At 49.6% G+C, this 278,741-nt stretch overlaps 12 protein-coding genes, 3 long non-coding RNA genes and 1 other non-coding gene across 35 annotated transcripts in view; 8 read left to right on the plus strand and 8 right to left on the minus strand.

Annotated features, from left to right (window-relative positions):
• Positions 1–18,453: 18,453 nt before the first annotated feature.
• Positions 18,454–19,821, minus strand: LOC140698792 (uncharacterized). The gene is made up of 2 exons (XR_012076749.1): positions 19,740–19,821; positions 18,454–19,022 (listed from the first exon to the last, which is right to left on the minus strand). It is a non-coding gene; the product is annotated as an uncharacterized lncRNA (long non-coding RNA).
• A 3,745-nt stretch (positions 19,822–23,566) lies between these two features.
• LOC102526083 (pepsin A-like) lies at positions 23,567–34,569 on the plus strand. The gene is made up of 9 exons (XM_006214886.3): positions 23,567–23,622; positions 24,055–24,220; positions 25,838–25,955; positions 26,476–26,594; positions 27,328–27,527; positions 31,759–31,875; positions 32,977–33,121; positions 33,213–33,311; positions 34,380–34,569. Exons 1-9 carry the CDS (start codon positions 23,567–23,569, stop codon positions 34,524–34,526), a joined length of 1,167 nt encoding a protein of 388 aa, XP_006214948.1. The 3' UTR covers positions 34,527–34,569.
• Positions 34,570–40,703: 6,134 nt separating this feature from the next.
• On the minus strand, positions 40,704–67,855 carry VWCE (von Willebrand factor C and EGF domains). Of its 2 annotated transcripts, none has more exons than XM_072970852.1 (20): positions 67,469–67,855; positions 64,883–64,977; positions 64,672–64,761; positions 64,207–64,335; positions 61,848–61,964; positions 59,113–59,229; positions 58,088–58,216; positions 57,080–57,522; positions 56,904–56,997; positions 55,643–55,725; positions 54,045–54,132; positions 52,282–52,367; positions 50,950–51,067; positions 50,253–50,338; positions 48,831–48,927; positions 47,957–48,039; positions 46,768–46,858; positions 46,603–46,685; positions 46,160–46,250; positions 40,704–41,436 (listed from the first exon to the last, which is right to left on the minus strand). In XM_072970852.1, the coding sequence occupies exons 1-20, from the start codon at positions 67,576–67,578 to the stop codon at positions 40,823–40,825; spliced, it is 2,844 nt and encodes a 947-aa protein (XP_072826953.1). In that variant the 5' UTR covers positions 67,579–67,855; the 3' UTR covers positions 40,704–40,822. The 2 variants fall into 2 exon arrangements, with proteins under 2 accessions (XP_072826953.1, XP_072826954.1); XM_072970853.1 differs by having other exon boundaries at positions 48,831–48,923; positions 50,273–50,338; positions 67,469–67,713.
• TRNAA-GGC (transfer RNA alanine (anticodon GGC)) lies at positions 53,343–53,415 on the plus strand. Its single transcript has one exon. It is a non-coding gene; the product is annotated as a tRNA-Ala (tRNA).
• Positions 67,856–71,451: 3,596 nt separating the features above from the next.
• On the minus strand, positions 71,452–99,199 carry DDB1 (damage specific DNA binding protein 1). The gene is made up of 27 exons (XM_006214885.4): positions 98,999–99,199; positions 97,701–97,849; positions 96,514–96,630; positions 95,956–96,177; positions 94,051–94,165; positions 93,019–93,116; positions 92,040–92,198; positions 91,353–91,436; positions 90,510–90,626; positions 89,808–89,910; positions 87,122–87,197; positions 86,919–87,027; positions 84,805–84,983; positions 84,544–84,707; positions 84,358–84,465; positions 84,008–84,215; positions 83,135–83,230; positions 82,918–83,029; positions 81,690–81,813; positions 81,205–81,369; positions 80,418–80,512; positions 75,171–75,341; positions 74,733–74,842; positions 74,256–74,425; positions 73,956–74,058; positions 72,796–72,919; positions 71,452–72,199 (listed from the first exon to the last, which is right to left on the minus strand). The coding sequence occupies exons 1-27, from the start codon at positions 99,057–99,059 to the stop codon at positions 72,116–72,118; spliced, it is 3,423 nt and encodes a 1,140-aa protein (XP_006214947.1). The 5' UTR covers positions 99,060–99,199; the 3' UTR covers positions 71,452–72,115.
• An 87-nt stretch (positions 99,200–99,286) lies between these two features.
• Positions 99,287–111,326, plus strand: TKFC (triokinase and FMN cyclase). Of its 2 annotated transcripts, none has more exons than XM_015248388.3 (18): positions 99,287–99,416; positions 100,770–100,885; positions 103,315–103,504; positions 104,472–104,582; positions 104,657–104,838; positions 106,079–106,157; positions 106,457–106,546; positions 107,172–107,206; positions 107,281–107,365; positions 107,457–107,546; positions 108,100–108,216; positions 108,554–108,673; positions 108,847–108,984; positions 109,741–109,847; positions 109,953–110,056; positions 110,193–110,226; positions 110,332–110,421; positions 110,781–111,326. In XM_015248388.3, exons 2-18 carry the CDS (start codon positions 100,883–100,885, stop codon positions 110,940–110,942), a joined length of 1,737 nt encoding a protein of 578 aa, XP_015103874.1. In that variant the 5' UTR covers positions 99,287–99,416; positions 100,770–100,882; the 3' UTR covers positions 110,943–111,326. The 2 variants fall into 2 exon arrangements, with proteins under 2 accessions (XP_015103874.1, XP_006214946.1); XM_006214884.3 differs by having other exon boundaries at positions 99,323–99,622.
• Positions 111,327–112,574: 1,248 nt separating this feature from the next.
• On the minus strand, positions 112,575–122,761 carry CYB561A3 (cytochrome b561 family member A3). Of its 4 annotated transcripts, none has more exons than XM_072970063.1 (8): positions 122,628–122,761; positions 122,053–122,233; positions 119,999–120,106; positions 118,814–119,012; positions 116,335–116,543; positions 115,533–115,687; positions 114,646–114,802; positions 112,575–114,010 (listed from the first exon to the last, which is right to left on the minus strand). In XM_072970063.1, exons 4-8 carry the CDS (start codon positions 118,995–118,997, stop codon positions 113,987–113,989), a joined length of 729 nt encoding a protein of 242 aa, XP_072826164.1. In that variant the 5' UTR covers positions 118,998–119,012; positions 119,999–120,106; positions 122,053–122,233; positions 122,628–122,761; the 3' UTR covers positions 112,575–113,986. The 4 variants fall into 4 exon arrangements, with proteins under 4 accessions (XP_072826164.1, XP_072826165.1, XP_072826163.1 ...); XM_072970064.1 differs by lacking the exon at positions 122,628–122,761 and adding an exon at positions 122,428–122,555; XM_072970062.1 differs by lacking the exon at positions 122,628–122,761 and adding an exon at positions 122,380–122,533 and having other exon boundaries at positions 119,999–120,063.
• On the plus strand, positions 122,735–135,399 carry TMEM138 (transmembrane protein 138). 6 transcript variants are annotated; one of them, XM_031690745.2, is made up of 6 exons: positions 122,735–122,836; positions 124,675–124,941; positions 126,017–126,188; positions 127,307–127,382; positions 127,645–127,753; positions 128,892–130,459. In XM_031690745.2, the coding sequence occupies exons 2-6, from the start codon at positions 124,814–124,816 to the stop codon at positions 128,917–128,919; spliced, it is 513 nt and encodes a 170-aa protein (XP_031546605.1). In that variant the 5' UTR covers positions 122,735–122,836; positions 124,675–124,813; the 3' UTR covers positions 128,920–130,459. The 6 variants fall into 6 exon arrangements, with proteins under 6 accessions (XP_031546605.1, XP_072826168.1, XP_015103871.1 ...); XM_072970067.1 differs by having other exon boundaries at positions 122,747–122,836; positions 124,856–124,941; XM_015248385.3 differs by lacking the exons at positions 122,735–122,836; positions 128,892–130,459 and adding exons at positions 122,963–123,099; positions 135,381–135,399.
• Positions 132,449–142,041, minus strand: LOC140698793 (uncharacterized). The gene is made up of 2 exons (XR_012076750.1): positions 141,848–142,041; positions 132,449–132,771 (listed from the first exon to the last, which is right to left on the minus strand). It is a non-coding gene; the product is annotated as an uncharacterized lncRNA (long non-coding RNA).
• TMEM216 (transmembrane protein 216) lies at positions 142,033–146,048 on the plus strand. 2 transcript variants are annotated; one of them, XM_006214880.3, is made up of 5 exons: positions 142,033–142,189; positions 142,751–142,852; positions 143,425–143,517; positions 145,005–145,206; positions 145,470–146,048. In XM_006214880.3, the coding sequence occupies exons 1-5, from the start codon at positions 142,177–142,179 to the stop codon at positions 145,483–145,485; spliced, it is 426 nt and encodes a 141-aa protein (XP_006214942.3). In that variant the 5' UTR covers positions 142,033–142,176; the 3' UTR covers positions 145,486–146,048. The 2 variants fall into 2 exon arrangements, with proteins under 2 accessions (XP_006214942.3, XP_006214944.1); XM_006214882.2 differs by having other exon boundaries at positions 142,066–142,203.
• A 2,845-nt stretch (positions 146,049–148,893) lies between these two features.
• On the minus strand, positions 148,894–170,957 carry CPSF7 (cleavage and polyadenylation specific factor 7). 4 transcript variants are annotated; one of them, XM_072970061.1, is made up of 11 exons: positions 170,857–170,957; positions 170,125–170,233; positions 164,202–164,420; positions 163,263–163,366; positions 162,708–162,880; positions 159,692–159,847; positions 159,433–159,490; positions 158,814–158,932; positions 156,305–156,473; positions 155,501–155,668; positions 148,894–150,930 (listed from the first exon to the last, which is right to left on the minus strand). In XM_072970061.1, exons 2-10 carry the CDS (start codon positions 170,176–170,178, stop codon positions 155,506–155,508), a joined length of 1,215 nt encoding a protein of 404 aa, XP_072826162.1. In that variant the 5' UTR covers positions 170,179–170,233; positions 170,857–170,957; the 3' UTR covers positions 148,894–150,930; positions 155,501–155,505. The 4 variants fall into 4 exon arrangements, with proteins under 4 accessions (XP_072826162.1, XP_006214941.3, XP_006214939.3 ...); XM_006214879.4 differs by having other exon boundaries at positions 159,433–159,847; positions 162,735–162,880; XM_006214877.4 differs by having other exon boundaries at positions 159,433–159,847.
• On the plus strand, positions 170,399–182,613 carry SDHAF2 (succinate dehydrogenase complex assembly factor 2). The gene is made up of 4 exons (XM_006214876.4): positions 170,399–171,119; positions 175,049–175,272; positions 175,353–175,462; positions 182,306–182,613. Exons 1-4 carry the CDS (start codon positions 171,084–171,086, stop codon positions 182,434–182,436), a joined length of 501 nt encoding a protein of 166 aa, XP_006214938.1. The 5' UTR covers positions 170,399–171,083; the 3' UTR covers positions 182,437–182,613.
• Positions 182,614–200,842: 18,229 nt separating this feature from the next.
• SAXO4 (stabilizer of axonemal microtubules 4) lies at positions 200,843–209,596 on the plus strand. 2 transcript variants are annotated; one of them, XM_006214875.3, is made up of 14 exons: positions 200,843–200,939; positions 201,492–201,627; positions 202,087–202,204; positions 202,506–202,659; positions 203,589–203,717; positions 204,361–204,424; positions 204,854–204,966; positions 205,466–205,525; positions 205,643–205,729; positions 206,045–206,158; positions 206,244–206,338; positions 208,517–208,681; positions 209,198–209,289; positions 209,492–209,596. In XM_006214875.3, exons 2-13 carry the CDS (start codon positions 201,519–201,521, stop codon positions 209,274–209,276), a joined length of 1,287 nt encoding a protein of 428 aa, XP_006214937.2. In that variant the 5' UTR covers positions 200,843–200,939; positions 201,492–201,518; the 3' UTR covers positions 209,277–209,289; positions 209,492–209,596. The 2 variants fall into 2 exon arrangements, with proteins under 2 accessions (XP_006214937.2, XP_072826955.1); XM_072970854.1 differs by lacking the exon at positions 200,843–200,939 and adding an exon at positions 201,218–201,280.
• Positions 209,597–221,224: 11,628 nt separating this feature from the next.
• On the minus strand, positions 221,225–222,852 carry LOC140699068 (uncharacterized). The gene is made up of 2 exons (XR_012077088.1): positions 222,081–222,852; positions 221,225–221,347 (listed from the first exon to the last, which is right to left on the minus strand). It is a non-coding gene; the product is annotated as an uncharacterized lncRNA (long non-coding RNA).
• Positions 222,853–222,984: 132 nt separating this feature from the next.
• Positions 222,985–225,232, plus strand: LRRC10B (leucine rich repeat containing 10B). The gene has a single exon (XM_072970855.1). It carries the CDS (start codon positions 223,212–223,214, stop codon positions 224,088–224,090), a length of 879 nt encoding a protein of 292 aa, XP_072826956.1. The 5' UTR covers positions 222,985–223,211; the 3' UTR covers positions 224,091–225,232.
• A 6,016-nt stretch (positions 225,233–231,248) lies between these two features.
• Positions 231,249–278,741, minus strand: part of SYT7 (synaptotagmin 7) — a 59,051-nt gene continuing 11,558 nt past the window's right edge. The window contains exons 2-13 of one of the 5 annotated variants that reach the window (XM_072970069.1): positions 266,310–266,413; positions 261,916–261,995; positions 258,010–258,141; positions 256,925–257,149; positions 253,063–253,431; positions 248,831–248,953; positions 243,899–244,034; positions 239,452–239,722; positions 236,052–236,221; positions 235,559–235,673; positions 234,857–235,056; positions 231,249–232,661 (exon numbers count right to left, since the gene is read on the minus strand). In XM_072970069.1, the coding sequence (XP_072826170.1) occupies positions 232,557–232,661; positions 234,857–235,056; positions 235,559–235,673; positions 236,052–236,221; positions 239,452–239,722; positions 243,899–244,034; positions 248,831–248,953; positions 253,063–253,431; positions 256,925–257,149; positions 258,010–258,141; positions 261,916–261,995; positions 266,310–266,413 (2,030 nt within the window). In that variant the 3' untranslated portion in view covers positions 231,249–232,556. Of the gene's footprint in view, positions 232,662–234,856; positions 235,057–235,558; positions 235,674–236,051; positions 236,222–239,451; positions 239,723–243,898; positions 244,035–248,830; positions 248,954–253,062; positions 253,730–256,924; positions 257,150–258,009; positions 258,142–261,915; positions 261,996–266,309; positions 266,414–278,741 lie in introns of those variants that run through there. The other 4 variants (XM_072970070.1, XM_072970071.1, XM_072970072.1 and 1 more) reach the window with 4 other exon arrangements.

The following is a 278,741-nucleotide window of genomic DNA, read 5'->3' on the forward strand; positions in this document are numbered from 1 at the left end:
CACATCATAAGTTCGTGCTGAGTAAAACCCTGCAAAAGCAGGAGGTGTGGACACGGCTGATTCTAACAGTCTGTTTGGGCCGCAGTAACAAATACCACAGACTGGGTGCCTTAAACAAGAGATATTTATTTGCTCACAGTTCTTGAGGCTGGAAGTTGGAGGGCAAGGTGTCTGCAGGGTTGTTCCTTGTAAGGCCTCTCTCATTGGCATGTAGACAGCCTGTCTCCTTGTGTTTTCATGTGGTCTTTCCTATCTCTGTGTATGTCTGTGTCCTAATCTCTTCTTATAAAGGCACTTATGAGATTGGATTAGGGCCCACCCTGCTGACCTCATTTAACCTTAATCATCTCTTGAAGGACCCTACCTTCAAATACAGTCATTCAGAAGTACGGAGGATTAAGACTTCAATGTATGAATTTCTGGAGGGGGGTGGTGGGGAGGAGACACAATTCAGCTCACAACACCAATAAACAAAAAATCCTGGGACGTGTCAAAAGAACAAGTCAGCTTAAAGGACTCCCATAGGCCAAATATGGGACTATTTCAGCATGAAAATAAACAATGATAGTGATGGATTGTAACTCACTAATAAAAAGAGAATCTATGAGTCCATACTGATCAATAAACACAAACAGATAAACAAATAAACAAAAAATAAATAAGATGAAAGGAAATCTCTTCCCTATCAGAGAATGACAATTTTTAAAATGTAAAAGAAATCAGTGTTAGAAAGTTACAATTCTACAACTATCATTTCAATAATTGATTCAGGCAGAAATCTTCAATGGATGCTTAAAATTTGGAGATTTGATGAGCCACAGTTTATGTATACAGTCCTAAAATATCTCCCTGCCAAATACCTTAATAATCACAACCCGATAACTGTGATGGAGAATCTTGGCAGCAGACATCACCTTAACCAAGGAATCAAAGTTAATGTCACCAGTAAAAGGACAAATCAACATCATGTGCCTCCTGATACAATGCACTGAGAAGGACGCAGCATCACTTCTGTGATGGTCCTGCTAAAAAACACACGATCTGAATCTAACCATAAGAAAACATCAAACAAACCCAAATAGAGCAACTTTCTGCAAAACTGGCCTGTACTTTTCAAAGCTGTCAGAGTCAGGAACAAAGGCAGGCTGAGAAAATGTTCCATATGGAAGGGCAGAGAAGTGACCAGATGATCAAAAACAATATGTGATCCTGGGTTACATCCTGGAGCAAAAAAAAATCACTGAAAGGGCCAATTTTAGGACCGTCGTTGAAATTTGAATATGTACTGTGTATTAGATAATAGTATTGCATATTGCTGTTACATTTCCTGAATCTGATCATTGCACTGTGATTATGTAAGCAAATGTCTTAGTTCTTTGAAGAATCACACTAGAGTTTGGAGTAAAGGTCGTGATGTCTGCAACTAACTCAAATTATTCACCCAAAATGATGATAACTCTGTGTGTGTGTGTGTGTGTGTGTGTGTGAAGACAGGGTAAATATGGTAAAACATCAATAATGGGTGATCTAGGTGAAGTATATATGGGAGTTTATGGTCCTCTTCTTGCAATTTTTCTGCAGATTTGTAATATTTTCAAAATAAAAAGTTTTTTAAAAATTTAAACGTTTCCTGCCAACAACAAGAATAAAAGGAATATTCAAAAAAATACTTACCTTAGGAAGGGGGAGTTATGCATGATTTCATCTCTCATAACGTTGTTTTGTTACTGAACAAACACAAGTTCATGTGTGTTTATGAGGCAGAACAAACTGAAATGTCAGTTTGGAGCAGAGAAAGTCTTACTGCAGGGCTAAGCAAAGAGGACAGCTGGCCTGTGCCCCCAAAAACTCCCAAACTCCCCCAAAGGGTTTCAGCAAAGCATTTTTTAAAGACAGGTAAGGGAGAGGCACCCAGGGTATGCAATCAGCTCATGCACAATTCTGATTGGTTAATGGTGATCAAGGCGCCAGAAGGTCTAGGGGCCACGTGCTCATGATCATCAAGTATGTTAATTTCTTTCATTTGGTGGTGGTTTTTAGCATCTGAAAAACTCAAGAAATATGCATGAGATACTATTACCTGAGTACTTTAGAGAGGAGCTACAGCAGAGGATATGGGGAAGGGGTCTGTCCAGGGAAGATCCCCATAGGGTCCTGCTCGGTTACAGTTCCAGTGCTTTAACCATGAAGAAGGTCACATTTCTTCTGTTCCCACAACAGCAGCGCATTCAAAGGGAACAGCACATGCCAAGACACAGGGGCCAGGAGGGCATGGCTCACTAGGAGAATTCATATGGCCCAAGCTTACGTACCAGAAGGCTGGAAGGCAAGTGGTTTCAGCCCAAATCATAGCTCTCAGCATTGAACTGGGAACTGTAACATCTCTCTGCCTCCATCCACCAAGCCCATAGGACCCACTGGCAGAGGTCTGCCTATAGCCTTACCTGAGCCAGCCATGGGGGCGGTAGTCTGGGACAGAGGGGCCAGAGGAGGCAGGCTTAGGACTCCCCTCCCCATAATGAAGGCCTGCCTCCTGCTGAGATTGATAACATGCTCAGCTGGTGTTGCCAGTATACCAGCAATGTGATGGCTGAGCCTCCAGCCAGACTCAGAACCCTCCTCTACCTACTCTAGCAATCAAAAGCTCATTCCAGAGAGTCAGCTGGGGTGCTTAATGCTCAAACATTAGAGCAATGTGTACCAGGTCCAGGTCCCCTGAAAATGGAAATCCCCCAGGGGGATTTTAACTTCCAATTGAAATATTATTAAGACAGCTCAAATGCCTCCTCCTCCATGATGCCCTCCCGGACGCACCATGGAAGTGAGCTCCTTTTTCTAAATGACCCATAGCACTGTCTCTTTCCAGTACCCTGTCTTAGTTAACTTTTACTATCATTTTCTGTCTCATATTCTGCTAGTTTAAAAATAAGTCTTATTCCTTCCATTCAAATGTGAACCCGTGGAGGGTAAAATTCACAGCTGATTCATCTCTGTTGAGCTTACTACCTGGCATGTGGAATGAATGAATGAATGAATGAAGCAAAGGACACGTGAGAGGTCTGGGTACTCAGGAACCCAGCCACGGTGGGTGGGCAAAGCAAGAAGTAAGGGCATGAGAAGGTAACAAAGACTTCTACATGGATTGTGACCCCTTCCCCCACCTCAGCCAAGGCACGAGGTCGCCTGAAGCTACTGCTCCTGCTGCAGACCCTTTGGCAGGGAGGACTAGGTGGCCCGGCTGCTTTGAGAATGGCTTTGTCCATCTGTAACAGGAGAGTATTAAATATTCTCCGGTCACACCCCAGCTCCCTCCGCTATAACCAAACAAGATAAAGAAACCAGTCCAAAGCCAGGGCCCAGGTCACCACCAGAAGGAACAGGACCTACATCAAATGAGATTGGATCACAAAAGGCGTAGAGGATCGGGTCCAGAGCTGCGTTTGCCAGGGAGTAATGTGGCATTAGCGATAAGGAGGACAGAAGAGCTGGGGCCCCGTGGAGTGGGACCCATTATCAGTGGAAACTTCACTTCTGTCCCCAAGTGGGGTTCATCCCAGACCACCATCTCAAGTAGATTTGTGCTGCGGCCCTGTGCAGGTCCAGTTCAGAGGAGGCACCATGAGGAGGAGTGAGGGGCAGCGGGGGCCTTCAGAGAATTCCTGTGTCCCTGCTGTGGGACTTCAAGCCAATGCCTTGGTTATGCTCCAGTTCTCAGGAATTTTCCATACCCTGGTTAATATCTCCATCCTCCGCCAGCCCACTCCCAGGTTCCAAAACATTTCTCTGTCTGCTTCCAGTTAACCCCTACTCTGCCCCGTTCCGAATTTCTGCCTCCCCCAAGCCCTTCTCTTGCATTTTGTCCAAAGCAGGTGTCAGAATCCTTTCTGAAGGCAGACCAGCCTGGTTGTGGGAGGTGGGGTTGAGGCTCCTGGCTATGTCTTTCCCTTCTGGGGGTCCACAGGCACAAACCTCTGCCCCCAGCAACCACTGCCTCCTCTCTGCTCCTTGACTGTCCTCAAGAGCTTGAACCACAGTGCTCTGTGCCCTCCCTACTCAAAGGCCCATAGAGTTGGGGCTATCGGGGCCCAGGATGGCTCTTACTCCCCATGGTCCTCGTCCCTGAAGGCGAGTGGGCTCCTGCTGTTCCCGAGGAGAAACTCATTCATTCATTCATTTATTCACTTGATTAATCTGTGTGGAATAGCTATTCTTCACCAGCTGTCAGATGGAATCTCAGCTTCTGCCTGCATACCTCCCAAGGAGCAGAGCTCACTACCTACAGGCTCCTTATCCATTATCAGCAACTGCATTTGCTCAAGGCTGGACCACGGGGATGGGCTTTGGGAGCCCTGGAATTCGGTGTGTGTCTGTGTATGCCTTGATGGGAAGGGGGCCCTGAGATTTTCACATACTAAGAGGCAGTAAATGCTTACAAGCATGGGCTTAGGAACAAGACAGCCTGGGTTTGAACCCCAGCTCAGCCCCCTGCCAGCTGTGTAACCCTTGAATGAGTTACTGAGCATCTCTGCACCCCATCCATGAAACAGGAGTCTCTACTTCGTAGCCTTGTTGAAATGAGACTTAATTCCTGTAACACACGTGCCTTTATACATGTTAGCTATTATCATGCTCGTGGGCGTCTATGCCTTGCTGTCTTTGATTCTGATCAGCCTCCTTGTACTGATGCCTTGTCTGGGTGGAAGGGAATAAACATTCTCTCTCCCACATGCCACTTACCAGTCCTCGGAGGTCTGGAAGCCAGACTCAATCAGATGTTTCCTTTCCGGAGGGTGGGGGGTATAGCTCAGCAGTAGAGCATGCGCTTGGCATGCTTGAGGTCTTAAGTTCAATCCTCAGTGCCTCTGTTAAGGGAAAAGATAAAATAAATTATGAACAAAATTAAAACTTAAAAAAAAAAGAAAAAGAAAGAAATTCACTTCCCTTAGTGGATAAGGAGGAGCCAGAGCCAGAATGAAGAGACTACTTGCTCTTTTATTTTTTTTTATTATGAAGCATTAAAATCATGTAAAAATATGCTGAAAGCATACATACACAATTTAATGCATCACAAAACACAACAAGTAACCCCACTCAAGCCAAGAAATAGAACAGACCAACCCCCAGAAGCCTCTCACATGCCTCCATTCAAGAGAACTTTCACACTCCTTTCTCCCAAAAATCTCTCAGGCGCACACTCCTTTCTCCCAAAAATCTCTCAGGGCTGGCGCAGTCAGCATTATGACCCTCTGAGCAGAAAGCAGGACAGAGGAGTCAGGGACACCAGCTCTGCCTCTCACTGCTTTGCACTCTAGGCAAGCAGCTGAACCTTTCTGAGTCTCAGTTTACCAGCTACAGATCTGTAAAATGGTACCACACAGTCCCCTATCTATCTCCCGGGGAGAAACCATGTGAATACCTGGTCTGACACATGTAAGTGCTTGACACCTGCGGGCACTTAGTATTATTAATTTGGGTGGGGACAACCATATAGGAGAGGCCTCCTAGGGGAAATTTCTAGAAAGGCTGTGTCAGTGGCCTTGAGATGAGTGAAGTCCATGGGACCCAAGGCCACGATCACAGCATGTCTGTAGTACGCAGTAAATAATGACTGTACGCATGTGTCAATTATATAAGCTTTAGAACAAAGAAAATAGAAGTACGCATGCGCTAGAGATATTCTGTAAGCCTTACAAACAAAGAAATTCACGCTGCGCGTGTGCTGGCAGAAACTAGATAAAAAGCAGGACAGCTGCACCATAGCACGTGCGCATCATCTTGTGGAAATAGAATAAAGTGCTGTAAATTCCATGTCCGTCCAGGTGAAGTCTGTTTTGTGGTATGGCAGCTCCTCATGCATTTTTTCAGTTGGGCTGCTCACCTCCTAGAATCCCACTTCAGCCTCCCTCGGCTGACACTTGGCACTGTGAGCAGGATGAGGTGAGTGCCTTCTCTGAACCCCCTGCCCTTGACAGGGATGCTCAGATGAAAACTATGTGGCCCCCTACCTCTCTATGGTACCTGGTGGCAACCTATTTGCTGATGTGGGCTCAACCTGAGGATTGGGACACAGTGGTGCCCTGGCCAGATGACGTCTGGAAGGTGCTGGTCCCACTAGCCCACTGAGAGGCAGCCAGGAGGGTGGCCTGGATGTTCTTGTCAGTTTTGCAGCATGCTAGCCGAGACCTGAGAGAATTGCAGGCACAAGTGGGGCAGTTACAGCGCAGGGAAAAGGAACTCGAGCAGGGGACTCAGCACAGCAGAAAGGTGTCCGCATGGTCCTAGCTCTGCCGCCTCCGAGAGGGACTATGCCTGCGCAGCTCCAGTCCCACCGTCCCCGAGATGGTAAGCCCAGCCCCTCCCCCCATTCCACTGCATCTGCTGCCCATGGTGAGGCAGCAGGTGGAACTGGAGGAGCCCATGGCTCAGGGGGAATTCCTGCGGGACCACGGCGAGTGACACGACAAACCACCTATACGTCTTATACATCAATGGAATTGCGAGACCTGGCAAAGCAATGCAAGCAGCATATGGGTGAGTCAATCCCCGCATGGCTACTGCGCCTTTGGGATGATGGGGCTGGCCAGACTGAGCTATCTCCGAAGGAGATGGGCAAGCTGGCCAGCATAACAAGTGATCTTTTGCTGCAGCAGAGGCTGGTAAACTATTCCCCAGTCTAATGCTGATGCTGGCAACCATACGCTGATAAGCTGGTTAATGGCTGCTGTACACACTGTGTGGGAAAGTGCAGGGATTTGCCTGAACACTTGAGTAAATGGACCACATATTTGGACTTAGCACAAGTTGTCCGAGAACTGAGCATGCGCCAGATGATGTTTTCTTTGCATTTCTGTAGTTCAGATGATGAGCTCCTTACAGCTCAGATGAAAGATTTGATTTTGGCTAATGGCCCAGCGGGAACGTTTGGGACTATGGCGGCGCTACTAGCACCGTATGTAGACCGCCCCATACATGAAATAACTGAGGCTCTGGCTCGTCTGGGGGACATAGAGGTGTGCCAAAAGGGGGCGCATACTGCCAAGACTCAAGGTAAGTCCAAGATCTCCCGTGCAGTGACTCAGAAAGGGAAGTTCACACATAGGAGGAAAAAAGGGGAATGCTCTGATTTTGGGAGGGCCCCAAAAACTAGATCGCTGGCAGATATGGTGTGATTTACTGGCAGCTGGCTTGGACCATGTAAAATTAGATGGCCAGCCATTGGAGGTACTGATGGCCTTATGGAAGAAATTACAGCCCGAGCAACAATATACTCCGTTGCCAACCTCCCATCAGGCCCGAGAGGTGGCCTTTGCTGATTTCCTCAGACTAGGAGGAAGGCCAAGGCCTTTGGGATGTGGGGCACCCCAACGACTGGAGGCCACATGTTGAACTGACTATCCACTGGTCCCCCATGAATAAACAGTGAGTACTGGCACTAGTAGACACAGGGCTGAAATTACATTGGTGCATGGAAATCTGGAGCATTTTGGGGGACGATAGGTTGATACAGAAGGATATGGAAACAAGCAAATGCGTGTTAAACGAGTGACTCTGATTTGGGGCATTGGCTGTCTGCCCCCTGCTGCATATGAAGTGCATATCTCCCCAGTAGCTGAGTATATTCTGGGATAGACATTTTGCAAGGATTGCAAATACAGACGACTCAAGGGGAATTTCGCCTGAGAGTTCGCCTGATGAAAACAGTTATACGGGGGCATCCTCATTATACACCTTTGATTTTGCCACAGGCCACACGAGTGGTGAATGTCCAGCAATATCAATTGCCCGGAGGCCATGAAGAAATAAGACAGACTATTCTGAAGCTGAGGAAGCCGGCATACTTCGGGTGACATAGCCCATATAACTCTCCAGTGTGGTCAGTGCAAAAGCCAGACGGCTCCTGGAGGATGACAATGGACTATCGGGAACTGAATAAAGTCACACACCCCCATGCACACAGCTGTGCCAAATATAACAGATTTGATGGAGCGGCCGTCCCATGAACTGAGCACTTGTCACCATATGGTTGACCTGGCTAATGCATTTTTTCTCTGTAGATATAGCCCCTGAGAGCCAAGAACAGTTTGCCTTCACCTGGGAAGGCAAACAATGGACATCTGTTGTGTTGCCGCAGGGATATCGGCACAGCCCCACACTGTGCCGTGGCCTGGTGGCCAAGGACCTGGCTACATGGAGCAAACCAGATACTGTTCATTTGTTCCATTATGTAGATGACATAATGCTAATCTCTGATTCTCTTTCAGATTTGGAAGCCAGTGCCACAGTGCTGCGAGAAGCCCTGGCGGGCTAGGGGTGGGCCGTGAACGAGGACAAAGTGCAAGGACCTGGATGTTCTGTCAAATTCTTGGGTGTTGTCTGGTCGGGTAAGGCAAAAGTGCTGCCTGAAGCAGTAATAGACAAAATCCTGGCATATTCCCACCCTGAAACAGTTAAACAGTTACAGACTTATTTAGGTCTTCTGGGATACTGGCGGGTGTTCATTCCTCATTTGGCCCAAATAGCTAAATCCCTGTATAAACTGATTAAAAAGGGAGAAGTCTGGAATTGGTCTGATGAGACCAAGTCTGCATTTGTTGAATCTAAGAGGGCAGCGGCCCAAGCACAGGCGCCACACACTATAGATCCAGACCTCCCTTTCTGGCTAACAGTCCATGTGGACAATGCTGGATATGGTTGGGGCTTATGGCAAAAACATGGGCAGCGGAAAGTGCCCATAGGATTCTGGTCTCAGTTGTGGAAAGGGGCTGAATATCATTATTCTTTGATTGAGAAACAATTGTCAGCAACTTATGCATCCTTGATTGCCACTGAACCCCTGATGGGGAGGCAAGAGGTCCAAGTGCAGACCACATACCCTGTTGCAGGATGGGTCCAGACATGGGCAAAGCAACCCCGATCGGGAACTGCCCAGACCCCAACTCTGACGAAGTGGGATGCTTATTTGGAACAGAGAGCCCAGAACACCGCTAGCCCCTTGGCTGCAGAGCTGCAGCAGGTGCTCAGGCCTGTGAGATTTGCTGCGCCTGCCATACGGACGCTTCCACAACAAGGGATGGACCCTGTGCCCAGTCCCTTTTGTGAAGGGAAAGGGCTACCCCCGGGAACTGCTTGGTATGCTGATGGATCTTGTAAGGGCAGTCCGCCCACTTGGGTCGCAGTAGCACTGCACCCTGCCACTGAAGCCTTCTGGTATGAGACCAGAGAAGGCCAGCCCAGCCAATGGGCTGAGCTACGGGCAGTATGGATGGTGTTGATGAATGAACTTAGCCCCCTGCAGGTTTGCATGGATAGTTAGGCTGTGTATTGAGGCCTCACATTGTGGACACCCCAATGGGCCCTACAAGACTGAATGATTGGGCACTGACCCCTATGGGGACAACAGATGTGGAAACGGTTATGGGATAAAGGCCTAGAAGGTCAGTATGCTGTTTACCATGTACCAGGGCACCGCCCAGCCTTGGCACCAAGCAATGATGCTGCTGACGCATTAGCCCAACTTCGCCCTGTATAGGCCATGGTTCCAGGACCTGACATAGGTCCCTGGCTCCATAAGAAACTTGGTCATGTAGGCTCGTACACAATGAAGCAGGGAGTTGACCTGTGGGGCCTACATCTGAGTCACAATGAAGCCAAAGATGCCGTGTGGCAATGCCCACAGTATGCTAAGCACCACCTGCACTGGCAGTGATGGCCCCAACAGATGGGGAGGATTGCACAGGGACTTCAGCCATTGCAGGTATGGCAAATAGATTACATAGGCCCATTTGCTCCTAATACAGGCTTACGGTACCTGGTGACAGCGGTGGACACCGCTACTGGCCTAGGATTTGCTTGCCATGTGCCCCGAGCTACACAAGACGCTACTATTACAGCATTGGAAGTTTTACGGGCCTATTATGGGACTCCCTTAGAAATACAAAGTGATAGAGGGACCCGTTTTACTGCCCATCAGACCCAGGAATGGGCCAAAGAAAATGATATAAACTGGACGTTGCATGTGCCTTACCATCCCCAAGCAGCAGGAATGATTGAACGGTACAATGGCCTATTAAAGAACAAACTGAGGGCTCTCAAACCACAAGGGCGAGGCTGCAACAATGTCTTGCTACAGGCGGTACATCTTTTGAATGAACAACCTCGCCATACAGGTATGAGCCCACTAGAAAAGTTATTGCAAGGGACCATTCGGAGGCTCAGAGTTGGGCCCATGCAGGATGCCTCCGATGTCTCAATAGAGGGGCAAGCGTTACTATTACACCCCCAGGGTGTTGAACTCGGGACAACAGGACACCCGGACATGGAAGAATCGGGTCCAGACTGAAGGCCCCTGGCTAGCCCTTTTGGAACCATCGGGCGACGGGCTAAAGAAAGCCCTGCAGATAACCCCATGAGTAGGGGAATGTCCTTTTGGTGTACAGGTCACCCTAGGGAAAACAGGAGGGTCCTTGCTTAAAGGAGCAGAAGCCCTATGGCTTTGGGCAATTCCACTGATAGCCCCTGAAGCTCTCCCAGAGTGTAACCAACCTAGTGTGGGCTGGTTGGTATGGTTCCACTGCCCAGGGTGAACAGCCCTTCCTGCCACTATACTCTCACAGGATGAGAAAGTGGCTTGCATCCTCCCAGAAGGGAGAGATTTGCCAATCATGGTGTCCACCTCTACTCTGTCCTTCCGTCAAATACCGTAACAGCAAATACCGTGTTCTCCTGGGCACACACATTTGCACGAGCCCACCACGTCTCTCACTGTCGGGTCTGTACTGAACTTCCCGTAGAAGCAGGAGATGGACTGCCGTGGCACCACCACCCCGCATCCGGAGCTAATTGGAGCACCTTGGTTCGATGGAATGCCAACAGGACAGCGAGATCGCCCTGGGACTTGCGGCGGCAGACTATTGAAAAGACACTCCGACATGAGCGGGGCAATGCCTACCCCGCCCTCCAGTTGGAAGAACTGTATGGAATGGGTGGGGATGGATGAATAGTGTTCATGTAAAGTGAGAAATTTAATCTCTCTCTGTATTGAGCAGCAATTTGAACACAAGGCTCCCAACCGCACAGTGGGGTGGCTCCCAGAAGAGCTATGTGCCAACATTACTTATAATGTAAATGCCTCCACTTGGTGGGATGGACGACCTTTAATTGGCACAAAACCCACCAATTTCTTGCCACCAGGGTTCCTATGGGTATACGGCACCCATGGATGGTCTTATCTCCCAGCTAAATGCACAAGGCGCTATACTTGGGGTAGAGCTTACTTGCCCGGACATATCCAGCCTGCTTTAACAAGAGCACCCCACAAACTGGGACCCACTGCACACCCAGTGGCACTGGGGGAAGCATGCAGCTTGGTGGTTTTATCCCATGGCCTTATTCCTGCCTGGTGCTGGGACCACCAATGTACAATTGCAGGTAGAAGCCTTGGCTCAGCACATATCAGCTGTGCTGAATGTTGCTAGAAGAGCTATAGAGGAATTGTTGGATGAGACTACCCAGATGCCAAAGGTGGTCTTACAAAATAGAATGGCATTAGATATTCTCACTGCAAGCCAGGGTGGCACATGTGCTATGTTACACATTGAATGTTGTGTCTATATACCAGATCACCAGGAGGAAGTAACTAAGGCACTGCATAAAATAGATCAGGAATTAGATCACATAGATCATGTAACTCAAGACCCCTTTAAGAATTGGTGGTCATCCTTGACGTCCTCCTGGAGATGGAGCCTAACTCTCCTGGCTATTGTCGCTGCCTGTGTATTGGCAGGATGCTGTACTCTGTATTGTTGCTGTGGTCTTTGGGCACAATGCTCCACCCTGTGGGTCAGGGTCCCCACGACCTAGGGGGTAAAATGTCAGTGGCCTTGAGATGAATTAAGGCCATGGGACCCAAGGCCATGATCACACCATGTTTGTAGTATGCAGTAAATAATGATTGTACACATGCCTCAATTATATAAAGATTTAGAACAAAGGAAATAGAAGTACACATGTGCTAGAGATATTCTGTAAGCCTCACAAAGAAATTCACACTATGCATGTGCTGGCAGAAATTAGATAAAAAAGCAGGACAGCTGCACCATAGAGCGTGCGCACCACCTTGTGAAAATAGAATAAAGTGCTGTAAACTCCATGTTCACTCCGGGTGAAGTCTTTTGCGGTATGTATTGCGTGCGTTTTTTCAGTTGGGCCACTCACCTCCTCGAATCCCACTTCAGCCTCCCTCGGCTGACAGGCTGTCACCATTTCTCCCCAAAATTCCAAAACTGCAAATGAGATAGACACGCAGAAGGGAAGGGTTTGAAGAGCATCTATTTCAGGAGATTTTCAAACTATGTTCCTTTGATTTCCAGGGCTTCGATAAGGGTCTTCATCCCTTCTGCTGCCTGAGCAGCTCAGCTGTCCTCCTTTTTCTATAATGGCATCACATGCATGTAAGCTTTTATGTAAAGATATTTTGCTGCTAAAAAAAAATTACATTACCAATATAAAACTCCTACAAATTGTAATAAAAGACAAACATTCTAATTTTTTTAGTGAGCAAAAGATTTGAGCAGACACTTCCTAAAAGAAGACATATAAACAGCCAATAAGTACATGAAAAGGTGCTCAACATTATTATTCATCAGGAAATGCAAATTAAAACTACAAGAGGATACCTCCTTATACCCGCTGGAATGGCTAAAATTTAAATGGCTGACATGCTAAATGTTGATGAGGATGTGGAGCAACTGGAACTCTCATATGCTTCTGGTGGGAGTACAAAGTGACACAATCACTTTGGAAAACTGTTTAGCACTTTCTGCTCAAGTTAATGCCTGCCTATCCTATGCTCCAGCAATTCCACTCCTGGGTCTACACCCAACAGAACTGCATGCATAGGTTCACCGAAAGGCAGGTACTAGAATGTTCATAGCAGTACTGTTTCTAAGAACCCCCACACTGGAAGCTACCCAAATGCCCATCAACCAGAGAAGAGATAAATAAAATGTATATTTACACAACAGAAATATATATACAGCAATAAAAATAACCAGTTTGTAACTGCACACAATACCAGGGTGAATCCCACAAGCATAATTTTGAGCAAAGAAGCTAGACACAGAAGCATGCTTGTTATATGGTGCCGTTTATCTAAAATACAAAAATAGGCCAAAGTAATCTTTGCTCTCTGAAGTTAGAGTAGTGATTGTGCTTAGTTTGGGGGTCTGGGTTCATGACTGAAAGGGATTCTGGGGAGCTTTGGGGGTATTTGTAATGCTGTTTCTTGACCATGGATATGTTTGTGAAAACTAATCAAGCTATTCTTTATATGCACCTCAAGAAAAGTTTTTAAAATGATGATGTAGACTTAAATCATTGGAAAATATGTGAACACTTATATTTCTTTTAAAAAAGGTTGTGCTAGCCAGGTGGAGACACAGCCCCACCCACCAGAAGGCCCTTGAGACTCCCTGAGCCTACAGCCACCCTGGGACATGGCCCTGTCCACCACAGGGTCTAAGACATACCAGTATGCCAGCACTAGCCCCAGGACCTCAGGGCCCTGCAGCCAGAGAACCTGGAACCCAGTTTTGAATGCTAGTGGGCCCAGCATTAGTCCTGGGATCCCCTGGGCTTCAGCTCCACCCACTACCAAGCTGACCCCAGCTCAGAAACCCCAGGACCCAGCTCTGCCCACCACTGGGCTGACATTAGCCCCAGGGCCAGGCCTCACTTACCAGTGAGTGGGATCCCCTGGGCCCTGGCTCTGCCCACCAGCAGGTCACCACCAGCTCTGCAACACCTTGGGCCCCTCAGCCAGCTGCCACAGTATCCCACCATCAGGCTGACACCAGCTCTGTGACCAACCCCCCAGGCCCTGCAGCCAGCAGCTTTGTGATCCAGTTCCCTCTACCAGTGGCTGGCAGTCTCTGCGTAAGGCAGGACTAGGCAACCAACCAGACTGGGGGGCAGCCACAGTAGTCATCCCACAACAGAATAACACACAGCCCAAACAGAGGGCACCCCTAGAGCACATAGCTCTGGTGACTATAAGGCAGTGAGCTGCTGGCATGCATAGGATGTCTCCTACAAAAGTCCACTTCACCAAGGTTGGAAAATGCAACCAACCTACCAAATACATAGAAATTAAAATAGCAAATTAGGGAAAATGAGGAGACAGAGAAATATGTTCCAGACAAATGAACAAGATAAAGCTGCAGAAGATCTAAGTGAAGTGGAGATAAGCAACCTACCCTTAATGATCATAATGATGATCAAAGAACTGGGGAGAAGAATAGATGAACAGAGTGAGAAGTTAGAAGTTTTTAACAAAGAGTTAGAAAATATAAAGAGAACCAAATAGAGATGAAGAATACAATAAAACAGAAATGAAAAATACACTCAGAGGAACCAACAGTAGACTAAATGATACAGAGGAAAAATCAGCAAACCAGAAGACAGGGTACTGAAAAGCACTGAAGCTGAACAGAAAAAAAAAAAAGAATGAAAAGAAATGAGGACAGTTTAAGGGACAACATCAAATATACTAACAACCACATTATAGGAGTCCCAGAAGGAAAAGAGAGAGGAAAGGGGGCAGCGAATATATTTAAAGATGTAATAGCTGAAAACTTCCCTAACCTGGGAAAGGAAACAGTCATCCATGTCCAGGAAGTGCAGAGAGTCCCAAACAAGATCAACCCCAAGAGGACCACACCAAGACACACTGTTGCTAAAATGGCAAAAATCAAAGAAAGAGAAAGAAAATATTGAAAGCAGCAAAGGAAAAGCAACAAGTTACATACAAGGGAACTCCCATTAGGCTATCAGCTGACTTTTCAACAGAAACTCTGCAGCCAGAAGGGAGTGGCACCATATACTTAAAGTGATGAAAAGAAAAAATCTACAACTAAGAATACTCTACTTGGCAAGCCTTTCATTCCAATATGATGGAGAGATCAAAAGTTTTACAGACAAGCAAAACCTAAAAGAGTTCAGCACCACCAAACCAGCTTTACAAGAAAAGTCAAGGGGACTTCTCTAATCAAAAAAGAAAAGGCCACAATTGGAAACATGAAAATTACACAAGGAAAAACTCATCGGTAAAGGCAAACATATGTAAAGGTAGTAAATCAACCACGTGTAAAGCTGGTAGGAAGGTTAAAAGACACAGGTAGTAAAATCATCTATATCTGTAATAAGTAATTAAGGGGTACACACACAAAAAAGATGTAAAATATGATGTAAAAAACAGTAGATGTGTGGTGGGGGAGTAAAAATATAGGGTCTATGTTTATATCCGAATTATTTACAACAGCCAAGATATAGAAGCAACCCAAGTGCCCATCAATAGATAAATGGATAAAGAAGATGTAATATATATAGCGATATATATATCACAACATATATACATATATATGGTGGAATATTACTCAGCTATAAAAAAGAATGTGATCTTATCATTTACAGCACCGTGAATAGACTTAGAGGGTATTATGCTTAGTGAAATAAGTGAAACAGAAAGACAAATACTGTATGATTTCACTTACGTGTGGAACAAATGAACAAATATAACAAAACAGAAATAGAGTTATAGATATGGAGAACAAACAGGTGGTTGCCAAATACGAGCCAGGAGGGGGAAGGAAAGATATAGGTGAGAGAGATTAAGAGGTACAGACTTACAGCCGCAAAATAAATGAGTCACAGGTATGACTGTATTTCATACAGCGTGGGGAATGTAGTCAATGGTTATATAATATCTTTGTATGACAACAGACCGTAACTAGACTTACTGTGGTGATCATTTTGAAACATATAGAAATACCAAAACACTCTGCTGTGTAACAGGAACTAGTAAAGTGTTTTCAGTCAATTATCCTTCATAAACAAACTCATAGAAAAAGAGATCACATTTGTGGTTACCAGAGGCAGGGTTACCAGCAAAGGGGAATTGGGTAAAGGCAATCAAAAGGTATAACGTTCCAGTTAAAAGAGAAATATCAGGGATGTTATGTACAACATGATAGATACAATTAACAGTGCTGTATGTTACATATGAAAACTGTTAAGAGAGTAAATTCTAAGAGTTTTCAAACACAATAAAAAGAATTTTTTCTCTTTAATTTTGTATCTATATGAAATGATGGATATTCACTAAAATTATTGTGGCAATAATTTCATGATGTATGTAAGTCAAATCATTATGCTGTATCCCTTAAACTTATATAATGCTGTATGTTAATTATATCTTAATAAAATCGGAAGATTAATTAGTTAATTAATTAAAATCAGGTTGCAAGACAATATGTACTGTATTATATGGCCCCATTTTTGTAAGTAAGTAAATATATTCATTTACAACATTAATCATGGATAGCTCTGGGTAGAGGGGGGTGGGGATTGAGCCATTTAAAAATCTTTATTGATCTATAAATATCTACAGTGAACTTACACTATTTGCATACTTGGACCAATAAATGTACTTATAAATGTAATTTTTAAAGCCTGTTTAAAAATTAATTATCAGAGAAATGCAAATCAAAACTACAATGTGGTATCACCTCACACCAGTCAGAATGGCCATCATTCAAAAGTCCACAAATGACAAATGCTGGAGAGGCTGTGGAGAAAAGGGAACCCTCCTACACTGCTGGTGGGAATGCAGTTTGGTGCAGCCACTGTGGAAAACAGTATGGAGATTCCTCAAAAGACTAGGAGTAGACTTACCGTATGACCCAGCAATCCTGCTCCTGGGCATATATCCGGAAGGCACCCTACTTCAAAATGACACCTGCACCCCAATGTTCATAGCAGCACTATTTACGATAGCCAAGACATGGAAACAGCCTAAATGTCCATCAACAGATGACTGGATAAAGACGATTTGGTATATTTATACAATGGAATACTATTCAGCCATAAAAACCGGCAACATAACACTATTTGCAGCAACATGGATGTTCCTGGAGAATGTCATTCTAAGTGAAGTAAGCCAGAAAGAGAAAGAAAAATATCATATGAGATTGCTCATATGTGGAATCTAAAAAAACAAAACAGAAATACAAAACAGAAACAGACTCATAGATAAAGAATACAAACATGTGGTTGCCAAGGGGGTAGAGAGTGGGAAGGGTCAGACTTGGATTTCAAAATGTAGAATAGATAAACAAGATTATACTGTACAGCACAGAGAAATATATACAAGATCTTGTGGTAGCTCACAATGAAAAAAATGTGACAATGGATATATATATGTTCATGTATAGATGAAAAATTGTGCTCTACACTGGAATTTGACACAACATTGTAAAATGACTATAACTCAATAAAAAAAAAAGCTAAAAAAAAACAAAACACCTGTGCCCAGGTTCTAGAGAAACTCCACACATCCAGGACTGGGAGTGGAAACATTCTCTGTGTTGTTGGATGACTACGTGCCTGGGGTGAGACCTTAATTGAAAGCTCCCAGGGGACCAGCTGTCCCAAGGCCTATCGGATCAGTTCAGTAACACTTATCGGGCTTAATGCTCCATCCCAGCCTTGCCATGATTCGGTTCTTTAGATTTCATTCCATTGCTTGATTTAATATGCTCATTAAACATTTCTGAACACCTGTGCCCTTGGCAGGGGACACCCCACATTACTGATGCAGTTCCCAAGGCCCCTCAAAGCCGAGAACTAGGTAAGGCTAATGGCAAAGTAAATGTTGTTGTCTAATCTTTCTGCCACGCCACTCTGGCACCATGAGATTGCATGACTTCCCTGCTGGCAGCCATGGAACTGCCCTGTCTGATGATTAGACCTCATGTAGAATGCTCAGTCCTGGAGTCAGGATTCTACTTTCCTCACAAGAGCTCCTCTGGGGACTGGAAAAGATGGCTTCTCTGAGTGTCCCTGGGATGGAGGCTGTGGCCATCACAGAATGTCCACTGTACACTTTAATCAATGGATGGAAACCAGGTGGATGTGTGTGGGCACAGAGCCTGTCCCAGTATAAGAGCCTCCCAACACCAGAGCCTTCTAAGACCCCGCTTCCAGTCCCACCCATGTTCCTACTTAATTATGTGAACCTGCACTGATCACTTGACTCTTCTGAACTGTGTCAATGGGGATAATGCAGGAGTAATACTTTTTCAAAAGATCATGTATCTCAAAGCACTTAGAAAAGCATGAAGAGCCACAGAGGGATAAATTAAGAATTTGGGATTAACAGATAAACACTACTATGTATAAAATAGATAAACAACAAGGACCTACTGTAAAGCACAGGGAACTCTAGTCAATATCTTCTAATAACATATAATGGAAACGAATCTGAAAAAGAATATATATACATATATATATTCTGTTATATATATTCAGTACAGTGATTCAGTTATATATATAAAATATATATTATATATATATATAAATTGCTGTATCCCTGAAATTAACACAACATTGTAAATCAACTATACTCAGATTTAAAAATTTTTTTAATTAAAAAAGTCACAAAAATGCAGTCCTTGTACTGATGGGAGTTTGAGGTAAGTGGACAAATGACGTTAACTCCCTGCTTCTCAGGTCACTCACATTGCCTGAGCCGAAAACCACCTTGCAGGAGGACATAGAAAGTCAACCCCTACGGAGAAGAGTGGGAGGCAGCCAGTTGGGTCTTTGCGGCATTTTCTAGGAGGTTTCTAGCCCTGTTTAGCAACCTGAAACAACTCACATTCATTATCCCAGCATTTGTGTGAGTCAGGAATCCAAGTGTCGTTTGGCTGGGTCCTCTGTTTTAGGGGAAGGCTGAAGTCAAAGTGTCGGCTGGGGATGTGGTCTCATGAAGCTTGACTGGAGAAGGTCATCTTCCAAGCTCACAGGGTTGTTGGCAGAATTCAACTCCTAGCAGGTTGTCAGACTGGGGGCCTCAGTTCCTTGCTGGCTGTTGACTAGAGGCCATCCTCTTTTCCTGGCATGTAGGCCTCCTCATGGGGCCTCTGGCTTCTTCAGAGCCAGCAAGAGGAAAAGTCTATACAAAGCATCTGCTGGCAAGACAGAAGTGACAGTCTCATACAATGTAATTATGAAAGTGACACCCACCTGCTTTGCCATATCCTGCTAGTTAGAAGCGAGTCACAGGTCCTGTACACATTCAAGGGGAGAGGATAGTAGGGGGCCATTGGGGGCCAAGCATAATTGGGGGCCATTGATGAGTCTACCATTTATTGGGAATTGGTGCCACCAAGCATGTAAGCCTCCCTCTAAAGAAGTCTTCCCGAGACTTCAGTGTCTGCATCAATCCAAGGGCTTCCCATTGGTGCAATTCAAAAGCCTCTCCAGGTGGGAAGGAAGGGAGCCTCCCCCTCTGCCCTCTCTTGACGCAACCACAAACTCATCCAAGGCATGGCCTACTTCCATCTTCCTCATGGGTGTGCCCCCAGCAACTAGAATGTGCCTACCGAGCACATAGCAGGTGCAAACTGAAAACGTGTTAAATGAATGTGTGCACGGATCCTGCTGGTTACTGCCTGAGGAGTCTTCCTTCTGCTTCCCAAATGTATTTTCCTTCTGTCCAGAATTCTCATGTGGGTCCCACAGATGAGCTGTCCACTCCCGCTCCCCCACCGCAAATTGATGCCTAATCTTGGACTCTAAGCCCTGCATGCCAGGTCCGAGATGCTCAGGGGAGCCTGGACACCCCTCCTAGATGGACTCTGGCCACCCCATCCTTACCCCCAGGATAACATGAAAGAGCCCACCTGGAGGATCCAGCACCCAGAGGGTCTGAGAAATGTTCGCAGTCCCAGCCAGCTCCTCAGAGATTCCCGCAGCCTGCCAACCTCATCACTCCTATAAGACGTGGAGGAGAAAATCAGAGTGTGGACAGATTTTACTCATGGTTCAAAGGACCAAAATGGAAGCGGGGATGATGGTGGTTCCTTTCTTTGTCATCGTCTTTAACGGGATTACAACATTTTATTTGAAATGAATCCAATGTGTCCCCTTCCAAGGCCCCCAAGGGCAGAGCCTAGTACCCGGTTTTGCCTCTACTCCCCTCCCACCACATCGTCGTCACTGGCTGAGCACTTCACCTGCTGTAAAGTCAGGTGTGTCCGGTCTGCTGTCGCTGAGTGAAATTTACCTTTTCAGGCATTCAATCTAGAGATAGAAGATCTTCATCAACCCAAAAAGTTCCCTCCTGCCCCTTTGTAGTCAGTCTCCTACTCCAGCCCCAGCCCCTAGAAACCACTGACTTGTTTTCCTTTCCCATTATTTTGCCTTTTCCAGAATGTCACACAAATAGAATCCTACAAAGGTAGCCTTTGCAATCGGCCTCTTTCACTCAGCATAGCGCTCACAAGATTCATCCCGTAGTTCATTTGTTTCTACAGCTGAGTGGTCTTCCATCGTGTGGCTACACTGCTCATTTGTCTGGGGACCAGCACAAGGACATTGAGTTGATTCCAGTTTGGGGCAACTATGAGAAAAGCTGTTATAAACAGGTATGTGCAGGTCTTAGTGCGGACATACGTTTTTCATCTCTTTTCAGTAAATACCCAGGAAGAGGGGTTTCTGGGCCAAATAGTACGTGCATATTGACTTTATAAGAAACTGCTAAACTGTTCTCCAAAGTGGCCGTACCATCTCGAGTTCCCACCTGAAAGGGAGGAAAGTTCCACTTGTTTGGCATCCTCATCAGCACTTTTCATTGTAGCCACTGTTACGGGGATGGCTGGTGAGCACTCTGTGCCTATGGAATTGGTGGTACTATTGTTCCCATTTCACAGACAAGGAAACTGAGTCTCAGAGCAACTGGATCACCAGCCCCTGATCTTGCTGCTATTTAGAGGCAGGGCTGCAATTCAAACCCAGATCCAGGAGCCAGAGTGTGAGAGAGAAGAACAAATCTGAATCCATATTGGATCTGTTTCTTTTTCTTAACCTTTGTATTCTATTGCTTTTGCTACAAGTTAATCACTAATGAGATGATTCCTGTAAGCTTAAATTATCCACAATGGCCCATCTCTGGGAACCTCGCCTCCCAGGTAATGAGCATTAAGCTAAAATATCTTTGTTTAGCTCACAGGAGACATCCTGACCTGCCTGTGAATGGGCTGCAGGAGGGGAGAAATTAACACATTCCCTCCGGAGGCTGACCAGGAAATGTTTGACTTTAGTCCCTCCCCTTTTAGTATAAAAGAAGTATGAATTCTAACTCAGGTTCAAAAAGATGGTTCTTTGGGACACTAGCCCACCATCTTCTTGGTCTGCTCACTTTCCAAATAAAGTCGCTATTCCTAGCTCCAACAATTCGCCCCTCAGTTAATTGGTCTGTCATGCAGCAAGCAGTACGAGCTTGGACTCGGTAACAAATGATTTTCCTAAGATTCTCTCACAGCCTCCAGTAAACATCTGTCAGTGGGTACATAAGGGAGCAGACATAGGAAATGACAGAGACCTGGATTCAAACCCCCGCTCAGTCATTTCTTATCTTTGTCACCTCAGGCAAGTGGCACAACTTTTCTGTGTCTCAGTTTCCTCATCTATAAAATGGGGACAATAACCTCACCTACCACAACGAGCTGAGAGTAGTGGTCGGTGAACCTGAGCTCCCCAGCCTCCCCTCACCACTAAAGAAGAAAAACATGAACAACGAGGTTCTGTGTCAGTTACCGCAATGGCTGGCAAAGGGCAAAAAACAGCTAATTATGAAATCATGACTCTCCTCTGAGCCACAGTCCCAAACTGCTCTCAACTAAGCCGAGCTCACATGAGATTAATTAAAATGCCGTGTTGAACACTTCCTTGTACCATATAACTCACTGAGGGAGATGAAAGCTGAATAAAACACATGTAATGTTCTTCATGGTTCATTCCCCACATCTCAGTCCTGAGGGTCCCCTGACTCACCCTGCTCCACCCAAGCTCAGTTGCCTCCATTTCTAAGTTGAAAAGGATGCACAGAGCCTCCTTTATTTTTTTTTTAATATTATGAACCACTTCATATATGCGTACCATACAAAATGTAAAGAAAAATGAGTATCCACTGCCCAGAGGAAGACACCAAGTACCTCTGGAGACCCCGCTGAGCTCCCCCAGCACATGACCCTCCCGCACCCTCCCAGTGGGAGCCTTAAGCCAGGGTTTCCATCTGCTGCTCCCAGGACCTAGGCAGGCATCTTCAGGACCATCTTCTCCCCCATTAAAGTTCTGAGATCTGCCCAAAGGAGTGAGTATAGATCAAACGAGAAAGCTCAGTGGGGAAGAAAAGAGAGGAGAGAGGAAGCAGGGGCCAAAAAGATGTGAAAATGGAAAATATGGGTCAGTGAACTGCATTTGGGGCACAAAGTCTTAATGGGTGAGTTTGAAATGCAAATGTGCTTTGAACGAACCACCACTGGTCCTGACCTTGAGCTGTACAGCCCACCCCTCCATACTCAACCAGACGCACTGGGGGAAATTTTGAGTTTTTACAGAATATATCCCCCAATGCTGGAAAAACCAGGGGTGGCCCAGGGAATCTGATTTGAGAACAAGACCTGCAGACAGAGCTCCACTACCTACTCTGCCACCTCTCTCACTCCACCACAATTCCTGAAACAAAGTGCTCGGTCCGCTTTGTCCACTGAATAAACCCCACAAAGAATCCATTGGGTTGGAAAGCATTCTCTTTCAAGAAGCAAACCTTTCTAAGTCCTTCACACCCTAGTATGAATTTGCCCAGATTGCTTTGCTCCAGTGCAAATGATTCAGTCAAGTTTTAAGCCTGGAGCACCTGGGAGTCAGACCCAGATGGGGTCTCAAAGATAGAGGCTTTGAGAAACCCGAGAAGATAGAGAGCAGTGGTAAGAAAGAGGGTGCAGAATGTGAGGGGCACGGATTCCAAAGACCAGCTCGGCCTATTTCAAGTTTGCTTCCTCCAGGAAAGGAAGCCTTTTTCCACTTGCTCCACTCCCTCCCCACCTCTGTACAGCACACACCACTTTCCCAAGACTCAACCCAATTGCCATGAGAAGCAAATGCAAAATAAGGCTAGTTAGACACAGAACCACACTGTATAACGACATTTCTGTAGGGAAATATGTTCTGAGTCCCAAACCGTGGACCTATGAATGTGCTTGGGAGCAGCTGCCACAGGCATATGACCTGTCACTTTCCAAGAATCCCAGCCAACTGTCCCACCAGGACAAATCGGGGTACAAGGAGCTCCTTTGACATTTCTTCCATGTTAAGTGTGCTTCGGACCAATTTTGTCAAAATATTCAGCTTGTCAATTTTTGATGCGTTATATTACTTAAGAAATAAGCCGCCCTGCCATCGCTAGCCCTGTGCAGATCCATTTCGGCTGTGGGGTGTGGTCACAGTGGGAAACAGCTCACCAGGAAGCTCCCCAAAACGTGGCTCAGGGCAGGGACAATCATATCAGGAAATTTTCTGTTTGACGTCAGTGTAATGGGTAATGTTTGGAGACGGGTAAGGCCCACCCCCAAGGACCTGGTCTGTACATAAGGAGCGGCTCCTGCCTGCTGCTGTACACCTTCCATCCATCTTCCCTTCTCTGGAGACTGCGGAGCACGGAAGAACCATGAAGTGGCTGTTACTGCTCGGCTTGGTGGCGCTCTCCGAGTGCATCACCCACAAGTGAGTCTGGGGGACACGCTGCCTGGAGAACTGCTTCCAAGGGTCTCCTTTCTCTGCCCTTTTTTTTTTTTAATGGAGATACTGGAGACTGAACCCAGGACCTCATGCATGCCAAGCATGCACTCTACCACTGAGCTATACCCCCTCCCCCCTTCTCTGCCCTTTTGGGGACGGTTAACCGCCCAGGCTCTGCAGTCCAGCCTGGGTGAGGTCCCCAGCTCCAGCACCGGGCCAGGTGACTTTGGGGGACCGCTGACCCCCTCTGCATCCTTGTGCCCCCAAAACAGGAGTATCTCCCCTCTTGCCTTCCTTCTTCCTCTCTTGGGCCAGCTTCCGTCTCCTTCTAGGGCTTTCTCAGCACCCCATAAGCAGGCCCCTGGCCGAGTCACCCCTCTTCCTCCAAATCATCAGTTTGCAACTGCTCCTCCACAGGGTCCCGCTCGTCAAGAAGAAGTCCTTGAGGAAGAACCTGACTGAGCAAGGCAAACTGAAGGACTTCCTGAAGATCCACCCCCACAACCTAGCCAGCAAGTACTTCCCTGTCACCTCAGAGGCCGCCAACTTCCTGGACGAACAGCCCCTTGAGAACTACCTGGATGTGAGTGTGCGGGCAGGCAGTGGGCCGGCTCCAAGGCCTCGGCCAGGAGGAGAGAAGGGAGTCCCAGGGGCCTTGGAAGATGGCCTAGGGCTGTGAGCCCCCTGGCAGTAGTAAGCCAGGGGTCCACTCCCTGGATCTCAGAGGCACAGGGAGGCAGGAAAACTCGCAGTCAGAGCTGCTGCTCTCATTCATTCGTTCATTCCTCCGGTGCTTCCGTATACAGAGCACCTCCCACGTGTCAGGCACGGTGCTGGGCCCGGGGAAGCAGCAGTGAACAAAAGCTCAGGAAGCTCACAGTCTGGTAGGAGAGACAGACAGTAATCAGTGAGCCTCACAGAGCGTAACAAGTACATGTGCGGCAGGTGGCGGGCAGGGACACCTCCCTGGGGCAATGAAGGAAGAGCAGGGGGTCCAGAAGGACAGGTGAAGTTCCCAGAGAGTGGGATGACTTGTGCTAGACCCTGTGACAGTGGGGAACAGAGCACATTTGAGGAAAAGAAGCCAGTGTTCATGTTCAAAGCCCAGTCAGACATACTGGGGGAAATTTTGAGTTTAAGGTCACTTAACAAATATTTCTTTTGGAGGGGGAGGTTAATTAGGTTTATTTATTTAATCTTTTTAATGGAGGTACTAGGGATTGAACCCAGGACCTCATGCATGCTAAGCATGCCCTGTACCACTTGAACTATACCCTCCCCCTTAACAAATATTTCCAAAGCACCTACCATGTACCAGAGCTGGGGAAACAATGGTGACTCAACAAAGATACTGGAGTTTATATTCTGGTGGGGAAGAAAAATAAGAGACCAAGAAATAAGTATGTAAGATAATTCGTGGTAATTATAAGTGTCACAAAGAAAAAATTACTTAATTAGAGTCAGGGGAAGAAGAAGAAGAAGTCAGGGGCAAATTTAGATGAAGTGGTCAGAGGGTCTTTTGGTTGAGTTGACATTTGACTGGAGTTCTGAATGATCAATGTGAAGGAGCCAGCCAGGAAAAGATCTAGAATAAACATTTTCCTAGCACAAGGAAGCGCAAGTGCAAAAGCCCTGGGGTGGGAATGAGCTTGCCATCAAAGAATAGTAAGATCACTGTAGTTGGAACAGAGTTGGTGAGGGAGAAATTGCTTCCACTAAGAATAAAAATTCTGAGGATGCCCTTTCTTAAAATCTGCACCCAGATCTAGGAATAAGAGATCTCAAGGGATTTCTGTTTTGAAGGTGACTTGTTTATCTCTTCACCAACAATTTAATGAAAATACACTCTGCTGGGTGCTGTAAGGTTCCATCCCAAACTGAGGGTGTGCATTTTTGAGAATGGAAAGATTAAGACATACAAGGCAAGAGCTTAGGAAGGGACAGTAGATAATTATTACTGTTTATGGTGCTTAGAAGAGAAAAATCAGAGGGTAACAGGAAAGTAATCAGGGAAGACTTCAAGGAGGAGGGGAGAATAGGCTGGGCCTTAAAGGATGGACTCACTGGATAGAGAGAAAGGCAAGGAAGCCAGCGAAGGGGAAGGCAGGAGATGACTGAGAAGATGACCCAGAGACAGTCCCTGGGGAGACCAGGTCGGTGAGTCCCCAGGCAGTGAGCTGTGCTGTCCCCACCCCGGCAGACAGAGTACTTTGGCACCATCAGCATCGGAACCCCGGCTCAGAACTTCACCGTCATCTTTGACACTGGCTCTTCCAACCTGTGGGTGCCCTCCATCTACTGCTCCAGCTCTGCCTGCAGTGAGTGCCCAGCCTGCCCTGTCCAGGCCCCCAGCACCAACCGACCTGGGAGCCCTGAACACTCAGGGGCCTCAAATTGGTCTGATTGCAAGTCTGCTGGAGTCACTCAGGAATCCACTCAACAGGCATTTACTCAGCACCTACTATTCAGGTGCCCTGGGGGATGAGGCGGTGAATCACATGTGGTCGCAGCCCCTAGGGAGTTCAGGGCCATGGCAGAGGGTATGAAGGTGCAAATCCCCGTGCGCAGCCATGGCCCTGCTCCACTCAGCGTTAGCCTGGGGAGGGAGATGCCAGGGGGACCCTCGAGAAGACCTTCCATCAGTGAGATGTTCCCAACTGGTCCAACCACACAGAAAAAGGAACCGGGGAACGCAGGGATCCAAAGTCTGGGGAAAAGGTTACTTTTCTTCTCTGAAGCCCCACCCAGAACCAAGGCACCCAGCCCCAGGAGGACATCCTGGCCCATGACACTCACTCAGCTTTTGGAGTCTGACAATGTCACATCTTTCCCTTGCAGCCAACCACAACCGCTTCAACCCTGAGGAATCCTCCACCTACCAGGGCACCGACGAGACGCTCTCCATCACCTATGGCACTGGCAGCATGACAGGCATCCTCGGATACGACACTGTCCAGGTGAGCACCCGCTGGCTGGCCTCCTCATTTCACCCAGCCCTGGGGCCAGCTTCCAGGGAACTGGAGGCCACAGTACCCCCTGCCCCCTGGCCCACACTAGAACCAACTTCTTCAAGCAATATGGGTCTCAGTGATCACAAATGTAACCTGACTGGGGCATGCAGGAAGTGGTAGAGATATCACAGACATTTCTAGTGGGGGCAGCAAAGGTACAGGGGTGGGGTGCCTAGAGCTCGAAGCCAGCCTCAGCCCCACCCAAGCTGAATGCTATGGAGGAGGATGGGGAGAAGGTAGAAAAAGGCTCAGTCCTCTATTTGTACCTCTTCTTCCTCCTTCCCACCACCCTGCAGCCGCCTTGAGTCACAAAAGCTCCCCAAGCACACAACCCTACCCCCTACCCCACTTCCAGGGCTCAGCAGGGGTCAAGGGCTCTGATTTGCCCGAGGTCTGCTTTGCATCCGATCTTCAAAAGCACAAACACACGGTGACCATCTGTTCTGCAGCAAATTCTCACCAAGTCGCAGACTGTGGCCATCTGGAGATCAGCATCAGCTGTTCCCTCCAGTGGAATAACAAGCATTCCCAGGGATAATCCCTCTCCACTCCTTCCAGTCTGATGCCCAGAGGCCAAGTCCTACAAGAGAGGAACCGAGGACGCTCTGCGCAGGGCTGGCACCCTGCAGGGTTCAGCCAGCACAAACTGATTGTGAACATCTTGGTTCCCCCGACTCAGGTTGCAGGCATCAGCGACGTCAACCAGATCTTTGGCCTGAGTGAGACAGAGCCTGGCTCCTTCCTGTATTATGCCCCCTTCGATGGCATCCTGGGTCTGGCTTACCCCAGCATCTCCTCCTCCGGGGCCACCCCTGTCTTTGACAACATCTGGGACGAGGGTCTGATTTCCGAAGACCTCTTCTCTGTCTACCTGAGCTCGTAAGTTGGGGCTAAGAGGTCACAGCCCCTGGTCCAGCAGGTGGCTTTTGAGGGCTGGGTGGGATGGAGAGAATCTTGGCCAGCAGGAGATTGGACAGGTTCATGTCTAAGGCTCGAGAGGTATGTCTTTGGAGAGAATGGTGCCCAATACCCCTCTAATGAACCATCTTCATTGGCTTTACTTTACTAGTGAGAGCTTGCCGTACCCAAAGCAAATACCATTAGCTATTTGTTTTCCAGCACCCCTCCCTCCACCCCACCTCCCCTCATCCCGTCCACTATTTCAAGAGTATCCACTTAAAATCAGGGCCAAAATTCAATAGCAAAAAATGAAAAGAAGGTTTGACTGGGATTTAACATCTTGAACAATGAAATTTTTCAATGATGAAAGCAATTTCTTGAATTAGTTAACCCAGTCTAGGATCCACGTATGACTATGAGTTAATTCGAAGAATAAATAAAGAAGAAACCGAGTGTTGATGTTCCTTGAGTAGAGGTTCAGGCCAGACTAGCTGAGGGTGTGTCACTGACTTTGCCGAGACCCACACATCCTTCTCTTTTGAAGCAATGTGTCATGATTGACGTTTTTATTTAGTTATTAACTGTTCTACTGTGATCTCATCGTATCACATGGACTGCCAAGATGTTTACGGGCACCATGGGATAGGATGAACTGAGTGGGGTCACGGGCTGCCTGTGACCAGTTCTTTAGGGATGAATTCCTTTCTGTCATCTACATTTGCTTCCTTATCTAACCTGAAACTGCAGAGATTGAGACAAGGAATATTCCAGTAACAAGGACTCCTGCCATTACAACAGGAGGGTCCCTTTAACCTTTTTTCCTCTGGGCCACTTACTATTCAAGTTGGCTCTTAAACATAATTTGCCTTTAGGGGTACTTAGCTATTTCCCATGAAGCCAGCTAGATCAGAGTTTCTCAGCCTTAGCACTATTGACATTTTGGGACCAGATAATTCCTTGCTGTTGGGGGCTGTCTGGGCGGTGTAGGAGGTTTAGCAGCCTCCCTGGCCTTGACCAACTAGACACCAGGGGCTCCCGCCACCCCCACCCAATCAGGACAATCAATAACATCTTCAGACATTGACAAACCATGAACTTCACTATCAAGGCTTTCAGAGCAGAAGCTGCTGTTCATTCCTCTTGAGGTCCCCATGGTAGCAAAAGTGAATATGTAGTGGAAACCACACACTTTGGAACTAGAAAGATCTGGGTTCTAGTCTTGGTTGGACAACCTGGCTGTGTGACTTTGGGCACGGTGCCTCACCTCTTTGAGCTTGTTTCCTCACTGTAAAGTGGAAATAATAATAGTGACCATGGCATGAGCCTTGGTGTGAGGATTAAGAAATCCTCTTGGTCACACACTCAGCACAGCTCCTGCCACTGGCAAGAACCCAATCAAGAGGGAAGTGCACACAGAAACTCAGATGTACCAGGTCCAAGGGCAGAGGCAGTGATTTCATAGGAACCTGGGCCAGGCCTGCCTGCTGGATTTGGAGGTTCTCCTGGGGATGTGGGGGATGGCTGTGCCTCACTCAGGGGACATAAAAGCTAGTGGTGGATATTCTGGGAGTGTTCATCTACATGAGCTTTCCTGGAGGCTGACATCTTAATTGGATCATTAGCACCAAGACCTAGCCCCACCCAACAGCCTGTAGGGAAGCCTCAGGCCAAACAACACACAGGGTGGGAGCACAGCCCCACCCATCAGCAGACCTCCTGAGCCACTAGACACTGGTGGGCCCTACCCACCAGAGGCCCAGGACCAAGCTTCCCCCAGCAGTGGGCAGGCACTGGCTCCACTTGCCAGGAAACCTGCATAAGCCTCTAGTCTAGCCTCATCCACCAGGGGCAGATGCTAGAACTAAGAAAACAATAACCTCAAAGCCTGTGGAAGGAATCCACAAACACGTAGATATGAGGCGGCAAAGGAATATCTCCCAGGCCGAGGCACAAGATCAGATCCCAGAAGAAGAAATAAGTGATGAGGAGATAGGCAATTTATCTGAAAAAGAGTTTAAAGTAATGATAGCCAAGATGTTCAGAGAACTCAAGAGGAGTATAGATGCACAGAGTGAAGTTTTTAGCAAAGAGTTGGAAAATATAAAAAATACCCAAACAGAGTTGAAGAATAAGATCACTGAAATGAAGCACACACTAGAAGGAACCAAGAATAGACTAAATGAGGCAGAAGAAAAGATCAGTGAGCTAGAAGACAGATTAGTGGAAATCACTACTTCAGAACAGAAAACAGAAAAAAGAATGAAAAGGAATGAGGGTAGTTTAAGAGAACTCTGGGACAACATGAACTGCTCTAATATTCACATTATAGGGGTCCCAGAAAGAGAGAAGAGAGAGGAAGGACCTGAGAAAACTTTTGGAGAGATAATCACTGAAAACCTCCCCAACTTGGGAAAGGAAACAGTCACCCAAGTCCGGGAAGCGCAGAGTACCACACAGGATCAACCCAAAGAGGAACACACCAAGGCACACAGTCATCAAACTGCCAGCAATTAAGGCTAAGGAGAAAATATTAAAATTAGCAAGAGAAAAACAACAAATAACATACAAGGGACTCCTATAAGGTTATCAGCTGATTTTTCTGCAGAAACTACAGGCCAGAAGGGAGTGGCACGGTATGTTTAAAGTGATGAAAGGGGAAAATTTACAACCAAGAATACTCTATCCAGCAAGGCTCTCGTTCAGACTTGATGGAGAAATCAAAAGCTTCACAGATAAACAAAAGTTAAAAGATTTCAACATGTCCAAACTAGCTTTACAACAAATGTTAAAAGACCTTCTCTAGTCATCAAACCATAAGAAAAGAGAACAAAAAGAAGGAAAAAAAAAAAGAGACCTATGAAAGATTGCTTTGGCTGTTCGGGGTCTTTTGTGGTTCCTTATAAATTTTGGAATTGTTTGTTCTAGCTCTGTGAGGAATGTCAGGAGTATTTTGATGAGGGTTGCATTGGATCTGTGGATTGCTTTGGGTAGTGTGGCCATTTTTATAGTGTTGATTCTTCCAATCCAAGAGCACAAGAAATCTTTCTATTTCTTTGTGTCAGAGTTTGTTTTCAGAGTTTAGGTAACCTCATTTACTTCTAGGTATTTTGTTGTTTTTGATGTAATGGAAATGTCTCTGCCAGTTATAAAATTATAGTTTTTGAAGTGAAAAAGAAAAAGTGAATGAAGGGCTGCAAATGGCAAAATATTCTTCTTTTTTATGGGTGAGTTGTATTCCATTACATATATAAGTATATGTATGCTGCATCTTCATTATCTATTCAACTATTGATGTGCACTTAGGATGCTTCCATATCTTGGGAATTATAAATAATATTGCTGTTAATAGCAGGGTATATGTATCTTTTTGAATTAATTCTTATTTTGTGGTTGGCTTTATTCCTTTGATAACTATGTAAGTTTAAAAAGCTAAAGCTCTAAACGTTCTTAGAAACAATGAACAGTACATATATGTAAATTAATAATATATGTACAGTAAAAAAAAATGATCTACCAAGCCATGAAAGACATGGAAGAAACTTAAAAGACATTACTAAATGAAAGAAGCCAGTCTGAAAAGGCTACAAACTGTACAATTCCAACCAAACAACATCCTGGAAAAGGCACAGCTATAGAAACAATAAAAAAATCATGGTTTCCAAGGGTTTGGGGAGAGGGAGGGAGGGAGGAATGAATAGATGGAACACAAGGGATTTTTAGGGCATTGAAATTATTCTGTATGATACTATAATGGTGGCTACATGTCATTATGCATTTGTCAAAGCCCACAGAATGTACAACATCAAGACTGAACCCTAATGTAAACCATGGACTTCAGCTGATAATAATGTGTCCATGTTGGTTCATTGATTGTACCAAATGTGCCACACTGATGAGGGGTGTTGAGGGTAGGGGAGTATATTTGTGTGGGTGGGGAGGGCTGTGTGTGAACTCTCTATATTTTCTGCTCAGTTCTGTTGTGAAACTGAAACTGCTCTAAAAGAATATAGTCTGTTTTTTTTTTAAAAAATAAAGGAACCAAATCAAGAATAGCTCTTAGAAGAGAACTTCTAAAAAATAAAGAAAAAGAAAAAGAAGAAGGAAAGAAAAAGAAAAAAAAAAGACTGGCTCTTAGCATGCTCATAGCTTATGTTCAGGTGAATGAGTGAATGAAGGAATGACTACCTGTCTTCCCCTCCACTTTCCACAGCAATGACGAGAGTGGAAGCGTGGTGATATTTGGTGGCATCGATTCTTCTTACTACACAGGAAGCCTCAACTGGGTGCCTGTTTCTGTTGAGGGTTACTGGCAGATCACCGTGGACAGGTGAGGTCACTGAGGACTGGTAATATCCTGGCGTGAGCCCAGATCCCACTTCTTTACAGACTCGTAGTAAACTCAGCATTCCAGGATTCCCCTGGAACAGCCAGAACAGGGAAATATGCTCCAGGAGGAGAAGGTGAAAGCTGGCTGAGCCAGAGAAACCCAGGGAAGGGCACCTCACCGGAGGAAGCGTGCTGTCCGGGACCCTCAGACATTCTGCAAGGATGAGACAGCCACTTTCCTTCTGGGCAAGGAGGCAGGACCATCTACCAGCATCCCTGGGAAGTGGAGGACCCCCTGTCTGCACATCTCAGCATTTAGGGGGCCTGTGACTTTTGGCCTAGGGTTAGGGTGAAATGGCTGAGACGCTGTTTCAGGTCATTCCCTCCCACCTTCCCCTTTAGAGCCTGTCTGTCCCCTAAGCCGCCTCACTCTCCAGCTGTTCTGCCCCCAGCCGGCTGGCTAGGGTGACACATTGCCCAGGTTTGGCCAGGAGTGAGCAGTTTCCTGGGATGCCAGCCTTTCACTACTAAAACCAAGACGGTCCTGGGCAAACCAGGGCACACTGGTTCCCTTCCATCTACCCATGAGAAATCCTCATCAGTTTCTCGAACCCCCGCCCCTGCTGCCCTAGTCTTCATCACTCCCTACCCTCCACCCCCTCTGCCTGTGATGTCCTCCTCCAGCTCTTCGCCTCCCTAGCAACCTCTGGGGGTGTCTGCATTCCTGAGAAGCCCTCCCTGGTTGCTCCCTACCACCACTCTCACCCTGGTTTGTGTTCCCGTTCCCCTGCCATGTGCCCCACTCATCCTGCTGTTCCTCGATCATAACTTCTTTTTCCAGATAGAGTGTGAACTCCCTGAACCCAGAAACTGCAGCCCCCTTGTTTGGCTTTGCATCTCCAGTGCCTAGTGCAGAGTAGGCACTCAGTACATCTCTGTTGAGTACATGATGCCTAGAATAAATGCGTGAACAAGAGCAGCTGAAATGTTAGACACTGGCCAATGGATGGGGAAGAGGGACCCTCTGGGGTCACCTAGTTCTTCCTTGGGGAGACATACCCTCTAGGGGCTCAGGGAACCCTGACTTGCATCTCGTTCTCAGCATCACCATGGAAGGAGAGTCCATCGCTTGCAGCAGTGGCTGCCAGGCCATTGTTGACACCGGCACCTCTCTGCTGGCCGGCCCAACTGACGCCATTTCTAACATCCAGAGCTACATCGGAGCCAGTGAGGACGCATACGGTGATGTAAGTCCAGCCCTGTCTGCCCTGTTCTCGACCCAAGCAGTGGGGCTGCCGCAGGAGGACTGAAAGCCCTTCTAACCCTTGTTCTTTCCAGATGGTGGTCAGCTGCTTCTCCATCAGCAGCCTGCCCGACATCGTCTTCACCATCAACGGCGTCCAGTACCCTCTGTCCGCCAGTGCCTACATCCTGGAGGTAAGGGGGCTCAGGACCTCCTACCTAGGTGTGTCCGCACAGGATGTGGCTGCATACATACCCTACTTTGCTCAAGGGAAAGTGCACTTCCACAAGCTGATGCTGACAACTGCTCTGGACAACCTCCGGAAAGAAAGAATACGTGGAAAATAACTGCCTGAATGAGACTTTGGATGCAGCACCCCCTGGGAGTGGGGCTGGGGTGGGGAGTGAAGCAAACGCTGAAGATGTGGCAAGAGGATTTCTAGTTGGACTCCTGAGTCCATGCTCTGGGACTCTCTCACTAGCCCGTGGATTCTGAACAAGTGGCAACCTCCCTCAGCCTCAGTTTCCTTGTCTAAAAGCTGGAGCTTTCCTCATGCTCAGGGTGAGGTTAGGGTAATCACATGAGGCTGACCACATCAAAGGACAAAGGGTTGGGCAAATGGAAATCACACCCTCCAGAGGGTCAGGGCTTCTGATGCTCTTACTGTCTCTACCAAGCCACACATCCTTAGTCCGATGAGCTACGGGAACTCTGCCTTCCACTGTAATGCCGGGTGGAAAACTAGTTTTGCCCAATGAGTCAATGTTATTCAGCAAGAAAATCGGATACCCAGGCCCCTCCCCCAGCGATGCTGATCAATTAGGAGGGGGTAGGGCCTGAACCCTGGTTGTGGGGGGCGGGGTGCAGGCATCAAAGCACCCCAGGTCATTCTAATAGGCAGCCAAGTTTGCTGGCCCAGTGACTTAGTGAACAGAAAGGACCACAAGCTGATCTGCTTTGCCACTGGACGGAGTCAGAATAATGAGAAAAGGCTGCATCACCCGCACTTCCAAAATCCTTCCCGGCAGCTGAGTTCTCCCTAAACCCCTCAGCTCTGATGCTGATGTCAGGATTCGTGCATCTGCCAGAAACACTGGATAATGTCTAGTAATCCCTGGAAACCAAGAGTGCAGCGAGCAGCCTGTACAGACAGATCCCAGGCCGGCAAGGTCCTCCTTGCACGTGCCTTGCTTATTCCCCAGCGCCTGTCACTGCTGGGTCTGTGTCCTAGCTCCAGTCTTATTCTCCTTTTCTTTCTCCAGAGCGACGACAGCTGCACCAGCGGCTTCGAGGGCATGGACCTCTCCAGCTCCGAAGAGCTCTGGATCCTGGGTGACGTCTTCATCCGCCAGTACTTCACCGTCTTCGACAGGGCAAACAACCAGGTCGGCCTGGCTGCCGTGGCCTAAGCCTGAGTCTTTCCGGCCACTTCCCAGGGAGATCCAGCCCCAGTTCTGTGCCCGCTCTGAGCTGTAGACAATTCTCCTGATTGTTTTTTCCTATGGGATTGGGGAGGTGGACTCTTGGCCCTGTTTCCTGTCACACCGATAATGTAGAATAAATTATAACCTCCTGAAAAATGCTTTGTGGGGTTGCTTCTTTTCATCAGTGTCTCCTTCACGTCACCGGAGGAAGATGGACGGGCCTTGGCTGGTCTGACTGGGAGCATCATTCATATAAAAACTTGGGGACCAGAAATGCCAGGCCCGTTGCCTCCTCGTAGAATCGAGCACTTGACTTTTTGGTTGAGAGAGTAACTTATTTTTCCCAAAGCCAGAAATTGATCATGAGCAAAGGAAAGAGGTCAAGGAGAGGTAGCCACTGATGGTGACATTCCTGAGTAGGCCAGGTAGGGCAATGTTGTCCATAAGATGTGGGCTGGAGAGGTGACAGAAGCTGACACCCCCAAATCTACCAGGCTGCTCCGTAATGAGCTGATTGATGCAGAACCCCTCAACACTCTGGGGGCAAGACACTGAGCTGATCTGTTTCCCATCAGTGATTTAAAGAGGATGGTTTTCTGATCCCTGAGGAGAGATTGTTGAAAGGGAACTGAGCAGGCCTCTAGCAAATCTGCCCTAGAAAGGCAGACAGGAAATATCCAGAGCAGCATTTCTCAGAATGGGTTTTCGTAGCAAAATGTTCAACGAAAAACAAAGTTTCAAAATAAGTATGAAACATGCTACATTCTAGGCCCTTCGTGGAGGTTCACAAGGCGCCGTTCCCAATCAAAGTCTCTGAGAAGTCCTGTCGCAAAGTGGTCTGTTTCACTTTGACTCAGCTCAGCTTAATCCCAGTTCCTCTTTTGCTGATAAACCTATTCCAGTCCTGTGCTCCTCAGCACGCATGTTGCAAAAATTCCCATAGCTCCCGCCTCGGCTGGCTTCCAGGCTGTCCACTGGAGACACCAGCCCGAGGGCTGGAGCTGGGTCTCCCTGCTGATGGGGACTGACTTTGGGGGGCCCAGAACAAGATGACTTTGGAAACTTGTCACATCATTCCCCAATTTGTAATTTATTGCATAAATACAAGATGTTGGGATCGAGGAATGGGTGGGGTGAACTCTCGCACCCAGTGCCCCAGGTCTCCCCAGAGTCACTTCGACCCTTTCCAGCCCATTTTCTACCAGCTGTACAATCTTTTTGAAACATCAGTTTGATCACACCCCTCCCTTACTGAAAACTTTCATTAATGCCTTGCCATTGCACTTGGAATAAGACAATAAATCTTTGGCGTGTCTTCCAGGCCCTGTACACTCTGGTCACCACATACCTTTCCTGCCTCACCTTGATCCCACTCACCCTGAGCTCCTGCAACCCTGGCCTTTGTCCACCTCCACAAATACCCAAGCTCCTCCCCACCTCCAGAACTTTGCACACACTGTTCCCTTGGCCTGGGCTGCTGTTTCCTTTTTCTTGACCCGCTAACCCCTAGCATCCTGCAGATCTCAGCTTACGCATCCTTCCCTGCAAAGCCCTCCCGGACCACCCTCTCACCAAGCCCGGCCCTCCTTCCATTTATGGCACTGGACACAGCTGGTGATCTGGCATTTATGGGAGGGTTTGTGTCAGATCGACCAGGACAGAGACTGGAATCATTTAACTGTTGAAGTCCCAGCAGCAAGAGCTGGGCCTGGCACATTGTAGGTGCTTGATGACTGAGTGATGAATTCGGGATGACTTTTTAAAAGGAAACAAATAGGATAAGATGAGAGCGTGGATCTGATTTGATAGAGGCCATGCATGAGACCAGAGAGGGCTCCACTCTCACCCCTAACCAGTATTCTGTCCTAGTCATGTTTGGTCATGAGACAAACAGGTGGCTTCTCAGGTGCCTGGGGATGAGTTTCACCGTGTCATGGCTCCTCTGCTGTGTTTGTGTTTCTGCTGTTTCCATGCCCCAGCAAGCACCTCCCATGCCCCAGGCAGTATGCTAAGCTCCAGGGATGCAGCCGGTTCTCCCTGGACCCACCTTTTCTCCTGCCCCTGGCCCGAAACTTCCCGCCTCTCAGTGCCGGCAGCTGCAGCTCAGCCTCTCCCTCCCAGCCCTGCTTCCGCTCCCTCACCCTGGGATTCCTGAATCCAGACAGAATCTAAAAAGTCTTCCCATTAGACAGATCATTTGTACTAGAAAACTCCCTGCTAACATGTCTGATCTGACACTTTGCTCTGCAAGATAAGATGGATTCACATTCCTTTTCCCCATTCGTCTTTCCCCATTTCCTCAGGGCCTCAGGGCTCTAAACTCAGCTCAATCCATCCTTTCCACTCACACTTGTCCGGACATGTTATTTTCATTTCACAGGTCTCTGCCCCACTCATCAGGGGAACCCTGGCCCTCCCGAGAGCGGATTCCTGCACACCACTGGTAGGAGCATCCGTTCGTATAGTCCCTAAGGAGTGCCGTTTGGCACTATCCATCAAAATTAGAAATGCGTATACCTTTTGGCCCACTAACTTCACTTCTGGGAATTTATCTTAAAGACAGACTTGCACACGTGCAAAATGATTTAAGTCTGAGGTTATTCTTTGTAGCATCTTTCGTAAGAGCAAGATTTGAGACGACCCAAATGTTCCCCCCACCTCCCCCCAGGGATGGTTGTATGACTTCGGCTGTGTGCACACAGGAGCCACTCCGCAGCTGTACAAAGCAAAGAAAGGAGTACATTCGCTAGGGACTGGGGAGCAAAGATCTTGAGAAGAGACTGTCAGGTGAAAAAAGCACAGACAAACAAAAGCAGGTGACAACAGGGCCTACACCAGCCTATCTTTAGATTATAAAGAAAATAAGATTCACGTGCACATACATAAAGGAACGAAGAAAAGACACCCGAGAACCAGGCACCGTAGAAGTGGGTTGTGGGAGAGGATACGGGGTAGGCGTGGGAATGGGGACACTCTTCACCGAATACAACTTAATATATTTTTATTTCTAATGATGTAGATGTACTACACAGTCAAAATAAGTTAATGAAAGGCATTTTTATATATATTATTTTTATTTTTAATTTATATATTTAAAACTTTTTATTTTAATTTTTGGGGGAGAGGAGGCAAGTAGGTTTTTTTTTTCTAACAGTACTGGGGATCGAACCCAGGACCTTGTGCATGCTAAGCACACACTCTCCCTCTGGGCTATGCTCTCCCCAATGAAAGGTATTTTTAAACCTCTGAAAGTGTTTCCTCATTCCAAATATACTGTGGTTTATCCTCAAGCTGGTTTGTCTAATAAACTCCAAAAGCAGGTCTCTAGAACCAGGTGTGAGCATCTGGCCTTCAGGAACTCCCTGGCTCCAGTGAAACAGACACTGTGGAATGGGCTTCTGGCCCACCCTCCCCATCCCCCCGCACTTCTCAGAACCCTAAATGGGGGCTCCTAGGTAGGGAAAAATGCAGGGTGTGCTCACCCAAGAACACCCCCCCCCCTCCACTGGCTTATTGGAGCCCAGGCTGCTGAGAATTCAGACCAGCTCATCCACTCGTTAAAAGTACTATGTACCCACCTCGGGCCTCGAAGGTACTGACCTCCTGGTGCCAGCCAGCCCTGGGCAGGGGGAGTCATACTGGGGCTCACTGTGGGCAGAATATGCTCCAAGTCAGGTCCCACAGGGGCCTCCCAACATGTCACAATGACCCTGCCTGCCCATGGTTGGGGGGAGACAGCTCAGAGCCCCCCAGGGGTCCTGAGAAGGGACTGTGCTGACCACAGTGTGAGGTGGTGAGAGCCCTGGCCCAGCTTGGGGTGCTCTGTAGACAGCTCCTGCACCTCCTGCCCTGGGGCCTTCTTATGCCCTTGGGTGGGGCCAGCTGGATGTGCTGGAGAGCCCACTGCCCAGGAGCAAGAGAGGGACCAGAGCAGCTTTCTCAGGCCTTCGGCAGACAATTCTGAAGTGTGTGCTACATGATCTCCCAGGATGTCCACAGAAGGACCAGATGCCAATTGCCCACAGCAGTGCCCTTTAACAAAACCTGATGAGCCTTCTTCCCTTCTCCGTCTCCCTTCCCTTCTCCATCTCCCTTCCCCTTCCCTCACCCTGCTCCCTGGGATCACCTCCCGGGGCAGCGGCTCTCATCCAAATCCCTCTCTCCAGATCTGCTCCTGGGGTGCTCAAACTAAGATAAGGTGGTCACAGCACCTTCACCTAAACTGCAGCCATCAACTGTCTCTCTGAAACTCCAACAGAACAACCCAACCAAATGCAACGTGAAGGGGAAAAACCCAGACTAGGAGTCAGACTAAGCTGTGCAAACTTAGGACACTCTCCTAACCTCCCTAGGCTTCTGTGGTCTCAGCCATAAGCATGCGGGGTTGGGGGCGGGAGCTGGGTGGTCCCAGATAAGCATGTCCTTATACTTGGTCTAACCTGGGGAAGTGTTTACAGCTGTCCTCTAGCCCCCCCACACCCCAGCCCTTTTTTAATGTTCAGAATGAATGCCGTTTACTTGAGTTCTATGGAGAGGGGAGACTAGACTAGTATATACAACTTGAATTGCACACTTTATGGAATTGAGGGATAACGATGAAAATTGGCACTGGCTTTCAGCCACTACCAGGGTGACAGCTGGCTTGTTTGAGAAGCTGCAGCATGGAGGCAGCCAGCGTGCTACACTTTCATCCTGAAATCAGACCCCAGACGGCATCGTGTAGCCAGGCAGGCTGTACAGGGTCCCAAGCACAAGCCAACAAGACGTACGCAGTCTGTATCGCACGCCACCGTCCCATCTCCACGAGGTAGGACTGCTGATAATACAGATGAGGGAGCTGAGACCTAAGGGCCCACAGGACCCCAGACCTCACTCAACCACACCCTTGGTATCTTACCAGACAAGATGGTCTCTAAGTCCTTTGCAGCTCTGAAGCCTTTCGTTTCCATGCTCCTAATTCCAGATTCATTGTTCTCACCATCATGCTCAGATTAGGAGCCCTCACTGCACTAGCATCCGGGCTGGATACCCTGGATGGCCTTCGCCGCCAGTAGCCACCACAGACACCACCCGGGGAGACACAGTGAGCAGCAGGGCAGAGAAGGGCCAGCGTAGGAAGGTGTGGGTGCAGCTCATCCTGCAGCCCCCTTGGATTTCAGTAGTAGCAAGTTGGTGACTTGGTGACAGCACAGTTCTCTGTCTTCCATCCCCATCTCATGTCCCCCATCAGTGTTAGCACTGTCCTCTTTCCACCTGTCATGGAAACTGGGCCGCAGCGACCAGATGCCCCCCTTCAGGACTGACATGTTTTCTCCCTCAGCTGCAGAGAAGGTGGTTGGCTGACAGCTCTCAGCTGTCAAGCCTCATAGGGAACTGTCCGAATTGATGCCCCTTGCCTGGGGGGACCCAGGTAGAAATATTGGTCAACATGGGGGCACAAGTCCCTGGCCCCTTGCCCCAACTCAGACACTCTGAAGGGCCATCCCAGACTCTGAGCCTCACAGCGGGTGGCTGAGACCTTGGGGCTGCCCGGCCCCACTGCTCCCTCCTACTCCCTCCCCCCCTTCCCTCCTGCTCACAGATGTGAAGGCTGAACACAGGCCCTAAGAAACCACTTCCCTCCTAGTTCATCTCAGACGTTCCCTCCCAGGGAACCTAACCTGCAAAACTGTCTCCAGCCGTCTTTTCTCGCCTCACTTGAGAAGGCTCCTAGCAGCAGAGGCCACTGGGTGCTCACATAGACCCCTCCGAATCTAGCCACACACCGGTGCAGGCTTTTCCTCCAGGCTGGGGGTTGAAGTGGGTGCTAGTTCACCACCTGTGGGCTTAGAGTTTTCCCAGCTTTCCAAAGGCAAGAAAGTGAATGAACAGGGCAGCCTGGGGGACACCGAGATAGCCTTTAATCAGGGAACCTCAGGTAAGGACGTGGGACGGCTGGTGACACAATCCCCATGGAATCCCATCCCCCTCTGACCCTCCTCCTCCAGCGGAAGGACTCGACCGCCCCGACATTTCTCAAGACAGGCCAGCCGTGCCATCCAGGGAGGATGCTGACTGTGGAGGACACACTGCTGGATTCTCACAGCACATCCCAAATGCTTCCTGGGGACAAGGCTACGTCGGGTCCTGGGGCTTTCCATCCCCACCAGGAGTACTGCAGGAGTGAGCCTCCGGCTTCAGCAGCCTTGTCGGCCCCCAGAGCCGCCCTGCAAGCTCCCAGGGCCATTGGCAGTCTTCTCTGTCCGGTGTCTCCTGGGCATGGCCCTGAAACGGAGGCCTGCTTACCCAGCGGCCTCCTCCTCCCGTGAGGTCCCCATGGCAGGCTGCGGGGGGTCCGAGCTGGCCGTGGCTGCAAAGGCTGCGGAGAGTCTGCGAGGCCTGAGAAAGGTAATGGGGGTCTCTGAGGGGCTGGGGCGCTTCGTGGAAAGGGCTGAAGCTTCAGTCAGGATGGTGGCAGGCAGAGAAGGTCGTCTGGACGCCGTGTGGGCCCCAGTGGTTGAGGATGAGGGGTCTGGAGTAACAGGAGGTGGCCCAGGAGCCCCAGGAGAGGCTGGAGGTAGAGAGGAGGCTCCGGGAGGAATTGAAGGCCCTGGTGAGGGCCGAGGGGGCTGGGAGGCCCTAGGCTCCCCTGGCAACTTGCCCCCTGGCCCCAAAGGGAACGAAGGTGAGGCCTGGGCTCCTGAGGGGCTCACAGGCAAAGTCTGCATGTTAGGCAGGTTGGTTCTTAAGAGGAGCTGGAGCAGTTGGAGCGCTGGCCTCTGAGGTGACACCGCTGGGGGCCCCGGGCAGGAGCTGCAGTTGACGGGGGCCTCAGTGTCTCCCCGGGGGCTCCGAACCGCCTTGCTGAGCTCCACGTCCCCGCGAGGAGAGAGCCCCCGGCTTTCCTCCAGGGAATCTAGAGAGAGAGGTGAGGCAACAAGATGCACAATGGCTCTCCCTGCGGCTGAGGCAGTTCTGGGAGTAGCTGCACCAGAGACAGATGCCCAAGCTCTGTCCTCCAAGGGTCCTTGCACATCTGGGGTGGGGGTGGGGAAGCTCCTGCCTCCAGGGAAGTAGACGGAAAAGGAACCATGAGCAGACAGAGGCAGTCCACCAAAGGCATTGGCTGTGCGGCCTTGTGTAAGGCACATCACTCCCCTGGGCCTCCATTTCCCCATCTGTAAAATGGGCTTCATGGTAACAATGACTGCACAGGGCTATTCAGTGAAGATGGAATGAAACGGTGCTTGACAGATCTCAGCCTAAAGCCAAACATAAACTATGGACTTTGGGGGACATTTATGTCAGTGCAGGTTCACCAACTAGCAAATGTACCATCTGGTGGGGGATGTTGATGGCAGGGGAGGCTGTGCATAAATGGAGGGCAGGGGGTATGTGGGAGCTCTCTGTACCTTCTGCGCAGTTTTGCTGTGAACCTACAATCACTCTAAAAAAAAATCTATTGAAAAAATTTGTTTTTAAGTCTCAGCCTGGAACCTGGCACATCATAAGGGCTTAATCCATGGTGAGAGAACTTGGAAGGAAGAGAGAATATTAGAGAAAATATTGGAGGAAGGTATGATCAGGGGGAGACAGAGGCCAGCTAACATGTTAAAAATTGGAACTATTACATTATTAAAATGATCAAAAGGTAACCTATAACCTTTAAAAATTGTGAATCACCAGGTCATGCACCTGAAATTTATATAATATTGTACATCAACTATACATCAATTTAAAATATATAGATATATAAATCATCAAAAGGACAGTCACACTACTCTGTGAATATACTGAAAACTACTGAATTGTGTACTTTGAGTGTGTGACTTGTATGGTATATAAATTATATCTCAAGAAATATTCATGATCTAAAAGGAAACAATTCATACTGTATTTCAATAAAAAGTTGTTTCTCCTTAAAAAGAGTTCTCTGTACTGACAGGCATATGTAGGATAGATAAACAAGATTATACTGTATAGCACAGGGAAATATATACAAGATCTTGTGGTAGCTCACAGCGAAAAACAATGTGACAATGAATATATGTATGTTCACGTATAAATGAAAAATTGTGCTCTGCACTGGAATTTGACACAACACTGTAAAATGACTATAACTCAATAAAAAATTGTTTAAAAAAAAAGAGTTCTCTGTGCATATGACTGAAACATTATGCTGTACACCAGAAATTGACACAACCTTGTAAACTGGCTGTACTTCAATAAAAAAAGAATGCAAAAAAAAAAAAGGAAGAAAGAAAGAAAGAAAAGAAAGGGCTCTCATTAGGAAGAGGCACGTGGCAAACAGACGTGAGGCTGATGCTCCAGGAGAAGGAACCAGGCTCTGCATCTCACCTCTTTGGGCTTCAGTTTCCCCATCTGGAGGCAGGAGAGCAGAATGGGAAGGAGCATAGTGTAAGGAATCAGAGGGACCTGGCTTGAGTCCAACACCACCACACAGTGTGGCCTCAAGACAGAAACTTCTTGGAGCCTCCATTTCCCCATCTGCAAAATGGAGCTAATGAGAGCGTGCAGGCTGGAACGTTCCCAGGGCATTTAAATGAGATCATGCAGGTCAAATGCTCCGTACGCTGCCTGGCACTTAGCCTCTAGAAAGCAGAGGGAATAATACCTATCAGCTTGCAGAAGGGTTTGGGGTGCTTAAGGTGAGATCGACTCTGTAATCACTCAACAGTTCCCAACAGAATGACTGTATGGGATCAGGGTGCCTCCAGCCCCACCAGTCTCGACAGCAGCTCTTCATCCACAGATCTGAACAGCTGCTCTAAATAGAGAACATCCTCTTCAAAAGATCAAAGGAGTTAAAGAGATATTTTATGCAAATGGAAATCCAGGCCACAAATCCATGGAAAAATTCACTGTCTTCCTGGAAGTTTAAAAAACGTAAAAAAGCCACATTCAAGGTTCTTGATGGACATATTAAATTAGAAAAAATTAAACTCAAAACACACAGTGTAGAGCTGGTAGGTATGTGGGGAACCAGCTACAACACATTAGGTCTCCTCTCTGCCTAGGACCCCTGTCTGGTCATGTGCTGTCATGCCGGAGGAGTTACCAAACCACTCCTGAAGCCCTGTGATCTAGTTACTCCATTTGACTGCAGGGTCCGAACACAACTCACAAAATTTGAAGAAAAAAAACAAAAGTTGTCTGACCAAAGGTTTTTCACAGTAGGTCCAAAAAAAAAGAAGAGGAAAAAGAAAGAAACCACCTAACTATCAACTAAAAAGGCAAGGCGTAATTAAACCAGAATATGGGAGCTTGTTTCAAAAGGCCAGCTGAGGGCTCTATCGACACTTTGAAACTGTGTGTTACAGTAGGTTGCCCACGTCCTGTTTATATTTCTGCAAAAAGAGCCACTAATGATGGAGACAGACAAAGAGATGAGAATAATTTTCTGGAGTCAATGCAGCATAGTAGCTGAAAGCATCAACTCGGGGCTCAAATCCTGGCTCTATCAATCAGCTGCGTGACCTTTAGTATCTCACGTCACCTCTCTGTGCCTCAGTTTCCTCACCTGGAAAATGCTAATAGGACCTATCACAAAGAGTTGCTGTGAAAAGGGAATGAAACAAGATATATGAAGACAGACAGATGGCCAACAAGTACATGAAAAGATGCTCGACATCACACATCACCAGGGAAATGCACATCAAAAAACCACAATAAGATACCACCTTATACCTGTTGGAATGGCTGTCATCACAAAGACAAGAAGTAACAAGTGTTGGTCAGGATGTGGGGAAAAGGAAACCCTTCCATTGCTGTTGGGAATGCAAATTGGTGCAGCCACTGTGTAAAACAGTAAGGAGGTTTCTCAAAAAATTAAAAAAGAACTATCATATGATCCAGCAATTCCACTCCTAGGTCCATATCCAAAGAAAATGAAAATATTAATTCAAAAAGATACCTGCACCCCAGTGTTCATTGCAGCATCATCTACAATAGCCAAAACATGGGAACAACCTAGGTTTCCATTGATAGATGAACGGATGAAGATGTGGTGTATATATATATATATATATATATATATATATATATATATATATACACAATGGAATATTACTCATCCACAAAAAAGTGAAATCTTACCATTTGTGACAACGTGGATGGATCCACAGGGTATTATGCTAAATGAATAAATCAGACAGAGAAAGATAAATACCATATGATCTCACTTATATGTAGAACCATTAAAAAAAAAAAAGAAGAGCTCAAAGATACAGAGAACAGATTGGTGGTTGCCAGAGGTGGGATGTGAGGGGTGGGCAAAATGGGTGAAGGGGGTCAAAAGGCACAAATTTCCCATTATAAAATAAATAAATCATGGGGATGTAATGTACACATGACTATAGTTAATAATATTGTATTGAAATACTATATTTAAAAGTTGCTAAGAGATTAAATCTTAGCAGTTCTCATAACAAGAAAAAAATGTTTGGTAACTTTGTGTGGTGACTGATGTTAACTGGACTTACTGTGGTGATCATTTCATAATATATACAAATATCAAATCATTACGTTGTTACCCCTGCAACTAATGTAATGTTATATGTCAATTATACCTCAATTTTCTTTTACCTTTTCTGTTTTTTAAATTGAAGTATACTATATGTTGTGTTAGTTTCTGATGTATAGCACTGATACAGTTATATGTATATATACATATATATTCTTTTTCATTATTGGTTATTACAAGATATTGACTATAGTTCCCTGTGCTATACAGTAGGATCTTGTCGTTTATCTATTTTAATATATAGTAGTTTGCATGTGCTAATCCCAAACTCCTAATTTATCCTTTCCCCTCTTTTCCCTTTGGTAACCATCAGTTTATTTTCTGTATCTGTGAGTCAGTTTCTGTTTTGTAAATAACTTCATTTGTATCATTTTTCAGATTCCACAAATGAGCGATATGATATTGGTCTTTCTCTGTCTGACTTATTTCATTTAGTATGATAATCTCTCTAGGTCCATCCATAATGCTGCAAATGGCATTATTTCATTCTCTTTCATGGCTGAGTAGTATTCCATTGTATATATATCACATCTTCTTTATCCAGTCATCTGCTGATGGACCTTTAGGTTTCTTCCATGTCTTGGCTATTGTAAATAGTGCTGCTATGAACATCGGGGTCTATGTACCTTTTCGAATTAGAGTTTTCTCTGGATATATGCCCAGGAGTGAAATTGCTGGATCATATATACCTCAATTTTTAAAAAAAAGAAAAGAAATAATATATGATGTTCCTTGACTGGTAACGGGTGCTCAGTACATATTAGCAATTATTCCCCTGCAAAGTGGATTCAATTCCTAAATTCTAATTTTTAAGAAGGGAAGAGAGCAGAGGAGGAGATTAAGGAAGGAAGAAATGAAGAAGAAAAAGGAACGATAGACAGACTTGTCAGATGGCACGTCATAGGCAGCATAAACAGCACAGATGAGGGTCAGCAAGGCCAGGGCACACCTCGTGCTTGCTGCGTGACCTTGAGCAGGCCATGTTCCCTCTCCGAGCCTGGGTTTCTCACATCCAGTACAAGTTCTGTGTCTCTGGGAAGAAGAGCAAAGTGGAACGAGACGATGGTGAAACTCCACGCTGCAGAGGCCCACTTACCTGGGCAGGAGGAGCAGCAGTCCCCAGCGGGTGTGGAGGGGTCTGAGCAGGCCCTCTGGCAGGGCACCTCCTCACAGCTCACCTCTCCCAGCTGGGGAAGCAGAAGGACACACATGAGAAAGCCCAGAGCAACTCCCTGCCCAGAGCAGCGTCCTCGGGGATTTCTGGCACCAGCAGCTGGACCTACGGAAAGATCCGGGGCAGATGCTGCAGTGCCCAGCCCTCGCCTGAACAGGTGAGCCAAATGGAGCAGGGCCACCTTAAGGAAACTTACAAAGGGAGAGGATACCATCAAATCTGAAGGCATTCTGGCAGGTAATTAAAGTTGAAGAATGGCAGGAGGAAGATGTGGGGATACTGGCTAAGGGGTTCCAAGTTTGGCCAAGGGATGAAAGGCTAGAAGCCCTGGCCAGGAGGCTCCAGGGTCCCCAGGCCCAGCTCACCTGGCATATGCACTGCGTACAGGGCTCATCGTCCAAGGTGAACACCTGGCCATTTCCCACCTTCCTGCCCTCGTAGTTGCAGTCTGCAGGGGCAGAGGAGACAGGCGCTGTGAGAGCCAAAGCCCACCTGGGAGCCCCAGACATGGTGTGGCTGGTCCCACTAACCTAGGCACACCGGGCAGCACTCCCCGTCGGGGTGGAATGGGTAGGTGCAGGTGATGGGGCAGTCCACCGGCGAGCAGGCCACCGATCCCAGCTGCAGGACACAGAAAACACATAAGGCCCTTCATTCAGGGAGGCTGGAAGGACAGTCAGGAAGGACAGATCACACAGCCACTGAGTGCCCATCAGAGCCACCAAGGTCAGGGAAGAGGTCCTTGTTAGGGGTGGGAGAGGAACTGTTCACTGACAGAGTCTGTCCTCCCACTAGAACGCAAGCCCCACGGGACCAAGAGCCTGGCCTTGTCTACGGAGCTTATCTGTCAACAGGTACCTGTCAAACAAATCCATGAACCACCCAGGGACGCTGAGCACTAAAAACGTAGGGGAAAGGACCCAGAAGCCGAAGCTCCCCAGAGCACATGGCTATGAATGAATAGGGCCACTCAGAGGCCAGAAATGCTCACCCCGAATTTCTCAATCTTTCTGTAGACTTGTCCGTTTTCACACAGCGTCTGCACCCACCACCAGCAAAGAAACTCCATTGGCACGAAACAATTTTGGCATGGCAAGCGATAAGGACTTTCTTTTTTTTTCCATTTTCCAAATACTAAATGATATCCCTATCATTTAGGGGTAAAAGTGTGCTTTCTGAAGCAGATTTAGAATACGAGGATTTGATTCTTGGCACTGTGACTGACTAGTTGTGGGGTCTTGAGCAAATGACTTGTCTCTCTCTGCCACATGTTCTCACCTAGCAGATGGGGATGGAGGTGGTACCCAAGTCATAGGACCCCCCGTGGATTAACTGAGGTTGCGCTGAGAGCAGGGACTGGCACTAGCAGAGGCTAAGAATGTGAGTATGTCAAAGATTCTCTACAGAGTCCTGGGTTTGAGTGCATCACCCCCACTCTCAGCAAGAATCCCTGGGCCACATTTTATACCATAAGGAGCTGGCCCCCAAGACCCTTCCTGGTCACCAGAAGGGGAGGACTTTTGCTAGGTAGGGTTAAAAATATTTCTCTGACCCTGAACAAAGATTCACCCTGGGCAGGGCTGGAGGGAGCTGGCTTTCACCACGACCCAGAGTGACCTTTCTCTTGGAGGTCTCTAGATTTTGCCTCCAGGGTTCAGGAGCTGGTGGGAAGTTCCTGGGGAGTTTCTGCAGACAGGGGTCAGGTCTGGGTGGTCGTACCAGGCAGATGCAACTCAGACACGGGTCCAGCATGGATGGGAAGGTCTGGTTGTTGTAGAAGATTCTGCCTGTGTAGGTACAGCCTGCCAGAGAGAGCACGCGGTAAGCACCAGCCAGGGCATGGCCGGCCTTCCCCAGGGCGGGGGTCCAAGGCCGATCTGGGTAGCAAAGGTCAGGCCAGCTGCCTCCCCAGGCACTTGCCCCGGGAGTTGGGGAAGGGACAGAACCCTTTTAACTTCAAGATTTTGAAGACAAGGTCCTACTGTATAGCAAAAGGAACTATATTCAGTACCCTGTAATAGCCTATAATGACAAAGAATATGAAAAAGAATATATACATAATTGAATCACTATGCTGTGTACCAGAAATTAACACAACATTGTAAACCAACTGTATTTCAATTAAAAAAAAGTGATAATGGACACTTTTAATTTTTTGTTTGCTTTCTGTATTTTCTAAATATTCTATAATAAAATGTTACTTCTGAAATAACAGAAAAGGTAAGAAAAATGACTATTAAAACATAAGGGGTGCTCTTCGTTTCCTCTCCCTGTTCTCTAATCATTTCCAGATACAGTTGCTTGATCACCCCACCTAGGCTGCAAGCTCTGCATATCTTCACATCTGCTTCCAGCACCCAGACAGGGCCTCCCTTGGGCAAACTGCTTTCTGGCTCTAAGCCTCAGTTTCCTTATCTGTAAAATGGGCTGGGTCCCCAGGGTCACTGCGAGGATGACCAGAGATAAAGCATGTATTTTATGGTGTGTTTTATGGAGAAGCCTGACACAGGGTGAGCCCGGGGGCCGGGGGTTGGGTAGGGATGGCCAGGGAGGGTGCTATGCTTCTCCCCCACATCCCCGGGAGGGGAATTACCTGCAGAACAGTCCGGGCAGCACTGTCCAGGGATCCGAATCGGGTGAGGGCAGGAGTCCACACAGTCTGTCCTCTTGCAGCTCACTGAGCCGTCTGCCTGAAGGAAGGAGGAACTTCACCAAGAACCCACCTGCAACACCAGTCCCCACCTCCCTCCCCACCCCGCTCCACCCTGCCGGCCCCCCCAAAAGAAAGGTTAGTGCTGCAAACTGGCCAAGATTTGCCCTAAAGAGCACCACGAGGCAGCTAGGAGCTGGCAGGGATCCCCAAAGAGATCCAGCCTCTTGGGAAAGGAGGTGTGAGCCTTCCAGAAAGGCGTCCCGCATCCCAGGAGGGGGAAGGTCAGAGCTCGGGTTTTGGTCTCCTCGGCTTCCTGTTCCTCTCCCACAGAGGCCAAGACTGCGCTGTGACCCCATCCAAATTCTCCTCTCAGAGTTTCCCTGAAATCCTGGCTCACCCCAGATCTATGGAGTACAATAAAATCCTACTTTTATAGAAAGGTATTCCACCAGAAATGTCTTTCAGAGATGAAAGCACCATATACATTTCTTTTTTTCTATAAGAATCTGAATGTTTATGAAACTTTTACATTACTTTCTTGTCATACAAATGCCTGAGATCAGTCCTAAAGGAGAAAAAGGCAGCGGATATACTTTCCTCCCGACTCTAATTCCAGTGAAATGTGTCCAAGTTTTGCAAGGGTCTAGGACTTTTTAACAAATGGTGCATCAAAGGGACTCGAAGGCCATTCCTCTCATATGCTCATGTGCACATGAGTCACCCGGGGATTAAAAGGCAGATTGCTGAGTCCGGAGGCCTGGGCAGCCTGAGCAGCCTGAGGGTCTACGCAGCTCCCTGGTGATGCTGATGGCACTGCGGGTGCAGGGACCTCATTTTGAGAAATAAAGCTCTAACCTCTAAGGGACTCAAAACTCCTTTAAAGTTGAAAAGAAAGCCAACCTGTACTTAAACATGAGCTAAAATGATGCTGTGTTGGCATTTCTGTCGATCTGACTCTAAAACTCACGCACCCTCACTTCTGATGAGATGAGGTTGCGTGATTCGTGTTAGGGAAGGAAGCCCTGCAATTTCGCAGCTGAACTAGAGGGCCTCGGGCTGCCCCAGCTCCCTTGGTCATCTGTGCCCGGGGAAAACCCGCTACCAGGATTCCTACTTTTATCTCTTTATGCCAGCAGGTCCCCCACACAAGCAGTGTGTCACACACCACTCTGAAGACAGACCGCCAAGCTCTGTCCTCCTGAAAGTCTAACAAAGACAGAATAAACTGGATCCCAGCCCCTTCTGTAAAAATGGGATTTGACAGCATGGAGGCGAGACTGGGGCCGCCAGCCTGGGGGTGGCCCCGCTTCTGGAGGGGGGAGGGCCGGGAAAGCAGCTGAAGGCGCGCAGGTTGTCATTCACCTGGCAGATGCATAACTCACAGGGATCACCGGGAGACCAGATCTGTCCAATCGGAAACTCAACCCCGTTGTCGTCGAGAGAGCAGCCTGGCCAGGGGACAGCAGGGGAGAAAGGGCGCATGGGCAGAAGTGCCAAGGAGGGTCCTGAAGGCCCATGGGACCGACGGCACTGCCCCGCCAAGGACAGACAGATGCCTTGGCTCACTCACACGGTGTCCACGCAGCCACCTTCCCGCAGCTGCCACCCGCTCGCTCAGATGGTGAATTTTTTCCCTGCCCAACAGCACCCAGTATACAGGGACACACTCACAAATGTGAGCTTCCGTGCACACCCACAAACACAGCCATTCACACCCACAGAACCCACTCCCATATGCACACACACACACTCACACAGATACAGCAGACACACAACAAAAACACACACACTCAAAAACACACACAGATACAACTCACACACAAACACATGGACACACGTACACAAACTCACACACAGATGCCACTCATACACAAACTTAAAACAGACAAATAAATACACTCACAGACACACACACATTCTTCCAGACACACTTAATGCAACACACACGGAGAACACACACACACTAACAGTCTCAGGGGTGACGCTCAGCCTCCCTCCTCTCCAGCCTCCAGACCCGGTGGTGGGTGCAGCCTGGGATGCAGGGCTGCGTGGTCCTCACCTGTCATGGGTGTGGGCTTCCTGCAGGTGAAGCAGCACTGCCCAGGGCCAAGCCACCACTCCTCGCGGGGACAATCCAGTTCTGGACATGGCGTGAAGGAACATTCCACCTCCCCATTCTGGAAGAGAGCCCAGGGGCACGGACCAGAAAGAGCAAAAGAGGAGGCCGGCAGGCTGCCATCATCCTCCTAAATGTGACGAATCTCCAGCAAGCCAGAGTGGAAGGAAGGGCGAGTCCTCCACTGGGGGTTGGGGGTGAGGCTGGAAGAGGGTACAGGGAAGGTGCCGCTGTCTGGCCAGAGGGTCCCTGGCCTGCCCTAGCTGCTGCCTCCAGCATCTCTCCGCCTCACTTCTGCAACAGCTTCCTGCTCTCACTCCAATCCACTCTCACCCTGCAGCCAAAGAACTCTCTTGTGGGTCAACCTGATCACATCACTCTGCCACTTAAAACTCTCTGGCACCTCTGCCAAGTCCAACCCCTCTGCCTGGCTGGCAAGCCCTTCATGACTGAGTCCGAGGCAGAGGCTGTTGCCCCAAAGTACCACCTTAGCTGATGGGGCTGCGTCCTCCAGGTGCCTGGATGGTTCCTTCAGCCCCACTCCCTCGCCTCTAGACACACTCACCTCTGCAGAGCAGCTTACACTCCAGAGCTCCCCTGACATCAGCCTGAGACCCCGTCCTCACTGGGCCTCTTCCCTTGCCTGTCCTGCTCCCCCCACCAGTGTCTCCTGAGAGTGCACCCTCCGAAAATCACATGAGAAGCCCACCCCACGCCCTGCCTCTCAGAACCCAGCCCAAACTGGATGCCCGCCTCAGCCTGGTCTCCAGCCTCTCTGGCATCCTGGGCTCCGGCCAGAATGGACATCTTCAGACCTTACAACACGCCGTGCTCTCTCCCGCCTCCTGCCTTCTGCTCATGCAGTGCCCTCTGTCAGGCACACCTGTCTCAGCTCCCACCTGACTAGTCCTCGATATCCTTCCCATCTCTGCTTAGCATCCCTCCCTCCTAGAACTAAAGAGCTTCCCCCCCCGTCACCTGTTCATTGCCCACCTAGCTGCGTGCCCCCTGACAGAGGGGAAGGGGGCTGTCTTGTGCTCAGCTGCATCTCCAGCACTCAGCATTGACCCAGTAGGTGCTCAGTAAATAGAACTGCTCAACGACAAACTTCAGGGAGATGGAGGGGAGGCCTTGGTGAATGCTAAGATCCCTTTGATCTCTTTGCTTCGTCAGTATCCCTTTTGCTGCACGGCTGCTCCTCTCCTCCTGGACAAGGCATCCTGGGGAAGTCTGGTGCCCTACCCCCTCCCCGTCACCCATCCTGGAAGCCCCTACCTGGCAGACACAGGTGGTACATTCGTCACCAACCCCGCTGAACACAGCCCCGTCTGCATACCACCGACCGTGGAAATAGCATCTCACTGCGGAGGAGAAAGGAAGAAGCAGTTCAAGGTCTTTGCGCAGCTAAAGAAAAGGGGGAGCAAATGGGTGGGGGGATTGGGGAAGAAAACGCACCTCCATGATACCCCACAGCACTCCTACACCCAGGACCCCAACCGTAGCCCCCCTTCAAACTCTCAGCTAAAGGTACACTGGTACCTAAAAATTGACAGAGAATGAGCTACATCAAAATTAGGTCCTAACTGAGAAGGAAAGAAGGCCCTGAATAATTAGAGTAAAAGAAAAGAAGAAATGAAAAAGACGGCCCTGTTTTTTATGATATTTGTCTTTCTCTGTCTGACTTACTTCACTTAGTATGATCATCTCTAGGTCCATCCATGTTGCTGCAAATGGCACTATTTCATTTTTATGGCTGAGTAGTATTCCATTGTGTATGTGTGTATGTGTGTATATGTGTGTGTATATACATATATATAATATATACACATATGTATATACCACTATGCTGTACATCAGAACTAACAAAACATTGTAAATCAACTATATGCCAATTAAGAAAAAAAAAAAGACAGCCCTAGACACCTAAAGCAAAGTCTGGGAACGCTGCTGTTCCCTAGAGGCTGGGAGGATTCAGTGGGAGCCTCTCATCTGAAGATCCCCACTCCCACACTGGTAAAAACAGCCTAAAAAACCTGCGCAGGCCCACCTGACTTCTGTCACACTGCTCTGGGTTCAAATCCCAGCTACACAACTCACTTGGGGCAAGATACTTAAGGCTTGCTAAGCCTCAGTTTTCTCATCTGTAAAATGGGGTTAACGGTTCCTACCTCCTAGGGAGTGTACTGCCTCTTCAAAAACTATTTTAACTAAAAATAATATAATATTCAAAAAATAGTATTAAATACACCAGAAATTGACACAACATTGTAAACTGACTATGCTTCAATAAAAAAACAACAATAACAAAAATAGTATTAAAAAGAACACTATGTGAGGGAGGGTATAGCTCAGCGGTAGAGCTTGTGCTTGGCGTGCACGAGGTCCTGGGTTCGATCCCCAGTATCTCCGTCAAAAAAACAAATAAATAAAAATTTCAAAAGTAAAATAAAAAGAACACTAGCTTTGGAATCAGATAAGCTTGAGTTGAAGCTCTGCTCCTTTACTAACTGACTGTGTGTCTTTGGGCAGTGAGGACCTCTCTGAGACTCAGTTTCCTCACCTATAAAATGGGGCTATTAATAGTACCCCTCAGGGCTGCTCCATATGGACTCTGAGATCAAGGACTGGCAAGCGCCCCACACAGCCGTGGCCCAGAGCCGGCAGTGACAGCAATGAGGTCATCTCAGGAAAGAGAACCATATTTTAACAAAGGACCAACTCATTAGTGGGGAAGGGGACACCCCTCCCAGTCTCGGGACAGAGCCATGCCAAGGGTGGATTCAAACCCCTTCCTGTCAGTGTCGAAGGCACCAGCCCAGGCGGGGGCAGGCCGGGCTGTGAGCCCAATCTCGTATCCAAACCACTGTGCACACGGTAGGTGCTCAGTTAAAACAGGCACTTTGAAATGCTTCCCTTGATCTGGGTTTCTAAAGCAGAAATCAATCTCCTCCTTCTGTCCTCCACTCATCCTTCCCCCAAAGCACCTCCCCGACGCACTAAAAGGCTAAATGCCCTCCCCCAACCAAAGAGTCACTTACCTGGCACGCAAGTACAGCAGTCTGGCTTCGGGGAGGTCTGACAGGGGCCGGGAGGACACTCGGGGGAGATGCAGGACACATTTCCAGCCTGAGGAGGGGAGAGGTGTGGGGGGCCCAGGGGGGGTTGGGGGGGAGCAGGTGGAGGAGGAGCACCAGGCTCTCTATCAGGCCCTACTGTTGTTCCCTATTTCCACCACACTCAGGTCTCCTGTCCCACACAAAAGCCTCCAAAAGGAAGCCGTCCAAGACCTTTAAATGTCACTATGGGTTCACAGGGATACTGTGCAGGGACCCAGTACCAGGGCTTATTATGGTGTGGTTTAGAATATCCCCCTTTCCAAGATGAGCAGACCGGAGAGCAGAGCAAGCTGCCTAGTCCCCCATAGCATTCCCCCCATGGCACCCCCCATGGCATCCCCCCCCATGGCACCCATCCAATAGAACCCCTCCCACAGCATACAGAAGTTCCGGAAGGATGCTGAGGATGCTGAGAACAGATGTTACTCCACCAAAGGCACCTTCCTGTGCATCTGAATTTTGAACCAAGTGACCATATTGGCCAAGAAATTACATTTAAAACTCAATTTTAAAAATTGGAAGTTACGAAAAAAGCCCCAGGCTTGGGAGACAGCCAGACCTGAGGTCCATGGTCTGCTCCTACAAGTCGTGTGACTTTTTGGGCAAAGTATATCCCCTCTCTGAGCCTCGGTCTCCCTGTATGTGAGATGAGCTGTGAAGGGCTCCTCAGTCAGGGGTCACTGAGGACTGCGTCATGCACACCAGCGTTTGGCCACTACACCTGTGTGCGTGGCACAGAGGAAGGGCTCAACAAAAGGGGGTAGTAGCTATCACCTGCCCCCCTCAACCCTACAATGCAGCTTCCACCATCCCTGCTTGACCAGCGGCCACTTTTAAAGATGATCAGAGGCAGTGAGAGTTGGTGGACAGAGCCTGGGTTTTGGATGCAGACAGATCTCCGCTCAAATCCCAGCTCAGCTACCTCCCAGCCCCAGTCTTTTCATCTGTAGAATAGGGGCAGTAAAGCCAACCTAGAAGAGCTGCCAGCAGCCTCAAGTGAGGAACTAGATGGAAAGCACCAAGCCCCCTGCCTGGCACACACTGTATGCTCATGATCCAATCCATGGGACAGCATCTGGCACTTAGTAGGTGCTTGAAGCAGTGGATTTGCTTAAAGCAAAATACTCTTAACAAGCTAAATCTGGTCATGAGCCTCTCCCTCCCGATGTGGACACCTTTATGGTGCTGGCAAATATTTTGCCTGGAGAGAAAAACAGCCTCCCTGGTGGGAAGTTTCCGAGGGAGTTTCATCCCCTCCCCTTCCTAGACAGATGGACCCTGTGTGCCTGTTGGCTCTTTTCTGCTCAGCAGAAGCCTCCCTGACTCCACAGACTACAGGCTTCCCTCCCCACCCGACCCCACACTTTTAAATTCGACAGGTTCTGACCAAAATCCACAACCCGAGAACTCTCCCACCATTCAGTCAAGCTCACCTTTAACATCCAGTCTTTCCCCCTTCCTCTAAAACCCCCAAAGGTTAAGAAAACACCTGCAAGGCTTTGGGATCTTGTGATGCTCACCAGACAGACACAGACGGTGCAGTTCTGGTTGGGAGGTGAAAACACGTCCCCTTCGGCCCGGATGACGCCGCTGTGAAAACAGCCTTTGAAAGACAAACAGGAATGGAGGCATTGGACCTCTTCAAAGTAGAGGAAGCTTGAGGGCTCATTACTTTTCCAGGCAAAAGGTACCTGGAGGCTTCTCCTACCAGCCTGGATGCCCCAGGAGTGGCAGATCCACACACTCAGACCTGTGTGGTCCTAGGACCCCTGGGGAACTACAGGAGACATTCGCATAGAATGCCCTGGGAGGACTCCGTTCATGTCTGATAAACCCAGAACCTCTGAGAACATGGCATTTTATTTCCATAAGGCAGGAAAGGCAGCCAGACAGCTCTGGGTTCAAAACCTGGCCTGCCTGCTCAGCCCTCTGAGCGACCTTGGACATGTCACTTAGCCTAGGACTCATATGTCTACCGCAAAATGGAAATAACCACCACGCGCCCTGCAGGGGGCTTCAAAGGACGCACACCCGCAGATGTAATGCACCCAGCACTTTACATTCAGGCCTTAGTATGCGGGAGGGACACAGTAAAAGATCACAATTATCATCTTCGTTCTAACCCCTAGGAAAACTTTTTCACTGCTGCTCAAAGTGCAGCGGAAAAGCAACTGATCATGTTCGGGGGGGCTGTTGTTCACAGAAGCACAGAAGCTCAGGCCCGTCCCTACATCCACTGAATGTGAACCTCTATTTTAACAAGATTCACGTGCAGAGTAAGTTTTGAGGAGCTCTGCTGAAGGACTTGTTAAAATTTGGCGTCTTTATCCTAACAGCAATGAGAGGCAAATGAAAAACTGTCAGCAGGTTGTTGGAGGGAATCAGAAAGGGGGGAGAATTCATAAATGATTATTCCTGCAGTGGGAGGGGGTAGGGACAGAAGAGGCGACTGCTGAGTGGGTCTGGAGGAACTCGCTGAATGAATGAATAAATGAATGAATGAAGCTCGAAAAGGATCCTCAGGAGATGAAATGTTCCCCCTTGAAGGGTACCTCAGCATAGACCAGTGGCTCTTAAAGTGACTTCTGACTTAGCAACACCAGCATTGCCTGGGAATTTGTGAGAAATGCAAAGTCCTGGGTCCTACACCTGCTAAATCAGAAGCCCCCAGGGGGCGAGGTTCGGGGAACCCGCTTCAGCCTTTCAGCTACAGAAAGGCCGGGGAGGGTGAGAGGCAGGACCACGTGGGACACTCACAGCCTTCCCCAGACCAGCTCGCACCTGTACATGACGGGCAGCAGCCCCCATCTCCAGAGGGAATCGGGTGGGAACAAACAGCTTCACACATCACCTTCTCACAGGTCACTTCCCCATCCTAGAAGCAGAAACTGGAGTTCCAGCCACCACCAGGCCCCAGATACTAGACCAGGGACAGCCCGAGGACCCCTCATGCCCACCTGGCACCAGCACTGGGAACAGCCAGGCTCTGTCCAGCGGCTCCCCGACTCATACATGGCTCCCAGGTGCCAACAGGCAGGGGGTGCTGGTGCCAGGCGTGTGGCTTCCAGGCCCCTGGGCATGGAAGGGGTCACCACCACCTTCTCCTGGAGTTGTGAAGGAGGTCTGAGGGTCCACAAGAGAGAGGCACTGGGCACGGGGATGGTCGTCGGGGTGGACAGCAGCTGCGTCGGGGCAGAGGGGGAGGACACGGGTAGTGCAGGTGTGGGGGATGGCAGTCGGGTGGGCCTGATTCCCACTGGGGGCCCTGGGGCCCCAGAAGGAGGGCTGTGTCCTGGGGAGAGGGCGGGCCGGCCTGCCTCTGGAATCAGCAGTAGCATCTTAGGGGGGTGCTGCAGAGGCTGCAGGATGGCTGATGGGGCCAGCACGGCTTTTGGGAAAGCTGCAAAGGAAACAAAGAGGTGTCTTGAGGGAAGCCACAGGGGTCAGAGGTGAGATTCAAGGGGCCTGGACTCAGCTCCAGCACTGCAAGTCACTCAATGTCTCTGAGTCAGTTTCTTCATAAAATGGGTCTAATACCATCAGTTTAAACTCAAACCGAGGGGGCAGTGGTGACGACCAGGGAAGAAGACCAATGAAAAAGTACCAAAGGAGCAGACAGAAGTTACCAGCTGGTGATGCTGGAGGTCCAGCTGCCTGAGACGCTGCAAAATCACACTGTTCTCCCTTCCCTTCCTCGACAGCCACAGAGGAGACTCAGGTTTCCTGAGCCAGGCAGACCTTCTCTAAGCCCTCAGAGATCCATTCTGGGAATGACCCTTCCCTACTCCTGTGTCCTGACAAGTCCAGAGTGTGTCCCCTCCTCCATCACCCAGATGTGGCTTCCTAGGAGGAGATGCTGAGGTTCAGGGGAAGGAAGAGGGCCTGGCGCTGGGAGGGCGGGGCCGGGGAGGGGCCAGCTCCGGGAGGGTGAGGCCTGGGGCCGAGAGGGCGGGGCCGGCACTCACCTTCACAGGACACTCGGTCAGCTCGGAGTCTGAAACCAGGTCGGCAGGTGCACAAGAAGCTGCCCACGGTGTTATGGCAAGAATGGTGACAGACTCGCCTCTCCAGCGGCCTCCGACACTCGTTTACATCTGCGGGAGAGCCTCGCTACCAACGGCTGCCTTGTCCCCGCTACAGAGTCCTTCTTCCTCCATCCCTTGGCCCAAAAGGCTTGTGGGAGTCTCCCTGCCACGTTCTGAAGGGGTCCATCCCTGCCCTAGGGTGCGGATGTGACTCAGAGGGCCGGGAGTGGAGCTGAAATCTGGTGCTAGTCCCTTGGAAGGTTCATACATCCAGTAGTCACTTAATGGATGCACCAGTAACTTATGCCCCAGCACTGTGAGCAGTGGTTAAGTGCTGGCTGGTGGGGATGGGCCCCACTAGGGATCTCATCTCCAAACCTTCCACCATCCCACTGTCAGGCACTGTCGAGTGGTGTGGGCCCTTCTGAAAAAGTCTCAAAAATCACTGCACTGCTCAGGGCAGGCTTCAGGACAAACACCCAGCTCTGCTAGAACAAGGTCTTTTTTCAGGCCCATGGGACCCCACCTTCAACCCATGAGCCAAGCTCCAGCCAAACATGCCAATCCCTTTCTGGAAATTTCTGCTAATGGGCTGAGAAAACAGGGGTCTCCTTCTAAACCAGAGGAACCAAGACATAACGTGCTTTATTTACCCAGGGGAGCAAAGGCAGCCAAGAAAATGGGTGAGCAGAGAGGAATCCTTGGGGTGTATCTGGGAGAGGGTGGAAGAGAAACATAACAGGATGAAAGTGGCATGGGGCCAGGAAAAGCCCAAGACAGGGTCTTCCATTAGGAGCCACGCCAACCCCAGGGGAAAGGCCAGCTCTGAGCAAAGGCTCAAGCGCTCGCAGGCTCCAGGGAACCAGGAGGTCCAGGCTGTTGACCTTTCCTTGTCCCTGGGCTCAGCCTGTCCATCTTCCTGATTGGCAGCGTCAGTGTGAAGACAACAGGGTCCCCGGCCTTACCTACACAGGAGTGCCGGTTGCCGTGGAGATGGAAGCCAGTTCGACAGGAACACCTGTAGCTGCCAATGCTGTTTTTACACCTCTGCTGGCAGGGGGTCCCAAGGCATTCATCAGTGTCTGAAGGGAACAGGACACAGCTGGAGATGATTTCCCCCTGGAGTTTTGGAAATAGGTGGTCCTCCCTGCCTCCCTTATTGACATCTCCTACCGGACTCTTCACCCATCTCCTTCTCACCACCCATATTCAGTCTGTCAACTCCTAAGTACCCCCTGGACCAGTCCACTTCTCTCCAGCCTCACCGCCACACCCGAGTCCACCCAGGGCACCTTTGTCTCTAGCCTGGAAGATAACAACAGCCTTGTGTGTCTCTCTGCCTCTCCCCGTGCTCCTCCCAAGCCACCCTCTACACAGCCTCCTGGATGTTCTGACCAAAAGGCACCCTGATCAGGCTGCTCTCTGCTTAAAACCCCTCCAAGGCTCCAGTAAGCACCAATGCTGCACCAGAGTTCATGAGCCCTGGGCTGCCTTTCCCACCTCCCTCCTTGCCCCTTTCTCTTTACTCTGGCCTAAATTCTTGCCATCTTCTAAATGCTCCTGTGACCCTCCCCCTTTGCCCATGTTCTCCTTTCTGCTTGGAATGCCTTCCCAACTTGTCTGGCTGGAAAACTTTTACCCATACCTCAAAACCCAGCTTTTAAACCACCTCCTCTGTCAAAGCTTCCCCAAGCCATTGTTTGAAATTATGAAAAACTGGAAATAATCTATATGTTCATCAATAAGAGAAGCATTAGTAAACTATAGATATTTGCATTGCAGAGTACCAGGCAACAGTTAAAAAGAATAAAGCAAGTCTGTTGACCCTGATGTGAAGATATCTTCAAGACAGATTGCTGAAGGGAAAAAAACAAGCAGAGGACCAATGGGGATCAAATCTCAGCTCTAACGTGATTGTGAGCAAGTTCATTTTTTAAGCCTTAATATTCCTATCAGGCAAATGGAAATAAACAGTACCAACTTCATAGGATAATTCTGAGAATGAAATGAGAAAATGCATTTTAAGTGCTTCACATGGTGCCTGGAACACAGGAGTTCAACAACTGTTAGCCACTCGTCTCTTATTATCCTATCTCTGTAAATGCAAGTGTGTGTATGTACCCGTACTAGGGAGGGGCAGGCAGGGCACTCATCGGGTTGATAACCAAGTGCTACAGATGAATTATGTTCCCTCCAATTCATATATGGAAGCCCTGACCCCCAGTGTGATGTAATAGGAGGGGGCCTTTGGGAGGTAATTAGGTTGAGATGGGGTCTGGAGGGTGGGGCCCTCTTGATGGGATTAGTGCCCTTAGGAGAAGAGCCACCAGAGAGCTTGCTCTCTCTCTCTCTCTCTCTGCCTTGTGGGGACGCAGAGAGAAGGCAGCCTTTTGCAGGTCAGGAAGAGAGCCCTCACCAATAAATGAATGGACCAGCAACTTGATCTTGGAATTCTCAGCCTTCAGAATTGTAAGAATAAATTTCTGTTGTTTAAGCCACCCAGTTTGTGGTATTTTGTTATAGTGGCCCAAGCAGATACTAAGATACCAGGGTTATTCTCTAGGGAGAGCAGAGCTTGGCAGTGAGAGAGAGGGCCTGAGGCTAGGGCCATGACTTCTAAAAATTTTTAAATAATCTACAAAAATTTCAAACACACAGAAAATGGTACCAAGTATCAAGGGGAGCTTCTGTCTTTGCTGCCTTATTAAAGAGAGAATGTTTCCTTGATTTCTATAAATAGAAGTCATTTTTACAGAATGAATAATTACTTTCTTTTGTTTTAATTGAAGTATATAGTCAGTTACAATGTGTCAATTTCTGGTGTATAGCACATTGTCCCAGTCATGCATATATATACACACATTCATTTTCATGTTCTTTCTTTCATTAAAGGTTATTACAAGATAGTGAATATAGTTCCCTGAGCTACACAGAGGAAATTTGTTTTTTATCTATTTTTATATATAACGGTTAACATTTGCAAATCTCAGACTCCCAAATTTACCCCTTTCCATTCCCTTTCCCCCAGTAACCATAAGATTGTTTATTACGCCTGCAAGTCTGTTTCTGTTTTATAGATGAGTTCTCTCATCCCATTCCCTTTGGAGAAAAGATGCCTTCTCTCCCCTGGGTTCCCACAGCACTTACTCCTCATCCCAGCCTCTTTATTCTTCCCCTGCCCACCAGGTGGGGGCTGCTGAAGGGCAGGATGTTTTCCTACCGTGTGTCTCCAGAGCCTGGCCCAGCACGGGGCGGATGGATGAAGTGAGTCCATCACAGCGTGCCTCTCCCACAGCCCTGTCCCCTCTGGCCTCCTCCATCTCAGCGGCCTCCTCCCTCAGGTTAGTCTGCTCTGCCTGCCCTGAGCTCTCCCCTCAGCCTCTCCTCCACTCCCACCCCTACCCTATAATAAAGGCACTAGCAGTTTCTCCTGAGTCGTGATCCAGAGAAAAGACCCTAGAGTCAGACACGCCTGGATGCAAGCTGACTCCTCCTCTTACTGACAGAATGGCTTTGAAGCCTCAGTTTCCTCATCCGTAAGGTGAGGATGCTAACAATATCTCCCTCAGGGGTCGGGGTGAAGGTGAGACGCGATCATGCCTAGAGAGCACAGGTTGGGACCGCAAGGGCCCTGAGTACAAGGTCAGAGTCTAACAGCAGTGGCGACGCCATCACCATGACCCCTCCCAGAGCCGCTCACCTTGGCAGCTGTGGCGGTCAGCAGACAGCTGCATGCCCGGCCCACACTCACACACGAACCCGCCTTCCGTGTTCACGCAGTGGCCCTCGCAGGAGGAGCTTAAACACTCGTCGATGTCTGGGGAGACAGAAAACATTCTTGAACAGCCCACTCTGATCATGGTTCGGGGGCAGGGAGAAAACCCACCCCATAATGACTCTGTGTCCACATGGGGCCTGCTCTTGGCAGGGTGGAACCCCCACCCTACCCCAAGGAAGTCATCTGGCTATGAGGGAGCCCCCAGGAAGAAGAGGCCGACGGGCCAGGCCTCTTTTTGAACCACACAGAACAGATGACAGAGAGGCTGGCAGAGACAAAATCATTTCCAACGGTCCCACCTACAGGGCAACCCCAAAAGGCAGACGGGAGTGGGCAGAAAGGCTGATTAAATTCCCTTAAGTGTTTCTGGAGCACTGCCTGTGTGCAGCAGACCTAGAGGGGTGGAGGGGGAAGCTGCCGAGGACACAAGTGTGACTAAGACACTGCTGACTCTCCAGATGGCTGCAGCCTGAGAATGTAGGAGCCACAACACACGCCCACGAGAGGCCAGCATGTGGCCGGTGAGACGTGCCCCATCACGGACCGCCTGGCCACAGCAGGGGTGCACTGGAGGAGAGCTGGACTGGAAGGTCCAGGAGGTGTCAGGAGGAGGGAGCCGTCAAGTAGAGAGAGTCTAAGAAGCTTCCTGGAAGGATGGGGAATGCAGTCTGGCCAGAGATTAGGTTCCTGTCCGAGAAGTGGGAGGCAGAGTTGAGAGGTGGTGGGTTAAGGCTTGGCTGTGGAGTGCAAAGGGGTCACCAAGGCTTCTGCCCAGGGTAGGGGGACTGGATCCAAGTAGTACTTTAAGGAGGTTCAGATCAGGGGCGGGGAGAGGGGAGACAGCTCTGCATTTCAACTTCAAGGCATCCCTTCCTATCTGAGAACCATGGCGGTTCCTGAGGGCCTATGGGATCAGCTCTGCCCACTCCAGTCGGCCCCTGAGTCTTCATCCAGCCCCCTGGTCCCACACCTGCTGGTCACCTCCATTCTCCTCTCTTGCTCTTCCCACGGCGGGCCTTTTGGGGCCATACTCACTAACTCTAAGGAGCTCACCCTGACTCACCCCATCCCACGGGGCCCCTCATGATGGTGGCCAGTGCCCCCCTGCCCTGTGCTTGCTTTGACATTGGGCTCTGGCTTTTCCCTTGGTCCAGTTTGCCTTGGCCATGTGTGTGTGGAAAGGACTTCAACCAAAACTCCTTCATGAGACCCTTGACCCCGTAGTTCTCCTTCTGGGAATAATCAGAGAGGCCAACCAGAAGCCTCTTTATTGCAACATTATTTATAGCAGCAAAACATTGCAGACAAGCTAATGATGGATGGCACAGAATTAGGGACTTGAATTACAGCAGCCACATCTGCAGCCATTAATAATTATGTTGTAAGGACAATTTCCTGCTCAAGACACCAAGTTAAGTGAGAAAAATAATGAACGAAAGCAATAAAAAAGGTATGATCCCAATTTTATAAAACACACAAACACGCCTGACACACATAAGCACAGTCACACACACTCACAAACACAGACACACCCAGAGGAAAGGGCAGAAAAAAAAAATAACTTCATTTTAGTAACAAATATCTATGGGTAGGAACTTCTGAGAGATGTTTATTTTCATCTTTCTACCCTTTTACTTTCCAAATGTTCCAAAATAAGTTACTTTTTACTTTTATATTCAGGGGAAGAAATATTATTTTTACAAAGTTCAAATTGAAAAAAAAAAAGGCTTTCAGCTCTCTGGAAAGCTATGTAAGAAGCTGGTCACAGTGGCTGCCTCTGGGGAAGGTCACAGACTTCACCCATGGGAGCTTTTTTAAAATACGAACAAATAATACTTTTACAAAATAACCATTGAGTTTCGTTTGCCTCAAGTTTCAAATGTCAGTTTTCCGAGGGAGCCTTTGGTGGTCAGACCTCCGCTCCAGTCCTGGTTCCCTGTGCCCCGTGGGCCCCGGCACCGTCCACTCCACAAGTAATGGTCCCCTCACAGGGGACGGTCATCTTCCTTACTTGTCTCCCTGCCCCGTATTCTGAAGCAACATAAAAGCAAGGGCTGCCCCCGTAACCCCAGCCCCAGCTCAGTTCCTGACCCATAAGAGGAGCCCTGTGAGTATTTGTGAAGTAGCAGAAGGGACAGATTTCATGTGTTCACCTGCCTGCCTGCCCACTCTCAAACTTCAGAGCTGCTCCACGCTCAGCTCTGCTCTGGCATCTCTCCGGAAACCATCCTGGCAGGACCGGGACCACCCACCCTCTCCCCACGGTCCCCAGGCCTCTCACCGGTACACCTGATGCCGACAGCTGTCTCTGTCATGGAGAAGCCCACAGGGCACACTCGGGCCACCTCCTGACAGCCGCCATGGTTACAGGTGAGGTCACAGCCATACTCCCCGCAGGGTCCGTGGGCTTCTAAAACAGGCACCGCACCCGTGAGCATGCACCAGGCCACAGTCCCAGCAGCCCCCACCTCCCTGGGCTCCTCCTAAATCCTCTTGGGAAATTGGCTCTGCAGGCAAACAGGCCTGAGTTTAAATCCAGCTCTGCCACTTGCTGGCCATACAACCCTGGGCTAGTCACTAGCTTCTGTGCCTCAGTTTCTTCATCTATAAAATGGGAATGAGAATGCTATCTAACGGGGTTGTTTGAAGACAATATGCCAGGGCACAAGTGCCCAGGGCCTAGCACATAATCTCAGTGAAAACTGAGTTCTTCCCATCAGCATTGCCCCACCCCACCCCCAGTTACCTGGGCAGGTGGCCCCTTGCTCTCCATCCTGGCAGGAGCAGACGTTGGGAGCGATGCAGATGCCACTCCCACAGCCAAAGGAGCAGAGGGCTGAGAGGAGAAAGGCAGGTGAGGGAGTGGGGGCTGGGGTCCCCAATCTGCCCCTCAGGCCAGCCCAGGGAATGAGCGCCCTTCTGTGGAGGACGTTCGGGGCACAGAGACAGGCACTTACGAAGGGTGCAGTGCCCACTGCCCATGGAGGGTGCCCAGCCAGGGCAGCAGCCACTCCCGAACCCTGAGAGGCAGACGTGGGGGCCCAGCCGGCGTCTGCAAGAGAGGAGAGAACACCTTCTACATTCTGTACCAGAGGGGAGGATTCCTCTACAGGGCAGTGAAAGCCTTCCAGCCAGTCAGTGAGTCAGTGAGTCAGTCAGTCAAAAAACAGTTCTGGAGACACCACACCCCTGCCAGAGGAATAGTGGGAAGTTTCCAAAGAAAAATGACCCAGATCCTCAGTCCCTTCTGGAGGCAGGACAAAGATAAAGGTGTAGGAGAACAGACACTAGTCTCCTACGGATGCCTGCCACATGAACACAGAGCAAAGAGGGGCCACAGAGCTGAGGAGGGAAGACTGCAGTGGATGAACAGCCCCAGGGACGGCTGCCTCAGGGCCTTTGCACTTGCAGTTCCCTCTATGACGAAGGTTCCTCCCCAAACACATAGTTCTGTCTCTTCTTTTACCCAGGTCTATGCTCATGTCACCTTCTCACAGAGACCCTGCTTGCCCACCCTACCTTGCTTTATTCTTCTTCATAACACTTACTCCCTGGGACATTAAATTATGTATTAGTTTGTTGATTTATTCATTGCCTGGCTCCCCAACTATTCCCTGAGGACAAGGGCTTCATCGTTTTTGCTCACCTCAGCACTAAGGGCAGTGCCTGGCACATAGTAGGTTTTCAGTAAATGGCTGTTGAGGGCAAGGTTGAGAAGCAAAGCCAGCAGAAGAGAGGAAGGGGGGGCGGCAGCTCCAAGGGGGCTGGAGAGATGTCATTCCCCAGGTGACAAGTCTGGAGTTGGGGAGGGGGCACCAGCGAGCTGCCCAAAGGAGTGAAGGGGAACCCAGTGCACCTGAGGCTGGGTGAGGCAGCACAGCCACGAACAAACCACTTTCCCCCCCTTCCAGGGACAGATAAGGAACCAGGTGACAACAACATAGTGTGACAAGTGCCACAAGACAACAGGCTATGGAGCCCCAAGGAGCGTCTGGGGAGGTTTCCTGGGCTGAGGTGGGAGAGAGGAACAGAGGCAGCTGGTGAGAGTGGAGGAGTGTTCCAGGCAGAAGGAGCTGCACGTGCTCGAGCCTGAAGGGGGACGGAGACCATGACTAGAACTGGTTCTGTGATAATGAAGCCCAGCCTGGTTGGAACTAGGTATCCTGGTGCAACAGAACAGGGACAAGAAAACCCTTCCCAACAGTGTTCTACCTGTGTTTGGGGGCTGATGGGAATATTCTGCCAGTCAGGCCATCTACGGAGCACCCACCAGATGCCAGGCATGGCAGAAGGCACTGGGGACATGAGTGGAGAGACAGACTCAGCCTGCTCTGGGGGAGAATAACCTGTGTCAAAAGTGACAAGTATTTTCGAAAGGGAAACTCAGGGCACATGGCAAAACAGAAACGTCTGCAGAAAACTGTCCCTGGAGCCTGCGAGAGACTTTTCCCTCTCTGAAGTCATCACAGAAAAAGGGGCCCTGGAAAGGGGTGGGGGGTGCGGCAGGGATGTCTCGCCCGCTGCCCTTGCTGGAGCGATTATGGCAGCAGCCAGCGAAGGAGGAGCCAGCAGCTCCTGTTCCTCAGATGGGGCTCTCAAAGGGACAGGGGTGCCACCAAAGCAGCAGATGGAAGGATGCCCGGGAAGCCGGTGGAGCTTCACCCTCAGGTGGGCGGGGGCCGAGGACCCACCACGGCGCCCCAAGGAGCCTAGGGCGGGCGGTGACAGGGAGACAGGTGGCAGGCAGGAAGGCTCTGACACGCCGCGGATCCAGGCCTATCTGAGCAGGAACTGGCGGTGGCTGCAGAACACACGTGCGGCTGCGAGCCTCGAGGGGCCGCCCCTCTGCGCGCCCCTCGAGGCCGTGGCCGCGGGCCAGGCCGCCCGCTGACACCGTGTTCCCTCGCTCGGAGCATCACGCACACACGCCCTCGGCCCGCGACAGCACGGCCTCCGCCGGGAGGAGACACAAGGGGAGGGCGGCATCAATTGAGAAAGAGCAAAGGGGCAAACACCCTACCCCCGCCCGCGCGCAAACACAGGCAGAAACCGAAACATAACCCAGAGAGACCCCGGCGGTTCCAAGGTCCACGGCGTGCGCAGAACCTGGACACAGGGAGCCCCTAGTCCCAGAGCGGCGGGCGCCGCGGGGCAGGCCAGGCACTGCCTAGGCAGAGCCCCGGGCACGTTTGGGAGCGAAAGCCAGCCAGTCCGGAGACCAGTGGCATGTCCCGGGGTCCCCTCGCCAGGGGTCCGCGCTCCACGGGTCTCAGAGTGGCTTAGGCAGCTCCTGGATCTCCGTTCCCCGCGCCAGGTCCTAGTCAGGACAGCCCGGCCAGGGGCGCAGAATGGGCACCCGCTCAGAGCACAAACTGCTGTCCCTTTGTCCCGACCCCCTGGGCTGCGCCCGCGCGCGGACAGCGGCCGGTCGGGGGAGCCCCGACCGGCGCCTGCTTGCGGATCCAGGACGCCCCTTCGCGCCTCCCGGCTCCGCGCCGGTAGCGCTCTCGCGGAGGGGCAGGGCAGGGGCGCAGGGCGCTTACCTCTCGGCCCCGAAGTGCCCGGGCGTCTTCCTCCCTGTGTAGCCGCGGGCCGGGGTCCGCGGCAGCAGGAGCGCGACGCAGGCGGCCCGGAGGAGCAGTCCGGCCCACATGACCGGCGGCGGCGGGTCCCCCCGGCTCGGCTGGGCTCCGGCGCCGCGCGCGGGGGAGGGGGCTGCCGGCCCTCGCCCCTCCTCCTGGCGCCGCGGGGAGCGAACCAGCGAGCCCCGAGCTGGCACGCGGAGCCGAGCAGGGGAGCTGGGGACGCCGAGAGGAGGGGCCGGGGGCCGCGAGGGGATGCGGCCGACGGCTGGGGGGTCTCTGGCACCTCGGAACGAAACACACAAAAGGCAGCGCCGCCCGCCAGCCGGTGGCCTCCTGGGGAGGCGCGGAGCCCGGGGCGGGGGCAAAGATCAGGGACCCCTGGGGGCGGGGTTTCGTCCTCGGCCCACACCCCCTGCCCGGGTTTGGGAGTCTGCTTCCTGAGACGGGCTGTGGGCGTCATATTGAGGCCCAGAGAGGAAAGAGACTCCGGGAACAAGGCTGGCGCTGGAGGCTTCGCGTCCCAGGCTTTGACGGTCTCGGTGGAGCCTGAGATGCCTGTGTTGTCACGAGAAGGTGGCATGCTGGGTCATTTTGCTGCTGGGCAGTTCTAGGCTGGCCCCCTGCCTGACAGCAGGTCTGCACCCTCACCCCTGAGTGCGTGAGTCAGTGGGTCCACCTGCTCCCTGGGCAGGGGGCACTAGCGGGGCTTGAACCCACAGACTCCTCTTTGTCCTCTTCTGCAGCTGCCCCCAAGCCACAGTCAGAGAAGGGAAGCAGGAAAGTGGTGAGCAGGTGGTGGATGGAAATCAGGATCATTCAGCTGGGGAAGAGTTGAAAGGAAGACCAAAGTCTACCTTCTGCTCTGTGCAGGAACCTTCCCTCACCACCCAGACGCAATCAGTCAAGCTTTTGCTTAAACACTTCCAGGGATGAAGATCTCACGACCTATCAAAAGGCTGATACAATTTTGAATAACTACCTTTATTAGGAAGCATTTTTTCTTTCCAGCTAAATAACTCCAGTTCCTTTAGTCCTACCTCCACAGTAGCCCTCCCACTGGCTACCTCAGCCTGTCACTAAGGTCCTTAACATTGGTGGCCACAGATGAACATGGTATGCCAACAGTCTGGACTCTTGCCTCCTTCCTTCCTTCCAGACACCATACTTCTATTAACACAGCCTAATATCACTTGTCTTTTGGGGTCACCCCATGATACTGTTAGTTCATAACTTTATGTTTACAGTAAAGGAAAGCCTCAGGTGTTTTTTGTTGTCATGTTTTTGTGTTGTTATCACAAGCTGCTGAGCCGATCTCCTCACCTTGAACCTGTATGGTTGAGTTTTTGCAGATGTTCTAATTTAGGCCTGTTACCTCACCTAGTTAACCTTGATCCATCTAAGCAAACTCTAGCAAGTATGTTGTCCAGATACTCTGTTATCATAAGATGAATACAACTTCCTTATTTTGTCCGTTCTGAATCCTAAGGACCCCAGAATTTTAGGGCGTCTTTCCTTTTTATTCCAACATCCAAAGGTACACTTCCCCCTACCACTCACACTGCATTCCTGTTACTTACAAAGTGCTTCAGTGCCCACCTTCAATGTCCACACCGTCAGAAATCTAGCCCTGAATTCTTCAGTGGAGATAAACATAAAGCCCTTCCTTCACCTGAGCCCACAAAATCTATTGCATCACTGCACTTACCACTCCCACCTAGATCACCACTCAGTAACAAACACATGCTCCTTCTTGGCCCTAGAAGCTACCCACAAATTCTCAACACATTTACCTAGGACAAGTTTCTGTTCACACACTTGTTACCCCTTGTGCCACTGCCTCCCATCCTCTAGCACACCTCAGCCACCTCCATCCTCATCTTGACTACCTTATGTTGCTCCAGCCCCTCCATCTCACCCCTGTGACTCTGGCAGGCTTTGTTCCATAGTGGGCAGTGGGCAGCTGGAATAACTGAGCTGGAACTTTGTGCATACAGAAAATCCTCAGCTACCTTCAGGAGGAGTTTGGAATATTTTAAGACAGAAAATCCTACCGGTGAACTTTGAAAGAAGCAACTTTCTAAACAGCCCTTGACATTTCTTTCATTTCCTGTTTCTCTGACCTTATGACATTCACCTTGCCTCCTCATGTCAGAAGTTTGCTTCTTTAGTTTGGTTTTCACTATTTTTATTTTTTTTCTTGTCTTTTGGTTTGACCTTGAGGCTTCTCAAAGTTCGGACCCTGAGAGTCACTCACTTAACATCATTCATCTTCCAGGACTAGTCTGGACCCTAACAGTTCTTCAGTGTTTCCTCCTCAGGTCTGTGGCTTGTGGCTTCTCGGTAACAAAAGGGACCCTCCGCCGAGGGTGGAGGATTCAAGTTGTTGTTGGCTGTAGAAAGAAGGCCTCTGGCTTGTGACCCTTCCAAATGGTCATGTGATGAGTCAGTGTTTCTATTCTCCCAAAGGTCCATTCGTGCAGAGGCCTGGAGTGAGACTAGCTCATCAGCGCCTACATGGAAAGGAGCCATTCCAGCTGGCTGCAGCAAAGCTCCAAAGGCAACCTTTCACCCCGGGAGAGGTGATTAATGGTTTTAAGAGGCGATGTGGGAGTGTGGCAGCAGAATGTCAGTTTCCAAAGGATTGCTGGAATTCAACCCGGAGTGACTATACCCAAGATCGTAGGAAACAAAAAACTGCAAGGACTCTGATTTCCAAAATCAAGACTGAGCCACTGGGAAGTAATACCCTTCTGCTTAACAATGTAGCAGGTCTCTGTGGCTGCAGGTCAGACCACTAAAAAGCACCAGAATAGTAATCCCACCAAATTCTGTCTTTCTGACCTTGGCACTTTATAGTCAATCCTCCTATCTAGGATTAAATTTTTTAAGTAATCAACAATCTGGAGACTGTTGCTTGCCTGCCTCATTTAAGCTGGTCTCTGGCGTGGGGGCAGGACTTTTCAATTCAAACCATGACTTGAAGAATTCAAATCACAGTGTTGAGTTTCAAGTTCAAACTGTGGTTTTTGAGAGATGATTACTTTTTCCCTTAAGACCCTTAACCCCCACCCTCAGAAACCCCAGGAGAGTAAGGGGAAAAGAATGGTAATGAAACACAAGAAATGCCCCCAGGGAAGGAAACTTGCTCCAGAAGACCCCCAGAGATGCTTCCTTGTTCTTTTCCTTTTAAGCTAGAATCTCTCAAAACCACAGTTTGAACTTGAAACCACAATTTTCCTGACACTGTATCAAAGGCTGGTCTTAAAGGAGCCAGCCAATATGCCTGGGATCAACCCCGCTCTACTGCTGGGACAGAGAGGCCTTTATTCCCACTGGATCACTGGTGGAAACGTGGGCCCAGACACTGACCCACAGCTGAAAGAAGACAGGCTCTGTTTGCTGGACAGAAGGGTGAACCCCAAATGTGTCCTACTCCTATGTTTTCAAACCTAAGGCATCAAAGGTTTACTCAATTTAACCAAAGGAAATAAAATCAGAATCCAAAGGGCATGTGGCAACAGGCAGCTGGGAGGCACGTGAGGAACAGCGCCTGGGGGGCTAGCTGGCTGAATGCTGCGAACACATCTGGCTGTAACTGTAAAATGACGTCAGGAAAGGCAGCCCAAGGAACCCCCAGGCCCGGCATGCTACTAACAGGCAATGGGGAATCAAACGGTGACCAGACAGTCAAGGGCAACCAAAGACTACTATATTTTGAAAACCGGACACTCATCATCCTTGGGATCCCACCAAGAGTGATCATATGGTAAAGAAGCGGTACAGACGTCATTCCACTACTTGAGAGGAATGTTTCAGCAGCAAGGACAAGGGACTGCTGCAGTGGCCATGAAGGAGAAACTGAGCTTGCAGTGAACTGGGCACAGTGTGACTGGGATGCTGGAGAGCTAGGGAGGGGGAAAAAAAGCAGAAACCAATGGATCTTTCTTCTTAGACTCTACTTTATTTGGTAAAACTCAAAAACTAATCACCAATTCACGTCCCCCCACCTTCTTCCCTCTGAAGGAGGCAGTTCCTCAGAGACAAAAAGGCTGTGGTTTGGAGATCATCCACCATCTGCAGGTTTTATACTCAGGCAGCCCACGGCCTGGTGGTCAGGCCTCCAGACCCAAAGCTCTCAGAGGCAATAGCAGAAAGCAAAGGAAGCTCTCACTTCAAAGACAACGAACCCCTCCCGCCCCTCTTCCCCGCCCTACCCACAACCTCCCCACACCCCCAACCTAAATAAAAAGATAGTAGAGGACAATGCATGAGTGTGGGAGACACACACACACAGAGCTTCCTTTCAGCCAAAGAGCTGCAAAATCGCTCCCTGGAAGGAGGACAACTGGCTACCAGTCAAGGCTTGGTGGCCCAAGGTGATGGCTAGAATCACATGAGACTGGTCAAAATCCAGGGAGAAAATATTTCACCTTCAGCCCTTTCCCAGGTCTCCAGTGAACTGGTTCGAGTTCTATGAAATCCCCATTTCCACAAAGGTGGGCTGTGGCTTCTGGGGCAGCCAGGAGACAATGGCAGGGGAGGAGGAGGAGAGCAGGAGGGCAAAGCCTTCAAAGAGGGTCTGGGAGAGGGGGTCCCCGCCCTGGGCTAGTGGATCCGGGTTAACTCCTCCACCACCTTGATCAGGTCATCTGCGGTGGCCTCCCGCTTCATTCCGCTGCCGTCGTCATACTGCAATGAGGGAGGGGTGGCTGTGAGGGCCGAGGGGGTGCTCTCCCTCCCCTGGGGAAGGGATGCCCACAAAGGAGGCGCCCCACCCCACCACTTCCCCAGCAGGGAGGAAGGACTCATCGTTGGAAGCCCACACCTCTCCTTGGGGTCACAGGTTAGCATGGTCTGCTGATAGCAAAGCTGCCTGGAGGCTGCCACCTCGTATATAATTTCCCCTCCCCCAGGAAGTTCCTCACAGGCACCATCTCCAGTGAGCAATAATCCCAAACTCCAGCACTGTGGAAATTTCTCTTCCCTGCAGGATCCTGACCCTGCCCCCTTCCTGTGGGTCTGGCAGAGATCCCAGACACACCCAAACATGCCCTCATTGCTCAAGTACAGTGCCCAGTGCCTGGCAGGGGGATCCAGGAGCTCCAGAGACTTCTCCCTGCCCTCAGACTCCACCTTCCCACATGGGTAGAAGAAAACTTTAAAAGGCCTGCTGGCATATGGGACTCAATGGAGGGGAGGCACTGGAGTTCTAATGGTCTCCTGGCACACCTGACCCTACAACGGACTCACGTAACTGACCCAGGACTGAACACTGCACAGCTCACCTGTAGGTTTGCCACAACCTCCTGCATCTTGGGCCTGCTTATATCCAGGAAACTCTCAATCAAGTCTCCATCGATGAAGCCTGTGGCTGGTTCTGTCTTTCGTTCAGTATGAAAGGATCTCCAGGTGGACAGGTGAGTTAAGGAACATACCGATTATTTGGAAATAATAGATACCCTTACCCTGAGTCATCCCCACTTCTGAGTAACCACAATCTAAAGCAATCATCAAGATGAGAATTGGAAACAACAGTTTCAATTAAAAATCACACCACTTTTTGGACAGTCTTGAAATTGAAAGACCTGCAAAATCATTACCTAATTAAATGGTTCTCAAATAGGATAATCTTCAAAACAAATCTGTTGTTTAAAACACAGCTAAGACTCTTGGTGCAGAGCCTGGATCTGTCTGGATGTTATTTTTACAAGTGCTCCAGGTAAATCAGATGTCTGCTGGGAAGAACCACTCTAGCCTTAACCTACATAGATAAACAAACTGAGGCTCAGAGACAAGAAGTGTGTCCGAAGTCCTGCTGGTTAGCAGAAAACCACCCATCGGCCTGTCCCCTCCCTCCCTGGGCACAGTTCGGCCATATTGCCTTGTAACACAGCGTAACCAACCTCACAGACTCACAGTAGGAGCCCCTCCCACCTCCTGAGGGCTCCTTATCTTTCTCCTGTAACAGACTTCCAGCAGTACTTGGATCCTGGGTGTCCCGGGGGGCTGCTGCCTGGGCTTCTGGAGTTTGCAGTTTCTTCTCTTTTCCCCTCTTCTTCTGCTAGCCTCTCTAGCGAGGGTCCTCAGACACTGCTGCCTCCAACAAGATCTCTGAAAGGATGTTCCTAAGCTGTGATCTACATTTGCATTTGACACGTGACACCAGGAAGGCCAGAGGCAGATACATTTCAGGAACATGAATGTCCATTTTCAAGATGACCCAATGAAGCTGGGTGGTAAGTACCTGGGGATTCATTATACTAGTCTCTCTACTATTGTGTTTGAAATTTTCAATAAGAAAAAGTTTTAAAAAGCCTCTTCCCCCAGGAACTTAATCAAGACAATTTCTAAGCTGACAGTAGTTTCCAGAAGCTGCTCAGGGTAATGCAGTGCTCTGCCTGTGCCAGGACGTGCTTCCCAGCAAGGGGCGCCCCGGGAAGGATATAAGGAGTGCTCAATCTTGCCCACACTTTTGATGACTTTATTGAGTCGATTCTGCATGTCCAACAAGAGGTTGTACCAGCTCTCTGACAGCGAGGTCACCAGGCCTGAGGAAGCAGAGGGAGCAGGGAGCTGCAGGGTGCTCCGGAGCCCATGGTAAGCATGGCCAAAGGCTGCCCAGGCCGCAGCACGAGGCGGCTCCTCCACAAACACAAAGCCCCGCTCTCCCTTCACCCCTCAGGATGGAGCGGGGATCTCAGGAAGGATGCTTGCAGAGGACTGCGCCTGCAGGGTTCACCCTTACCAATCATGCCGTTGACCGTGCCGAAGAGCACCGAGCCCTGTGTGGGGGTGGAGGTCTCGCCCAGATTCTGCATAACCAGAGAGCCGTGGCAAAAGACGTTGACAAATTCGCCCAGATGGAAGAGCCCGACCTCCTGAAGGTGCTGCCGCTCCTCGTCAGTGGTGGCAGCGCTGAAAGGCAGTGCAACAACTCACCACCCAAACCTCCCGTCCCCGCCACGGGGCTCCACCAAGGACCGCGTGCAGCGGGCAGATTCCCTGGTAAACCCACACACTCCACAGCGAAGGACATGCCAGAAAAGGCTCATCTTTGTGGTCTGATTCTCTCGTGAAAACACTTGACCTCTATAAAGAGAAGCAACTGAGCCTGAGAGAGGACCCGCCCCTCGACTCTCCCCCAACCCCCACACGTCCTCATCTACCACACCCAGGGGCTCCAGCTGCCCCCCACCAACCACTCCCACAGCTGGTCACTCACCTATCCTTCTGACACACAAACAAGTTAAAGGCATTTTCAGCCCCCAGGAAATTGTCATCATCCAAGATTTCCACAGCACTCATCCAGTTGGGGTTAAAGTCTCGAGCAATCTTATGAAATAGACAAGATACAAAAGGAAATACAATGAGCAGTTTGAATGGAAACGAGTGCTGGGACGTGGCCAAGAGCCTGCCCTGTCCCATGTCTAACAACTGCCCCTCTACAGAGATTCTCCACCAAGTCTCTGGCCAATGCAGCCAATTTGGTTGTAAGTGCCCAGAAACAGAGTTGAAGGTCTCCAAAAATACTTAATGGATACAGAATGCATGCTCCAGGGACAACATTTCTGCCCCCACCGGGCTTGACTATCCCTCACAGACAGAGAGACACCTGCAGGGGGCCCAGCCTAAGCAAAAAACCTGCCCCTCCCTCAACTACCTCTTCGAAGTTGCCCTCCATGGGCTTATAGGCCAGCAGTAGCACCGAGCGCATCAGGTCGCCCACCAGGATGAAGTCGCCCTTGGTCTTCAGGTAGAGAGCCATGATGTTGTTGTAGTGATTGCACTCAGTGCGAAGCTCCTTCTCTGTCGTCCACTCATAAAGCCGCACCTGGACGGGCATTGCATTTCTCTCAACCCAAGGGGCCCAGGAGTGCAATGTGGGATGCACAGTGGTTTGGTGTGGTACTTGGATGAACATTTTTTATTTCAATGTTATATATTCATGAAAGATGAAAACAGAGTGAGCACATGAAACTAATAACACAAAGCTTCCCTTCACATAAAAAAAAGAGGCAGAGTAAAGAAAAATATAAAGTAAACAGTAATACAAGTAACACTATGGATGTGACAAAAGATGGTTTTGTGCCCAAAGTTCAGCAGCTGACCTAAAGAAATATCTCCGGAAAGAGAGGATCCATCTCCAATTTCCTGACCAGAATGGAACAAGATCCCTCCTACAGATCGCCTTTTCTGAACCCTTCTCAAAACTCACACATTCCTGGCACCTTTTGATGTGAAAGCAACAAGCAAAGAAAACCAAAGGGGAGAGAGTCCAACAGAGACCAAAGGACTGAAGCACCAGAGTCTGCGTCCTCCCCTCGACGCAGTGTTTCCTCAGTGCTGAGCACCTCTCCAAAAGGATGAAGACACTTTATTATCAGCAGACAGACGTACAGATGCTCAGCACAGCACAGCCCTGGCAGAGACTTCAGGGTCCAGGCAGCCCCCCCACGGCCTCTGCACATCCGGAAACTCCAGGACAACACATTAAGCCATGATTTCTCAAGGTGTGCCCAAGGAACCCTAGCTCCACAGTGTGCACTCCAAGAGCCATCCACAGTAATTACAATGGCTGCCACACCTCCACCAGTAGGGTCAAGGGTGCCCAGAACACCCCAATCTGGGGTGAGGCCAGCCTGGCTGAGCCTCCACACCTCTAAGAGTGGAGTGAAGAAGGAGCCAGGAGTGCCGCACACTCCTGGAAACACACCCCACACATCCCTCTGCATATTCCCAGCCTCCCCTCCGCTATGGTGATAGTCAAGACCAAGCTCAGATACCACCGAAATCCAAGGCTCCCACTCTCAGCCCATCAGGTCCCAGACCCCCACTGTCTAATGTGGTAACCACCAGCCACACATGGCTACAAACATCTGAAATGAGGCTAGCTCAAACTGAGATGTGCTTTAAGTACAAAATACACACCAGATTTGGAAGACAGATAAAAATGTAAAATATCTCACTAAAAATTTTTATATTAATTTTTCTATTGATTAACTACATGTTGAAATTTTAGATCTACTGGGTTAAATAAAATACATTACTAAAGTTAATCTCACCTGCTTTTTACTTCTATTCATGTGGCTTCTGGAAAGTTTAAAATTACTTATGTGGTTCTTTTAATTCTATTAGACAGCAATGGACATCCCGTAATCCCACCTCACGTCCAACCCCTCCCCAATTCCTGCATCTGTTCACTGTACCCTCTGGATTATACAGTCACTACTCAGGGGCAACCTGTTCTCTAGCTGGTCCCTTGTCACTCTAACTGAAATATGGGTCTTTCAAAGGGCCCTGTGGCTCTCTCAACGTGGCAATTCTCTCTCTGACTGTCCTTCATACACTGGGACTGGAGGAAAGGCAGCCTCCAAGCATCTTGCCAGCCCTTTCAAAATTCTATCCTGTCTGCCTCCCAATCATGCCAGTTCTGAAGCTGACACCACCAGACCACTACCACTGTCACCCCCGGAGGCACTCATTTCCACCCCCACCCACCACGCTCTCCCCACACAACATGCCTATAATTCTTGGTGACGTTAATATTCACTGAGAAGATCCTTCCAATACCCTGATCTCTGACCTTTTCTGACCCTCTCTCCCCCACCTATCCTGCCTATTCTTATGGTCACCCTTAGAGCGTGTCATTAAAAGTAACTCAGGAATCTTGAGGCCCCAATTTCACCACTTCTCAGACGCTGAGTCCAGCACCACAACCCTGGTCTCACAGATTCTCAGCCCCCTCCCCCCTTGATCATGCTCACTCAGCAAAACCAGACTTTGGTGAAATTCTAATCTTCAACTACAAGCTGAGGAAAAACAACCAACCAGGATGACAGGTGTCACTTTAACCTCAAGACCACACACCTGAAGTGGGCTCCGGTACTTCTCAGTAACTGCCTGTTCCTAGTCCGTTACTCTTCAGGTCCTGAAACAGATTCAGACCTCCTTCCCTCGCCTTAAAACTCTCGTATCGCCTCTCCCATCCTTCATCTCAGCAACTTCACAGAAGACGGACACAATCAGAAGAGGATTTCCACCTACTTCCACCATCTTGAGGCCGACCCTGTGCACTCCATCTCTCTCAGACATTCAAAACATGGCTCCAGTGGCTCTTCCCTGACGGACCACTGCCATCAGCTAGAAACCTGCAGCAGTATTTCCTAACTTAAAGAGTTCAAAATTCTAGTGTCCTGACACTCCCTGTAGTTACCCCATTACTCTCTTCTTCACTGCAAAACCCCTAGAAAGGATTCCTAACACTAGCTGTCCTCACCTCCTAGTCCTGGTCGAACCCTCTTCAATCAGGTCTCCATCCCCATGACTCAACCAGAAGAGCTAAACCAATGGCTGATTCTTGATCCTTATGTTACCTGACGCACTGACAGCACCTGCAGTTTATCAGCTCCCTCCTGCTTGAAGCTCTCTTTCCATGGCTTCCAGAAAGCTTCTCTCTCTCGGTTGCTCTCCTACTTCACTAGTCGCCTCCTCTCTGTTTGGCTGGATCCTCCTTTTCGCCCCACCTTTCAAAGGCTGGAGGGCCCCTGGGCTCAGTCTTCAGATCTCTCCTCTCCTCACTCTCAGCAGACAGCTGATCCCAGGTATCTCATCCAGACTTCCAGCTTTCCACGCCACCCAACAGCTGCCACGCTGGTATTTCCAGTCAACCTCTTGCTAGACCCTATTCTCTCTCTCATTCAGCTACCTACCTGACATCTCCACTAAGATGACTACTGAAACTCAGCATTTTCAAAACCAAACCTCTGATTTCCCCTCTTCAACACAAGAAGAAATCACATTTCTCTGCCCCCAGTTCCTGCAATAGAGCTCCTAAAACCCTTGGAATTTCCTAGGTGATAGGAATTCTTTGTCTAATGATGTGGCTATCTGTAGCTCCTGGATAGCAACAGGATGGGGGCTGGTCATCAGAAAGACCCGGCCATGATTAGAAGCTTGGAACTTTCAGCCCCACCCTCCTCTCCTCCAGGAGAGGAAAAAGGGACTGGAGATTGAATTAATGATGAATCATGTCTATGCGATGAAGCCTCCATAAAAATCCCAAAAGGACATAGCTCGGAGAGCTCTCAGGTTGGTGAGCACAGCCATGTACTAGGAGGGTGGCTCACTTCAGCTCTACCAGGACAGAAATTCCTGTACTCAGGACCCTTCTAGGCCTTGCTCTATATATCTCTTCACCCGGCTATCTGTCTGTCCTTAATAAAAAACAAATCTAAGTAAATGTTTCATTTCAGCCAACTATCAAATCTAAAGGGGTGGGGTTTGTGGGAACCTCCAACTTCGTAGGCAAGTTGGGCAAGTTTGGGTACCTATTACTTGGGACTGAGGTCTGAAATAAGGGCAGTCTTGTGGGATGGAGCCCTTAAACCTGTAAAGTCTGACATTAACTCTGGGTAGCTAGTGCCAGAATTCAATTCAATTATTGGACATCTAGTTGGAAAACTGGTTGGTGTGGGGGTAAAAACCCCATACACGTGGTGTCAGAGGCTTGAGTAAACAAAGTTTTCCTTTAGCCCCCAAACCTGCTCCACTCACAGTCTTCCACCTATCAGTAAAGAGCAACGCCATCCCTCCTGTTACTTGGGCCAAAACCCTAGCCCTTTATTCTCCTCTCCCACCCCACCTTCAATCCATCACGGAAGCCCCTTGATACTGCAGAATCTGCAGAATCTGACTACACTTCACCTCCTCTATCAGCACTCTGCTCCCCACGGCTATCAGCTGCTGTCTGGATTACCCCAAGGGCCTCCTAACTGATCTCACTGCTTCAACCCTTGGTCCCCTACAGTCTTTTCCAAGATGTGAAATGAGCTTTTCAAAATGTAACTCCATCATGTCACTCATTTGCTCAAACCCTCCAGAGGTTTCCATCACCTTCAGAGGAAACCCTGAAGGCCTTACACACACAACCAATCAGGCCCCACATGTGCTAGCCCCTGGCTGCCTCTCTGACTTATCTCCCAGCACCCAGCAGCACCCTCCCATGCAGTCGCCAGGCTTGCCGGACTCCTGGCCCTGGTCTTCTCCCAGACGGAGGCACACTTTGCTCCTTCCCTTCCTTGAGGAACCTGCCCAAACATCACTGTACGAATAAGACCCTCCTGACCATGTGACAAAACAGCAACTCTGCCCTCCCATGCGCGCTCTGGCCCGCTCCAGCTTCCTGCCCATTTTATTTCTCACCATGTATTTTTCATCATCCCCGGTACATACATGTATGCTACTTGCTCACAAGCCCCAGAAGGGTAACTCTTTGTCCATTCTGTCTACTGCTACATTTGGTAGTCTTCCAACTACCAAAACAGTGCCTGGTACACTACAAGTGTTCAGTTAGTATCTTTTGAATGAACGTCTAGAAACCTTCAATTCAAAGCATTTACGTAATGCTTCTTTACTCCTGATCGTCTCAGAACCTTTAACATGCTATGATGCACTGTGAAGCTCCAAGAGGGGGAGACAGGAGGCAGCATTTCCCAAATCTGTCTGACCATGAAACTTACTTTAAAAAAATTTTTTTGCGAGGGAGGAGGGGATCATGCCAGAAGGGAAGTGGACTATTTCACAGGACTGGTATTTCAGGGATGCACTCAGGATAACCTGGTTTGGCTCCTTTTGTTCCATACAGATGGAATAGTCTCATGCCACAACCCATTCTGAGAACAGGGGCCAGCCCCCCAGCGCTCAGGATGATAATGCACATGGGGCTTGACATAACCAGGTCTGGGGTCTGGTCTAACTCCAGCTCCCCATATTCCCAGCTCCATCCTCCATACCCACTACTTTGTTATCCTTAAAATCTGATACACACGCAGCTCCAGAAACAAGGGAAAAATACTCTGTGAATAATGGTGTGTGACCCAAGGCACGACACCAGTGGGACGGGCCTCACCGTGCTGTTGATGCTGGCTAACAGCTTCCCATTGAATTCCACCATGGAGTACACGGCTCCTTTCACCTCCTTTTCAGCCACCGTCTGCAGTTTTCCTGTGGGAAAAATGATACTTTTGAGTCTTCCTTATGAGCCCACACTTGAATCAAAAGAATCTCCATTTTCCCTCTAATTCTAATTTCTGCCCCTAAAACCACTCACATGAAAGCAGGAAATAGAGAGTCAGTGAATAGGGGGGTTATCCACCACCCAAGTATGAGCCCCAACATAATGAGCAGTGATCCCAGACAGTGCCCTCGCCCTGAGACTCCAGATGTCTCTGTCAAGATGGAAACCAAATTCATTCCTAGCCATCTAATCTGAGATTTCGGGGCTGACAGCTAGTCTTTAGAACTATCTTGGGTAGCAGAAATGAGAGAAGATGTAGAAAAAAAGCACTGATGCTGGGTAAAGGACCTAAAAGGCTGAGCAGCCCAGTGGAAAACACACCAAGGATTCCCTAGTAAGATTCCTAATTCTCGTTCTGGTCACCAGTTATCCATAGTTCACTTCTCCCCTTTTTTTCTTCCTTTCAAAGAGTGAAAAAGGAAGAAACACATGTTAGATTTTTTTTGTGCCTCTGCTCATACACTCCAAAACTCATTCAGACCACCAACAGCTTAAGAGAAGCACCGTGAGTCACAGGAAATTAACCCAAATTCTTCTCCTTAAATGAGGCTGAAACCTAAGAGCCTGCTGACTTCCCCAGTTTCAAATCTCCCAAAAGCCGGAGACTGTGCCCACTTACCGTCTGAATACTGAAAGACCACAATACGACCCTGCTTGGGCTCTGCCTCTTCGGGATACACCATGGCCGTGCCCACGATGAAGTACGTGTTGGGGTCTTTGCCCAACTTGCAGGAGACCAGGCTGAGTGCATACTCGTTCTGCAGAAACTGGTGGGCATGAAGCACTAGAAGGAGAGTAGCAGAGAAGTGACTGGATGACGACCCCCACACACACGCACTTGTGTGCTTCTGTGAGGCCCTCACTCAGCTCGAAGCAGAGTACAGGAGGCATCTGCCTCCTGCTATTCCGGTCTCCTCGCAAGCTCATTCTGACATGAGGATGCCCAGCATTCTCGTCTCACAGTCCACTCAGAGGCCCCACCCCTTTCTTCTCCTCCTAGAATGGTCTGCCAATGTCTATCAGATTTTGGAGTATATCAGAGCCCAGAAGAGCCTAACTCAAGGAGGACATAGGTACAGAATGACAGAAAGAGCTCAGTTGCACCTTCAAAGGTGTGCTGGTCAATGATAAGGAGGTTATGCACCTCCACCTCTTCTCCAAAGGAGGTCTCGTGAGGGGCTGTGCTGCTGGAGAACAGCTTGCTGGAGCTGACGCTGCTGGACAGGGCCTGGGAACAGAGAGAACACACATCAGCCCTCTCAAAAGCAGAATGGGTGCTGGAAGCAGCAGTGTGAGGATGAGACAGGGTCAGGGAACAGAGGATGAGTCTGAATGAGAACTTAAGGCTGGCCGGTTACACGGAGCCCAAAGAACAGAGAGCTTCAGAGAGGACACAGGGGCCAAGGATACGGATCCAAATTCCATATGGAATTGACACAGCAGTCCAAAATACCACAAGAATCTGAGAGTCATTAAAGAGCACTAAAACAGTGATGCTATATCAATCAAGCTAAGGAGAAATTCAGATGACCGAATAAAGGAACAGATTTCCACCCTCTCCACAGGGAGAGTAGGAGAGCCCTTCAAACAGAAAGAAAAATGACCTTCTGCTCTGGGTTAAGGGAAGAAGCCATACCAGATACGTGGGAGCAAAAAAGGCAGAGAAAACACAGGATAAAATGATCAGCTAATGCCTCCACTGATTCTATAATGTGCAGCACTAGATTCTCCTATCACTTTGCAGATGAGAAAACTGAAGTTTAAACCTTCCCAAGGTCACATAGCTAGCAAGAAACTCTGAAGCCAGTTCTGTCAACTCCAAATCCCATGCTCTTACCTCTTATACTACACTGTTATGCACACACAACCCGAAGTACCCAAACTGATGACAAGAGAAAAAGCGGGGAGGGTACAGCTCAAGTGGTAGAGCACATGCTTAGCATGCACGAGGTCCTGGGTTCAATCCCCAGCACCTCCTCTAAGAAACAAAATAAACAAACCTAATTACCAACACCCCCCAAAAAAAGTTTAAAAATATTTTTTTTAAATGAGAAAAAGAAATATCCTGCAAGGAGGCGCAAAATCACTGACTGCTCATTTAAGGGTCTTCTCAATCCTCTAAATGAGGGTGCCAAATCCAGCTCACTGCTTGTTAAAAGTTTTCCTGGAACCCAGACATGCCCACCTATCAGGGCTGCTCTCACAATGGCAGAGTTGAGTGGTTGTGACTGAGACCAGATGACCTGCAAAGCCAGAAATACTAACTATCTGACTCATTACAGAAAAGTATGCCCCTGCTCTCTCGCCATCTTTCTTTGTCCATTGCCCTTACCTGGGTGCTGGCACTGGGCCTCAGAGCAGTGGTGCCCCCACTCGTGTCCTGGACCTCAATACGGCTGGAGAGGACCCCGAAGCACTGGGACACCTCCTGATAGCAGATCTTCCTGGAGAGAGAGTACGGAACAGCAGGGCCTCTCAGGACAAGTCTGAAGCGCTCCACACCAGCTCCCAGATCACCACCCTCTGCAGCTGCCGTATGCTGCCCTCACCTGGGAGATTCGTAGAGGGGAACTGTGCGAATGTGCAGCTTCTGGATCTCGTCGATGGTGCCAATGGTGAGAGTGCTGTTGTTGGCCAATGCCAGGCTGGAAAGAAGGTTCTGGGTTTAGACTGAGTAGACACGAGGAGGGGAAGGATTCTACGAGGCAACTCCATGAGGGGAAGAAAAACAAGGCAGAATTACACTAGCTTACTCCAGGGCAGTGGTTCTCAACTACGACTCTATGCTAAAACACACCTAGGGCAGATGCCTGGTCCGACCCCTGAGATATTGCTGCTTAACTGAGCTGCTTGGGCCTAGGCTAAGATTTTTAAGAGCTATCTATTTATTTACGCTAAAGTCCAGCATTAGAATACAGAACAGTGGAAACTATCAAACCATGCTGGCATCAGGATCAACTGGAGGGCACTTTAAACTAGTCTGCTGGGCCCGCCCCCAGACTTTCTGATGCAGTGGGTCCAGCGGTGAGGCCTGAGAATTTACATTCCTACTGAGTTCCCAGATAGTGCCGGATCTGCTGCTGAGGGACCACACTTTGAGAATTCCTGTTCCAGGGGAATAAATGATGAGCCCTAAATCAGGGGTTCTGAAACTTGACTAATTTGAATCATTTGAATCATCTGAGAAGTTACTCAGGATTCCATTTTTGTCAGATTCTAGGAAGGATTCAAAAACCATCTGTACATTAACAAAGGTTTCCCAGGTATTTCTACTATGCAGCCAAGATTCTCTGCTGTACATGTCCCATCTCAGCTATCCACTGACTCTGACATCGGGGAAAGGCTGGAGGAGAAGGGTTTGAGGAAAACATCACGAGACCCTCAATCACTGGCTCTTGCTGAGGAAAGAAAAAGAGGCGCACCTGTCAGGATAGCCATCTGAGTTGAGGGGACACATGTAGTTCACTTCCTTGAGGTTGACATTGGAGAAGACCAATTTGTGGTTGCTGCTGTAGATGACAGTGGGGCGGTCAGAGCAAGCAAAGACGTTGGTGGTAGAAAGAGAACGGAAGGTCCTCAATACCGTGGGCTGGGTGCCGAGAGTCACCTTCTTACGGTCGCTCAACAAGCCTACAGAAAGAATGGCATCAGGAGAAAAAAGGAAGGAGAGGAAACAGGACAAACAGTTGGATTGTGAAGGTTCAAGAGCAGCACCCTGAGGCCAGAAACTCCAATAACCCAAAGGGCCCCTCAGTCGAAGTGCTACTCTCACCTGTCTCAATGTTGAGCCCAAAGTAGAAAAGTGCCCCATCTCCCAAGGCACAGAGGAGGTAGTGGCTACTCTCAAACGTGGTCATCAGGATGGAACGAGGAATGATCTCTGTGGGAAAGAGGCACACTGAGTTCTTGTTCCACATTCTGACTCTGATCCCAACCCAGGTCCTCGAAAGAAACACACCTCCACCCAGCATCTCTTTGTGCAGTAGCTCAAAAGAGGGCAGCTTCGAGATACGGGCCGAGATGTCTGTCCAGAGGCCAATGGCACAAAGAGGGGACAGACCATTGCTGTCCCCTAATGGGGTGATGTCCAAGCAGGCCACTTCGTGTTCCATCTCTGTGTGGCTGAACAAAGAATAATATGGCAGAGGAAGGAATCCAAGGATCAAAGAAGTCTCAGAGAACAGGGGAGGAAAAAAAGAGCAGAGAGATAAGCACGCACCTGATCTGTCGGAGCTCCTGCGGATGGATCTGCAGGTAGTAGAGGGCCCTTCCCACGGCTACCACTACCTGGTTGCTATTGCAGGAGGCCACACTGATGTTCTTGCCCTGAGGCTCCTTCCATTCACTGACCAGAGCTTTCGGTTCTTGAGAGACCAACCTCACAGATGCTGAAGTAATCTAGAGAAAGAAGAGCAATGTTTCCAGGCCCCTGTTGGGATCTACACAGGGGAGGAAAGCTGGCAAGCACTGCCCTCGTGGGACCCGAAGAATAAGTTAAGTCAGTCCTCCTGGGCCACGTAGATTCATTTTTCCAAAGTCCTGCAATGATTAATTATGTGAAGATGTTATTTTTAGTTGAAGCCCTGAAGACTGGCTTAAGGCAGCTGACAGCTTACATACCTGTAGCCAGCAAAAGAGAAGGCCTGTTTCATTCTGAGTAAGACCTGGGTAACACAAATTGCACCCTGTGGAAAGGTATCAATGGAGTGAGACCCTCTGACTACCAATCTAGCCATTTCCCTCAACCCAAAAATCAGACCTCTAAAATATCCAAGTTCTTCCGTATTAACCATTAAAATTGCATAGAATTCTTTAGTAAAGCTACAAAACTGTATTAAAATACATTTTATACATTTATCTCATTACTGAAATAAAACAAAAAGCAGGTTGATAATGCTGTTACATATTAATACATCTTACTTCTCACAATTGAGTTTCTATTTAGAGAGGGAAGCGCTTTAATAAGAGATGTGAGCTGGGGCCAGTCTTCAAGCCACTAGTTAGAAAACACGAACAAAGCAACGAGTCAGGATCTGGGCACTTCCCACACTTGTTCCAAAAACCGACAGAACCTTCCTTCTGGTTTTTACCAAATCCACCACTGCGTCTTGGCTAAAAGGAAGAAGAGGATAAAAAGATGGAGACAGTTCAGTAATCCTCAAGCTCTCAACTGCTTTATCCGCCACTGGCAAACACTGACACTGGTCAGAGTGGAGAACAGCTCAAAAGGTGAGGAGAGTGTGCAAAAAACCAAAGAGCATCTTAGTCACTCCAAACTTAAAGACTGCCGGGCCACTGGGAGGTGCTGAGAAAGCAGGCTCTCACAACTAACCATTGCCAAAAGGCTGACACCCATATCACAGACAGATTCAGAAAAAAGATTTGAATGGAGTTAGAGCTCTGGTTATAATAATTAGTATCTTGAAAGTGCTGCAAAAAGTCTTATATATGGATGCTGGCATATGGCTAATTTTTTTCTTCTTTGTGCTTTTCAATATTTTCCAAAGAAGTATGCATTATTATTATTATTGTAATGAGGGGGGGAAAATGTGTCTCAGAAGACAGGATATAATACATGCTAAAAGAATATCCACCCCCAGCAAAAAAAACACATATATGTGTATACATACCCACATACGTATATATATATATATACATGTGTGTGTATATATATATATACACATGATTTATATATATACACATATATACATACATGGACATATATATACACACGTATATATATGTATATATAAAAGATCCGAGTCTATAAAAGAAAATATGAATGAATACAATATACAGTCTTCCCTCAGTATCTGCAGGGATGTAGTTCCAGGACCCCAGCAGATACCAAAATCCACAGATGTTCAAGTCCCTTATATAAAATGGAGTAGTACTTGCATATAACCTACTCATATCCTCCCGTGTACATTAAAGCATCTCTAGATTACTTGTAGCACCTAACACAATGTAAATAATTGTAAACACAATGTAAACAATGTGTAAATAGTTTCTGGTGCACAGGAAATTCAAGTTTTGCTTTTTAAACTTTCTGGAGTTTCTTTCCCCCAAGCATTTTTGATCCACGGCTGGTTGAATCCATGTATGCGAAACCCACCAATACAAAGAACCAACCATACATACATTTGCAAAGGAAAATTAAGGCCAAAAGGAACAACCCCAAAGTTAAAAGAGCTAAGTTGCTCTCAGTAGTAGGCTACCAGGTAATTTCAACTTTAGAGCCATAAAAATTGACTTTTAAAATCCAGTGGTGCTCTCTATGGCACTCTAGGTCAAATTCAAGTAAATGGGGCCTGCCTTATTCTCAATTACTACCTGGATAAGTTGTTGATGAGCCACGTTGCCACAGAAGAAAGTCTGCTGATCATCCACAAAACCCATCAGTTCAGTTTCTTCCACTTCCTCTCCATTTAACATGAGAACTCTGCAGCAGAATGGAGGGCTGGGTCAGCCAGACCAGCTTCCACACCTTGCAACTTTCACATGAGCACCCGAAGCTGGCACCAGACTCATCTTACCTTGTCTGGCCCACAAAAGAGAGCACCAAAGTGTCATCAGTCTCCCGGTTAGGATCGGACCGCAGTGGCCAGAGACCTGGAACAAAGATCAAGGATTAAGATGCACAGTAAAGGCCAACACTCGGCTCCTCGCTCTCGGTCTAAGGAAAGAGCAGCCTAATCCCACAGGAAGAGCAAGAAATTTGGAGTCATCCTGAGCTAAAAGAGCCCCTCTATTTGTCCCTGGCTTTAAGACTCTGAAGAAGTTAGACATTTTTAAAACTGTTTGAGCCTGATATTTTAAAGTTTTTCATTTGACTTTGGATGGGAGAATACATTCCCATGACTCAAAATCAAAATTTACCTTTAAAATACTTAACACAAAAGTCTCACCTCTATACCTCTCCCTCCAACATATCCCCAAAATAAGTAATCAACAACAGATTCCTGTTTATTCATTTTTTTAACTTAAAGAAATAGGTAAATGCTGTATTGTAAACTGATATAAATATAAAACAGCTCATCACAAACTGCACCTTGTTCTGTCATCTAACATATGCCTGAGCCCTTATAGGACAGCAGTTCCTTGTTTTTGACATCTGCATGATATCGAATTGTATGTATGTACCAGTTTATTCATAAGTCCCCAGTGATGGACACTTCTCCAGTGTACTGTCGTAACATACAATGCGGCAATGAAAAATCCCGTATTTGTCATTTTACATAGACAATGGTCTGTGGGGTAGGTGCCCAGAACTGGGGTTGCTGGGTAAATCACTAAATGCAGCTATAGTTTCAGTAGATATTGCCAATGAGCATACTTATTTCCTCACAGCCTCACCAACATAATGTGTTATCAAACTTGGATTCTGGTCACCTAGTAAAGAATGGTATCACTATTTTGTTTTGATTTGCATTTCTCTTATTACAAGTTGGTTAACTTGTCCATTCACGTACTTTGCCAATTCAGGGGGAGAAATTTTGGAGATCTTTCTAGAAATGTTTTTTTTATAAATTAGGGAGATTAGGCCTTTGTCTACAATATGAACTATAAACTCTTTTATCCAATTTGCCATTTCTTCCAACTTAGCTTACAGTGTTTTGTTTTTGCCATGCAGATGTATTTTATTCTTATGTTGTTGAATTTATCAATCTTTTTGGTTTCTGTGCTTTGGGTCATAGTTTGAAAGACTTTCCCCACTGTAAAATTAGAATGGAATTCACCAACTTTCCTCTTTTGTATGACTTCATTTTTTACAGTAAGTCTTTGATCTACTTAGATTCTAACAACATATACATTGTGCAGTATGATGGACCCAAACTTACCTTTTCCAAAATGACACCAGTTATACCAACACCATTTATTAAAAAGAATCATCTTTATCTCATTGAACTGAGATACTACTACTGTTGTACACTAAAGTCCCACATATAATTGTGTCCATTCCTAGACATTTGAATCTGCTCATGGGACTCCTGGCTATTTGTGCACCAAAACCACACTTTTAATTACTAAGGTTTAATAGTATGTTTTAATAACTGGTAGGACTAAACCCACCTCACTACTCTTTTTTAAGTTTTCCTAGCTTTTCTTGCTTATTCTGTTTCCCATTCGGACTTTGACTTGTCCAGGTCAAGGAATAAAACTGATTATTTTTATTGAGATACATTAAATATAAAAATCAAAGACAGAAAAGCTTTATAGTGTTGACTTAAAAGACCCTGGCATGTCTTTTTCATTTAATTAATCTATCCTTTTAATCCTTCAAGAGCATTTTAAAGTTTTCCTTGTATAGATTTTGCGCAATTCTTGTTAAGTTCATCCTTTGGTATTTTACCTTTTCATTGCTATTGTAAATTGCTTCTTTCCCTCTACTATACCTTCTAATTGTTTTTACACGAAAGCTGTTGATTTCAGTACACTAACTTTATATCCTACTTTAATGAATTCTTATAGTCTAGTTTTTCAGTTGATTCTCTTGAGTTTTGTAGTTTTATGATCTCTTCCTAATTCATAAATTTCTACTTCTTTATTAATCTGTTCTCATTCTTTTAATATTCTGAATTACATTTTTTTAGATGTGCTTCCTATACTACTTTGAGTTGATTTTGCCTTATGATCCAACTTGATTATCTTTTTTAGGTGAAGTTTAGCCCATTTACATTTACTGCTATCAGATATCTGATGTATCAGACACAGATACTCATACAGATGTTTGATAACAGTTTCGTCATTTTTTTTTAGGTTATGTTTACTGTATATATACTGTAAAAGTCTTTTGCTATGTAGTCTTTCTTTGATCTTTTTTATTAAAATAAATAAATAAATAAAAATTATCTTGGAATTTAGCAAGATTTGTATTTTTGTTCTAAAAGTTACCTTTACATGATATTTTCAATCTCCTCTTTCTTTAGAGGTTCTAGCAGTTCCTTTATATAAACAACATTAAATTCAACTTGTAATCTTTTCCTTCCCCATTCTTCTACTCCATTACTCATTTGGGGCAATAATATTCTCTTTTTTTAAGTTTACTTTGGTACTTAAGCTTCTACCACTTATTTGTCATTATGACCTTTTTTTTTTCTTTATTCTTCATTTGATCTGCTTTCCTCTAGCTCCCACCCAAGTGTCTTCATGACAAGTAATGAGGCCAAAGGACAGGGTCACTCAAATAAGGTCTGCATCCTATGTCCATCAAACGGCTACCTTTGATGCCTGGTAAGTCAATGCTGGCATGCTCGTGGATTCCAATTCCATTCCGGATGATCCGCAAGGAACCTTCCTTGAAAGCTCCAGAGCAAGTGACCAGCTGCAAGTAGAGAAAAGGTTTCTAAGTAATCCCTTACAGAAACTAGAACAATTAGATGGACACCCAGAAAATAAACAAACTATACCTAAACCCAAGGCCCCTTTGTTGTAGAGCTAGGTTTGAAGACGCAGACTTAGAAGAAGTTGATCTTCAAAGTCTCCCAAATTTATTGAGAAGACAGGATGTCCTAGTCCAAGAAGCAAAAAGCTCCTACCACTGCTCTTAGCAAGCTTGCTTCTACCCTGGGAACCTGGTTCACTAGAAAGAACACAGGATCTGGAGGCAGGCACACCTGCCATTTAGTAGTTATACGACTTTGGACAAGTTACTTAATCCTTCTGAGGCCTCAGTTTCCTCACTTCTGAAATGTCTAACAGGGGTGCTTGTGTGATTTTAGATAATGTATATAAAGCACCTAGCAGACCAAAATAGGCACTCAATTAATGGCAGTTATCCTCGCATCACTAGAATTAGTGAGTGAGGCTCTTAAAGGTTACCTGCAGTGCACAACTCCCCAGTCTAGATAAGTCTTTGCTAACCCAGGAGGACATAGTTTGTGTGGGCATATCTACTACCCCTTTCCAGGATGACCCCCTTACCTGTCCCTGCCCCTGCCTCTCCAGGTCCACCACACACATGTCCACGATGGGTCCTAAATTGGTAAAGGTTTCCATGGCCACTACATATGAGCCTTGTTCATTACTGTCAACATTGAGCTAAAAAAGAAAGAACAACGTTAGTCCTGGAATGATCTAGACCTATCGTAAAGAGATAGCTCTCATCCAAAGGAAACTCAGTCTTACTAGATCCACCCTTCTTGTGCCTTACTAGATCCTTCTAGAAGGGGAATGCTGACTAAGGAACATGGCTGGTGACCTTTAGCCAGGGATTTCTAATCTGGCATCCATGGATGGATTTCAAAGAAGCAGTTTGGAAATTAACATAAAATGTTTACATGCATTTCTCTGCGGAGAAGGTCCAAAATTCTCATATTCTAGAAGGGATCAAGTGCATTAGACTATGACCTATTTGAAGGCAGAAGCTGGGTCTTGTTCATCATTGTATTCACAGCACCTTGCACAGTATACTTGTTTTTTTGTTTTCTTTTAACATTTTTTATTGATTTAGAATCATTTTACAATGTTGTGTCAAATTCTAGTGTTCAGCACAATTTTTCAGAAATACATGGACATATACACACTCATTATCACATTTTTTTTCCCACAGTATACTTGTTGAATAAACATTTAGGACAAAGAGCTAGTCAGGGTAGGATGCTAAATCAACTAAGGAGAAAGCTGAATAGTAGGAATACCTATGAACTGAAGAAATTCTAAGAGGCACTAAACACAGGAAACATTTGATGATGAGGCAATGAAAAAAAAAAAAAGAGCAGCAATGAAGACAGCTGAAGAGAAGCCAAAAAGAAAATGTCTTCTCACCTTCACAAGCTGGGAGTCACCAAGGCGAGACCCAACAAACACAACACCGTTATCGAGGTATGTCAAGCACTCAGCAATAGAGGTCTAGAAGAAAATCAACAGCATGAAAGACATCAGAATGAACTTCACGTGGGATCCAGACACTGTCCTACCCACTTCTCAGACATGTGCTGAGAAAAATCACAACTGCAGCCATGATTCTCAAAGCAGCTCTCCATTTCAAATCCTCAATCACACTCAACAAATGTTCCTAAAGCTACAAAGTTTGTGACTATTTATCACATCCCTACAGTCAGAAAAGTCTAATTTATCTTGCAGGTGTCTGCTCCACATGATCATTTCAATCCTAACAGTTCCAGTCTGCTCAAAATAGCTAGAGACCGCTCAACTAAAATTCACTGCATCGCTCTTAACAATACTTTTTTGGAACCCCCTCCCATAACTGAACATCAGTCTTAGATTAACCTTTAATTCTACACTTTATCCTTTTGTTTCTCTTCCTTTTAATACTTGAGGTAGTGTCCCACTGCTTGTAAGATTCTCTACAATCTACTCATTCTAAAACCAACTTCCATAGTAGGACTGAGAATTTGTTGTTGCTCGGTAATTCCCAGTTGCAGAGTGGGACCACACATCTGGGGTCACTAGGCTTCTAGGAGAATGTAGCAGAGTAGGAACAAGGCCTACCTCCCCAAGGAGTTCCACACGGAGATCCTTGAGGGTGACAGTGCCATCCATCTGTTCCTCCTTCTCCAAAAGCAGCATGAAGAGCCGTCCTTCCATGTCTCCCAGCAGATAGCGGGAACCATTTGGGTCCACACGATTGTGACACACAATTGTGCTTTGCTGCCAAGAGAGAAGATACAGTCATTAGAGATTAAATGTCTTCCACAACCGGAGTTCAAATCCTAGAGGACCACTTCCTTTTCCAAACCCAGCCACTTCATGAGCAAGGTATCCACACAGTTCACATTACATGTATGACTGAAAATGGGGACATTTTTATTTTGAAGACAATGTTCTAAGGAGCTCAATATACCTGAAATGCTTATTTACTTATTATTCTACAAGAAAACAGAAATAGACAGAATAGGAAGCAGCTGTAGGTATTCACTGGACTGTGGATACTACCACAGATTTTGTTTTTATCCTCACTATCACTAATTACCTCCGACCATGAATGTCACTATAGATTTTGTTATTTATTTTCAGAAAAGAAAATAAAATTAAGCTTTTATGGTGTATTTTTATAACCTGAAATTTTAAAGCTTGAAATTTTTACGGTTAATTTTTTAAGTCTATATATATTTTTTCACTATATTACTTTACATGACTTAAGCTCTGAAAACATTGACATTCAATAGAATTGTGAAATTTTTCCCTTCTTAAAGTTGCCCCAGACAGCAGAAAGGGTAAACCAACTTTGATTATCATTTCTCTTCCTTAGCAAGGAAGCAAGCTCTTTGTAAGAAAATCAAACCAATCCCTTTTTGTATTCCCACTGACCAACAAAGTATCTTATATACATAGTGAATAACTTAGTGACAGACAACTGTGAATCTCCTCTTGACAAATGGGGAGAAAGGGTGGGGGGGGGTCGGGGGAGGGCAGGGGTCAGGGGGCAGTAAGAACAAGGGAAGAAAAAAAAGAAAAGAATGCTGCTCACCTTAATGATAGGAGGGGCAATCGCCAGGTATTTGTCACCATTGTGATAGGTGATCGATTCCTGTCCAATGATGATGGCGCCTCCAAAGGGCTCTGGGACTGCAGGAGAAAGAGCTGAGTTAGAATGCTCAGCATTTGGGACTTGCAAAACCCTGAGGCAGCAAGGGCACTGATCAGTTATCTCTGAGGCAAACTTTAAGATGATCATTATTTTAGACATCAAAGTCCAGGGAACATGATAGCCCTTTTCTGAGATTTCAGTCTTAGAAATTTTAGGCTGCTCATCCTCCACTCCTGGGAATATTTTTATTGCCATTCTTTCAATGTTTCTGAGATTCAAGGTGTGGGCAGTCTTCCCAGTGTTTTTCCACATGCATTCTTCCCATTTCTCTTCTAAACTTCAGATCCTTTCTAACTAAAAGCTTTTACTTTTTCCCCTTGTTCCTTAGCTTAATTTCCCCCATTTCAGGGCTACCATATAGAAGAGCTAATTAAGAGTTTTAAACTTCCCTACTGTTACCTACTAGGAGAGACACACAACAGCATTAGGGGAAGAAAACAGGACAGACAGCAAAGAGGTCTGGATTTCAGCCCAGGCTCTGTCAGTGAGGTACAGGTATATGGGCAAGTCCCCTGGCCCTGTTTTCCTCATTTATGAAATATAGGAGCCAGATAAGATAAGCTCTATCGGTCCTTTTCAGATTTTAAAAATTTTACATGCAAACATAAAATAATGAAACTAATTCCACATGTCACTCTGCAAATCAACCTCACTGTTTTATGGTTAACCCCTCTACCACAAATAAAGCTATACTTTTTGGGAAGAGTGAAAAACAAGACAACCCAAAGATAGAAATGCAAAAAGCAAAGGAAAGCACGTTTACAGACAGGAGACATGAGGGAGTGCTAAAGAATGCATGTGCTCAACAGCACTTGGGCACTGAGATGAAGGGGCAGAGAAGGTGAGGAAGGAATAACAGGGAACTGGCCCAGACCTGGGGCGGAGGCACATTTCCCAAATCCCCCAACAAACCTGCAATCACCATGGAAGCTTCCGCTTCTACATTTTCCTGTTTCCAAGGGCCCTTATTGAACTCCTTCTCGCGCAGAGACACCTCATAGGTTTTCACGTGCCGCCCCTGAGGGTCCTAGATGGGGAAAGGTGGAATGGTTAACCCCTGGGAAGCGTGAACCCTGGAGGGGGCCTGAAAAGAACAGGTTACCAGCATCCAGCATCTGGCACTCCTGCCACGCCAGCCTTCCCATCCTTATCCATCAGCATGCCGACAGCCCCCAGCTGAGCTTCTTATGGTCTGGGGAGACTGCGACTGAGGCCAACGGCTTCTAGCAACTGAATCAACCAAGGCTTAAAAATTAGAAAGGTAAACTTGTCACACTGCATGAACCACTACAGAGACGTAACGTACATATGTGTACATTTGTGTGTTTGTATGTGTATGTATAGGATATACATGTATATGTGTGTATGTGTATATATATATATACATAAACATATATATATTCGATACTCCTTGTCTTCAATGAACTTACAAACAGCTAAAGAGAAAAACACATGAGAAGTTACATACATGTAACAAAAATTTCAAATTTGTTTCATACAATTCTCAGAAGCATTCTGGTGGGGTGACAGTAGAGAGAAGAGAGCCTGCTGCTCCTCTAAACTTAGTCGAAACCTCCAGTCCTGCCCCTGTCAACACCATCCACCGCCCCCCGACCCTTTCTGAATCATGACTCACTTCAGTCCTGGAACTGTCAAAGTCACCTTTAAGAGACTAAAAGAGCCGGCATGGCCCCAGGGGACGGCCTCATCAAAGGCCAGACCAGGGTCTAAGAATTTATGGAAGGAATCTGACAGTGGGTTTCAGGTCAGGGCCCGCATCTTAATCACTGTTACAGCTCCTGAAGCACTCTGCATGACTACCTTTCAAAACATGGTGTTTTTCAAGTTGACTTTAGTGAACAAAACAGGAGAAAAACTGATTTTTAGTTGAGGAAAGGTTTTCCCATCAGTGATTATGGGTAAGACTCAACTTCACCATAAATTTGGATCTGGGCCTCTGAGACATACATAAGGAAATGAGATCCTTCACAACCAGAAGCCCTGAGGCTGTCCACAGTCAGTCTTGAAACATCGACATCAGTATTTGAATGACCTGATATTTACAGAACTGAAGAAGGGAGAGAAATTCTAACTTTTTATTTCTGATATTTAAGGTATTGTAAAAAAGATTAACACAGCTATCAAAGTGTTCATATGTCCACATACAGTAGTTGGACTAAAGTTTCCTTCCATCATTTATTCAACTACATGCTAGTGAAATAACCTCATGCTGTAAGGCCCTTTGTTCAAAGGCTGAAATTTTATCAAGATATGAGCTCTGCCACCCTGCTCCACCCCCCTTAACATATCTGGCCTAGTGAACAGCTGCCCAGGATCAGTTCTGCTAAAGTTTTAGGCACAGACTGAAATAGAAGTCAAGAGCCAGCAGTCACCAGACAGTGAGTGCTCATCAACAAAATGCACTTCTGGGAAGACATATAAAGCATACTCAAGACATTTTCTCATTGCTTGCAAAGGCAATTTCCAAATCATTTCTCTACAGCTAAGTTTTAATAATCCCCTGGCATGCTAGTAAGAGACAAAGTATAAACTGGGTCACCCTATAAAATCTCCAAGGCCCACAACCAGAGTGTAATCTCAGGATTAAAACCTGCTACAAGCCCCAGACTGCTTCCTGCCTCCACAGTAAGTACTACTGCGCTCAAGATGCAACCAAAACCTGACACATATTAATTATATCTTTCAAAACACTTCAGGACAAATACATTCAACACTTCTGCCTACCCTACCATGAAATCCAGACGTTCTGATTAGTCAAAATGAACGCCCACTGTGCCAAACCTCCTTCTCCCGTACCTGGTAGACAAAGCAGATGGTAGGTGCTTGGCAACCATATAGGAACTTGACGTCAATAACATGCAACTCCTCCAGGCGGATGTTAAAGGCCTTGAGCTCTTTATTGTCCCGGTCTAGTGGAATAACCTTGAAAAGGCCATCATAGAGTCGCAGGCCAATCATTCGGCACTCGGGGTCAATGATGCCAATAATGCCTGTCTCTGAGGGGCGGCCAATACGGTCCTGAGAAATAAAACTGGGGTTAGGGAAGAACCTAGAGTAACAGACGACACTGGGCACCACCTTCCCAGGGTGATTTTAGGAGTGGTACTAAAACTAGTGGCATCTTTTTGACATGCCAGGAAGCCCAAATGTCAGCCCATGCCTTTTTACAAAACACTGAATCTCAATGAATTATTACCTTGTCCCCTGGACTCTGAGTAAACTACAGAAGTCCTTAGTGTTTTCTTGTTTCTCTGATCATGTAGAGAGAGAGCTGCCCCAGCACTTTAATTTTCTTCACCAAATCATGACAACCCTACCTGGAAAACTCTCATCAGGCGGAAGCAGCCACCTCACCTGGACATTGCCATGGGCTCGAGTTATGATGTCAATGCTCTCGCCACTCTGTTTATACTCCAAAATGCAGGCATTGTACTTAGCTGTCAGGATAAACAGTAGGTCCTTGCTCTCCCCCTGGAAACCAACATTTTATTATCAAAAGAGATTCCTTTTGAAAACAAGAATAACTGTCTAGCCCTTAATCATTTCTTTAAGTATGCTAAGTTCTTCAAGAATTTTCTTTTCTCCCTGAAGAAAAAATCCACGGTGAATATGCAACACACATTAGTTATACACCCCGCCTAAGGGTGTGTACAGAAGGCCAGAACTGAAGCTGGTAAACATCTGGTCCACTTTCCCGAGTCTCCATCTCTCTGCTCTACAAACACGGTATTAGTCTAGTTCCACCTCCTCTAATCCCAATTATTCCACTCAGATTTCAGAAGATGAATGTAACACCTCCCCTAATCCCCTCCAAGCACTTGGAAAAAGAGAAAAAAAATGTGAACAATGGAAGCTCAAACAGATCTACAAAGTCCTTCTCATTAACACAGATTCCAACAAAGTGAGCACTTTGTTCAAAGGCTTAAAATTAAAATTTTGAACCCACTGCTTTCTTGTCAGATTCAGTTAAAGACATAATGAAGCAATGTGGTGATTATTTAGATGAAAACACCTGAATTACAATAACGATAATAATAATGTGATAAGTCTTAACAGTGAATGCTTGTTATACGCTAAATCCTGCGTTATTAAATCACTTAATCTTCACAATAACCGAGAGATACTATCACTCCATTTTGCAGATGGAAAAATAAGGCTCTGAAAGGCTACGTGACACCAAAAGTTGGATTTTATAAGGAATGAAACCAGGACTGCCCTAACTCTAGACCCTACTCTCTGAATCACAATGATGACCCACAGTACGGTGACCCACATTCCAAACTGCTTTAATATTCCTTTCTAAAGAAGTCAACTTGATAAATTTTTCCCTAGCGAATCCCTCCTCCTACTTCTTGGATGCCTGTTAAATAAGAATGTAAACTGAAATCTGCCATTCAAGAAGAGAAGTCCTAAGTCCTACTGCACCTTCTTTCCTAAGTCCTACTGCACCCACTGCAAGCAAGCAATGACATGAAACAGCGTAAACCCAATCACAACCTATGGTTCTCCCTTTGTTGCTGAGCCCAACCCAGAGCACTTACCTTGGGCCTGAAAAGTTCCATGACAGCAATCTTCCCATACATGCCCACCTCTTTGACGGGCCGAAGCCCCTCGGCAGTGACCACATAGATCTCTAATCTTGTATTTTTGGCAATCAACAGGTTCAAGTCTTCAGCTGAAGTAAAGTGTCCTGAAAGAACAGATCCTCTAATTTTGGAAGCCAAAACACTACCTAAATAATCCTAACACTTCTACCTAAAACCTCTATTCACTCCGTTCTCACCAAATCCAGCACCTCAAAGAGTCTTACTTCATACATTTGGGAAAGCTCCTTCCCTAATCAAACTAAAAAAAGTAGACTGGGCAGCATGCCCTTCAACTGACAATGACTGTGAAAACCCTTCAGATGGCTCTGTGCCCTCGAATTTCACTTTTCCTATTGCAATGGCAGACTTGTCCTCTAATTAGGGAAAACTGGAGAAAGTGTTCATCTCTATTCAGTCCTTATCTGAATTTTCACAACATCTTTACCGAACAGACCAGGTTAAATGAAGAAAATTCTCAGAGCTTTATAGTAAAACATTGTTTTGTCCGCACCTCTTGCCCTCCCAGCCGTCTACCAATACCCCATCCACACTCTTTCACTGCCTCCAACTCTGCCAACAAGAGTTTTCTTTTCGAATCATGATTAGGATTTACATAATCATGTAAGTTTGAAGTTTTCATATTCTGCTTAAAACTTGGTACAAGATGATTATTCCCGGGCTCTGGACATTTATGTCCTTAACAATTCTTGCATAAACAAACAAGGCAAACCCAGCACTGGGCCGGGACATTCCAAACCCTCTCCTCCAGCAGCTCGCTCTTGTAAACAACAGCCTCAGGCAAAGCAGACTCCTCTCTTTCGGGTGAGAGCAGACATTTCTCACATCCCTCCACCTCCTGCATCTCCCAGGCTCTTCTTACATGAAAATTCTTGCCCCAAAGTCGCCATCACCACCGCCTCTTCCCCGACCACACGAGGCCAATCTCGCGACCCAAGCAACAGCGAACAATCAACTCACACTCCACTCTCTGTCCCACTTGGCCCGTCCCTGTCCTCGAGGCTAAGTGACCTCCAAGAACGAAAGGGACCCTCAAGCTCAGCTTTTACTCCCCAAAAGACGCGTTTTGAGTCAGCTTCTTTAAAGTCGTGGGCTGCGGGAAGTTTCTCGGCCGCCTGCGCCTTCCATTCCCCGGGCCCGGTCCTCCCCGGCGGCCTGGGGGCCGCGGGCCTCCCTAGGCCTCGGTTTCCACCAGCTCCCTCCCTCGCCGGGGTCTCCTGCCCTGGCAGCCTCACCGGTCACGCAGCCATTCACGGCGGTGGGCTTCTGCGCCGTTACCACGTAGTTGTACGACATGTCGAGGCCTGGGGCGGCCCAGCGGGACACAAGCGCAACGATAGAGAGATGTACACGAACGAAGAGACAGGGGGCCCCCACCCGCGCGCGGCGAACTCCACTGCCTCTGCCTCCGCCCCAGATACACGTTGCAGGCCAGAGCGGCCTAGGCGCAGGGCATCACGGGACAGCCTCACCTGGCCTCTTGGAGGACTCAAGGAGCCGGAGGCGGCCAACCAAAAGAGGCCCCGCCCCCTTAAGGCTCCGCCCACCCCTATCGCGCCTGGAGTACCCGGATGAGGGCTCCCCGTTGCGGGGCCTTTGGGAGGCAGCGGCGGTTAGCGAGGTGGCTGATGCAGGCGTAACCGAGCAGTGGAGGTACACCGACACCCCCTCCTGCCTCGGAGCTGAGCCGCCGACCTCATCCCCAGTCCGCGCCCCTCGCCCTTCCCCAGACTGTCCACTCCCGGTTCCTTGCTCCAGGAGCCCACGGGGCTGTTCTCTTGGAACGGGAAGGTATTGCAGAGGCCTAGAGAGGGGAGGAAGACAACATCAATTTGTGCACCTCCCAGACTAGAACCAAGGTCCGTACCTCCCTCCGCCTAGCCCTCCCCGTACCTCTAACCCAGCCGGTACCCTGCCCTGACCCTAGAATGACCAATCACCCCGCCTCATCTGGCGGGTGGAGGGGGAGGGTGGAGGCACTTGGACGCCCACCTCGCGCCTTCGCGCTGTATTCAGTGGGCCCAGGAGGCCACTTGCCCAGCATTTTTAGTGCCCCCGTGGCTGTGTAAATTCTGACCTCAAGCAGAACACCAGAATTTTCCTAGTGAGAACCTTAGTGACCTGGGAAAGCAGTCACTGAGCCCTGCAACTTCCAAGCAGCTGACAGGCCCTGCAAGGAGTACTAAGAGAGCAGAGTGGCTTGGAGCACCCGTCCGCAAGACCACAGAGGAGGCAACCCATTTTACAGAGGAGAAAGCTGAGGCACAGGGGAATTCGTTTACCTAAGATCCCCCAGTAAGTCAGGGGTAGAGCTAGGTGCTGAGACAGGCATAGATTTTTCCCATGGCAGACACATGCTGTGAGCCCAAGACCCTGGATGACGGTGAGACACCTCTGAACCTGGCTGAACTGAAGGGGACTAAAATATCATTGTGGTTTACATGTGTGGTTTCCCAAACCAGGGACTTTCTGGTTTGACTTTGGAGGCTTTGAGTTATCAATAGAAAGAACACAGGCTTTGCAGAAAGACTGAATGTGAGTTTGAGTTCTGGTCCCTACCAATTGGCCTTGGACACATCACTAGGATTCTCTGGGTCAGTTTCCCAGAAACAAAATGGAGTCACAGACTCTGCTGCCTCCTTCCTGGTGTGGTGCCAGCAGCAACACGAGCAAATGTGTGAAGATCTTTATGAACACATTTGCTGCATGTGATGCCCGTGTAATAGATGAAGTTACTCTGTAGGTAGTTTTGCACCTTGGTGATAAGGTGGGCACTACTGAGTGTAAGGCAGCCCTGTGCCCAACACAAATTGATCAGTGTTCTGGCTGCCAGGTGTAGGCCTGAAACTTGGTCAGCCCCATGCTCTTCTCCATCCCCAGCCCACGTTCTAGAGTTTGGACTTGGATCAAAGTCTGGAGCAGCTCCCTAATTACTAGGGCCCTGGAAGCATGATTGTGCCTTGGCTTGAGTGCTTCAGCAGCTCATGCTGTTACCTCCTTCTGCAGGTACTGCTTGCCACGTTCATTGTGCTCAGGCCCAGTAGCATCCACAGGATCGCCTATCCTCCGGCAGCTCAGTGGGAAAGTGTGAGCTCAGCTTCCTGCAGAGCCTCCCCACCATGGTGAGTCCCATGGGAGCCAGGGCAGAGAAAGGGCACCATGGTCTTAAGGCAGTAGGAGTGCTAGCCCTGGACATGCTGGAGTTCCTTGCTCCCTGACCAAGAGATGCTGCTGCCTCCTGAGGTTAAGAGAGGGTCATCCTGCCTCTCAAGGCCTGACTTCCCTTCATTTCTCAGCTGGGCCAAGCCAGGCCTGGCTGCAGCCTCTGAGTCCCTCCAGGGCCCATCTGTCCCTGCTCTGGGTCATGCATTTTGATTCAGACATTAACAGCTACCTATTCTGTAACAGATAGTACCAGTCACAGGAGTTATAAGGAAGAACCTGGTGCCTCTTCCTGAGCCTTGGGCATGTGTGGGCTAGTGGGATTTATACTGTGGGAGGCTCAGCATGTGCCCAGGCAGACCTGGGTTCAAATTTCAGCCTATCACCAACCAGCTGTGTGACATTTTACCAAAGACTTGACCTCTCTGAGCCTCTGTCCTCATGTGCAATATAACGCAGATTAAGCAGTGAGGTGCTGATCAGATCAAAGTCCTAGGGGCCTCACATAGTTACCTAGTCAACTTTACTTTCTTTTTCCATCCCCTCAGGCCACAAGGAAACAGAGGTGGCCCTGGTCCCCAAGCCCTCCTCTGGCTCTAGTTTGGGAATGGTTGCAAATCCCAAACAGGACAGACTGTCAAGGGTGGCAAGGGGGCACATTCTTGAAGGGTGGTGACACTGGAGACTGCTTGGAATTGAGACCAGTTCACAAATTCATTGCATATTACAGTCCCTGGCAGTTTCTGAGAGCCACAATCCCGTGCCTTTCCTGGGGCAAGACCTCAGTCTCCCTTCAGCCCCTAGGGAAAGCAGCATGATGAGGCCAAAATGGAACCAGCTTTGGAGCTAGCTAGACCTGGACACATGCTGACTGTGTGACCTTGGGCAAAGTCATTTAACTGTGACTTGGTTTCCTTCCGTAGGGTTGTTGGAAGATTGAATGAGATGTGCTTAAAAGCAGTGAGAATGAGACCTGGCTCTCAGTCACTGTTCTGGCCCCTGCCAGACCCAGAAAAGGCCAAAGTTTGCAGGAAGGAACCGGGTGCTGGCAGGCTTCAGAGAGGAGCCTTGGGGAAGTCTCAGCTGCAGGCGGCCTTTGGCCACCAGGCGGCACTGGGAGCCCAGCCCTCGCGGACCTTATTGGGCACCAGTTTCACTCTCTTTGGGTAAAGGCAGGAGCTGCACACTGCCTGCAAACCTTGTTCAGCTAGTCTCGGCTTTTCAGAGCTTGCTTGAAGTAGGGAGTAGCTCCCTTTGATTCAATTTTTAGTATATAACAGGCATATACTCTAATTTATTAAATCCGCATTTGGCAGAGGAATACTTAAAGCTCAGAACAGTGAGGTATCCTCACTGAGTTCTCACAGCCAATGAGAGGTGGATGTGGAATTTGAGCCTAAGTGCCCATGACTGCAGAACCCAAGCTAGCCTCCCACCCCCAACCCTTGCGCTGCTTCCCTCTGCTGCCCCCCACCCCCAGCTTTGTCAGCTAGCTGTAACTCTCAGGCCAGCCTGCCCACAGCTCTCCCACCTGAGGCTCCCCATGGCCAAGTTCCTCCTTTGGTTTGAGGCCCTGCCCATTGCTCCCTGGTGATCATGTGACTGATTGCTCCAGTCTTTCTAACTCACTTCCCGGCCTGGCCACCATACTGTTTCACACCTCCAGACCTCAGCGTTTACTCTCGTTCTGCCTGGAAATCTCTCCCTTTCCCTCTCCCCATGCCTCTCACTCCCTTTTACCTACCCAGCTCCTACTTACCCTTCACGGACCCTTCCAGGATCCATTAAGGAAGCTGGGGTCCCCCCTCCCTGTGCCCCCTGGCACTCGCGCATTCCTCTTGGGTAGCACTTCCCACAGCATTTGGAAGTCTTTGTGTTTCCATGGAGGCAGGACCAGTGTTCTGTTCTCTCTTTACACGAAGTGTCTAGCACTGGGCCTGGCACATCATGAGGCTCAGGAAGTGTTTGCCCTGCATCATAGCCCAGTCGGAACAGCAGATGGGTGTGAGGCCTGTCTGGCCCCCTCCCCTAGCAGAAGAGCCTCAGCCTGGGGTTTCTCCTTTGACAGAAAGCTCTTGGGCCCCAATTTTATTATTTTTTAAATTATATTCAGGACTCCAGTTCCCCCATTTTCTTTGTATTGAAGCCATTTTTCAGGAAAAATATAAGCTATAGTCCAAAACACTTCATGAACTAGTCATTGAATAAGTCACAAATTAGAAGTCACAGAAATATCCACCTAATATAATGATCCCTAACTCAAGGAACCACTGTGTCCCTGGAGCTCCCAGGTGGGCGTAGGATAGGGTTCTTAGCCGTAGCAATGCGACTGGGCGGGATGGGGGTGTCCCTACCACATGTGGAACCACCTCCCACTCCTCTTCCACAGACTTCCAAGAAGCTGGTGAACTCGGTGGCAGGCTGTGCCGATGACGCCCTTGCTGGCCTGGTGGCCTGCAACCCCAACTTGCAGCTCCTGCAGGGCCACCGTGTGGCCCTCCGCTCTGACCTGGACAGTCTCAAGGGCCAGGTGGCACTTCTGTCGGGCGGGGGCTCTGGCCATGAGCCTGCCCATGCCGGTGAGTACCGTGGGCCAGAAGTGACAGTGGGCACCAGGCAGAATGGACAGGGTGTCCTGACAGATCTTCAGTGCTATTAAGAGGTTCAGGACAGAGCCCAGCCCACAGTCAGGAGCCCGGTTCAAGCTCTAGCTCTCCCACTCACTTGGGCTATGATCTAGGGCCAGTCACAGCCTCTCTCTGTGCCTCTGCGTCTACACCTATAAAAGCACAATTTTGGACAAAATGATCTCTCAGGTCCTTCCAACTCTGAGAGTCAGTGATTCCATCAATCCTTCTGGCCTTCCAGGCCCAGCTTGCCTGTCGTGCCCTTCTCCGTGAAGCCTTCCTGACTTTTCCAGCCTAGAGCAGTATCCCTCTTCTGAATTCCCACTCTGCATTCTCACATCCAACATGGACAGTCCTGGATTGTTTTCTGGATTGTTCAGTGCCAGGCATGTGAGCTCTCCCTGAGCACTCCTAAGGGACAGAGACCAGGCTTTGTATCCTCTGTATCTTTCCTGACTCCCATTAGCAAATCCATCTATCCATTCAGCAAATATCAGTAAGCACCTCTTGTGTGCCTGGCACTATTCTGGCCACTAGAGGCGCAACAGTGAACCAGACAGACAAGGTACCTGCCCTCATGGAGCTTCTATTCTTCTCCAGGGAGAAGACAGTAACCAGGTAAACACGTAAGTGAAAGAGATCATTCCAGAGCATGTAAGTGAGGTAGTGAGGACAGGAGAGCAGGGTAAAGGAGCAGCAAGTCACTGCAGGTGGGGTGAGTGACTGCTTTGTTTGGGAGGCCAGGGAATGGCTCTCCGAGGACATGAAAGCTCTGCGGAGAGTGACCCGGGTGCTCTTGTAGCACCAGGCACACAGTAGGGCTCACCGAACCACAAAGCCCAGCAGTGTGGGAAGCCCCGGGGACTGCAGGCACAGCTCCCCACCCGGCCTCCTCTGCCCACCTCTCTCCATCTCTCAGGCTTCATAGGGAAGGGGATGCTGACGGGGGTCATTGCGGGAGCCGTGTTCACCTCCCCGGCAGTGGGCAGCATCCTGGCGGCCATCAGGGCAGTGACCCAGGTGGGCACAGGTAAGCCTGGCGTGCAGGTGGGGCTGTGGTGGGGACGGCAGGCACTGATGGGGCCCCGCCGGCTGCTCCTGCAGTGGGGACCCTCCTCATCGTGAAGAACTACACTGGGGATCGGCTCAACTTCGGCCTGGCCAGGGAGCAGGCCCGGGCGGAGGGCATCCCTGTGGAGATGGTGGTCGTTGGGGATGACAGCGCCTTCACCGTTCTGAAGAAGGCAGGCAGGCGGGGGCTCTGTGGCACCGTGCTCATACACAAGGTGAGAGTCCCCTACCAGGACACACTGGCCAACCCGTCCCAGCCCTCTCTCTCCAGGCAGCACTTGGTGCCTAGAGCTTTCCAGCCAGCCCATGCCCCAAGGAGGCACTCCCTCCCCAGTGCTCCCTGATCCAGGAAGGCCCACCATCCCCATGGCTACCTAAGCCAGGATACAGACATTCATTCTCCCAGACCCTTCCCTTCCCTCCCAACTCTTGACCGTTGCCCCTTTTAAACACACATCTTCCTCCAAGCCCTGCCCTTCCTGTCTGTCTCGCTTCAGTGCTGTCTGCTGGTGCCCATGTGGCTGCCTCCTCAGCGGCCTCCCCTGCCTGCTTCCTGTACCCACCCCCACCCCAGTCTCTTCGCTACGCTACCCCAGAGATGTCTTTAAAAAATGTGTATCTGACCAGGTGGGTCGCCTGCTGAAAGCCCTCCAGGGTTCCTGGAGTCAGCCCAGGCTCCTGGGTCAGGCACCCACCACTCACTTGCCCCTCCTCCCTGACTTCCCATGTTCTTCTCCCATCATCCCTGCGAACCCCTCACGGTCCATTGACACCAGTTCTCTGTACCACTGGGCTGTGGGTCACCTTTGGGGCTTTGGTGCTACTGAATCAATGGCCTTGAAAATTCTCTCCCTGTCCAACCCCTCTTTGGCCTGGATAACTCCTACTGTTCTGTGGAGGCCCACCTCTGATGTCTCTCCTTCTGGGAGGTTTTTCCCTCCCACCACGCCGAGCTGGCTAGGAGCCCCTCCGTAGTCCTCCCACAATACCCTCTCATGAACTCCCTCATCGGATGTGCCATCTCACGTGAAATGTTCAGTTTGTCCATACAAACTTCTGCTTCCCCAGTCCCTCCCCAGACTGAGTTCCTCCATGACTTCGTCACCATTTTTTTCCCTTTTTAGCAAGTACTAGATACTTGGCCAAAAGTGGGTGGGTGGTGGGTGAGCCACAGTGTATATACCATGGAGAAAGAACTCTAGGAACTGGGAAACTAGCCACCAACTGGACAAGTCACCTCCCCTCTCAGGGCCCGGTTCTCCATTTGTAAAGTTCCTCTGGCTCTGGGATTCCTTAAGATCCCTGGCAGGTGCCCTAAATCTGGCAGGCTAGGTTGATGTGGCGGTACTAAGAGATTCTCTGTTCACAACTAGAAACTCAGCCCCAGCCTGCCTTCTACCCACTCGTGGTACAGTGACTCCTTCCCTCTGGGGGCCTATCTCTGTGTGGGCACAGGTGGCAGGTGCCCTGGCTGAGGCAGGTGTGGGGCTGGAGGAGATCACAAATCGGGTGAGCGTGGTCGCCAAGGCCATGGGTGAGTGCTGGCCCGGGGATCGGGAAGAGGGTGGGGAGGTTGTGGCCAACCTTGGACTAGGAGCAGGCTCTCCGTAACAGCACAGGAGGCCTTCCAGGTCACTGCCCTGCAGCTGTGGGAGGGTCTCCCTGAGGGAGCTCCTGAGGCCTGGTGACCTCAGGTCCCAGAACCGGGTTCTCTTGCATCCCTGAGATGAAGAGATGGCAGCCAGTCTTAGTGAAGAGGCTTCCGAGGCATTGCTGCCACCCGGCCTGACGCCAAGAGCAGAGTGGTCACCCGTCATACCTCATTTCTCTCAGGAACCCTGGGAGTGAGCTTGGCCTCCTGCAGCGTCCCTGGTTCCAAACCGACCTTTGAGCTCTCAGCTGATGAGGTGGAGCTGGGTCTGGGTAAGCTCGTGGCCTCCCATCCCGCCATGCCTGCCTCCTGGGTTTTGCCCACATCTTCTGCCCTGGATCCACTACCTGGTCCTCTCTGCTCACGTGGAGCCGTTGCCTGGGGGGCTCTTATTATTTTTAAGTGAGCACGTGAGGCCCTTCTGGCCCAACCTGCCTGATTTCTGCCAGCTTTGCCCTCCACACCCAGGGCTCTGGCCACACAAGGCCCTGCCCTCCTCCTTGGTTTTGCTTGCACCATTCCTGGGTCTCCTGCCCCTGCCAAGATGCAGCCCTTCTTTCAAAAGCCATTCAGAGGCCAGCCCAGCTGCAAAGCTTTCTCTCTTTCTCCCCCATGCTTCCAAAGTGATGGGCAGAAGCGTCACGTGGCCTGGCTGTGACTGCCTCTAGTTAAAGCTACTTGACTAGTTAAATGTTAAGTCCCAGCTGTCTCCACCAGCAAGCCATAGCTCCCAGGGAGCGGAGACCGTGTTTCTTTCATTATTTTGTCCGTTCGCCCTGACTCCCCACGTACACAGTGCCTGGTCTAGTGCCAAGCACTTAGTAAATCCTTGACCAGGACACGCTGAGTGAGTCCCCAGGCCGTGAGCAGGTCAGTAATGACAGTGTCTACCTACAGGGATCCACGGGGAGGCTGGCGTGCGCCGGATAAAGGTAGGTGGACTCCCTGGCCCAGGCTGGCCAAAGACCTAGGCCTCCGACGCACTTACTTCCACTCCGTCTGACAGATGGCGACGGCCGACAAGATCGTGGCGATCATGCTCGACCACATGACGAACTCCTCCAACGTGTCCCACGTACCTGTGCAGTCCGGTGAGGAGCTGTCACTGTCTGTCTCCCAGCCTTTCCCCTACTCTGGGAAGGGGGCCCAGAGAGCCTCACCTGTTGCCGTGTCTGTCCACAGGCTCCTCCGTGGTGCTGATGGTCAACAACCTGGGTGGCCTGTCATTCCTGGAACTGGGCATCATAGCCGATGCTGCTGTCCACTCTCTGGGTGAGCCCCACTCTGGAAGGGGACCTCCTGACCCCCAGAGCTTATTCCTACCTGCCCTTTGAAGCTGGACATGAGAAAAGCAGCTGAGATAAGGTCTTGTGATGGTCCAGGGCATGGGCTGTGCAGTCAGTCAAGCCCGAGTTAGATGGTCACTCTGCTACCTACTTGCAGGGTGCCTTAAGCCTGTTTCCATGTCTATAAAGGAGGGAGGGGGATAAAAACAGTACCTGCCTTATGGGCTTGTTGTGAGGATTAAATGAGATTAAACATATATAAAACACCGTGGTACCTGGGACCTAGTAAGAACCCAGTCAAGTGAGACTTGTAATTACTCATCTGCCCCAATAGATGGGACACCTCCAGGGAATGTGGTCATTCAGGGCATCATTGAGGGATGTCCTGAGGAAATCTGACCATCTCCCTACTGAATCTCAGGGCCTCAGCTCCCAAAGTCTTTATTTTTCTCTTATTCTGTTTCTTTCTCTGATGCTCTGGGGGAAGGTACCCGTCCGTCCCTCCTTTCCTCACACACTTCCGTGCTGTGGTGTTGCAGAGGGCCGTGGGGTGAAGATTGCTCGTGCCCTGGTGGGCACCTTCATGTCAGCCCTGGAGATGCCTGGCATTTCTCTCACCCTTCTGCTGGTGGATGAGCCCCTCCTGAAACTGATAGGTGAGACCCAGAAGCTGGGGTCAGCCAAGCTAGGGTTCCCTGGAGCTGGAAGGAGCCAAAAGGAACTTGGAGAGACCCCATCAGGACTGACTAGGACAATCAGGACCCTGTGGAGAGGCCCTTTCTGGTGTCCCCAACCATCTCCAGCTCTGACTTGATTCTGGAGGAGTTGGTACTAGGATCCCCTCAGGGACCCTCCCCCTTCCCTTGTACACGGTGGGCACTCAGTTCTTGCTTGTTGAGATGAGGAGAACTGGGCTACCAGGTTGGAGTCCAAGCCCCACCTGATCCCTGGCCAGCCAGCCTGTCTCTAAGAGAGTCACCCTGCTGTCCCTAGATGCTGACACCACTGCATCAGCCTGGCCTAACATGGCCAGGGTCTCCGTGACTGGGCGGACGCGGATCCGAGCCGCCCCCACCGAGCCCCTGGAGGCCCCTGACTCCACTGCTACAGGAGGTACCAAGCCGCGCTGTTGGGGAGGGTGGCCCAGGGCTTTGGCCTGAGGCCCAAAGGGTTCAGGGTGTGCAGAGGGGTGTGCAGGGGCCCTGGCACCCATGCCTCCCACACGGGTCAAGTTCGGTTATGAGAAGGGCCAGGCAGGCCTCTTCCCCACTGTCCTCGTTCTCCAGGCACAGACTCAAAGCAGATGGTGCTTGTGCTCGAGCGGGTGTGCACCACCCTCCTGGGCCTGGAGGAGCATCTGAACGCCCTGGACCGAGCTGCTGGCGATGGGGACTGTGGCACCACCCACAGCCGCGCTGCCAGAGGTTAGTGCCAGGGCCTGCCTGGGGCGGGAGAGGGTATGGTATGGCTTGTTGATCCCGAGATTTTTTTATGAACCAAAGCAATTGCAAAAACATCTAGGGTGCTTACATGGGGTTGGCAACTTTTATTTTGCCAAGAGAGTTTGTTCTCAAAACCTAGCACTTCTTCACCTATTTTCATAAAAAAAAAGATCGTCCTAACACTACAAATGTAGGAAGGTTGTTATCGCAGAGTAAAATGTAATCTTTTACAGTGAATAATAACGTAGATTCAAGGGAAGCTCATTCTGTTGTTCTTGTTTTTCTCAGCTTACCCAGACTAGGGAAAAGCTCTTAATTATCCAGCATCATTCAGTCAAGAAAAATTTATTGAGTACTGACCACGGGTCAAGTGCTGCCTTGACTCCATGGATACAATAGTGAGCAGAGCAGATTAAAATCACTGCCCTCATGGCTTATGTTCCTGTAGGAGAGACAAACCATCAAGGTAAATCAGTAAAAGATGAAAAAATGAAGCAGAGAAACAAGGAGGCTTCACCTGGTGGTGACCACCAAGGTCCCAGTCAGTGACCGTTTCCCACCCCTCTCCAGACTGGACGCAGGACATAGAAAGGGAGCCATGGGAATGTCTTCATGCTGGTTCCCTCAGCCTCTCCCAGTGCCCATTCCTTCTGCCTGGCAGGGAGGCCTGGGTTCTTGGTTGGGGTGCAGGCAGATGGGAGGGAGGGTCTCTGAATACCTCGCCATCTCTGCCTGCAGCAATTCAGGGCTGGCTGAAGGAGGGCCCACCCCCTGCCAGTCCCACCCAGCTACTCTCCAAATTGTCCCTCCTGCTACTAGAGAAGATGGGAGGTTCCTCTGGGGCAGTGAGTGCTGGCAGACCCCTGGGGGTGGATGGCTGACACGGAGGGGCCCCGGGTTGGTGGAGGCCCAGGCCAACCCCATGTGCTCAACACTCTGGTCCTCCTCAGCTCTATGGCCTGTTCCTGACTGCGGCAGCTCAGCCACTCAAGGCCAAGACTGATCTCCCAGCCTGGTCTGCAGCCATGGACGCTGGCCTGGAGGCCATGCAGAAGTGAGCCAGAGCCCTGTGCCTTAGACCAGGGGTGGGCTTGGGGAGGGGGTTGAGGTCCCCTGCTCCCAGCCAGGCCCTCCCCCGACCCCCCAAGTGATTCCCTGCAGTGAGCCTTGTCTGTTCTCTTCCCTGCCAGGTATGGAAAGGCTGCCCCTGGGGACAGGACTATGGTGTGTATTTGGCCCAGCCCTTCCCCCTTTTGAGCATAGAAGCCCTGAAGGCCACCCTCCGTGGCAGGGCCTGTTATCAGCCCCTATCTCCCTCACCTTGTCCAGCTGGATTCTCTGTGGGCAGCAGGACAGGAGCTTCAAGCCTGGAAGAGCCCAGGGGCTAATCTGTTCCAAATCCTGACCAAGGCAGTCAAGGTGAGTGAGGCTGGGCCCAGCCAGCCAGGGATACAGACCTGGAGCCACTAGGCTCCCATCTCCAAGTTAACATCCTTCCTGTACCGCAGGTTCCTCCTCTAAAGATGGAGGGCAGTACCTGTGTCTGAGGGCTGCTATGGGGCTGAGGAGACAGAGCCCCAGCACAGGGTCTGGGACACAGCAGGCCTTCAGTAAATGGTGGCCCCTTGCCCTGCTAGAAGTGGGCGGGAGGTGACCTCTTCCACCCTGGTGACAGTGCAGAGGGTCCTGGCAGAGTGGGACAGGAGGGTCTGGGGTCCATGGTGGGAAGGAAGCCTGGTACCCTCTTCTTTAACCTGCTCCCACACCCCACCCCTCAGAGTGCAGAAGCTGCAGCGGAAGCCACCAGGAACATGGAAGCTGGAGCTGGAAGAGCCAGCTACATCAGCTCCGCGCGGCTAGACCAGCCAGACCCCGGGGCGGTGGCAGCTGCTGCCATTCTTCGAGCTGTCCTGGAAGCCCTGCAGGGCCAGGGTGCATGAATGCCTCCCAGGGCCTCAGGGCCTCTCACTGCTGTGCTCAGCAACCACTGTCACTGATTTCTGGCTTCTTAGTCACCCTCCCCCACCTCTCGCCCTCAGGGCCTTCCCTCTGAAGCTTCCAGAATTACTCCATTGTAGAAACTGCAGGCCCAGAGTGGGTCGCTGCCCTCTCCCTCTTCAGGGAGGGTTAAGTCCTACTGTCACTCGGCTCTGTCCCCAGCCAACTCTGGGCTTCTGTGAGGAGGCTCTCCCCTCCCCTGGGTGGCAGCCCAGCCTAGAACTGTTAAGGACATCCACGCATACCAAGACTCCCTGTGAGAGGCCTTCTGCACCTGAACTCAGCCGGTGTGAAAAAGGAAGCTAATAAACCACACTGAAGCAGAAGAGCTGCTGCTGCCTCTGAGGGACCTTTAGCCAAGCGTGTGAACAAGTGGGTGCACTAATGCCCCAGGGACTAAGACCCGTGCCCCTGGCTGAAATGATCATCTCCCACCTCCCACCACCTGAAACCCAAAGGCAGGGTCTGTGCAGCTGGGCCGACTCCACTGGGATCCCCCTTCCTGTCCTTCCAATACACACCCCACACCTGATGGCGTGCTTTTCTCAGCACTAAACGGAACATACTGATTCTTTAGGAATCAAATGGGCAGGTGGGTCACCAGAAGGAAAAGAAATCAGCACATTCTAAGGCTCGGTGGTAGAACAGAAACTGCGCCCAGGCCAGCCCGGGCCTCTAGAGCAATCACCGATGGCCCCCGGGAGGCCGGGAGGGGCTGCTGAGTCTGCGGGGTACACGGTGGAGACGGCGCAGTGCACGCCTGGCCCAAACCTGGTGCTAGGGAGCAGTTAGAGGCACCAACATGGACTCACTTCAGACACAGCTGTGACTTTTAATCCTCTTTCTGCTTCAAACTAGCTACGAAAACTCAGGCTTATTATTTAGCCTTTTAGAATCTATAAATTCAGAATGGTGCCCATCTCATGTGGATGCAGAAAGGAGTCAAATGAACTGACAAAGTCCCCGGCACAGTCTAGGTGCTTCCTCACTGGGAGTTACTGTGATTGCTGGTGTCTGCGTCCAGCTCCTTCCAGGTCATCTGCTCCACCACCAGGTGGCGTCTACAGCAGGTCACATTGGGAAGGGGGCCATCACTTATTCTGCCCAAACTTGGCTGCAGGCTTCAACCCCTGGACTTCTCTTTCTCTGCCCGGGTCCTTGTCTGTCACCCACACCACGAGTCCCTAACCACAAGACATGGTTAGCCGTGTGCCCAGATGCACACAACCAGCAGCTAGGAAGGAAATGCTGACATCAGACACCTGGCCTGTGGATCCCAACTCTGCCACTTCCTGGTTGGGTGACCTTTGGCAAGTCACTAATCTTTTTGAGTTGTGTTCCAGATTATAAAATAGGAAACATTTCCTTCCCCATAAGATAACCAAGTGCTCAAGAGCCATTCACTGTTCAGGACACCCACACATACTAAGAGTCACATGCAATTCCAGGAAGACAACCCTATGGATTTTGGGGGCTTTCTGGTTTGCCCTTCCCAGGTCTAAGGGTCAGAACTATCCTGAGGCTTATGCAGGTTGCCCCAGAGTTCATTTAACCAGTGTCACTTCAGCAAAGACTTTGGTTCTTAAAAACACATTTAATGAAAATTAAGCTTCATAAGTGAAATGCCTACCCGTATGGAAAGAGGGGGAGCTGGTCCCAGGGCCATGGTGCCTGGCAGTCATCCCAATGGTTTTTGAGGGTTTCAGCCACTCCAGAAGTTCAGTCATAGCCTCCTGCCAACATCTGGCCATATGGGGTGGGGTGGGATAGACAGCCTCGTGGCCACCTGCCAGGGAGTAAGCCCATTCGGGACCCATGTGTCATGCTGCTTGTCACCTAAGCACAGCAGGATGGAGCCTGGGACCCAGCAGGGCGTGTTTGGAAGGCAGGAAGAGGCACAGTGCCAACACTGAGGAGAGGAGCAAGACCTGCCACCCCAGCTTGTCAGGGAGAAGAGCAACGGCTCACACTCTGGCTTAACATCTGAGACTGGGTCTGGCCAGGCGAGTGGCCATTGTAGGGGCAAGTTGAAGCACTTTGACACTCAGCAAGGAACACCTCTGGAGGTGGCCGTGGCTCCCAGGGCTCCACTGGGCGCAACACACCACAGCTCTGGCACGTTTCATGCTGAGCCGGAGAGTGAAGGAGCTGGGTGAGGGCCCTGCCAAGAGAGCAAGGTGGAACCTGCCAGGGCACAGGCAGGGGAAGGAAAGGAGGTCCAAGGCACCCCTGCTACTCCTCGTGGGACAGCTCAGGGCAGGCTGTTCCTGGGTTCACAGGGCTGCCTCTCAGTGACAGGCATGTCCGTCACAGGGAAAGGCTGGGGTCCAGGTCCCAGTTGCAGCAGCAGCTATAAGAGGCGGCACCATAGAGCACGGATAATGCATGCAGACACGACACGGCAACAACGTGAAATAGCAGAGAGCAGCCGGCTCCTCAGCTTCGCCTCTGCGGGAGTGGCTCTGCGCCATCCCGGTCCTCCCATCGCTGCGCCGTGTTCTCGCCCAGCCTCATGTCCGGATGGGCTGGATGGAGAAACGGCAGGTGAAGCCTGGCCCAGGGCGGGCGGCTCACACGAAACGCAGGCCTCAAGGGAAGGCTGGCGGGAGGGCCGCCTCCCTCACGTCTCACAGTGTGGACTGTGCCGGAGGCCCAGCTCGTCTGTGCCGTCGGGGTTTTCTACCACATCCGAGGGGCCCGAAGGGGAAATCGGCTTGACTTCATACGAGCAGGAGCAGCGTGAGCAGCCAGGGCAAGGAGAGCCTGGGAAGTCAATGCCAAGAAGGGCGGAGAAGCCAAAGCCACCAAGGAACGCAGGTGGGCAGCAAGCTGTGGAGAGAGCAGGCCCAACAGAGGCCAGGGGAGCGTGGGGCCCGGACCCCAAAGCAAGTCTGTTGCTGAAACCGGACAGGAGCCCCAGGGAGAGCAGAGCTTCTGAAGGAGTCAGGACCACATCACCAACTGCTCCCAGGAACCCCTTCCTGTGTCACTCCCCACCACGCAACAGGGCCTAGGAAGACAGGCAGATGAAACACTGGTTAGTGGCTTAACATCAAAATGGCCCCTGACCTGCAGGAGATATGCCAGCCCTGAGCTGCTCAGACAGACCCCCAACCTGCAGGGTCAGTCCCAGCCCACACTGCCACATCTTTCAGGGAGGCCCAAAGTCCCTCCACCAATGCACACCACACCCCATTTCACCATGTCCCTTAGGTGCCTGAGCACCTCGAACAGACAAAATCTGCCCCAGGCACTCAGCTTGTCACCAGGCACCTACTAGATAAGCCCCAGAGCTGGAAAAGTAGAAATTACGACACGCCCTCATCATGCTCGAGCTCTTCTTTGGGACCACACTTCCCCTCATGAGACCACAGCAGTTTGGGGAGGGGAGTAACCCTGTCCTCTCCCAATGGACAGGCCTCCAGGGGCTCCCGAGCCTGAGCAGCTGCACCTCCTGTGATGGCTGGGAGGTGCTGGTTTGCTACTGGTGCTCCCCATCAGCCAACTTAACCCCACCTTCCAGCTACTTGGTTTCCCCCCATTTTACTGGGTTGGCCTCCCCGGCGAGGCCCAAGCCTTAACTGGGTGACCCTTCTCTAGACTCGGCTCTACTCCAACCTGGAATGGGAGATCAAGACCCCATACCTGTCTTTCGGCCTGCATCCCCAGCTCTGGGCGTTTCCAAGGCGAGGCCAGTAGGATATAGAGCACCAGCAGCCCGAAGACCACCACCAGCATCCCAGTGCTGTTGGCAAAGTCAGCCTCACCGGGCAAGTTGGAGTACAAGCTGGTGCCATTTTTCCTGAAGATGACAAAACAGTGTGGGCCCTTAAGAAACTTTTCCACCTGTTTTTGCCCAGTGGGAGACTCAGTGCACTAACAGAGGATGACAAAAGCTTCCCAGGGGCCCCTGTGTCCTGGAATGTTAACATATCCTCTAAGGCTCTGCCAAAACAGTGTCTACAGGATGCTCTGTACCTAAGGAAGCTGAAGCTCCCAGGGGTGAAATGAACTCGTCCAGAGTTACATAACTACAAAATGGCACAGCAAAGATCCAAACCCAGGTCTGACCTCAAATCTTGTTTGCTTTTCACTGTGCCCTAACTGTCTCAAAAAATGGAGAAGGGTAATGGTTAGGCATGCAGGCTCTAGTTCTAACTCAAAGCTCTGCCCTTTACTGGCTGTGTGCCCTTAAGGAATTTACTTAACCTCTCTGTCCCTCTGTCCCCTAATTTATCAGTGGCAGTCACATTATCAATGTGTAGGGTGTTTAGAGGATTAAATTTAAGGTGCTTAGAATAGTTTCTGCCACATACTAGGTTCTAAATCAATTTGATGCTGGATAAGTATTTGCTGACCAATTTACTAATCTCAACCTAAAGAAAGACTGACTCCATCACCTTCCAGATCAGGAAGGAGCCCGATCCCAAGGCTCCCCTCCCTTGGATGAGTCCTATGATTATAAAGTGCATTTTTTGAGGACTCTGTTCTTTCCCCTCCACCTTAAGAGCTGGGGGCCCCATTCCACTCACAAGCTGAAGAAAAGCTTCTCATTAATGCCGGAAACAACAGACGCAATGGCCAGAGAGAGAATGGAGGCTCCAAAGAAGACGTGGAAGGGTTTAAGGAGGCTGCGCAGCTGCAAGGACGCCCAGGGCAGCAGGAAGACCACAAAGCCCAAGAGCCACTGTGGACACAAGAAGTACCCGATTGTACTGTGACCAAAGGTGCGCCAGGGCATCCACCCCACCAGCGTCCCCCACCCGTCAGTGACCCTTCACCCCTTTCCCAGCTTAAACTTCCCACCAGGCATTGCGCCAGCACCACACCTCACTGCCTCACTGTGATCTGTTTCTCTTACACAAACAAGAATGTTACCTACATGGAATGCTTAGCTACCCAACTCTCCTGCAAACCCAGCCATCCTTGTTTGTCCCTGCTTCCTTCCTGTCTGGCTCACAAAACTCCTTACTTGTACAGAGCGGACATCAAAATGAGAACACTACATCTAGAACTGCTTCTAGTTCAGAGAGAGGTGGGAGTGGAGAAGGTGATGATTCGGAGTCAGTGTGGTGTGCGCTACGACAAACTTAGCTCAGAGTGCTCTGGGACCACAGAGGGGCAGTGTGAGGGGTAAGAGCGGGAACAAGGTGAACGCGGGAACCACCAATCTCCCATAGCCTTCAAACTGCTGATTCTACAGGATGTGCCCTGCGAGGCTACTGCCAGGCAGTGAACAGAGGGACTATTTGGTGCTGATGCAAGTGAAGCCCCAACCAGAGCCCATGGCTGCCAGCAGCAGTGGGAACCCAAAGGAGGACAGAGAGAACCCACCTGGCAGGCGAAGAGGAAGACGGCAGTGATGCCCAGCCAGCTGTGCAGAGAGTAGAGATGGGGGATCTTGCTATGGTTGTGGAACTTAAAGACGGCAAACAGCCCCAGCACAGTCAGGATGAAGGCCATCAGGTGCATGGCTGCATGGCCGATTTTCCAGGGTAGCTTGGGCCCTACCCATGACTGGGGCAGGCGGTACACCAGTGACGCTGCAGGAGAGAGCAGTCCCAGGGTTCGTCCTCTCCCACTCACTCACCCACACGTTAGGGGAATTACCCTGACGTGATCTCAACCTCCCAGCAAGGGAAGAAGGAAATGCTAGGACATCAGTATCCACTCCTCAGCATCTTCCATCCCCGCATCATTTCTGGGAAAGCCATTAACCACGAAGTGGGGTGAGAAGGGACCAGATAAAAAAGGGAGAAGCAGGTCTCATGGATGCCATTCTGTCATTACAACAATAAATGCAACTTTTACAGGTCAAAAAGCAATGTCACATTCATTGTTTCATCTAAGTGAATTCTCACAACTGAGGAAAGCTGTCAAGGCACAGGCTTTAAGGTTAAAACCTAGGTCCACATCCTGGCTCTGCCTCTCAGCTATTTGGCTTCTTCTACTTAAACCTCAGTTTCCTCTTCTGTAAACTGGAGACAATAATAGAGCCCACCTGACAAGCTTCCTGTGAGAACAAAATGAGCTGATGTATGTGATGTACACAAGGTGGGCTGCTATTATCAATGTCATCATATTCCCCTTTTACAAGTGGAGAACATGAGACTCACCTGGGCCCTGTGGCCCAGCTCTGAACACGTCAAGCAAAGATGGGCCTGGCAGGAGTACACAGATCCCTCCTGTAAGGACCTGGTTATGCCATGAGAGGCTTCAACCTCCTGCTGTCTAGAGCAAGGGCTGGCGCACTACAGCTCACAGGCCAAATCCTGCCTATTTTTGTAAATAAAGTGGCTTTTTTCCATATGCCCAACCATCATTTATTGAAATGAACATCTTTTCCCACCGCTTTGCAGTGCCACCTTGTCTGTCTGTTCACTTACTAATACCACACTGTCTTGGTTACAGGAACTTTATAATAAACCTGAAGAGATGGGAGAATAAGCCCTCCAACTCTGCTCTTTTTCAAAACCTGCTTGACTAATCTTGGCCCTTTTCATTTCAAGATAATTTAAAATGATTGTCAATTTTCACAAAAATAAGCACTGAGACTCTGGGATTGAAAGCAACGTACAAAACAATTTCAGGAGAACTTCCATCTTTACGATGTTTAGTCTTCCAATCCACTTACACAGTGGAATACCCCTCCATTTATTTAGAGCTTCTTTAATTCCTCTGAATACCGTTTTGTATTTTTCTCTGTAGAAATCTTATACAGCTTTGTTAGATTTATTCCTAGGTTATTAATGTTTATGGGTGCTATTATCAATCAAATCGTATTTGATACTAAATAATACTTTAAATCGTATTAATTTTTTAAAATTTCACTTATTTTTTTCTGGTTTTATTGAGACATAATTGACATACAGCACTGAATAAATTTAAGGTGTACAGCATAATGACTTGACTTACATACATCATGAATTGATGACCACAATAAGTTTAGTGAACACTTGTCATCTCACATAGATAAAACACTAAAGAAATAGAAAAAAAATTTCTTCTTTGTGATGAGAACTGTTAGAATTTACTCTAACAATTTTCATACATAACATTCAGCATTGTTTATTATATTTATCCTATTGTACATTACATTCCTAGTACTGATTTATCCTACGACTGGAAGTTTGTACCTTCTGACCTCCCTTATCCAGTTTCCCCCACACCTGACCTCTGGTAACCAGAAGTCTGATCTCTTTTACTGAGTTTGTTTGTTTTTGAATTATAATTAACCTACAACACTATGTTACTTTCTGTTACAGAACATAGTGATTCAATATTTCTGTACATTTCTGTCTATTTCTGGCACCATCCCAAGATAATATGTAATACTGACTGGATTCCCCACACCGTGCATTTCATACCTGTGACTCATTTATTTTGTAACTGGAAGTTTGTACCTCTTGCTCTCCCTCACCTATTTCTCTCCTCCCCCCACCACCATAAATAGAGCTGACTGGAACACAGCCACTTGTGTGTTTCCGTGTTGCCTCTGGCTACTCTCACAATACAATAGCAGAGTTGAGTAGCTGCGACAGGACTTGCAAAGACTAAAATATGTACTAGCTGGCCTTTAACAGAAAAAGTTTGCCAGCCCCCATCCAAGAGCATCTGTGAAGCTGCCCTTTTCAGATGCTCCTGTTCTCACTACTTCTTCCTCCAAATGACACCTAGGCCCAGAGACAACTCTCCCCACCCCACTCCCATAGCCCAGAAGCCAACAGTGACAAAGGCCAGGCCTGGAGAGGGAGAGCTCTGCCCTGTACAGGCCTGGGCCACACCACGTCTCCTCTGCTGACCTCGTACTCACCAGCACTGTAGAGCACCACCATGCCAGTAACCATGAGTACCGGGTGACAGTTGAACATGAGCATGGTGCCATCCCAGGCAAAGCCATCGTGCCAGTACCGCATCCAGTAGATGGTGAAGAGGATGCACATCAAGCCCAGGGAGCTCAGTGCCAGGACAGCCAGGTAAAACCACCTCACAGCCATTCTGATCAGGCACTCCTAGAAGCAGCAGAAATCACGTCCCTGCTGGCTCAGGCGCGCCCCACACGCCGGCTAAAGGAGGTAACGTTGACCCTGTTCTTGGCAAGAAGGGTGGCTCCCCTGCCATGGGCACTGCCCCATGAAGCTGGGTGGAGTTGATCTCTGGTTATAAACCATGAGTGAGGCCCCACCCCAGCACCTGGCTGCGTACAGGGCAGCCAGCTCAGGAGAGAGGCCTCCTCTGCTGTGGCCAGATGCCAAGGCTCTAGGTCCATAGCCCTGGGATTAGTGTCCTCTCACAGGACCAGATGGTAGAGAATTACCACCCTTCCCCGCAAAAAGGACAGAAATCAAAATCCAGGCTAGATCACACAAATGCCCAAGCCCTCAGTTCTAACATAAGGAGGCAAAAATCACGATCTTCACACTGCTATTAAGCTAGCCAGGGGAAGGGCAACGGGGTCCCACTTCTACAGCAAAGTTCTTCCCCAGACTCAGGGGCTAATCCTCACCCTGGGGGATAAGATAGGTCTTCTCTTGAGTCCCCATCCTCCACACCTTGAAGTGGGCAAAAGCCCTCAGCTGTCTGAAACTTCTGCTTTCTCTTCTCTGGGGAAAGTCCAGAGCAGAAGAGAGGAAGCAAGAACTCATGGTCTAGAAAGCAAGTTTATTTTGAGGTTTCCACATAAACTCAGAGACCAAAGTTCTGAAGTAAACTCAGAAACCAACTCTGGTTTCAGGCATGGTGAATGCCTAGACCATTAAGAAGCTGCTCTGAAAAGCCAGGGGTGAAAAGCATGCAGGTTGGCAGCAACCACAGGACACCCCTGCATTCAGCCTGGGCACAGCTCTCAAGGCAGGCACACTGCCCCACGGACTCACACCAAGAAGGCGACACACTGGCTTCCTGCAGCAACACCCCTCCATCTGAACCAGCTAACAGAGAGAAGAGTCCCCTAAACTAGCCAAGAACTCCCAAGGAGATAAAACACTTGATTCCTCACCTTTACACCTAGTGGTAGACTGAGAGAGTGATGACCTGGACTCCAATTCTTAAGCACGGAGCCTCCTGCAGCAAATCACATAACATTTGTAGGATTTAGACTTCTCATCTGAAAGAAAGGCATGGCAATAGAATTTACTGAAAGGCAGCTTTGAGCAGACATCACACCATCCCATCACATATGATCCCATTTACTCCTCTTGCCAACCCTGGGGGGAGTTATCCCCATTTTATAGAGAAGGAAACTAAGGCTCAGAAAGATTAAATACATTTGGACTCAGTTAGTGGGTGAGGAATTTCAAACTCTTGTCTATTTGGTTCCAAAGCTCATGTTTTTCCCTTGACCACATGCTGTCAGAAGGTCAAGGGAGAAAATGTACGTAAGGACATTGTGAGAGTGAAGTATTATAATGTTCTTAGTAATGTACTGCAGTAGTCATGTGATCTCGTCCTAACTACTAACAAAACCCTGACGCTCATGGCCTCTTCCCTGTGCCTGCCCAGGCCTCTCAGTGGTCCCAATTCCATGCTGTGACAGCTCTCTCCATCCCAGTGTCCCCCTAACCAGAAACAGAGGCTGAGCTCTCACACGGTGATCCAAGTTGGCAGTAATTTCTGAGAAAGCAAGATCTGAGGTCTAGGGGAAAAAATAAGCTTCCATGAGGTCAGAGGGAGAAAATCATGTCTCCTCCTTTTTAGCTCTGACCCAGCTACTGAGTTCAAAGATTTACTACCCCACCTCAGAGCTGCCTCTTTAGTTCCCATAAGAGCAGTGGAAATTTCAGGTCACAAGATTTTCAGTCACCCCCCAACCCCGCCCCAGTGAAATGTCAGCACAAAGGAGTTCTCAATCAGTAGGCGCCATCCACTTGGACAATATCTACTTTCACTTTTTTTCCTTTGGTAAAGGAAAAAATAAAAGTGAATATAATCCAAGAAACTGTACTTCACCCCCCTCTCCCAAAAGAGGTCCTAGATTACTGCTCTGGGAGAGACTTGGAATAGACAGTGGGGACACTTTCCTGACAGACGGCTGGAATGTTCTACTGTGCGAAGTACACAGAAGAACCCTCCCTCTGTCCAAAATAAGAGAGCAAAAGGAGAGAAAAAGGAAGAATGCAGTGACAATTGCAATCCAAACACTAAGAATACCCTCTCATTTGTTCTAAGAGAGCAGAAAGTGCTATGATTTCAGAATGTGCTCACCATGATTTGTTCTCCTATTCTGCCCTCACTCTGTAGAGCCCCAGCCTAAGACTGAAGTCAGCAAACTTCTGTAAAGTGCCAGAATGTTAAATATTTTAGACTTCACAAGCCATACAGTTTGTCACAACTACATCATCAACTCTGCTAATGTACTGCAGGAGCAGTCATAAACAATACCTTCACAAACAAAGATGGCTGTGTTCCAAGAAACTTTATTTACGGACACTGAAATTTCAGTTTTTGTATCATTTCCACATGTCACAAAATATTCTTTCCATTTTTTCAATCACTTAAAAATGTAAAAACCATTTAGGTGGGCCAGATTTGGCCTGTGGGTCACATTTGTTGACCGCGATCTAAGGAGTCTACTCTCCAACCCAGTACACTCAATTCTTTAGCAGAAAGGATTCTCCCAGGCTGCACTAAAACTTATCAGGCCCCGGGGTCGGACATGGGTATTTCCAGTTCAGCCCTAGCCTCTGGGAAAAGGCTCTATTCCAAACTCTCACAATTACTTAGAACTACAAACAGATAAAGGAACAGAAAGTTAGTCTGTTGCTCTCCCTTCCCAGATGAATGGTTAGGGCTTTAGGAATTCTGAGAACCAGACGTAGGACTCAAGTCCTAAACTCTTATCTTACAGATCAAAAACGTTAGGGCTCAAAGAAGGAACGTGATTTGGCCACGGTGAATGGCAGAGCTGGTACAAGACTCCAGGTTCACTCCCCCTCAGCTCCAAGGGCTCCTCACTTTCAAACGTAGCTTCTGTAAAGTCAGGGACTCAGGTGTGAGAGGCCCTAAATTCCAGTCAGGGGGTAGATAAGCAAGGACACCAGAGTGACTACAGACCTGCCCTTAGGACTGTGCTCTGGTCTGACTCAAGTGTCCGAAGAACCGCTCCAGGAACCCAGGGATCGATCCCTGACTCCTTCGCCGGGACCAAGGGCCCTTCCTTGGGTGAAAATTAAGGCGAGGGGCTCCGCCTGCTTACTGCAGCTTCCGAAGACCTTTCGTTTTTTACAGTCACCACCTGTGGAAGGGAGGGCAAGGAGAACGGTGTCCATTTCCTAAAAGAGAAAACTGAGGCCGAGCGAGAGGTCGCGACAGCGCAAAAAGGCAGTAGCAGAGCCAGCACTCGAACCCAGGTCCCTGAAATCCCAGCCCGGGCTTTCTCACCCCGGAACCACAGTGGGACCCAAGGGGACTGGGGTCTCCAAAACCCGCCTCTTGCCACCCGGCGCCGGAAACGCGGCTCCCGAGGCTCCTGGGAGATGGAGTGAAAGACTCGGACGAACGCCTGCCACCACCAGGCACTGCTGCCTCACAACCGACAGGCGGGACTACCCCGTCATCTTATAGGCCCACGGTACTTCCGGTCGCGCGCACGGCCGCCTGGGAAATGAAGTCCACAGCCGTTGTGTCACCTGCTCCCCGTGCGCCAAGGTGCTGACCCCAACTCCAGTTCCTCCGCGGGCACTTCTTTCCCAAGCCTGAGGTTCCCGAGACAAGGAGCACCGTCACGGGTCTGCCCTGTCCCTCATCCCCCAGCCCCTCGATTCTATGGAAGCGGAAATATTCGGGCTAACACGAAGCCTTTCGCCAGGGGCTGGCTTTCGGCAAGGCCGCGCGCGAGGTGAGCGGGAGGCCTTGGTCGGCAGCTGGAAGCTCTGGAGCAGGGCGCGGCGTCGTTGGAAAGGCCGGGAGAATGGTGGGCCCAGGAAAGCGGTGGCCCAAACATGGCGGCCTGGTCGGCCATAGAGCGGGGAGAGAAAGCGGAGGACAAGCGGATAGCGCGGCGCAGACTGAACCCGCGTCCGCCATCTACTTCCGGAATTTAAAACCGGTTTCCGGAAGCTGGGACGGTGTCCCCATGACAACCGACGTTGGGCCTTTGAGGTGAGAGTGATGAGGAGTGGGGAAAGTATCCAGAAGTCGAAATTTTTGTTGTCTGTTGTTTTGGTTTTAGTTTTTTGCTAAGGCAACCCCATTTTAAAGTGGATTGGGAAGGGTGAGGAAACTGCTCTGGGGACAAAGGGAACGCGGCAGATAGCGGTGGACAGACTGAGATGACCGCTTCGTTACCTTGCGAATCACCGCTGCCCTGACCCGAGGAGACGGTCATCCTTCCAGAGATGGCGGTGGGCGGTTCTATGTAATCTCACAACAGCCCCGTTTGGTACCCTGTGAGGTAGTGGCTAAGGGAACGGGTTTTGGTATCACACTCAGTTGTGAATCCTGGCTCTGCTTACCACCGGACTTGGAGGAATGACTTGAACTCTGACCCTGTGTCCTTACCTGTAGAATGAGGATAATTCTTTCCCACCTTGCAGAGCAGTTGCGAGGATTAAAGGAAATTATCTTGGTGACAAGTTTATCATGGTGCCTGCCAGTAGGTAGGTAAGAGCTATCAATATTATCTGATGAATAAGGAGACTCGGCTCAGAGAAAACCACATTCGTACATCCACTAAGGTGGGACTTCTCCACCAGGTGAGGTGAACGAGGTTTCTTTAACCTCTCAGAGCCTCTGTGTAAAATGGGGTTTTAAGCATAATATTGGCTCTTTTTCAAGATGGGTGTAGAATTAAATAAGGAAATATGAAAAGAGTTCGTAAACTGTAAGATATTTTGCAGATGCTAATTTAATCATTCTGTAACACTTCAAAGCATATTGAAATTTGTTTATAGGTTTGATCCATCTGGAGGGGATCACAGGACGCCCCCAAAGCAGCTTCTGGGTCTTGGAATAAATAAAAATAAAGGCCCATCTCCCCTTACCTGGTGCCATTGTGTTGCTACTGTAACCTTAAATTTTAAGTTTTGCAGGAGAGCACTATTTCCTCTCAGCTTTTTCTGCCTATACTACTTCCCACTTCTCCTGTGGCAACATTTTCCCTGCCTAGTTATATGTGTAAGTCTGTCAGGTTATGTAAAAGGTAACTTTGTGCAGTAGTTAAGAGCACAGACTCTGGACCTAGACTGCCTAGGTCTGAATCCTAGCTCTGCCAATTACTAGTGCTGTGACCTTGGACAAATTATTTTACCTTCCTGGACCTCAATTGTCCTATCTGTAAAATGGGGAAAAGTAATAGTGTATCTTCTACCTCATGGGATTTTGGGGAGATTTAAACAATGTTAGGCTGAGAATAGTCCCTGATATATTCTAAGTGATATACAAATGTTTACTGTTGCAATTAGTATTAGAGTTAGTATTGTTACATGTTACTGTAGTATCCCATGATTCCTTTGGATTCAGAAGTGGTTAGAAAGAGTTCTGCATTTAGAGCGTTCCAGGCATGGAGTAAGGTTGGAGGGAAGGGTCCCTGGAAAGAGGGACTGATTGGGTTTTTTTGTTGTTGGTTTTGTTCACTGATGTATCTCAAGTATATAGAACAGTGCCTGGCACATAGTAGGTCCTCAGTAAATATTTATTATATGAATGAATTTCTAACCTCTGTTTTTGTCTTAACAGGCCCTTGTCTTAAAGCAAGGGAGACAGCTCTGAGTCTCAGGAACTACAGCTTCTCCCTCAGTGCCTGGACGAGTGCCAGGAGCTACTTTCTGGGGACCTGTGGAATGTTACCTTGGGGACCCAAGAAAGCCGAAGGAAGATGCTCCAGACCAGTAACTATAGCTTGGTGCTCTCCCTGCAGTTCCTGCTGCTGTCCTATGATCTCTTTGTCAATTCCTTCTCGGAGCTGCTCCGCATGGCTCCCGTCATACAGCTGGTACTTTTCATGTGAGTTCAGTGTCTGGGACTGGACAGCTCAACCCAAGCAGTTTGAAGACCCTGACAATTGTGATTTAGCCTTTTAAAGTTATTAAGAGAGAAACGTCAGGGAGAATAGAATTGCAGTGTCCTGGGTATTCCGTGGTCCATAGATGTGTCACAGGGCCTGTTTTTATAGAATTCGAATAAGAGTTTGGGACTCGGGGAGCTGTGCACATAGAAAATGAGGGTCAGACTGCTGACCCTGCCGTTTTCTCCACCTGCAAGTAGAAATACTATCTTATCTTGCCGTGAAAGAGGATTACAAAATGGCAGGTAAAAAGGATAATCGTATTATTAATATATGTGAATCCCATAGGATGGAAGCTATTGGCATTTCCCCCCAACAATGATTTATAGTCTCCACGAGACAAGTTCTAAACAGAAAACAGGCTGCTTAGATCTGAATCCTAGCTCTGCCTCCATCTTCCTTCACTCACCAAGTGTTCATTGGCCAGCTGGCCAGTATTCTAGTTGCAGTGGTAAACCTGACAAGTTCCTGCTCTGATGAGGTTTCCATTCTAGTAGAGAGAGACAATGAATACGTTACAAAAAGATAAAAAAGATAATTTCAAATAGAAATAAATATCATACAATGGCTATAAAGGATCTGGGCTGGGGAAGGGAGGGTCACTTTAGGGAGAGGGTTGAAACAGAAGTCTTTCTGAAGAGGGGACGTTTGACCTGAGACGGGAATGGCACTAAGGCACCAGCCCTGCACAGAGCAGGGAGAGTGCACTGCTTTCTTGCTAGAGGAAGACGTCTGGCGGGGCCAGGTTATGTGACAGACAGGAAACTAGCTTCTTCTCACGGGTGCCTCGGCGCTTTCTTGAATTGAGAGTGTCAGCAGGAAAGCTTTGTAGACGCAACTCAACTGATGGGGCCTGCGGGTAGTTTTAGCTTCATGTCATTTGGAGCCCAAAGCCCACGCTCCCTCTGGCGGTTTTAGGGGACTGTATCACAGGTAAGGACAGACCTCAGGTGTCTGGCTCTTGGGTCCTCCCCAGGCCTCCATGTGGCTGTCCTTTGTTTTCTGTGTCTGCAGCATCCAGGATATTGCAATCCTCTTCAACATCATCATCATTTTCCTCATGTTCTTCAACACCTTCGTCTTCCAGGCTGGCCTGGTCAACCTTCTCTTCCATAAGTTCAAAGGGACCATCACCCTGACAGCAGTGTACTTCGCACTCAGCATCTCCCTTCATGTCTGGGTCATGGTAAGAGTCAAGCTCTGAATTCCTGAATCCTTAAAGGGCTAGGACTATCTCTCCTCTGGGAACCCCGCATCATTCTTTCACATCTCACAGAATCTTGATAAGAAATGGGTGAAGTGAATGTGGTCCATCCTGGAACTAGGCACGTGAGAATTTCATAAGGCACTTTTGCCCAACCTTATATGTTGAAGTACGGCCTTATCCAAGAGTCCAGGGACACATCTGGAACATTCAGTTCACTTTTACCCCAAACAGGGCTCCCAGGGCTAAAACAGGAAGTTGAATCCGTTTCATCATTGACTGTTTGGGCAGGTAAGTGTTGCTACAGGGTATTCTTAGGCATCTATGTCCCGTGGGAACTAGCCAAGCAGGAGTGCTGCTCACCCTTTAGTGCTTCGTGCCCTCAGGTGCATCCCCATCACATACCCTGGAAGAACCAACCCCCAGAATGCCTCCCTTTGGTTCTAACATAGGCCTCAAAGCAGATCCACTTTTCATGGTTTCAGATTTCTTCCATCTCTTTGGGGATTTCGTGTGTTTCTCATGTACTCATTTTGAGGGAACACATTAAAACTTCAGGGGTCCCTAGTCATTGCTTTACTAAAGCCACCTTCTCAGACTAAATGTCCTGTTAAGTTGCCCTTGTGAGTCCACGAGGAGAAGTAGAACTCACAGGAAATGAGCAGAGCAGTGCCCAGTGTGCTTCCCGAAGAGGATTGTCTCTGCGCTGGTCCCTGGAGCCAAAATAGGTCCCGGCTTTGTGCTGTGAAGCTGTTAATCTGATTAAACCCTGAACACACCAAGCCTTTATCTGACAGGAGCTGAGCCTGAGGTTTTCAAGGCAAGACAGTGACCTGCTGAACCCCTGAGAGGATGTGTATCCTTTTTCCTAGGCAAAGGCTACAGAGTGAAAGGGAATAAACGGCTTAGTTCAGACTTCCTCCTCAGGGTTAAAAGGGAACGTGAGCCTCCTTTGAGAAGCAGTCCTTGCGCTTGTGGAAAGAAGTGGGGGTGAGATTAGCCTGATATTAAACCAAGCGGCATCTCTGCAGCTAACCAAGTTGGAGATGTGAGGGCCCCATCTGGCCATTAACCCTTCTGTGTCTCCTCATCTCCCTCAGAACTTACGCTGGAAAAACTCCAACCGCTTTGTCTGGACAGATGGACTTCAAACGTTATTTGTATTCCAGAGACTAGGTAAGGACCAGAGCAACCCCAGGCCTCAGTTTGGTCCCACCTATGGCTCTGGCAGCAAGGGTCTTGATCCTGGCCGTCCCACCAGCATGGGATGAGTTGCACAGCCACGCCAAGAGCAGGAGAGGCCACTGCCCTCTGCCTTCTCTGGGAGTTACTAGGAAATCACAAGGCAGGGCCCCTTAGCCTCATCCAGTGATGTTCTCACCCTGAAACAAACACTCAGGAGCATGCCTGAGGCTTCTTTCCTGCTTATTGTCCACAGCGGCGGTATTATACTGTTACTTCTACAAGCGGACAGCCGTGAGACTGGGCGATCCTCGCTTCTACCAAGACTCTCTGTGGCTGCGCAAGGAGTTCATGCAAGTCCGAAGGTGATCGCTTCTTGTCACACTAGTGGATGCCTTTCCTTCCTTCCAGAAGCCACATTGTGGCTCTGCAGAGGGGGTGGTTGGCCCCATGCACTAGGAAGGAACTTCACATTCCTAGTACAGGCTCAGGCCAGTTGAGAAAGAAGATCCTCCCTCTAGCAAATTAAAGTGTTCCCAGTACAGACTGCAGTGCGTGATCCCTTCCTGGGCTCCTCCCGCAGCTCTGCCCCCTTTTCTTTCCTGCCTCCACCCGTCTTCCGCACAGAGGGCTCTGTGGCTTTACCCTTGGGAAGCTTTTCACTGAGCCTGGTACAGAAGGAGCTCCCAGCCCCTGTGGTCCTGACCATCACACCTCAGAGATTTAGATTTTATACCCATGGGACTTTTTTTTTTTACATTTTATAAATAGGAAATAAATTCTTTTCCATAAGTGATAGAGTCTCTGCCTCGCTAGATGTCTTCGTGGTTAAGTGGCACGCCAAGCCCTAGCGTCGGCATCTACTTGATCCAGTGGGCAGATTGAACCACAGAGCACATATTTATTTATTTAAATATTTATTGAGTCCCATTGTGAGTGCAAGATACTTCTGCAGAAATTCAAGATGTAATCTAATGCCCACCTCCATCCCTGGAGTTCCAGATGTCTGTGTTTTATTCAGTCTCTCCCCGCCTCCCCCCATTGGAGCCCTAAATTGTCCTCAGAAGAGTAAAAATCTTCCCTAGCCTATTTTGGCAAAAGACATTTTTAAAATTCATGTGCCCATAGTGTCAGTTTTCGTTTGCCAGGATAATGTTGCGTAACAAACCCACCACCAGACTTCAATGCAAATAACAATAAACAGTTCCGTGGCTCTTGAGTCTTGGGGTTCAGCTGATCTGGCTGGGTTTGGGTAATTTTTGCTGGGCTTGCTCATGTGTTTGTGGTCAGCTGTGGGTCAGCCAGGCAGCTGCAATGATCGTGAGATCCTTGACTCTTGGCTAACCTAGGCTGGCCTCAGCTGGAATGACCGGGCAGCCGGCTCTGCTTCACATGACTTACCCTCCAGCAGACTAGCCTGGGTCTGTTTACAGCAGTGGGTAGCCAAGGAGCAGGAGAACTCGCCCTGGGGTGCAATCCCATGTCTTGTCTTGTGTCTCTTAGACTCCCATTGGCCAAAGCGCTCGCGTGACTGAGCCCAGTGTCAGAGCTGGAAAGCACCACCAAGTTTCCTGGTAAAAGACATGGGTACAGGGAGGGCCGCTAATTCAGCCAGGCTAGCCCACCAGAAAGCTGCTCTGTGAAACTCATTATTCTGAGACACTTTAGCCCCCGGGGTTGGCAAACTTTTTCTGTGAAAGGCCGAGTAGTCAGTATTTTAGATTTTGAAGGTCATGTGGTCTGTCGCAGTTGCTCAACCCCAGCATTGTAGCAGGAGAGCAGCCAGAGATAATAGGTAAATGGATGAACTGTGTCACAGATTATTTTTTTCTTTTGATTTTTTTTTCAACCATGTAAAAATGTAAATCTAATCTTAACTTGAGGGCACTACAAAACAGGCTGGATTTGCCCCCCGGCCGTGGTATGCTGACCCCTGGTTTAGAAGCCTAGAATGAAGTTCTGGGGAAAGAGAGACTGTAATCAACTGTGCTGACAATATTTTATCAGCTATTTTAAAAGAAAAGGTATAGTGTTCAAAGAAAATACCTAAGATCCCGTATCCTGTAATCAGAAGAAGTGATCCAAAAAGTCTAACAAGCTACTGTCTATACTTACCATACTTTCGTCTCTAAAAAGGAAAATGACAACAGCCCAATTTTGAATCTTTTCATAAAAGCTCTTAAAGAAATATTATAGTCCCCTTTGCTCATCACAAACCCTGAAAGAGGCAGTTTTCTATGCCCCAAAGTGAATCAAGGCCAGATTGTTCTCTGTAGCCTTTGCAGCTAGTGAGTACAACCAAATGCCTGTTTCCTCACTCTCAGTATAAATGGCACTTTGTGGCCCTAGGAGTCTCTGGGAGGGGGGTTGTCTGTGTGTTTGTGTATGTGTGTGTGTGTTTCCGTTAGTAATTAATTCATTCACATGATACAAAATTCAAGTTATGAAAAGGTTTATGCTGTTAGTCTTCCCACTGCTACATCTCAGCCACTGAGTTCCTTCCCCCTCCCCTCCTTGACAATCTACATGTACTTAATAGACTTCTTATGGATGATAGAACATTTCGGGAAGTTTTTTTTTCATCGCCGTTGCAGAAGCCACCCTGCTGGCTCCACAGCCCCAGGGCTGGCAGCATGCAGAGCACCAGGCCCACCCTGGCGCCAGCCCAGGAGGTGCCCCGGGAAAGGGGCACAGGCACCTGCAGGGCTCTGCCTTGTGCCACGGTGGCCACCACTGCAGTCCCTGGGCGTGCAGCCAGTGCTGGCCCTCCTCTGGGCCCACCGGGGTCCTGAGTGTGGGGCAGGGGCTCGCCCACCATCCAAGTCTCCAGAAATATTTTTACAAAAGAAAAAATTGCCATATCCTACCCCAGTCATTTATTTCAAATCTGTGACAGTATGTATATTTTATACACAGTTGTGATTATGAGGAATATGCCATAAAATAGTTTGCTTTTTTCTTTTTCATTTAGCAATTGGAATATGTTTTTAAGATGTAATGTAAATTGACTCTTCGGGGACAGTTTTCAGAGACCAGTGGAAGAAAATAAACACTTTAAAAGTGCTTAGAGACTTTTAGTAGGTTGGAATTGCTTCTGGCTGACTAGTGCTTCAGTCAGGAACCAGAAAAACTAGATAAAATATAAAAATTGTCTTTTTAAAAGGCTTGAGGAAATTGCTGAAGGAAAGAGGATTGAAGGGCCCCAAATTCTTATGATTCTAGAATCATAGAAAACGTGAGCTGACAACTTGCAGATTTTCCCCTGGGAACATTTGTTGATTCTGGGTTTGAGCAAGAGGCTAAGAATCCAGGCATTTAACCAGGGAGAGGGCTGTAGGTGGGGACCAGAGAAGCCAGGTGAGCTCAGTGGTCCACAACACTGGAGGACCAAGTTGGGGACTGGAGGAGTCTTAAAAACATAATACGTTTTCTCCTCAAAATAGTTACCAAATTTCAGAAGCTGTGTAGGGCAAGAGGCTATAGAAAGCTAAACCTCAAACCTCCGACAAGGAGACTAGGTTTTTGGGCAGGCTTATGGTGCTGATGATGAGAACTCAGGACCCACCTGGGGAGGGGACTGGTGAACACACCGGGTTTTCAGTTGAAAGCTTGGGAGGACTCCTTACTAGGAACAAGATGGAACAGGCAGACAGAGGCTTGTCAAAATCACAGTGCAGCCTTAAACCGTACAGTCCCTGAGTGGATTAGGGTGATCGGCCCCCATTCTGTTTAGCAGAGGAAAGAGTGGAAGAAAAACATCTAGAGACACTGTAAATTTTTATACACAATGTCTGGATCTAAAAAATCACTAACAAGAGAGGATCACATTACTTACAATCAGAGTGAAAGCAGAAAATAGAAACAGGTGAGCCAAATATTGGAGAAAGTGGACAAGGAGTTTAAACTATGATGGATGAACTCAAGAAATAGAGGGAAATATGGAGGAAACAGAGAAACCTTCTAAATTACACCCAGGGACTTCTAATAATGGCTGAGTTAAGATGCTGTGGGAATGACCCCTCCACAAATAATGGCTGTAAAATATGAACATAATATGAAAAACAGCTACTTGAAGACACTGGAAAATGAAGGGAAGCAGAAAGTTTGGTGGGTAGCTCACACTCAGAAGAGAATAATGCAGAGAAAGTTCCCTATTTTTGCTGCTTGTAACTTGGCAGCTGACAAAGTGGTGTATACAATATGCTGGTGGAAAATCACAGCACCAGAGTACTGAGCCAGGGCAGCTGAAGCCACTGGAGAGAGAGATGGGAGTCCAGAAAGGAAGAGCCAGAGAGGGGGGCACCCTCCAGTCCTGTCTGCCCACATCTTCACCCAAGCTCTGGACCACAGATGTGCAGGTCAGACTCAGTGCAGCTCAGCTTAGCTAAGATTGGAGCCGCCACTCAGTAAGTGTGACTTGCAGTCTGTATCCAACCGAGCTAATTGCCTGGTAAAGGAACCATCACTCTCTGGAGACAAAAAGATGTCAGAGCCTCCACAATTTAACATTCAGAACTGACACCAATGCAGAGATGATCCAGATATTGGAATTAACAGACAAGGATATTAAAGCAGCAATGAAAATATGTTCTCGGTGATTAAAGAGATAGGCATCCTCAGCATAGAAACAAATGATTTTTGAAAAATAGAAACCCTGAAAATAAAAATTACAAGAATTGAAAAATATATAATTAAATAGTTGGACTTAACAGCAAAAGAGATTACAGAATGGGTCAATGAACTAAAGATAGACCAATAGAAATTACTCGTGCTGTAGAACAGAGGAAAAAAAGGATTTTTTTAAAAGTCTCACAGACTAGTCAGATAATCAAACAGTCTAACATATGTAATTGGGGTCCTAGAAGGTAAACAGAAGGAAAAGAGCAGGAAAAAAAATGTAAAGAAATAGCCAAAATTTCCCCAAATTTGTTGAAAGAAATGCACCGATTTTAGATACTCCACGACCCACCCTGGTAAACACAGAAAGGCCACACCCAGGAACATCATAGTCAATTATTGACAGCTAAAGCCGAAGAGCCAATCTTGAAAGCAGCAAGAGAGAAACAACACATAACACAGTTTTATTTGGTTTTGGTGGCTTAAAGTGATGAACACTTATTAGCTCATATTTTCTGAGGGCCAGGAATCCTGGAACAGCTTAGCTAGGTGGTTCAGGGTCTCCCATGAAGTTTCAGCGGAGACGGGCTGAAGTCGTCTGGAGGCCTGGCTGAGCCTTGTAGGACCTGCTTCCCTGATGGCTCACTCACACGGTTGGTGGCAAGAGGCCTCCTCTCCTCGGTTCCTCACATACACAAGAACGACAATTAACAGCTGCCTTCTCAGTAAAAATCAGGCCAGAAGAGAGTGTAACATCTCTAAAATACTGAAAGAAAAAGAGGGTCAACTCAGAATTCTAAGTTTACCAAAAATATACTTCAAGAAAGAAGTTGAGATAAAGACGTTCTCTGATAAAAGGAAACTAAGAGAATTGGTGGCCAACAACCCTGCCTTATAAGAAATGTTAAAGGATTTATTTGGCTTGAAGGGGAATGATAACAGCTGGAAATTCAGGTCCTCAGAAGGGAATGGAACACATCAGAAATAGTGTCTGAGTAAATATAGACTATTTAAAATGCTTTTCCTATGAATTTCTTTATAATACATATATAGAATACAAATTTTTTTCACATACACAGAATATTGACCGCTATGTATCAAATGCTGGGCCATAAAACAATTCTCAGTACATTTAAAAGAATAAATACATTTAAAAGGGTAAAGAGTATGCTCTTTGACAATACAGAGTGGAATTAGACATGAGTAACAGTAAGAGAGCTCAGTGGTTCAGTTTAAGTCCAATTAGGAAACAGAAACTACACGGTAAATTAAACATGACAAGTTTAATATATAGAATCATTAAATTATTATAAGAAGGAATGATAAAGATGTAAAGAGAACTCTAAAACGGTACCTGAAGGGCTAGACCTGCAAAAAAAAAAAAAAAAAAAAAAAGAGTTACCTGAGGGCTGAGGGAGAGTACCCAAGGTAGGGTCCCCCACTCCCAAGGCTGGGGTTCAGACCTCACTGCAGCCCACTGGGTGGTGGACAAGTTCACTGGTCTGCCCAGGCCAGAGCCGATTCACAGGTGCCAGAGAAGAAGCAACCCTCCAGGACTCAGGCAAGCTGAGGCTGATGAGATGATCTAGGAGCGTAGGAACCCCACCCATAGGCACCAGGCCCACAGCACACAGTGTCCACATAGGGAGGATCCCAGGAAACAACCCTCCAGGGCACAGGCGAGCCAAGGCTGTCGGGCAGGTGCTCCAAAAGAGTTGGAGTGTCCTGTGTGCACAAGGCCTGGAGTGCAGGATGGCCACACAGGGCCTGGCGGACCAGGGGAATCAAGCTTCTGGGGAGAAGAGCCAAGGTCGGTGGGCAGACGTGTGGAGGGAGTTGGGACACTGCTGTGGACACACACCGTCCAGGGCATAGATAAACAAGGCTGAGGGGGCAAGTGCACAGAGTTAGGGAGCTGCCACAGGTGCAAGGCCTGGAGTACGCAGTGTCCTTGACAGGAGGGCCACAGCAAAGTGGTCACCAGGCCTCGACCAGGTGTGCGAGGTTGCCGAGGGAGTGCGTGCACTTGGTGTGTGGCTAGAGCAGAGCACCACCATTTACCCTAGGTGTCCCTGTGCGTAGTGATAGACCACCGTGCAGGAGCAAGGAAAAGCAAACCCGAGCTCACTGGAGCCGGAAGCCAAGCCCTTTCCTTCCTCCAGTATCCCTCCAGCGCCCTCTGCTGACAAAGTTTGCCATTGTGCCCACTGCAGGGGAGAAATGCCCGTCCAGTCTGTTACTGCAGGACAGGTTCTGAAGGATGAATGTGAAGCTAACGTCCATCTTTTTGGCTACTCAGCTCCCGTGCACCACTCTATACATAATTGAACTTCCATATTATATTCCTACTAACAATATATATCTATCCTTCTTAAAAGTGACATTCTCACGCTCCCCTCAACATGAGAAGACGTACAGTGCCAACAGTCACTGTATCCATAGCCAGCTACATTAATTGCTCCACAAATTTTGTCAGGGCCCCACTAAATGTTTTATTACCTAAAGACTAAAATATAAAGTTGACCTTCAATAAATTGTAAATAAAGAGGCAAAAAAGAAAATGATCAGTATATACAAATAAACATGCCTACAAGGAGCAAAGAAACACACACAAAGCTACCACAGCCTAGTTTTTGTAACTGGTCACTTTTATAACTGGTCACGAGGTCATAGTTGATATTCATGACTCCCTTCTTCAATACTCATTCCATATTTCCCTTGCCCTCAGGTAGAGCTTCTGCTGCTGCTCTGAGGTCTATACCTGGTAGAGTGACCCAAAACCTTCCTGAAGGATCTGAGTCCTGCTTTTGCAGGGTCATGGATATACTAATAGGTACCCCCAAGGAGTCCTCTGGGTTCCAAACATAGTCTTCCTTGCCTCCGTTATGTAGCAGCAACCCAACTTCACCAGGAGACTCCGGACCAATCACTCTAGCCAATAGACTGGACCTGCTCCCCTCCTTTTTTCTTGGTCCATTGGTTTAGTGGCATAAGGAACCCAAAATGGCCAGGTAGCAGTCTCATTTGCCAGTTCAATGGTACCGTTGTTTTGTCTCCTTGTGGAACAAGACTCACTTAGGAACAAAGATGTCCAAATCAGCAGGCTCAAATTTTTCAGGATAAGAGGCAAAAACTCTGCAGGTGGTTATTAGGTGTAATAGTGAGAGGAGTCATTTCCAGTCCCATCCCTTGATGCCTGGACCCATGTATGCTGGCCAGGGGGACGACCGTGCCCTGTAATGGTCTCTGACTCAAAGATATACTTCATTCTGTAAACTAGAACCCCCATCCTTTCAGGGTGTTGTCTCCCTGCTGGTGCCAGAACTGAGCCTTTGGTAAGCCACTCAACTTTTCAATTAAACTGCCTTCTTCCAGGTGATGCAGTATGTGTGGTGAGACCAGTTAATTCCTCAGGCATAATTATGCCGACTGCCGCGCTTCTTTGCTGTGACGTGAGTATTTTAATCAGAAGCAATGTTGTGCAGAATGCCATGAGGAGCACACCGTGTCTCTGTTGGGAGGACCCCAGGAAAGTTCAGTTTTATGAAGTGCACCAAGGCTGGTGGGCGGGCGTACCGAGATGAGGCACTACTGCAGGGGAAAAGTCTGGAGCGGGTGGTGTTCACACCAGGAAAGCCTTGAGAAACAACCTTCTGACGGAGCAGCAAGCTAAGGCGGGTGGGCAGGGGTACACAGGGGGTCAGGATGCTGCTGCAGGTGTGAGGCTGTGGCAAGGTGATCATCAGGCCTGGGCTGGGGCTGAGAGATCACTGAGCCCACCCCCTCTTGGCACGCTGCTGGGGCGGAGCACCTCTGGATGTCCCCACACAGATGCACACATGAGACAGACAGGCAGGGGCAAGAAAAATGAAAACCCAGCACATTGGAACCAGGAAGAAAAGCCCCGTTTTTCCTGCAGTGTCCATCCAGTGCCCTCTACTGACAGAATCTAACATCATGCTCACCGGAAGGGAGAAATGTTCACAGTTCTAGTCCATTACCGCAGAACAGATATCGAAGTGTGAATCTGGGGCTAAGGAGCAATATGTTGATAACTGCCACATCAGAAAACCACTAAATATTTAGAAGTTAAATTATGCACTTATAAATAGTCATAGATCAAAGAAGAAATCATAAGAGAAGTCAGAAACTGCATAATAATGAAAACACAACATTTAAAATGCATATGATGCAGCTTTTATTAAAAAAGAAGAAGGGGGAGGGACAAATGAGGAGTTTGGGATTAGCAGACACTAACTACTGTATATAAAATAGATAACAAGCTCCTTCTGTTTAGCACAGGGAACTATATTCAATATCTTGTAATAAGCTATAATGATAAAGAATATGAAAAAGAATATATATAACTGAATCACTATGCTGTATGCCAGAAACTAATGTGACACTGTAAATCAACTATACTTCAATTTTAAAAAATCCTTGAGAAATTGGTAATTAAATTGAGTATTGATCATAAAAAAAAGGTCTAAAACTAATGGTCTAAGTTTTCATCTTAAACTAGAAAAAGAGCAAATTAAACTCAAAGTAAGTAGAAAGAAGGATTAAGACCAGAAATCAACAGAACATGATAAATAATAGAGAAAGATAAATGAAACCAAAAGTTAATTCTCAAAATGTTAATTGATACATCTTCAGCTAGACTGATCAAGAAAAAGAGAAGACAAGAATTACCAATATTAAGCATGAAAGGGGATGTTCCTGTAGGTCCTATATTTATTAAAAGGATCATAAGGGTATTTATAGACAGCTTTATGCCAGTAAATCTGACATGTTTTATGAAGTGAACAAATTCATCAAAAGAGGCAAATCACTAAAACTAGCCCAAGAAAAAAAAGAAATTGAATTCATAATTAAAAGTCTTCCCACAAAGAAAATTTCAGGTACTGGTGACTTCATTGGCGAATTCTATCAAACATTTAAAGAAGAAACATCAATCCTACACAAATTCTTTCAGAAAATAGGAGAAGAAACATTCTCAACTCAAATATCCTTACCGAAACAAATATATCATGTGAAAAAAATAATAAAACCTGTAGATTCATACCCCTCATGATCTTAGATACAAACATTCATAAAATTTTAGCAAATTGAATCCAGCAGTGTAAAAGGGATAATACATCCTGACTAAGTAAAGTTTATCCCAGGAATGTAAGGTTGTTTAATACCTAAAAATCAATGAGTGAAATTCACCAAATCAGTAGAATAAAGAGGGAAAAGCACTTGCTCATTAAATAGTTGTAGCTGTGGCAAAACTCAACACTCAATTTTGATAAAAATTCTCTGCAAACTAAGAAGCGCACTTCTTGTACCTGGTAAACTCCTCCAGAGTACCTACAGTTCATATCATGCTCAATGGTGGAAGGCTGAATATTTTGTAAAAATCAAAAAAAGCACAGATACCCATCTACACCACTTCTATTCAACATTGTACTAGAAGGCCTAGGCAGAGCAATAAGAGAAGGGAAAAGAAATAAAAGACATACATATCGGAAAGGAAGAAGTAAAACTGTCTTGATTTGAAAATGATAATTGCGAACATAAAAAAATCCTAAAGAATCTACAAAAAGTCATTAGTACTAACAAATGAATTTGATTTAGTAGCACACAGGACTCAAAGATGCAGCTAAATTAATGTGTAGAGAAGAATTTATAGCCTTAAAACACAAATATTAGAAAAGCAGTGTGGTTGAAGGTAAGATGTAAGTTTCTGTCTCAAAAAGAACACCAAGTCAAACTTGAAGAAAACAGGAGGAAGGAAATGATGAAAAGCAGAAGTCTGTAAAACAAAAAACAAGTATAAAGTGAAGAAAAAGAAACAAAATCAAAAGTTGATGTTTTAGAAAGATTAATAAAATTGCTAAACACCTATCAAAACTAATTAAGAAAAAAAGAAATTAAAATTATCAGGAAGGAAAAAGGCGACATCACTATATTTCCTACAGGCATTAAAAAATATAAGGATGTAATGAAAACTTCACACCAATATACTTAAAAACTTATTTTTAAATGCGTAAATTTTTGAAAATCACAAATTTGTCCCAAACTACCCAAAAAGTAGAAAATATGAACAATTATACATGTATATATTTGGAAAAAAAATGTATATATAGAAGAAATTTAGTTCTTTTTAAATTTCCCACAAAGAAAATTCCAGCTTTATATGGCTTCATCAGTAAATTCTTCTGAAGAAGAAATAAACCTATTTTACACAATGTCTTCCAGGCAATAGAAAAAGAAGAAACAGTTTTGTACTTCATTTCCTGAAGCCAACTTTACATTTGATACCCAATGTGACAAGGTTCTTATAAGAAAGGGAAATTACAGACCAATCTCTCATATAACATACGTAAAAACTTGAACAAAATATTAGCAAGTGAAATTCAGTGATCTATAAAAAGGGTCATATGCCTGTCAGGGATCCCTATGACCACCCTCAGGCTTGACGATTTGCTAGGAAGACTCACGGGGTTCAGCATACAGTCCTATTCATGGCTATGATTTATTACAATGAAAAGATTCAAAAAAGCGGGGGAGGGGGCCCAGATGGTAAGTATTTAAGCCACATAGTCTCTGTTGCAACTACTCAACTTAGCCTGAAGATATGAAAGCCTGTAGCGTGAAAGCAGCTGTATACAAAATGTAAATCCCCGGGTGGAGCTCTGTTCACTTCAAAAACCTTTACTTTCAAAAATAAGCAGCTGGCCCACCTTCCTTTTAGAGCTGGACATTGGAGGCTCACAGCAGGACCCTGCCTATTTTCTCTCATCTAGCAGGCAGTGGAGGCAGATGTGCTGGCGCCATTTCCACCCGTCCCGGCCTTGCTGTGTGCCTTGCTCCCCGGACCCTCAAGAAAGCCCTCCAGGCTTGCAGCTAATTTCTACCAATGGGAGGCACCAGCAGGGGTCAGGGTGCAGAGGAGAAGGGAGGGGAGGAGGTCAGATATTAGTTCACCAGTTTTTCAAACTTTTCACAGCTCCTTGTGGGAATTCTCCATACATGTTACTCTCTCTAGGTTCAAGGAATTGCTTCTGCTCCTTCTTCATGCCTAGAAATAACAATTGTTGCCCCACCTCCATCCCAATTAGCTAGGAGTACAGCTCTGTCCTTGAAGGTCAGTCACTCTAAATGCAAATCAAGACCACAATGAGAAAGCAACTCACAACTGCCAGAAGGGCTATTATCAAAGAGACAACAAATAACAAGTGTTGGCTAGGATGTAGAGAAAAAGGACCCCTCATGCACTGTGGGTGGGAATGTAAATTGGTGCATCCGCTGTGGAAAACCGTATGGAGGTTTCTCAAAAAATTAAAAATAGAACTACCATATGATCCAGCAATTCCACTCCTGGGTATTTATCCAAAGAAAACAAAAACACTAATTCAAAAAGATATATACACCCCTGTGTGTTCACTGCAGCATTATTTACAACAGCCAAGACATGGAAGCAACCTAAGTGCCCATCAATAAATGAATAAAGATGTTATATATATATATATATATATATATATATATATATATATATATATATATTACATATATATATACACACACACACACAAAATGGCATATTAGCCATAAAAAGAATGAAGTCTTGCCATTTGTGACAACATGGATCAACCTAGAGAGTATTATGTTAAGTGAAATAAATCAGAGAAAGACAAATACTGTATGATTTCACTGATACGCAAAATCTAAAAAAATAAAATGAACAAACATAACAAAGAAACAGAGTCATAGATACAGAGAACAAACAGTTGGTTGCCAGAAGGGAAAGAGGTAGTGAAAGGAAAGAAATGAGGGAGATTAGAGGTACAAACTTGCAGTTGCAAAACAAATGCATCACAGGTATAAAATGTACAATGTGGGAAATAGAGTCAAGTATTGTGTAATATCTTTGTATGGTGATAGATCATAACTAGACCTACAATGGTGATCCTTTTGTAATGTACAGAAATACCGAATCACTGTCGTGTAACAGGAACTAACATAGTGTTGTCAGTCAGTTATACTTCACAAACAAACAAACTCATAGAAAAAGAGATTAGATTTGTGGTTACCAGAGGTTAGGGGAAGGGAGAACTGGGGAAGGGAGAACTAGATAAAGGCAGTCAAAAGGTACAAACTTCCAGTTATGAGATAAACAAGCACTAGGGATATAATATACAACATGATAGATACAATTAACAGTGCTGTATGTTACATATGAAAGTTGGCAAGTAAATTGTAAGAGTTCTCATTACAAGGAAAACATTTTTTCCTTTCTTTAATTTTGTATCTATATGAAACGAAGGATTATTGTGGTAATCATTTCATGACATATGAAAGTCAAATCATTATGCTGTATATCAAACTTATACAGTGCTGTATGTCAATTATATCTCAATAAAACTGGAAGAAAAAAGCAAAACCAAACAAATAAACACAAACTCAGCAAAGGACTTGAGTAGACATTTCTCCAAAGAAGATATACAAAGGTCAATAGCTGCATAAAAGATGCTCAACATCATTTAGTCATTAGAAGAATGCAAATCAAAGCTGCAATGAGATATCACTTCACACCTACTAGGATAGTGATAATTCTAAAAACTGAAAATAAAAGGTATTGGGGAGAATGCAGAGAAATTGGGACCCTGGTACATTGCTGGTGGAATGTAAAACAGTTACAGGCACTGTGGAAAACAGTTTGATGATTCCTCAAAAAGTTAAACGTAGAATTACCGTAAGATTCAGTAATTCCACTCCTAGGTATATATCCAAAAGAACTGAAAAACAGAGACTTACACAGACACTTGTATGCTGATGTTCATTGCAGCATTTTTCTAGACAAAGGGTGGAAACCCAAGTGTCCACCCATCAACAGATGGATAAATAAAATGTGGTACACACACACACACACACACACACACACGAATGTTAGCCAGCCATAAAAAAGGAACTAAGTTCTGATATATGCTACACGAATGAACCATGAAGGTGGGGCAGGGAGGGGACAGCTCAGTGGTAGAGTGCACACCTAGCATGCACAAGGTCCTGGGTTCAATCCCCAGTCCCTCCATCAAAATAAGTAACTAACTATCTGCCCCCAAACAAACAAAACATGAGTGAACCTTGAAAACATGTTAAATGAAATGCGCCAGACACGAAAGGCTGCCTATTTTATGATCCACTTATTTAAAATATAAAGAACAGACAAATGCATAGAAATAAAAAGTAGATCAAAGGTTAGCAGGGATGGGGCAAGTGGGAGAATGGAAAGTTACTTCTTAACGGATAGAGTTTCTGTTTGGGATGCTGAAAAAGCTTTGGAAACAGTGGTGATGACTGCCTAACACTGCGAATATAACTATGATTGTACACACACAAAAAAGGTGTCACTGTACTCAAATTACCTGATTTGAGTGCCACCTGACTGACCAACGGGCCAACAGCCAGGTCAGCCTACGTCCACTCAAAACCCTTCTTTCTACTGCACACTTTTACTGCTCCAAATCACAGACAGGCTTCCAAACCCAGTCTCCCAATTCCCACCTCAAGTACTTTGTCTTCTCAACTCCCACTGCACGTCAGGGGCCACGTGGTGATCGCGGTTAATCTTCCCATCTCATTTCTACTCCTTGAAAGGAGCCTCTAATTTCGACTAATTTTGGTGTCTTCTAATTATCTGGTTCATACATCGGACGCACAAAACCCTCTGCCCTCCCCGAAAGACTGCTTGTCCCGCGCCGCATTTGCAGAGCACTGTCGCGCACACCGTTTCTCATTTTCAGACCGTGGTTAGTACAGAGAATCGTGGGGCTAAGGAAGGCCTGTGGTCACATTACCACAACTGGCCGTTTTTGCCAACTCGTTGTAAACTTGGATGGGGAAGCTCGGGAGCTGCCTCCGCCCCAGGGGTCCTGCGCTCCGTGAGCGGCCACTGTTCGCCAGTAGGTCCGCGGCCGAAACTCCAGTAAAGGCCGTTTGCGTCCACGTCCGCCACCCCGCGCACGCGCGGACTGCACCGAGCCGGTGCCGGCGCCAGGTAACCATAGAGTGCGGCCGGCAGGCAGAGGGGCCAGAATCCGGGGCCAGTCCGTCCCCAGCTTCCGGCAGCACCTCGCTGGGCCGGGGGCGGTGGCAGCCGCGTTTGCAGTTTCCATGGGGACTGAAGATGGCGCCGCGAGGTGAGATTCTCGAGGTGTGTGAGTCGCTGGTCCCGATCCCGTCAGGCCCTACCCTCCCTTTTCTCCCAGTGTTCGGCCTAAACCCTCCATTCTCGGGTGTTAGGGGGACATCACTCGTCACTTGTCCAGAGCCGGGTTTAGCTGCTTCACCCACCCTGAGTGCCCGAAGGTCTCGAGGTGCGGGTCTCCTAAATATCCCCAAATCCTTGGCTGGCCTGTTCTAAGCCAGCTCAGCTAGAATTTGCCGCGTGATCTCAGGCCAGTGCTGGTCTCTGCGCCCCGGTTCTCTTCCCACATAGTGACGAGGTTAGATTTTAGAGGGCCTTGACTTTCACCCCTGAAGCTGGCAGAGTCGAGTTTGAGGGTGAATCTGGAAAGAAGGGGATGGAAGGGACGCCTCCACATCCTGTACACGCACACACTCCTCATTATCAGCAATCAGAAGTGCCCCAAGTGGCTCTTTCCTCTAGTTGCAACCTCGTGTTTCCTCCAAGTTAGAACCATTCAAATAACTGAGGTTGAGCTGCTCTCCAGCCCGTCTCTCTGTGCTCTTATTTTCAGGTAAAAGGTTGTCCTCCACCCCACTGGAAATCCTGTTCTTTCTGAACGGGTGGTATTATGCTACATACTTCCTGCTGGAACTCTTCGTATTTTTGTATAAAGGTAAGGTCTGGCGTTTGACTACCCTTGCCCCCACATCCCTTCCCCACTTCAGCCCAGAGCCAACTCCCACCAAAATCTGCTTAGGTTTCGTTCTTCTCTGCCCCTCTGCAGCTCCTCTTCACTGCAGGGGAGAAGTCTCTTCATCAGATGGCTTCCTTGAGAAAGATTCAGCAGGAAGCCCCTCAGAAAAAATCTGAGTTTGGGAAATGTGGAGTTTCTCCATTCTGAGTCTCCTCCATCACCTCACTTGGCTGAACTCCACTTTAAGCCCATTGGTGACCCGCAGGAGCTATTCAGCAGCCTGTGTACTGATGTACATCTGATAACTGTGGAGAGTGGAGCCCCCCCAAACTCTTGGAGTTAGGAATAAAACCCTATAGTAATGAGCCTGCCCTAATCAGACATAGCTGCTCCATGAGTTAACATATCCTGCAGCAGGTTAACAGATCCTGCCCGTGTCTCGCTAAGTAGCTCATGGAAAGCTGATACGACTCCTGTTCTCTTTATTTCCAAGTGTGTGAGAGTGCATGGTGTTATACGTTGTGTGCAACTTCTGGCTTTTGTATTGGCAGGTCTCTTGCTACCATATCCAACAGCCAATCTAGTACTGGATGTGGTGATGCTCTTCCTTTATCTTGGGATTGAAGTAATTCGACTATTTTTTGGTGAGTGTTGTCCAGAGACTATTTCCATTCCTTCTGAGATGAGCTGCTATCTGTAACTTGATTAACAAGGAAAAGTGCATAACCTAGGTTCACAGTAAGAGACTGGATCTGCTGGTATATCCCATTACTTCCTCTCTGAAGTTTCAAGCTGCTTCGTATTTTGCTTCAAGATTTACCTGTCTGTTGCTCTGTGGGGCTGGAGCTGGGCAAGTGGCTTTAGATATTAGATAATTCCTTCCCAGTTGTCTAACTGCTATAGGAGTGCCTGGTTCCTCTCACTGGTTGCTGGGAACTGAGATTCCCTCCACTCCTCTGAATGAGGATTTCTCTGGGAGAGGTTTTATGTCCCCAGAAATACAGAGCCATCCCTTATTAATTAGAATATCTCATCCCTGAGAACAGTGTTAAAACACACACTGAGGAAAACAAACAATTTGAACACATGTAACAAAGGAAAAAGTCTCACATATAAATCGCTAAGAAAAAGACAACCTACTTTTAAAAAGTAACAAGGGACACTAAAGGGCAATTCACATAAGGATAATACAGAGGACCAATAAACGTGATAAAATGCCCAAACTCACTAATAAAAAGCACATTGAAAACAAGGTAACATTTTCACCCATCAGATTAAAACTATTTCCAAATACCCAGTATTCGAATGGCTGTGAGGAACAGGTCTCTCTGGTCCCACACTCTTGTGGGTATTTATATTCCCACACCCTCTAGCAATATAAATTAATATAACCTTTTTGCTAATAGTTTTATCATATAAAATTCATATTCTTAGACCTAACAATTTCACTTCTAAAAACAGGTTGGAAAAAACAAACACTTGGACAGACACACAAAGATACCTGTGTGAGAATGTTTATTGCCATGTATGTTGTAATATCAAAACATTAGAAACAACCTAAACATCTATCGAAACAGGGTTTGTTAAATAAATTATGATCTTGAGTCAATGAAACTGTTCATCGCCATTAAAAAAGAGTAAGGTAGTTACGCGTAGAAAGATGTCTAATTATGTTAAATGGTTAAATAAGTTGCAAAACAGTATGCAGAGTATGATTCTATTTTTATAATAATTAGTAATATGTGACTATACACATGAAAAAAGTCTGAAACAGTATACGTCATAGGCTATCTCTAGGAGCTGAGTCACGAGGTCTTAGTTTCTGTATTAGCTGAAAAGTTTCTAATCATTATATATTATTTTTATAATTTAAAATATTTTCCTTAAATAAAGATCCCATTGTCCCCTGACTGGGAGCCAGACTGGAAGCAGGACCTTTCAGTAACTCCAAACCTACAGCTGCTCCAAAGCATCTAGTTTTTAATGCTGTGGGACCCCGTTTATAAATCTGCACATCCCTATTCAGGACCATTTTTCTCTACTTGCCAGTTCATCCCATCCCACCCCTCTTTCCACTGAGGCCAAAGAAAGCAGGCCACTTGGAGGTGACTCCATGGCCTGTGTCTGACAGGTACAAAGGGAAACCTCTGCCAACGAAAGATGCCACTTGGTATTAGTGTGGCCTTGACCTTCCCATCTGCCATGATGGCCTCCTATTACCTGCTGCTGCAGACCTACGTGCTCCGCCTGGAAGCCATCATGAACAGCATCTTGCTCTTCTTCTGTGGCTCAGAGCTGCTGCTTGAGGTGCTCACCATGGCTGCTTTTTCCAGGTACTTCTGCTGAGGGATCATTTCCTGTCACCTAAGGGTTGGGTTCCCATCCCAGGGAGGGATTCATTGTTCTAAAGCCTGAGGGGTCTGGAGGGGAAAAGGGTGTCTCTGGGACTGCCTTTCCCATTTAGGGTAGATAGTTACTTAGGGAAGTTATTCTCCTTGTGCTTTGGGGCCACAAGTCTTGGAATATAGAACAGTTCGGGCCAGCTGCTCTCTTCCACTGGTCTTTTAACATTTTGTTTTTTTCTTTCTGCCATCAGTATGGACAGGATTTGAAGTACAGAAATTTCAGCCAGCAGCCCTCACTGGCTGAGGCCACACATACATCTGGTACTTTAGCCAGACCAGTGAGAAATGGTGGGTCAGTGGTGTCCTGGGAAAGGTTGCAGCTTTTCCTCAGCACAGACATTTGGGCAACAAATGAGCATAAGGCCACTGGGCACCATCTTCCAAACCAGGACCGTCAGCCTAAGAGACTCTTCTACACTTCAGTATAGGGAGGGGCAAGGCTGTGCCCATCTTGGCCCTTCTCAGAACCAGTCCCTTCTGACCTCAAGTTCTTCTCTTTGATCATCGTGGCCAGAGCATCTTATGTGGACTGTGTAGGCGCCTTGGGCTTCTGGCAGGACCTGAGCCGTGCACCCCCTGTGTGTGCTGTGCCACGTGTGTCCCACACAAGCACGCCGCGCCTCAGGACGGTGTGCTCCCAGAGTGATGCAAAAGCCTCTTACCCCACTTCTCAGAGACTGAGATCCAGAACTTTTTTAGTAGCTTGTGTTATTTTTCTACTCTCATCATGAAACAAACATTATTTTATAATAAATACATATTTTCCTTTGTGGGGGTTGTAGCCTTTTCCTTATGGCACCTGCCCCTAGAATTTCATCCACTCCAGGAGAGGGTGGAGACTATCCCAGCAGTGTGTTCTCCGCTGTGCTTAGTGATCCAGTGTGGACAGCGATGACGGTGTCCCACTGAGTTTCTTCCCGCAGCTCCAGCCTCAATCCCTGAAGTGACTGCCAACTTCTGTATCTTCCTCAGGTCTGTCATCCTGACTGCTTGTACTTGTCATCTCTGCCCCCAAACCAGCATCTTGTCTCTCATTACTCTTAGAGATAATTGTCACCTTTCCAGGGTGAAGCATGAGTAATTGGAAGAAGCATACTCTAAACTTACCAATATTTTTTGGTCATTTGTTTTAAAATTTCAAGTTAACATAAAAGGAACACATATTTTTATTCTTTAAGCTGGAGAAATGGTGCCCTAGGTGAGTGTGTCGTTCCCTTTTCCAAGTAACTAACTAAAACTTTCTCATCTTGCATAGTAGAGGCCATTTTTTTAGCCCCAAGAAGCCACCAGGAGCCATGACAGAATCCACTTTAGGAAACTTTGATCCATATGGCCCCTCTCCTGTCACATAAATCCAAGAATATCTACTCTTACTCAAAGTAAAAAGTAATTGGCCTTTAAGCATTTCATGTTGATTTTTAACTGCTTATTTCTTGTGATCAGGCACATTCTTATCCCTATGAAGGTCTCCACCATCCAAAGCACTGATGCTTTTTCTTGTTTTCTATCCTGTGTCCTTGTCTCCCAGCTGCTTTTTGGGTCCATCCAGAAACTATAGCAGACAGGTCTAACCAAGCATGAAGCAGTAACAGAAAATCCGATAGGAACTTCCCTGACCCTTCAGTCGCGTATCCCACTACTACCTTGATTTTCTGCTGCTTCTCACAGTGCTTTTTTGTCTAGCCCTGCTTTGAAGAAATTGCTGGCATCAAACTGCAGAGGAACTCTTTCTCCATGGCCTCCCTATTCCATTTATTTCATAGATTAAGGTCCCCCTCCAGCAACACAGAATGGAAGGCTCAGTTGGAAGTTTAGAGGTGGCTTATATTCAAAGGGACTTTAGAGATCAACTTAAATCTAACCCCTACTTTGCAGATTAAGAGATGAGGAAATAAAGCGAAGCGTCACACAACTGGTTACTAACTGGTTAGAAACCTGGTCTTGTGTGTCTCAGTCTGGATCAAGAAGTTCCATTCCTCAACAGATACCACATGAGAAGAATGAATGGTTGAAAATGGGGATAGGATTAGGACGAGAAGTCCTCGGATTTATTTTATGGTTATCTGAAAGCGTAGTGCATTGTTTCCCGTGCACGGCTTTGTAAGTGTTCATTCTTCCTGATGCTTGTTGGAGACACCTGTGTGGTTGCAGTTAGTCACACCAGAGTAGAACGTCATACAAAGGAAACTGAGGCAGTGGAGGACGGGAATCGGCGCAGCTAGTCTTTCAGTGTTAGTGTGTCAGAGGCTGTAGTCACTGTAGTGTCAAGGGAAGCCACTATGCCCCATACAGACCTGAAGGCCCAGTATTCTGGGACAGTGGAGAGCAGAGCAGCCCTGGTCACAGGAGTGGCAGAGCCCTGCTCAGATATCCATGTTCATGCCTAGAACTGTCAAGTGACTGCAGCAGCCGTCTCTAGGGGCTGAAGTCTTGGCTCAGTTCAGGAAGCACTTAGGACACACAGATTCAGATTTCCGGTTCTATGCCATGACAGCAACTTGTAGGAGACTAATATTCAGTCAGTGCCTGGCAGGGTATATTTAGTCCATACAATAACCCTGTGAGGCGGAAAGACTTGGATATTACAATCGATTTGGGTACTGGGCATTCAGCTTAAATAGTAAACTGGGATTTGAACCTAGAGGTGACCCAAAGGTCATTCATTCCCTTTCTATAACACCGTGGTAGCCCCTGGAAAAACTGAAGATTGTATTTGCTTCTCTAAACTAGCAGTCCTCACACTTCAGTTACGTAAGTCATCTGGGGCATAAAAAGTAGGTTTCTAGACTTCAGTCAGAGACTGATGCAGCACAGGACGGCATTTCAGCAAGCACGGCACATGAGTGTGACGCAGACGACCACGGAACTCAGCTTGAGAACACTGGTTTACGTTCTGAGAGGCACTCCAACTGTCCTTTATTTCACGTCATAGACCCCCAGGGTTACTTGTTTTTACACTGATTGATCTAGCCTTTACTGGTCCCAGTAACATATTACGTATCACCTGGTCTCTGACTTTTTATTGTTACTTGCCTCTTGTTCACCTGGCTTTTTTAAAAGCCAGCTTTCTGGAATCCCAAGGATTACTCCACAACACTCTTAAGCTTTCTAATCTGTATTTCCTCATATTTACATAACATGTTCACATTTGTTATCTGATTCTTAAAACATCTCTGTGTGGTGGGCAGAACAGCACTTCCATCTTACAGATGAAAAAGAGACTGCGGTTATGCCGCTTGTTCAGTTAGACACATGGCGGAAGCAGGCACTAGTAAGCACATCTTAACGCCAAAGGGCAGGTTCTTCCCTTTCTGAACTAGGTGACACACTGGAGCTGAACTGTACAAGAGTAAGTCTTAGGAATCTTTAAGGATAAAGGATGACTTGGAATTCTTCTTTAACTAGGCTGTTTAGATGGCTAAGGAAAAAGGCTAAGCTTCAAGGGGCACCTCCAAAGGTTTGCACAAGAGGTCCCCTAGGAGGTGTACCACACGCAACTACACGCCCAATGTGCAATTCCAGCTGAGAACTCAGGGGTTTCACTCCCCTCCCAAAGCCTCTACATCAGCCCCTGCCCATGTCCCAGACACCTCAACAAATCTATTCAATGCAGAATCCATGAAACAGCTCACACCCCATTTATTATTTAAAAATATTTTGTTACAAAAGGAAAAAAAATACAATGCAGTATAAAAGATTGACAGCGTCATCAAGTTTATTACACAATTTTCAACCTATCAGAAAGACAAACAAATCACCGACAACAGGGGGACGGGGCCTTGGCCTTTTTGAGGGTTGGGTTTGTTTTCCTTTTGCTATCAGGAAATAAAACTAAAAATTGTGTCATTGAGTAAAAACAAAACAAAAATGGGGAGAAAAAAATTCTCCGGGTAAACGGCTTTTCTGGTATTCTATATATATTTTTCTCCTTAAACTGTCACCTTACTTGGTTTTTTTCTACATTAAAAAGACACCCGGAGCTGCTCTTGAGGATAAGCACATCACTTAACACTTGGCCGGCTGGGCAGGGTGCCATTCTGAAGTGGAGGTGGGGATGGGGTTGGGGGACAGGGGGAAAAAAGCTACAAACCTGTAGCCTCTGTCCCAAGGGAATGTGCCTCTCCAACCCTGGGGGGGACTCCCTCAGTGACTGAGGGCTATGTCAGAAACGTGCAGGGAACAGAGGAAGGGTTCGGTCCAACTCAGTCTCTCCCCTCTGAGCCAGAAGGGTCTCCAGTGACCCTATGTCTCACATGCCACGTCTCTTCTCATGTTAGATGTCACATGCCCTATAGATGCATGCAGAAGTAGCATCCATCACCCCATGGGTACTGCAGGACCCTGTTGCTGCTGCTTCCTTCAGCAGCAACCACATCACAGTTTGGATGTTATAGGAAAAGCAATTCCATTTGCCTGTGTAGAAAATGGCCCCCAAGTGGTGGTCCTTAGAACTCTGAGCTGAGCTCATTCAAATTAGGCTCCACTTCTTCCTTGCTCCTTATCGGAGGCCGCAAGTACCTCCAGGCAGAGCGAGGGGAGCTATTAAATCAATAGTCAAAAGGTGGAAAAATACCAAATTTGTGACTTTACCTACTAGTGCCAGGTTATCCCACAATAAGTAAAAGTATGTACCTGGAGGATGCAAGCCATGCTCACATCAAACCTGAAAAAAGAAAAGCCTATGGAAGTAGGCCATATCCTGCCCAACTTGCCTCCTTCCCCACTCCTAGAACTTCACAAGGGTTCTTCACTGCTGAGGTCTGATGTTCCCAACTCCCAATGGCAGCACCTTCCTCTAAAACAAGGAAGCAGCCTTCTTGGGGGAAGGGCTCCACCTGTGAAATGGAAAAGCCCCAGGGAAAGGGAACACCTAGTGGAGCTGGTTATTGCATGAGGCAACTGAGCAACAAGCAGTAAAGGGTAGTAATTGGTTCTGCCAGACTCCCCACCAGAAAGCAACCTCATGGGGCTTCTCTGCTCGGGAAGTCCAATGAAGAGGCTGGGCAGCAAGGAGTTAAAAGGGTTTAGCCCTCTGGGAGGTCAGGGAAACAAACCATCAATATGTAAGAGGGAAAAGCAAGAACAGAAGCTTTTCATAAGGTAATTTCTGTTCTCATGGTCCCTCCTCAAAGGGCTGGGAAGATAAAGGAGTTAAACAAAGAAGTGGTATGTTAGCAAGGGGTTTGGACCCTCTTGGCCCCATCATACCTAGTGCTGAGGGCAGGACCCTGGGCATATTTTGGCACACCCAGTCACTCTCCTAGATCCCACAGGAAGGATCCATTTTCTATGGGAAGGATGTCTTCCCATCAACCTCACCACTGAACTGCTGGAGAATCAGAAACTCATACGTTTCCTTGGACAAAGCACCATTCTCTATGGAGACCAGGGACCTGGACATGGTTTCCTCCTGTCTGCCACCCTCCCAACCACATGAAGTCTTTAGGTTCTTTCCCCTGGCAAAAAGGAGTGGGACTGGGAGGGCTGCCAGGCAATCTTCAATCCTGTAGGGCAGAGGGTATTCCCTGGGTGTCTGCAAGGGGTTAGGGGCTTGGAGGAAGGGGAAGGGGTGGAGCGGCCTCCGTCCTTTAGTCCTGATCAAGGTGAGGAGATGCAAGTCCATTAAAAAAACATCTGCTTCCAACCAGACTCCTGCAAATGAGAACATCAGAAGAGAAGAAAGAAAACACAAGTTAGAGGTTACTTTCTGATTAACAAGGGCTTATATAAATTATACCGGCATTTTCTAAAGCTACAACATAAGAAGGAGGGGATGTAGAAAGAGAATGCAAGCCTGGGAAAGTAAAAGACAGGAGAACTGTCTGGGAGTGTCTGGCACTGCGAGTAGTGAGGAAATGGTCGGAGGAGAAGCTACAGTGAACAGAGGAAAAAGGAGTGACATCTTACTTTAAGGTTAGGGGAAAAAACAGACAATGAAATGAGGTCTCAAAGCAGTCTGAAGAGACTTTGGCTGGAAAAGTATGGAAACTACTACATTTCAAGAGAAGTTGCTATAAAGGAGCATGGTGAATTTAAATACTGTTTCAGAGTATCTGTTCTGAGCAAGTCGTAGCTTACCTTAGGGGAAGGGGAAAAATCTGGAAATGGGAGGTACAATGGTAAGAAAACAAATGTGTACATAACCAAATCCATTAACCCCCAAACACCCAAGAGGTTCTAGCAAGGAGCATGTACTTAACACAGGAAAACTCCTAAACTTACTTTCTTTTAAAGAAGCATGCACACACGCACACACACAGAGCTAGAGATGTTCCAAGTTGTACAAAAACTCAAGAGATTTTAAGTTTTTCTCCAGATGACAGCTGTGGGTCAGGGACCAAGAAGCATACTAACACTAATCAGCAGTGATCTGGCCAGGCCAGAACAGAAAGCAGAGCACAGAAATAAAAGAAAATAATCAGTAGTCACCATCCAAGAAACCTAAAAGTACAGCCAAGAACTTCTGCTGAACAGTAGAGCACTATTAAGCCACTTGTCACATCTCGACCAAACTTAAGGTGTCTAGCACACTCAGCCCTTGTTCCAATGTTGTATCAATCTGCAGAGAGTGGTCTGGTCAATCTTACCATATAGAACAGAACTGATAGTGAAAAGGAAAAAGGATTAAACTCAGACTTACGATTTCTACTAATGCCCAAACTGACAACATAGCCTACACATAAGTGCTCACCCTCAATGTATGTATTTCTGTAACCTAGAGGAGCTACCCAAGAGACACCTGATCCTTCTACATTCTGCAATAGCACTATTTCAGCTTGGGATCCTCAGAATCTGTCATGGCCTCTGACTTTTCTAAACACCTATGCAGGCAGGTATCTGTCGCATTTTCTATAAAGGAAACTTAAAATCACACCATTTGGGTTTCTGAAGCTTTGCATTAGATCAAAATTGAACAGAATGCTCAGTTTTCATTGGACCAGAAGGTTAAGAATGAGATGACAATGACTATATTTCAAGCAGAATAATGTCCTAAAATGAGACAATAGCCTACAACTACAATAAGTCAAAGCCACTGACTACCCAAGAATATCCTCGAATTCCAAAGCATACACACATATACCACAGAAGAGATGTAATTTGGGAACTGTTCCTACAAAACAAGACTCACGAGGATAATTAGTGCATCAGAAGTAAACTACAATCGAGCCTTCAACAATATGGGTTTGAACTGCACTAGTCCACTTACATGCAGATTTTTTTCCCCCAATAAACAGGAGGTTGGTTGAATCTGTGGATGTGGATCCGCAGAAACGGAGGGCTGACTGTAAAGTTATACTCGATCTTCAACTACATAGAAGTCAGCTCCCCTCCTCTGTTGTTCAAGCTGAACAGCACCCAATTGTCGGAGGTTAATGGCTCCATTTTAGTAGTAATGTCTGAATGTAGACAGGAACCAAAATGGGTCAATCACACTGTAGGCCCCAGAGGTGGAGCCCATCCTGAGCAAGGATTGGATAATGGCTGCTGCCTCTAGATGGAACACATCTTTGCTCTCAGGGAAAACCTGTCTATACAATGTAAGTACTATTATTTTTCTAGCAAAAAGGTATACACAGAGCCTGCAAAGTTCTCAAGGTAAATGAGGCCCAGGCATCATCTCCCCAACATGAAATACTCCTAAGTCACAACTTGCTAACTACAGATGGAATTAAGAGTCCCCAGAAGAGAATGTGAGAAATTGCTATTTTTTGGGTGTCACGGTCAGTTCTTTTGGACTAATTATCCACATAGCATAACCAACATATCTAAGGGGTGACCAGGAAAAATGGGGAATTAGAAAACCTGCCTCAAAAGTTAATCTTACTAACTTGTCATAGGCCAGCACCAGCCAAATGACTGTTTTCTGGAAACTACTGGGTTATAGGATTTTTCAGTTATCCAACTTGAATCACACTCATAATGGAAAACACAATTCCATTTTACAGATGGAAAAAATGAAGCAAGATAACAGTTAAAGCCTCAGGTTCAGATCTTCAATCCCCAAAGTACTAATGTTCAGTGGATCCCACAATTTCTCTGTCAAAAGGCTGTTAGGAGCAAAGTCACCAGGAATAGTGACATGCAGCTACATGTTCTTTTATGTTTTGTTTGGGTTTTTTGTTTGGTTTTTTTTTAATTAAAAAAATTTTTTTGTTTTTGTTTTCTTTTGTTTTTTCCATTTTTTTATTCTTTAAAATTTTTTTTTGTGTTTTTTGGGGGGTTTTTGGTTTTTTTTCTTTATTTTGCAGTTACATGTTCTGACTAAGCTGAGTGTGGCTCCAGAGACTATAATTCATGCTTTGCACAAACTAAGCAGTACCTCCCTGGTCACTCTTATCTCAGCGCCAAAGGACACACATGATGGGCTGCAGGATGAGGGAGGGGGTGACTGATGCCAAACCCACAAGCAACACCAGCAACTGTGCTAGTTCAAACAAGAGGACGGAAACACTGCTCCTGGGACAGACGGGGTGAGACAGATCAAAAGACCTTTTCTACCCCCTCCCTAAGACTGAATCAGGCCAAAGCTGTCTGTGGGCTCCACCTCTCTCGGAGTCTGCTTTTCTGAAGGATATATGGGCACCTCCCCAAACTCAGCCTATTGCAAAATCTAGAAATTCCACAACCTAACTGCTGATTTTCTGAGGGGTATCTTAGATTTCTGTGATGTTAAGCACTCCAAGACTTTGTGGAATAAATGAGTAGTTTAAGAACAGAGAGGGAGGCAGGTAAAAACCTGTTAAATTTTCATTTTCCCACTTATCTGCTTTCCATAGAACAAAAAGAATTCCCCACAACAATTCCACTTAAGTTAACAAAAGATAATGCCAAACAACAAAGTAGCAGTCAGTAGCTGAACATAACAAGACTCCTTTTCTTGTTTGTTAGTAGGTTGTCACTAGGCAAAATACCACAGTTTTTCAACTGTTTACAGTCCAGCTATTGCCTGTGAATTACAGGCACTCACAGGAAGTGGGGAGGGTTTCTTTTCTCTTTTTCAGCCAGTCATCCATCTATCCACCTCACAGATACCAAACACAACTATTCCTTCTCTTCACCCTCCTCAATTACCATTACTTCAGACCACCAGCTCAGCCAAAAACCAAGAACATTTTCCTGATGCACTTGATGTGAAACCACAAAATTGAGAAGAGACCCCACAGTCAGCTGGGATCATGCAATAACCTTCAGGAACCACAAACAGATCATCTTAGCCAGCGTCTAGATTAGTTTTAAAGATCTCCACAGAAACAGTCAACAGTGCTCCTGCTTGCTTATATACTAGAAACAATCTCTGCTGGAGGCTTGTCTTCAGTTGGGATTGCCAAGCTGGTGGGATATAACCTGGAGCCTGTCTGAGAATGAAAATAACTGAGCTGGAGCCCCTAGATCCAGTCAAGCCTAACTCAACTTTTAAATTACTTCAGTTAATATAGTTCCCCACCCTCAACTCTCCTGCTTTTGTTTTGCTTCATTAAAAAAAAAAAAATTGCTGTCACTAAGTTCTTCCAAAACAAATATATCCTGCCACTGAATTATCCTCCACATCGATACTCAAGCTCTAAAGGTCATTTTTTTTCAGATCAGCTTTCTCCTCTCTGACTAAAGTATCTTGACTTTCAAACTCTAATAGATACTAATTCTTAAAATCATTAGTGTTGCACCTTGAAACCTTGCACGTAGGCGATGATCTTACTTTTCTGTGTTGATCAATTTTCCCGATTTTTTCACTTGAAAGTTTGGAGGGGTTAAAATATAACAATGATAATAACAATAGCTATCATTTATTGAGAACTTACTATGTAACAGGTACTATGAGTGCTAAATGCTCTATATGGACTAGCTCACTAAATACTCAGCAATCCAATGAGACAGTTGCTTTATTGTCTTCATTTACAAATGAGGAAACTGAAGAACAGAAAGTAGTATGGCTGGAGGAGCTGGGATTCACACTCTGGCATCTACCTGCCAACACTGTGTTCTTTGCCACTACACCGTCTAGGATACAAGGTTAAGGCAGTCAAAAAACAAGCAAAAATAGCTTAATCTCAGGTCCATCTCAGGGTGAGACTCCTCAGAAACAAGCAGAAAATCTGCCCTCCTGAATTTTTGATAACCAAGTCCTCCCATCCCCTTTACTTGCTCTATAAGGAGAGAGAGAAATCTTTACTGTTTCTTCCTTAGAGATTATCCACCAGCCAGCAGTTGGGCTCTGTCCCACCTTTCTCAGTGGTGCCGGTCCCGTTCTCTATCCCGGTGTCTCTCGTGCTCTCGGTTCCTTTCTTGGAAATAATCATCATGCCGATCTTCATTATGAAGCAGGTCTCGGTGCCTCCTGCTGCTCTCCCGGGACCGGCTAGGTGACCTCTCTCTGGACCGATGTCTTTTCCTATTAGAAAGATCCTTCAGCCTCACTCAGAGGGCCTCGCTCTTCTTTCCAAGAGTATTGGGTTTTGGCATTTTCTAGTATTTGTCTAAAGCATTCTTCTATTCTATCATGGGCCCACTGTCTGAGGATGTTAAAGCTCCCTGAGGACTAGTCTTTTTGGAAAAACAGTAACAATTAAATTTGTTGAGATCTTACTAATGTATCAGGCACAGTGCTAAGAGCTTTACATGCATTATCTAACCTAATCTTAACAACAGGTCTGTAAGAACTACCATTGTCCCCTTTTTTAAAATGAGGCTTGGAAAGCTGAGTAACTTTCATACTCAAAGTCATACAGGTGGTTAGGAGCAGAACTGAGATTCAAATCTGAGCATACACGGCTCCAAAGCCCAAAAGCTACACCAGTCTGTCTTTTTTTCTAAATAGGAACCACTGCCTCACCCAACAGATTCCAGACATTACAACATTTATTAGTGTAAATGTTTGATTAATTTCTTCCCCTTAAAGACATGAGGGCTAGGTCTGCTCTTTCAGCCAGGTCCTTGCCAGATACCCTGGGCTCCTTTCCTCCCCCTGCCAATCCCTGGAAGAGTGCTGCTCAGGGCTGGCTGGCCACCGAAGTAATCATCAACTCACCTGGACGAGCTCCCGCTGGCACCCACACTGTAAGACTTGGCTTCAATGCCATGAAGACAGTCCTTAAGAGAGGAGATGAGGACACGGCAACGCTCATCATTGGCGACCCGGGACTGTTTGATAACAGCAATGGCTGTGAGCAGCGTCTCAATGGCGTCACTGTAATCCCCTGACAGGGGATGGATGGGAAAGGCCAAGGATGAGCAGAGGCAGTAAACTAACTGACAAAAAGGAGAACTTAGGACAAAAACCAAGGGTAACTAGCTGTCCCACAAAACCACGGTAAAATGGATGAGGCAGAAGTGGCAGGTATACAACATATGACACCTACATTCCAACAGTCTGGAATCAGATTGATGCTCTCAGGTACTTCTAGTGGATGTATAAACCAGCACAGCACTGCCTGAGGGCTATCTGACAGCATCCATTAAAATAAACAATGTGCGTACTTTTTGACCCAGCAATTCTAAAACTTTTCTATTTCTGTTCTCAAGTATGTATGTATAAACAACGTTTGTCTCAGTGTCATTTGTTGTATTAAGGAATCACAAACAACTTAAAAGCTCCTTCGATAGGGTTTGAGTATATAAATTATAGAACATTGGTTCTACAGAATACTACATAGTTGTTAAAAAAGCATGAGGTAAATCTGTATGTAAACAAAGCAATCCAGGTGAAAGCGCTTAGCACAGTGCCAGGCACACAGTAAGGCCTCAATAAATGTTAGGTATTAGTTGATATAACAGATATTCAGAATACTTTTTTTAAAAACTGCAAGACAGTATTCCACTTCTGTAAAAACAATCAGAACTGTAGAATGTTGTTACATGCACAAGAAAAATCTGGAAGCTAGACATCAAATTGTACAAGGTGGTATTATTGATGGTTCTTGTATAGAGGCCTTTCATTAATTACCACTGCATATTTATGTCTGAAGTATTTTAAATCTATAACCAGATATGTGTATACATTCAAGTATTATATATCTAAAACATGTATGTTGGGTGTGTATATACACACAAACATATTTTTAATTATGCTGCCATCAAGAACTAGCTCCTCCATTCCTCACATCTGAGCAATGCTTGGGGCTCAAGGACAGTGGTAGGAATGGGTACTTGCAGAATGCTTTTCCAAATTAAAGTTTTTCTTGCTTTTCAAGAGCATTAAGAACAAGACAGTACAAGGAAAACATGAAACCAGATGGGTCCAGTGATAACGAGGACTAGCAGCTTCCTCTGTGCAAGGCAACAGAACAGAAACTATGGAGGAACTGCAATAAGTACACTAGGATTTTGGCTCTACCAGGGTAGGGAATTTTTGCCTATTTTGTAAGCATTCAATAAATATTTGTGGTCTGATTGACTGGAATGAGACCAAAACAAAGGGAGACAGAGATTAAGCTACTGATCATCTCAATGTGAAGGAACTGATGGAAGAACAATGATTGTTTTCTTTATATCTGACTTGCTACAGTGAGCATAGATTTTTTTTTAAATTCATTTATTTATTAATGTATTATTTAATTATTTTATTGGGGGGGAGGTAATTAGACTTTCTTATTTTCAGAGGAGGTACTGGGGACTGAACCCAGGACCTCATGCGTGCTAAGCATGCGCTCTACCACTCAAGCTATACCCTTCCCCTAGATTATTTTTTAATTTAAAGAGATTTACTCAGATGTTAGTGAAGGTTTCTGACAGGAAAAAAAGAATATATATACTTTCTGTCTTTAATCTATTTTGGATTCAAATTCTGAAGCCAAAGATGAGAAATTATAGAAAATGAATGATAATGGAGTTAACTTGCTTCTTAGAAGATCTGACAATCTACATTTACATTCATGTGGGAAACTCACAGGGAGTATAATTAGTGTTACGATGTGAAACTTAGACCAGAACCCAGAAACTTCCTATATTCTCTTCTCTTAGGAACTAAAGATTCTGTGCCCATGGCTCTCAAAGACATGGCTTCTGGTTCTGCCCAGTTACTACTGACAGGAGGGCAAGTTATGACACCCGATAGACTTGTCTCTTCCTAGGACAGGCTACATGGAGGCCACCAGCTCTGTCTCGATCCCCAAATGTAATCAGATTCCACATCAAACCATCATCTAGTTGAGGCATCAGTCCTAAAAACCCAGGGTCAACACTTGGCATTGGACTCACTGCATAGATACTAGATCCACTGATCAACCATGAAAATCAAGATCTCCATGAGGCAGGAATTTCACTCTACAACACCACAATGAGATAATATTAAGTTATTTATATTTTAGGCACTAAGTTGGTTTTGATGGGGCAGGTCTAGACACAGGCTAAGTAAATAGCACCAGAGGAGCTTCCCAAAAGCTAAGAAATCAGGTTATGTATTGCTTTTCAAAATGTGCCACTCTTGAGAATCTACCAGTGCTCCAACTTTATCTTGTTGAACTTCTTGCCAATGGAAATGACAGAACAGTGGGAAAACTAAAGGTAAGGAGAAGGCAGCAAAGGTAAGGATGAGTTACCTGCACTGGCTCCAGATACTGCTTTGGAAATGGCACTGCTGGAAATTGCCCTGTTCCGCTTCATGATCTCTTCAAATTCTGCTTCACTCACTGTAGAGGGCGGAGGGCCCGAATCTCGGCTGCACAGAAATAATACCATTCCTGATTGCCCACACCCCTTATTAATTTTACCATACTCTAGAATACCATGTTATTTAATTATGCTCTCCTGAATAATGTCTTAAATGGTTCCCAGCCTGTTCACATGTTTTATATGTTCATGCTCTCTTCAAAGATAGGATTTATGTCAAATAATTTTGTAATTTTGGCATGACCCAATAGTGCTAGACATTCAGAGCATTCCTAACAGTGACAGGGCACTTAATTTAATTGATCGCCTAAAAGGGATATGAAGGACATGGTTTGAGTCGAGAGGTAAGATACAAACAAAACACCACACAAAAACATTCTCTAATAGTTAACTATTTCCCAGGACTCAATACTATGACAACAGAGTTTCCACAAGGGGAAACACAGGAATTCAGTGCTCAGTTACTTCCTCAGGGAGAACAAAGTGCTTAACACACTGTCTACCCTACTATGCCTGGCTCAGATCCGAAAGGAACAAGATAGTCCTTACCTGCCATGGTGGTTATAGGGTGCTGAGGCCTTCATGTAAGTATCTGGTGGAGGCCCCACTGTGGCGTTTGGTGGGGGGAAGAAGGCTGGATTGAGGTGAAGGGCAGGTGGGATGGCCCCAGGGGGAGGTACAGTCAGATGAGGAGGTAATCGAGGAGGAGGGGGCATGAGATGCTGGTAGTGGATGCCAGGAGGAGGAGGAGGGACCCCAAAGCTTGAGGAGAGAGGTGGTGGGGGTGGAATTGGGGGTGGGGGCAGACCCATGAGGGGAAGGGCTGAAGGAGGGCGATTGAAGTAGGGCAGCACACTGGGGGGCTTATCCACACGGGCAGATGAGGGTACAAGGTTCTCAGAGGGTGTGGCCCGTCCATCAGCAGAATCACTAGAATCCCTGGAGTGGGCCCGTGGAGGTATTCCTATGAAGCAAAACACAATCACTGTTACTGCCCAAGCTTTAAACATAACTACAGGACCAGCTCATCCTTCAGCAAAAGTCATCTGACACCTTACTGAGGAAGGTGACAGGTAGCTGAGAAAGAAGGTAAAATCATCTACTGTTTTCCCTTTGGCCTGACAAAAAGGTCAGAGGCAACTTAGTTAAGACACAAACACAGAAAGCAATATCACTCAAAATTCTGTATGTCAAAGAATGTGCTTTACCAGAACTCTTACTGCTTCACATTTAAATTATCCTTAGATTTGCTTTTACATTTTTAAATGCAGAACGATCCTAACAGCCCATGAAAAAAATGACTGTTGAAGTATGCTCATTACTGTTCAGCTGAACTCAAACTGATCTGAAATCTCATGTTGCCTAGTAAGAGTTCAGGGACTCTCTCCTTAAGACTACTAGTAGTTGACCTTCCTTATCCTGCTATACACTTGAAATTTTCTCTTTGCCATGGCACTTTGGCCAGGGAATTTGGGGGAAGACAGGAAAGGGCAGGGGATGGACAACACTTCTTCCATACAGATGCCAAAACTGGTAACTGGGATGGGGAAGAGACACAGAACAAAGAACAGAAGACTGGAGGTTAAATGAGAGAAAATGGGAGAAAAGCCAAGAAAAGATCTGCGCACAGAATGAGCAGATGGCACGCAGCTGGCATCAGGGACTCCTAGCAAAAGCTTGGTACAAACATGCCTCAAACCTGGGAAACTCCCACTACATTTTAGCGGCCCCAAACCCTCTACCTCACAGGGCAGCCTATCAGGAACATCATCTTAGCATGCTGATATGGTGTTGTGCACAACAGGGGCTCAAAACATGTTTGTGTACAGCTGGAAACAGGACTCTGACACTGTCAAGTCTCTTAGTTAAACTTGTTCTCTTCTTCCAATTTAATAGTCTAAGCCTGGTTAACATGGACTCCCACAGAAGAATGTGATCACGTGGCCTTGGGGTCTTAGAGGTAGAGATGCCATTAGCAGACAAGTGTGAAGAGAAAGAAGAGAGCTCCTTACACAAAATCTTGTTAGTAAACTCTAACTCCTGATTAAAGCAGAAGGTGGAATTAATTCCCTTGGCAACCACCTTGGTTTCTCTAATACAGTCTATCCCAGTGCCTATCACAGCATTCTCTTTTTTCATGTCTCAAACACATGGCAACTTGCTTCTTCCATGAGTTGTCTCAAAGTGAAGAAAGGGTTGTTAGCAAGTGTGATCCTCTGTAAGTTAGCCACTTTCCCAGCTACTGTTCCCACATCTGCCAGGGTTCTTTTTGTGTCTATTACTACAAATCCCAAGAACAGTAACCATTTTTCAGCAGACTAAGCCAACAAGTTAGTGAATTAACAGAGTCCATCAACACAACAGAGCAGAAAACACCACTCAGTCACCACCTTTCTTCACTTTCGGTAAAGAAAGGTAACACTGAGGAGTAAATAGCCTTGTGGTGTTAGGACTGTTATCAACAGTGCAGCTGTGAAATTATGCATCTTTAAGAAAATCGAAAGAGGGCTGAATCATAGAAAGACTCTGAAACAGAATGGACTTCAAAAATTCAGGTTATCAGGGAAGAAAAGCGTGTGCCTTCTAACCCAGAGCAATAGGAGTTCACAATACATCCGTCTAGGCTTTCAATCTAGTTATAAGAACATAGCTTTTCCTACGCGAGAGTTAAGTGGCCATATTTCAATCAATCTATACAAGGTCCCAGTGGACTTCCCAATCAATACAAGGCACTATTTTGAGAGTAAGACCTAAGCAGTGACAGAACGTGGGTGATCAAACTTTGCCATTCCTCCACTGTAGTAAAAGAAAAGTAACAGCAGTTGTCTGTTTCAGGCAGGGCTTAGTAGGGCAGCTGCACCTTGTGAGGTCAGGACAGTCCAAGGTTGGTCCTCAGGTTTTGAAGGTTCAGAAACTTGAATTTAATAGTTCACCCAGGGGTGACTGGACTCTAGGAGGTTGATTCACGCTATCCAAACTCACAAGAGACTGATTCATAAATCAGAATGCCAATTTATTAATTTACAATGAGAAATATAACTGCCAAGCAGACCGGAATACTTGTGTCGGCTGGTCAGCGCATTCTCTTCCCAGTAGGAGAGCCTAGTTGGGAAACCAAATTAGTATCAGAAGGCGGCTTGGTGAGCAGAGTCAGAATAAAGGGAGTAAGGTGAGCCTAAGGGATACTATCTCAGGGTAAGGCAGTATGATGCAACTTTCTTTACTAATAGCAAACATTTGCCTAGCAGACTGAAATAGCAGGTAATCGAAAGGGTACCCATTCCCCTGGACAATGCTGGAGAAACACTGTTAAATTCTTACTCTCCAGCACTCCTTTTGGTCGATTCCTTACAGAACATCCTTCCAATGTATGTTTATAAGATTACAGCCATCTTTATGTAACATACTTATATTTTAGGATGGTTGTTTCTTAATACCTTATAGAGAAGCATGTTTTATAATTAAGCCCATTCACTCTACACTGATTTTTTCAGACAGAGACATAGTTTAGAGCTGATGGGAACTTTATACATTGTATGTCTGGTTCCAGTAGGGAAGTAGGCCCTAAACAGTAAAGCACCTTGCCCAAGGTCACACAATGAGTTAGTGGCAGAACCAAACTGTAACCTGAACCTACCTGATTCCCAGCATAGTGCTCTTTCTTTCTTGTATACAAGCCTCATTTTTTCGGCTTACCTACTGCCACGCTGCCACCCATAATCACCACCACCCTCCCCAAACCCCTCCACATTGTAGGCCAAGCCTCCACCACAGAAAACAAACCCACAAACTTCCCCCACTTCATACAGATGGTCTCCACGTACCCCCTCTTGGGACTCGGACGCACTCACGTTTCCGAGCCTGTGCCTCAAACTGTGACAGGTTCTGCCGGGTGGCCGGCCTCACGTCCACTTTTTCTCCATTAAGAACTTTTCCTGGCAGAAGTTCCAACAATTTGTGGACAGAGTTTTCAGAGGCTACCACCACCTCAGCATACCTTGAGGAAGAAAAATTTTAAATGAGTGAGATCTACTAGACAACCAAGAGAGGAACACAGAAATTCCCTTTCATTTTTAGTGAGAATTGGTAAAGCAAAGGATATCTTGCTAATATTAAACACAAAACTACCAACAACAAAAAGGTGTCAGCGTAAAATTTTCCTATTTATTTGGAATTAGAAACCAGTTTTCTCTGCCCTTCAATGGATGGATGTTCCCCTACATTGCAGCTAGGTCCCCATTCTAAGGTAGTTTACCAAAACCAAGGCAGTAAACTGGGCCAGGGGTGGGAAGGATTAAATTACAGGACCAAAGTAACAGTACACATCTGTTATCCCAATGGTTACAAACTAACAGGGGCTTCTGAAATCCAGACCTCACCCTTTGGACTGGCCATTTGCTCGATTCTCTGCAAATTTCAACTCCACCACATCATAGACTCCTATAGAGCGAATAACCTGGATCAGCTGCTGGTCTGTGGTCCACTGGGGCCGGCAAGATGGAAAAGGAAGAAATGTCAAGAGCTACACCCCCTGCCCCAGAATGTTCCAAACCCTTCCCCCAATGCTAGGATTCTAGTCACAACCATGACCTCCCACAGGAAACCCAGAAGGCCACCAACATTTCAATTGGTGCAGGCTTTTCCTATTGTCCTCACCCATACAGAATTCCAAAACCACCCACCCCTGCCCCAATCCCCATCTTCAGAGACTAAGAGGATTAAAATCTATTTTAACTTTGATCGCCATTTGGGCTGGCTGGTCATCAGTTCAGACACTGATTACTAGCAGCCTTTAACTGTAGATCTGACAGGCTAGAGTTGACCACTGTCAGCAACTTCCCCCTCAATATATACATTTAATTTGAAAAAATCGCCTCCCACCACCGCCCAAAATATGTCACATAGTAACTTTTGCAGAACAACAGTCACCACCTACCCCGAGTGTACTAGAGCTACCAAGGTCTTTGATCCCTCTCACCCATCATTATCACAGGACCACCTAATGACCACCATGAGTTCAAGGTGTTCACTCTGAAATCTCATCCCACAGATGACCCTGGTAGACATAAAGCCCCAGGGTCAGGGGCGGTAACAAGATGGCAGAAAAAGCAACTACCCACTTAATCATTGCTTTCTTCGGCACCAGTACGTCCTCAGGATAGTTCTCTTTCAGAGATCAATCCAACCTGATCCCAGGAAAAAGAAATCCAACCCCATCAGAGCACAAAACAGTGCAACAGTGGTTTTTGAAAATGCCATTACCTCCCAGTGCTCTCCCTCCAGCCCACCCATAAGCTTTTTTAGTTACCCATGCTCACCCAGGAGAAGCTGCCCACATAGACAGCAGCTCGCCTGTTACGCAGACCACTGTAGGTGTACAGAATTGCAGGGGTCTTGTTATTGGGCTTGGGAGATGGCTCCTGGCGAACAGGAGGAGGTGGCTCAGTACTGCTGCTTCTGTCATCTGAGGGCTGTGAGGTGGCTGTCAACACGTCATCATACAGATCAATCTGATCTGTATTGTTGAACTCTGGGTCCTAAGAGATGAGGGGTTGGCAAAGGTGCATTTGAAAACCTTTCATTTTGTTCATTCTAGCTTAATTTACTTTTATAATCCATCGTCAAATATTTCATAAAACAACATACAAAACTTCCTTGTTCTACTCCAGGAAACCAGGTAAGAAAAACTTTCCCACTTAAAACAATTTTAATACTTAATTATGCTTATGTAGGTGTTCCTCCCAAGACCCTGTTAGTAGTCTGCAGTGTTTCTAGCTTTAATCAACTGTGAGACTCAAAAGGTACATGATAATTAAACAAGCAAACCAAGAATACAGCATCTGCTACTACTTACTATCAATGAGGCCAGCTTCTCAAGATCACATCTAAGATACACTAATGAAAATCTATTTTCAACAGCTTATGCTATTTTCAAAATCAAGACTTACACAAAACTTACCATTCTATTTAGTTAAGAAACAGAACATTTTTATTTAGAAATAGAAAGCAGGGGAAAAACATGTTAAAGTGGGAACCAAAATGCAAAAAAGAATGGTAGTTACTGGTTTAAACTATTTGATTTACATAAATGACTTAGGGATGCTCTAAAACTTCAAGTACATAACCCCATCTTTGTATTAACCATCAAAGAAACAGAAAATGTAATAATATATTATATAAATACTATAAAAATATAAAAAAAAATAAAGTGAAAGGGAAGGAAATAACTGAGGGATTTTCCCTTATTAGCTCTAGTTCTCAAATGACATGTAGATTCAATACATTACCATGACATTTATAGGAATAATCTTCGAGCAATACCAGAGACGTTCAATGATATACAAAAACAATGAAAGTTCTCTAAAATATAAGGGTCAGGAAACAGGACTAGCACTCATATCATAAGCGGCGTTATAGTAAACATTTACAATATGAACGTGTACTCTGGAAGACAGGTGAAATGTATTTTTTGCCTATGTGATATATTACTGTTACGGACTGAATGTTTGTGTCCCTCCTCCCCAAAATGCACATGTTAAAACTCTACTCCCCGATGTGATGGTAGTAGAAGTGGGGCCTCTGGGAGGTAATTAGGATGAGATGAAGTCTTGAGGGTGGAGCCCATGAAAGGGATTAGCATGCTCATCAGTCAAGAGAGCTTGTCTGCTCTGCTCTGCTCTCCATCACGTGAGGATACAAGTTGGCAGCTGGCAAGTGGAAGAAGCTGCTCACCAGAACTCAAACCTGATCTCAGCCTTTCACCTTCCAGAATTGCAAGAAATAAATTTGTTATCTATAAGCCACCCACAATGCTTGGTATTTTGCTATAGCAGCCCAAACTAACATTTATATCAAATATCCTAAAACCAGAAGAACTACTATTGAGGGATCTTAATGTTTCAAAGTTTACAATATCATGACCTCAGGGGTTTTTGTTAAAAGTCAGAAAAGTATTTTTTCAGGTATCATTCTAAAACATCCAAACAGTGCTAAAGATAATACTGTCAAAATGAGAGACAGGGAGAAGTTCAGAGTGTTTTAGGGAAACTACGACTCATTTACGTCATTGCTGTCTTCTAAAAAAGGGAAGAAAGGAAGAGCCTACATTAAGGGAGTAAAAAAAAGAACCTGTATTAGGTAACTTGTTTAGTTTCCTGAAGAAAGAGAATCATTTCCCCTAATGCAACCCAGGACAGGAAGCTCCAGTAACTTTCTCCTTTCAATACCATCACAAGAAATACTTATTCTGAAGTGAGACTAGAGAGGAGAGGCTCACTGCAAAATTTATTCTTAGACCTAATACCATTAGAAACTTTTGGAAACAATCTTTTAGTTTATCTGGATTACAAGGGAAGAACACACACACCAAGATAATACTACTGGACTGTTCTGGTAATGAGGGGGAAAGGAATCTATTTCCTGAGCCATGTAAATAGCTTCAAATATTACAAATACTCTAAGAAACCCCACAAGAGAGGAGTCTGAACCTGGTAAAAGTATCAAAAAGAGAATGGCAAAAGAGAGGAAACTTTTTCTCTAAAAAAGTTCTAAGTTACCTCTGTAACTTAAAAGCATGAAAAGGAATCAGTGAGGCAAATAAGCACAGGAAGACTATTTTTAGGCAGTCAAACCTATAAATAAGGACCTTGCATAAAAAAGGATGTGAAAAACGGGGAGAAGCTAACATTGGCGAGCACAGGGTGGATAATAAATTAAAAAGGTGAAGAGAGCTGGGGCTAATAATTCAACATTTTGTGTGTAAAATATTCCACAGCCTTACATCTCAAACAATCCTAATTCTATAATTTATTTATTCATATACTAGGTATGATTTACCCTTGTGTTTCAAGGTAGCGAAAGGACTCACAAATCACTAGATTCTCCCCAATGCTCTAATCTGCTTAGCACTACCTCACACTATGTCTTATTATTATTATTTTTTAATAAATCAAGAATTGTGAAATGGAACTTAAAGGGAATAAGGAAACATCATCTTGGATTATCAGTGAAACCAAATTGGGATTCCTTCCCTGCAGTATCTGTGATTCAGAGATATGTGTCTGAAAGCTGTGATACAAAAAGTATTGCTGATCACTGGGTAGTGAACATGCAGATCTGGACCGGTGAGAGATCAAATGTATCACCAGGAAATCCCCCGTATCATAAGCCTAAGCAAATAATCTACTCTTTCAGGGTTCCTCAGAAAACACGATAGACTCAATTCTGGAAGACCTTGGTGTATGGATTACTTTACCACTTTAAGAAATACAAAAGGATTCAACGAATGCAAAACTGTCACAAGATTTAAACGGTCTCTCTGGGCCATAGAGCCTCAGTTCAAAGAAGTTTGTGGGAACTGTTCTGGTGTACAAGGCAGACTTGCTGAGGATTCTGTTGAAGATTTTATTGAAGAAAACAATGTAACAAGTTGTGTTTGGACTTAATCTGCTAGCAACACCAATTCACTTTACTCTTCAGATGCTAAAACAGAAAAACAGATTAAGGCCTGAGGTTTTTCTGATTACCAAATGAGCTGATTTATGCAGTTGAAGTAAAACCTAACTCTACAAATTAAGTGAAAAGTACAATGTTTTACAGGCACTAATGTTGAAGGTTTTATTCCAGGGATATCAAAAAAGATGTATTTCATATTGAATTACCAGGAAGGATTTTGTGTTGAATAGCATAAAAATAACTGAGATTGTCTCATGAAGCTTCCTGGTTTACAAGAGAATTTGCATAATTCTGAATTTAAATAAGGACTTCCCCACCTGTATGCTCATGTTCCTACCTGACAGCCCTTTTCCTGTTATCTAAGGGAAGTAGTAAAGTTTAGATTTATTTTTTTCAAATCAACCATCATTGTTTCTTTTCATTGTAACTAAAGCTCAAAGTTTTTGACTTTGTAACTACTATTTCCACAGTCCTCATCTCACTCTCCTTCCCTTAACTGCCCACTGTCTTCAATGACCAGGAATGGAAACTCTTGAGCATAGAAATCCATTTTCCCCATTTGTCTCACTAATCCTAACACTAATCCTAGCAAACAGAAGTAGCTCAATAAATGTCTATTGATGAAATTAAGGAGGAAAACAGGGCACACTGTGTAGAGGGCTTGTCTCAGTACAAGAACAGAATGGGGAGAAACACTCAGAATGGCAGCTCTCAGTCACTTTTCCAGAGTTGTTCTCCCCAGCCCAAGAGAGCACTGTCAATCCCAAGACTCTCAATATAACAGCAGTAAAACAGCTCTGCAAAAGAGGCTTCTGCAGCACATGCTGTAAGAGATTCGGGAGTCAGCACCACAGGGTTCCACCTAGGAACTGTATTTATTTTCCCTGGGGAGCAAAGTACACGTGACAAGGTTTTTGTGCATGGGTAAGCCTGGGGTAAATCAATGACATTCTTAAAACATTCTAAAACACAATCTCTACTGGTTGCCTTGCTGTTAACAATTCCAGCCAAACAGAGCTTTTACCACTTCCTTAGCAGCCTCCAAATTACACTAAAACCAGCTTTGCTAAAAATTAACTCATTTGTGCAGAAAAAAGCACCCCTCCCCAGATTTTCCCCAAGACGTAAAACATTCAAAATCTATACTTTCTTCAACTTACCAAGTATCAAATATAGTCTGTTTAGTGTAAATGTCTACTAGGTTTTACACACCCTCTTTAGCTTATCTTAGACTCATAACAAAGTCCTGTTTAACTAAAGAGACCAGAGAAGAAATTGTTGAGTCCAGTGACTTCTAACCTGACAAAGCAGTGACCACTGGACGAGGCCTGCTTCTTGCCTGCGACCTACAAGCTATATTGCTCAAGAAATTATGAAATCTCATTTCTCAGGCCAAATATGGTAGATCTGTGGTCAAGGACATCATTCTACCCATATGCCAAAGTGAATCAGCAGCACTGTTATTAACCCAGAGATAAGAAAATTAAGGAGAAAAGGTTTTTTATTAACAGAAAGACTAATGGAGCCTCTTTTTGCTATCTTGTATTTATCCGACTTGTTTGAAATTTTGTAAAAAGTTTCCTAAGAAATGTTGATTTAACTGGCAACCACATGTAGATGACTTGTTTGCATGAGAAGACATGGGAGGATAACTAATAAAAGCATACCTGGTGAAGCTGTATAACAGGTCATTATACTATTCTGCCTACTTTGTGTATGTTTTAAAATCTCCATGTTCAAAAAGCATAAAACAGTAAAAGAATTTTTTTTAATGTAAACTTAGGCCAAGTATAAGAAATGCATATATCAACCTCTTCTGTTGTTTCATATCAAAGTCAGGGTCTAACCAGAGCACCTTCCTTCCCCAGCCTATTCCTTTTATCTTCTTTCCAGGTCCTTACATATACCCAGTGAAAGATGTCAATGGGAAGAACCAGCTTACTCAAGTAGAATAGTGCTGAAAACAATCCAGGCAACATATTAGTGAGTTTTAAATAAGAGACTTTGGAACATTCTTGAGATTTGACCTCCAGAGCTCAGAACTGAACTGTATATGAGGTTACTGTTTCAAGGGAGATCAGTGCGTAATGTTCCTTGACATGACATGAGACCAACAAATCCAACTTACAGCATGTGAATGTGTTTACATCTGCTTAATTGGTTCATCCAACACCTTTACCTCTCCCCATCAAACAATTAGATTCATCAATAAAATGTATTACACTAAAATGCCTAGGGCTTCTCAAGACTGGAGTCAAGCTACTTCTGGAAGTAAGACAGAAAACAATTGGAATGCAGCTGAAATTAAACGTTAAAGTATCTTTTACACTGTCCCTTGCTCTGCCTTATGGAGGAGGAAAACTACATTTCTCCAGCAGCAGTTTGGGAGAATCTCAAAGGAACAGGTATCAACATTGTCCTCACGAATACTACAGCAAACATAATTCTGATTTTTAAGTCTGGTTAGTCTTTGAGGAGACTGACATCCAACTTTGGCTTCCTGGGGGAGCAAGTTCCACAGGTTGATTCACCATTCTATTAAACCTGATTTTTATTTGCTCTTAAATCAAAGCCTTTAAAATTAAGCCTGGAAGCTTAAATTAACATAAAGTGGAATGGTCAGAAGTCCTAAAGTCTGTGCTAGAGGGAAAATTTTAGACCTGTCAGAGGCGTCTTCAGGCCTAGTAAATTCTCAATGACTGACATAACTTGGAACCACTGCAAGTCTGCTGGAAGTGATTCTTCAGCTGATACAGGAAAATCCCAATGCTCCCGATGACCCCTCACCTGATTGAACTCCTCGTCAGCATATATATCAATCAAGTCCACTCCTTCTGACATGGCTCCAGAAGGAAGATCTCGAGCCCGGAGGTTGGACAAGGTAAGAAAGATGCCACTGCGATATCCAGAAAAAAAGGAAGATTTAGAAGGCATGAGGGTCCTGGGCTGGGAGGAGAGCACTGGTTGCCAACCACCCGTCTCCAGAGACGCAGCATCCCGGCAGCCCGAGCTCGGCCCCACCCGCTCCGCCCCGCCCCCGGCCTCGCGCCGCCCCTCGCTCTCCCAGGCCGCCGGGGCTCGCGGGGCTCGCTGCCCATCACCCTCGGGCCCAGCCGGAGTTGCGCCGCGACTATTCGCGGCGCGACGAGAAAATGTCCAGGCCTCTGCTCCTAGGGGCCCTCGGATGGCGCTGTGAAGAACGACGGTGGCGAAGCCCGCATCCCCAGCCCGCCGCAGCTGCCTAGGCCCCAAGCGGCCCTGGCTGGAGTCCCTGCGGGTCCCAGAGCTCTAACCACCTCCGCTCCCCACCCAGGCCTAATCCTCGCCCCCGGCTAGGCCCGCCCCGCTCCCTCCCCACAGACCCGGCCCGACGCCCTCGGCCCCCTCCCTCAAAGGCCTGCGCCTCCCGCCGCCCGCCAACTCCGGCTGCCCCAAACTCAACCGACCCCCTCCCCGCCTCAGCGTCGTCCCCGAGCCCTCTTCCGGCCCAGCCGGCCCCCGGCCGCGCGCCCCCGTTACCGGGAATATGGCGGCGGCGGCGGCGAGTCCGGACTAGGCCCGAAGCGCGCGAACCGCTCTCGGCCCCAGGTCCCGCCCCCCGCCGCTGACGTCACACGCACAGCCACTTCCGCCATACGCGAGGACGCATCTTCCGTCTCACGTCTTCAGCGCCGCTGTCTGCAAATCCGGTGTCCGGAAGTTTCCGGAAGTGGCCGTCCGCCGGCTTCCGATGCGGGTCGGAAAAAATGGCTGTGGCATCCGTGTTCCCGGCTCTTGCGCGGGTGAGGAAAGTGGGGATTCAAGGGCCCTGAGCAGGTCACAGTGGGAACTGTGTCTTGTCTTCCTCCGCGGTCGTGGAGACTGGGAGAAGCATCCAGCCGCTTGATAGCCCAGGACAAGGGCAGACCCAAGGAGAGGTCGATCTTGCAACATAGGAGTTTCGGGTTGTGTCCACCCTTGCCTGAACCCACGATGTGCCTGTCTCGTAATATCTGTGAACGATCAGGCTTCGTGGGAGACCCAATTCAGATTTCACCTATTTCCCAGGTGGAGCTGGCCAGCCTCTGGGCTCCCCTTCACTCTGTTCTTAGGACTTTCTGTTCTTTTAAAATTCTCTTAATATTTGTCATGGTTTCACATAGCTTCATAAGATTTTTCTTCTTTTTGAATACAGGCTGTTAACATTGTAAACTTCTCTCTTAGTACTGCTTTTGCTGAATCTCATAATTTTTTTTTGTATGTTGTGTTTTTCTTTGTCTCCATATATTTTCTAATTCCCCTTTGATTTCTCCTTTGATCCATTGGTTGTTCGAGAGTGAGTGTATTGTTTAATTTTCACATACTTGTGAATTTTTTGGTTTTCCTTCTGCTGTTGATTTCTAGTTTCATTCTGTTGTGGTCAGAAAAGATGCTTTGTATGATTTCAGTCTTTTTTGTTAAGACTTGTTTCATACCCTAACGTGTTGTCTATCCTGGACAGTGTTCTCAGTGTGCTTGAAAGAGTGTGTATTCTGCTGTTGGGTGGAATGTTCTGTGTATGTTTGTTTGGTCCATTTGGCTTACAGTGTTGTTCAAGTTCTCTGTTTCCTTCTTGCTCTTCTGTCTGGATGTTCTGTCCATTACCAAAAGTAGATTTTGAAATCTCCAACTATTATTGTGTTACTGTCTGTTTCTCCCTTCAGTTCTATGAATATTTGCTTCATATATTTGGGTGCTCTGATGTTGACTGCATATGTATTTGTAATTGTTACATCCTCATGGTGAATTGACCTTTTTATCATGTCCTTTATTTCTTGTGACAGTTTTTGACTTAAAGTGTGCTCTGTTATAAGTAGGGCCATCTCTGCTCACTTTTGGTTATCATTTGTATGCAGTATATTTCAAACTTCCACTTTCAGCCTACATGTTTCCTAACATCTAAAAATGAGTTTCTTGTAAAAGCATATAGTTGGATCTTGTGGGGTGTTTTAATCCATTCAGCCACTCTATCTTGATTGGGGAGTTTAATCCACTTGCGTTTAAAGTAATTATTCATAGAGGAGGACTTACTATTGCCATGTTGTTAATTGTTTTCTATCTGTCTTGTAGCTTTTGTGTCCCTCTTTTCCTCTCTTGCTGCCATCCTTTGTGTTTCATTGATTTTTTTTTTTCCCTACAGAGATGGGCTTTGATTCCTTTCTCATTTTCTATTATATATAGGTGTTTTCTCTGTGGTTACCATGGGGCTTACATAAGACATCCTATAATCTATTTTAAACTGATAATAATTTCAGTCACATAGGAAAACTCTGTTCTTTTACTCCTCCCACCTTATGTTACCACCTTAGGTTATCAACGTTACAATTACGTATTTTATATTGTGTATCTATTAGTATATTTCATAGTTTTTTTATGTTTTTGTCTTTTAACTTCTAAGCAAGAATTAAAAATGATTTATACACCATTGTTACAGTGTTACAGTATTCTGTGTTTGTCATATATTTACCTTTACTAGTGAGCTTTATGCTTTCATATGTTTTTGTGTTGCTCTTTAGCGTCCTTTGGATTCTATAGGCTTCTTCAATTTGGATTTCCATTTCTTTCCCCAAATTTGGGAAGTTTTTGGCCATTATTCCTTCAAATAAGCTTTCTGCCCCTTTCTGTCTCTTTCCTCTTTCTGGGACTCTCATAATACTTATATTGATCTTCTTGATGATGTCCCATAAGTCCCCTAGGCATATTTCACTCTTGTTTTTCTTTTTCTCTTTTTTTTTTTTCTTTTTCCTTTTTTCTTTGTCTTCCTCTGATTGGGTAATTTCAAATGATCTGTCTTTGAGCTCACTGATTCTTCTGCTGGATCAGGTCTACTGTTTCACCTCTGTAGTGAAATTTTCAATTTGGTGTATTCTTCAGTTCTAAAATTTTTTTTTTAATATTTCTCTTTGTAGATATTCTCATTTTGTTCATGCATTGTTTTCTTCAGCTCATTGAACATCTTGATGACAGTTATTTTGAGTTATTTGTCAGGTGGTTCATATACCTCTGTTTTCAGTGTTGATTTCTGGAAATTAGTTTTATTCCTTTGTTTTGCTATTTCATGTCCCTTGCAACTTTGTGTTTAGATCCATGCATTTGCAAAAACAGCCAGCTCTCCCAGTCTTTTTGGGATGCCTTTGTACAAGGAAGGACCTTTGCTAATCAGTCCAGCTAGAGCATCTGGGGGGCCTCTCAAAACTTCTTTGTGGAAATGTCTCCTCTAGACTTGTCCGTGCAAAATCCCAACTAGGGATTTGCTGGTTTCTTTTTTCAGGAGCTCATAATCTCTTGCTCCCTCTGGTGTCTATTTGTGGTAGTGCAGGTTCTCGAGCTTCCGCAAACCTCCCAACTCTCCTTCTCAGCAGCCCTCAGGCTTCTACAGTGTCCGGTGTTCCTTGAATGCTGCAAGTTGGCCAGGACAGAACCAGTCCCTTGTGCAGCTCCTTGAAAAGGAGGAGCTTTGGATGCATGCTCTGCTTTTTTCTTTACATTGGCCTCTGTCTGCTGCCCCATGGGTCCTCAGGAGCAGCAGCAAGCCACCCAGCTCTCTTGTTTTCAGAGGCCCCCAGGTATCTAGAGTGTGTTGAGTCCTGTTAGCGCTCTGAGACAGGTGAGACAGAAACCGTTCTCTCAGGCAGCTCCCTGAAAAGCTGGAACGTTGGATACACATTCTAACTCTTCCCGCCCCAGGAAGAAGCCAGGAGTTGGGGGTTTTCTTCTGCTTGTTTTGTACTGAGCCAGGGGTAGGGATGATGGTGAGTAAGTATATCCTAGTCCAAACCCTCACCTAGTTCTCAGCAGCCCCCAACCTGGGACCCTTTCTGTCACACTTAGATTCAAACAAGACAGAAACTAGTCATTCAGGCACCCCCCTGAAAGGCTGTGTGTTGGACGTAGGTTTCAGTCTTCTTGCATTCCCAGGGAGAGGCCAGGAGCTGAGAATGATCTCCAGTTGCACTGGGCTGAGCCGGGAGGAGGGTCTGTGATGAATGAGTGCCATGAATTTTCCTTCCAGCTGTAATGCAGCTGGTTTTGTGCTCACCTGGGGTTCAGGAGCCTCTTAACTGGCTTCTGGATTTCTCGTAAAGGGAATTGGTCCATGTATTGTTGGGGAGTTGGTATCTCCATGGTAGAAGCGGGGTGTGGGGCTTCCTATTTCATCATCTTGCTGACGTCAGCACCTTCTCCTCACATCTTGGTAGTTTTTGCCGTTCTCTAGATGGCAGACTTTGGGGGATTACGGACCATGCCATCACCATATGCTCAAATTTTAATACAGGCAAGTGACCAGAATGCGAACCATATTTTAAGAATTTTAAGAGAATGCAAAGGAAGGAGAAAATATTTCTGCTGAAGAGTTTCTGGGAAGGCACTGGTTAAGAACACGTTTGCAGTTAGGGCTGGGCTCCAGTCGTTACTGCAATTACTCTCTGAGTCTCAGCTTTCTAAGCCATGAAGTGGGGACAGTATCAGCACAATGAAATTTTTTTATTGAAGTATAGTTGATTTACAGTATTTTTTAAGTTTCCAGTGTACAGCATAGCAAGTTACCACTTTTAAAGATTATACTCCATTTACAGTTGTTACAGGAATCAGCATAACTTCTTAAGGTTGCATCTTGTACCTAGTAAGTGTCGAGTGAATGGTAGTCGTTATTACAAAAGTGTTCGTGGCTTGTGTGGCTTGTGTGTTTCAGATGCTTGCTCTGTCTCGGCACCACCTGGTGTCTCCTTCACTCAGCGTGACATCATTCAGACGCTGCTACAGAGGTGACAGCCCGACTGATTCCCAGAAGGACATGATTGAAATCCCTTTGCCTCCGTGGCAGGAGCGAACCGATGAATCCATAGAAACCAAAAGAGCCCGCCTGCTCTATGAGAGCAGAAAGAGAGGAATGTTGGAAAACTGCATTCTGCTTAGGTAGGGGAATAGGAGTCTTGGTGTCTCTTTTCTTTGACTAGAGACACCCTTTTCAAGTTCTTTCTCTTTCTCGTTTCTAGCCTCTTTGCTAAGGAATATCTGCACCACATGACGGAGAAACAGCTAAACCTCTACGATCGCCTGATTAACGAGCCCAGTAATGACTGGGATATTTATTACTGGGCTACAGGTACTGGGCATGAGTAGCAGCATGAGGTGAAAAATAGGGTGACTTGGGCTGACTTGAGCCTGGAATTGTATCGGGGTGATTTTTTTTCCTTTTATCGTGCAGTAGACACTCAACCCAAACACTATTCACATTTTTCCAAAGCGAGCAAAATTTGTTTTATTAGTTAAAGTTCTTTGTTTGCAAGCAATAGAAGCCTCTTCTGTCTAGCTTAAACAAAAAGGGGATTTAGTGGAATTTTATAGGAGGCTCACAGTATCAAAGGGGAGGTTGAAGAAAAACCAGGCCGGGAGTGGAGCGGACCGAGATAGCTCTGTAAGGCTGCACAGCAGGCGGGTCTCGGGAGTCATATTCTGGCTGCCTTTGTGAGGAATGAAGTCTCACTGTGTCTAGTTAGATTCGCTTTGGCTGTGAGTTAAAAAAAAAAGTCCAAAACAATAGTAGCTTAAACAAGACAGAACTCTCTTTCTCTCTCTTTCTTATAACAGAAGTCCAGAGATAGACTCTCCAGAGTGCAGAGAAGGGTTTCAAAGTCACATGGTCCAGAGTCCTCTTGACCTGCTGCTCCTTCACCTTCCCTATTTGTTATCTACCTCATGACCCAAGATGGCTGCTGAGGCTCTGTTTGTCATGGCCACATTTCAGCCAGGAAAAAAGTATGGCGAGCACACCCCATTTTTTATGGATCCTTTTCAAGAAATTATACATTGTAATTCCACTTCTTTTCCATTGTCCACAGTTTAGTCACTTGGCTGCACCTGGCCATAAGAAAGAAATAATGTAGCCTATTCCATGTGCCCAGATAAACTGGGGAGTCTATTATCAAGGAAAAAGGGGACAATAGATATGAGGGGACATCTCATCCATTTCTGTCACACTCTGTATCTCCTGTTTTTGTGTTTCCACTGAATATTTGTATCATAAAATAGAAACCATTCTATGGGTTCCAAGTATGAAGGGTAACAATACAGGGTCTAGAAGCTTATATAACCATTAGAAAATCCACAAAGTGTGAAATATTTATCATCTGGCCCTTAATAAAAAATGTTTGCCCCTGACTTGGCATCATGCATTTGACATTCATCCGTGTGGTTGTATCAATAGTTCTTTCTTTACTATCGAGTGGAATTCCAGCGTGTGGATGTACCACAGTTTATCTACTGAGCAGTTAGGAACGTTAGGGTATCTCCAGTTTTAGGCGATTATGAATAAAGCTGCTGTAAATCTTTGCATACAGGGTTTTGTGAATGTAGGTTTTAGTTTTTCTTGGGTGACTGCCCAGCGGAAGGGTTGCTGGGTCATATGGTAAGTGTGTGTTTAACTTCATGACAAACTTTTTCTCTGATGGGCCAGGTAGTAAATATTTTGGGCTTTGCAGACCATAAAGTCTCTGTCATAATTATTCAAGTCTGCCATCATGCATGCATACAGCCATGGACAGTATGTAAACAAACGAGGGTGACCATGATCCAATAAAACTTTGTGAGCATGAGAGTTTGAACTTCATATAATTTTCATGTGTCGTGAAATATTGTTTTTTCCCTCAATCAGTTAAAAATCATTCTCAGCTCACAGACCAGACAGAAACAGGCAGTATGCCATAGTTTGCCAACTCCTATGCTAAGTAGAAGAGGCTAGACTCAAAGACTACATAACTGTATGATTCCATTTATATGATACTCTAGAAAAGGCAAAGCTGTATGGAAAGGAAGCAGACCAATGATTGCCAGGGGCAGGGTGTGAAGAAAGGAATAGATGTTCCCCTTCACTTGATCTTAGCCAAAAGGCCAAGAAGCGATAGATGTTCCCCTTCTTTACCAGTGCTTGGTATGATTGGGGTTTTATTTGTTTCTGTTTTTAGCCATTCTAAAAGGTATGCAGTGGTGTGTATCACTGTAGTTTTAATTGGCATGACCCTAGTGACTAAGGATTTTGAGGGTCTTTTCAAGTCGTTTGCCATTCATAACTCTTTGGTGGTGTGTCTCTTCAAATTTCCCCCCATTTTTTTTTAATTGGGTTGTTTGTCTTCTTTTCCACTATAAGCATTTGATGCTATAAATTTCCCTCTAAGTACTGCTTTAGCTTTATGTTACAAATATGGATGTGTTATGTTTTCATTTTCATTCAATTCAAAATAGTCTCTAATTCCCTTGTGACTTCCTCTTTGACCCAGGAGTTATTTAGAAGTATTTTTAATTTTCAGATATTTCCAGATTTTCCAGATATTTTTCTGTTATTGATTCCATTGTGACCATGGAGCATTATGTAATACAATTTCAGTTCTTTTAAATTTTTTTGAAATTAATTTTATGGCCTGAAATGTGTGTCTTGATAAATGTTCCATGTGAATTTATTTGAACATAACATGTTGTTCTGCACTTGCTGGTGAAGTTTTCTGTAAATGTCAAGTAGGTCAGGTTGGTTGATACCATTCTTCACGTCTGGTATATTCTGACTGATTTTCTCTATACTCCGTATCAATTAATGAGTGTTGAAATCTCCAGCTATAATTGTGGATTCATCTAGTACTCCTTTCAGTTCTCTCAGTGTTTGCTTTATGTGTTTTATAGCTCTGTTACTCTATGAAGACGTATTTAGGATTGTTATATCTTCTTGATGAATTGAATCCTTTATCAGTGTATATTGCCTGTCTTTATCGCTGATAGCTCCGAAGTGTCTGATAGTAAGGTAGGCGCTCCAGCTTTCTTTCGATTAGCTTTTGCATGGTATGTATTTTTCCATTTATATTAGTTTCCTATTGCGTAACAAATTACCGTAATTAGTGACTTTCAACAACAAACGTTTATTAGCCCGTGGTTCTATAGGTCAGAAGCTGTGGCCAGATCTCGCAGTCTGAAATCCGTGTCATCTGTTGTACATTCCTGCCTGGAAGCTCATTCCGGTTGCTAGGAGCACTCATTTCCTGAGGTCCTGATTGTCTTGCTAGCTGTCGATCTCTTTCAGCTTCTAGAAGCCACTCTTAGGTTCTTGCCGGGGCCTCCTCCATCTCAGCGGTGGAGACCCTCCCTCACATGGACTCCCTCTCGTGCTTCACAGCTCCCTGACATCCCCTCCTGCCACCAGCTGGAGAAAATTCTGCCTTTAAAGAGCGCATATGATTAGGTCAGAACCACCTGGATAATCTTCCTGTCCTGAGGTCAGTGGTGCCATATAACATAACCCAATCATGGGAGTAAAGATCATCGTATCACAGTCCTGGGGATTACACAGGGCTTATATACAGGGGTGTGGGAAATACCGGGGGCCAACTTAGAAATCTGCTTATCACACCATTCTTTTAAGTTATCTTGTCTTTACATTTAAATTGAGCTGCTTATAGACAGCGTATATAGTCATTCTTTTTTTAATCTAATCTTATAGTCTCTGTCTTTACATTGGTGTGTTTTGGCCATTTATACATAATTAATTTTGGGTTTTTTTGTTTGTTTCCTAGTTCTGTCTGTCTGTTCTTTATTCTTTTTCCCCTTCTATTTCCATGGATTTTTTTTTTTGAGTATTTAAAATTTCATTTTATCTCCACTGTTTGTTTATTATTTATATCTCTTTATAATTTTTTTTAGTGATTGCCCTAGGGTTTACAGTATACTGTAATTAATCACCTTGAATCAATCATCTTTAATTAATCACAGTCTACCTTCAAGTAATATTATACTGCTTCATGTATAATATAAGAACTTTTTTTTTTTGGTTTGGTTTTTTGTTTTTGGTTTTTTTGGCAGGGGAGGAAGGTAATTCAGTTTATTTATTTTTTAGAGGCAGTACCTGGGATTGAACCCAGGACTCTGCATGCTAGGCATGTGCTCTACCACTTGGGCTGTACCCTCCCCCTGTAAGAACTGCCACTAGTATACTCCAATTCGTCCCTTCCACGTTTTGTCCTATTGTTGCCATGCTTTTCAGTTTTACTTATGCTGTGAGTCTACACTGCTTTTCTGTTGTTTCACTTTAGACAGTTATCTTTAGATATATTTAAAAGAAGGAAGAGGATACATTGTATTTTGTATTTATAAATATATAAGTTACATGTATTATATATAAATATGTGTGTGAGATAATATCCAATGTATATTGCAATGTGTAAGGTACATTATATTTTATATTTGCCTTCATTTTAATCATCTCTGGAGATGTTCATTTCTTTATGTAGAGCCATATTTCTCTGGTATCGTATTCCTTCTGCCTGAAGAACTTCTTTTAATATTTCTTGTAGTGCAGGTTGTCTGTTATGAATTCTCTCAGTTTTTGCCATTTTCAAAAGGTATTTTCAGTAGGTATAGAATGATAGGTTCACCATTTTTCCTTTCAGCACTTAAACATGGGCACTCTTCCTTTGCAAGGCTGTTTTGTGTAGGATGGAGTCAGCCTGGTTAGAAGTTGACCTGGGTTTGGATCTGTGTTTTATATCTTCCATCATTGTTGGAAAATTCTCATCCACTTTTTCTTCATGTATTTCTTCTACCACAGTTTCTTCATGTATTTCTTCTGCCTCTCTTCCTTCTACACTTAGTTTAGACTGATACTGTCCCACAGCTTTTGGATCCTGTGTTTTGTGTCTCTCACTCTTACTTTTCTCTTTATGTATTAGTCTGGGTAGTTTACACTGGATAATATCTATTGATCCATCTTCCAGTTCACTAATTCTTTCCTTAACCATGTTAAACCTTGTGATGAGCCTGTTGAGATCATTCTGCTTATGGGCTACTATTTTTCTTTTTAACATTTCCATTTGACTTTTGTAGTTTCCACCTCCCTCATCTTTTTTTCATATATTTTTCCTACTTTTTCCACTAGCACCTTTAACATGATAGTAATAGTTACTTCAGTTTCCTGTCTAATAGTTCTAACATCTGGGTCATCCCTGAGTCTGTTTCTGTCGATTGCTTTGTCCCTTCACAGTGCATTGTTTTTCATTTTTCTTTTGTGTGTATGTATTTCATAATTTTGGAGTAAATGTTAGACATCATGAGTAAGTCAGTAAAAACTGAGGTAAATAGTATTTATGCTTAGAAATGGGCATGCTGCTTCTGCCAGGCTGTTAGAATGGGAATCGAGTCCGTCTAGTTAGGAGTTAGGCGCACTTTGGATTTTGTTATTCCTGGGTTCTCTTCAGTTCACCACCAGCCTCTGTTGCTACTGTGTGCTCAGGGTGGGGGCTGAGTGGCCAGAGGGTGTTTCTCAGTGTTTTGTTCTACCCTCAGCTTTCAGCCTTCCTGCGTCTCTGTGCCTCAAAGGGAATCTCTCACTGTGCTCTTGTCCTCCCCCAGCAGTAGCTTCCTGTTGATTTCCTCTTGGTGCTTGTTGGTTTGTGGCGGGCGGAGGAGATCTGGAGGGTGTTCTCTGTTATCCTGGTCCAGCTTCAGTCCCTGTGGCCATGGGTCTCAGGGGTGGCCTTTCCCAGTGATCCTACTGATCCCACAAGGGTGGAGGATTTTTTTTTTTTCTCTTTCCCTCCCACATCGGTCCTCACATGTGGCCTGTAGGAGACAGGATTCACTGACTTACTCCAAGTCACCTGAGGCTTTTGTGCAAGGCTTTCTCCCGCCTCCTGCTCTGGACTGTCTCTGTCACGAGCACACTCAGTGGAGGTTTGTTGAGAAGAACATGCACATTGGGGCAAAGTCTCCTTGTGTCTGTGGCTCCCAGAGATTTCATACTCTCCTGCTAGCCTACACTTGGCTTTTGGCAGTTGGTTAAAAATTTTAGCTGAATTCTTACCTGTTTGTATGGTGCCCAGTGCTCTTCTTCCTGTGCAGGTGAGCAGGTGCTCATTTCCAGTTTCTCCTTTCAGGGGCTCTTTCCTTAGATTTTATTCTATTTGGTTGCTCTGTGACCTCAGCTCTCTGATGACTTCAAGAAAGTTACGATGTTTCTAGTTTATCTGACTTTTTCATGTTGGGATGAGTGCAGTCTTCTCTCCCAACTTTCAACATCCTGGGGGGAAGCCTAAATCTCCTTGACCTTATTTTGATTGTCACAAAAAAACAGATGCCAGGCCCACTAGATGCCAGGCTCTGTGCTGAGTTGGGGGAAATCAAACTTGGTTTCGGGGAATTCCCTCTCCTTGTATTTCGTCTTGCTAGAAGGGAAATTTCAGAGCACATTACCTGAGCTTTCCCAGTGGGAGTCTTTGCTTGTAATTTGAACCTAAAGTGAGTGTCTCAAGGGTGGAAAGAAAGTTGGAGGCGAACAGCACCCCGCCAGACTCCCTTCCATGGCCAGAGGCCGGCATCCTCATTTCTTTAGCTCTTTAGGGCCTCGGTTGCCTATCCATTCAAATCTGGTTCTCCAGATTCTTGTCAGTTTTGTGGGCCTCTAACAGTCTCCCAGTAAACTCCTTTTTGCTTAAGTTTCCTAGAGTTATCAGTTGATGTCACTTACATCCAAGGACTTTTGCCTTAGGACATTTATAGACTAGAAAGGAAACACAGTACCCAGAAAACAACTGAAGTACCAAACCTAGAGCATAGCAGTGGATTGGATGGGCCCAGGGTCAGCAAAATTGTTCATAAAAGACCACACGGTAAGTGTTTTAGTCTTGCAGCCACACGGCCTCTGTTGCACCTACTCAGCTCCACCAGTCCTGCGGGAAAGCAGCCACGGACAATATGTGAGCAAATGCGAGCAGCTGTTCCGGGAAAGCCCTGTGCAAATACAGGCTGCTGTAGGTTCGTGGGGCCGACTGCCGTGTGTATTTAGGGGGAGGATGGCGCTGGTCTGTGTACCTGCCGTGGTTCTTGGCCAAGGCCAGAGTTTGGAGTTTCGAGATCCTTCTACCTGAGAGATGACTGACCAGCATAATTCTTTTTGCCCATCCTTCTCTTGCAGAAGCAAAACCAGCCCCAGAAATATTTGAAAATGAAGTCATGGCACTGCTGCGAGACTTTGCTAAAAACAAAAATAAAGAGCAGAGACTGCGGGCCCCAGATCTCGAATACCTCTTCGAGAAGCCACGTTGAGCTGCGCGCGGCTGCCCGCCTGGCCTGGGTCCTCGGGCGCTCACTGCTTGTGACCGAGAGTAGCCTTGGTTTCCTGCTTCTCCTTAGGTGCTCAGCCCGCCCAGGCTGTTCGCCCTGCCTCCCATGGTGGACCTGCCTCCCTCGGAGGACATGTAAATAAATGTTCAGTGTATCTCACGCTAAGACCTTTTCGTTCTGTCTGAGCCTCAAAAGCAGCTTTTCCATGTTACTGGCCCTCAGGCCTGTTTCTCGGGCTCCTGTCTGCAGAGGCAGGGCTTGGCCACTGGGGGGTGCTCTAGGGGAAGAGATTGCGCCAGCTCCTTGCTTCAGCCAGAGATGTGCACAGTGAAAAGGGGCAGCCAGCTGCGCTGCTGTGTGGAAAGTTCCCTGGTGACCCTTCCAGCCTGGTATGGTGCTGTCTGCCGAGGGAAGCCGATCCAAGCCCCCTGAGCCAGATCCTTCCAAGGCCCAGCAAGCAGAATGAGGGTGGTGGGCAGGGATGGCGAGGGCGTGCCGCTTAAGAGGCAGCGTCCTCGTCCTCAGATTTTCTCTCAAATGCTCACTCTGTAAACAGAACGATGATTGAACATTAAAGAATATTTTAAAAAGGAGAATCCCAATTCCCCAGCCCTCACACAGTAATTTTAATTTTGCCTGCTCTCGTATGATCCACAGTCATATGTTTGTAGAGTTTTAAAAGGTCACAACCGTAGGTTTTATCTCCATGTAGCACTATAGCAAACTTTTTCTGTATTTCTGCAGTCTCCACAATTCTTTTAGTTGACCAACGAATAATGCATAAGAAATAACATTTACAGTGAATCAGTTGAAAATGTTTAGCTCTAGGGCCGAAAGACTTCTGCGTCGCTCAGAAGGTGGTCTCACTGGGGAACTTTGCCCTCCGAGCTGTAATCCAGTCAAAACGGGGCCAGGACCATCTAAAAGTGTGGCTCAGAGGAAGGCAGGGCAGAATTGAACACAGGAGCTGCACACAGGCAGGAAGGACACATCTCCAGCATTACTGAGCTACGGGGTTCCCACAGAGCCTCCGCAAAGTCCTGCCTGCCTTTGGTGTCCCTGGCTAAGGGAAGAGAGACGCAGCCTTATTTATGTACATGATCTCAGGGAGCATCACAGCTGTCCTGCGAACAGTTGGTGTTATGCCTGTTTTGTAGATGAGAAAGTGGGCTCTGAGAGTGATTTGTCCAAAATCAAGTAGCTATTCAGTCAAAAAGCCGGACTCTTGTTTAGTTCAGTCTGCCTTCAAAGCTCATGAACTTTCTGCCAGAATACACTACCTTACGGGTAGAAACTTAATAGAAATCTGCACTTTGAGAAGTTATAGCACAGGAATGGGACACTTCTGAGACATGACTCTTGTGTCATGGAGGGGACAGAAAGCTGCCTGGCACCTCCCACAGGAAGCACTTGGTCACCCAGGGTAGCTGTCATAAGTGAGGAAGCAGTGCAGGCACTGGTGACAAGTCACATCCTGGCTCTGCTGCTTACTCGATGGATAAATGAACTGGCCTGAGCCTCAGTTTCCTCATCTGTAAAATGGGGATGGTGATGCTCCCTATCTTAATTATTTGTGAAGAGAGAAAGCACACAGAACTCTCCCGTGGTCCCCAGCACACAGTAAGCTCTTGGTAGATACTAGGTGTCAGCATTTGGTCATGGCCTCGGCCTGAGATTTAAAACCTGTCTCCTGACGCAAACTGCCTAACATGTCATCAAGGTCACCAGGGCTTCATGCAGATGGGAAAGCCGGGCCTGTTAAAGGACCATGGGGTGTCTTACCAGCCAGTGAAGACTGGAGAGAAAACAGACCCTGCTGTTGAGGCCTTTGATGGAAAACTCTGTAGCCTGCTCACCTCAGCAAGGAAGGGGAGTGAGACGGGGGCAGAAGCAGGCATTGCCCTGGGAGATTACTGCAGACTCTGGCCAGTCTCTCAGGCCTCATTTGATGTACGGTGTGGAGAATGTCAGACAGAGAGTTTATGTAGAGAGACGTCCGGCCTGGCAGAAGCGCATGTGGATTGGGCAGTGACTTATCCTTCTATCTTGGACACTTAAGCCACAAACCCCAGCAGCCAAGTATGCAGTTTGTGCTTTTTACCCCAGGGGGGTTGATCTCTCCTTACCCTGATTTCGTCTCATTTAACATAATGTTCAGCTGCTGGCCGCTCTCACCTGGGGATGGCATACTTCAAAGGAATTGTTTTTTTTTCCAAGCTGCTGGCTTGTGTCATCTCTGAAAGTGAAGGATCTTGCTAACTTCAGCTGCTCGGTGTCAGACCCAAGGGTGCTATGTAAACAGTTTTTCCCTTTATTAGGCATTAAGTAAAACTAGGCCGGCCACAGTGCATTTTTTAAAAATTAATAAACATACAGCAAGGGCCAGTGGCCCCTCCAAGGATCCATGATGAACAGAAGCTGGACTCATTCCTCTCCCCTTGACACATCGTTGCTCGCTGACCTCATTCAGAGCCTGCAAGGGCATCTGAGCGTCCAGCCCTGCCCTGCTCCATCTGAAGCAGTCTCGTGAGTCCTGTCACACAGGCTCCTGCATCACGTCAGACTGGGGCTGTAAAGGCTGTCCTCTCCCCTTCATTCCCTCTCCCTATCATTTTAAGCCATCAGAGTCCATAAGCCAAACACCTTTTGCCCGAGCCCTGAGCCTCCGATGGGGCGTGTCTGTCAGGGTCATTACATAAGCACCTCTGAGTGGCGTTGGCCATTGGAGGTCATCTGGTCTGTCTCTTTGGCTTCGGCCGGCGTGGCCCTGGCACTAACCTCGTTCCTATTAAACATCCCCAGGGAAAGATTCCACTGGGAGAGTTGAGAGTGTCACATTTATCCTTCAGTCCATCTGCTGCTGTCCCGGTGAAGCAAGGAGTGCCCAGGCTAAGGAAGCTCATGCAGCCTCAGATGGCAAGCAGGTCTGGGAGGCTCGGGCTGACTGCTTCTTATCAGTGCAGTCTGCCGTGTCTGAGGGCGGCGGACTTGTCCTGCAGCCATCAAGCTGATGGTGCTGCTCAGCCTCCAGATAAGCCACGTCTAGAATTGAAGACTGGTGTTAGGATCTTCCCAGTCAGGTGGCATGCACTGGTGGAACAGGTGGCCTGAGGCAAGGAGTGTTCTTTTGCCCTTAAGAACCAATGACTGCCAGCAGTCAGGCATTTTAGGGTGGATGGAAGCTTTCCAAGATAAATAACAGGCTTCCAAAGAGAAGACATGTAGACAGGAAATCTGCTGTCTTGTCACCTAAGACGTAGAGTATTTTGCTGAGTCCCAGGTCTTGCGTGAATCCAGATACTCCTGCCAAGGGGGAGAATGTTCTCTTTACAGTGGACAATATGAACATTTTTACTTAACCACGTCACAGCACGTAGTTTTAAAAAGCAAATTATGACATTAAGAGGTACGTTTCCCAGTGGATTTCAGTTTCATTAGTTAGTAGGTAATGAAATGTTCACGTTCGGTGATGTGTTGAGGAGAAATAGAACAGAGTGGTTCAGGACAGCTGCTTGGAGGTCAGACCTGAGTTAGAAACCTGGCTCTGCCATTAGTCAGCTGGGTGACCTTGAGCTCGTTACTTAATGTCTCCACGCTTCCGTGTCTCATCCACAAAAAGGAAAGTAAAAGAACCTCCTGACATGGGGGTGTAAGGACTAAAGAGTTCCCGCGTGTGAGGTGCTGAGCCCAGCACCAGGCCCCCGAGTACCACTCGTGACCACGGCTCACGGTGTTGTTTGCCAGTGGTGGGCCCAGCACCGCTGAGAGCTTTCCGTGGGTGGCATCACTCAGTCCTCACGACAGGAATGTGAGGCAGACCCAACTCTCATTCATTCCCCTTTTGTAGATGAGCAAAGGGAGGCTGGATGAGATTAAGCTGCTTGCCCGAAGTGGCAGGCAGGAGGCGGTGGAACTGGAATTTGAAGCTAGGCAGTGGGCCTCTGGGGCCTGTGCGCTGAGGCCCCGTCTGCCACCTTGAAACATGAAACTATCTTCATTACTCCTCTGCTCTGGCCTTGTCTTGGTCCATGGAGGACTGCTGTGCAGAGGACTTTGCAGAGACCCTCTGTTGGTTCCCTGTGGCCCCCCCACCCCAGCCCTGACCCTCGCAGAGATGGCATCACAACCTCAGCAGCTCCAGCCTGAACCACCTGAGCCCTCCACGCAGCACAGGTGCAACCCGGCTCTCCAGGCGACAGTCCAGAGCTCAGAGAGACTGCCCTTGGGTTTGTGGGGAGCCAGGGGGCAGGGCTCAAACTCTGCCCTGCTTCATGTTTTCGTTCTTACCCTGAGCCGCAGAGATGAGGATGGAAGCTTCCTGGGTCCTGCCATCACTGTCCGTCCTTTCCCTCCAAGCCACAGGCTGTCTCTGAGAGCTGGATGTGGCTGGTGGGAAAGACCACGTGAGCCCCATTCCAGGGTCCCTGGCTGAGTTGCCCAAACTCCTTCACCACCCACTGGCTCCAACACTTTTACTGACAATCCAGGGCTGGCTTTTCTGAAGGGCATAACGTCTGTTGCTAGGCCGCTGGTGAGCAGGACCTCTGCTTCCCTGTTTCTCTTTGCTCCCACCCCTCAGAGAGTCATGCAGAGGTAGGAAGGTTTTAGTAGGTCTTACACTAGATACTGTGTTTCCAGTGCAAGTAGAAACAGGCAGTTGGCTTGGTCCTAACAGGAAAAGTGATGCTCAGAAATCTGATTTGAAAGATACACTGTAATGGTCTTCACTAGATGCCGGGGATCAGAGAAGGATGTATCTTGCCTGTCCTTGAGGAATTCACTGTTTATTCTTTCACTCTTTATTTCATTGATGGACAAGCGGAGGTTTTCTGCGTCCACCAGCACTATGTGCTAGGCGCAGTGCCAGACCCAGGAGTCAGGGATGAATGAGCTAGAAGAGCCCATGCCCCAGAGGACCCCTGAAGAAGGAATGAGTGAACACAAGAGAAGCGAGGGTCAGTCCGTGTATCTCAGGCACTGACGGAACTGGGTGCAGGCTGTGGGACATCCAGCCTACCTCCACACCAGGCCGTGGAGCTCTGAGACACCTACTTTTTTGTATCCTAGAAATAACTTCTCTTGTTCTGAATTCACTCTCACCAATCAATTTTATGAGTTCTGGTAGATTCTTAGCTTCTGTAGCCACACCCTTTGCCATGTGACTCTGCAGGGCCATCCAGTCTGACTCTGGGGTCAGCCAGGGCCTTGCTTGGCCAACAGGATGTCAGTTATCATGAAGTAAGCAGAGCCTTGTAAAGCACTTGACAGCTGGGCTTGCCCTAGCCCTTGTACCTCTGCCACCACCTGAAAACCTGCCCAGGTTAGCTTTCCAGAGGATGAGAGGCATGTGCCCAAGTCATCCCTGTCCTCAGCCAAAGTCAGCTAATAGGTGAGTAAGTGAGCCCAGTCAAGACCAGAAGAATTACCCAGCCAAGCCCAGTCCAAATTGCAAACCCAAAGATCCTGAAGCTAAACAAATGCTTATTATTTTAAGCTACCATCTTTGGGGGGTGATTTGTTATGCAGCATTATAGCAATTGGTAACTGATAAAGATGGTAACTGGGCTTCCCATGTAGATTTGTTCATAGAGAAAAAAAATCACCAGCTGGCCAGAATGAATTTCCTGTCCCCTGGAGAGGCAAACTTCTCAGTTTAATACTCTTTAAAAGGTGGCTGCTGCTTAGTGGATCAGACTCTTGTGAACTTAGTATCAGTTTCATATGGACACACGTAATTCCTCCTCCACAATTTGAACCATAGCAATAACAGCCAACATGTACCGAGTGCTTATTCTAGACCACACATTGAGCTAACACAGTACCTGCACTGACTCACTCAGTTCCTATAACAGCGCTATGAACTGAGTTGCAGGCCCAGAGGAACTGAGTTACTTGCCTGTGGTGACATTGGCTTAGCACTTGGGCGGAAGTGATCAAAGAATCCGAAGTAGGTCCCTAGAAAAGTAGATTTGTGTTCTGCACTAGCAAAATATTGGGTAAAGCTAATGCCTGCTCTAACTGGGGAGGTACCCCATGTGTTTTCCAAGCTGGCAACCCATAAGGAAGAGGCTGGAAAACAGAAAACTCGTCATCTGTGTTGGCTACTATTGGCTGCATTTATGAGGATTTACAGGAAAGAGATGAACTCAGCAAAGCATTGCATGGTGTTCAAGTAGGAATGAGAGGAAATAGAATCCAGAAATCTTGGGCCTTTCAGGGCTAAAAAATCTACACTCCAAGTAGAGACAATGAGCTGTAAGGGGGGAGGATATAGCTCAGTGGCAGAGTGTGTGCTTAGCACACACAAGGTCCTGGCTTCCATCCCCAGTACCTCCATTAAAGTGAATGAAAACCTAATCACCTCCCCCTACCTCCACACTAAAAAAAAGAAAGAAAGAAAAAGGTGAGATGTAATCGAAGCTTTGGGCAACAAAGGCCCAGTAAAACTTTCCCTTTGGATGAAGTGTCCCAGGAAAGATCAGATTAAAGGTGTGCCTCTTGTTTATTGTTCCAAATAGCCTCAAGATAACCATCGTGGAGAAAGGGAGAGGTGTGGAGGGGAACCAGCAAAACAAGTTAGGCTCAAGAATTAGGTCCAGGAAAAGACTCTGGGTGAGGGTGACTACTTTGCACCCCAACTTCTCCAAAGGGTTGACTGCACCCATCTCCATTTCCTTGTCTCTTATCCATTCCTTATCTTCACCTCTCTAGCTTTCCACTTCATTATTTTATGAAAGCATCTCTCACCAAGGTCACTTGGGGCCTCCCTGTTGCTAAATCCAATGGACATTATTCAGAGCTTTACTCTGACCTCTGACTTCTGACCAACAATAGAAACCTCCCCATCCCTTGGTTTTCATGCTTCAACATTTCCTTGGGTTTCCTTCCACCTCTCCAGCCACACTTCTACTTTGGCGGCATATTGCCCCCAACCTAGTCATTAAATTTGAAGTTCCTCACGATGCTGTCCAAGGAGCCCTCCTTTTTTCTCTCTAGGGGTTCCACCCACACCAGGGTATCCGTTACTACCTGTATGTGCACAGTTCTCAAGTCTTTGTTTCAAACCATACTCTCCTTTTAGCTCCAGCCTACATGTCTGCCAGCTTGACTCCCCCAGTGTGTCTCAAAGGTCCTTCAAACTCAGCACATCCATAGGGGACCAGGCTATTCCCCCCTCCTTGTTCCAGCCACCCAAACCTCCGTAGTCTTCCTCTGTAGTCTCCCAGTGAAGGGCACCAGCATCCATCTAGTCGCTGGGAATTGTCCTGAACCCCTCCTCCCCCTCCATTACATCACCAAGACCTGTTGACTTACTTCCAGAATAGCTCTTGAATCCATCCACTTCTTTCCATCTCCAGCATCATCATCCTGGTCAGAGCTACTCCCATCCTTCAGCTGTACAACTGCTCCAGCCATCTCACAGCCCCTTCACATCTGTTCTCTGCCTGCAGCCCTGAAAACAGTGTATTCCAATGTACTGTTCTGACCATGCCTTCCCTCTCCTGAAAACCCTTCAACTGCTCTTTAAAAAAAATGAAAATTCTTAAAATGACCCTTAAAGTGTCCTGCATGGGATGCTAACATCTTCAGCCTCATCTTGGTCAGGCTCTCAGTTTCTGTGCTCCAGCCCCTACTATGCTCCTTCAACCTCTCCTCTCCCCAACCCTTCTCACCACAGGGCCTTTACACATGTGGTTCCCTCTTTTCTCCCTTTCCCTCTCACCCCTATCCTCTTACAGATCTTAGTTCAGGTGCCACTTCCTTAGAGAAGCCCTCCCTAACCTCAGTTTTAAATCTACCTTGTCATTCTCTGATGAGTGCCTGTCTCCCCACTGGACTTTAAGTTCCAAGAGGACAAGGACTAGATCTATCTTTGGTCACCTGAGATTCCTAGTACCTGGTGCATCACTTGGCACATAGAAGGTGTTCCTAATCATTTGAGAAATGAGTAAAAAAAAAACCAATTTAATGTATCAGTTGGATTGCAGAGCTCAAAGTAAACCTCTTCAACAGCAAGAGCCATGGGTCTGCAGGAATCCGAGGCCTCTTGGCCCTCCTGCTGTTCTGAGACTTCCCTCCCCTATCTAGTTCCAATGGTTCAGTGTGCTTGAAGGATTGGTCCCCTTCTTTCCAGGTGGCTGGATGCCCTCAGACTGGGGAGAAGGGTTTCTAATGAATTAGATCTGTCTCTCTCACTGTGGAAAGTGGAGAGTTCTTGGTTCTCTGCCCAGGCCTCTAGAGGACCTGGGATGCTAAAAGAAGCAAAATCCCAAAGCTAAGAGTGCTTCAGGAAATATATGCACCAGAGGGCCCTGGAGTCCAGGCCACCGGGGTCCATCCACCCCTACTGAGAGTGGGTCTTGTGTTTCCCACAAGGAGGGTGTGCTGGAGAAGCAGAAATAGCTGGGAATCCTGTCTGTGTGGGTGTTCAGTATTTGCTCTCTGCTTTTTTACCCCTTGTTCAGTGTGGTGGGCCTACTTAGAATCTCTCCCCACCACTTCTCCCCACACAAGCTCATATCCCCCCTCGCCCCGGTTGTATCCTTCAAACTGTTTCCCCAGGTAGCAGTGTTCTCAGACGCAGGGAGGAAGGCGGTGCTCACTGGCTTTCCCTGGCTTGTCTCATAACCAGCCCCCTCTCGGAGGAGACTGTGGTATCCCACTTCTCCATGAGGAAACCGAAACTTGGAGAGCCGTGCCCACAGCCACACAGCTGGGTGGCAGCAGCACAGGGTTTACACAGAGGTTTCCCCAGAACTGTTTGTCCTAGAATTTCGTATCGATGGAGTCATACGGTATGGACTTTTCTGTGTCCCTGCTTTCACTCAGCAGAATGTTTTTGAGATTCATCCATGTCATCGCACACATCAATATTTGTCCCTGTTTATCACTGGGGTCATGTGTATTCCGTCATCTGACTCTACCACAGTTGGTCTATCCAACTGTTCAGTGGATGGACACCTGAGCTGCCAGCGTTGAGCTATTATGAATGAAGACATCGCACACAGGTCTTTCTGAGAACACATGTTTTTATTTCTCTTGGTACACATCTAGAAGTAGAATTGCTGGGTCATAAGAAGATATATGTCTAGTTTCAAAGTGACTGCCAGAACTTCTTCCGAGGTAAATGCACCATTTTACACTTCCACCAGCAGTGTACTAGAGATCCAGCTGTCCCACAGCCTGGCCAGCGTTCGGTGTTATCAGTCACTTAAATTTTAGCCATGCTGATGGGTGTGTCTTGCTGCCTCACTGTGGTTTTAATTTGCATTTCCTTAACAATGAGTGATGTTGAATGTTTTTTCACATGCTTATTGGCCATTCATACACCTTCTTTGGTGGTTTCTCTGGTCAACTGTTTGTCCCATTTTAAAATTTGGTTGTTGTCATTTTATTATCAAACTGTAGGTGTTCTTTATATGTGCTGCATACCAGCCCTTTGCCAGATACATGTTTGCAAATCTTTTTACTCAGTCTATTCATTTTCTTAACGGTGACTTTTGAAGAGCCAAGGTTGTAAACTTTGATGAAGTCCAATTTGTCAGCTTTTTCTTTTGTGGTTATTTCTCTCCATGACCTGTTTAAGAAGCCTTTGCTTATCCCCAAGTCATGAACACATCTTTATATCTTAAGTGAATTTTTAAGTATGGTGTGAGGTAAGGTTTGAGGTTCTTTTTTTTCCATGTAGATATCTGGATGTTATTCCAACATCATTTACTTATTTATTCATTTTCATATTTTTCATTAAAGGTTATTGATATTGAATATCGTTCTCTGTGCTGTATGGAAGAAATTTGTTTTTTATCTATTTTTATATATAGTGGCCAACATTTGCAAATCTCAAATTCCCGATTTATCCCTTCCCACCCCTATTCCCCTGGTAACCATAAGATTGTTTACTATGTCTGCGAGTCTGTTTCTGTTTTGTAGATGAGTTCATTTGTGTCCTCTTTTTTCTTTTCTTTTTAAATTTTTTTTTAGACTCCACATGTGAGTGCTATTGTATGGTATTTTTCTTTCTCTTTCTGGTTTACTTCACTTAGAATGATGATCTCCAGGTCCCTCCATGTTGCTGCAAGCCAGCATCATTTATTAAAAGGATTTCTTTTCCCACTGGATTGCTTTGGCACCTTTGTCAAAAATCATATCTGTAACTGTAAAAACAAACAATAACAACAATGTTACTAAATTTTAAAATTTTTAATAAAATGTTTAAATGAAAATTAAGTGCAAATAAAAGTAATCTAACTGAGTTCCAAAAATTCATATTTTAAAATAAGTTCCTCATAGAGAAAAATGCAACTGGTTAGGACTTAACCTGTCATCAAAGGGTACTTGGTCTAATATTATTTATTTATTTACTTATTTTAATAATATATGGTCCTTTGGGGTTTTAAAACATTTTTTGTGGGGGAAGGTAACCTGATTTGTTTGTTTGTTTGTTTGTTTGTTTGTTTATTTATTTATTTATTTTAATGGAGGTACTGGGGACCGAACCCAGGACTTCATGCATGCGAAGCAAGCACTCTACCACTGAGCTATATACCCTCCCCACCCCGTATCATTTTAATCTAAAATAAAGGTGAGAGTCTCCATCAAAAAGCAAATCTCTCTTTTTGGGGGGAGTTGCATCCTCTTTCTAAGCAATTCTCTTTTTTAAGCTGTGATATTAACGAGCACTGAGAATGCCAACAGCCATATGTATGTAGGTGGAGAGATTGAAAGATTTTGGCTAGCTTCTCCAATACAATTATCTATCAGTTTGTCACATAAAAAATAGTTGTCAATGCTCCAGCAGTAATGTTTGTTGTGATGATCCCTGCCACCTACACTGTGTGTTGACCATGTGGCACGAGAGCCGCACGGTCACGTGGCCAATGTTCTGGTCAGTGTCAGGAAGACAGCCGAGACCATGCTTCGTTTAACTTTATCCTGAGACTAATAATAGTGACATGTGCTTATCGTGGGAGGCATGCTTCTAATTTAGCTCATTTATTTCTCATAAAGAAAGGTAGAGGCACGCTGACCATCCCGCTTGAACTGGGAAACTGGGGCGCAGAAAAATCATGCCACCTGCAGAGATGGCTTGGCTGGTGAGGGGTGAGGTGGGACGGGAAGCTGGCAGTCTGGTCCTTTGCGCTATTGCCTTCTCAGGGGACAGGGCTTTCCTTGGTGTGCTGCCTATGTTTACTGTTCCTGTTACTCTGCAATTTAAGTATATGAAAGGCTAAAAATCTACTTGCCTACATCCCGCCTAAAACCTCAGGGAGGGTTCCGCTTTCAGAACCCTACTGCTCTTTGGAGACCGCTGCCTATGTCCTCCCAATCACCGCCTCTCCAGGCCACGGCCAGGGATGCAGCAGCTGCCACCCACTCCACTCAACTAGCCCTGCGTTACCTGCCTTGATCTCTAGCTCTGGTAACATGCGAGATCCCACTTCATAAAATGGCCTTCGTCTATGAAAACAAGCCTTCTGATTCAGCTTGAGAGTGATTTCCTCGAGGCATTTCAGAGAGCTATAAACAAAGAAGTGACTTACTCAGATCTGTGCTTTAGAGAGAGCATCGGGCCAGAGAAAAAGGCTGTCCAAGCAGAGGGACTGCATGTGCGAAAGCAAGGAGGTGAGACTGGGCGGGGCATGTTTGCAGAGTCTCGAAGTGGTTGGATGAGGGAGGCTGGAGCAGAGGGCACCTGGTGGGAAGGATTAGTGATGAGACTTGGAAGGGAAGGTGGCCTATTTTCTATGTCTGGATAAAACTTTTAGACTTAATTCTGAAATAAAATAATACAATAATGTTTACAAATTATAATGTTTAAAAGTTAGGATGGGCTAGCTTGCAGGCTTCGGAGTCAGCTGGTCTGGGGCAAGAGCATGAATGTGTGTGTGTGTGTGTGTGTGTGTGTATCACTTGCCACACATCAGGCAGTATCAAAGCAAGCACATTACGTGGAATCAACTGTGATTAGATAGAACCCAGCCATCTTAGCCTCCAATACCCCTGCTCATACTGCTACCCTATATGGCCCCCGTGTGGCATGGAGAGATTGTTTATGTGTAACTCTCTCCTGCGCCAAGTCCCCTGGAGGGAGGGAACATATTTTACACTGCATTCTATCCCCTGTTTCAGCACAGTGCCTGGCACATCATTGATGTTCATTCAGTGCTCATCGTATGGCTAATTGACGGATGGAATACATGTATGTGGGGGCTCTTTATGGAGCTATCTCTACTGGATGCAAGACCATTTAAGCATGCTGCTGATGGAGCTTGTTCATGAGACCTAACAAGTTATTGGAGAATGTCTGAATGTTTGATGAAGTTCTCTTAACATCCCAAACTTCCCACACTCTCCAGATGTTTCCTCTTCCTCCTATGCGTGTGATAGTTACTATCTTTCTAATAGATGCACTTGTCAGGTTGGGCTAGACTATGATAAGAAATCGCCTCCCAAATTTCAGTGGCTTAGCAAAGCCAGGTTTCTTTCTCACTTGTGCCCAGTCCTTATCCCCACCAGTTTTTTTTCCACACATACATCATTCTTTACTTTATATTGTTTCAGTAATTTTTTAAAAACATTTTTTAATTGAGTTATAGTCATTTTACAATGTTATGTCAATGGCAACCACCAGTTTTACTTTCTGTTTCTATGAGTTTGTTTTTCTTAGATTATGTATATAAGTGAGATCATACAGTATTTGCCTTTCTCTGTCTGCCTTATTTCACTTAGCATCTGCCCTCAAGGTCCATTTATGTTGTGGCAAATGGCAAGACTTTCTTCCTTTTGACGGCTGAATAATATTCCATTATGTTGACACACTTAGGAACACGTATACATCCTACTGGTTCTGTTTCTCTGGAGAACTCTGACTAATACCCAGAATCACATCCAAATCTCTTTCCCCAGAAGTCCTCAAATCTTCAGGTCTTTGCTTATTCTGCAGAAGCAAACAAAATCCCAGACCTCAGGGGCTGGAAGCAGCAAGCTTTCTCTCTCTGCCACATCCCCATCTGCTAAGGGAAAGGTGGTTCTCTGGGGCAGCTGACCTCCAGACGGTGACTCAGTGATCCAGGCTGCTTCTACCCACAAAGAGTGGAAAACTCACAGGCCCTGCTAACTTCCCCAGACCGGGAATGGTGCTTTCAATCCCTCGCCCAGCACATTGACCAGAACTGGCTACACGACCTTTATCTATCCCTTCACTGCAAGGGAGGCTGGGGGAATGTAAAATAATCATAAATTCTTACTGAATGCTTTCTGTATGTCAGGCCATGAGCTAAGCACTTAAATATTGTCTTTTATGAACCCTCAGCCCAGCTGTGTGAGTTCTACAGTGACCTCATCATACAGCTAAGGAAACTGGCTTCCAGGAGTTCAGGATGTCCCAGAGCACAGCTTCCCTAAAAACAGAGCTGGAGATTCAAACCCAGATCTCTGTGCATCCAGAACCCACCCTCTTGACTCCTGTTCCGGGTGTTCTGCTGATCACAGACAAGACTATCTCGATCTCATTGGAAAACTGGGATTGGTTTCTTATTTTCTGCTCCATCTCATTTCATCTTCCCCAGGAGTCATGAATTTTTAAACCTCGTGCGAGATCAACCAGTTCACCCAGAGGAGATGGTAAAAGAACAGAACAGGCAGGAACGGAACAGCCATCAAATAAGCTCGGCCGAGTTCTTCCGGGAAATGTCCACCGAGGAGGGTGGAAATAAACCACAGGAAGTTCTGCTCACACGGTGGGAGGTGGGGGGAGAGAGTGCTTCGCTTGGGCAGCAAGGGAATCATTTCCTTTTAGGAAAGACAGAGACAGAGAGGGATTGGACTTGGGCCATTGGCCTCAGGCTATTTCGGTTCCCGGTGGTGACAGCACAGTGAGCAGAGCCTCCAGTGCATTTTTCAAAGGTGGGACTTTTAGGACCCCAGTCCCTGGCATCTCTCCTGCCTCATTAAGGCAGCCGTCTTTCCTAGAGGCCCTAGTCACAGTGCAGAAAAGCTGGAAATGGGCCAGATGGGTAGTATTACCTGAAGTCATCCTGGCCTGTCTGCTGGCCTGCTCCCTGGGCCCAGTCTTTACGCCCAGAATGATCACAGCCCCCGTCACTCACCAGTCCCACTGTGCAGGACTCACACTGAGCCCCTTTCTCACAGTCCTCATTTCATTTTCACAACATCCCAGGGAGCAGGCAGCATCCTGCTGTTACAGGGAGGAAAGTGAGCCCTGGGAATACTGTCCTCAGTGGAGCCAGGATCTAAAGGCAGGTCGGTGAGGCCCCAAAGCCAGGGCTCCTACCCGAATACCAGGCTACTCAGAGTCAGTAGCCTCTGGATCCACTTCCCCCAACTCAGTTTATGAGGCCATCCTCAGAAGCGCTGAGCTCTTCAGTGGGGCAGCACCCGAGAGGCAGTTGTGCAAATCCAGGGCACCCTGCTACCCCAACGCCCGTGGATGGGACAGCCCCATGGGCTTGGCCTTGCCCCAACCAGCCCATCCTGCCATGACCCCCTTTATGCCCTGTGCCAGCTTCAAGCTGCTCCACACCAGAGGGTCACTGGGAACAGATGAGATCCGGGTGATCACGCAGTGGGGACACCTGGCCTGGATGAGGATTTTCAGGTGGGCTCAGAAGAATCTAGGTTCAGAAATAGTATTCCTGTGGGCAGAATGAGGGGTTTAGTGAGCTTTTTTCCCTGGACCCCAGAGCCTCCATGGACACACCTCAGGGTCTGGGCCAGAAGACACTGTCAAGTGCGGGGCCAGCTGGCCCCAGAGGATCAGGAGGAGTGTGGCCTAGGGTGAGGCAGACTCTCCCCCACGCTCCACTGTAACAAAGCAGAGGGGAAGGACCTGGAAAGAGGGTGGCTGGGGCCCTGCTGTCTCATAGATGATGGGGGTGGAGAGAAACATGGAGCCAACCATTTTAGTACTTGTTCAAAGAAAGAGTTCCAAGGCCTTGAGGCCAAACAAACAACACAACTCAAACTAAAAACTGTTCTGGCTCAGCTCCCTCTTTCACAGGCAGCAGGAACAGAGAGGGTGGTTAAATAAGGAAAGTCACACAGCACTATTTGTGCCAGAGGCAGACCTCAAACTCGACTACCAGAAGAGACTCAGAAAGGAGCAGAGAGGTGATCTTGGCTCAGCCAAGACATAAGCATCCCTGTCTCTTCTTTCTCCTAAAGGGGCTCAGCCCAGGCCTTTCCTGGGGGCAACACCTGATTCCATCTCTCCTGCAGCAACCCTCTTGATTCGGGGCCCACCTGAAGCCAGGAAATGTCACCCTCATGCCTGCTGCAGCCTCCAGTGCAGGGACTTCAGAAGCATGAGTGTAATAAGTTCTAGCAATCCCACTTCTGGGTACACACACCCCAAAATCTTAAAGCAAGGACTCAAAGAGATACTCAAACACCCATGTTATAGCAGTATTAGTCACAATAGCCAAAAGATGGACACAACCCAAGTGTCCCTCTACAGAGTGGATAACAATGTGTGGTATATACATATAATAGAATATTAGTCAGCCTTTAAAGAGAAGGAAATTCTGACACCTGCTACATCGTGGATGAACCTTAAGGATATTATGCTAAGTGAAATAAACCAGACAAAAGGTCAAATGTTGTGTAATTCCTTTTATAAGAGATTCCTAGAGCAGTTAAATTCATAGAGACAGAAAGCAAACGTGGTGGTTGCTGGGCGCTGGGGGAGGGGAGGATGGGGAGTTAGAGAAACTGAGGCCGGGAAGTGAGAGGTCCAAAAGTCACAGGGTAATTGTGAGCACCAGGTGAGCAGTCCCTAGGCTCCCATGTTTTGTGGGCTCAGGGCCCTGGCCCTTCCGAGCACTCCTTGCCCAGGCCGGCCCCTCGGTTCTGGAGAACTTGATTGGTGGCCTGTGGCTGGGAGATCTAGTGGCTCTGCCCTCTCAAGCCTTTTGAAGGCAGCACTAGTTGATGACCTGCAGTTCCGCGTGGCGGCCGCTGGGTGTTGCCATACAGCAAAAAACTACAGCATAAGGAGGATCGCCGCCGCCTCCCAGAATTCGTCTCCAAGCCTTTCATGGGCTCCGACCCAGAAGTTCCCAGCAGCTCAAGAGCTTCCCTCACAGCGCTGTGGGACGATTTCAAGAATTTCACCACCCCATTAGGTCTCCTACCAGGTGCGAAAAGGAAAACCTGGCCACAGCCTCCCTCGAGGCTGCCTCCCCCATCTGAGCCCCTCCTCTGCGCCCCGTGCTCCAGTCACATGGGACCAGGTACTCCCATTTTGCCTTTGCCGGGTCTTCCGCATGGAGTGCCCTCCCTCATCTCCGCCTAGCGCAGGCCTCCTGCCTGCTAGACACTGTGCACAGGGTATTTCAAATCCACCCACACCCCTGCAACAGCTCAGCTCAGCTCAGGCCTCTCAGGCTCCTGACTTGAGCCTTCTTTGGCTACTACAGACTGCCTGTGTCTGAAACCCCCTGGACTGTGGGCTCCCTGAGGGCAGAGCATTGTGGAATTCCCATTTTTAACCCTTGAGCCCAATCCTTTGCCAAAGCCTTTCCCTAACCCTCAAATGGCACTTACCAGCTCAGTGTACCAGCTACAGCCTCACTGGTCAGTACCATCATTACCCCCATTTCTCAGAAGAGGAAACCAAGGCAAGAGTAAAATACACCAAGTCTTTCAGTTATTAAGTGGCAGAGCCATCTGGCTTCACAGCCTGAGCTCTTGCTTGTAACCCCTTCTCTACGAACACTTTGTGGAGAGCCTCGCCCTCCCTCTGCCCTAGGTGAGCATCCACCCCCATCTTGTGTTTCGCTTGTGGCTCTCAGGCGAGCCTCTGTCATTAGACTGGGAGGTCCTGGCTGGAAGGCTGAGCATTTACTTCTGTCATTGCAACTTTGGACCCCTGACAGCATCGTTCCTCTGGAGGATGGGTGCCTGCCACACTTCCACTGGGCCCTGGTCACCACTGAGTCCAGGGCCTCTCTTTCTGTGGGAGTCAGGTGTAAACACAGCGCCACATCTGGCAGGCCAGTCACCTCTGGGTGAGTGCAGCAAGGTCATCTCCTGGGCCAGGGGCAGCTCCCTTTCCCTCGGCCTCCCCTTCGTTCACACCTCACTGTCCCCTAAGAGCAGGGTGCACTGGAGCTGGCTCACACAGTTCCTGAGAGGTGAAGGTGAAACTTCTGGGAAATTGGCCAGCTGATTGTTGAACTCAGCCATTGTTAAAAAATTCCATTATATAAACTTACAACTTAATAAATTATATTAAAAATGAAGTGATAAATACTTCTAGGTCATCACCTCCTCATTACATTTCTGTATTTTTCTGTCATTTATGCCCTTGGGTTTCTTCCATCTACTGTCTCTGTATGGTGGAAATACCATATAGTGGTGGGCTCCTGACCCCATCTTCCCAGTTCCCTTCTCAGGAACATTGCTTTGGTAGTTTGAAAGCAGCCATGATGGGAGTATATACACTACGGAAATTGACAAATGCGATAAATCAGGACTCTTTCTCCCCACCTCCACCGCCCAGCCCCCCTCCCCAGAGATCCAATTGGTAAACGTTCACAAGCCTTAGAACCAAGGAGACAAAATGGGCCTGGGCCGTCACGGAAGGAGCAAGGGGCTGTGGGCTGTTCCCACCTGGGGCCGCTATCTGCCGGGTGCTGAATCCACCCTTTCATTAAATCTTCCAGCAGCCCTAGGAGGCGAGTCCAGTGACAGCCCTCGGTGAAGATGAGGAAATAGAGGCCCTAAGAGGATAAGTGTCCCATCAAAGGGGACAGATCAGGTCTGAACCACACTCTTCACTGCTGTGGTTTATTAGTGCTATGATAACAGCACCCAGTTCACAGGGCGGTTTGGGGGATTATGTGAAGTACTGTGTGTAAAAGAGCTTGGCACAGCTTTGGCTCTAGCAGGACAGAGCAAACATTAATTTACCGACAGGCTTAAGAGTGGGATCTGGACCCACCTACATTTGAATCTCAACTCTGCTATTTTCTGATTGTGAGATCTCCAGCCAGTCAAGTCCCTTTGCTTGTCTAAGCCTCATTTTCCCCATGTGGAAAGAGGGATAATAATAGCTACCTGGAAGAGCTACTCAAAAGACTGGAGATAAAAGATGTAAAGTGTCTGGTGAGAAGTGGATACTCAATAAATGGGAGTGATTGTTCGGGATTATCTTTTATTCCATGTCACTCTGACAGCAATTCTGCCTGGCTCTGTCGAGGGACACCACCATGGGGGCCAGAGCTGTGGAGGCAGGACCTTGCCTGGGCAGCTCCTGGCCTCCCCTCCCTGGCTGGGTCAGCCCCTAGTGGGCCCTGGCCTTAGAAGGGTGTCAGAGGCTTGGGGACGCTGTTGCTAGGCACCCGTTGCTAGGCAACGCACTGTTTCTCCTGGCCTGGCCACCTCCCCAAGGGCTCAGGCTTCTCTGGAGTAGCTCCTGCCTCCTGCAGCCTCCTGCCTGACCTCAGAGCCACTGCGGAGGGCAGGTGAGGGTGGGGCCAGCTGTGACTGGGCCCCAAGAGAACCGAACCAACTTCTAGAGGGAGGCGGGCAAGGCGAGGGAGCACAGGGAGAGACAAGGAGCCTGGGGCTGGGGGTGAATTTCCAAGCTGGGGTGGCCATGAATTCCCAGGATGGGAGGTTGTCTGGCCATTCAGTCCCCAGAAGAGGGCGTGTGGGGGTTAAGATCAGGGGCTGAGGAGTCAGATACCCTGGGTCTGAATCCCACCTATTGTGAGCTAATCATTCATCACTTGGAACTTCAGTTTCCCAGCTGTAAAATGGGGGTGGAGAGGTGGGGGGAGGGTGATGATAAGGTGTGAGGAAGGTGAGACACATGCAGGGTACATAAGTGTTGACCATTACTAGTCCTTTCTTCAGTTTGGGGTGTGGGTGTTGGTGGAGAGGGACAGACGCGGGGGAAAGGCTGCTGGGTGGGCATCCATCACCTCCCGTGTGGTCTCCAGCGCCTGAGCCTGGGGATGGTTCGGGGCCCTTGGGCTGCCAGACCTGCGGGGCGCCTTGTGTTTCCTTCCTAGGCCCCTGGGGCCCTGCCCCACAGCATCATGATGGGAAAACTCCCCCTGGGGGTGGTCTCCCCTTATGTGAAGATGAGTTCGGGGGGCTGCACGGACCCCCTGAAATTCTACGCCACCAGCTACTGCACAGCCTATGGTGAGGGCACCATTTTTATAGGAGCCACTCCCAGGTCACAGGGTAGGAATGGGGATGCCCTCCCGCTGGGAGAGAAGCAGCCCCTTTGGCCTGTCACACACTCAGAGTGACTAATCTGTCCCTTAAGCCCCCCAAGGATTGTGTCCACCCATGTACTATCAGGCTGGCCCTGGCCCGCTGCCCTGTCCCCCAAATCTGTCCTGTGATTCTGCCACACTGACTTTGACCCTGTCCCTTCAGCTCCATTTCTTGCTCTCCCATCCCAAAGGGCCAGGCTTTCACAGCCCCTTTCCTGCTTGTTACTGCTCCTGCCTCTGTGCCTTCTCCATCAGAGGGACCCCTGGGCTCCTGGCGGTTGAGGGTGGGGGTGGGGGATGCTGGCCCTGTCCGGGAAGCCCCACTCACTGCTCTCCCCCTCTGCTGACCTGTGGTCCTATCTTCCTGCTTCCCCTCTGGCAGGTCGGGAGGATTTCAAGCCCCGCATGGGCACTCACAAAGGCACAGGCTACAGATCAAATTATCGGCCCACGGTCTCATACCAAGCCAATCTCGATGCCCTGGACAACCTGGCCACGGGGTATGGTCTGTCCAATGCCTCCTCACCCCCTGCCCTGCTGGACCTTAGCCCTCAGGGCCAAAGGAGGTCATCAGACCAACTCCAGGCTCCGCACACAGGGACCCTGAGCATTGCCTGGCCTAGGTCTGGGGTGCTGGGGGACTCAGGGCCTGGCGCCCAGCCTGGGGCCCAAAGGCAAGCAGACTCCTGAGGCAGCTGTGGAAGTTTGAGGGAGGTGGGAAGCTTCTGGAGATAAGCTTTGCAGCCTCCAGATGACAGAGACAGGTGGTCCTGGTGGTAATAGCTCCTGCCTCACCCTCAGGGAACAAGTCGACAATAAGTTCCAGACAGAGACCAGTCAGAACTACCGCCCCCTGGAGGTGCCTGATGGCAAATACCCTCTGCCCTGGAATCTGCACCAGACCAACTCTGGCTACTCTCGGGAGAAGCCCAGTGCGGCCACCCCTACCAAGGAGGTCAGAGCTGGGCCAGGGCCAGGAGAGAGGGGAAGCCATAGACTCGGGTGGAGGAAAAGCTGGAGGGTGGATAGGGTGGGGATCCCTGCAACGGGTGGGGCTGCACTGCCAAGAGTTGGTCAAGGCTGAGATGACTGGGCACGGAGGAGCCACACTGTGGGCTGGAGTCCACGCACCTTTACCACCTTTGTCCTCATTTCCGTCCCCATCATCACTTCCCCCTCCATTTCCATCCCCATTCCTACCACCATCATCACCTCTACCATCCCCATGTCCAGTCCTGTTCCCTCCCCATCCCAACCCCATCCCCACCCCCACGGTCTCCACCATCCCGTCCACATTTCCAAGCCCACATCACCATCCTCTATGTCACTGTCACATTCACTATTGTCATTATCCTCCCCAACTTCTTTGTTTCTATCATTGCACAACCATCATCCTTATCATTCTCACCACCACCAGAATGGATACTGTCATTCATTCATTCACTCATCCAATCAATATGCTCTAAACATCTCTTCTGTGTTTGAAGATGGTAAGTGCTGGGAAAAAATGTAACAGAGAAGAAGCAGGGAGTGAAGCACCTGCAAGTCAGGGGAGTTAGAAAAGAGCTTGCTTTGGAGACATTAGATAAAAACTTGAGGGAGGTCAGTGTTCCTCTGGATGCAGCTGTGAGTGAAGACTGCTCTGAGCAGTGTGGGCAGCAAGTGCAAAGGCCCTGAGGTGAGAGCAAGGGGGCAGGTGGCTGGAGTGGAGTGAGAAGCCGATGTCCTCGTGGGCTGCTGTCGGAATGTGAGATCTTACCTGGAGTGAGATGGGAGAGCTGCAGGACTCTGGAAGGGGACATGGCCCAGCCGGGACAGAATCAGTGTCAGAAAATTACTGCCATCCCCTCACCTGCAGAGTAATTGGCTGCTCCCTCCTCCCAGGTCAGGAAGGTCCATTTTGACACCCAGGACTATGGACCCCAAGCCATCACCAGGCTGGAGCCCAAGGATGTGCCCCTGCTCCACCAGCAGCAGAACAAGGGCTCACTGGAGTGGGAAAACTCCCGACACGTGAGTGGGTGACTGGGACGAGGGTCTTGGACTGGGCAGAGGGGCCAGAGCACCCCCTTCTCCTCTCTCCTCAAAACAGGTTCTGCGCTGACTCACCTTATCCAAGCTGCTGGCTAAATGTGGGCTCAGGGCACCCCCCAAAAACTGGGGAGACCCAAGGATTTGATATTTGGTATTTCCAAGACAGCATCGAAGTGGTCCTTACAGAATTCCTTGTGTTATCTTGGGATTTAACCCATGAGCTCCCTTCTCTCCTGAGCCCATCCAGGCGTTCGGAGCCCTGGCAGTGCACTGTGAAGTGAGCACCTATTTCCTCCCATCAGCCTCTCTCCTCTCTTTGGGGACCTCCTGGTCTGGGTGCCAGGGGCTCCAGGCCTCGTTGCTCATCACGAGGAGTCCAGCGTGGGATGTCACTTACTTTTCATTGTCACGGGAAGCTGTGCTCTCATGGTGGAATCTGTGGTGTTGTGGTGTGCCAATCAGAGATTTGTGTGTGTTGGGGGGGGTGTCATCCAGCTCTCCCATCTCAGAACACACACACAGGTCTCCTCAGAGCACAGATAACCAAAGAGTCACCCTGACCCCCACCACCTTTGAGGCCTGGCCACTCTGGATGCCCCTTGCTCTACCCTCTGTGTTTCAGGGCCCGCGGTTCATGACTTCCGAGTATAATTCCAAGTATCTCAAGGAGCCGTCAAATCAACCAGGTAGGCAGGCAGGTGCCTGAGCTCATGCCTCCCCCACCGCCCACTATACCTCCTTACTCCTGACCCCTAGGAGAGGTGCCAGGGGGCCCTAGAGCTGGCACAGGACTAGGAAGACACCGGCAAAAGAAAGAAGGAAAAATAGGCAGCTTGGAGAAGCCATGTCCAGGGGCTGACCTCAGCGTCAGGCCTCCCGACCCCCAGAGGACAACTTGCTCACTTCGAAGGGCTGCTTGAGCCTGCCGGCCCCTGCCCTTCCTTCTGCTCTCCTCTCTTCCTCTCTGCCCTGGATGCTGGAGTCCCCCTGGGGCCCACGATCCTGGTGGCTCAGGCCTCCAGATCCTTGGAGCAGGCTCCCTTGCCACCTATGGGGACACTGGGCCACTGACAGCCACGTGGGTGGGGCCAGCACAGGGGGGCTGTCTTCCGCAGATCTCTTACAGAGGAAATCAATCGGCGCCAAGGAGGAGACTGGCTTCACTGAAGAGTCCACCAAGAATCCCATCGTCTTTCAGCCGAACTCCCAGGCCCTTCCTGGGGACCCAGTAAGTCAGGCTGGGCCCCACTAGAATCTCAAGGTGACTGAAGACCTCCAGTCTGGGGATTTCTAGCTTAAATACACACACACACACACACACACACATACACACACACACAATATATATTATATATTATATGTGTATATATAAAATATAGCTCACATATATATGTATATGAGTGAGCTGTAGAAGCCTTCATTCAGACACAAGATGAAAGAGCTTGGGCAAAAACCACCACGTTGGTCTAATTTTCCCACTTTATGGATGAGAAGACTGAGGTCCAAAGAGAAAAAGCAGCGTAGCCAAGGCGACTCAGAGTTCAGACAAGAGGCTGGACCTGCTGGTGCCCATTCAGCATATTCCCTCCCCTCCCTTTTTCCCAAACTCTCCCCTTTCCTCAGTTACTCCAGTTATACTATATGTTTGCGCTGAGCCTTCTTCTTTGCTCAGGACAAAGGAGCAGCTGCCTCAGCCAGCCTGATGCTCCTCTGTGGCCCCTTTCCAGGTCCTCCTGCCCAGCCGGAGTGTCACCAGGTCGGACTTTCTCCCCATAACCCACCCTCATGTAAGCTGAGCCCGGCTTGGGCAGGTCTGTCCCACAGCTGAGCGCCTCCTGCGGGGCAGGTGGGATGCTGCAAGGGGCAGCCATGCTCTGGTGCCAGGGGCTGCTTTGCTGCCTTAGGGGGATGAGTTCCTGCCTGTGCTGGCCAGAGGCTCCGAGCGGGAGACGGGCTTCAGCCGAGTGAATGAGAGGACCCTGAACCCCAGAGTGAGTGGCCTTGGGGAGCTCCCTCAGAGAAGGGAGCACCACGGGGAGGAGACGGGGAGGTTTCTCAGACCCGGTGGCATGGATCTAGGCACTGCGGGAAGGAGAGAATCAGGATATTTGGAGATTTGGAGGAAGAACTCGTGGGTGGAGGGGGAAAAGCCTAGGGGCTGGAGAGTGAGGGGCTTGTTCAAAACAGTGACCTGCAGTCCTGGGGCTGGAGTGGTTGGGGCTTCGTGTGACTCTGCCTGCCCTCCCTCCATCCTGCTGCCTCACCCTGGCCACCCAGTCACCCTTCTTGTGGCTCTGTCCCTGCAGGTGCCCACTCCTGGCCCAGAACCCTGCAGCATGAGCCACTGGCAATTCCAGCCCCCTCAGCGGGTGCAACAGACAAATGTTGCCCTGCTTGGCCGGGAGACCGTGGGGAAAAAGGTGAGGCCTGGGGTACCCAGCCCACACTCCCAACTTCCCACCCGCTCCTGACCTGACAAGTCCTCTCTCTATACCGCTTGTGCAGGAGCCCACAGGCTTCAGCCTTAACAACCCGAGCTATGTCCGGAGCCCTTATGACCCTGACCTGGATAATCGCTACCTGACCACCTACAATCAAGGGTGAGCCCCATTCCCTCCCCATGTCTGGAGCTGTGAGGCACGTGTCCATTTTACAGACAGGGAGACTGAGACGAGGACAAGTAATAAGCTCAAGGTCATGAGGGAAGAAGACCAACACCAGGTCAAAGTGGGTTCTCCCAGAAGCAGACCCTGAGCCAAGGAGTTGGGTGCAAGCCCTTTATTGAGGGTCTCAGAGAGGGGGCAAGAGGGATAGGGAAGGGATGGTAGCCAACACCAGTGTGTTATCAACCCAGGTATCCCCTGAGGGGACTCTAGAAAACCATGCAAAACACACAACTCAGAATGGTCCCAGCCAAGGAGCGAGAGAGTGGGATAGTAGTCATACACGGCGCCCATCAGTCCTTGGTTAACGGCTGTCCCCAGGGGCCATCTTAAATCCCAGGTACCTACTTGCTCAGGCAAAGCAGCCTCCAGCAACCCAAGGGCAGCCTTCCTAGAGATTCAGTGCAGACCATTGGCGGGCAGGGGAGGAATTGGGGGATATGACAGGGTCTGGCTGGAGCAACAGAGCATCTGCTAAGACACTACATCCAGTCTATGACAGGTGGGTTCCATGTACCCTCAGAAGGTAAGCTCTGTGCTGTGTGAGCCCTGGACAAGAAGTGAGTGTCCTGAGCATCATGAAGCGCTTCCAGGAGGATGTGGCCCAAAAGTCATGGGGGAGGCTACCCGGGCCAGGCCTGGGTGGGCAGGGCATTACAGGAGTGGGATAAAGGAGGTTTAATTCTTAGGCAAAAGCCTCCCCTCATGTATCTGCCATCTGTGTGTCAGCCTGTGTCATCCATGTTCACACTGCCCCGCTGGGTCCTCCATCTCCCAAAGTGCTCCCTCTGCTCCCACATCTTTGGAGCTAAACACCCCCTCTTTTGGATGGGGACCCTGAGGCTCAGAGGGCAGAAGCGGTGCCTGAGTCTCTCAGCAAATCCGTGAAGCATGTGGCTGCTCTAGTTCCCAAAGAGGACAAGGAGGGTAGGGCAGAGCCTCACTCTGGGCAGTTGTGGGGGTGTCAACCGTGTCCCTGCCCCTCCCTAGGCAAATGTCCTCCTCCTACTGCTCAGATCCAGCAGACCCCTAGGCCCAGCCATCTCTGCTGGGTCCTCCCCCCAACCCCCCCGTCTGTTTCCTGAGCTCTCACAGGCATCAGGCACACTGCCCCTTCCTGACGGCACCCAGAGCCCCAGGGGTTGTAATCACTGATTTTCTCATTTGTCTCTCTGCACCCCTCTTTGTAAGGGCTGGGCCCACATTTTACTCATCTTGGCACCTTCAGAAACTGGCCCAGTAAATGAACTTATTTACAAAACGGAGACAGACTCACAGGCATAAGAAAACAAACTACGGTTACCAGGGGGGAAAGCAGGTGGGGAGGGATAAATGAGGAGTTCAGGACTTGTAGATACTAACTACTATATATAAAAGAGATAAACAACAAGGTCCTACTGTAGAGCACAGGGAACTATATTCAATACCTTTTAATGGCCTATAATGAAAAAGAATATGAAAAGAAATAGATAAATGTGTAAATGAATCACTAGGCTGCACACCAGAAATTAACACAACATTGTAAATGGACTATACTTCAATTTAAAAAAAAAATCTAGATCTAGAGGAGGTTGTAGCTCAGTGTTTGAGTACGTGCTTAGCCTGCATGAGGTCCTGTGTTCAATCCCCATTAAAAAATAAACAAATGAACAAATCTAACTACCGTCCTCACACACACGCACAAAGAATCTATAGAGGATGAGAAAGTTTTTTCCAAATGGAAGAAAAGTTGACTGCCTAGAGAGAAATGGGTGAGACAGGTTCCCCCCACCCTTCCCCGTCCTCTCTCACCCACTGAGGTGTTCCCAGGCCAGGGAGGGAGGCATCTCTTAAAAGTCCGTTACACTCCAAAGCACTGTCTCAGCACTGGGGGCGGCTCAGGGGCAGAGCGAGGGTAGGCTTCCAGAGTGAGAGGTGAGTGAGTGACAGTTCGCCAGGTGGACGGGCCTCCAGGAGTGCCCGGCAGAGGGAACAGGGTGGGCAAAGGCCAGGAGGCTGGAGGATCTGAGGCTGACTGTGCTCTGCTGGAGCCGAGATTCCTGCCAGAGAAGGGCAGAGGGGCTGCAGAGGTGGACAGAGACCAGCTTACCTCCAACAACACTTCCTGTGCCTCAGATACTTTGAGAACATCCCCAAGGGTCTCGACCGGGAAGGCTGGACTCGAGGTGGCATCCAGCCCCAGAAGCCCGGAGGCTATGCCCTCAACCAGCCGGTCACCCGCACGGAGGCCGCCCCCAGCCCTGCGGAGAGCCTGCGGCGCCTGCACCCCCACGTGGGCAGGTAGCACGCCCCCTTCCACTCTGTCCTCTGCCGCATCCGGACCTTTCCCCCAGCCTCTCCTCCCCGCTTCCTCGGTCTGTACGTCTGAGAGGCTCATTTCCTCTCTCTGGTTTGTTCACTGCCTCCCCTGCCCAAACGACCTCCTGCCTCCTCTCCCCAGTGACCCCTCCTTCTGCACGGCTGCTCCCCTTCCCCTCCCCCCACCCTTGTTTTTCCCCAGAGTTTGGTGAACCTTCCCTGAGACCAGCACCAGCCTGCTCCCTGCCAGGCCACGTCGGGTGGGGTGGGAGCGTGGGGGACAAATCTGAATGACTGTGGTTCTGACTCCTTTCTGCTCAATTTAATCCCTCCCAAATTACATTTATACCAACAATGGCCCAGAGTTGGCAGGCAAAGACCGTTTGTGGCTTGGCTGCCACAGCTGAGCGCTGGCCCCGAGAGGAGGGGCAGGCAGAAGAGAAGGTTCGGGCTCTGGGTCCCCATCCCTTCTTCTCCTGCATCCCTTCCTCCTTGCAGAACCATGATCTCGGCTGACCCCTTCTACCGAGCCGCGCCTCACAGCAGCCACGGCAGCCGCTTCACTGCGCCCAACTGAGCCTGAGGCCGGGGTAAGGGGCTAGGGGACCCACACCCACAGCCGTTCCCTATACAGGGGTGTCCACTGTGGGCCAGCCCTACATCCTAAGCCCTGGGTCAAGCCAGCCTTGCTCAGGGACCCCAGCCCCAGAGTTGGGGGGTGGGAGATCTGGGGCATCTCAGGAGCACCACAGACTACCTGGAGCCTCTCAGGCCTCATCTCTGTTCCCACAGGTTTGCCGACCCCAGGGGACAGGAGCCGGCTACTGTCCCTAGTCCCACATTCCCCCGGGGCCTCCTCGGCAACTTTCTTAATGAAATAAAGAGCAGTGAAGCAGAGCAGTGTGTCAGCGCTGTCAAAGGTGGCTGGGAGGGGAGGGGTGAGGCTGGGGCCAGATTTGGAGTCAGGAAGGCCTGGTTGGATTCACCGTGAGGCTACAGACCAGGTGCTTTGCTCTCGAGACTCAGTTTCCTCTCCTGTGACGGGGTCTCCTAGGGCCTATGCTAAGTGCTTGGTCAAGGGCAGAAGGGAGGATGCCCCAGGGAGGGGCAGGTGAGCCAGAGTGGCAGGGGGCAGAGGTGGGCACGAAGTGGGTAGAGAGGCTCAGATACCTGGTCTATAACGTGGGGCGAGGGATCAGAGCAGGATTGCGGGGTCCCTTCTGGGTTCCCGCCTTGGATGGTTTAAAGCAGGAGGACAGAGGGGCAGGAAGAGATCTCTCTCCAGAAACAGATGGAGGAAGGTCCACAGTGGATGGATCCCTGAAAACTGACACTGGGAAGGGCGGAGGCTGACCCCAAAGGCTGGTGCCTCAGTGCCTTTGTGAGAATTAGAACAAGGCACCCCCTAGGCAAACGCCCCACGTGAGCGCAGGACATAAAGAGCAAAATCCTTATGGGAAGAAGAAAGCCTCCTTTCCTCCACGTGCTGCAGCCTGAGACCAGGGCCCTCAGCCTGTGAGGCAGGATCCAGGCCACCTTTCAGAGCCTTCTGTCGCCTCCCCCCGGGGTGCTTTTGTGCAGAGCACAACCGTACAACTATATGCCGTGACTCTGCTAGCACCAGCCCCTTATTTTATAAATGAGGAACCTGGAACCAGAAGGGGTACATGAGCTGCTTGAAGTTAGATGGGACAGAAGGCAACAGCCGCCCTGGGCTAAGCGTATCCTCTGCGCCTTGCAGCCCAGCCCGCAGGCACAGGAGCAGACTCAGTGGTTCAACAGCTGGTCCCCCACCCTCCATCTCCACCCCTGCCTCTTAGTGGGAGTCTGTGGAACAGCTCTGTTGGCCCCAGGGCCTGGCTGTATCCAGCAGTCTCGAGCAGCCGGCCTGGGGGCTGTCCACGGCCTGGCTGGGGCTCCATGTGGGATGTGGGTGGCTCCAGCTGGCTCCAGCCCTGGAGGAGGGGAAAAGGGGACACAGAGTATCTTGATGACAAACCCAGCCACACTCAGGACCCAGTGACAGCCCCACAGACTGCGGGCGGGGCCTCCTGGTCCATGGTCCCCAACTTTAAGGGTAAATCACCAAACCAGAGACTTTCCAACAGGGCTGGGCTCCAACAGTGGTTTGGCCATAGTGAGGTAGGGGAGAGGGTTAGGGATCAACCAGCCCCTCCTGCCTAGAGTCTCACACACATGCACACAGACACGTTCAAAAGCACACACAAACACAAGTAGAGATGCACACATACCCCTGACAACATGCACATACAACTACATACAGACTGATAAATGCCAACAGACAAGTACACACAGACTTACTAATGTAACTGCACACAGAAACATATGGAAACATGAAACAAGCATGTACACGAACACACATCTTCATATAAGCACCTAAGATGCTTGTACATGCAGACACATACACACATACAGGCAGACCTACAGATACATCATAGACACAAACATGCAGGCACACAAAGCTGATGTACAGAGAATTCCAGGATAGACAGACACACACACACACCCCTCTCCCCACCCTGTTTCATCTCTGCATGTCCTTCTCCACCAGTGTCCTGTTACAGCTCGTGTTTCCTGCTCATGTGACCTCTACTGGCCCAACAGGGATACAGTGTCGCATCAGGGACACTGGAGCCGAGTTATACCCTCTCCTCATCGCCTCCCCCTCCCACTGTTCTGCACCCAGGCCACATGACCTGAGGCTACCCTACGATACTTCCTGAGCTGGAGCTGTGGCCCCCACCCCTGGGCTCCCCTTAGCCTCTGCCTTCTCCTCGTGCAGCTTCTGTCCAGGCAGCCCAGCCTGGCCCCCCTGTTTGGGTCCTGGGCCCCAGCCCGAGGGATTGTGTGAGGAGGGGATGGCCCAGGGCGTGGGGTGGCAGGAAGGGGGTCCAGCAGGGGCCACGGTCAAACTTATGTGATTTTAGAGCCCCTGCCTGGTGTAGGACATGAATTTCCCTGTTTCTGGATGAGGAGGCTGACAGAGAGGTAGAGCCACTCGCCTCAGCTCACATAGCCAATAAGGATTGCGGGTGGGGGCCTGCTGGTAAGGGGTGAGGCAGGAACTCAGAGTGGCAGTAGGCTGGTGGGGGCGTGACTCGACTCCAAGTCATCCCCAGCTTCCTGACCTTTGCCCTCCCCATCGAGTCACTCAGGGCAGGCCCCCTGGAGGAGGGAATCTTGAATTAAAAGGGCAGAGTGGCCAGTGGTGGGCACTGAAGTAGGCAAGGCTGGGGGCAAGGACCCAGTGGAGGGGCCAGCCCGAGGCTTGGCCAGTGGGGCGGAGAGCAAGTGATGCTGAGAGGCAGGCATCCCTGTGGGGAATGTGGGTCGGTCAGGGGCCTTGATGGCCGTGCTATGGAGCCCTTCTCTGTTCCCTTCCTCCTCTATGAGGCTCAAAAAGGGAGCAGACCACATCTGTCTTGTTCACACTGAAACTTTAAAGCCCAGTGCAGTGCCTGGCACTCTTGCAGGTGCTCAGTAAATACTAAATTATGGAATGAATGAATGAATGAATGAATGAACAATGAACTCTGCCTGCCAGTAGAGGCACCAGATGTGGGTTCTGGGTGCGACCCGCCCTGAAGTCAGGATGTCAGTGGCCCAGGCTCCCTGCATCTATGTGGCCCAGCAGCTGAGACCTGTTGTGGCCCTGCCCCCTTGCTTGGCTGCTGTGGCTGTGGCCGTGGCCCTGGCCCCTGGGACCGCTGGGCTTTGCCCTCCAGGTCCCATCTTCTCTCTGCACATGCCCTGTGGCTCTCCCCTCTGGTCCAGCCTCTCACCAACCCCAACAATGCTCCCCTGCAGTGACCTGAGGATCCCACATTCCAACCTTGATCCCCTGGCAGGACCCGGGACCAGGGCGTGGTTAGTGCCAAGCAATCCTCTGTACATCCCCAGGGCAGGGGGTGGCCCCTTCCCCCCACAACCCCATGGCTGCTTATGTTAGTGAAACCCTGTGGGAGGGACTGGCCTTCGCCAGGTCACTCTCCTTTGTGCTGCCAGGTGAGTGTGGGAACTGGCTTCACTTTCAGGGGCCCGTCCCCTCACCCCTCTGGGACTTCAGCTTTCAACCTGGCCCAGGCCAGCATCAACCCGGCACCCTTCACTCGCCTGGGCCCAGGCTGTCCACAGAGGGTAGCCGTCCAGGCCTGAACTCTGCAGTCAGACTGCCTGGGTCCAAAGCCCAGCTCCTCACATTCCGAGGCTGCCTCCTGCCCCCAGCTGACCGTCTGAGCTACAGCAGTGCCCAGCCTGCCGACTAAGTGAGAGGACGTGTGTAAAGCACTCGGCACCTGAGTAGTAGCTGCATTGATGCTGGAGGGGAGGAAACTCGAGTCCCAGATAGGAGCGGGGACTTGAAATTGTCACGCGGTCTGGTCTTTGTCTCCTCCCGCTTGGCCCTGGACAGGCCCCTGAGGACCCTTCTTTGGGAGCAGGCCTCCACTCATCTGGGAGAGTCTGGGTGTCCTTTGGGGAACACCTGTACATCCTTACTTGGAGGCCTCGGCTACCCCTGGAGGGGGCCCTGTCTCTGAGGCCAGTTCTGCCCGGGCCTCCTGGAAGCTGCCTGCCCCTCCCCTCCCCCCCCCGTAAGCAGGCTTCGGTGTTCAGAGTCTCTCTTGGCAGCGAGTACCTATTGAAGCTGCTCCCAAAAGCTTCCTGCCCCTCCCCACAGATATTTGAGAAACAGTTCTGAGGTGTACAATGGTGATTAATCTTTATTAAGCCCCCACAGCCTGCCGGGTGCCGGGAATATTCCCTGGGACTTCATCATTTCAGCGAGAATGCAGAGGGACCCCCCTCCGGGAGATGTTTGAGGATGCAGGTGGGTGCTGCGCTGATGGCGCTGGTGTGGGGGTGTGGAGCCCAGGGGGCTGACGGGATGGCAAGATTGGGGCAGATGCAGGATGCCGTGCCATTGGGCCCCACTTCTGATGCACACAGACCTGTGTGGGGCTGCTGCCCGTCACGGTACTGTGGCAGCTGATGTAGACGGGCACCATCTGGTCCGGGTCACGTGATGACCCGCAGAGTCACCAGCTCATGGGCCTGACAGCTGGCCAGCTGGGAAAAGTCCGTGGGAACTGGAGGCCCCGGGAGAGCGGTGTGGGTGGCAAAAAACCCTGTGTGCGGAGGCTGCCGGAAGGTGGGTCTACTACACACAGACAGATGGAAGGTCTGAAAGTCAGAATCCCAACGCCAGTTTCCTCTCTGATCATCTGGAGGGATATCCATTCCCACGGAAATGTTCCCCAAATGGCAAGATTTGCAAAGACAGGAGGGATCAGGCCCAGGAAACCCACACCTAGGGCCTCTGTTCAAGATCAGAGGAGGGCCTCTTTGGGTCTCCCAGGTGTCCTGACATTCCTGGCTTCTCAGATGCTGCTATAGACAGGGTTTGCCGGGGAAGTTCTTTGAGTCATAAAACTTCACCCCGGAAAGGAGCTTTGGGAAAACCAGGTCAGCCTGAACCAGAGAGGTGCAGCAAGTTCCCACAGGCTCACGGCTGAGTGAGTGAACGCTTGGGTCCCTGCTAGGAACACAAGGCCTTTACCAAAATGTCACCACGCTGAGGAGTCTCAAGTGGGGCCCTGGAAGCTCCCTAGAGAGCCAGGTATCACATTTGCAGCCAGTGAGAAGTATGGTGCTTTGTTTTCATTTGCTGTGTAAGTGTGAGTGTGTGTGTTTGTCTGTCTGTCTTCAGAGGTCCCGAGGGAAAGAGACAGATCAGAAAGGCATCTGAGAGAGGCATCCTAAGAGAAAGGTTGGGCAAGATCCTGAAGGAGCTGGGCTCAGGAAAGACTTTAGGAGGCTCTGGGCCCAGCGACAAGGTGTAGTCCCTGTGGTCTCTTCGTGTCCCTTTGGTAGGACAACTTCATGGCAGATTCACGTTTTCCTAGTGGGCTCTGGCACCAGGGGCAGGAGGCTGGCATTGGAGAACATGGGCAAACTTATTCCTGAGCATATATGAGGCATCTGGCACTCTGAGTGTGACACTCCTGGGTATGACAGTGAAGGCTCTGGGGACATGAGGCAGTGGTCCCTCCACTGTGATCACATGGCTCCTTTAGGGCTCTGACTGTGAGATTACAGAGCTCTTTGCAAGCAGCAGAAACTAATTTCAGCTCATTTAAGCAGAAAAGGAGTTTATTAAAAGCATTTTGGAGCTTACAGAATCTTCAGGTGGACCGGAGAGCAAAGCATAGAGGCCACAAAGCTAAGAACCGCAACCAAAATTGCCCCACGAGCCTGGACCCATGGAGAGCACACGCCACCCCCAATGCGGGGCGCTGGACGTTTCTCCTCCTGCTGCCACTGTCCCACCCCTCCTCAGAAGGGATTCTGCACAGTCCCTTCTGGTCCACATCTCTCATTTCTGATTCAAAATCTGTGGTGGGTGTTTCTGATGGGCGGCTCCTAGGTCACATGCCTGCATCCAATTTACAAGGGAAGCTGGGACTTCCCAGAATTTTCAGCTTCCACAGTAGTCCATGTGGGTTGTTTTTAATAAAGCAGTTGGGAGTCTCCAACCTGGGAGAATGCTGGGAGGCCCAAAGAATTCAAATGTCCTTCACATGTGGATTACCATCGAGAAGAAAGGAATGAACATTTCTGGAGAACCTCCTGTGAGTTGGGTGTCTTATGCACCTGTAGGAATGCTGCTGGCCCTTAAGGACCCTTTGGGAGACATGAAAAAATATGCCTTCCTCTACTGCCCTAATAGGATACCAGTCTATGAGGTTCCTGATGCAAACACGGCCCCTTGGACGTGGTTCCAGCATGCATAGCGCCACCTGCTCAGCTGTGTGGATTTTGCACGCACATACTCAAGAGCTCAGAAATGTACCTTGGTCTATCTGTAACTCAGCTTAGCCGTGCATCTCTTTGCTTCCAGTCCAACTCAGTCCTCTCTGAATTTAAACTGTCCATTCAGGACTCAGATCCAATCAGGTCAGGCTCTGTCCTTGCTCCCTTCCATTTCCCTTTCCAGGAGGGTGTAGATATTCATGGAGCTTGCTGCTGAGGGAGCAGCATCCGTCCATGTAGACTGCCCCTGAGAACTCATGGGTTTTGGTCATCTACACCTGTCCTCCCTGCACCTGCCTGGAAGCAATTGTGACACTCTGACCTCTGGTTGCCAGGGTCACACAATCGACCCTTCAGCTGCCTTCCCTGGACCACACACGTGGCCCTTCCAGGTCCATCAGTCTGCTCTCAGACACACCAAGTCCACTTTGGAGGTGCAGAAACTTCTGGATGCCCTCGACTCGTGACACGGGGGTATATTGAGAATTCTGGAGAGGGGCCTGCTTGCCTCCATTTCTACTGTAGTGAGATTTCTCCATACAGGCAGAGGGGGTTGTGGGAGGACTACTGCATCCTCAGGATACACCTGGTAAGGGAAGTGTAGGTTCCCTCTGCCCTGATGTCCCCCAAATATATCTGAGACTTTTTGAAGCCACCTTCAGGCTCAGCCCAGAGCAAGAGGGCCAGGAACCCCTTTGCAGACCAGCAGCCATGTTTAGGAGTGCTGCCTCTCCCCTTCCCTCCCACCTGCTGGTGGAACCATCTCCTTTTGGGTGAGATTTTGACTTCAGTGATGACACATGCCTTCTCACTCTAGGGCTTACAGCATCAGCTCCCAGCTCTCCAAGTTCAAAGCCAAGCTTTTCTACTTAACAAAAAATCTTTCTCTCTTAAAACCCTCTCTGTGTTTCAAAGCCTCTTTTGCAACTCAAAGCCAAGGATTTGACTCTCTGTTCTGAGTTCCCTTTGGAGAGCGATGCCAACTTAGCATCTGAATGGAGGGGAATGGATATAAGGAAATTGCCTACAGCAGAGCATCAGTTAATAGTTCAAAATGATAATACCCAGTTCCCTTGTTATCTCAGGCTTCGTGATAATCCTTCTAGGGGAGTGTTATCACACCCATTCGGGTGAGACGAGTGAGGCACTTTCCCAGGAGCAAAATTGAAAGAAGTGCCCCAAACTGAGGAATTGAGATAAGTAACAGCTTAATGCAATAATTTAAAAAAAAATCAAAATTAATGCAAAAAAGTCAAGATGAATGAAATATCAAGTTTTAAAATAAAGAGAGGATTCGCATCATGATTCTTCCTTTTGCCACAGGCTCCAATAATGGCTCATCACAGTACTGGTTCTAATCATGCTTTTATTCCAGTAAACAATTATTTGCAATCATTGCTGAGGTTTTTGGCACTCCCTTACATTTTTTACCTGGGACAAGCACTCCAACCTCCTCTCTTTCTCCAGTTGGGAGAATTGAGGTTCATAGAGGGTAAATAGCTCAAGTGGAGCAGATGGTCCCATGGAACTGGTGGGAGAGACACTCTCTGTTCATTTATTCAACACATCTTCCTTGAGTAGGTACAATGTAGCAAGCACTGGGCTCGGTATTAAGGAACATGGGTGAATATGGTCCCTACCCTCATGGAGCTTTCATCTTAGTACAAAGGAAACAGGCTTCAAATAAGTCACAGTTAATCATTTATTTAATTATAATTAGAATAAGTACTTTGAAGGAGAAATGTGGGAACTCTGTAACATGGGGGCTTAATGTGCTCTGTAGGACCTAGAAAGAGTCTCTGAAAAAGGGAGGTTTCAGCTGAAACCTTAAGGATAAATAATATGAGCCAAGTACAAGAGGGACCAGCATGTGTATAGGTCCTGGGGTAGAAAGAAGCTGGTATGTTTGAGAAACTGAGAGGAAGTGTATTAGGCCAGGTGAATTCTATAACAAACAGCCCTTCAGTCTAAATGGTTAAGCATATTAAAATTTTATTTCTCACTTGCTTCAGTCTAATATGGGTCAGATAGCTGGTCTCCAAGTGGTGACTCAGGGATCCAGTTCCTTTCCCCTTTTAATACTGCAGAAAATAAAAGAGAGTAGAGGATTGTGCTGGGTTGTAGCATGTATCACTCCTGCCCACATCCATTGAACCAGTGCTCATTCCAGGGCCCCATCCCATCAGCCTGCTGAGTGCTCAGGAAGAAGACGAGTAAAAGAGAAGTTGGTGACCTGCAGTAGCCCCTGTCGCAGGGAGAGGAGCCAGGACAGGCAAGTCCTTGGTGATCACAGTTGGGACCTGGGTCTGGAGGCTTAGCACAGAAGATCCAACTTGCACTCGGCCACAGATCTAGGAAGTTATTAACATAAGGGCAGTTGCCAGCCATGACCACCATGGCCTTTTCCAGAAAGAGGAAGCCATCATGCTTAGGGCCATCTTGGAGTGTGGAAGCCTACCAGCACCCATCAGGATGGTCAGGTTCCCATGCCAGGAGGCATAGCCCTGGGCATCAAGTCAGCCTTACTCCCTTGGCCTCTGTTCCTCCAGCTCTGGCGTCCCCTGGGAGAGATGAAGGGGGGTTGGTGGGTACTGAATGGAAAATGACACTCTCAGTTTTCAACAGACGAAGCAGGTCACTCTCAGAGCTCTGGTTTCAGGGGCATGTGATCCCCAGGGTATGTCTAGGCTCCAGTTTCTAGGGACTCTGGCGAGCCGATGGGCAGCCACTGAGCTAGCTTTGTGAGTTTGGCTGTCTACTGATGAGGGGCCCGAGACTGCCTGGAATTTGCTAACAGGCAAACCCTGAGCCCAGATCACAGCCCTAGGGGTCTCTTTGCTCTGCCCTCTTGAGCAGAGGTTCTGAGCCTGCTTGGGGCTTCCTAGGCTTACCTTGTGGGTTCTAGGACACCCTTAGTTGGACAAACACACTGACCCCAGGGCCTGGGATCCAGATCTCCAAGTAGGGCAGTCCTAGAAATCTTTCTCCTGTTTGCAGGATGGGGGCGAGCATTTGGGCATCCTAGCTGGTTTTTCTGATTTCCTCCAGCTGAGAGAGACAATGAGACGTAACAGGAAAAGCCCTGGCTTTGCAATAAGATAGACTAGGTTGGCATCCTGGCTTTGCCCCTGACCAGCTGTGTGACCTCGACTGAACTACTTAACTTCTCTGAATCTGTTTCCTCTTCTGTAGGGCAGGGGGATTTAGTACCTGCCTGGCAAAGCTGTGGAGAAAGGTAAATTAGATAACCTGTAGGTGCTCAGTAATGATAACCATCATGATCATGTGGAAGAGAACCGAAATGAGAGGGGTATGAGCTGCACAAACTCCTTACCCCAACACGCATGCACACATTTCTCTTGCAGCTGCAGCCAAATGGATCCAGTTAAAATGTGTGTCGAATCATGTCACTCCCTTGCCCAAAGTCCCTCCGGATCTTTCACCCAGAGTCAAAGCCAAAGCCTTCACAGAGGCCACAGGCCCTCTATGGTCCACCCCCCACCTCTGTTTCTCTCCCTGTCCTCATCTGCTTCCAAGCATCCCTTGCTCCTGGGGCTTTTGCTGCTCTGGTCTGCCCAGGTGCACTCCCACCCCAGGGTTTTGGCATTGCCGTCCCCTCTACCTGGAATTTTCTCCAGACATCTGTCTGCTTGGCTTACTCCCCCTCTTTCCCATCTTTGCTCAAATGCCATCCTGTCAATAAGGACTCCTGGCCACTCTGTTTTCAGTGGGGTCCTCAGCCCTCCTCGTCTCTTCTAGCTTTACCTCCTCCATAATCTGATCACTGCCTGACACACTGAAATGCATTTTGTTGATTATCTCCACTCACAGGAATACAAGTTCCACAAAGGCAGGGTTTTTTGTCTATTAGTTCATATTCCTAGTAATTGCCAGCGCCTAGACATACAAGTAGGGGCTTAATGTTTGTTGAATGAATAACTGAATGCTGACAAGGACTCACGCTGTGCCTGGCCATATAAGGGGACTGGGCCATGGCATGAAGGACACTGTTGTTTTTCTTTTTGCCGAATAAGGGAATTTGACTAGACCCTCAGGAGATCATGAACCATGGGGATTGCATGTGTCATTGAGTGAATTCTGGCCTTCATGAACTTTTCTGGGAAGAGGGTCCCTGGCTTCTTGCAGACATTTAACAGAGCTTGTGATCTCCCGGAGGAGCTTAGCACCCTCCCTGCTCTGACATTTCATGGTTGGCTCTAACAGGCTCAAATCCTTGTTTTTTAAGAACCTGCGATGTTAGCATTCCATGATCTTATTCAAGTCTTAGCCACCACACGCCTGGCCCCAAAGATCAGGGGTGGGAACCAGAGGGGCCTTGGCAGGGTCAGCGGGGTGGGGACTGGGGTGCCTGTGTCACCCACCTGAGGATGGGTGACAAAGGAGGCTTCTAGATTCAACGTGCTGTTCCCTTCCTTTTAATTATAAGAAAATAGATTTAAAGCAAATATGACAAAATGTGAACAACTGTCAGCACTGGGTACTGGGCACGGAGTGCTTATTGCAGAGAACTTTGTACTTTTTCTGTATCTCAAATATGCCTTTTAAAAATACAGATTTGGAGGTGGGCTGGACAATTCTAGCTAATGATTAGGAATGGAGAAGCCATCTCTGGGGGCCTGAGGGGCCTGTCCTTTGGGCGTTTTTCCAGTGCAAGTGCGGGCAGAGGGCTGGCCAGGGTCTGGGGCCATTCCTGGAGCTGTCGGAGCCCCTCCCCTTCCCTGCTCTCCTCTCTGCTCCTCTCGAGTGTCAGTTTCCTGTCTTCCTGGGGAGTGGGGAAAGGCTGAGAGGCCCCGTGCTGGGGGTGAAGCTAATTCATTAGTGACGCCTCGACAAGGACCAGGCACCCGCAGTGCCAGCGTGATTCATCAGCACGGTTGCCCGGCTGCCAGCCTTTGTGGGCCCGGAACGCCAGCACATTTTACCTTTACCCACTGAGAAGGGCCTGGTGGGAGGCGAAGGTACAGCATATACCGAGAGCAAGAAAAAGACTTGAAGAAAGAAGAGGGCTGGTGCCTTGTACCCTGGAACCCAGAAAGCTCTGCTAAGGCTGGTGCTGGGGCTGCAGGGGCTTTTGTGGCTCCTGCCCCTGCTGGCAGAGCCCCAGAGGGCTGCCTGGTGCTGGAGTGCCAGCTCCAAGCATGTGGTGAGGGGGGCTGGCTGGGCTTCCTCCTCCACAACAAATGTTCCCTTGGGGAAACTGCTTGTGCGGGCAGCAGGGGTTTGTGGTGTGGGGAGGTGCTCATTCTTGTCTTGGCTGCCCAGCTGGGTTTTCCTCAGCTTGCTGATCTCTGAGGTGTCACCTCTTCCCAGAAGTTCTCCCAAATGAGTAGAAGGGAGAGGGTTGGACTGGGGCTTGGGTGAGGATTGGAAAGAGAGTATAGTCCCTCTGGCTGGGGCTACACCCCAGATTAGATGTTTGAGCTCCATTTCCTCTCTGCCTGGGTCCTCTGCTTCAGCTTGCATCTTGTTAGTCTCTGTTCCAGGACAGGACATCTGAAGCTAGTTCCTGGTTCACGGCAATGCCTGCCTCTATGTCCCCCATCACCTGTGCACCCCTTGCCATCCCTTGCCTGATTACAACTGCAATTGCTCTGCCCTTTCGTTCCTTTATCCAACCACATATATACCGAGGATCTGAGCAAAAGAAGCCAGGAGCGAAAAAAAAAAAAAGTATACACTGAATAATTCCATTTATATAAAATTCAAGAGCAGGCCAAACTGATCCATCAGGTAGAGGTCAGGATCCTGGTTGCCTCCAAGAGGTGGGGATTGACTGGAAGAGGCAGGTGCAGGGAACTGTGAGTGATGGAAATATTACAAGGGTGTTGACATTTGTCAAAACTCACCCAAATGTACTTAGGATCTATGCATTTCACTGTATGTAAAGTTTGCTTCCATCTTTTAAAGTGTTGATAATTTTCATTGAAATTCTCTGTGCCAGAAGGAAAAGAGATAAGCTTGCCTGTCCTGCCCAGCTTACATTTTAGGGGATGTGGTTTTCATCCTCTCCTTGCAATGGGCATTGCTGTCTGCCCTTGGGCTGGCCTCCCTGTCTGCCTGCAGTGGGGACGGGTCAAAGGGCAAGATGCTGTGCAGAGGTCTGTCCCTTCAGCCAATTACATGGTCACACCAGCTGGGTTCAAGGGAAGGTGGGAAGGTATGATGGAGGAGGCAAGGTGCCTGCAGACTTGGGTCCCTGGCTGTACCCCTTTACTCACTGTGTGACCTTAAGCAAGTTGCGTGACCCCTCTGGGGCCACCTTCCTTATCGTTCATATGGGATTAATAATGCCTCTGTTATGGAAGTTAGAGGCTCTTCTATGAGAAAATTCATTGTCAGAGGTGGAGTCGTCCATTGTTGTTTCCATTTACTGGTGTGGTACATGGTTAAGAGCATAGGCTGGAGAGTCAGACTGCCTGGCTTCAAATCCCAGCCACTAGCCAGCGGGGTGACTTTGGGCAAGTCACCCAGCTCATATCAAATCTTTCAGAGCCTTAGTTTCTCTGCCTTTAAAATTAGGGGTACTTACCTCATAGGCATAAGGCAAGGATTTAAGGCAATGCTTAGCATAGAGCGGGGCACAGAGCAGGCGAGTGTTTCTGCCGGCGACTCTGGCGGGAGGGCTTGAAAAGGGAGGGGAGAAGGCAGCCGAAAACGGCTGTTGGTGGGAGTGCGTGCAACAGGAAGAGTTACAGAACGAGAGTGGTCGTCATTGGTGGTGCTCAAAGGCGCTCATGTGCTCCAGTCCTCTGTCCACCACAGCCACACGCAGACTTAGAGCAAAGCAGGAGGGACATGGCAGGAGACGGGAGTGTAGGTGCACTAACCAGGCACTGAGGGTGCCAGGGGCGCGGAGGAGGGCGGACCCAAGCCTGGGTCCCTGCAGATCCTTAGTTGTGACCCACACTGAAAAGGCCCAGAAAGGAACACTGTTCTGAGTCACTATCCTAACGTGACCTCAGCGGGAAGCCTGGGCGCACCCGCGGGACATGAACGGCCGTCTGTGTCCGCGCCCCTCAGTCCCTCCTCCAGAGCCACTTTTCCCGAGTCCTGGGTCCCGCGCCGGCGTTTCCTCGGTCCTTGGTAACTTCTTTTTGGACTTGCAGCTCTGGGCGCACACTACCACACACCAAACGGCTCGATGTGGCTGGAAGTGTAGACAGTGTCGGTCGTCGGGTCTGTGTGGGCACGGGTCCAGGCTTGCGGGGAACGGATCTTGGATTCCCTTGGCAAGCGCAGGTTCTGGGGCTGGTCGGGTGGGAACGCCGGTGGCGGACTCGGGAGCCTGGACCCGGCTCCGGCGGCACCTTGGCCCCGCCCCGTCCCGCCCACCCTCCGCCTCATTGGCAGCCGCACGCGCGTCGGGGTTGCCAGGGCGACGGGTCTCCAAGCTGCGAGTCAGCTCTAACCTGAGCCAGTCGGCCTCCGGCGGAGGGAGCAGGGGAGGCCGGTGGGCGGGCGGCCGAGAGCGGCGCGCGGCGGTGGTGCCCCAGGCGGGCGCCTCCTCCCGGCCCGGCACGGCCCCCGTCCCGGCGCAGGGGCAGGCCGGGGCGGGGGGCCCCGGAGCCGGCGCGGCCTCGGCCCCGTCGGGGAGGCCGGGGGACCGCCAGGGCGGGGAGATGCCCGGCGGCGGCAGCGGCCCCGGCCGGGGCCCGTGACCATGGGCATCGCGGAGTCCACGCCGGACGAGCTGCCGTCGGACGCGGAGGAGCAACTGCGCAACGGCGAGCAGCAGTTGGAGCTGAGCGGGAGGCGGCTGCGGCGGCTGCCCAGCGCTGTGTGCGCTCTGAGCCGCCTGCAGAAGCTGTACGTGAGCGGCACAGGGCTGCGCGAACTGCCCGAAGAGATCGAGGAGCTGCGCGAGCTGCGCATCCTGGCGCTAGACTTCAACAAACTGGAGCGCCTGCCCGACGGCCTGTGTCGCCTGCCGCGCCTCACGCGCCTCTACCTGGGCAGCAACCGGTTGCTCGCGCTGCCCGCCGACTTCGCGCAGCTGCAGAGCCTGCGCTGCCTCTGGATCGAGGGCAACTTCCTGCGGCGCTTCCCGCGGCCGCTGCTGCGCCTGGTGGCGCTGCAGTCGTTGCAGATGGGCGACAACCGGCTGCGCGCGCTGCCCGCCGAGCTGCCGCGCATGACGGGTCTGCGCGGCCTCTGGCTCTACGGCAACCGCTTCGAGGAATTCCCGCCCGCTCTGCTGCGCATGGGCCGCCTGCACATCCTCGACCTAGACCGCAACCGCCTGGGCGGCTTTCCCGACCTGCACCCGCTGCGCGCCCTGCGTGTCTTCTCCTACGACCACAATCCGGTCACTGGGCCCCCACGAGTCGCCGACACGGTCTTCCTTGTGGGCGAGGGCGCCGTCGAGCGTATGGCCGAACGCGACGAGCCCACGCCCCAGCCGCCGCCCCGGCGCCCAGCGCGGGCCTTTGAGGATGAGGAGGAAGAAGACCTGCTCATAGGGAGCGGTGGCTCCCGGACTCTGCGGCCCCCGGGGAGCAGCCTCGGAGCCCTGGAAGCAGCTCCAGGACTGGGCACCTGAGCCTGTGCTCTGAGTGATGGGCTTCGGCCGCTCTGGGAGGAGGGGCTCTGGAAAGGTTTGTGGGAGCAGCGAGACTTAACTTGGGGCAAAGGCAAGGTCACTTTGAGCCAGCTGCCCCGGGGACAGGCAGGCCTGGGGGCCATCTTCAGACATTCCAGGGTTGTAAGAAGACTGCCCCCTGGCTGGTCCCTGGGCAGTCATCAGGCCAAGAAGTCCCAGCTCCTTCCATTTCCTATAGCTCTGTCTGGTCCCTGATAGTCACTGACAACACAACAAAGGTACCAGCTTTCTCCTGGAACCAGGGTCCACGGAATCATCACCTTGGCTGTGGATGCCCAGGGCGCCCACCAACCTCCCTCTCCTGGAGTTTGGATCTCCTAGGTCCACCCTTTCTGGTGCAGGAGCTGCTACCTCTGGGGTGGACCACATGCCTGCATGAGGCAGAACTGCCCCTGGAGGAAGGCCTGGCCCTGGGGCAGGGCCTTGGAGTTGGCTCTGGTGCCCAGGACAGGTGTGGGAAACAGACTGAGGCCCTAACACTGTAGCTGCCCTTGCCCCTCCACAGGGGCTCATCGTGCATACCTCCCTACCCAGGCCCCCTGAATTTTGGGTGGGGGAGGGGGAACTCAGAAGGCAAAGTCTCTTCCCCTGCCTTTCATTCTGTTTTCTTCTCCCTGCTTGTGCCTGGGATCTTGCTGGGAAAGAGAATTCTCCCTCCCTTCCCCACAGCCTGAGCCTTCCAGCTGTCAAGTTTGAAAAGAAGCCACTGTGCCTCTAGGGCCTCCTGCACCCGAGAGAGAGGTTCTCTGCTCTGGGAGGCTGCTCCAGCGCCTCTCCCACTGCCTGCACTCTCCATTCCCTTAAATGGGCACCATCAGGGTGGCTGGCACGGCGTGGGGCATGGGACGAGCTCCGTGTGCCTCCACTCCGTCACCAGGAACAGCCTCCAGGGGTGAGGAGTGGGGCCTCACTTTGCAATTCCCAGGGCCAGATCTTTCCCATCCAAGCAATAATGGGAGAAGGGCCCAGGGCCAGGGACACTCAGGGACACTGTCAGGGGCAGGGGCCCCTCATGGTAGTGTTTTCTTTAGGAAGAAAAAAAAACTGGCTGTAAACATAAATTATATTTCTCGGAGACAGAATGTGTGTTTCCCACATGCCTGTTTATTTATAAGCCCTGGGAGCACTGGGTCCCGTCGCTGTGGGGACCCTGGGCTCCCTCTGGCATTGCCCTCTGTCCACGTGCCCCAGCTCTGCATCGGAGTGGCCATGGCTAACTGTTGTGTCCTGTCTGAGGAACAAGGGCTTGTCACCAGTTACAAATGGCTTTAGCTTCTCAAGACTACTCTCTTGTCTGGCTGTATCTTACTGTCTGCCCCCTGGCCACCGCCCCCACCCCCAACCCCTCTTCCTCAGGTCTTCTCCAGTTTAATTCTCAATAGATTTCTGAATCTCAAGCTGGGCTGACCTTTTGCTATTCTTTCCCTGGTACTGACCCCCCCCCCCCATCTGTGACTCTGTTCTTCTCTCCTTCCATCTCCCTGGCTCCATTTTCCTCTCTGTCTCTCCCTCTTAGCCTCTTTTTAACTCAGTCATTACTTCCTCCCTCATTGTTCAGAAAAAAAAAAAGTTAAAGATTTAGAGAAAAGGAAGACATTGTAAAACCTCAAGCCTAGAAGCCATCTCCCATGAGAAGATGCTGCCAGGCCACCATCACCATGGCAACAGGGCTGATGTCATATGTGGCCCAAAGGTCAGGCCTGTCCCAGCAGCTCTGCTGGCCGCTGGGGTTGGGAGGAGGCTGGATCTGAAGCAGTCAGCTTGCAGGAGTGAAGGCCTCCAATGGACAGAAAGAGCTCATAGAGTGGGGAAGATTGGAGACTGCCTTCTCAAGGAAGAAGAGGAGTCAGGGGCTTGGTGGTAGACCTTGTCCCTCTCAGGGCTCCTCAGGTGACCATGCTCCCCCTGTTGAGGTTCCATCAGGGCTGGTGGTCCATCCTGGGGTCTGGGAACTTGGAAGAAGGAACTTCCTCCAAGAGATCTCAGATCACTCAGGTGGGATAGGAGACGCAGCCAACCAGATTGTCCTCTTGACCCATGATTCCTATGGTGGCATACCCCTGGGCTTAGAAACAGAAGGCGTGGGTTTCAGTCCTAGTTCTGCTATGGACCAAGAGATCTTGAGCAAATCATGGCCCCCCAGGCCTCCATTTCTCCATCCGCACACGAGGAGCCGGGTTTATTTAGATCTGATGCTGCGGCTTAGGACTCCATGCAACCTGGTGTTTGTCTACCTTCCCTTCATGCAAACCTTAGAGGTAGGGGAGGGGGCGCTGGGGACTCACCCTGAAATAACTGTTGGCCCTACCAGCCCAGATTCCCTTCCTTTCTCTGGTCTGTTTCCCTGTGCCTCTTCCCCTGTGGCACTTACCCGAGAACTCTAGGGCCAGGCAGAGGCCCTGGGATGAGGTCCCTTGGGCCATCCCAAGGCACAAAGTGCCCTGCTTCGTTACATTGTCAAGGAGGGCACCTTAGCCACGGCTGCTCGCGAACCAAGCAGGGCTGCCAAGGCTGAGTTTGACTCCAGGGAAAGAGGAGAGAGCTCTGTCAGGACCCAGGAGCTGGCTTTGTTCCTTGCTTGCTCCTCACCGCCAGGAGCCACTTTCTCCTGGGAAGTGAGAGCTGGGTTAAGGCGGGTGCTTATGTCTGGTCTGAGAGTGCCGTGGAGGGTCTCTGTCCCCATATGGAAATAGGGGAGACCAGGGTAGGAAAGGGGCTATTGCCACCGACAGCAGGGCATCACAGCTCTCTTCAGTGATGAACCGAGCACTGTGTTAGGAGCCCTAGCCCATCTGCTCCCTATCCTCAACTGCAGGTGACTTCTCACTTGTCCTTGGGGGAGCAGGGAGAAAGGGAGATGACTTTTGTAGGGGCACTGTAACAACAGCCACGTCAGTGGTTCCCCACGTTGTTGGGGGGCAGTGAGGGTGGGTGGGCCACAGGGGAGCAGGGCAGGAAAGCCCCAGAGAGTTAAGAGTTTGTGCCAGGGATGCAGGGCAGAGGCCAAGGGAGTCGGCAGATCTGAGCAGGAAAGCAGGCTGTGGGAACGGGCCCGGGGAGGTAAGAGACTTGTCCATAAATGGGTGTTAGGTCTCCTAACCCAGTGCTCAGTCCACACCGCAGGAGATCCTCTCTCTCTGTGGCTGGTGGTCAGGTCTGGGTGTGGAATTAGTGGGAATCGTAGTCAGTGTTCCTCCTGGGGCCTCCTGACAGCCAGACCTCCTAGCCGGCCAAGCAACGGAGACTGGATCCTTTTCCTAGCTCCGTGAAGGCCATCCCCCTCTTCCCGCCCACACTCAGGGACTTGGGGAGGCAGGAGACCAGGGTGCTTGGAAACTGGGGGCCACGCCCAGAAGTACCTCCCTGGCTTCCAATGCCCCAAAGTTTCCTTTTTTTGATTTCGTTTGTTTGTTTTTGTTTTGTTTTGGGGGTGGGGAGGTAATTAGGTTTGTTTGTTTGCTTTTAATGGGGGTACTGGGGATGGAACCCAGTACCATGCTAAGCACACACTCTACCACTGAACTATACCCTCCCCAACCAGTTTCCTTAAGACACCAGGTCACTCTTGTTTGAGGATGGACATTTATTAACACACCCAGGTGTGCCACACAGAACATGTGTTCAGACAGGGATCCCTGCCCAGGGGGGCTCACAATCTAAATGAGACACAACACATACACGCAGGACACAGACACAGGGAGCGGGGCATCTTCAAGGGACACAGGTGGTCAGGGGAGCCACAGGCTGGGGCATATAGTGTGTTCAAGCATTGTCCTTATGATTGTCTTTGTGGGGAAGGGAGAGGACAGGGGGAGTGGCCCGAGATGGCCTTCCAGAAAGCAGTAGCATCCAGGAGGGACTTGCAGGACACAGAGAACATCAGAAAGAAGTGGTCCCAGGGAGGGATGGGGGAGTCTCTGCAGGCATGGATGAAAAGAGACTCCAAGAGTGAAGGCAGGAGAAAGGCAGAGTCCAGGAGAAGGCCTCGAGCCCATGGCAAGGGGCTGCCACCTCTGCCAGGCCGAGCCGTCCTGCTTTCAAGCCTAGCTTTTCCAGAGCAAGCCTGAGCAGAAGTCCCAGCAAGGGGTGGTCTTGAGGCTACTTACCTGACCCTAGGGCTCCCTCCAATCTCTGAGACAGATCAGAAACTTTTAATGGAACATTTAAACCAGGTCGTCAGAAATTAATGTGACAGAAAGGGAGAGGGTAGGCAGCTTCCAGTGGGGGTACTTGGTGCAGTGTGAGGATGTGGCTTCCAGCCCCAGGTGCTGGGGAGCAGGAGGTACGGTGGCCCCTTCACTCCAGAGTGGGCAGGAGCCAGCAGGCGGACACACAACAATGGAGGGCACTCATCTCTGTGTGCCTGTAACGATGTAGCACCTTCCTTCTGAAGCACCCCGAGAGCTTCCCCTGGGCCGTGAGTCAGATGGAAGGCTGGGATGGTTATTGCTTTTTTGTGGGTGGAGGGAACAGAGGCCAGGGGAAGGAAATAGCTTGCCCAGGGCCACTGTGTCTGGAGAAGGACGACTCGGGCCCAGCTGTCCAGGCCCTCAGGCTGGGGCTGGCCATGGGGTCCTTGGAGTTGGAGAGACTTTTTCAATCCTAAGGGATTAAACCAGAAAAGGGTGGAGAGAAGCCAGAGGTCCAACCAACAGACTCAGAGCTCTACAGGGAACAGGAGGAGATGCTGGCCTGAAACCACAGTGGCCCTGCCAGAGTTCGGGTGGTGGTAGGGAAGGCAGAGGGTCCTCCTTTGGTTTGTCTGACCTGTCTTGAAGGTGGTAAGGGTCCCCTGGGAACTGAGGGAGGGGATGTCAGGCTGGGTGAGCTAGAGGGTTGGCCCTCAGGACCCGAGGAGATGCCACTCCCAATGAGCCTTGCTTCAGGCCTGATCCGGGGGGAATGGCTGCTTCTCTCTGCTTTCAGGGTCGCTGGTGGGTTCATATTCTCCACCCGAGGATGGGCTGGAAGAGCCTTATCACTAGTGAAGCAAAATCCCAAGGGTAACAGGTGAGGTGAGACTCAGCCCCAGGCTCCCCATCCCCTCACCCCACAGCCTCTTCCCCTGGGAGGTGAGGGAGGGCTGGGACCCACGGAGGAAACAGCCAAGGCCCTACTTTTTCACGATCCTTTATTAATCAGAACAGGCCTTGCCACAAAAAGCAGGGCCCATTCCCACAAAAATATGATTTTGCAAAGAGGAAATCTTGCTGGCTTAGAGGATGCATGTGGTGGAAAATTTTTGTATGGTTTTTTTTCCTAGTTTTTCTTCATTGCTCTTTGCTGCAATTTTTTTGTTGTTGTTGTGATAGTGGGTTTTTGTTTCTTTTTTCTTTTTTTTTTTATAAAACACTTGCTCTCAAGGACTCAAACACAATACAAACAGCAACCACCAATCCCCACCCCTGGGGCCCCAGTGGGGCTTGGGACTCTGGGGGTTCCCCTTGGCTTTTTTTATGTGGCTGTTTTCCTTGTCCCTTCCCTGGCGTATGGCGCCGGTGGGCGGGTGCGGGGTCCTGGGGCAGGTGGAATTTGTACAGCAGTTACATGGGGAGATGGTCACGAGAAGGGTTACCTGAACAAGATGACAGCTAAGTCTAGGGCACCCACAAAGATGGCAGATGACACTCATGAAGGGACCAGGGACACAGTGGAGAAGAGACAGATGGGCCCAGGTTGGCCTCAGCTATCCCTGGAGGCTCTGTGGGGGGAGGGGCAGGTGGGCCTTGATTTCAGGCTTGGGTAATAATACTTTGCTCGCAGGTAGCACCTTCAGAATCCTCCTGCCTTGACCCCTAGGTCGGGTGACGGTGGCCTTACAACCTCCCCTATGAGGTAGGTGAAGTATTATTACCATCATTTGACAGATGGGAAAACTGAGACCCTGGGAGTGTGGGTGACTTGCCCAAGGTCCGAGGATGGTGACAGGGCTCAAGTGCTCTCCCCCTAACATCAAGTTCCTCTTTTCCCTGTTCTCCTATAGCCCTCTGCCGCCCCCACCCGCGCCCCATACCACCGGCCTCCTCCTGTGCCAACCCACCCTGCCCTTGGCCCACCACTTGCCACCCCTCCCCAGCATCTGGGAACTCAGGCTGCGCATCAGGGATTGGAGAACCCCAGGCCGGGTTCATCAATGTGCCTGGGTGGGGTCAGATTTGAAACAGACAACACCTGGAGATGCTCTCTCTCTGTGATTGGCTAAGAGCTCCGTGGGTGGGGCTCGGAAAACGGTGAAGCGGTTGCCCTGCCCACTCAATGCAAGTTGGTTCAATCTCTGAAGGCTTTGTAACAGGCAGGGGGCCTGGGGTGGCTCGCTCTCCCACCCTCCTCCAGCGGGGTGGAAGGGCACAGGATTTGAGGGAGGGATGGAAGATGGCAGATCCCCTCCACTTCTCAAAACTTCCAACAGCACCCTCTCTTCACTTCCACACTGTCTCCGGAGTCACTGCCCTCCCATCCCCCTGGGGGCGGCCCAATAAGGACCATGTGGTTGGGGCAGACCCCCATTTTAAGCAAAGCTACAATATAGAAAAATTGGGATTTACAAGGAATGTGGGTGACTGCATTACATTAGCACTCTTCACTCTACAAAATGATTCACCTACTTTGTATGATATTCCTCCAGATCCTTGGGGTAGGGGGTAGGGGCAGGGGTGTGAGATTCCAGGTAAGGAATTTTTGATATGGGCAAAAATGTGAGCGTCTGCTGCACAGAGCAGAACGCTCAGCTGGAAAGGAAGCGTACTGAAGGAAAAGAGTTCCCAACTGCCTTGCTTTTGCTATACTCTCTTAAGTGGAGACCCTTTCCAGAGTCTTCTTTTCTGGGGTGTCAGGCCTATCTAGGGTAGAACTGTGGTCCCAGACTGTAGTGTCAGGGCGCCACCTGGCGGTGTGTGCTAGGAATGTCAGTCCGATGCTCGTGGACCCCTGGATTCGAGGTTGTCACCAGCTGTCTTGTATCAACACCAGGACTTGCGTGGGGATGAGTGAGCCTAAGCGCGGATTATCCCCAAATCTGCTGTCTCCAAGGGGAGGCCACTTCTAGTCTCTGCAGCAGCTGAGGCAGAGAAATCATGGCTTCTTTGTGTGGGGCAACCTCAGAACTCACAGAATCCTGGAATCTTCCCCCTTTCCTCTGCCTGAACTGCGAGGGGCAGGAGCTGCTCTGAGGGTCCAGGAGCAGCGGGGGGGAACGTGAGAAATTCGAGTGATGGGAGATCAGAAGCCACAACAGAATGAAGGGGAAGGTCTATGAGCACAGGGGATGGAGGGGTGGAAGAGTGTGGGTGCAGAGGTCTGCACAGGGAGAGAGGAGGAAGGGAAGGAGGCTGGAAGGCATGGAGAATGTTGCCAGTGTGGCTGGAGCATGACATCTGGGAAGGCTGAGGGTGTCTTTGGATGAGGGTGTTAGGGAAGGGAGCTAGTGGGGGCTTGGGACCCCTGAGATGGAAGGGAGCCGGTGAGTCCTGATGGAATGTGGTATACACAGTAGGTGTGTGAAATGATATTCAAGAGATGTAATTGCTGGGGAAGGAGCAAGTGGAGAGCTCTAACGGAGAGGGGTGCTGGGGTGAGGGCAGAAGGAAGCAGCCCAGTTCTCAGCCCAGCTCTAGTGTCTGCCCCTCTTCCCCACCCTACCCTTCCTCCATCCCTGCCTCCCTCACCCCTCACCTGCCTCGCCCTCCTACCCCCTGGCTCTGGGCACTGACTTCCAGCCTCCAGCCCTACCTCACCTCGTGAAATCCTGCCCTCTCTGCCTCGTCTTCAGCACTGTCAGCCCCAGGGAAACAGGGAGCGAGTACCCCCACTGCAAACACACGCACACACACATACACACACTCACAGTGGACACAACACAAGTACACAGGGCTGGGGCTCCAGGAGCCCGGAGCGGTCTATATACTATCCTCGGCATTCAGGGCCCAGCCGGCACCTGAAACTGCCCTGGAACGGGCACGCTTGGCCAGGCCGGGGCCAAACGCCTCGACCTCCCCTCTCCCGGGCCCATCCTGGGGGCTGGGGAGGGGGTGGCTTTTCTCCACTCCAGGCACTGCCTTAAAGAAAACGGGGGACCGTGCCCACCTGGCGGGCCTCTGGAGGGATCTGCCCGTCTGCCTGTCTGGCTCATGTGCTCCCCCCGCCCCACTTCTTTAGTATCAGCAAGTCAGGAAGGAAAGGGGCAAAGCAGGAAAATGGAGCCTCTACCCCAGAGCTGGGCCATGAAGGGGTGGGGCTGGTTCTCCCTAGGAATGGGGCCCAACTGATTCCTGGGTCCCCTCCTTGGCCAAGCCCTCAGGATCCTCCCATCACCCATGGCAGGGGGGCCAGGCTGGGCATTGTGCATAAAGTGGTGAGGGCATGATGGGGACCCAGGCCCTTGGCCCCCTGGGCCTCCCTTGGCCCCACTCAGGCCTTCAGCTGGTGCCACTGGGCCACGGGCTGCCGGGGACGGGCAATCATGTCCTTCCAGTGTTTCACCTCCCCGGGCCCACTCTTCCAGGATAGGTAGATCTGGGGAGAGAGGGAAGAGGACAGCATTAGTGGCACTCTCTGATGCACCGCCCCTTGCCCCTACTGGGGGTGACACTCCATTTCCACAATGACACTCTAGCCTGTGATCATGGGCAACAAGGGGCCTCTGTCTACAGTGACAACCTACCCCACAGAGGCCCGTCTCATCTCCCCCAACCGGCCTGATCGGTTTTCCTTGTTGTGCCTGCTGTTGGGAGCCTGAGCATGCCTGGCCCTTGTGAATTAGACTCCCAACCTGTGGTTTGGGAGTTTGAAGTTTTGTGGTGGGGGATTGAAGGGGGACTGAAGGGGGATGGAGGCACGTCTCGCCATACCCTCCCCTGCCCTACCTGATAGGCCCTGTCTGCCTTCCTTACTGACAATCGCTCCCACTTCCTGGGCACTTACTACACACCAGGCACTGAACTAGGGACTTTATATACATAGATCATCAAATTCTTACCTGTGAGGCAGATATGTTATTATCCCCATTTTACAGATGGAGACACTAAGATGCAGAGTTAAGAGACTGACCCATAGTCACAGAATTTATAATAAGCACAGGGGGATTTAAATCTTTGTCTTCTTGGCCCTGTACTATCTGCTCAGTCCTACCTGCCTCCATGTTATGGGCCCCATAGCCTTGTCGTGCTGCATGCGCGATCCGCCAGCTGACTCCAGCCTTGGGACTGGTGGTTAGCTAAGAGCACAGAGCTCCCTAAGCTACCCAGGCCAAAGTAAGAACAAACCCACCTTCACCTTTGTTCAGCCAATAGAAGGTAGACTGTTTCAAAAGGAACTGCAGTTGGTACCCAAAGAACACCCAAACTCCAAAAGGCTAAGCTTCAGAAGAGATTAGAAGTAGGTGTGGTAATTTGGCCTGAGCTGGTCAAGGAAGGTCAGCAGGTTCCAGCCCTGCTCAGAACGCACAGTCCCACTGGGGTATGGGTGATGCCATCCTGTGGCCACTGGTCAGCCTGGCTAGATGGCAGGCAGGGCCAACTCTCCTCTTTAGGGCCAGTGGCTTCCCTCACAACTAATAGCTAGGTTTTCCATTCCCATCTGTCTGAAGGGGGCTTCCACCTCGGCCCCCTTCCCTGTGGGTGCCCAGGCCCCCCTTTCTTGTTTCCCTCATACAGGGCCAGACCTTGGATGATCCATGGTCTCCCCACACTTGCTTCTGGCATCTACTCTGCCCCTCTGCCTGCCCTGATCACTGGCTTCCGGCACTGTTCCTGGTCAAACTTCCATGTCTGAATGGACACACATGTCCTTACTAGGAACTTTTCAAAAATAACTTTCATTATAATAGTAGCTAAAATATATGTTCCAAGTACTATGCAAAGCATCTCACCTATGTTATCTTATTTAATCCTCCCAGCACGCTGTGAGATTAGGATTGTGTTACTCTCATTTCAAGAGGAGGAAATGAGACTCATAAAGGTTGTGACTGTTAAGAGGTAAAACTGGGACCTAGATCCAGGCAGTATGACTCTCAAGTCCACACTCCCAACACTAAGCCATAAACCAGCACAGGATTAGATATTTCAAAGTAGAAAAGTAGATGGGTTTATGTCACAAAATTGCATCTTGGGAAAGCTCAAGGCCAGGCATGGATTTTTGGTAATGTATGATGAGGAGAGATCACTTTCTACAAGGAGAATGTCCACATAGCTCAGGCAACAAATTCTTCCACCTCCCTGTGAAGTACTGTAGGGTTGGTATTAGTAGCTCCATTTTACAAATGAGAACACTGAAGCTCGGAGAGGCAAGTGACTTGCCCAAAGTCATATAGCCATTTAACAACAGATGAGAAGAAAACCGAAGACAGATCTCTGGAGTCTGACTACAGCTCTCAACACTACCCCATGCAGCTCACCCTCTGCAGATGGGACCCTGGGTGATACTGCTCTGAGGTCCTTATCATGTCCTGAAAAGAAAACCCTCTTTTGGGGATCCAGGATACTTTTTCCTACCACCTCCTTCTTCCCTGCTTTTCCAGTGGTCTGTCCTGAACTGACCGACCCATAGAGGACACTCTGGGAGAACCTCATCGAATTCTCTCACTTCCATATGAAATGGAAGCCCTGATAGGGGAGGAGACTGACCCGCTGTCTCCTGCTGTTCCGCCCGGTGCTCACCCACTACCCCTGCTGCTCCTTTTAAGGACAGAGCCTGGCCGGGCATCCCCCTACCTTGCCGATGACGTCGTTGCGGCTGAGCCTGTCCTTGTCCATGACGGTGATGATGATGGTCGTCTCCCTCAGCTTCTCCGTGGGGATGTCGAAGGCAAAGGACTCGTTGAAGATGGGGTTCAGGTTCCTCTTCATCGTCACCGTCTTCTTCTTCTCTACACGCTTGTCCTTGTACATCAGCCACACCTTCACGTAGGGGTCTGGGGACAGGTGGAGGAAGGGTCAGAGGAGCAGCAGAGGGCTCCCCAGGACCCCCTTCCCCTTCCAGGTGTGGCATCTAGGACAGGAGGGGTGAGGAAATCCCTAAGGAAGAAGGAGGGGGATCTGGGGGATCAGCAGATGGAGAAGTTGGAAAGGACCTTAGCCATCACCCATGGCCTTTCTGCGAGCACGAACGAGGAAACTGAGAGGCCAGGTCTCGCCTGAGGTCACAGACAAGCAGTGTCGGAGCTGGGGCTAGAACACAGGTCTCCCCACCATTGCGTTCCCTTTCTTCCTGACTCTGGGAAGGACAGAGCCCCAGGTGATGCTGACCCTGAGGGTGTTTTGAAGATAGCCACCAGGGCTCTAGGGTAAAGCAGCTGGGATTGGAGGTGGGATGTGGGGTTTGGGATGAGGGCCACAGCCCGGACCCTGTTGTCCACATCCAGCTTGACCTCCATGCCCAGCCTGTCTGCCCTCTGCTGTGAGGAGCAGCCGCACCTGATGTGCCCCCGATGTCCATGGCTTTGAGGTTCCGGGCTTTGATGATGTTCACGATGATGGAGTTGGCAGAGGGGTTGTAGCAGAGGGACAGGAGCAGCTCCCCTCGGCTCCCCTGGGAGGGACAAAAGGAGGGGTAAGGCTGGGCCACTCCCCTCGCTCCCCTGTGGGGGAGAACAAGAGGGCTGTGGGGACTGGGGTAGACCTGGCCCAGGACCCCACCACTAGGACCTGGGTGCTTACTCACCCCCTCTGTATTTCACACTGCACACCTGGTCTCCCCCTATCTGGGCTCCACTCCCCAGGCTCTTTGTCACAGCTCAGGCTCCCCGAGTGCTGAGCACAGGCACTGAGACCGCTGGTGGGAACTCTGCTCCATCAGGCCCACCCATCTGCACCTCCCTGCCCACCACCTTCCCGGTGTTCTTGAGGTTGGGGAGGTAGGACCGGATCGTCCAGCCCCCAAGTCAGGGGCCTCTGGGTGGGGCCTTACACTCCCATCGCTGCATGGCTTCAGATCCTTCCAGAAGGTCTGCATCTGGGTCAGGTCCACCTTGTTGAGGGGGATGGACACCTCCCCGATGGGGTCGTTGCGACTGAAGCGGTCATAGTCCAGGACCTGGAGGTAGAGGACCCTCTGCACCACCTTCTCGTAGGGGAAACCTGGGGGACAGATAGCACAGGTGAAGAGCAGGCCAGAGTGGCCACACGGGGCCTGGGCAGGGCCACGCTCCTGGGCAGGAAGGCCCCAGGAGGAGGAGGGGCTGGCCCTGTGCCTTCCTGCTGCCACCCTACCTGGGCTGAGCGGGCAACACCTGCATTCAGATCTTCCTGAAGTGCCAGCAAGAACTGTCGTCATCTCATTTATCTCCCTCGACAGTCTGTGAGGTGGATGGTATCTTGTCGATTGTACAGATGAGATGATTGAGGCTCAGATGACTTAACATACCTGCCCAAAGTCCCACAGCTAATAAAGAGCAGAACTGGGACCATTCATTTACCCATTCATCACATGTCTGTCTCGGTGGCAGGGCAGTGGCCCCCTTGCTCTCTGGGCAGCCCTGACACTGCCAGTCATCCTGAGACAAGTCTGGGCAAGTGGTCTTGCCTGAGATGGTCACAGCTGCCAGAAAGTAAGCCTCAGGAGGACTCAGGGCAGAGGGGAATGGTAAAGGCAAAGAATTAGCAGTAGACGCCTGTCCTAGGACTCCACACTTCCCCTCGCCTCCTGCCAATGCATCAGCCCATCCTTCCGTCCTTCCTCAACAGACCTGCAGCTGTCCCCATCTCCACTGCCACCTCCCCATCCAAGCCACCGGCATCTCTTGCCTAGACAGTTGCAAGAGTTTCCAAACAGCCCTCCCCGCTTGTGTGCTTTCTTCTACAGCCCATTCTCAGCACGGCAGCCAGAGTGATCTTTTAAAAATAGAAATCACATCACGATACTCTCCTGCTTAAAGCCTTTCAATGGCTCCCAGCGCACTTAGAATAAAAGCCGTGGGCTCTGCCTTGGCTTCAAGTCCTCCCACAACTTGGCCCGCTGTCTTCTCCCTGCTCATCTTGTGACCACTCTTCAATGACTGGGCTTCGGCTACCTTGGCTTTTCCTGCCTTGGCCCCACCACGCCCCGTCCCGGCTTATCCTCTTCCATCAGGTCTCAGCTTTCTTTCCTGATGCCTCGTATGGGGTCAGATCCCCTGTTCTATGCACTAGCACTTCCCTTTCGCAGCATGTATCACAGGTTCTTCTAGAGACTGTTTCTCTGAGTCTGACTCTCCCACTAGGCTAGGATTTCCGGGAAGGCATCTCTGTCCTCAGCCACCGGATCCCATCTAACACTGTTTCTGGCATGTAGTAGGCACTCGATTAAATATTTGTTAAGAGAATCAATAATTGAACAAGTAAATAAATGTCCATGAAAGGGCCTAATGGAGCTGCAGGAGCATGCCTGGCTGGAGCAGGAGATGAGGCCAGAGTGGAGGGCTGGGGGAAGGAGCTTGGATGGGATGAAAGGTACTAGGGAGGCAGAGGAAGGCCTGAAGCCCGGGTCATTGGGCCTTGGGAGGCTTAGTCGGAGGAGGAGCTGGCCTGGGAGGTGCAGGAGGTGCAGGCCAGCCTGGAAGTCTGAGGTGGTGAGATCTTGAACCAAGGTGTGAGCAGGAAGGAAACAGGACACTTAATACCTTAGCCCAATTGGTGGAGAGGTGAAGGGAGAGGAAGAGTTCTGGAGGATTCTAGTGCCTTCAGCCAAAGATGCTAGAAGCGCAGATTTGCCTCCGATGGGAGCAGATTTGCTGGAAGAGGAAATCCTATGTTCTCTGAGCCCCCAGCCTCTGAACTCCCTCAGGGCCCCTCCCTCATATTGAGGGGGGCTATGTCTTGCTCACTTTGGAGTACCCCCAAAGACCTTTAGCATCTATTTAGGTGAAATGCATGATAAGTGTTCTGAAAATGTTGAAGGCTCCAAGATGTCCCTGAACCTGAGTCAGCTCTTTTCAACACCAGAGGAGGCATTCTCCTATCTGGAAGACTCCTATTCATCTATCAGAACCCATTTTGAATGGCCCCTCTTCTGGGAAATGTTTTCAGCACCACCAAGGGGATTTTATACTGGGTTCTCGCAGTATCTGTCATGCACTGTGTGGTTTAATTATCTACACATCTGTGTCATCCAAGGAATACCTTGAGGGTCATAATGCCCTCATCTTCTGTGCCCTCAGTTCCCAAAACAGTGCCTAGCCCGTAGTTGCTGCTGGGTAAATGTTTGCAGAAGGGACAGTGGACTGGGGCTCTGCCCATGAACTTCACCCCACCAGCTGGCTACATACACCTGCAGGTAGCCAAAGTCTCTCACTGGTTGTGCCATCTCTAAACTGGCTCCCATGCGGAACTGGGGAAGGGAGAAACCCACAAGCACCCATTAGTTCAATCTCAAAAATTTATTTAGTGGGTGAGCTGGCTGTCACCCTGGAGAAAGAGTGGGCTATCAAGTGGCTGGGACACCAGATGGGGCAGATTCCTGAATCCCTGGGGCACACACTTTAGGTTGTAGACAGTCAGGGCACCAGGGAGTTGGCGTTGTAGTGATTTATTCTTACTAGTTGAAAGTGTCATGACTCCTCTAAGTGGGGTCCAGGTACCCAAAGGACCTGGGACAGAAATCACTTCCTGATCACACACCCAGTTTCCTGGTTACCTTGAATACTCAGAGATAACGGATAAAGATGGGTCCTCAGGAGAGAGGAAGGACATTTGCCTCAGTGGCCTCTAGGACCCTGGGGTGTGGTTCAGAGCTTCTGTTCCTGTGCTTCTGGACTGGCTTGGCCCGTGTTGGGAGAGGGGGTCAGAGAATGGGGGCAGATGGAGTGTGTTTGACAAGCGGGTATAAAGTGTTTTCTGGGTGTAGGAAGTGCTTTTACAATTCACTGATTTGTTTAATCCTCACTATTATTATCTTTATTTTACAGAGGAGGAAACCATGGCACAGAGAGGTTCAGGAACTTGCCCCAGGTCACACAGCTAGTAAGTGGCAGAGCTGATATTCAAACTCAGGCAGCCTGGCCCATTGCCTGGGCTCTTACCCACTACACCGTGGGCACTGCAGGTGCCCCACCTCGTCCTGCATGCCGGAGTTTGAGTCCTGTGTCTGGGCAGTGGCCCAGCTTTCCTCCTTGGCCTCCGACTGTGATGCTGGCTCCACTCAGCCCTGTAGCCTCATCCCAGCTGGACCCAAAATGCATCAGGTTAACTGGGCTGAGACACTTGCCTGTGTGGGAGTGGGTGTACCTCTGTACGTGTGCGTGTGTGTGGTCATGAGTGTATGTGTGTGTTTTGGGCTGAGGGGCTGCCGGAGGGGAAGAGGGGCACTGAGGGCAGGGGCGGCACAGCCTCACCTTCAAAGAGGAAGGTCTCGTTCCAGTGGGGGTTCAGGTTCTTCCGTTTCACCTTGGTCTCCAGCTTGTGCTTCTTGTCTGGCAGCAGGTAGATCTTGACAAAGGGGTCGCTGGTGCCGCTGAAGTCCTTGGCCGGCAGCTCCTGGGCCTTCATGATCTTCACGGTGAGCGTGGACTCCTGGAAGTTGTAGCCGACGCTGAACTGGATCCGGCCCAGGTTCTCTCGGCTGCAGCCCTCGTGGGCCTCGTCCTCCTCAGAGCCTGGGGAGAGCTGGGGGCGGGGGAGAGGCAGGCATGGTTGGGGATGCTCCTCTGCAGCCCAGCATGGCTGGGAGGCTTCCTGGTGCCCGAGGCCAGGCCAGCTACAGAGAGCTGCCTTCTCCCTCTGGTCACAAAGTAAGGCTGGTGGTGGCACATCCCACGTTCACCTCTGGGACAGGATGCTGAGGCAGGGGCAAGTGCCTTGACCAGGGTCACATAGGGAGGGAGGGGCAGAGCGGGGCCAGCCCCCGCCTCCTGAACCCCAGAGCAGTGTGTGCCCCACTTGCCAGCCTCTTCTTGAAGCCCCAGGTCTGCCTCCACTCCCCTACCCCTAGATCAGCTCCCCGGGTGCACTCTAGGTCCCTGGGCCTCCTCAGTACTGGCATCTGAGGCTCTTACTAAATAATTCTGCCGCCTAGGCCCACCCTAGCCCCCTCAAATCAGGCCTCCCTGGGAGAGGGCCTGGGAATCTGTACTTTCAGTGTCCCTGACTTATACAGATATTGCTTCTGAAAAATTGGCCTCTCTCATTTTGTAAATCACATCATTCTCAGAACCCCAGAGAGTCACTCTCCAAAGAAATATTGCGGTAAAGCCTTTTGAGATGAAAATCATCTCCCTCATCTGTTTTGTAGCCTAGGTTTTGGGGTTGGTGTATTTCACAGTGGGCCCTGCAGGCACCAGGGCTGAGGACCACTGGAAGGGAGGGCTACACCTGCAGTCGGTCCCCTTTCCCTGGGAGTGGCATTTGGGCCAACCCAGCAACCGACAGACATGTGGCGGGTGGCATGGGTGTCCCATTCCCAGGATGATGTTGAGAAAAATAGGAAGTAGTTGAGGGGAGGGTCTCCTAGTCAAGTGTTCTCAGATATGGCTGCTCACTGGGAACACCTGGATAGGTTTTAGCATATTGCCCATCCTCCAGCCCCCTGGGTCTTGTCCTGGGCCCCATCCCAGGCCCCATCCCAGACCCCACCCCAGACCCATGAGTCCAGGTGGCCCAAGCATTTCTGTCTCTAAAAGCTGCTCAGGTGATTGGATAAGAGCCAGGGTGGGACCCAAGATACCACATTTAAGACAAAACTGTTGGCACCTATTTTCTTTCCCTCCTTCCTCTGCAGGCAACGTTTCTGTGTCCCTCCTTCCTCCTGGAGAGGTGGTCCCAGGTTCTGAAATACTAACTGATACAGATGATAAGAACACATATAGTGTGCACTTACCACGAAGAAGGCTCTTGTATCACCTTCTTACTGAATCCTGACAACAACTGGGTGAGGCAGTTATCAGTACTCTCTCGCTGAGGACACTGGCTCAGAGAGGTTAAGTCACATGCTCAAGATTGCACAGCAGTGTGGATCCTCTCTGACTTGAAAGCCCACTCTTTCTACCAAAGAAGCCCCACATCCCAGGGCAATTTTGAGACTTCCCCCCAAGCCAGAGGGGACTCACCTACCCCAGGTGAGAAGCACCACATTAAAAAAGTAACTACCATGGGCCTGGCCCTGCCCAGGGCTGTGTGGTTTGCCCTCGTCTATTCCTTACAATATCCTGATGAGGCAGGCGCTACCGTGTTCCATTTGGTTTGGAACACAGAGTTGTTATTGCCTCCAGCCGCCTGTGATTTAGTGATGGGTCAGAACTCGACCCCAGGTCAGCACCCAGACATCGTGTGTAACTTCCTGCTGCCCTCATACACTCAGATCCAATGTCTGGGGCTTCACAGCCATGCCCCTGGTCCTGCCTGGAGCTGGAAGGGGGGCTGAGCTGCCTCCCCTGCTCTTCTCACAGTAGAAGAGAGTGCCTCCAGCCCTGCCCCTTGGCAACACTGCAAGTCCCACCCAGGCCTGCTGAGAATCTGTTCCCTCCCCAGAGCCAGTATTCTCCTGGTCCTCCTTCCCTCTCCTCCTACCTTTGAACCCTACTCCCTTTGAACCTCAGTTTCTGCATCTGTAGAATGGGACCATGAGACAGAACTATGGTATGTGGTTCCAGAGAAGGTTAAGTGGGTCCACACCCCTTCCATTGTCCTGCTCTGTAGCCTGGTCCCTGCCACTGCCAGACATGGACTGAGAGTAGACAACTTGCCCCTCCCCATTCCTTCTCAAGTTGGGGTGGAGAGCCTGGTAACTGGAGCCTAGGTGGCCCCAGCCCCACCTGAGGTCCCTCTGGTCACTGGGTTCCCAACAGGGTGGTCTGGGGTGGAAAGCCCAAGCTTGCCCAGTGGGTCAATGGGCTTCACCTCAGAAGGGGGTGGTGGTTCTCGGCCTATTCCCAGCCTTCTGAAACCACAGCCCTGAGCCCTAATTAACCAGCTGGGGCAGCTCCTGGAGCTGTTACCATGGCAACCAGGCTAGCCACCCCCACCACCGGCTAGAAGAGGTATTGCCTGAGCCCCAGCTCCAGCAGAAGCAGGGTGGTAATAACTCAGATGCAGGTGTGGCCCGGCCTCCTCTTTGACCTCCTCCCCTCAATCCCTTCATCTGTAAGGCTGCTGGTGCCTGTATCCTGACCCCCATCTCTGAGGCCTAGAGATCAGCCAGTGGTTTACTTCTGCCCTGTTCATCTTCATCATCACTATTAATGCCAGTGACCCAGCTTTGGCCTAGGGGCAGGCAGTTAAATCCTGCCTGCCCACCTCTGAGCATCCACTGAGTGTGAGAGGGCGCTGCGCTGGGACCTGCACTTCCTTCCTCTGCCTGTGGCCGTCGGTTCCTCCCTTGGGGCAGCAAGGGGCAGGCAAGCTGGCTGGGAAAGGGCCGGCCCTTCTGGGAACCTGGCTACTGGGAAGCTGTAACCAATTAAGAAGCTGTGCAGGGAGGCAGGCTGGACTGTGGCAATGGCCCGCAGGGAGAGAGGATGGCCGGGCTGATCTACACGGGTGGAGGAAGACAGACAGGAAGGAGGTGGAGGATGAGGCAGCAGGGCCTAGGGGGCAGGGAGAAGGGGAGAGGTAGGGAGGCTCAAGGGAGACCAGATCTGGAACAGGGAAAATCTGATGCTTAATCTGCATCCAAGAGAAATACAGACTTTGGGGCCCATCTCAGGCCTGCTGACTGGGAATGTGTACTGTAGCAAGCTCCCCTAGTAATTCGCGTGCCTGTCACAACTTGAGCCACTCTGGGCTAGAAAAGAGCAGTGGGCACGTATGGTTAGAGCCAGCCAGAATCCTGACTAGCAGAGGCCTGAGGCCTGGGGGCGCCAGGGGCCTCAGGGAGAGTGGAGGCTGTGGTGCCAGGGTGGTGGCCAGGTGACTCTGAGTCAAGTGATGTTAGGACTGGTGAGGGCCTGAGAGGAAGTCCAAGACCCCTTCCCTCGGTGGGAGGCAGAGGGGAGACAGGGATGGTGCGCGGAGGAGGGCGGAGGGGGCAGAAGCCAAGGACCAGGGAGGCGAAATGACTTGTCCCAAGGCATGTCTAGTAGGAACATAGCAGGCACCCGGTTCCCACCCTCACGTCCTCTCCAAGCCTTCTTAAAACTTCTGAGCTGCCAAGCCTTTGACTGACTCCTGCCTGAAATCTTCGTCAGCCCTGGACCTTCAGGGGCTCTTTGGAAAGTACAGGTGGGGCAAATGGCTGTGACTCACTGCTGACACCAGGGGGCACCACGTGAAGCCACAAACCCTGCCTTGGTGAAAACTCCCCAGAACCACCTGGCTGGGATCTGGGTAGGGCGGGGTGTGGACAGGAGAACCCCAGCACCAGAGAGACTGGGGTCCTCACAGGGACTAGGACCAGAGGGATTCTGCTCTCCTGTTCTTTTTGGGCCTCAGGTGGCCCCCAGCCAAGGGAGCTGGGGGATGTCCCTGGGATGGGCATTTGAGACCTGCTCTGCTGGGAGTGCCACCCGAGACCTCCACGCAGTGGGAAGCCACTCCAAGAGAGGGGTCACCTTCTGCCCCAAGTCCTTGGTCCATTAGCCTTTCCTTCTAGGATCGTAAAATATGTCACATAGCAGGATTTCTTAGTCCCCTGCCTCACCCAGAAAGAGACTGGAGGAGGATGGGAATCTTAATCTCGCATGACAGATGGGGAAACTGAAGCACAGAGAGGCCATCGAGGTGAGAGAGCTGGAAAAGAACCCAGGCCGGGCTCACTCGGTCACCACGATCGTTTCTCTGCAGGACTCCCACGTGGTCACCCATTTCCACACCCGCCCCGCTCCCGCCCCGGGCCTCCACCCTTCTCACCATGAGCATCTCGCTGGTGAGGGAGTTGACGAGGTCTGAGACAGAGGAGCGTGGTTCGGTCCGGCGGTCAGACTCATCGTGGGGTGTCTGGCCCGGCACCGGGGCTGTGTTCACCGCCTTCCCTCCTGTAGGCAACCTAGGGGTAGAAGGAGTCCAAATGAGCGTGGGCCAGAGGTGGGCTGGGCTGGGCACCACGGACCTGGATGGTGGCAGGACCTTCTGAGACCCACGCAGCTGCCACCTCCAGTGGGCCAGCAGGGCCTATCCTTTTGTCCACGGGAGCAGGGCCCATCCCCCTCGCCTCTGCCCCAGCGTGATCCAGCTTGACTTCCCCTGTGGGGGCTTTTTCAATTGGTGTACCCACACCTTCTGTTCACCAGAAAATCCCCTACCCTCCAGACACTGCTTCCATGGTGGTCTCTGAGCACGCTTCCCTCCCCAGAGGCCCCCTCCATCCTTGCTTGTCCCATCCTGGGAGGGAGGCTCCCGAGATGGCGTGTGCCAGTCGCCTCTCTGCGTCATTACCCTCGGCAAACAAACCAGGAGTGCCAGTCTCCCGGAGGCCCCACCTGTTTGTTCAGGCTCAGCGGGAACACAGGTGCCCTTCAGACAGGAGACTGACCAGGGGAGGTCAGGACCAGTATCCACACAGCCCTGTCCAGTAGAATTTTCTATGTTCACGTGGCTATTGAGCATTTGAGGTGTGGCCAGTATGGCTGAGAACTGGATTTTTACTTTTGTTTGATTTATACTAATTTAGATTTACATAGCCACCTGTTGGGTAGGGCAAATCTACATCCCCTTGCTTCCCAATCCCCACCAATCTCCCACTCTGAGGACTGCACAGTTGATAAGGCTCTCACCCAGGGTTAGAGAAAGATGGGGTGCCACCAAGAAGCCCCAGATCTGACCGTGCACTCCAGACCCTGTCTGCACCCCGACTCCATGCTGTCCCCGGGAAGCTGGGCTCTCTGGCCTCGTGGCTGGGTGCTAAGCCCAGCCTCCGTCTAGCTGGGGTGCAGGAAGCTGGTACATAAAACCTGCCCAGGGACCAGGGACCAGGCTGGAACATCCCATGAGAAGGGGAGGTGGGGGCAGGCAGCGAGGGAGAGACGGGGAGATGGGGAGCATGGGGCTCAGGACAGGTGACAACAGAAGAGCTTCGAGAGTACTAGAGCCACAGACTCGGGGACACACAGGCTGGACACACGCCACGGCCCTCAGGACGGACCAGCCGCCAGCACACAGTTGGCTACGACAGGCAGACAGACATGCATGGAACATGCCAGGCCCTGGAGGGGAGACACCAGGACCCAACAGCACACACATACACACACACACACACACACACAAAGAGCACACAAGCCCGAAAGATACCAAGGGCCACAGGGAAGAGAATGGCAGGGGCAACAGGCCAGGTCAACCAGAGCAGCAAGATGACACACATACAGCAATGTGCACACTTAGATCCTTAGAGGAAACACATTCCGGGAGGCCCAGGCATGCCAAGGTGTGTGTATGAACTGGGGTACACTGAAACAGAAGCAGGGAGTGCTTTCAGAGACAGACATCAGACGCACGGTGCACCTGCTGTGAGGACCTGGACAACACGGAAATGCCCCACCCCACCCAGGACACGCGGGGCGCCCTCCCAGAGGCGCGGCCCCAGCAGAGCACACGCGCACACACACATACGCACACGCGGACACATGCTCACGCAGACAGGCACAGGGAGGAAGAGGAGACTGAAATAGCTGGAGAGGTAAAGTCAGGTTAAAAATAGAGTGGGAGAGGAGGAGAGAGCCGAGATTGACTGCTGAAGGTATGAGAAAGTCGGAGTTATTTTGGCCACACCACAGCATCAGCACAGCTGCAAAGCAGCCTGGGAAAAGATGGTCAGCGCCACTGAAGCTATCGGAGGTCACAGGACAGAGAGAGACAAGAGCACAGAGGCAGAGGGAGAGGCGGAGGGGCCCGTCACTGGCCCGGGGACATCCCTGTGAGGAGCAGATGGGAGGAAGGAGAAGGGGAAGGAGAGAGAGAGAGGCCAAGAAAGGTTAGTCGGAGACGAGTGAAGAGGCTGCAGGGTGGACGAGGGGACAAGGAGGAGCGAGGCGGCCGTGAGGAGAGGCAGAGAGGAGGAGGCAGGGGACACACACTGGGGCGGAAGAAACATGGTGGCTTCGGAGCAAGGAGAGTGATGGGGGTGGCCAGGTCCCGCCCTGCCCCGCACCCCACTCTGGTGGGGGTGGGGCCACGGTGGAAACCATTTGGATCCCAAGGAGCGATGGTGAAAGGGATGGCTGGAAGCATGAGGTGCGCATGGGCGCAGGGCAGAATGGGGGAGGTGACGGGCACAGCAGGGCGTGGGAGCCAGAGGTGGCCTTGGCCTCCTTCCCTCCCTCCCAAGCCCAGGAGCATTCTGAAGTTCTTGGGGCCCCAGTGCTGAGGCCCAGGGGCTGGGGAATCCTGGATGGAGGAGTTTCAGGGCCATGGAGAACCCTGGGAGTTGGGGGCAGTCACTTGCTGGATGCACTCCCACCTTGCTTGGGAACTGGAGTGGACACTTCTCCCAGAACCCTCCTGCCTCCTAGAAGCCTGCTGCTAACAGATCTTGGGGACTGAATGTCCTTCCCAACAACAGCCAAGGGCCACCAACCTGTTACCCTGGAGACATCTGGCCAAGGTGTAGGCTGGGTGGAGAAGGGGGCACTGGGGCCAAAGGGCAGACTCTGGGTCTGGAGGCAGAAGCTGAGGAGGACGGGACAGCCAACCCAAGCCCACCATTCCAAGGTCCAAGGGGCCAGGAGCCCAGAGGGGTGGAGCCCTAAGGTGCCCGGTGCCTGGTGGGTGGTGCCAATGCCAAGACTGGGGATGGGGAGAGTGCTGGGCAGGAAGCACCCTTGTAGTGGAAAACACCACAAGAGCCGTGAGAAATGAGCTTCCAGGATGGGGTGGGCGTGACCAGGTGGGAACGGCATGTGTCCTCTTGGAAAGTCAGGCTGGCTGGGGGCGCAGGCGCAGGGCCTCCACCTCCACATCCACCTTTCCCAGGAAGGCAGGGGACAACTGATGTAATGATCAGAAGGGATGAGTGTGTTAAAATATGGAGTGAGACCTAAGTGGCAAGGAGGTAAAAATAGGCTGTGGGTGAAAATGGAACCAGTTAATTAACACATGGGTGATGTGAAATCTCGTTTCCAGCCTGCATCTGCTCCCTCACGCTTCACACCTTTTCCGGCCAGGGGCTTGAGTTCTCAGGCTTTCGGAGGGCTCCTGCCCCACTCCTGCAGCCTCTGGCCCCTGGTCCCTGGTCCTCTCCCCACTGCCCTCTGGCCTGCCTGCAGCCCATCTCTGAGCCCCCAGCCTGAGAAGCCAGGACTCCTGTGGCGCCAGTGGTTTGGAGGTGGCAGACTCCATTCCTCCCGCAGCCCAGGACTTGGGCTCAGGGTGTGACACCATCTGTGCCACTGAGTGCCAGAGCTGGTCCCACTCTCCCCTCCCACTCTCTGAGGACTTCAGGCTTGGCCCACCAGACATGCAGCTGTGGACCTGGGGTGGGAAGAAAGCAAGAGAGTTGGTTTCCAGAAGCTACCGAAGGGACAGGCAAACCAGCTAATTTTCGGCCTGTCCTTCCCTAACGCACAGGCCCCCGGGAGCAGCCTGGGACAGTCTCTTCCTGCACCCTGGAGCCTCTTAAGGAGAGAATGTCAGGGTCCCTGGCCAGCTGACAGGCTCTGACAAGTGCCCCAGCCTGAGGGCCTACTCCCTCATTAGAGGCTTTGCATGTCTGAGCTGGAAGGGGTCACCCTGTCCAATCCTTCATTTGACAGACTGGGAAGGAGAGGGCCAGAGAAGGGCTGTGACCTCCCCAAGGTTGCAGAAGGAGGCTCTGACAAAACCAGCTAGAAGGCGGCCTGGCTGCCAGGCCACATGCTCTCCTGTAGGCGTTCGGTCTGATAAAAAGTAGACCTGACCAAGGCAATGAGCCGTCCTGCCCTGATTACAGGTGTGTGGCCAGGATAGAGGAGACAGCCAGACCAGGTACAGGACCACCCCACCTTAGTGATGCCACCTGAACCCTGGGACCTCCAGCCTCTCTCCATCCCCTCCCTCCCTGAGACGGGAGCATCAGAAGATGCTTCCCTGAGTCCCTGATGGCCGGTGCTATGGATGGTTGATTGTCCAGCCCTCTGCTAGGTCTATGCTATGGCCACACAGGCTACTCCCGAGGGCCAGCAGCAGGGCTCCCAGTGACAGGGGGCCTGGTCGGCACCTGCTGGCTGCTCTCACCCCTCCATCCTATTCCCTCCTCTTCGTACCTTGGGCTCAAGGGCTGCTTTTCTGGTTCTTTCTGGTCACCAGGCCTCTCCCATCCCCCAGACCCTCCCCACCAGGGGCTCCTCTTCCATCAGCCGAGCAGTCTGGTCACATCTCTGCAGGGGGTGTGTGACCATCACCCCAGCGGGACTCCAGGCAACAGGGAGGTTGAGGTGGCGGGGATGAGGGAGAACAGGCTGGCGCCACTTCCCTAACATCCCCCCCGCCCACCAACCACCGGAGAAACTGGGATTTCTGGGTCGGGGTGGGGCAGAGATGAAAGATGACGGGGCAGCAGAGGGGAGCCAAGCAGGGAGATGGGGCAGAAAGGCTGGCTTGCTCCGGGCGAGGGCAGGCATGCCCGGGGAGCAGGCTTGATCCAGAATGGTCCCAGGATAGCCACACTGGCCTCAGACCCAAGGGACACCACCAGGGTGGCGTGTGTGAGGGCACTGGCTGGGGAGGGGGCTGTCCTCCTGCTCCAGCATCCGCTGAAGGCGCCACTGCTGCCTTGTCCAGCAGCCGGCCGGGTGAGGCTGGCGGCCTCTCCGCGCCTCCTCCTCCTCTGCCGCCGCTGCCACTGCCGCCGCAGGCCCTCGCCTGTGCTCGTACCTCTTGTCCCCCTGAGCGTTCTGGTTCTGCTGGGTTCCTGGGTTTTGCAGGTCAGGGATATTGGCAAAGTCATCCTGTTCCGAAAGCCCTAAGACCAAGGATAGCACCACCATCCGGCCTTCCCTGCCCAGGATGGGCAGCCCACCAGCCGGGGTGAGAGGAGGAGGCCCCACGGGCCGGGGCAGGGAGGGGAAGGAGAGACAGAGACAGAGACAAAGAGAGAGAAGAAAAAAGCGTAAGAAACTGGCCCTGCAGAAGAGAAACCAAACTTCAGCACTGTCAACAGTCGTAGAGCAGAGTAGGGTGGAGGCAGGGAGGGAGGGAATGGAGGGCAGGTGTCCGCGGCCTGAGACCCAGCTTGCCTGGGGCCAAAGCAGGAGTCTCGGGAGAGAAACGGGGAAGGGGCTGGGCAGAGGCTTGCGAGATGGCATGTGACTGAGACACCCGCGGAAACAAGCGGGGAAGACTGCGGGGAGGGGAGCCCAGGCCCTGGGACATGGTCCATTTCCATGGCTGACCCAAGGCCAGAGGCTACTCGCCCAGACCATCTGGGTCCCTGAGAGAAGAGGGAGGGCTCTGCTGCCATCTTGCTTTGGGACTGCAGGCGGGACATTCTTAGAAAGTTTGGAAATCCAACGGGCACTGCACCTGGTTAAGCCCCTCATAAAGACATCCCTGGGTCAAGGTCAGCAGATGTCTTTGATGCCAGAAGGGGTCTCAGGAGCTCCCTCCCCCAGGTCCCTGGACACACAGCCCGCTGGAGGAGATGGCAAGTCTCTTCCGGCATATGGCCTGCTGGCCATCGAAGGTCTTCTCCTGTGTCCCCTGTCCTGGAGCTCAGGAAATAACCACCACAGCTTTTGGGTCCAATTCAGGGGTCTTTCCTTGGAGAAGCAGTCCAGAAGGCATCCAAAGGCAAAGGTGGAGAGAGAGAAAGTGCAGGAAGCTGGCAAGGCCTGGAGAAGTGGTGGCAGGACCGGAGGGAGCCTGTGTCTGCAGCGAGGACAGTCTGGAGGAGGCTGGAGGCACAGTCCAGGCAGACAAGGAGTCGGCATGTGGGCAGCAGCTTGGAGCCAGAGATCAAGGTGTAACATCCTTAGTGTGAGGCTGTCTCAGAGAATAGCGGGGCAACTGCGGGGCTGCCAGCACTTTCCAAGGGTGAGGAGTGGCCCTCTGCCCCTCAAAACCATCTGAGTTCATGGGCATTTTCTGGCTGCTTTACTGAGCTCTTCCAGCATTGGGCTCTCATCCGAACAAGGGGAGAGGGATTCTCGGATGGGGCAGGCATGAGGGCGTGTCTCAAGAAGGGCCAAGGGAAAGATAATAAGCCTGATGGAATGTTCTGGAGGGTGGGAGATCCTGGGTCAGGAAGTCTATCACTTCAACCACCAACCAGGAGGGCAAGGTTTAGAGAGGAACCACTGGCCATGGCACTTTCCCAGAGAGGTTGTCCAAAAGGGAACCCCTCCAGTAAGAAATGACATCCAAGGGGAGGGGCAGGGGCCCAGGGTCCTAGAAAACAGGAGATGGCTGTGGGGTCTGAGGAGGGGATGACGCTAGATGGATGCTGCCTTCTCTTTTTTTTAGGGCGGAAGTAATTAGGTTTATTTATCTATTTATTTAAAGCTAGGTAGATGCTGTCTTTAAGGAGGGAGGAAGTAATTAGGTATATTTACCTATCTATTTATTTTCTAATGGAGGTACTGGGACTTGAACCTAGCACTTCATGTATGCTAAGCATGCATTATACCACTGAGCTATACCCTCCCTTCTCCCCTGCCTTCTCTGTCTTCGCATCTTGGTCCAGGCTGACACTTGCACTGGCATCTAACTTTTGGGAAACAACTGCCCCCTTCCCTCAGGACGAATCCTCATTTTCTTTGTTCCCTGCCCACCGGTACTGCTTCATAGTTGGTAAAATTCCATTTGGCTGCTCGGGAGCTGGTTGTGCTGGGGGAAGGCAAACCCAAGGAAAACAACATGTTTTTCCCTGGTTAATGCATTTTTCAGATACTCCTTTGGCTCTTCTTAAAAACAAAACGGCTCCTCTGCATGAGTTCCCAATTTGTCATTCTTCTCGGCATCACAGGCCACAGGGGTGAGAACGAAGGGCCAGGGGTGGAGATTTGGGGAGAAGCTGGTGTTGTTGGGGGAGTTACATCTATGAAGGAGGAGGAATGCCTTGTCCCTGCCAGAGGGGATGGGATCTTGAGGGACCTGGCTAGCCCTCTCTCCCCAACTCCCTACCTGGGCCACCAACATCTGAGGCAAGAGAAGGGCGTCAGAAGCATGCCAGCTAAACCGTAAGGCAGGGGTCAGGGGTTGGCAAACCACAGCTGGTGGCCTGTTTTTGTACAGCCCACAAGCTAAGAATGGTTTGTACGTTTTTAAAGGGTTGTTTTGAAAAAATGTGATCGAGACCACATGTGCCCCTCAAAGCCTAAATTATTTATAATCTGGCCCTTCACAGAAAAAGTTTGCCGACCCCTGCTGTGAGGGACTACAAGTGGAGGGGTTGGCGGGTTGGGGTGCGCTCTGGAGGTGGCCAGCAGGTGAGGGGCCCGAAAGCAGCAGCGGGCAGAAGTGTGAACAAAGATGCTGGCACATGAGTGATGCATTAAATTCTGGCCAGCTAGAGAGGCTGTGAGCAGGGAAGAGTTGGTACCCAGGAGCATTCCTGCAGCTGGCTCCTTTCTTCCCAGAGCCTGGGCATGGCCCCTGCCCCTGTGTGATGGCTGCTAGAATGGGAGGCAGGGGGATGGCTGTGCAAAGAGCAGCCTGAAATCAGGAGGAGCAGAAGGATGCAGGGTTCCTGCTAGTTCTCAGTTCTGTTCAAGCCACAGCAGAACTAAGTTCCTCCACTCTCCTACTCCACGCCAGTGCCACGGCATCCATCCCAGACCAAGACTGCTGCCTTGTCTCATGCAGGCATCCAGCTGGATTCCCGAGGGTCCTTGGGTGGGGGAAAGCCCCAGCAGATGCGCTGCCCAGTTTTGCCAAGTAGAGTCACAGGCAGCATGTCCTGCCTGGCCAGGGCCACAGGCCACGTGCACGGGTATGGGAAGCTGGCGTGGTGGGGACTCCTCCGTTGAGGTGCCTCTCCCAGGGCAGCACTCCTGACCACGCTCTTGGGCTAGGGTCTCAGCCAGAGGGGCAGGATGCTCTGAGGGACTTGCTTGCCTTCAGAATCCCTACATCTTGCCAATGAGCTGGGACTTGACCTTGGCTTTCCCCTTCCTCCCCCCTTTCTCCTCTCCTAGGCTTAGTGTGCTGGTCTCCTGTTCCATGAAAAGTGCGCCCAGGAAAGACCTGGGTGATGGGAATAATCCCCAGAGCCTGGAAGGAAGGTCATGTTAGGTCAGAGGCAGTAGGTGATGTCAGGGACTGAAGCCCAGGCCTGCTCTGGGCTCTGAGGGTGAATGTAGCTGCCCAGAAGGACACAAGGGAGAGGGCGCCCTGGGTGGGATCCTATGGGGGAGGGCAGGTCGGGGCACACGGTGTGTGTGTGATGGGGGGCGGGGCCAAGCTGCACACAGCAGAGGGGAATGGCTAAGGCTAGACAAGATGCTGTGTTATTTCTCTGACCTGTACACAGGAAAGAAGGCCTTGATTTGGGAACATTATCTAAAGCTTTGGGGGAACATCCAAGCTTTGTCCTCAGGGAATGGGTCATGGAGCTGGAGGGCAGGTGGTTATAGAAGGTCGGAGGCAGAGGACAGCGCCCAGGGCAGAGACAGGGGAAGTGGGAGGGAGGGAGGAAGTGCAGGGTAGGAAGGTGAACAGAATCGGGTTACAGGGAAGAAGTACAGTGGAGGGGAGGAGGCAAGGCCTGGGCAATGGTGTGAAGGAGACCAGGTTTGGGAGGAAGGCAGGAGAGAGGTCACAGGAGCACAGGGAGCAGAGGGAGGCTGGGAGCAGCCTGGACTGTCCAGGAAGGGGAGAGGCAGGTCCAGGACCTCAGCAGCATCCTTTAGTATCTCCACTGTCTTTTAGCGGTATGGGCAAGGGTCCTTAGAGGAATGGCTCAGATAAAATCCTTTGGGGGCGGGGGATGTTTCAGGCACAAGCCACGAGCCACAAGAGGCTGGGGAGGGGACGGCTGAGTCTGCCTGGCACCATGCCTTGGAGATGGAGGGCCAAGAGTCGTTCAGGGCCAGCCACTCCCAAGGAGATGGGGAGGAAAGAGGCTGGGTCGGGGAGGTGGGGGCCGGGCCGCTCAAGGGGGGACTTACAGGAAGGATTTCATGTCCAAGCCACGGTTTCGAATCTGCCCCACCACGTGGTCCCAGCTGCCCGGGTTGGAGCGGCTGCGGCCACCAGCCGGCCGGTACTTGGAGCCAGCCGAGGAACCCTGCCGAGCCTGGCCCCGGCCATAGGCCCGGGGGTTGGGGCCCGGCGCTGAGGCCATGTGGGCCTGCAGCTGGCCCAGGCTCTGGCTGGTGGTGGGCTGGCTGGGCTGCCGGCCCCGCTGGTGCTGGCTCAGCGGCTGCTGCAGGCTCTGCTGCCGCATCAGGGTGCGGGGTCGCTGGCATTTCGGCTCTCCCGTGGAGCTGGGGATAGACTCAAGGGTAGTGGCCGTGGACAGGGTGGAGTCCTCGAAACTTGGGGCGGGTGGAGGAGAGGAGAGAAAGGAGAAGCAGGTGAAGGGATCACAGTGGAGGAGACAGACCACAAGGGCCAAGACTAGGAGGCCCCAGTGCAGGGCGTGCTCTGCTGGACCTCGCTGGGCCTCCATCGGGGTTGTCGCCGCCGCTGTCGCCGCCACCACCTCACCCAGGAGGCCACGGAGCCCCACGCCCACCCTGAGGCCCTCGGCTCAGCCCTGCCCAGCCCACCCCCTAGCCCTGACTCAGCTAGAGCCCGGATACCTCCTGTCTGAGCCGACCTCCCTGTGGGTCTGAGTGGCCACGGGAGCGGCAGAGGATGCGTGGTGAAGGCGGGTCCCAGGGCCCTGTGGCTGCCTGTCGAGTTGGAATGGGAGCGGGTGGAGGGAGCTGTGCCACCTCCTCCCGCCATCTCACTGGGGGACCCCAGGAAAGTCTGCCTCTGTTCTAAGTACTATTGGCCTTTGGAGACCTGAGGAAATCCAGGCCAGAGCAGAGCTGGCCTAGTAATGCATGGTGAATCAGGGAAAGCCAACAATTCTTATACTCTGTCCTCAGAGGCCGGGGCATGTCCTCAGGCTCCCAGACCTCTGGCCTGTGGCCTGCACTGCCTCAGGGTTCAGGCTCGGGCACAGATCTCTGCCTCCTTTGGGGCGGGCTCCTTGTTTCTGAGGTTTCGTGTCCTGTGTTGGTATCTTGGGAATGACTTCCAGTCAGAGGAGGCGATGCAGGAAAGCACCCAGCTTGCCCCTTGGCCACAGTTCTGACAGACAACAGGGTGACCATCTTGTCCTCTACGCTTGTGCAAAAGGGCACCTGCCTCAGGGGCCAACAGCATCTTTGAAACTTGCTGGGAACTGGGCAAGGACAGACAGGAAACAGGACATGGCTGATCAGAGGTGGCATGGGGGTTAGAGAGACCCAGGGTTCAAACCCCGTCTCTAGCACTCCCTAACTGTAGGGCTTTGGAAGAGGGAGTCTACCTCTTGGTTTCTCCATCTGTGAAATGGGGTAAAAATTCCTGAGCTGCCTCCATCATGGGGTTACCATGGGGACCTAAGGAGGTCAGGCCCAGGAAATGTGCTATTGGTCAATACTCCCTTGCCAGTGGCAGCTGCAAATGTCTCAGGAGGTGGAGGCAGAAGGAGTCAGAGACCCCTAGCCTCCCCGGGCAACCTGAGTGCTTTGTCTCCTGGCTAGAGATTTCAGCACAGGCAGGGCCAGAGCCTCAGAGGTTCCAACCTCCTCTTCCTCTATCCCTTCTTTACATCTCCCAATCCAGTGGTCTAGGGCAGGGCTTGGCAAATCTGGCCCGTAATCTGTTTTTGTAAATAAAGTTTTACTGGAACATAGCCATTGTCATTAATTCACACCCATCTATGGCAGCTCTGGGGCGACAAGGGCAGGGCCGAGTCATCATAAAAGAGCCTGTAACTGGCAAAGTCTGAATATTTCCTGTTGGCCCTTTATAGAGATAGTTTGCCACCTCCTGGTCTAGGGCTGCTGGGCAGCCAGCACCCCCGAGCTGCCCAAGGGCAGCCCCAGGGCCCCTGGAGCCACTTCCACCACTGTAACCAGACCTCAGTCTGGCTCACCCCCTGAGCCTACCCTGGGAACCAAAAGGACAACAGTTAGGCTGCCCCTGTGGGCTGAGAGGGAGAGAGAGAGAAGAGTGAGAGCAAAAGAGGGAGAGAGAGTCAGAGGATAGTAAAGAGAAAAATGAGAGAAAGAAGGAAAGAAAGAAGGAAAGAAAGAAGGAAAGAAAAAGAAAGAAAGAAAGAAAGAAAGAAAGAAAGAAAGAAAGAAAGAAAGAAAAAGAAAGAAAGAAAGAAAGAAAGGAAGAAAGAAAGAAAGAAAGAAAGAAAGAAAGAAAGAAAGAAAGAAAGAAAGAAAGAAAGAAAGAAAGGCAAGACATAACTTTAGCTGGGGTCTTGGAAGGCGCAGTCGCCTTGCCTGGTTCAGGCCTGGAACCAGGGCGACCACCGGGGCAGGCCCAGGCCTGGCCGGCCAGGTAGGCCCACAGCTCCCTGGGGGCCGGCCGAGGACTGGGGAGGATGGCACTTGGGCAGCCTCCTCCTCCTCCTTGCTGACCTCATTTTGGTTTTCTATCATATCCAAAATTAGTCCAATTTACAACCTTCTAGTCACAGGAAACTAAAATTGGTTCCTCCAGGCCTGGAGCCAGTGGATGTCTTGGAGGCCTCAGCCAGGCTGGAGTCTGTGGCTGGAGCCACCTGGAGAGGGCGGGGCACTGGGACTGGCTCTCAGAGTGGGTGTGGGGCTTCCCTCTGGGCCCACCCCACCAGGCTTGATGTCAGGGGAGAAACTGGCTTGTGCTCCCTCAAGCCAACAAGCAAATGAGGTCTCAGCACAGTGGCTCTCAGTGGTCCCAATGGCACAAACCACAGGCTTTCTGAAGAGAACCAGCCCAACTGCTAAGAAGGGGTCAGGGCTGTTGGCCTTCTAAGTTGAAAGGCTGCTCCATTAGCTGGGAACGAGGCAGTTCTAAAAGCTGAAAATGGAACCTATACCCCAATGAGTGAGAACGGTCATAGTTCAAAGGATTTAGAGCCTGGAAGGCTCAGCTGCAGCAAAATAGAAGGTTCTAAGAGCTAAGATGAGAACAAGGCAGCCCCATGGGGGGACAGGGGGACACACTATCTGCTTAAAAGAGGGGCCAATCCTGTGCCTGTTGCTCCGAGGGAGGGACCGACCATTTGGCAAGCTCAGACAGTTATTAAAAAGGAAACGGCTCTTCTGTCTGATGTCCAGACCACCCTCATCAGAAAAGAGAAGTTAGCTGGGGCTCAACAACCCAACCTCCAAGTATACACGATCCCAACAGCTGATAGTGGGACAGCTCACTGACCAAGACTGGGACAGCCAATGAGGATGGCTGAGATGAGGATGAGCCAATGGGAACATCCCAGCTGCTTGTGGTGGGCCTGTGGAACAGATGGTGTCATGTTGTGAGCAAGACTGGGACAAGCCAATGGAGTCACCTGATGGTCAAAAATGAAATGGCTCAATCTCTGGGTCTAGAGCCAATTGCTGGCTGCAAGAAGGAAGGCTCGGTGGCAGATGAGCAGCATAAAACAGGATGGGCCAGCTCCCCGAGGATGGATGGTCCAATGGCTAATAACCACAGCGTGCTGCCCTATGGAGGTGGTGGGGCAGCCAATCAAAGAGGATGGGATGATCCAAAGACTGAAATGAAGCTGCCCTGGGGGCAGAAAATGGAATGACCTGGCTAGTGGCAAAGAAAGAAACTCATGGGAGCAGCAGCCGGAGGCTGAGATGACAGTGCATGGCTGAGTTAGTTGTGCCCGATGGCAAGGATGATGGGCGTCTCATGAAGGGATGGGATGAGCCAGGGGCCGAGGAAGGCACCTCTGGGGGCAGCAGCGGGCATGCCAGGGGTCCCGCTGTCCACACTGGCGGGGGCAGGCCTGAGCGCACGGCTCCAGCGGCCGTGGGGGCCATCACTCACTTGGACAAGTTGAGCTTCCCGGCGGCCAGGTGGCTCTGCACCGTCCGCCAGCGGCCTCTCCCCGCCTTGCCACCGCTGCCCGGCTCGCTGTGGGCAGCCCCGCCGCTTCTCAAGGCGTCCTCTCCAGGTGGCGGCACCGGCGCCGGCTTCTCCCCTAGCCGGCCTTCCCGCTCCACTGCCAGCCCCGCCGCGGCGGCCACTTTGGCGCCAGCCAGGAGGGTGCCACTGGAGGCACCACGAGGCAGCCGGGCCAGAGGGGCACCGCGGGTGGCAGTGGGGGAGAGATGGCAGGCCACACATGGTGGGGGGGTAAGAGGAGGAAAAACAATGACAGATAAAAGGAAGAAAGAGAGTGAGAGAAGAGGAGAGAGACAGACGGACAAGAGACAGACAGAGAGAGAGAGAGAGACATCAGCACTGCAAATGGGCCACCAGCGGAGCCTGCAGAAAGGAGAGAGGGGACCGGGGCTGGGGCGGAGAACAACGCACCACGACAACGGAGGGGGGCCCCTCCCCACCGCCTGGGGCAGGGGCGGCGGGGGTGGGGGGAGGGCAGCCACCTCCAACTCTATCCCACAGGACAACGAAGGGTTAACGACGGAGGAAGAGCGGGCTGTCCAGGCCAGGAGGCCCCAAGGCAGGGAGAGAGAGAAAGCTGTGTTAGTCAGAGTTCATCACCACCACCACCATCACCGCCACCACCGCCACGACCGACCACCACCAGAGCAGCCAGGGCAGCAGCACACAGCAAGGAGGAAAAAGCGAGCCACACCGAGAGGGAGGGACCAAAAACGGGCAACCCCATCCTGACTGCACAGAGGGGGTTGGGGGCCATGGGGACCAGTTAGGGGGCTGGGTGTGGCTGCGGAGGGGGCTCTCCTGGTGGCTGGCCCTGGGGGAGGGGACAGGAGAGGGGCAGGCAGGCGGGGGTGGGCAGGAGGGGTTGCTCGTCTCCATGGTCAGCCTGCCCATGGGGTGCACGGGTGGGGAGGTGGGGGGAAGAGCAGAAGTGAGGGGCCGGGAGGGGTAAGGAGGGCGTGCGCGGAGACTCATTACATATGATCAAACCAGGTAAAGTCACTCACTTGAGGGACAGTCGTGGGTCGCCATAAGGGGCGTAGGGTGAAATGTTTAGAATAAACTCCTTGGGAGGGTAGGAGCTCCATTTCTGCTGCACTGTGCTCTCATTGTTATTCCAAAAGTCTCTGTCTAGATCACTGGAGGGGCAGAGAGAGAGGGGAGAAAACAGGGAGATACAAGAAGAAACAAGAACTGCAAGTCCTGTGCGTTCAGAGGGGACGGGCCCGGGGCACTGAGGGTGGGGCGGGCCGGGTCGGCTCCTGCGGGAGGAAGAGAGGTGCCCGGCACACGCACACGCGCACGCGCACACCGCACACGCTCCAGGGTGGGAGAAGCCGCGTGGAAAGGAGGCGAGCTGCAGGCGGGCAGGCTGGAGCCTCACACCCAGGAAGCTGGTGGGAGAGAGAAAGATGGTGAGAAAGGAGCGGAGAGGAAGAGGGCGCTGGGGACAGGGCCTGGGGTGGGATGGCAATGGTTGTGGGGGGAAGTGGGAGGAGGCAGGGGGCGGGTTTCTGGCTGGAAATTGCCAAAAGGTAGATCAGACCCTGCTGCCGACTGGGTGGGCCCCACCTCTCCTGGCCTCAGTCTCCCTGCTCGTCAAACCAGAATGTTGGCTGGAACTGCCGAGCCGTCAGCGCCGCCATGCTGGGGTAGAGACCCCAGTTCTGGAAGACCCGAGGTTCTCTTCGCTACCATCTAATTTATGGAGCTGCTCCTGGTACAGGCCCAGCTCCCTGCCCATCTTTCTCCTCCTCCCCCCAGCCTGAGGCCCCCCTGAGCCTCCTTTGCTCTCTCCCCACCTCAAGAAAGGCTGGGTCACCAGGGGCTCTTCCAGTGTGGAGGAGGCCTGGCCTTCTCAGCCTTGGGCCCTTGGCATGTACCAGGCCTGCTCCTGTCCCTTTCTAAAGTGGAACTGCTGGGTCTGGAAAGGCCCTGGTCTCCCCACCCTCTCCTGCTGATGTGTCTTACCGAAAATGCAAATACCCTAGAAGCAAAAAGAATGCGGGGACTTCAGCTGGGGGAAGGCAGCAGACCTGGGGGCAAAGGGAGAGGAGAGAGGAGGGCAGCTCCCAGGCCAAAGGAACATTCCAGAAAAGAGCCATCACTGAGCCCTCAGGAATGCGTCCATGGGAAGGGGCTCAAGAGGAGTGTTGGGGGTGGGCCTGCCATGTGCTGCAGCTGTGCCACTGCTCGAGGCCAAGGTGAGGACCCCGTTGAGGTCATACCCCCTAAGGATGGAGGAAACATGGTCTTGGGGGGCCTGCTTCTCAACCCCCTCCAATCCCCAGAGTTTGACTTTGATCTTGGACTCGAGAACAAAGGACAGAAAGCGGGAGAGAAGCTGAGCCATCCTCACAGGCCAGGAGGAGATGGTGGCCCTGGCCTGAAGGTGGGCATGGCTCCCCTTGGGCTTCCCTGGTGTGGACAGAGTCTCTGTCAGTCCAGAGTGAACCTTGGAAATGTCTCACAGGGGACTCTGTGCATAGGGTCCAAGGCCAAAGCCAGTTCACAAGGGCGGTGGGGGTGGGTGGTGGGAGAGGCAGGACAGGACACTGGGACCTGGGAGGGGGGAGCAGGACGGGGGCCCTTCCTGGTGAGGCTCCCTCCACAAAAGACTCTATTCCCACCGGAGACGTCCTGTGGTCCCCCTCCCTTAATGTAACAGAGAGATGAAGCAGTTGGAAGGCCTCTCTTCCCCTGCCCCTTCCAGATCTCCAAAATTGAGAGCCATCCAACCCTAGGTCCTAGAGAGAAAGATCTACCCAGGCCATCACTGCCGGGCTAGCCTCCTGCCCTGTGCCCCACAGCACCCCAGCGTCCCTCAGGTTGTGCTTGATGGTAATAGAAAAGAGGATCTTTAATTAAATAAGTTTGCAAAACACTGATTCCTTTACTGCAGGACTTCTCAGTGTCTTTAATGTGTCAATATCAGTGTCTCCAAGGGGGAGGTGGAGTGTGCAGTGATTCCCAGATCCAGTTGGTCATAGTACCCTGGATTCATGGGATAACTGCTAATCATTTAGGGGGCACAAGTGCTCTGAGGAACAGTTTGGGAAACACTATTAAAGAATGCAGCTTCCCAGAATCCTTGATAACACAATCCTTTTGGAGGAGGTCCTAAGCCCATGGGGAGCAGGTAAACCCTGCTTCCCACCACTCCACTGGCTTTGGGCCCTGGCAAGAGGCAAAGGCCTAGGAGCCTGGGGGCATGTAGACATGAATAGTGGCTTCCTTTCCCTGGGACAGAGGGTCCGACAGCTCAGCAGGGTAGCAGAGGGCAGGGACTGCAGGGCCACAGAGAGGCCAGGGACGACCCACTGTTGCCCTCACTTTGTCTTAGAGAGCCCTCAAGGCACTGCGCCAGCCTGCAGAGCCCGCTGCCCATGCCCTGCCCCTTGTTGGGAATCCCATCTTCTCTTATGGGCACTTTCTAGGTCTATCTAGGACATCATACCCTATCCAGGAAGGTTATGGTCACCTGGCAGAGACAGACCCCCAGCCCAGACAGTCGCTGCAAACTCATTAAGAGGCCTGGCCTGGAGGCGGCACAAGTGCTGGGCGGGCCCAGCCTCCCCCGACGTGGTCCCTCCTCCCTCCAGAAAGCCTGGGGCCCGGGCTCTGCAACAACCCTTGAGACCTGCCAGCTCTTGGCTTTGAAGACTGGAGAGTGTGCAACCAAATCCAGCTTCAAAGGCTCCCCGCAGCCTCCGCCTGAGCCTCCTACCCACCCCCAACCTGGGCCTGGCCCACCCCTGCACTTTCCCGCCCCCGCCAACACACACCCGCAGCTTCTGTGAAGGCCCCAAACAGGGTCAGAGCAAGAGATGAAAAAAGAGGAGGGGGCCCGAGGAGGAAGCCCTCAGGAGCAGAGGAGAGGAAGAAGGGAAGGAGGAAGAGGGGAAGAGAGCAAGATGGACAAGGGGGAGGGCAGGAGGGCGGGTGTGGGCAGGCGCAGTTGGGGCCTTGAGGTGAAGGAGGCAGAGTGGGAAGACTGGGGGAAGTCCGGCTTCCAGGCAGAGCCCTTGGCTGGCAGGTTCAGCCCCAGCAGGCTGTGATGGAGGGGCGCCCAGCTGTACCTTGGCCTGACAGCCTCCTAGTAAAGGCCTGGGCCAGGCAGAAAGGAAGGCGCCAAGCGCCATTGGCCAGAGGGCACAATCCTCTAGAGAAAACACCCCCTGCCCAGAGCCCCCAACCAGGTAGGGCAGGGGAGCTTCTCCTGGTGTCTGCCAGTGACTCTCAGCAGTGGTCTGCAGGTGGTCTGCAGTGCAAGGCAGACCTGCCTACTTAAAGAGGTTTCTCAGAGCAAAATGGGGAAACAGGACGAGACAGAGGCAGCAAGACGTGAGCAAGAAGTGAGAGGGAAGAGTCTCTCCTCAGTGCTATGCTTCCCCTGAGAGGCCCAGCACTGGCTTCTGCTGGGATCCCCAGGGTTTTTGTCTGTCCCCCTTCCAGGTTACCCTCAGAACGTTGGTGGGGTCTGAGAAAACAGTCTGAGCCCTCCACCCCACCCCCACGGGAGAGGCTCCCCAGCCCTGGGGGGCTAGGGGATGAGGACAGTGGTGCAGGGGAGTCACGCAGGGGTCAGGGACAGTATGTGATATGAGGGTCAGATGGAGGAGCCAGCAACCAGGGTTGAGGGAGGAGGCAGACAGTGCTGGGAGTGAGAGCAGCCAGAAAATGGGGCCCTGGGACATTGTGAGGGTCTGGGAGGCACAGAGAGAAAATGCAGAGCCCTGGAGCCACCCTGAGGGGCTGGGCAAGAGAGTATGGGGGTGGGGTGGGGAGAGAGCGAGTGCCAGGGTCTGAGGGGGAAACTGCATGTGAGTGTGGCCAGATCTAGGGAGGGGCGAGGGGATCCTCCCACTTGGCTGCCTGGGTGTCCCACCCCAGACTCGAAGCCTGGCACCTACTTGATGGCCTTCTTCTCACTGCGTCCACGCCCTGAGTCTGGCGTGCCCACCGTCTCCAAGGAGTTCTTGTAGCGTTTGCCCTGCAGAGGTAACACCAGGGTCACTCCTGGGAGATGGGGCTGGACCCTCCCTGCCTCCCCAGAATGGGGCTCCCCAGGGAAGGGGAGTAGTCTGGAGCCCAGCCTCAGCAACAAGGTCTGGAGCCAATGTGTGAGGGCATCACCAGTGTGAGGTGCTAGCCCCACTGATCCCTGCTCCCTGGTTGGCAACTTGGGGGCCCCATCGGGCTCTAGGACTTGCCCCACCCCGTTGATCTGCATGCCATCCCTGACCCCCAGGGATGAGGCTCCTCCCGTTCGCCTGTCTCCTGGGGCTCTGGCTCGGCTCCCAGAAACATATCTCCCTCTGCCATGGACAGACGGCTCTCAGGCGCCTGGCCACGTCATACTGGCCACGTCACCACCCCCAGATGGTGGGGGTGGTATCCTGCAGGGCAAGGTTGGCAGTGGCCAGTGACGTGAGCGGCCAGGGCTGGGGGAGGGCCTGTGCCCAGTCCTGCCGGGGATGTGTCCATCACTGTCTGGGAGCTCCCTGGGGTCCTCCTGACCTGGGCCTGTGAGGCAGAGTGGGGACTGAGCATCTCCTTTGTCAGAAGACAGCCTGGGGAAGCAAGGCTGCCCACTGACTCTGAGGCCAGAGGCAGCCTGGACCGGCCCCCTAGAGTCCCTCACAACCGCAAAAGTGGAGGGAGGGGCAGGGCAGGACGGGGTGGGCACACCAGGTCCCCTGGCTAGAGGAAGGACCAAGGCTGCAGCAGTGACTGGGCCTGCTGCCGGGAAGGTGAGCACCATTCACCTTCTCGGTTTGGGTTTCTAAATTTAGCTCATGCAGAGCTTGGCACCATTAACATTCCTGGCTGTCACCAAGCGTCCTCATGCACACCCATGGGCCACGGGCCTGGGCCAGGCCAGGGCTGATGCAGGTGGTGCGGGGCTGGGGGCTGTGCCAGGGCTGGAGCTGTCTCCCACTGGGTACTGGCCTGCCCCTGCCCAGCCGAGTGGGGACGGACACACACACACACGAGGGTACACATTTCCCCAACATCCCGTCATGTGCGCCAAGACCACAGTCACAACAGTCAATTATTCCATCCTCCCTAAAGCAAAATAAAAGCCGCACAGCCGCGTTCCCCAATGCTTCTGGCAGCTGCAGCCCCTTCCTGGGCACGGGAGCTGCCTGTTTAGGGAGAACAACAGTGTGGCTCCTAGGAAGGGGGTGGGGTAGGGCTCTCATTGCACCTCCAGGACCCCTATGTCTCAGGGGTGCCAGGGTCCTGTGTCAGCAGTGCCCCATATTCCCCATGTCACCCTGGTCAAATCCCTCGCCCTCTCTGGCCTCCCTTTCCTCCTTTCAGAAATGGTGTAGTGTCACTGGATGAGCCCCAGTCCTTCCCCCTTCGAGGTGCTCACCGCAGATGTTCTTACTTCTCTCCTTACTTGCTTCAGCTCCCACCCCTGGGAACACTGACCCCCACGGTGGCAGGGACTGTACAGCTTCTAAACCTTGTACTCGGAGGTTCTCAGAAACCATCACCCCCACCCACCCTGGGGTCTGAGCCTCAGGCTGTTGCCTCTGAGTCAGAACTTGAAGAGTTAAAAACAGCTGCTGGATCCTCTAGGTCCACAGAAGCTGCCCTCTCTCAGCTCACCTCTTGTCCCTCTCACTGTTATGCAGAAGTTCAAATCCCAATCAATTCCCAGTTCCGACTGGGAAGTTCAGGGGCCTGTAGCCCCTCTACATGTCCTTCTTGGGCAGGACCCTCAGGCAGAAGCCCCGCTTCCACTCTTCTCCAGCAGTACAGGGCAGTGAGCACCCTGCTGAGAGCTCCCCCCAAGCCCACCCCTCACCCGCTCTCCCTTTTCTTCCTAGTCTTCAGGGAACTTGCGCCGGTCAGCACCCTCTTCTAAGGCTGATCAGCTGCCCCTTCCCCAAGGCCAGGCATCTGGTTCACCCAGGGCGTTCTAGGAGCTTCTGCTTGCCCTTCTTCCTTCCACAGCTCAGAGAAGCTTCCCCTTCAGCCACAAAGATCCCTTTGCAGAGGAGTTGGGGCATACAGGGGGCAGGAACTGGGCAGGACTTGCTTTGGGGGGCAGGGGGAAGTTAATAGGGCAACATTAGAAATCCCAGGTGGCGTCCAAGGGACATTAGGTGGCTCCAAGGGAGCCCAAAACCCCCAGCCTGCTTATCAGGGAGGGGGTTGGCCAGGCTGATCCAGAAAAAGCCAGCTGGAGATTAAGGAAGTTATTAATGTTTAGAAATGGGATCTGGGCTGTCAGTTATCACATCACTGCTGCTGAGGGGACAGGCAGGCAAGGAGAGCCCAGCAACTGTGCAGGGGGGCACTTCAAAGCCCCTTCCATGGAGCATGGAGAAAGCCCAGATAGAAAGCTCTCTGGCTTCTGAGACCGGGGGGCAGAAGGAGGTGGCAGGATTGGGGTCCTGGGCACAGTAACGTTCTATCAGCAGCTCAGGGAAGCAAGTCCAGAGAGGGACATGTTGTGGTCTGGACCCCTGGGGAAGTTCCTGGCTGGGAGCTGGGAGGAGGGGCTGGGCCAGGGAAGGTTCTGCATCTCCCAGCTTCCCAAGGCACCTCCTTCACTGACAGCCCCCCACCTGCTACAAAAGCTGTCATCTCTGAATTCCTGTCCCCAGGTGAGTAGGGGTGGGGCTCTCAACAAACACACAGATACACACACAGACACGCGTACATCCACTGCAGCACTTACCAAGGGAGCCAGGACGGGGTGGGGGGGCGTAAGTGTCAGCTCACACAGGCATCTGATGAGATGACCCACATCCTATCATGCAGAGGTGAACAGACACACACACGCTGTACCCAAGCCCTTGAGTTCGACGTACTTAGCACAGAAGACCCCCCACTCAAGGTCACCAGCAGCACCTATTCATACAACCTTCCCCTGCCTTCAAATACAGACAGACAGACAGCCTAATGGGCCCTGCAACGAGATGCACAGGGCTGCAGTGCGCATTCAGCCACTCCCAGGCCTCTGAGGACACTTCCACACACAGGCATGTGGCCAAGCCCCCTCCTCCACCTCCCTTGGAATTCTGAGACAGACACAGAGACAGGAAATCCAGGAACAATGCAGGGCAGTCAGCCTGGCACCTGCATACAAGGAGTGGGCTCGAGTCACACACCCCCTCACACACACTAACACGTGGGGCGGGGCGGGCTCCTCCCCAGGGAAAGGAGCTGTCTGAGGCTGAACATCCCAGAATGGAGAGTCTCACTTCCAGTTCCCAGGTTTGCCTTTCCTGAAGGAAGCACGCAGGTTATGGGCCTCTTGGGTCTTCCCCAGGGGCACCTGCCCCTTCTCTTCCACAGGACTGAGGCATGAAACCCCCACCTACACAGTACCCATGGCCACAGCTCCCGTCCCTACCCCTGCCCCCAGGCCCCTCTGTGGCTGGTCAGGGAGAGAATGGGGCTCCCAGATGCAGCACCCTGTTCTCACTCCCACCATTCTCAATCTGGGGCATGGAAGATGCCTGCCAGGGACTCTTCCTCACTCAAGCCCTAGAAAGGAGGACCCACACCTGGGACACCTCTGAGCCCACCTTCGGGGGGGGGGCCTTGCAGTCCCTACCGCCCTTCTAAGCTGGGGCAGCAGGACGCGGGGTGAGTGGAGGTCTCGGGGAGCTGCGGGCGGATGGGGAGGGCGGCTCAGCCTGCTCCCCCTCCTGGCGCCCTCCGGTGATGAATGTCCCTCCTGACGGTCTCGTTACTTATTGATGGCCTAATCCTGCTCGTTAATTTCCCAGCCCTCGTTAAAAATGAAAAGAAGCCGTTTGTGCTTGTACAAACCCCGAGAACCAGGATGGATGTGCGAGCGCTGGGGGTGGGGCGGGGCAGGAGGAGCCTCCTCATTGGCCAGGAGACCCGACTCGGCAACGCCCAGCTATAGGGGGGTTCGGGTGGAGAGGAAGGGGCGGAAGGGGCGCGCAGCGCTGAGTGGGAGGAAGCCTCGATTCTCAGTCTGCGCGTGTGTGCCTGCGGTTCTTTCTGCGGGAAGTGGGGCATGTGTGCGTGTAATTAAGACCATGAAAATGTCTGTGAGACCCCTGTCTGTCCACCAGTGTGTCCCTAGGTTGTGGCTCTGGGTGTACACACCGACATATGCGGCCAACACCCAGCAAACCAGTGCGAGCATGCCTGTGAGCGTGTGTGCCGTGTGAATTTCTACGGAAATATGCCTGACTATGTGGGCAGGTAGGTCGTCTGCAAGCACCCTTGAGAGCGTTCATGAGCTTGTAATTGAGGCGGGGCGGGGTGTAGGGCCAGGTCCCGCCACCAGGGCCCTTAGGAGCCTCACCAGTTTGCGCTGACACCAGTGGCAGAGGCCGCAGAGGACGACAGTGACGCTAAGGCTGACGGTGATGATGGCAGAGACCAGCAGGACATCTCGGGTGGGTGCCCCTGAGGAGGACACGCACAGGTCAGACCCTTACTGGCCAGGGCCAGCCACCGTCTTTCAGCCCAGAGTCCCCCCGGAACAACCACCGTACCCATATTGGGAGCTCTAGGCCCCAAGTTGTACTTCCAGCTCTGCCTTGCTGGCTGACCTTGGAAAGTCTCTTCCTCTGTCTGCACCTCACTTTTCCTCATCTGTAAAAGGGGAGTCTCCTATAGGTTAAGGTCTCTCCCAGTCCCTCACTACATGAGGTCTGTACCATCCCCCAAACTTCACACCCTCCTAGGGAGAGGCCCAAGTATGCCCCTGGCCTAGCCAGGCCTCACCCGGCTTTCAAATCCCTCTAAAAGAACTACTGCTTCTGCGTGGCTTCCATCTCCTGCCTCCTACCCCCGCCCCCTACTCTGAGCCACAGCTCACCCGAATTTGCCCAAAGGGTTATTATTAATTCCCACAGTCCCTCTGAGGACATCTGCCCCATGGGCACTAACACACCCTCTTATGTGTTGGCCAAGACTCGAGAGCCACATATGTAGTCAAAGAGGGAATCTCTGGAATCCTCTGACCAGTCCTCATGTCCTTTAGCTCACCTTTTCTCAGGCTGGAAGCCCATCCACCCAGCTGGCCTCTGCACACCCTGTCCTCTCATGTCCTAGCCCGAGCTCACCTCCAGGCCTCCCATCCCATTGGCTCCAGCCCCACCTTCGTTATTGGCAATGTCCTAAGTGTTCACAAGGGCTGCCCCAAAGCTTCCATTCTAAGAGTTTGGGGTTCTCTACTTCAGAAGTGGGAACCTTGATGGACTTGCCCTGGAAGCAAAAGTCCAGGTTTCTGTGCAAATCCTGCAGCTTGCCAGCTCTGTGGCTTTGGACATATCACCTAACCACTCAGTTTTCTCCCCTGGTAAATGTGGATTAAACTTCCTCCCTCCCTCCTCACAGGTGGCTGTAAACATGAGCCCAAAGCAAATGTAAGGAAGGCACAACTTGACCAGAAATGAACATGTGGGGGAGGAGTTGACAGAGCCCAGCATAGATCACACGTGCACTGTAAATATGTGTGCGCCGGGATGCGTCTTCAAGTCAGGGAGACGCTGTTTATTTACAGAGGAGCCTGCGTGGGCTTTTCGGTTTCAGCGATGGTGATAATTAAGAGTTGACGATATCTGTCTGGTCTTGGTTCCTGCAGATTTAGCTTCTGGCGCCCGGTCTCTCTCGCTTTGCTGTGGGGCTCATGGAGGAGGGCCCAGTGGTTGTCTCCAGCTCTTAGGGCCCTCGGGCTTCCTCCCACCACCACTCTAGTGCTCTGGGCAGCCAGTCTGCTACCTGCTCACCCTAGAATTCTGCTTGGGCCCCACCTCTCCCTCCCCAGCTTTAGGAGCCTCCAAGCTATGGGAAAAGGCCACCCTCGCCCTGCCTCTCCCTGTCCACCTGCCAGGCCAACTAAGCTTCCTCCTGTCCCAAGTCCACAGCCTTGGTACCCAGAAGCCACTGCACCCAGTTCACTGTCAGCCTCAGGGCCCATAGCACGCAGGAGCAATGACCTGGACAACCTACAGACACCAAGGAAATCGTCCTGCCCTTCCCTCCTTTGGGCAGAACTCTGCAAGGCTGGAGGGGCCACGTTTATCAAAGTTCTCAGGCCAAATAGGGGTGGGGTGGGGACATATAACCACAGGGCACAGCACCAGGGCCCCTAGACTCAGGCTGGTAAAGAAGTATGAAGGTGCCTTCCAGGAATGGGGCCCACACTTTTTCCAGCTCTTTCCACGGGAGCTGCCCCTGCCCCACTGGAAGCATTGGGGGGCAGGGTGCTATGGAGTCTGGGAGGGCAGACCCTTCTTTGTTGAACTCACTTTTAAATAAAGTAAATTCCATTCTTAGGCTGAACTTCCTACAACCACTATCCATTAAGAACCTACCATGAGGCACAGGGGACAGGGAAGAATTCAGCTAATTATTTCTTAGCACATCAGTTGCCCTAGAACCAGGGAATGGCAGAACAACCCAGCCTGAGGCTCGAGACTCCAAAATACCTGAGAAAAGACCCAAGTGTGAGTACAGCCTCTGCCTCTTAATAGTTGTGTGGTCTTGAACAAGTGTCTTAACCACTTAGTGTCTCCATTTTCTCCTTTATAAATGGAAGATAATAATGGCACCCACCTCGTGGGGCTATTAGTACTCAATAGATATGTATTATTATTATTAGGGTTGTTGGTGTTAGTTTTCTCTTAGGTGTACAGAGAGCACAGATGAAGAAGTGATTGCTGAGGGAGCTATCTGGGAAGGCTTCCCTGAGGAGGTGGTATCATGTGGTCTGGGGGATGGACGTGAAGGGAGGGTAGGACAATCTGGGCAGAGGGAACAGAAAGAGCAAAGGCATGCGAAAGGGAGGAGGGTTGGGCATGTTGTTTGAGGATCTGGACTAGGTTGCAGGGAGTGCAGTGGTGGACACCAGGTTGCGAATGAAAGTAGGGCCTGATGGGAAAGTGCCTTGTCTATCAGGCTGAGAGGCTTCCTGTATCCTATAGGCCATGGGAGCCATGGAAGGTTTTTGATCAGGGGAGGAGCAGGATCAGAGCCGGTGTCAGCAAGTTCATGATCTGGGAGCTGTGGTAGGTCACGTTCCAGGTGGGTTCCTCTGTCCTGGTGCCCTCTCCACATGCACCCTCCTCACATCTCTTGGCCATGGGGCAGTTCTCCAAGGGGTCACTTCCCCAGAGCTCCCTCCTCTCTTTGTCAAACAAGGTCCTTATCCAAAACTGCTCCTCAACCCCTGCTGTAGGCTGGAGAGCCCCTAAGGACAGAGCCTGCCAATCCCAGAAGCCAGTGGTCCTTCTGAATGGTCCCCAGAGACCCAGGGAATGCCCATCTTAAGCAATCATCATTCTGTGGGCATGCAGAATGAGCCCTGGGCTTGGAGTCTAGGAGAACGAGGCTGAGGCCCTATTCTGGCCTCTAGCTGGCTGTGCAGCTGTGAGCAAGGTGCTCCACCTCTTAGATGTCAGTGCCTTCATGTGTGCAAGACCTGACCCCAGTGATGAGTCTTCACAACAATACTGAAGTAAGCAGTAAGACTGTCCCCTCTTTTACAGATGGGGAAATTGAGGCACGGAGGGGTCAAGTAACTTGTCCAAGGCCATTCAGCTAGTCGGTGGAGCCAGAGTTCAAACCCAGGCAGTCTGACTCAGAGTCTACACTCTTTGCTTTGACATCATACCCACCACAGACGGGGGTGGTCAGTTGTTTTCAAAGTGTGTTCTTTGGAACTCCTAGGGCTTCCAAGGAATTTCTCAAGGGCTACAGATAAGGATGCTGAGTAGATGAGGCTGTGTGCCCTCAAGCCCTGTTCAGCCAAACAGCAGCATTTCCCTGCTTCACATCACGGGCTTCTGCAGAAAGTTCCATTTGAGGAAAGGGATGTGTTATTAAGGAAAGTTGACCCCCCCCCCAGATCAGTGACCCTAGGATCCCCTGCAGGATGAGTGGATGCTGGCTGTCATCTTCCATGCAGCTGATACCTCCCCTAAAGATTCCCTGGGCACTCCCAGCATCCCTTGGGGAGCCCTTGGATCCGGGGTGAAACAAATGCTTGCCATTGCAAATTGCATTGATGCTGTGAACAAAAGTGACATGATGTCCTCGGCCAGCACACGATATTGCCATCAAGGGGTACAAGCGTGTTAAGGCCTGTCAACCAGAGTGAAACCATTCCCAGAACACAGAGTTACTGTGTCTTGGGCTGCAAGGGACCTCGGAAGTCCTGGAGTGAGGCCCCATCCATGCACAACCACCCCGGGCAGCCCTGTCAGTGACAAGAAGCTGCTTCTGCAGGAGGCAGACCCTCCACAGATGGGCATTGATAGCTAGGGCTGCTGGGCCTTGAGCTGAGCTGAATCTGTTTCCCTAGAACTTTCCCCTGTGGTCCTAAGCTTGCCCTCCAGAGCTGCACGGAATAAGCCGGCTCCCTCTGCCACATGACAGGCCTCTAAATCCTTGCCGACAGCTCTCATGTCCCCTTCCAGTCTTCTCCAGGCAAAGCTGCCCCAGCCCTTCTAACCCTTCCTCTGATGACATACATGGTTTCAAGTCCCCTTAGCGTCAGCATATTAACATTTGGGAAAAGAAAATATTGCAGCCCTAGTCAGCCTTTTGACAGAGCTGAGTTCCACGACCTATGCTTGGGCAGAGGAGACATCTGGGTCCCAGGGGTGAGACACAGACAAGGGCAGACAGATGACATTGGGAGACCTGGGAGGCAGGGCGAGCCAGGAGCAAGAAGGGCCTCTGGGGTTGGATCCCAGGGGTGTCCTGGGAATGAGGGGTGAGCTCAGGCATGTCCCTGTCCCTCGGCCCAGACCTATGGCAGGCATGTCAGCTGACCAGAGCCCAGGATTAATGACGATCAGGTGGAGTCCTGTGGGCAGAGCCCATGCTCCTGACCATTCCACCCCACCAGGAGCTCTTAGGGTAAATAAAGGCTGTGTGCTTGAGGAGCTGGCCCACCTCTGAAGGTGGACAAGATGCCCACACACAGTTATCCCCTCTGGAATGTCAGCTCCGCGAGGGCAGGACTCGCTCTCATGTTCACCACTGTCTTCTCAGCACCAAGGACAGAGCCAGGCATATAGTAGATGCTCAATAAATGCATGTTGAAAGAATGAGTGAGGAGGAATCCCAGGCCTCTAGGAATAGTGATAATAATAGAGACTACCATTTATTAAGCACCTACTGTGTACTAGACTATGAAGGTAGGGGCTATATCTGTTTTGATCATTCTAGTACCCTCTGTGACAGGCTGACCCATGGGAGGTACTCAAATATTTGTTGAAAGCCCAATGCTTGCATATGTTGTGTCACCCAAACAAGATGGGAGAGAAGAGATGGAAGAGGCTGCAGTGACAGTCTGAGAGCCTCTCTCTTTTACACACACACACATGGATCCCTTCTGGTCTTCTCCCATCCTCATCTTTGCCTACAAGTCCTCATTTTTCTAGACCCAGATGAAAAGCACCTTTTCCAGGAAGCCTTCCATAATCTCCCCAGTGGGAATTATTTTCTCTTGCCTCTAAGCTCCCATCGCACTGTGCCTGCACCCTTCTTTTAGGGTGCAATGATTAAGTACCAGGGCTCTGAAGCCATAGTGTCTGGGTTCAAGTCCTGACTCTTAGTCTTCCAAGCTGTGTGACCTAATCTCTGTGTGCCTTGGTTTCCCCATCTGTAAACAGGGGCTAGTATAGTACAGGCCTCATAGGACTATTGTGAGGTTTAAAGGCACTGTCAGGCACAGAAAAGTTAGGCAATAAATGTTGGCTATTATCCTAGCATTACCATGTCGAGCCCTGCATTAGAGATATTTGGGGCACTGAGTTGGCTCTCAATGAGTGTTGAGTGAAATACTGAATACACATTTAGTTTTCCCCACAGGACAGCAGAGGCAGGGTAGGGGTCACATCTTACTTGATTCTGTGCACCCCGGATCCCTGCCCCAGGCCCAGGCCCAGGTCTTAGCCAAGAGCAAGCATCAATGAACACCCCTGGCAAGGAATGAAGAGGGCTGAGACATACAGGAGGGAGGAGAGGGTGCATGTGGTGGGTGGGGACGACAGCTGGAAGCCTGGCTGGGCTTTTGGTATGAACTGCAGACCTGACCCGGTCCCTTGCCAGGGCTCTGCCCCCACTCCCAACTTCTTCTCATCTCCTCAGCAAGCCATGATTTATAGATGAACAGAATCAAACAGGGCCGCTGGCTGCTGGGAGGCCCTGGGGAGCTGCTGGAGAGGGAATGGACTTCTGAGAGCAAGCTCACCAGCTGCCCAGAGAGGAACGGGAGGGGAGCCAGAGGGGGAGCAGGCACACACACACATAGGCCATAAACATGGCCACCCATGGCTCACATACACATAAAGCCAAGGAGACTCACCCTTGGCAGTGGCATCTATGCCTCACTCTATATATAAACACATGCACATGTACACACACAAGCCATGCTGACTCACCCCTTGCATGGATACCCACATTCACACTCACACACAAATGTGCACATACACCCATGGTCATAGTCATGAGCAGATGTGTAGCCCACTCTGCTGTCCATGAGGGCTAAGTGTTCACACACTTCCTCTGGCCTGGAATTCTCTCTCCACGCTTGTTCTCTGGGGCAGAGCAGTGGGACGGACAGTAAACTTGGAGGCAAATGACCTGGGTTCGAGTCCCATGTCTGCTTCTGGCCAGTAACCCAGGGTAAGTACCATTCTGGCCTCAGTGTTTTACCTTCAGATGATGATGATAACCCCTGCGCTTCCCTGCTGGGGTACTGTCAGGATCAAATAATAGCTAATTAATTGAACACATGTCTTTTGTGGCAGATAATGTGCCAGGAAGTTTATATGCACCATCTCACATGATCTCCATAACCTTATATGATTATTACCCTCATTTTGCAGAGGAAGAAACAGGCAAGGAGAATTAAGGCAACTTGAACTTGTCCTTGACCCTGCTACAGCTGCTTCTCTCTGAGCTGAAGAACATGACCGCATTCTGTAACATGCTACCCTGCTCAATCCAACCACACCCCACCATCCTCCTTCCTTCAGGAAGGCCAACATTTTTTTCACACTTGAGGCTTCAGAGAAGCTGTTCCCTCTGCCTGGAATGCCCTTCCTGCTAGTCTCTTCCTTCTATTCTCAAGATCCCCAGACAGAGATGGTCTTCATTCCCTCCCACATGCCTTTCTGCCTCCCCTGTAACAATGGCAATTCATCAATGTGGATTAATAATTAGCATTCTTCTATGTCTTTCTCCCACTGGGAACACTTGGAGGGCTGAGACTCCAGATCACTCATTTCTGTAGCCCAAGATTTGGAACATAGGAGAGGCTGGAAAAATAAGTGCTAAACAAATGCATGAAATTATTCAAGGCCCTAGGTGAGCCCCCTCATCCAGGAAGCCCTCCCTGATGATGTGCTCACAGCAGTCTCTTAACTTGAATTAACTCTGCCTTCCGTCCAGCCTCCTTTTGGGGGGACTAGGCCTGTCCTCCAAACAGAACCAATGGGGTTCTCCTCATTGCTCGGGGTCTCCCACAGCCTATAGTCCAGGACACAACACAGAGAAGCCACTGGACATGCTGGAAATCTGGTCACATAGGCTCTTTTCCTCAGAACTCACTTGTTTCTACACTCTTCGGTGCTGACAAGTGCACTCTCCACATCTAGCCCTTCCAACGTTGTCTCATCACCCCCACATCGTCCTAACCTAGATTGCCCTCCTCTTTCAGGCATCCTCAGATCCCAGGACCTTGCTCTCCTCACCAAGTACCTTCAGTCATAGTAACTAATGTACAATCTGCACTGAATCCTGTTCACAGTATTCAGCACAACTCTGAAGGTAAATCCTCTTATCTTCATTTCACAGAGAAGGAAACTGAGGCTCAGAAGGGTTAAATACTTGCCCAAGAGCACACAGCAGAAGAGAAACAAAGCCAGGATTGGACCTGGAATCTGGAAGACCTCAGTCCTGTGCCCCATGGGAGCTGAGCCTTAAAATAAGTCTCTCAGAGGATAAAGGGAAGGGAAGGAAGAAATGGCATGAACACAAAATAAGCAGCAGCCAGGGAAGGGCTTCTACTTCCCCACAGATTTCCCCAAGCACTTCAGAGATCCTTCTGACACATACACCTTTGCAGTGGCTCCTTCCTCCCTCCACTGGTCCAGTCCTTGGCCTCAGTAAAACATCCTCATTAGATAGATGCTCAGTCTACCTGAGGGTCTCGAAACAGCTTGGGAGTTGGGCCCCGAAAGGGTAGGAGCAGGAAGAAGAGGAGGGTGGGGTACCTGAGAATTTGCCTAGGGCCCTGTCTCTGGTGCTGACTAGGGTGCAACCACTCTTCCAGAGATAAAACAGTGATGCTGGGGGTGGTTGGGGCTACATCTGCCATCACATTCCCATCCTGATACTGCCTCCTCCCACCTGATTCTGTACGACAGTGTATCATGCCCCAGGTCCTCCCCCCATCCTCCTTTGGTGGCTGCAGGATGACATTCGAGGTGGAAAACAGTGAAAGCTGGAGTCACAGGTTTCCATAGGAAGTACCCCTCCACGTGTATGCAGAGCAGATGGAAATGGGGGAAGGTGGGAGAGCCAGTGCAGAGCCCACCAGCCCCAGGGCTATTTGGGCCTGGGAAGGGGGGTATTTGGGGTGCCTATTACACCTCTCCTCGACCCAACATGCACAAGAAAGCCAGAAAAAGGCAAGTGTGGTAGAAAGCAACAGAAAACCAAGGAGCTAAACTCTGAACCCCAGACAGCCAGGCAAAGCTCCAGGCCTCCTGTCATGCTGAATTTTCTGCCCTCTCTTCTCTTTAAAACTCCCCACTCCAGGCCACCCACCTTGGGAACGGGGGCAGCTTGTTCCTTGCAAGAGGAAAAAGAAAATGAGATGGGCGGGTAGAAGGAAAAAAGAAAAAGGAGAGGAAAGAGAGCCTGGCACTCATTTCCCAGGAGAGCTGGGCTTTGGCCCTGCCCCCATGCCCTCGGGACAGTCTCTCTAGTGTCCCTCAGAAAGCAGTGGAGACACCCACAACCCCTCCGGCCTCACCTGGGGCAGGAACAAGCCTTGCAAAAGACGAGGCCTGAGGGGAATTGTTTTGGAAAGTTACAAGTAGCTGGAAATAGGGGCTTAGCACGAGCAAGCCTCCTCAACCTTGACTGTAATAAAAACAGATAATGCGTGAGTGAGCTAGGGAGAGTGTGCTGGCAGGGGCCGCAGAGGCCGGCTGGATGCAGACGGTTTAGAATTCAGAGGAGATGCCAAGTGAGTAAACAGCGAATGAAGGATTATCCGGATGGGCCAGGAGTCATTCCAGCAAGAAATTGGACAGGGCCATGTCAGAATCCACAAGCACTACGACTCCTCATCAGGGAGCAGGGCCTGGTGAGCTGTGAGGGCCTCACCCACGCCTTCTCTACCTCTGCTCTCTCTTCCAGCAGAGTGTGGCCTTGGTAATAATGGCTCACGTTTATTCAATGTAGAACAGTTTACAAAATGCTCCAGAGTTTACCGAGAGTTTTACAACCATTGTCATATTTAATGGAGGTGACGGAAGTATTTTCTGCCTGGTGACCCCCTCCCCTCCCCACAACTCCCCCCAACCTTCCACAATTCCTGGCTTAGTGAAGCCTGGTGCATCTGTCTTCAGTCTTCAGCTTCAAGATGGGTGGGAGGATGGTGGCGACAGGCCATATGTAGACCCCAGATATCTGTTGAGTCTGGAAGTCATCAGGGTCAAAGCCATTCTGGATGGACAGGGCCAAGTGCCAGCTCTGCGCAGGGAGCCCAGATTGAAGGGTGTCCAGCCAGAAGTTAGTCTAGAACCTGCGACCCACCCTGAACCCAAAGCTGATAAGATGCCTGGGTAGCCATGAAAACAATCATGCCCATCAGAAAAGCAGGAGTCCAGGAATGGAGAAGCTCATATGGAGGGCCTCTCCACCAGGAGTGTGGAGCGGGGGCAGGACCAGGGACGTGTGATGATTAAGTGCAGGCTTTGACCACTAGTTACTTTTATGAATAATGCATGGTTGTGCCTTGGCCTAAATCAGCATCTTATTGTTATTAATAATACACGGCTGCAAAGAAGCTGGGGTTGGAATGGTGTGCTATATTTTATTCGAGGATCTCAGAGCACTTAAGAGCTTCTCATGCTGATGACTCAACTCTACCCCTCCAAGTCATAGGCTTCCTTACAGAACAGGGAACCTGTCCTTCCCTGACACCCTCCCACCTGAGGCTTGGAGTCATGGAAGCCATAGGGGTTAGGAACCTTCTATGCTGGGATTGGATTCTTGACCTGAGCTTTTGGTAGAGGAGGGGGTACACTTAATCTTCACGAACTCAAGGGCTCTCAAGTGTGCAACATAATGTGAAGTGGCTCCCGGAGATGTTCAGGAAGGAGGGATAGAATTAGTGGGAATCCAAGTGTGGGAGAGGAGTGTGGAGAGAAACCACTGGGAATCTGAACCCAGTTCTGCCACTCACTGCCATTGTGGCTGTGTGACTTAGGCAACTAACTCAACTCTCTGGTCCTAAGTCTCCTCGATAGAATATAAGGTGTCTGAGACTCCCTGTCGGACATTCCGTTCTTCCATATTCTGGGGGTATTTTTTGCACCGCAAATACTTGGATGAATCCACAGAGTGCACGGCTCCTAACTCTGTCCGCGGTGCTGAAACATCTAGCTGCACGCTGCCTCTGTCCCTGGTGCTGAAATGGAAGTCAGTTGCAGGGAGGCACCCGCCCCGGGCCACCCCGTGCATTTCCCCTGGTAAGCGGAATTCAGGAGACAAGAATTCTTTCCAGGACTGCTGCATAGCAGTCCCACCTTCACTACTAATTACTCCCTGATCAACCCCGACCTGAAGACACAGCAAGAAGCAGCCGACCTCAAGAGCCCCCTTTCCCGGATGAGGTCTGCTGATGCTAAGGACCCCAGTCATCAGTCCTACTCCAGACAAAAAAAGCCTCCCCGCTAATGTAATTGCCGCATCCCATTCCCTCAAGGGGAGCCTGCCGCACTGCCTCCTGGCGGCTGGCGCGGGTACTGTGCGCAGAGCAGGAACACAGAAGGTCCCCAGGGGTGGTGCTGGGCCTGTGGGGAAGGAGCAGCAGACGGTCGGGCCCCCGCCACCCCCTCACCCCTCCCGGGGCAATCTGGCGCTCTGAGCTTGCAGCGCTACCCAACACCCAAACACTCTAGGCTATCCGACTGTTTTCCAGCCGCCTTGGGGTACCATGCTGCCCTGTTCACAGTGAAGACTCGACCCACGTCGCTGGACCCTGCCAGGTGAAACTTCCTGTTCCCTTCTCCAAGATGGGTGTGGTAGACCTGTTTAAACAAACACAACCTTTTCTCCAGCTGGCGGGCCAGTCCTACCAGATGAAAACAATGGCCTGTAATAAGCCTCCACCAGGGCAGAGGCTCCCTGCCTCACACCCACCCAAATAAGAACCCTGCTCACAGCTCTTCCCTAGGAAAAAGTGGGCATTGGGGGAGAAGGCCACAGCTGCAGCCCACTCCTGCCCCCCCCAGTTGAGGGCTCTCTGAGAAGTAGATCTGCTTGGTATTTCTAGGGACTACTTGCTACTAGCCCCACTGGGTGTAGAAATCCTCTTTCTTCCAAAAACAAGCAGCAAAACAAATAAAACTACCTGAAGAGAACACCCCAAATCAGCTTCCCTGGATTTAAGCAGGTAGTAAAGATAATAACCTTTAATCACAGTAGATAGAGCTAACATCATTTATTGAGCACTTACTATAGGCCAAGCACTGTGCTAAAAGCACTGCAAACATTATCTCATTTAGCGTTAACAAACCCTCTCCCCCAGGGAAGCAGCAAGATCAGCATCCTACAGATGAGGAAAGTGGGGTTGAGAGAGGTGAGGTGACCACTCAGAGTAGTGCAGCTGACAAGTATTGAGACTGTCATGGAATCCACATCTACCTGCCCTTAATCTTGCAGCTCAGCTGGATCTACCTCACCATACTTCGATGTTCTTCATGAAGCCTCACTGCCCTAGATGTTTCCAAGACCACCCCACCCCCGCCATCCTCCTGTCTCAGCTGAGAGCAACATGGAGGAAGGCAGTAACACTTCACATTCCCACAGCACTTCATAGCCTGCAGAGTGTTTCATAGCCACTGTCCAAATCAACTCTTATGATACTGAGACCCTCTTTTGATTTTACAGGAGAGAAAACTAAGTTTCAAAGGAACAAGTTTTGCCCCAAGTCACACAGTGAGTAGTGGAGCCAGAACTCAGATGAAGATTGTGGGACTCCCAGCCCAGTGCTCTCTCCCCATTTCTTCAAAGCTGGGGTCCTGTAGGCAAGCCAGAAAGGGGGTCTTAAGGGCCTTCATCTCCTGAGGGACTTTGTGAGGTCCTGACCTAAGCTGCTACCCTCCTCCTGGGGCCATCAGTTGGCTCAGCTCTAACTTGGAGCCTTGGAGTCTCATTCTAAATGAAAATTTCTTTTCCAGGCAATTACTTCCTGCTAATTAGAAAGCAAGGCTGCCAGTCCCTGGGCCCTGGGCTGACCCCTTTTCTCAACTCACAGGGGTGGGGGATTGTTGAGGTACTGGGTAGCAGCACCAGCCACAGGAACTGCCTGTGGCTTGGCCCCATCATCTAAAGGAGGCCAGGAAACTTTCGAGAGCAGGGGGACTGGTGGAGGAGTAAGAAGCTCCAAGGAATGGGAAGAAGGGAGGTGGGGATGCTGGGGAGGAAGGGGCTCAGAAGTGGGAGAAAGTCAGGGGACAAGAAGCTAGAAGGAGCC

The sequence above is a fragment of the Vicugna pacos genome, chromosome 10, assembly GCF_048564905.1.
Source record: "Vicugna pacos chromosome 10, VicPac4, whole genome shotgun sequence".
Classification (NCBI taxonomy): Eukaryota; Metazoa; Chordata; class Mammalia; order Artiodactyla; family Camelidae; genus Vicugna; species Vicugna pacos.

What these genes read in the sequence shown, in the direction of transcription:
- TKFC (XM_015248388.3), top strand. An exon ending in GGCCTGGAGGCCATGCAGAA is followed by an intron (nt 110,057 to 110,192) that starts GTGAGCCAGAGC and finishes CTTCCCTGCCAG; the next exon opens with GTATGGAAAGGCTGCCCCTG. An exon ending in TCCTGACCAAGGCAGTCAAG is followed by an intron (nt 110,422 to 110,780) that starts GTGAGTGAGGCT and finishes CCCACCCCTCAG; the next exon opens with AGTGCAGAAGCTGCAGCGGA.
- SAXO4 (XM_006214875.3), top strand. Translation starts at nt 201,519, where the DNA reads ATGATGGGAAAACTCCCCCTGGGGGTGGTCTCCCCTTATGTGAAGATG. An exon ending in CGGCCACCCCTACCAAGGAG is followed by an intron (nt 202,660 to 203,588) that starts GTCAGAGCTGGG and finishes CCCTCCTCCCAG; the next exon opens with GTCAGGAAGGTCCATTTTGA. An exon ending in GGAGCCGTCAAATCAACCAG is followed by an intron (nt 204,425 to 204,853) that starts GTAGGCAGGCAG and finishes TGTCTTCCGCAG; the next exon opens with ATCTCTTACAGAGGAAATCA.
- SDHAF2 (XM_006214876.4), top strand. Translation starts at nt 171,084, where the DNA reads ATGGCTGTGGCATCCGTGTTCCCGGCTCTTGCGCGG. An exon ending in TGTTCCCGGCTCTTGCGCGG is followed by an intron (nt 171,120 to 175,048) that starts GTGAGGAAAGTG and finishes TGTGTGTTTCAG; the next exon opens with ATGCTTGCTCTGTCTCGGCA. An exon ending in GAAAACTGCATTCTGCTTAG is followed by an intron (nt 175,273 to 175,352) that starts GTAGGGGAATAG and finishes TCTCGTTTCTAG; the next exon opens with CCTCTTTGCTAAGGAATATC.
- TMEM216 (XM_006214880.3), top strand. An exon ending in CTTCGTATTTTTGTATAAAG is followed by an intron (nt 142,853 to 143,424) that starts GTAAGGTCTGGC and finishes TTGTATTGGCAG; the next exon opens with GTCTCTTGCTACCATATCCA. An exon ending in AGTAATTCGACTATTTTTTG is followed by an intron (nt 143,518 to 145,004) that starts GTGAGTGTTGTC and finishes TGTGTCTGACAG; the next exon opens with GTACAAAGGGAAACCTCTGC.
- VWCE (XM_072970852.1), bottom strand. Translation starts at nt 67,578, where the DNA reads ATGTGGGCCGGACTGCTCCTCCGGGCCGCCTGCGTCGCGCTCCTGCTG. An exon ending in TGACCGCCACAGCTGCCAAG is followed by an intron (nt 59,230 to 61,847) that starts GTGAGCGGCTCT and finishes TGTTCCCTTCAG; the next exon opens with ACACTGATGAATGCCTTGGG. An exon ending in CTGCTGCTCCTCCTGCCCAG is followed by an intron (nt 41,437 to 46,159) that starts GTAAGTGGGCCT and finishes CTCTCTCTCTAG; the next exon opens with ATTCCCTGGAGGAAAGCCGG.
- CPSF7 (XM_006214877.4), bottom strand. Translation starts at nt 170,178, where the DNA reads ATGTCAGAAGGAGTGGACTTGATTGATATATATGCTGACGAGGAGTTC. An exon ending in CTGACGAGGAGTTCAATCAG is followed by an intron (nt 164,421 to 170,124) that starts GTGAGGGGTCAT and finishes CTCATCTCTTAG; the next exon opens with GACCCAGAGTTCAACAATAC. An exon ending in AGTATCTGGAGCCAGTGCAG is followed by an intron (nt 156,474 to 158,813) that starts GTAACTCATCCT and finishes ATCCCCTGTCAG; the next exon opens with GGGATTACAGTGACGCCATT.
- TMEM138 (XM_031690745.2), top strand. Translation starts at nt 124,814, where the DNA reads ATGCTCCAGACCAGTAACTATAGCTTGGTGCTCTCCCTGCAGTTCCTG. An exon ending in ATACAGCTGGTACTTTTCAT is followed by an intron (nt 124,942 to 126,016) that starts GTGAGTTCAGTG and finishes CTGTGTCTGCAG; the next exon opens with CATCCAGGATATTGCAATCC. An exon ending in GAGTTCATGCAAGTCCGAAG is followed by an intron (nt 127,754 to 128,891) that starts GTGATCGCTTCT and finishes TGTGTCTCTTAG; the next exon opens with ACTCCCATTGGCCAAAGCGC.
- CYB561A3 (XM_072970063.1), bottom strand. Translation starts at nt 118,997, where the DNA reads ATGGCTGTGAGGTGGTTTTACCTGGCTGTCCTGGCACTGAGCTCCCTG. An exon ending in GGTGGTGCTCTACAGTGCTG is followed by an intron (nt 116,544 to 118,813) that starts GTGAGTACGAGG and finishes TCTCTCCTGCAG; the next exon opens with CGTCACTGGTGTACCGCCTG. An exon ending in TCTTCCTCTTCGCCTGCCAG is followed by an intron (nt 115,688 to 116,334) that starts GTGGGTTCTCTC and finishes TTGTGTCCACAG; the next exon opens with TGGCTCTTGGGCTTTGTGGT.
- LOC102526083 (XM_006214886.3), top strand. Translation starts at nt 23,567, where the DNA reads ATGAAGTGGCTGTTACTGCTCGGCTTGGTGGCGCTCTCCGAGTGCATC. An exon ending in CCCTTGAGAACTACCTGGAT is followed by an intron (nt 24,221 to 25,837) that starts GTGAGTGTGCGG and finishes CCACCCCGGCAG; the next exon opens with ACAGAGTACTTTGGCACCAT. An exon ending in GTGAGGACGCATACGGTGAT is followed by an intron (nt 33,122 to 33,212) that starts GTAAGTCCAGCC and finishes TGTTCTTTCCAG; the next exon opens with ATGGTGGTCAGCTGCTTCTC.
- DDB1 (XM_006214885.4), bottom strand. Translation starts at nt 99,059, where the DNA reads ATGTCGTACAACTACGTGGTAACGGCGCAGAAGCCCACCGCCGTGAAT. An exon ending in CGTGAATGGCTGCGTGACCG is followed by an intron (nt 97,850 to 98,998) that starts GTGAGGCTGCCA and finishes CTGTTCTTTCAG; the next exon opens with GACACTTTACTTCAGCTGAA. An exon ending in AGAGGCAGGGGCAGGGACAG is followed by an intron (nt 89,911 to 90,509) that starts GTAAGGGGGTCA and finishes CTCTACTTGCAG; the next exon opens with CTGGTCACTTGCTCTGGAGC.
- LRRC10B (XM_072970855.1), top strand. Translation starts at nt 223,212, where the DNA reads ATGGGCATCGCGGAGTCCACGCCGGACGAGCTGCCGTCGGACGCGGAG.